The sequence below is a fragment of the Loxodonta africana genome, chromosome 8 (assembly GCF_030014295.1).
Source record: "Loxodonta africana isolate mLoxAfr1 chromosome 8, mLoxAfr1.hap2, whole genome shotgun sequence".
NCBI classification, from domain to species: Eukaryota; Metazoa; Chordata; class Mammalia; order Proboscidea; family Elephantidae; genus Loxodonta; species Loxodonta africana.
Window position 1 is genome coordinate 34,488,175 of NC_087349.1, and position 288,358 is coordinate 34,776,532.

Consider the following 288,358-nt stretch of genomic DNA (forward strand, 5'->3'; position numbering starts at 1 on the left):
TAACTTTTATTTGAATCAGATTTCTAATTTAAATATTTAAAAATCTGGCATTAATTGCATTTGCCTAGCCAAATTCTTGCTCCATTCATAAATTCATTTAAGATTTACCTTTCTAAGTTCACAGCACTTCTTACTGACCTGAATTTTCCTGTTTTCAGTATACTGTTTGAAAAATTAACACATGATGTGTTTATAGTATAAAAACAGTATCTTTTTAAATTAAGACATCCACGATGAGGATGTTCTTGGCAGTTAATATATTCTCTGGAGCATGCCTGAAACTCCCTCACAGTGCTCTATCTCTGCCAAGTTCTTAAGCATTCCTCAAACTGATAAACAGTCTACCCACTACCAATCACCATGGGAAGAAGAACAGTTACATGCCAGTTGTAGGATGCACTCTGCATGGCACCACAAAACAGTGGGCAAGAGTACAGACTATGGAGGTCAACTGCCTGGGTTTGAATCCTGGCTCCATTACTCAACATCTGTGTGACTTTGGGCAGGTTACCTAACTTCCGTGGGCCTCATTTTTCTCATCTCTATAATGAGGATGGAAACCCTGGTGGCATAGTGATTAAGACGTACGGCTGCTAACCAAAAGATCGGAAGTTCGAATCCACAAGGTGCTACTTGGAAACTCCATGGGGCAGTTATACTGTGTCCTATAGGGTCACTATGAGTTGGAATAGACTCGACAGCAACAGGTTTTTTTTTTTTTTATTTATTTATAATGAGGATAATAATAATGTCTACATCATACAGTTATTGTGAGGATTAATAAATTAACTCAAGCACTTAGGGTACTGCCTGACACAAAGTAAGCACGATGTGTTAGCTTTTACCTTAGTTATGATAGCAAGAATCGAAGTATAGGATATTCTTCCTTTAGAAATCTGAGAGCATGCATGACAATATGATTATTAGAATACCATGTAGTAATTTGAAAATAATTTTAGAGAGTCTAAATGCAGTCTCTCTCACTGTACAATACAATAAAGTAAGGTGACCATACATTCTGGATTGCCCAGGACAATCGCAGTGTTTGCTAGTCCTGGCATACTTTCAATAGCGTGCATCTCTTTCACTCTCAAAAGTAAGCCGGTTTGTATGATAACTTTTGCAAATACTCTATAATTTAAAGGGCAGAACTGTATAACTTAGATAGACGTGATTAAGATTAGAACTTAAACCTATTTTTTTAATTAATGTTACCTGAGATGAAGTTGAAATAAAATGTTTATGTCAATCTAAAAAACACCTGTTAGCAATTAGTAATTCATGTATTAGTTCATTCAACAGATACTTCTGGAGTACCTATTTGGGGACAGAGTCCCTGGGTGGTACAAATAATTAACTTGCTTGGCTGCTAACTAAAAGATTAGAGGTTTGAGTCTACCCGGAGAAGTCTCAGAAGAAAGGCACAGATATCTACTTCCAAACAATCAGCCACTAAGACCCTGTAGATAACAGTTCTACTCTGACACACATGGAGTTGCCATGAGCCAGAATCAACTCACCGCAACTGGTTTGATGATATTTGGGGGATAAAGCTTTGAACAAGACAGACTAGCATCTTGACCCCTGGAGCTTGCCTTTTTGTGAAGAACACAGATAATTATCAAGTAAACGAGTATATAGAATCATGCCTGCCACATAGTAAAAAAAAAAATGTAATAAATACATTTTAAAATTATTTTTTAAATAAACAAGGTATGATTAGTTTTGATAAATGGTCTGAAGAAAATAAAGTGATAAAGGGTATATCTGGATATTATGTACTGACCCTGAGTGTTCACCCTGGATTGTCTGGAAGTGGACAAGACATCTGTGACCAAAGGCTCCCAGCCCTTCTTTGAGTGGAGGGTCTGACTCTGAACCTAGCTTGACATGAGACCACTGACTTTCTTTACAAAACTCACCACTGCCCCTAATGGGCCCAAAATTTCCATATGCTGTCACCTGGAGTTCACAAACAATTTCTATTCGTATAGCTACTGACTCCTCAAATCCAGATTCTCTGGTATCCAAGCAGTCTAGTGTCCTTAATTAGTAAGGTTGCTCTCATGCTTAATTTATCAAAAGGAAGAGAAATGAGGGAACAGGGTCTCTCCACTGGAATATAGACCCACACTACATTTTCAGCAGAGCTCCCTGGCCCGGCAGTCTCTCTCTGAAATGGTGAAAGTATCAGGGAGTCCCCTGAATTCCCTCTTCCTGATGATGCTGACATTGAAGATTTTGTATTTTCTTCTATAAGTAATGAGACATCACTGAAAAATCTAAAGCCAGGAAATGGCAGGATCTGATTTAAGAAGCTCATTCTGATGACTGTATTGATATTGAATTGGAGTCGACCAAGAAAGAAAGCAGGAGAGTCGGTTAAGGAGTTGCTGCCGTGGACTCAGGAAGGAAAGCTAGAGTTTAATATCAAGGAAGTCAAAATAAGAGACTATTTCAAGCAGAAGGGAGGAGACAACTGTGTTGAAATCTTCCATGAAGTCGAGTAAATGAGGACAGAGAAACATACATAGGACTGGAGAGTACAGAGGACGTTGATACATTGACCAGAATAGATATAAGGGGCAGTTGGAAATGAAAACAAAAATAGATTGTCCAGGATGGTAGGTAGGAGTTTTGATGTACAGACAATTCATCCAACGAGTTTTGCCTTCAAAGACGGCAGAACATTGGATGGTGTTAGGAGGGGACGTGTGATCATCAAAAGGTTGCTTGTAAATAGGGCATACTCTGAATGCAAGCTGAAATGAGTGAGTCAGTGGCAATGGTGTGACTGATGAAGGAGGAGAGAAGAGATAATTGAAGGACCAACATCTGTGGGAAGATACAAGAGAACATGTGAAGAGATTTCTCTTTAGGAGTCACAGAGTCACCTTTTAAAAAATTGTAACTAGAGTGGCGGCAGAGATGATATGTACCAATGCGGGCAAGTTTACATTATTGGAAGCATAACCTCCTGAGTTTCTCTTTTCTCAGTGACATTATGGGGGTTGGAGTAGGGCGAGGTATGAATAAGAATTTAAATATAAGTGGTAGGAATATTCAAACCTGATTTCGTGGATCAGGATCACACAGTGGCAAGCTGGTCACCTAAGATTCATCTTTTCACCAATGATGATGAGGGATGACTCTTCCAGAGAAAGGATAGTAGTCGAAGCCATGGTTTCTATTTATTTCTAAATGTTTCTAGTTATTACTTATTGAATTTTAGCTTTACTGGTTCAATTTCTGCAACAATAAATCTAATTTTTAAAAATGATCCTTTGGTCTTTAAGTTCTTAGCCATTTAACGTATAACTTATGCTTTGTCATAGGCAATGTGAGGAGAATCAGCTAGGGAGAAAGACTGGCTCTGAATGAGAGTTGGGCCTCAACTTTTGAATGTTTGCCTCATTTAAAGCCTGGTATATAAAAAGAAAAAATTATCTGTTGAAAACTCTATGGACTATAGTTCTATTCAAACACACATGGGGTTGCCATGACAGCAACGGGTGGTACATTGTTTTTTTAAAAAATTCCCATTTCTTTAAGTGTGATTTAGTGTGACAATTATTTGGTTTTAAGACTGTGTTATTAAAAATGTAGCTACTATGTAGTAAAATGATTATACCACTTTCGAAAACCAGTTGCCATCGAGCCAATTTCAGCTCATAACGACCCTATAGAACCAAGCAGAACTGCCCCATACAGTTTCCAAGCAGAGGCTAGTGGATCCAAACTGCCAAACTTTGGGTTAGCAGCCAAGTTCTAAACCACTGTGCTGCCAGGACTCCCCTTCTGAAGATGATACAATATTGACAAAACATGTTGAATTACCTAAAGTATCTAAAGGGAAAAAATGGGAGATCACATGATTAATGGAAATCTACAGATATTTTTTTCCCAATTGTCTCTCTATATTACGCCGAATCTGGTGTTATTAAACGTGACATTTCACCTATCATGTTTTAAGCTTCTTCGGGAAAAGAAAAAATATAGCAAATTTTTTCTTTAGGAGTAAAGGACCAATGTGACGTTGTTATGACAACCAAAGTTGTAAAACATTTAAGAAAAGGGTAGTTCTTCAAAAGTTGCTATAACTTGGTAATTATACAGGAACAATACTATTTGCTTGTAATGTACTCATTGTTACATGATTACAATTATCCCCAGAATGTTCCACAGGATTTCTAGAAGAATGTCTTCCTTGAAGCCTTAAAAAAATTAATAAGCCAAATGTTTATTACTTTATTAAGAAAATTATTCCCAGTATTTCACTGAATCTGATATATTTAAATTTACTTTCCACTAATTTATGCATATTTAGAAACTTTCTTATTGAAAAAAAGCATACATTACTTATAGCTAGACAGGGGTCTATAAAATATTTATCAGCCATACTTATACCTATTAATTGGGTTTTGAAAGGAGGGTGAAATCAATATTTTAGGTAACTGTTGCTCTTTCTCTAATGCCTACTTGAAATTAAAAATAAAAAATATAATTTTAGTGTATAAAAGTTAATGGTTATATAACATACATACACGTGTGTGTAAATAGTTGTCATTTAGTTGTTCTAAACATAATAGTCTAGTTTTATGACCTTATTTTATGTATTAAATAAATTAATACATGTGAAACTTTTATAAACTACAAAACGGAATAGCACTACATTACTTAGAAGCTTAACAAAAAGTACTTACAATGAGGTACCATCTCACCCCAACATTACTGGCATTAATTAAAAAGAAAAGGAAAATAAACATTGGAGAGGTTACGAGGAGATTGGAACTCTTAGGCACTGCTGGTGGGGATGTAAAATGGTACAACCACTATGGAAAATAATATGGTGCCTCCTTAAAAGGCTTGAAATAGAAATACCAAACAATCCAGCAATCCCACTCCTAGAAATATATCCTAAAGAAATAAGAGCCATCACATGAATAGACATATTGTAAAAATGATGTGGAAGTGGTGTCTGACCTCCTCCAACTTCCTGAGGGGGAAGAAGAATGAAGATCAACAGCCCAATGCTGATTCCTCTGAGGCAAGGGTCAGATATGTCTTCTCTCTCTGCCATCTTTGCCAACCATACCACCAACAGTACTCTCTACTGGGTTCGATAATTCACTGCAAGGGCCGCACAGAACTCATAGATCATACTTACAACTATGGGGTGTATTAGGGAAGTAACAGTTACAATTCAGGCTCAAGAAAACTCAGGATGCAGTTCTTCCATCAGGATAGCCTCTTCCCAGCTGTGCTCATAGGCACGACTTTCTCTGGCTCTCAGACTCTGCCCAAGGGCCCTCGGCTTTCTCTCTCTGTGGGCCAGGAGGCCCACTACACTGGCTCCTGCTGCCAAGTCTCTGCTACTGTGTCTCTCCCCTCTGCTCTGGAATTCACTCTTTTTTGAGACAAAAACTGACTAATCCCCTTGGGAGGCCACAATTACCCTATCACACAATCACCTGGTTGTGAGTTACAAGACCATGGCTAGAAAGGCCACACACAAAAGTAATTAATTGCCCTGCACATATGTAAACCCATGTTCACTGCGGCATTATTCACAATAGCAAAAAGATGGAAAGAACCTAAGTGTCCATCAACAGATGAATGGATAAACAAATTATGGTACATACACACCATTTCAGGAGGTAGCCTATGATCAGGAAGCAATGGTACTGAAGGAAGGAGTCCAAGCTGCACTGAAGGCATTGGCAAAAACAAGGCTCCGGGAACTGACAGAATACCAATTGAGATGTTTCAACAAATGGATGTGGTACAGAAGTGTTCATTCATCGAAGCCAAGATATTTGGAAGACAGATACCTAGCCAACCAATTGGAAGAGATCCACGTTTATGCCTATTCCCAGGAAAGGTGATTCAACCAAATGTGGAAATTATCAAACAATATCATTAATATCACATGAAGGTAAAATTTTGTTGAAGATCATTCAAAAGTGGCTGCAGCACTATGTCAACAGGGAACTGCCGGAAATTCAAGCCAGATTCAGAAGAGGACGTTGAACCACGGATGTCATTGCTGATGTCAGATGGATTCTGGCTGAAAGAAGAGAATACTAGAAAGATCTTTACCTGTGTTTTATAGCTTATGCAGTCATTGGACTGTGTGGATCATAACAAATTATGGATAACATTGTGAAGAATTGGAGTTCTGCAACACTTAATTCTGCTCATGAGGAACCTGTCCATAGATCATGAGGCGGTCATTCGAACAGAATGAGGGGATACTACGTGGTTTAAAGTCAGAAAAGGTGCACGTCGAGGCTGTATCCTTTCACCATACCTATTTAATTGGAGAAGCTGGATTATATGAAGAAGAACAGGGCATCAGGATTAGGGGAAGATTCATTAACAACCTGCCTTATGCAGATGACACAACTTTGCTTGCTGAAAGTGGAGAGGACTTGAAGCACTTACTGATGAAGATCAAAGGCCATAGCCTTCAGTATGGATTATACCTCAACATAAAGAGAACAAAAATCCTTTCAACTGGACCAATAAGCAATATCATGATAAATGGAGAAAAAATTGAAGTTGTCAAGGACTTCATTTACTTGGATCCACAATTGACACCCATGAAAGCAGCAGTCAAAAAATCAAAAGACTCATTGCATTGGGCAAATTGGTTGCAAAAGACCTCTTTAAAGTGTTGAAAAGCAAAGACGTCACTTTGAAGACTAAGGTGCGCCTGACCCAAGCCATGGTGTTTTCAATTGCCACATATGTATGTGACAGCTGGATGACGAATGAGGAAGACTGAAGAAGAATTGATGCCTTCAAATTATGACGTTGGTGAAGAGTATTGAATATACCATGGACTGCCAAAAGAATGATATCTTGGTCATCTAGCGCTGCTATAACGGAAATACCCCAAGTGAATGGCTTCAACAAACAGAAGTTTATTCTCTCACAGTCTAGTAGGCTAGAAGTCCAAATTCAGGGCGCCAGCTCCAGGGGAAGGCTTTCTCTATCGGCTCTGGAAGAAGATCCTTTTCAACAATCTTCCCGTGGACTAGGAGCTTCTCTCCACAGAAACCCTGGGTCCAAATGATGCACTCTGCTCCCAGCCCTGCTTTCTTGGTGGTATGTGGTACCACCCCTCTGCTTGCTTCCCTTTCCTTTCATCTCCTGTAAGATAAAAGGTGATACAGGTCACACCCCAGAGAAACTCCATTTATATTGGATCAGGGATGTGACCTGAGCAAGGGTGTTGTATCCCACCCTAATCCTCTTTAACATAATCTGTTCTTGCCTCATTAACTACAGGCAAAGATTAGGATTTACAACACATAGGAAAATTATATCAATCACAAAATGGAGGACAACCACACAATACTAGGAATCATGGCCCAGCCAAATTGATACCCGTATTTTGGGGGACATAATTAAATGAATGAAAAAAAAAAAAATCTATCTTGGAAGAAGTACAACCAGAATCCTCCTTAAAAACAAAGATGGTGAGACTGCATCTCACATACTTTGGACATATTACCAGGAGAGACCAGTCCCTGGAGAATGATATCATTTTTGATAAAATAGAGGATCAGTGAAAAAGAGGAAGACCCTCAACAAAATGAATTGACACAGTGGCTGCAACAATGGGCTCAAGCATAACAATGATTGTGAGGATAGTACAGAACCAGGCAGTGTTTTGCTCTGTTGTACATAAGGTTGCTAAGAGTCAGAACCAACTCAATGGCACCTAAATACAACAACAACAGAGCACACACAATGGAATACCACACAACAAAAGAGAACAATGATGAATTCATGAAACATCTCACAACATGGATGAATCTTGAAGGCATTAAAACCAAAAAAAATCCAAACCCAGTACCATCAAGTCGATTATGACTCATAGCGACCCTATAGGACAGAGTAGAACTGCCCCATAGAGTTTCCAAGGAACGTGTGGAAGATTCTAACTGCCAACCCTTTGGTTAGCAGCCATAGCACTTAACCACTACGCCACCAGGGTTTCCTTGAAGGCATTATGCTGACTGAAATAAGTCAATCACAAAAGGACAAATATTATATAAGATCACTATTATAAAAGCCCAAGAAAAAGTTTAAATCAAACCCCACCCCCACACTCCCCTCATCTCTCAGTTTGTCGTACTGTGGGGGCTTGTCTGTTGCTATGATGTTGTCACTGGTATTCAAATACCAGCAGGGTTGCTCATGGCGGACAGGTTTCAGCTGAGCTTCCAGACTAAGACCAGGAAGGAGGACCTGGCAGTCTACTTCTGAAAAGAATTAGCCAGTGAAAACCTTATGAATAGCAACAGAACATTGATATAGTGCCAGAAGATGAGCCCCTTAGGTTGAAATTCACTCAGAATATGACTGGGAAAGAGCTACCTCCTCAAATTGGAGTCGACCCTAATGACATGGATGGAGTCAAGCTTTTGGGACCTTCATTTACTGATCTGGAATGACTCAAAATGAGAAAACCCAGCTGTAAATATTAATGATCAGAATGTGGAATGTATGAAGTATGAATCCAGGAAAATTTGAAATTGTAAAAAATGAAATGAAATGCATAAAGATCGATATCCTAGGCATTAGTGAGCTCAACTGGACTGGTATTGGCCATCTTGAATCAGACAATCATATGGTCTACTAAGCCAAAAATGACAAATTAAAGAGGAATGGCATTGCATTCATCATCAAAAAGAATGTTTCAAAATCTGTCCTGAAGTATAATGCTGTCAGTGAAAGGATACTATCCACACACCTACAAGAAAGACCAGTTAATATGACTATTATTCAAATTTACACACTAACCACTCAAGCCAAAGAAGAAATTAAGATTTTCACCAACTTCTGCAGTCTGAAATTGATGAAACATACAATCAGGATGCACTGATAATTACTAAAGATTGGAATTTGAAAGTTGGAGACAAAGAAGAAGGATTGGTAGTTGGAAAATATGGCCCTGGTGATAGAAACTATGCCGGAGATCACATGATAGAATTTTTCAAGACCCATGGTTTCTTCATTGCGAATACCCTTTTTCACCAACGTAAACGGCAACTATACACGTGGACTTCGCCAGATGGAATACATGGGAATCAAATCAACTACATCTGTGGAAAGAGATAATGGAAAAGCTCAATATCACTAGTCAAACAAGGCCAGGGATCAACTGCAGAACAGACCATCAATTGCTCACATGCAAGTTCAAGTTGAAACTGAAGAAAATTAGAACAAGTCGATGAGAGCCGAAGTACGATCTTAGGTATATCCCACCTGAATTTTGAGACTATTTCAAGAAGAGATTTGACACGTTGAACACTAATGACCGAAAACCAGATGAGTTGTGAAATGATGTCAAGAACATCATACATGAAGAAAGCAAGAGGTCATTAAAAAGACAGGAAAGAAAGAAAAGACCAAAATGGATATCAGAAGAGACTCTGAAACTTGCTCTTGAACACTGAGTAGCTCAAGTGAAAGGAAGAAATGATGAAGTAAAAGAGCTGAATAGAAGATTTCAAAGGGCAGCTCGAGAAGACAAAGAATTACAATGACATGTACAAAGACCTGGAGGTAGAAACCCAAAAGGGAAGAATACGCTCGACATTTCTCAAGCTGAAAGAACTGAAGAAAAAATTCAAGCCTTGAGTTGCAACACTGAAGGATTCTATAGGGAAAATATTAAACAACGCAGGAAGCATTAAAAGAAGATGGAAGAAATACACAGAGTCAATATACCAAAAAGAATTGGTCAGACTTCAACCATTTCAGCAGGCACTATATGATCAAGAACTGATGGTTCTGAAGGAAGAAGTCCAAGCTGCACTGAGGGCATTGGCAAAAACAAGGCTTCAGGAAATGACAGAATACCAGTTGAGATGTTTCAAAAAATGGATACAACACTGGAAGCGCTCTTTCATCTATGCCATGAAATTTGAAAGACAGCTACCTCATCAACCGACTGGAAGAGATCTATATTTATGCCTATTCTCAAGAAATGTGATTAAACCAAATGTGGAAATTACTGAACAAGATCCTTAATATCACACACAAGTAAACTTTTGCTGAAGATCTTTCAAAAGCGGCTCGGCAGTACATTGACGGGGAACTGCCAGAAAGTCAAGCCAGATTACGAAGAGGATGTGGAACCAGGCATATCATTGCTAATGTCAGATGGATACTGGCTGAAAGCAAAGAGTACAAGAAAGATGTTTACCTTTGTTTTATTGACTATGCAGCATCATTGGACTGTGTGGATCATGGATAACGTTGTGAAGAATGGGAACTCCAGAACACTTAATTGTGCTCATGAGGAAACTGTATACAGATCAAGAGGCAGTCATTCAAACAGAACAAGGGGATTCTGTGTGGTTTAAATTCAGGAAAGTTGTACATCGGGGTTGTATCATTTCACCATACTTATTCAATCTGTATGCTGAACAAATAATCTGAGAAACTGGGCTATATGAAGGCTCATTAATAACCTGTGTTATACAGATGACACAACCTTGCTTGCTGAAAGTGAGGAGGACTTGAAGCACTTACTGATGAAAATCAAAGACCATACCCTTCAATATGGATTACGCCTCAACACAAAGAAAACAAAAATCCTCTCAACTGGACCAATAAGCAACATCAAGATAAACAGAGAAAAGATTGAAGTTGTCAAGAATTTCATTTTACTTGGGTCCACAAACAACATCCATAGAAGCAGCAGTCAAGAAATCAAAAGATGCATTGCATTGGGCAAATCTGCTGCAAAAGACCTCTTTAAAGTGTTGGAAACCAAAGATGTCACCTTGAAGACTAAGGTGTGTCTGACCCAAGCCATGGTGTTTTCAATTGGCTCATACGCATGTGAAAGCTGGATGATGAATACAGAAGACCAAAGAACTGACACCTTTGAATTGTGGTTTTGGTGAAGAATACTGAATGTACCATGGGCTGCCAAAAGAAGGAACAAATCTGTCTTGGAAGAACTGCAACCAGAATGCTCCTTAGAAGCAAGGATAGTGAGACTTCATCTCACATACTTTGGACATGTTATCAGGAGGGATAAGTCCCTGGAGGAAGAAGACCCTCAACAAGATGGATTGACACAGTGGCTGCAACAATAGGCTCAAGCATAACAACCGTTGTGAAGATGGTGCAGAACCAGGCAGTGTTTTGTTCTGTTGTACATAGAGTCTCTGTGAATTGGAACTGACTTTACAGCACCTAACAATAACAACAACCACCAAACCCCTTGCCGTTGAGTCGATTTTGATTCATAGTGACCCGATAGGACAGAATAGAATTGCCCCATAGAATTTCTAAGTCTGTAATCTTTGTGGAAGCAGACTGCCACATCTTTCTCCCGAGGAGCAGCTGGTGGGTCCCAGCTGCTGACCTTTTGGTTAGTAGCCAAGTGCTTAACCACAATGCCACCAGGGCTCCTTAGATAAGGTTTACACATAGGAAGAAACTCTTTGATGGTTATGAGGGACAAGGAGTGGGAAGGAGAAATCACTAACTAGATTGTAGACAAGTTAACTTTGGAGAAGGAAAAGGCAACACACAATATAGAGGAAGTCAATACAACTTGACAAAAGCACAGGCATAGAAGCTTCCTAGACACTTTTGTATACCAGGAGGGAATGAGCTACTGGGGCTGAGAGATAGGAACCATGGTTTTGGGGGACATCAACTGACATAGCATAGTTCATAAAGAAAATGTTCTATATCCTAATTTGGTGAGTAGCATCTGGGGTCTTAAAAGCTTGTGAGTGCCCACCTAAGACACATCTATTGGTCCTATCTCATCTGGAGCAAATGAGAATGAAGAAAACTAAAGACACAGGAAAATATGAGTCCAAAGGACTAATGGACCACATGAACCACAGCCTCCAACAGTTGACCCCAGAAGAACTAGATGGTGCCTGGTTACCACTATTGACTGTTCTGACAAGGATCACAGTAGAGGGTCCAGGACAGAGTGGGAAAAAAAATGTAGAACAAAATTCAAATTCACAAAAAAAGACCAGACTTGCTGGTCTGACGGAGACTAGGAGAACTTCTGAGACTACGGCCCCCAGACACCCGCTACCTCAGAACTGAAGCCACTCCCAAAATCTACCTTTCAGCAAAGATTAAACAAAAAACCTGTTGCCATCAAGTCAATTTCAATTCACAGTGACACTGTAGGACAAAGTAGAACTGCCCACGGAGTTTCCAAGAAGTGGCTGGTGTATTTGAACTGCCAATGTTTGGTTAGCTGCAGAGCTCTTAACCACTGCACCAACAGGGTTCCTTGATTAGACAGGCCTATAAAACAACACATGTATAATATATGAGGAACATGCTTCTTGGTTAAATCAAGTATACACAAGACCAAATAAGCAACACCTGTCCAAAAGCAAAGACAAGGCAGAAAGGGAAAGGAAAACTGGACAACGAATGGACATAGGGAAATTAGGGTGGAAAAGGAAAGGGGGTGAGTGCTGACACATTGTGGAGATTGCAATCAATTCCACAAAACCGTGTATAAATTTTTGAATGAGAAACTAATTTGTGCTGTAAACTTTCAATAAAATTTTTAAAAATTTTAATTAAAAAAAAAATCATTGTTAGCACCACTATAGAGTCCCAGTGGGGGTACTAAATCCTCCTTCTGGAATGCAGCTTATTCCTGATTTTGGTAGCAAAATACAACTGAAATACCCCAACAACTGATATACAACTGAAATACCCCAACAGCTGTCAGCTGTTTGCATGGATCTTTTCTAAGCACAAATTTCAGGTCTACACCTCTATAGATTCTGATTTAATAAGCTCTGAGTGATTTTCTGATAACTATAATTGTAAAGGTTCTCGGGTAACTTTGGGGAGCACCACTTTCTGAGGTCCTTTGGAGCCCCAGTGGTGCAGTAGTTAAGAGCTCTGCTGCTAACCAAAAGGTTGGCAGTTCAAATCCACCAGCCACTCCTAGGAAGCCCTATCAGGCAGTTCTACTCTGTCCTGTAGTGTTGCTATGAGTTAGAATTGATTCAACAGCAGTGGGTTTTTGGGGTTTCATATGAAAGGAAGCACCTTTTCAAATATTGTGGACATTGCTGAGAATCTGCAACGGGAACATGTAAGAAAACCAAAACCAAACCCTTTGCTGTCGAGTCAATTCTAACTCATAGCAACCCTATAAGTCAGAGTAGAACTGCCCCCATAGAGTTTCCAAGGAGCGCCTGGTGGATTCGAACTGCCAACCTTTTAGTTAGCAGACATAGCTCTTAACTACTATGCCACCAGGGTTTCCGAACATGTAAGAGGCATTCTAAATATTGTCTTAAACCTTCATTTCTGAACTCTAACAATACCTCAAAAAGTAACCTGAAAAAGATTCTCCTGGACAATTCTTTTCCACCCAACAGCTTGTCAGTAACTTCTGGCTGGAAGAATGCTCCAGGATGAGAGGGGCCAACTAGTGGTCCTCAGGACAGATTGGGTGTGCAGACGTGCTGTTTGGTGTGCACTGTATGTTGTGGTTTGTTTTTAATGGAGCTAACCATTTTTAAATTTTAAGAGTTCAATTTTAATGATTCAGTTACTAGCTTTTCTGGTAGCATCAGAAGACCTGGCAGCTCCGGGTTTGTTCTTCCAGTGGGCAAAAATCCGCTGGGGCTGGACTGTGCGGCCTCTTTCAGTGGAGGTTGCTCCAGCACCCACCTCTCAAAAAAAAAAAAAAAAAATCAAATAGCACGTAGGAATTTTCATCCATTCCTCTTCACCAGGGCCAGCTTCACAGGCATGCGACCTGTGCAGTTCACTAACAAATTGTGCAGCTGCCTCCCGTTAATATCCCTGACCTGATGGCTCCTCTAGGTGGGGATTAGCACTCATGCTCCAGCCATCGTCTTTTTCAGCTAGCCAACCCCTCTACCTCCTTTCAAGATGCAGCTTAGTCACTGGGTGGCCCAAACAGTTAAGCACTTAACTACTAACTGAAAGATTGATGGTTTGAACCCACCCAGAGGTGCCTTAAAAGAAAGACCTGGCAATCTGCTTCTGAACAGTCACAGCCTTGAAGACTCTATGGAGTGCAGTACTACTCTGAGACATATGGGATCACTAGCTCAGCGGCAACTGGTTTGGTTTCTGTTTTTTAATCTTCCCCTAGGAAGCCTCATCATTCACCTCTTTGCTGGGTTCCCATAGTGCCCTATTTATTTCTGAATCACAACGTTCACGTTATTATACTGAAAATATTTGTGTATTTCTCCCATTAGAGGCAAAGGTGAGATGGTAATGCACATGTGAACTATGTGTAAAACTCCAAAACCAAACTCGTTGCCATCGAGTGATTCCGATTCATAGCATCCCTACATGTGCAGGCAGTGGAAGTTTTGAGAATGGTAGTAATGGAGGCACCATGAAGGCTGTCATTCCTGCATTTGGCTGTGAATGCACAAAGATGTATTGAGTCACCACCACGGGAACTCCCTGTGCCGTGCCAGCTCTGTGATATTTTGAGGAACATCACATGATGAGAAAAGCAAAGGCCCTGCCTTCATGGAGCTTGCACGTTAGTGCCTGGAACACACCAGGTATTCAATAATCATTGAATTAAACTCTGGAAATCGGAAGGAAAGTTCCATTTCTGAGGGATTTTAATACTTGTTTGTTTTGTTTCCCTCCTTCGATAAGGATAAAGTGATCAATTTGCTTCAGGCTCAGCAAGGAAAGGAAACTACATTACCTAATAATTCCTTAACTAAATATTAAAAGTCAAAGGAAAATGTTTGTCAGCAGACAGAACATGAAACTCTCATAACCAAGGAGTCTGTACCTTGATGGTGAGGACAGGGACAGAAGGGAGATGAATGAATACATTGTTGTAATTAGTGGGGGCAAAAATAGGCTAAAGAAGATTTATGTGGAGAAATAAAGTACTGTAATACATCTCATCTGCATGAATCTTCTTAACATTCCTCAACAACAACAGCAGCAACAAAAGGTACTCATGAGAGAAAAGCGTAACAGTTAAAGCCAGGATAAAAAGCGAGTCAAATGATAATGAAGCCTTCTACGTCTGCAAAAAGTATACGTTGAGTCTGCTTAGTTAAGATCACTGTGAAAAGACAGTAGCTTTATTCACTCCAAACGAAAATTGTGTAACGTGTAGCTTAGTATGTTTGTCTCAGAAATGGGAGAGAAAAGGGGAAATGAGACTAAAAAATGAGGGGTTGCAGAAGTTCGTTTAAAATAGTAACTGACTAAATGGAGTCACTTTTCATTCTTAAAGCTATCCATGCGTGGAAACCCTGATGGCGCAGTGGTTAAAAGCTACAGCTGCTAACCAAAATGTTGGCAGTTCGAATCCACCAGGCACTCCTTGGATACTCTATGGGGAAGTTCTCCTCTGTTCTACAGGGTTGCTATGAGTTGGAATCAACTTGATGGAAGTGGGTTGGTTTGGTTTTGGTTTTATCCATGCAAGGGGCAGCCACTGAAACATCTTCAGAGACAAATGATTACTGTTGTTTAAACCGCCAAGTGTGTGGTGATTCGTTATAGCAGCATCAGGAAACTGATACAGTAGCACTTACCTAATGGAGCAAAGGTATGTAATGCTGGGCGGAGATGTTGTGGAGGTAAATAACAAATATTCACTATAACAGGGCCTGTGTGTTTGTTTTATTTCCTGTTGACACTAGCTTGATAGTTTCTATTATTGGTTCTTCAAAGAAAAAGTTCTTGGACTTGGTAAAAGTGCACTGTTCTCTAAAACATGAATCTCTCCTTTTGCCCTTGTAGTCCTTTCTACCTGCTTTCTTTAGTTTCAATTTGTTGGTCTCTTTCTAACTTCTTGAATTGAATGCCTTAAGTTCCTTATTTTCTAATGTATTTATTTTTTAAACTATGGTGAAATCAATTCGGCAATAGCATGATAATAGATTAAGAATAGCTTTACAGAATTGATTTTGAATATTTTATCTACTGCAACTCTGTTTCTCCTTGCTGAACAATTACCAACTGTCATGTGCTGCAACAATACCAATGGAGATGGATGTCATCAAATTCAAGTTGAAAGATGTCGGTTTCCTATGAAAGATGAATAAGGAAGTGACACCCTAAGGGAGTCATATTTGAACCACTCCAAAAGTGATATTATTTACAATCCTGAGTTGAGAGTCCATTTGGCACAACAGAAGGTAGGCTGCAAAGTGAGACTAATGGATGTAATAAACATACATAAAGTTTTTTCCCTGAAATAAGGACAGACCACAAGGAGCCTAATGCAAATTATTTATGTAGACATACATTAAGCTACTTACTGCTCAATTTATAAACTAGAGTTCCGTACCACTATGTCTGCCCCTGTTTGTAATGATACTTATTTAACTTCTGTGTGTTAAAAGCTCCCCAGCTACTCCTTAGAAAATAATAAATTGCTTAATATTAAGAGCAGCCACCTATGGCTAGGATGAGACACAATGGAGTAAAGCAGTTCATAATTCTTTTATTCTGCATTTAATTTAACCAACAACAATAACGCTCTTTGTGTCCAAGACCACATACTTCTTAATGGAAATAACAGCTCTAAAGACATTAGAGGCACTATGCTTTCTGCATAACCCTGACACATTTCTCACTGGATATTTTTGAGCAGTTTCTTTAAATTCTGCTGGAAAACATCACCAGATCCCGTTATATATCTGTACCCCTCAAAAAACCTGTATAACTGCATTTCAATCTTCTGAATGAAATGAACGTAATCTTCTAGCCACTGTTATTAGACTATAGCCAAGTAAGCCACTGGAGGCACAGCTGGCATTGCCAGTGAGTAAATGAGTCAAGTCCAAGACAGAAAACCTTTTCACTTTCCAACACAGGTCTTACTAGAGAACAATCAAGGTTAATTTACAAAACAGCATGATAGTTGACCCTGCTGATGCTTCAAAACATTAATCTTGTGTCTAAGTGGCAGACTGTGGAAAGACCTAGCTTCATTAAAAAAAAAAAAAAAAAAAGCTTCATACACCTTATTAAAACATCTACATAAAAAAACACAAGGTGGGACTCATAATAATATTCAATTACAACTTACAGCCAAATTCCTTGAGTTCAAATCCTGCTTCTGCTCTAAATAACTCTTTGACCTTGAATGGTCCCTTAACCCCTCCAGGGCTCAGTTCCCTCATTTGTAAAATTAGAATAATAACAAAGCCTACTTCATAAGTTTATTAAGAAGTCTAAATCAGTTAATATATCTAAAGCCCCTGTAACAGTGTCTGCCCTAGAGCGAGTGCCATTTTTTTTTATTTTTAGTGAGGCTGCCACACAGGGGCATTCCTGGGTGGCACAAATGGTTAAGCCCTCAACCATTAGCTGAAAAGTTGGTGGTTCGAACCCACGCAGAAGTGCTTGGAAGACAGTCCTGGAGATCTGCTGCTGAAAGGTCATGCCTTGAAAACCCTACAAAGCAGTTCTACTCTGCACACATTGGGATCGACCTGACAACTAAAAACGACAGCCCGCACAGGTGCTCTAGCTTTATCTAATGTTTTAGGCCCCTATAGACTTATAAAACAGCTGAATACTTAAAGCAATAAATCCTGTTAACTTGAAAGACATTGACATGGTGGGAACTGAAAGGGCATTCACGTGCTAGGATTTCTCCAAATTGGGCTGCATATCAGCTCTCAAAGGAAGGCTGCAGAGATGAGAGAAGCAGGGATTTGATGCCTTATCCCTCAGGTGTTCATATGTTTTCTGTCTTCTCTAGCCAGAGAAGATGAGCTTGACTAAAAAAACGAAACAAAAAACCAATGAAAATCCAGTACCTCCTGAGGACTGATCAGATGGGGGTATTAGGAAGCTAGAGTAGGTAGGTGCACGTGACTTCTTTGTCCAAGTCAGAAGGCTGCACAAGGTCTGTGGGACCCTTGGAAGGGTTAAAATGAATCACTCCTTTCCTAATTTCTAAGACTCCATATCCAAGGACTCTGCTGTCTTCTCCCCTCACTACCAATTCCTGACCTTGCTATATGGCTTCAGATGGGCAGAATCTATTGGCCTCACCTTGCTAGCATCTTGCATATGTTTGACAATACTGAGGTTGTGTAACTCTGACTAGGGCACCCAACACATTCATGGACATAAAATTCTTAAGGGAAAACCCTGAGGGCATGGAAGATGTTTTTCTTCCAAAACATATAGAGAGAAAGAATCCAGGTTTCTGGGACCCACTCTAGATATTATTTTCTCTGCCAAAAGCCAACTAGCTATACAGAATCTTCTTACAGTGATGGTTCAGGCAGAACACTTAGTCTTCAGATTATAGAGAGGAAGAACAGAAGCCAAGGGGTTAATGATATAGCACAGTGCCAGCCAGATGACAAATTTTCCATAAATTCTGGCTATTGTTGTTGCCATCGTTATTATTGTGACTGAAGAGGTAGACATTTACAAGGACAGATGAAATTAACTGCAGAGAATTTTTGAAGAGCATTGGAAAACAAATCTCAAGGATAGCATCAAAAACAGTTGATTCTCAAAGTGAAATATAGTAGCTAAATTTGGATTAAAGAGTAGAAATTTTTACCACAGGCATTTCCTCCAGCTTTCAGACTTATCTGCACCTTCAGCCTCAATAATCTGCTTGGTCCTTGACTCATGGTTTTCTTCCAGATGACAGCCACTCCTGGTTTCAGACCGACCTGGCTTGGAACGAACCCTTAGGAGTTGTAATTTTCCCTTTGACGACCAGTTACCTCTTTTGGTGAGTTAGGAAAGTGTTCTCAGCCCTGAATGCACATAAGAACCACCTGGGGAGCTTTAGAAACTCCCGATGCCCAGACCACACTTGCGATCGATTACAAGTCCCTGGAGGTTTTCAAAGTGCACTAAGGTTGAGAGCCATTTGTGTGTGTACACAGGCAAGGGCAGGCCAAAGAGTTTGAATTTCATTGAGAAGGCAATGAAGAAGCAAAGCTATGTTATGGAGACTGACTGGAAGCTATGTAGGATGATTGTGGGTAGAGGATGAATGGCAGCAAAGAGACCAGTTCCTTGTGCAGTTCTGTAAACAAGAGTTTAAAAAGGCAGTAGCAATATAATGAAGGGAATAGGGAATACATGTAAGAAACATTGTGGAAAGAGCGCTACAAGATTTGGCAATTGATTGAAGGAGAATGCTACATGGAGAAAAACTTCAAGGAGCCATAACAGTAGTGCCTAGCCTGATTCCAGGAGTACTTTGTTACCCACATGCAGTAAATTAACACTTTGAGTGACAGTGTACCAATTTGCAAATTACTTCTTTCAGGGCATTAAAGACTGAAGAGCATAATCACCATGGCATTTTTTTAACTTCCATTAGCATTAATAAATATTTCATAAGCAACCAAAAATTACAGTGCCTATACTTTGAAGAATAGATACTGCTCCAAAACATGGAATCCAAACCTCAGGCTATCACCAGTGCCCAAAATTCTCTAAATATTTATAAATAAAATAACAATTCATTTGAGTAGAAGATTAATTGAGATGAGTTGCAATCATGCTTAATGTTAAGTAGTTTTCTTTATGTAATTACGAATTGGAGGGCTTGGGGAATTGAGCAGCATGAATTCGATCAGCATTTTAACTACAAAACAGTGGAGGAGCTTCATAAACTCTGTAGGTCTCAGTTGCCTTATCTAGAAAGTGAAGAAAATCATATGTAATCCACCTGACATTAACAATCTGAACCAGATTCTTTTCCACTTACTGTATGTCCTCAAGCTAACAAAATAAAGAAGGTGATTAGTATGGAAAGCATGGGAGACAGGGTCCAATAGACCCAGTCTATTCCATACAATGTGAGAATTAGACTAGGTAACCTCTAATTGTCCTGTTTGATCTAAAGTCCAAATTCAGCACGCACAGAATATGATACTTTTAGGAAGATGACTGTAGCAAGATATCAAGGACAACTAGAATACTGAATTTCTAGAAATAATAGAGGTAGTGGCCTGGACTAAGACGGGACTTGGAGGGTCATAGGATTATCCTTGGGCCTTTCTTCATCTACTGATTGTATGAAACACCTGAGGCAGGTGGTGATCGTACAAGGCCTTCTACATATTTAAAAACATGGTTTTATAAGAGCAATTTTCCTTTTTCATTTTCGAACTTAGGAGAGCAGGCCTTTGTTTTATAGGAAAATTTAAGTGAATTTACAAGAAAAGTCTTCTGTGCCTACAAATGCCAGGGAAGCAATAAAAAAGGAACTTTGTGTGTGTGTGTGTGTGTGTGTGTGTGGCATTTTTGCAGATTTCTTTTCACCATGCCTGTGTAGGCATGTAAGTAAAATAAATTAATGGTTTAGAAGGATTAAGTGGATGAAGTGCAGCAGTAAAGACTACCAGGTATAGGAATAATTCAACCTTTTATTTTAAGTCTCCTGAAAGGTCTAAGACCAGAGGGAATTGTCACACCATCAGCAAGCCCATAGCAACTGCCTTCACACCCCTGGAAGGGGTGCTGCCAAATTTCCAAGGACTTACAAAGTGAACCAGACAAAATAAGGCAAGCCATCAAGCATGAGTAGGACAGGTGTGAGTGGCTGGTGAGCACTTCTTTGACACATGTCATTTAGATAAGCAAGTCAGAAAAAAATGAGGATTATATAAAATGCAAATACAAGATGATAAAAAATCTTAGCATCAAGAACTGCTGCATCAATAAGATTACTTTGAGAAAACACAAAAAGTTAAAAAAATAAAATTCTTTAGAGCATGATGTTGAGTTCTGGTAAAAATGACAAAGTTATTTAACAGAAAGAGTAGAAAGAACTGAAGTTATTCCATTTGGAGGAAAGAAATAATTTATTTATGGAGTGTCTGTTATGTACCAAACTTTGTGCTCAGGCACTTCAGATGCCTTTGTTAGGAGTACATTCTGGAATGAAAACAAGGAGAGCAAGCATAGTAGAGTAGATAGTATGTCAACCAAAAAAAAACAAAAACAAACCCATTTTGTGTTGAGACGATTATGACTCATAGTGATACTGATGTGCTTCAGAGAACAGCTCCACAGGGTTTTCAATGACTGTGATCTTACAAAAGTAGATAGCTAGTCCTTTCTTCCCCTATGCCTCTGGGTGAATTCGAACCACCAATAGTTGGTATTTTAGTAGGAATAGTTTGGTTTTTTGTAGTATGCAGAAGCAATGGATTAAATATGCATAAAGGAACATAAAACAAACAAACAAAAAACCCAAACCCGCTCCCACTGAGTTGATTTTGACTTGTACCAACCCTACAGAACAGAGTAGAACTGCCCCATAGGGTTTCCAAGGAGTGGCTAGTGAATTTGAACTGCCAACCTTTTCTTTAGCAACTGAGCTCTTAACCACTGAGCCACCAGGGCTCCTAAAGCAGCATAGATGGATCTTAAAGTTTTATATGAGTGGGAAATACATAGATAATGTAATAGTACTTCCTAAAATTAACAACTCTATACAAAAAAAGTAATAAGACATATTCAACAAGAATTTATGTAAAATATATGTATTAAGATGCTTGACAGAGGAAGGATGAGAGTAGAATATATGGATTAAAGAAAGTAAGAATGAATAGATAAATAAAACTAAAAAGGACACCGCTTTTAAAACAAATTAAAATAATTTGCCATGGCCTGGGGGAAGAGATAAGGGGTGGGGGGGCGGGGTGTGGAGAATAAAAGAATGTGTTTATTTTTAAGCTTGGTATTCCTTAGAATGTAAATCCCTGAAGGAAGAGTTGTTGGGTTTAATTTGCCTGGTATAATCCCTCTTTGATTCATTCAACAAAATCTGTCTATATCTATACCTATCTCCTACTAGATGCCAGGAAATTTGCTAAGTTTTTTAATGAATGTAGAATGCTTCTGATGATTATAAGCCAAACCCAAACCAAATCCACTTCAGTCAAGTCTATTTCAACTCATAGTGACTCTATAGGATAGAGTAGAATTGCCCCGTGGGGTTTCCAAGGCCATAATTTTACAGAAGCAGGCTGCCACATCTTTCTCCCTCAGAGCAGCTAGTGGGTTCTAACCACTAACCTTTTGGTTAGGAGCCAAGTGCTTTAACCATTGCATCACCAGGGCTCTGATGACTATGAAGTATATGGTCTCCCAAAGCCTGGTTTTTAAAAAATTTTTTACCATCAAAGATTATCCTGGTTATTACTAAATTTATTGCTAGTATATAGAACAATCAGATTTATGCTAGCACATGCAGATTGTTTTAATTACATAACCCAGCCCATCATTCCAGAAAATGCTATTAAAGGAAGGATAAACTGCAGCCCTGAGCAGCAGAAAGTGATAGTAGAAAAATCCTAAATGCAAGAAATTGGATCCATATTAAGTTACTATTCAATACGTTTGTCAACATTTTACTTCCCTTTATGTTCATTTGTGTGTATGTTTCTCACCAATATGGCATAGGGAACGTGCTTAAAAAGTCCTATCTAGTTTCAGAAAAAAAATCCCACATTCTTTTTCTTTGTTGTTGTTGATGGACTGAATCTGGTTCTCATAGGGAGTGGAATTTGCAAACATGACCCTCGGGCAAGATGGAAAGAAAAGTCAACATGTTTCCCAAGGTATTAAAACTACCATGAGGAAGTTCCAGTATTTCCTTAAACACACACAATGCAAAATGAATCAAGATATGATGTCACGCTTTAGTGAAGTATTTATTTTCATTACAATCTGCACAGTTCTTCAAGGTTAAAATGACACTAGTCTTACCAGAAAATATGGGATTTGAGTTGCATAAATCATTCTCTACTGTTTTGAAAACAAACCATGAATTTTCATGAATTTGAGACACATCTCTAGGAACCCGATGGTATCAAAATTCAAAGATAAGTGACAGTGCTTCTTTATCAAAAGCTTCATTGGGAGAAAGTTAACTTTTGTGGTTACGTTGGAAAAAAAAAATAATGCAAAGACCAGTACTGCCTATCCTTTTTTCTTTTAGAAGTTGCAGAGGCCTTTTTTTCAGCCCTGTGATTCCCTGCCATCCCCCTACTCTGCCATTCTACTAAATTTCCTCTCACATCTATCCAGCCCCCTCCCACATACACAGGACAGAAGTGGAGCAAGTGGAGAAGAAAATGATGAGAGTAATACCAAGGGAAGACAGCAGTGTGTTTAACATCACAAGATCAGAGGGAGCCCAGAAGCAGAACCTAGAAAAATCCTTTCACAGCATGCAATATAGAACAAAAATCCCCAGAAAACTCAAATACTGCCATTATCATGTTTCAAAACAAGAAAGCTAAGAAAGGTGACAAAAGGACCCAAGAAAGGCTAGCACATACTTTCAGCCACCTGTGTGTCGGGTGGAAAGTTTTCATCAGAACCCTTTAATTCTTTCCTTTGATGTATAAGCCCAATCAAGACAATAATATGTCCTTGAACCAAAATGAATCCTCTCTGATGGATGATCATTCTGGGTGATAAACAAAGCTTTTGAAGACATAAACTAGCTCTGTAGGTGGCCTTCATTCACTCCAAGAAAGCTTTTGATTAAAATAAAAATGTATGTAGGAGCAAAGTTGAATGAAGGCGTACAAAAAGTTTTATTCCATTTGGGAGAAATAAACATGAAAATGAGACCTCTTCAATACCTCTACGAGGGTAGACAAATTGATCAAACCAGACAGTAAGAAAAAGGGAGAAAGAACATCGTCCCTTCAGCTATCTTAAGATTTCTACTTTGAGGAGAATAACCACTGAGGGTTGAGTTAAAATAAAAACCTAAAAAATTCCTTTCTACTGTGTTGCCCAACTTGCTTCACAACAAATATGAACATCTGTTCAATGGGCTTAGCTAAGAAACTTGAAAACTAAAGTCAAAGGCGGCTTGTGATTTCTGACCTAATGGTAATCTATTTTGAGACTGCCTTCCTAGATAAAGAGATTAATCCTGGTGCAAACAAAGTGAAAGCCATCCAAAAGCAGGTAAGAAATGGAAGAACAATGAGAAACAAAGGCAAGAAGTTGAGGCTGGATTTTGGCATTAAAAGAGGTAGTTCTATAGATAGGAATCTTTCCTGGCTCAGAGTTACAGAATGCTACAATAAAAATGGAATCTCTTGCTGTTCAGTAAAAATGGAAATATGAAAAGACTAGTGATTGTGCAACTCACAGGAAAAGCAGTTTAATTATTATAACCTTAATCACCTACCTATCAAATGTTCTGTTGAGTGTTAAGTATAACAAACCAAACTTTCTAAAGACAACGCTCATAAGGTAATTTTATAGGCACAGTCACTAGAAGTATAATCATTTTTTTTTTTCAGGCTTCTAAATAGGAAAGAAAAGATTCAGAATTAAGGGTACTGTTAGTAAACTCAAGGAGTCTTGGTGGTGCAGTGGCTAGGCATTCGGCTGCTAAACGAAAGGTTCAGAAAGGCTCGAATCCACCAGCTGCTCTGTGGGAGAAAGTTGTGGCAGCCTGCTTCCCTAGAGATTACAGCCTTGGAAACCCTATGGGGCAGTTCTGCTCACCCTATAGGGTCACCATGAGCCAGAATTGACTCAGTGGCAATGGGGATGTGTTAGTAAATACACCATTTAATTTTCCAAAAGGTACCAGAATACTTAAAGATGGCAGACAATGGTGCTATATGCATTCACTTCAGTTTCTCCCAAAGTATATATTTTTATGCACTCACAAACTGCGGCAGAGAGTGGTTGAATTTGGTTAAATTTGGTTAGTTACTGTTTTTTCTAGGAGAAGTAAAAGAAACGAATACTATACATGAACTGACATTTTTAAAACTACTATTCAGGAGCAGTGCTGACCAACTTGATGGTTTGTAGAGTGTCAAAGAAGAAAATCTTGTCCTACATTAGGAGTGAAAGAAAAGGGGTTTTATTTAGGAATAATACAGCTCAAGCTGGGCAGCGCTCCCCAAGTAAAAATACAAAGCAGCCCACTGTTCCAGTGGAGAGAGGGGTCTATATACATAGAGAACAAAGGAAGGGTAGGGGGTTAATGGTCGATTATAGATAAGATCAACTTCAGCTTGAAGTCCTTTGAAATGTAAATGTCGGCCACTTGGCTAGGGGGGAATGCTTGCTACCTAGTTGTGTGGCTCCAGCCAGTTTGGTTATACATGATTGCAGTCATGAACACATTTTTCCTGGGAACAGATTGTTTACATCTTGACACATTCTTCCCATGAATGAATTGTTTTACATCCTGGCCTTTTGCTTCCTGGAAATGCACATTGGCCCTGTCATTCTTAAGCCTGAAAGGGGTGCCTCCAGTTTGAAACTTTCCTGTTTACAAGAGTGAAGATGTTGCAATTTGGTTTTATTGCAGAGAAGACATAAAATAGGGAGTTTCATTTTTTTAATTTTAAGTCACCTTTCAAGATTTTAATTGTCAAAAATTATGGAAATTTTGAAATGCTAACATGTAAACAAGATAGAATTTTAAGTTAATTTAAAATCTTCTCTTTCCATTTATCATCTTGCACTGAAATAAAAATGAACATAATAAACAGCACAACAAACTGAACTCAAATTCTTCTACAATTTAAATTATTAGACCAATCCTTCAAATCATGGGCAATCAAATATTAACAATTCTTGATTTGTCTTAATAACAGAGGACTGGTAAGGAAAGAATAGCTTAAATTCATTACCTAAACTTATTTAAACCAATGCTTTTCATTTTTCTCTTATCAAAAAGTTCTTATTTTAAAATCAGAACTGTTAATAATCAAAGATACCTATAAACATACTAACAACTGGGACTCTGTGCTTTTTAACAGTGAAGTAAGATATAATATACTTACATTGTTGGTAAAGTACTAAATGCTTGAAGGAAACATCAAAATCATCCATAATTACTAATGTCCATAAGGAAACCGTGTATCAATGCATTTAAACAAAAATGTTCCATTCAAATAATTTTAAAAGTTCGGGATGAATAATTTCTGGTTTTTCACAGTGAAGAATATCAGTATAAATGAGCCATCAATTTAAAATAATTTTCAATATACCTCACCTTTAAATATTTTTGTCATCTTCCCCTGACATACAGAATAGACATTTGAGTAATATAGATCAGAAAAAATAATATAAAATCACTAAGTGTCCTACTCTCACCAACTAGAGACAACCACTGTTAAGTATTAGTATATTTTCTTTAGAGAGAGAGACAAAGAGAGTATTTTACAAAACTGAGGATAGACTCTAAGAATAGCAAGTATCATTATATGAAAGATATTAATATCTTGTCTCTAATATTTGTTTTAACAATTTTCCAATTAGCCATTTTGCCAAATAATTTTTTTGTGTGTTTTTTGAGGCTTATTTTTTTTATATTCACATTTTTATTTTTTTATATTCACATCAGTTGCTCTTTTTTAAAATGGTGTTTTCCATCGCTTAGACAATCTGAAAAGTAACCAAATATTTATACAGAAGGAAGCGACCGGCTCATAACTGTGCCTTGGAGCAGTGACTCAGTTATTTGGGCTAGAACCCCCTTATATGCTTGAGAATTCCCAAGAACTTTTGTTCATGCGGAGCCCTGGTAGTGCACTGGTTAAGAGCTCAGCTACTAACCAAAAAGCTTGCTAGTTTGAATCCACTAGCCACTCCTTGAAACCCCGTGGGGCAGTTCTACTCTATCCTATAAGGTCACTATGAGCTGGAATTGACTCCACGACAACTGGTTTGGTTTTTGATTTTTTGGTTCATGGAGTTATATCTTGATATTTTTCATGCTAGAAATTAAAAGAAAATTTTAAAGTCTATATTTATTAATTCATTTTAAAATAACAAATGATAAACATATCATAACACAGTTTATTTTATGAAAAATAAAATAATTTCCCCCCCAAAAATTACCTTAAATAAAAGTTCCATTGTTTTACATTTTTGCAGCTCTCTTTCATGTCTGGCTTAAAAGAAAAGGGCTAGATTCTAATGGCTACTTTTGCATTCAGTCTGTTGGAATATAGTGTTTTGGTTGAAGTAGAGGAATAAAAATGCAGCCACACACAGATATGTAGATGGAAAAGAAAAGAGTATTACAGTAGCCTTTTCCAATTATTTTGAATGTTTTTCTTTGATGTGCCATGAAAAATATACAAGTAGTACTCTCTTAAAGATTAGTTGCAGTGTGGAATCTGAAGCCATATCAATAGACCTTGAATATTATTGCATTAAAATCTATTCACCTATCTTGGACTTTGATATGGTCTTTTACCCATACAGGATTAAAAAAAATAATAATTTGCTGTTCTTTTGGAGAACTTGATTCCCTGGTTTGAACAGATTTTCCAAATGTTGATATGCTCCATTACAAACTGTCTTATAAACCACCGATTTCATCGGGGGGGAAAAAAAAAGCATGTTTTAAGTACAGAACACAAGTTTCCAAATATTCTAATTTTCACTTGAAAGCTCAAATTTTATCATTGGCAATAAATACTGACAGTTGTTTTCCTTGAATTGACAGACTTCTTGCATTTCAAGAAAATGTCTGCCAAGTAGTCTGAATAACTGTAGTTTGTCTATTGGTAATTCTGTCAAATGAAAATGGTACACCATGAAGAAAGTGGTTTATTCCACTCACAACTCAAGCAATCACATGAGTGTTTTTCCTCAAGACAATCGTTGTCTTGCAGCACGCCCCAAAAGTGTTCTTCCAATTTTGTCAAACAAACACTGTTCCTGAGAGTTGAGATTTAACGAAATTAATAATTTTTACAGTTTCATCAAAGAAAGTCATCAATGAAAATGGCACCTTCTTTTAATGCTGGCATGTGGTGAAGAAGACCACAGTTTGGTGCTGCTGCCTTGCTTTGTGTTAAGGAGCCAATAGTTTCACTCATCATTGCTTTTGCACCATCAGTGCAAATATCAACAAAGTGGAAAAAGCAAATAATGTTTTAGTATTATTACAAAAATTGTTTGACCTTGCGAACCCACAGAAAAGTTCTCCGTCTGTAGACTATACCTGGACAATGGCTGCTTTAGAGAATTTCTCTGACAGCATTCTTGGGGAATTCATGTTATTTCTCCAGTCCATGTTATTTCTCCAGTAATAACTCATTGTAACATTTCAACAAATGGATGTAGCGCTGGAAGTGCCCGCTCATCTATGCCAAGAAATATGGAAGACAGCTTCCTGGCCAGCTGACTGGAAGAGATCCATATTTATCCCTATTCCCAAGAAAGGTGATCCAACCAAATGTGGAAATTATAGAACAATATCATTAATATTACATGCTAGCAAAATTTTACTGAATATCATTCAAAAAAGTGGCTGCAGCAGTATATCGACAGGGAACTGCCAGAAATTCAGGCTGGATTCAGAAGAGGACATGAAACCAGGGATATCACTGCTGATGTCAGATGGATCCTGGCTGAAAGCAGAGAATACCAGAAGGATGTTTGCATGTGTTTTATTGACTACGCAAAGGCATTTGACTGTGTGGATCATAACAAATTATGGATAACATTGCAAAAAATGGGAATTCCAGAACACTTAATCGTGCCATCAGGAACTTGTACATAGATCCAGAGGCAGTTGTTAGGACAGAACAAGGGATACTGAGTGGTTTAAAGTCCAGAAAGGTATGAGTCAGGGTTGTATTCTTTCACCATACCTATTCAATCTGTATGCTAAGCAAATAATCCGAGAAGCTGGACTATATAAAGAAGAACGGGGCATCAGGATTGGAGGAAGATTTATTAACAACCCGTGTTATGCGGATGACACAACTTGCTTGCTGCAAGTGAGGAAGACTTGAAGCACTTACTGATGAAGATCAAAGATCACAGCCTTCAGTATGGATTACACCTCAACATAAAGAAAACAAAGATCCTCACAACTGGACCAATAAGCAACATCATGATAAAGAGAGGAAAGATTGAAGTTGCCAAGGATTTCATGTTACTTGGATCCACAATCAACAGCCATGGAACCAGCAGTCAAGAAAAGACACGTTGCATTGGGCAAATCTGCTGCAAAGGACCTCTTTAAAGTGTTGAAGAGCAAAGATGTCACCTTGAAGACTAAAGTGTGCCTGACCCAAGCCATGGTATTTTCAACTGCATCATATGTATGTGAAAGCTGGACAATGAATAAGAAAGACCAAAGAAGAACTGATGCCTTTGAATTGTGGTGTTGGCGAAGAATATTGAATGTACCATGGACTGCCAAAGGAAGGAACAAATCTGTCTTGGAAGAAGTACAACCAGAATGCTCCTTAGAAGCGAGGATGGCAAGACCACGTCTTACATACTTTGAACATGTTGTCAGGAGGGCTCAGTCCCTGGAGAAGGACATCATGCTTGGTAAAGTACAGGATCAGCAGAAAAAAGGAAGACCCTCAATGAGGTGGATTGACACAGTGGCTGCAACAATGGGCTCAAGCATAACAATGACTGTAAGGATGGGGCAGGACCAGGCAGTTTTGTTCTGTTGTGTGTAGGGTGGCTATGAGTCGGAACCGACTCGATGGCACCTAACAACAACATTACTCATTGTTAATATAATGTTGTTGTTGCCATCGTGTTGATCCGACTCATGTTGACCCCATGTGTGCAGAGTACAGCTGCTCCATAGGGCTGTCAAGGCTGTGACCTTTTGGAAGCAGATCACCAGGCCTGTCTTCCAAGGTCCCTCTGGGTGGGTTTGAATCCCAGTCTTTCAGCTAGCAGTCAAGCACTCAAGTATTAACAGACTCCTTGTTAATGTAATAGTTTGTCTTTTTTAACTTACATTAATCCAAGTGATTTTTTTTTTTTTTTTAATATATTCGGCAAACATCTTTCCTTCACCCCCACCCAATCACCACCACTAAATTTGAGGTCTTGAGCGTCCGGTACATGAGTCATGATGTCTGTTTCTGTGGGGTGTCAACTAGACAGTATCCTCTGCACAACAATACTCTTTCCTTATTTATAGCGTCAACCTCCCAATTCTTCTCCCTGCATCTAATCTATTCTGAAGATGGGAATCAGAATGATCCTTTTAACACTTAAGACACACTTCCAAATGATAGAATATATAAAGGAGAGAAGTAGTAGCTTTCTAGTGGAGAAACCTGGCAAGCACTACCTTAGTGCTTAATGTCAACAGTGATGTCTTGTGGACATCACATAACCCCTCATATAAGGTGACATGATGGGCATGTCACCTCTGTGAAATCCATCCCCAAAACCTATAACTCCAATCTAATCATGAGGGAAACTCAGTTTGGGGGATATTATACAGGACAATCAGGCTAGCACTTCTCAAGGCTATGAAGGTCATGCAAAGCAAGGAAAGACTGAGAAACTGCCACAAACCCAAGAAGACCGGGCAACGTGATAACTCAATGCAATGTAGTACCTTGGATTGGATCATGGAATAGAAATGCAACATTAATGGAGAATTTGGTGAAATTTAAATAAAGTCTGGAGTGCAGTCAATAGTAATGTACACATGTTGGTTTTTTAGTTTTGCAAGTAAACCATGGTAACATAAAATGTTAGTAATGGGGGAATCTGGGTGAGAGGTATATGGGAATTCTTTGTGCTATCTTTGCAATTTTTTTTTTTAATAAATCTAAAATTGTACCAAAATGAAAAGTTCATTAGGGAAAAAAAACTTAAGGCAGATCATGTTACTCTTCAACTCAAAAGCCTCTATCTGCTTCCCATCTCACTCAAAGTCAAAGTCAAAGGGTTTTAAAAGTTCTACATAATCTGGCTCCCCAGGAACATTCTAATGTCTTTTCCTAGTCGTCTTTGCCTGGTTTGCCTTGCTCCAGCCTTGCTAGACTTCATTCTGTTATTCTAACAAGCATGTGTCTGTCTCAGGGACTTTGCACTTGGTTTTCCCTGTGCCTGAAACATGCTTCCCCTAGATAGCAGGGAGATCTTATTCCCTCACGTCCTTCAGGTCTCTGCTCATGTTTCATCTTATTAAACAGGTCTTCTCTAACCACCCTACACAAAATAATAACCATCTACCCCTCTCTGCCACTCTTTATTTCATTTACCCTGCTTTGTTTTTCACCATCAAACGTAACATCACCAGCTGATATATATTTACTAGTGCATTCGTTTATTGTCTCTTCCCCCTGGAATGTAATCTTCTAAAAAGTAGGGACTTTGTTTTGTTCAATATTGCTCCTCAGCATTTTGAGCAGTACACAGCAAGCTCTCAATAAATATCTTTTGAATGAGTCAACAATGACGTGTTCATGGGTCCACTTCGAGACAAAGTGTAAGTAATAAATATTTATGTTTTGCCATAAAACTGCCAACTGTCAGTTCTTGGGAAGACTTGTAACTTATTCTGACATTATGTCTTTGATTAATTTTTTGTTTGTGTTAAAAAGTATTTTCACAATATTTAACTAGCAGCCTTTTTTTAAAAAAAAAAAAATATTTATTTTCTTAGCAAAACCAAACAATTGAAAAAAATCCTATTTGTTCTCAAAAGTTTCTGAAAATTTTACTGGCCTAACAAATTGAAAAGTTTGATTTTAAATTTTTACATGCTACAAAGTTCTAGAAATATTAAGGAATACAGACTACCTTTAAAAATTAAAAAAAAAATAGACTACTTGATAATCACCATCATTATTTTAAGTATTATTAGTATGAAATAGCCACATGAGTTTTATATCTTATAATGTCTTATAATTCTGGTAGGTTCTCTCAAGAATGTCCAGTAGGCAATCTTTCAATAGATCTTATTTACTGAAAGCATGATTTTTATATATGTGTAGTACACAAAATCAGGCTAGGAAGAAATTCTAGGTGTTTTTTATGTGATAAAAATGTAGTTAAATGATGTATTTTTGATGACTATCTCTTTCTTCCCTTTTTAAATATGTAGGTCTGACATTTTCAAATGTATGTATTTCTTATTTTAATTCACATTACTAGATAAGTGACAATCTAAGTAAAAAGTACACAATATTAGCAAAGAAAGTCCTTCAAGGTCTGATTGCATTGTCCTTCACTAATTGTGCCTAACAATTTATTCAAACTTTGAAACCTTTTTGAAAAATTATACTTTACACCATTTATAAATAACAATAGAAAATTAAAGGCTGTGAGTTGTCGTATTTCTTTAAAGAAAAATGATTTTCCTTATATTAATATTCCAGAATTCTAAATGATGAAAAGCTTTTATTGGATTCTGAGCTGCACTCAAATGTAATTTCTTGTTTTTAATGTATTATTTGGATGGTTATGACTGACCTGAAAAAAAAAATGCTTAATTTTTAATATTGAAAGAACTAACACACTTCAAAATTGAGCAAACTGATGCCCCATGCCCCTGCTTACAATGGCGCCACTTCTCAGAAATTTGGTTTGGATTCTGGGTAATTGTGACTTTATGGCTCTGACAGACCATCAAATTACTAGGGTATGAAAGAAAGTTCTGAGATTGGAAATACAATCAATAGTTTCTTTAAAAGCTATACGTTTGCTGTGAGAATCAAAGTTAAGGACTCCATTGATGTAAATCCACCTCAAAACTAATTCTAAACTTTCAGTATCAGCTTATAACCTTGTGAAAGATTTACTTCATATGCATTTCCACAGTACTATTTAAATTAGCTTTTATTATGTTTTCTTCACTTTTAGTCAAGATAACATTTAGGTTCATCCTCTGAGATCCTCCTCTGCTCCATACACATAGCAATGTGGAGAATAAAATATGAAAAAAATAAAATAAAACAAAACATATATATTTGAGCTCAAAGTAACTGAATGGGTCTGTGGAATAGAGAACAGACATGCTAAATGGTGACTGGAGCTGAGGCTGTGGCTGGCTGGGCTTCAGATACAGAAGCAGGTAAAGATGGCAGGAAGTTCACCTACTGTGTTGTAATGAAGGTTCTACACAATGTGGGGAACCTGAGCCATCCTCAGCCCTTAAAATAAAGGTCTGGGATATTGTTTCCTTCTTGCCACTGTCCTTTGAAAAAGGAGAATGAAAATACCTGCTTCTGATTATTAGGAGCTATGATTAATATATGATTAATATGAGACACAACTTGAGAAGCAGGAAGGGGTTGATCCAGATTTGAAGCCAAGCCCAAGACAAAGCCAAATATTGGCTCAGTGATTCAATTTGAGATATCCCCAATCAGGAACCATTAGTCATCGACTTAAGAACTGATTCTGAAAAGAGGGTCTTAGGAGGCCAGATTAAAAAAAACTTCTAGACAATAGAGAAGGAGACTTGGGGTTGAGAGAGAAAAAAATGAAAATGAAAATGAACATTCATAATGAAGATGCAGAATAAGTATTCAAAACACAAGAAAAACTACCATTAAGAAAGATAACCAACAAAATAAAAATTCAGAATATGAATTCACATCAAATAAAATGAAAATAATTGAACAAGTTGAAATAACTTTAAAAAAAGTTTGGATCATTCGATAACTAACCCTGGGAAAATGGTTAACTATAAAAGAAGAATTTGTTCTATTAATGACCATTAATAGAGGAATGATTAAATCAATAATATACATATTATGAAATTTTATGCAGTTGTTTGTTGGGAGGCAATCCTCCATGGCTCTTACATTTCTGCAAGTCTTTCAAGAATGTTTGTATAATGAACAGCCATGAAAGATATAGATAGTAGCTCCCTTTGGAGCACAGGGAAGATTTATTAGCTCTCCAATGTAATAAACACAATGCCCCCTTCCAATGCAAAGATAAAGCAGGTTTGCTTACTGCCAATTATAAAAGATTTGGGTTCCGTAAGCTTGGGTAACGCAACCTACTGCATATGCAGTCATTGCCTGGCCCTCTTAGTGTCTCCCTCTGGGAAATGGGGCTCAGGGAACTCTTGCAAATGCTAATACTCTGGTTACTACTATTACTCTGAGTAATAAAGTCCTTTGTCTCTAACCCAGGAGCCCTGTGTCTTTTGCCAACATCCGTGAAACTGTAGCAGGCTAACTTATAACTTGCAAATGCAATAAAATCTCAGACACTTCACAGTTGTTGACAGTGTTAAAAGATTGAGGTAAGTATCTATGTTGTTAAGGAAAAAAATTTTCACAATTATGCATGTATATATGAACACATATTCATATATACATATTCATATATCATATTCATATATACACTATATATTCATATATATACACATTATATATCTACTTTTGAACCCCAAAGATATACAACTAAGTATGCAAATATTTAAAGAAAGTCCTGGAAGCATATATATCAAATAACCAAATGTGATTACTTATCCATTGGAACGTAAGTATGACTGGGTATTTGGATTGGAGGTGGATGGGGCAATGAATAAGGTATGAGGAGAAAAGAGTGTAAGCAGCTGGTTTATGATCTGTTCAGTCTCTTTGGGGGTGGGGGGGACCCCAGTTAAAAGAAAACAAGGAAAACTGACTTAATCTAGTCTCCTTGTCAATTGGACCTTCATGTACACAGACTAATATATGCTAGGAGGAAGAGGCTTTACCTACAGAATTCCCTTCGCAGGATATCCCTGACTAATGGATTACTTATAGTGAAAAAATTCACAATCTGTGGATTTATGATTCCTTGGCGACTGTCATACAAATTAGAGAACTCTCTTGGTTATAAAATGGAGATGTTCCATAACTTAAATACTCCCGACTGTGTAAAGTAACCCTGCAAAACCTCATTTGGAGGCCTCATATATAATTCTGGGCCAGAAATATTTCCAACACAGGAAGGAAGGACCAGGGGAGCCATGTGGATGTGAAAGAGGTCCCTTCCCGCTTCATCTGTGCCTCCAGATTTTGTGTTTCCTTGAAGTGACTGGTAAAGCTTGATACTTGATCAGGTATCTTATTTGCACGTTCTGCTTTGACAATTCAGTATTTTATTATTAACCTACTACTCTCCTGACCTTCTCCACCCAATTATTATAATTCAGTTGTTCTTGACAAAGTCATCAAATATTATTAAACTCTTTTCAATGTCCTCTTTTATCACATACTTGTCTAATTAATTTGATTCTTTTTTGGTTTCTATTACAGTTTCTTCCTAGTATTTTTTCTGACAACTCTCCTCATTTAATGAGCACCCACTTTATCCCAGTTACTTAGCACACGTTTCCTATTTAATACTCACAACACCTCTTTGATCTAAGTGTTATCATCTTTATTTGGTGCATTTTACAGAGGACAAGTTGGGGCTCAGAGAGGGCAATGATCAGCTCAAACTTACACAGCTGATAAGTGGTAAAACCTCCATTAAATCCCAGCCTGCCTGATGCCAAAGGCTGAGCGTGTAACACTTCTTTCCCTACCTTCACCTTTCTGTCCTTTAAATGTTATTTTTTTTTTTTAATTTCTTTTCTTACCCTTTTATTCTTGCTCCAAATTGGTATTTCTTAAGCTTTTCTGGATCAAGAACCACTTTGAGAAGTTTGATGAATGCTATGGACTTACTTCCCAGAAAAAGTGCATATAGAAATAGATACAAACATATTTCCTAGTCTTTCTATGGGTTTACTCTGAAATCTGACCACACTGAAAGGTGCTTAATCTATTGATCTCATCAAGTCTGGTAGCTTCAGCTAACACCTCTTTGTGGTTGTCTCTTATAACGAACACATCTGGTGCCCTGACTCACATCCTGTAAGTGCCATTTCTGTTTTTAGCTGTGAATGGGGTGGACCATTCCATGTGGGCTTCTACCTATTTCATGCTCCACAAATCTGGCCTCAAGTGCCTCTTTGCTGGCTTTTTACCTCAGGGTGTCTAGCTCAGTCCACTTTGGGAACTAGGCTGGCCAGAGCAGACGCAGCTTGAAAGTGTAGATGTTAACACCCTAGAGGACAACATCAACCAATGGGGATAGATGCTTATGAATTAATGCTCCTACCTCCTATCTTTCAGGTACATATTTCTGGGATGCATTCTATGCTCTTCTCAGAGCTATGGGCAGAACTGAGCCTCACTGCCCATATTGACCACCTCAATAACACTCTTAAATTGACTTTTCTTCCTTACCTTGACTAGTCTCCCTCTCCCTGAGCCCTTAACCCTGATCTCTGGATCACCTCCCAGATAAACTAAATATAAACTTTATGTCAGTCCCTGCTCTCAAGGAAACCCTACCCAACTAAAATAACTCTCAGATTTACTTTTCTAGCCCTGATCTCTTTTCTAAGCTCATGTCCCACATGTCAAACTGCCTAAATATTTTAACTTCCATGTCTTATGAAGTCCTGATACTTAGCACATTCCACTCATCCCATGTTCCTTATCTTGGCTGGTGATATCACCATAAGGCAGTTCTTCAAGATAAAAATCTCTGTGTCATCTTTGGTTCTTTCCTCTTTCTCATTCTCATAGTCTATGAATAAGTTCTATCTGTTTGATCATCAATATATCTCTTGAGCATCTCCCCTTTGCTTAAATTCCACTGCCATAGCCTTGGTATCCTTGGGTATTGGACAGTCATTTATATTTCTATAGAAATTTCTCCCTTTTTTCTCCCCCATTTCAAAATATGTTCACTCTATTTGTCTCAATGATCTCTCTACACAAAAATCTGAAATCATTAGTTCCTGATTTAAATTATCATAGTAGAATAAGAATTTAAATACTTGGTACAAAAAAAAAAAAAACCCTCCACAATTTGGCCATGTCTCATATTCCAGTGTCATCTTTCACTCTGTCCCTACCATATAAATTGTTGTTCAGTCCCATTGAATATACTACGGTCTTAGAACACGCCATGCTCCTCACAGCTCCATGTATTTCTAGATGTTTTTCCTTCTGCCTCAGCTGTCCTCCCTCCTCTTCCTTGTTTGTTTGGGAATGTTGAAATAATCCTTTAATAACTGGCTCAGTTGATATTTTCCATCATATTTCTTTTTTTTCCCAAGCCTTAGTCTTCTGTAATCCCATACAACTTTCACGTCTAAATCTTTTCATAATATAGTTTAATGATTTGTTCACTTCTTTATTTCCCTCAGTCTACTATGTGTGCCATAAACGCTAGGGTCTACTCTAATTTATCTTGACTTCCCAGTACCTAGAAGTAAGTGGTTACTTAATAAATATGTGCTAAATTTAATTGAATGGTACTGAGAATGTCCAGAGGGAAGCAGATGTTGAAGAAAAGCACAGGGAAAAGAGAAGGATGCACCAAGACAAGATCTATAAACAGGCAAGTAGGAGAAGAAGAGAAGGATGGATGAAAACGGAGCTCAAATATAAAAGGAAATCCAGAAGACATAGGAAAAAGGAAATCCACAAGACAGAATGGGAAAGAAGAAAGATACGGATAATACAGATAGATGTTCAAGTTCAGGAATGTTATTGTAGCTAAAAAATATCCACGAGTCATTCATGCTGAATTTCCTAAGTACTGTTGTTGTTAGGTGCTATTGAGTCAGTTTTCCACTTATAGGGACCTGATGTGACAGAGTAGAACTGTCCCATAGGGTTTCTAGGCTGCAGTCTTCACAGGAGCAATCACCAAGGTCTTTTTCCCATGGAGGCACTGGGTGGGTTTGAGCCACCAACCTTTCCGTTAGCAGCTGAGCACTTAACCATCACACGACGAGCGCACCTCAGTACTACTGCTATTTCAATAAACTGTTGCAGTCTCAGGATTAGCTTAGTTTAGCATTCCAAATTATTCTCTAAAAATTATTGCACACCTAAAGACAGCACCTGTACAATAATCCAAAGTGTGCTCAATGATGTTTAAATGCTATTCTATTTTGAAAATGTCTTATAAACTACAAGTTCCCTTTTGAGAATCTTGGGGTTTCAGCCTTATAGCTTAGCAATGACGTCAAGCATCAGTTTGTGAGTCTCTCATATTTTGCCTGATCTAAAAGCCAGAGAGGAGCTCCATGAGCAGTGGTATTAGGCTGCCAAAATGTCTCCGAAGCTTTCACAAATAAAAATCTTGACATGCTCCATCATACAAGTAACTTCAGAAGAAATAGATTTGATTTATATTGTAAATTCCCCTCACCAGACTATAGTAGGCAACTCGAAAAGATTGGAAACCTTTTTTGAGTTTAATATAGATGATATGTTGGAGATATCCCAGACCTGTTATGAGCTTCCCACTTTCTGAATTCATATGAAAGAAGATTTCCCAAAGTTCTAATAAAAAGAATACTTTCCCCATGGGTGCAGTGTTCCTCCTCTGCTGTCCTGCAGTGACATGATAGTCTGTTGTGCCACGTTTGATGTTCTATGAATCCTACTTTTGATACACTGCCAATGATCTCTATTAATATTTTCTTAGTACAGTATAATTTTATTTATCTGTTCTCTCCCTATCCTTATCTTGTGTTTGTCTAGGCTTTTTGTTTTTTCTTTTCTGTCATTTTTTTTCTCCTTTTAGGAGGGGACAACTAGAATACTCATGCCTATATTACAGTCAGACTTTTCTAGAGAAGGGTCACCAAACTTTTTCATATCAGCTATTCTGGTAGTTTTACACACACACACACACACACACACACACACACACACAAAATGGCCCTCTAACAGTGACCCTTATGATTCTTATGAAATATGTGAACATAGTTGTCTTAATTATCTAGTGCTGCTATAACAGAAATACCACGAGCAGATGGCTTTAACAAAGAGAAATTTGTTCTTTCAAGTTTAGAAGGCTAGAAGTCTGAATTCAGGGCATCATCTCCAGGGAAAGGCTTTCTCTCTCTGTCAGCGGTGGAGGAAGGTTCTTGTCATCAACCTTCCCCTGGTATAGGAGCTTCTCAGTGCAGAGACCCCAGGTCCAAAGGATGCACTGTTCTTCTGGTTCTTGTTTCTTGTCTCTGCTCAATTCTCTCTTTTATATCTCAGAAAAGATTAATTTAAAATACAGCTTAATCCTATAGATTGTGTCCTGCCTCATTAGCATAACTGCCTCTAAGCCTGCGTCATTAACATCGGAGAGTTTAAGATTTAAAACACTTAGGATAATCACATCAGCACACAAAATAGTGGACAATCACACAATACTGGAATCATGGCCTAGCCAGGTTGACACATTCTGGGGGGACTCAATTGAATCCATAACTGTAAGTGATCATATTAAACAAGGATAGATAGATGATATAGAGAGAGGAGAGAGAGACAGAGAGACTGATGAGAGAAAATTTCTTTTTCTTTTTGTATCAGTATACCACAAAGAAGTTCCTTGTGTTCTGGGATATTTTTATACTTAGCTTACCTGAATATTATAGAAATCTATATTTCTTTTTATATTTCTAGCTGAGTTGGAAGGAACCAGAAGGTGCAAAATGCAAACTGGAAACTGATATGAAACACAATTTGTAGGCTAAGTGACTACTATTGATATGGTGCAAATATAAACTTAGAAAGCAATCATATGATTTTTATTATTCTCCCTTGATGAAGTTCAATATCATTTTTAATATTTCTGTCAGAATTTTTTTTATATACATACCAATTTCTCCCATTACTTTGTAAGAGTTCCTTGACCATAAACTATCCCTGAGAATTGATTCCACACTCCCTCAAATATGGCTTTTCTTAAGCCAAGTCCTTTAAAAATACAGCATTTCATATATTTCTCAGACTACGTGTCAAATCAGTATCGTGCAAACATAATACTTTTACTACTTTCTTCAAGCACAGTGTTGAGAGGGAAAAATTTAATATATCTTTTTTTTTTCTTTTTTTACATCTACATTAATGCACTGGCCCAATATTGAAACTGCTTTTATCTGCCACATTTCTCAAATGAAAACGGCAGCTAAATTTTATGGTCGTTAAATTTTTTTTTTTTTTAAACTGTGAGCCTGACACAAAATCTCACCAGTGCGGATGTGGCCCTTTGGTATTATTAGGGCAGGAGTCTTTGTTCCGCATCTTAAACATTAAAAGTTGCCATTGATATAAGAAGCCTATCATGTGGTCATGTCTCTACCCTAAAATCTTTCCAAAGTGCGCAGCAAATTCTTGACAGAATTCACAGGTCTTTTGAAAATTAGAGTAAAATTTCACCTTGCATTTCCGAGACAGGCTCCCAAAGACACTGGAAAAGAACATGTAGGTAGTTTCTCGAGCAAGTTTGGAGCACTGTGCCTGCTGCTTGCTATTCGTGCTGTCTACCTTATAATAAGCTATTACTTCACAGACAAGGAAAATATAAATTCCACCCTTAGAATAAACAAATGTTACAATTAGGCATTTTGAGAAAAATATGGCCTACATTGGGACATTGCTGGTTCAGTGGTAGAATCCTGGTCTTCCATACCTGAGACCTGTGTTGGATTCATGGCCAATGCGCCTCATTTACAGCCACCATGTGTCTGTCAGTGGTGGTTTGCATGTTGCTATGACACTGAACAGGTTTCAGCAGAGCTTCTAGACGAAGACAAACTAAGAAGAAATGTCCGGAAACCTGCTTCCCAAAACCAGCCAATGAAAACCCTATGGATCACTGCAGTCCTATCTGCAACCTATCATGGGGATGGCGCAGGTCCAGGCAGCATTTCACTCTCTTGTGTGTGAAATTGCTGTGAGCTGAGGCTGACTCAATGGCAGCTAACAACAGCAACGAAAAGCCTATATTAGCTAGAGTTCAGTTAAATATTTTAGAGGAGGTTACCATTAACATGGAAACCCTGTAGCATAGTGGTTAAGAACTATGGCTGCTAACCAAGAGGCCGGCAGTTTGAATCCACCAGACACTCCTTGGAAACTCTATGGGGCAGTTCTACTCTGTCCTATAGGGTCGCTATGAGTCGGGATCGACTTGACGGCAACGGGTTTTTGTAACGGGTACCATTAACGTGGAAAAGGCTGCAGATAAACAACTTCCCAGCATGTTTTTAAATGACTTTAGAAGGGAGTATGTTTTAAATATCCTTATGCTTTTACATAAATTGAATGTGCTAGAATCTTTGTTGTGATGCTGATAAACTCCTTGTATCACCCACAGTCAACAATATCTTTTCTGTAGCCGTTCTGATTAAATGAGTGACATTCACTATTGGCAAATCCCCTGCAGAGTAACTGGAGCTCTCAAGTTCCTAGCCACACAGTAATGACATGATTCTGAAGAGATTTGAAACTGTACGTTGACAAATTTATTTCTGTTTTCAACATATATTCAAAGCAATACCTTGGCATTCTAATGTGCTTCTTGACAGGGCTAAGGTAAATTCATCATGCTAAACCGAAATGTTTCTGGCAGATGTCTACTCTGTAACAATCAAATTGTGTGTACTGTAATATATGACAACCCTAGTGCTACATCTAGTTGTAAAACTTACAAGTATAATGCTTGATTAATGCAAACTCAGGATGCAATTATGCAATGTATTATCCAGCCATATTTTTTTTCCATTGAAAAACTTTTTGAAGACAATCTGCCAGTTTAAAAATAATGGGAATTTTTAAATAAACATAGAAAGAACATAACTTTTTAATCACAAAGATATTTAGGCATTTTGATCTTTTTGAAATTGTATACTTCTTGAAATTTAGGAAAGCAAAAATGTGAAATGTTTTTCTTATTAAAAATCAACTTTGCTCCCCATGCACTTAGTCGTTTGTCCACTAGGGCTATTCTTCTTTAAAGAAGAAATGATTAAAATGCCAACACTAAACATTGAAATATTTTAAAAATAGGTTTTGAGATAGAGGAAACCCTGGTGTTGTGGTTAAGAGCTACCGCTGCTAACCTAAAGGTCAGCAGTCCAAATCCATCAGACACTCCTTGGAAACTTCATGGAGCAGTTCTACTCTGTCCTGTAGGGTCACTATGAGTCAGGATTGACTTAACGGCAATGGTTTTTTTTTTTTTTTAATGCCTAATTATCCATACCATCTATATGCTATTGTTAGGTGCTGTTGAGTTGGTTCTGACTCATAGCATGGAAACACTGCCCAATCCTGTGCCATCCTCACAATGTTGCTATATTTGAGCCCATTGTTGAAGCTGCTGTGTCAATCCATCTCATTGAGGGTTTTCCTTTTTCTTTAAGCTGACTTTAGCAACTATGATATCCTTCTCTAGGTACTGGTCCCTCCTGATAATATGTTCGAACTACATAAGATAACGTCTCACCATCCTTGGTTCTAAGATGCACTCTGCCTGCACTTTCTCCAAGACTTCAGTACAGTTCATCGTATTCTAGGTTTCAGAACCTAAATTTTTTTTTTTTTTAAAGAAAATGTAATCCAAATAAATAGCAACTTTTTTGACTTCATGATATATGGGAAGTCTCAGCACATAACTTCTTTTATGCTACATGCTCACTCAAAACAAAAACACTCTTAGAATCAGAATACACAACTTTTTAAGAATCTGGCAAATTTCAGTTTCCTTATCATGGTTGGGGCCCTCAGTGTTTTGTCCCCCAAACTTTCAACACTTTAATAAATATCCACGTGAAGATGAGTATATAAAAATTCCTAATTCATACTTTCTGATCCAGTTGGCAAACGCAAATTGAGGTTTTCCTGAAGAACAGCCATGTGATTTTATTAAAGAGGGAGCCCCTGCCACTGGGGACAAAAACGACTCAAGTGCCTTCTCTTTGACCTGGTGCCTCCCCTTCTTCCTTAGAATTCTTAGTAAACACCTGTATTTTACAGACCTCCTTAAAATTTCATTGGTATTTGCAATGGAAAGTTAAATTTTTAGTTTTTAATTTGTAATTCTTAATCTTTTTGTAATTTATTATAAAGAATAGAATAGCAGGTTGGATGATTTTTATAAGAACTCAGGAAGCAATGAGTGATGCAGAGTACTTAACACAAAGTAGCAACCTCTTGGGGCCAGTAAACACCCTCCCAGACTAACACAAAAATTAGAATATGCCTGTTATGGACTGAATTGTGTCCCCCCAAAATGTGTGTCAACTCGGTTAGGTCATGATTCCCTGTATGGTGTGCTTGTCCATCATTTTGTGATCTGATGTGATTATCCTATATAATTGTAAATCCTAACCTCTATGATGTTAATGAGGCAGATTCAGAGGCAGTTATGTCAATGAGGCAGAACACAATCTACAGGATTGGGTTGTATCTTGAGTCAGTTTCTTTTGAGATATAAAAGGGAGAAGTGAGCAGAGATGAAGGAATCTCATTACCACCAAGCAAGAAGAGCCAGGAGTGGAGTGCATCCTTTAGACCTGGGCTCCCTGAGCTGAAAAGCTCTGAGACCAGGAGAAGATTGATGACAAAGACATTCCCCCAGAGCCAACAGAGAGAGAACGACTTCCCCTGGAGCTGGCACCCTGAATTTGGACTTTTAGCCTCCAAAACTGTGATAGAATAAATTTCTGTTTGTTAAAGCCATGCACTTGTGGTATTTCTTTCATAGCAGCACTAGATAACTAAGACAATGCCCAACTGAAAGTTTGAATCAGGTTCTACCAAAAAGACAAAGGCTGGCAGGAATACAACTTCAAAAGTTTTGCTAACTAATTTTAGAGCTGCTGGAGGCTGTAAACGAAATTTGCATTATACCTCTACCTAAGATTGTTTGACTGGAACTGAACATACTTATTAAGCCAATTAAAGAACGCTTCATTTAACCAACCAGTAACCAGTAACTGTCTAGTGATCTATTAACTTAGTTCGATAGATGGTCAAATGGTCAAACACGTGTGTGTATATTGTTGGGTGCTGCCAAGTCAGCTCTGACTCATAGCAACCCCATGTGACAGTAAAATCACCCCATAGAATTTTCCAGGCTGTAATCTTTACAGAAAGCAAATTGTCCCATCTTTTTCTGCTGCATGGGTTTGAACTGCCAACATTTTTTGGTTAAGCAGCCAAGTAAGACTTAACCGTTGTGCACCAGGGCTCCTTTGTGTGTTTATACCAAAAACCAAACCGAACCTATTGCCACTGAGTTGATTCTGACTCATAGCGACCCTATATGGCAGTGTGAAGTTGCCCCACAGAGTTTCCAAGGCTATCATCTTTACAGAAGCAGACGCTCACTTCTTTTTCCTGCAAAGTGGCTAGTGGATTCGAACCACTAACCTTTTAGTTAGCAGCCGAGTGCTTAAACCACTGTGCCACCAGGGCTCATTTGTGTGTATATGCCCAAACCAAAAAACCGAACCCCTTGCCATGGAGTCAATTCTGACTCATAGCGACCCTATAGGACAGAGTAGAACTTTCCCACGGGGTTTCCAAGGAGTGCCTGGTGGATCCAAACTGCCGACCTTTTGGTTAGCAGCTGAGCTCTTAAGCCACTGCGCCACCAGGGCTTCTTCTGTATATATACCCAGTGGAAATAAAGTTTCCTTTCTTTCAGTTATTATTCTCAGTAATTTTAACCCAGTGTACTCTTAGTATTACATATCAGATTTGCACGTTATTTAATTTACTATATACGTATATAATAAATTACATATGTACCAAAACAAAACCAAACCCAGTGCTGTCGAGTCGATTCCAACTCATAGCGACCCTAGAGGACAGAGTAGAACTGCCCCATAGAGTTTCCAAGGAGCGCCTGACGGATTTGAACTGCTGACACTTTGGTTAGCAGCTGTAGCACTTAACCACTACGCCACCAGGGTTTCCAAAAAATAGACCTCTTTAAAGTGTTGAAAAGCAAAGATGTCACATTGAACTAAGGTGCACACAAGCGATGGTGTTTTCAGTTGCCTCACATACGTGCGAAAGCTGGGCAATGAATGAGGAAGACCGAAGAAGAAAATGCCTTTGAATTATGGTGTTGGGGAAGAATGTTGAACATGCCACGGACTGCCAAAAGAAGGAACAAATCTGCCTTGGAAGAAATACAGCCAGAATGCTCCTTAGAAGCAAGGATGGTGAGACTTTGTCTCACGTATTTTGGACATGTTGTCAGGAGGGATCAGTCCCTGGAGAAGGACTCACGTTCGGTAAAATAGAGGGTCAGCAAAAAAAGAGGAAGACCCTGAACAAGATGGATTGACACAGTGGCTGCAACAATGGGCTCAAGCATGACAACAATTGTGAGGATGGCACAAGACCGGGGCAGTGTTCTGTTGTACATAGGGTCGCTATGAGTCGGAAGTGACTTGGCAGCACCTAAAAACAACATATGTATGGAGCCCTGGTGGTGCGGTGGTTAAGAGCTTAGCTGCCATCCAAAAGGCTGGCGGTTCAAATCTACCAGCTTGTCCTTAGAAACCCTATGGGGCAGTTCTACTCTGTCCTATAGGGTTGCTATGAGTCAGAATTGACTTGACAGCAACGGGTTTGGGTGTTTTGATACACATATATATGCATAGGAAGCCCTGGTGACGGAGTGGTTAAGTGCTATGTCCGCTAACCAAAAGGTCGGCAATTCAAATCCACCAGGTGCTCCTTGGAAACTCTATGGGGGCAGTTCTATTCCGTCCTATAAGGTCACTACGAGTTGGAATCGACTCGATGGCAACGGGTTTTATATAAGCATAAGGCCTCTAGTTTGCACAAACAGTTTACACTCAACTGCTAAGCTAAAGATTGGTGGTTCAAACCCACCCAGTGGTACCATGAAAGAAAACTCCTGGCAATCTGCTTCTGTTAAGATTATAGTCAAGAAAACCCTATGGAAGAGTTCTACTCTGTAACACACAGGTTGCCATGAGTCGGAGATGACTTGCTGGCAAGTTGACTCCGACTCTTAACGACCCTATAGGACAAACCAGAACTGCCCCATAAGGTTTCCAAGGAGCAGCTGGTGGATTTGAACTACCACCAGGGCTCTCAACAATATATATGCATATATATTTATTCATTCACTTTCTCATTTATCCATTCAACAATTATGTAATTGTACAACTATTATATGCGAGGATCTCTGGATGTCCTTTGTTCCTGTCTCTTTGCTCTTGTTTCCCTCTAGCTTCCTCTTCACACCTCCTTGTTTACATATAATTTTAAGGCACTAGAGGACTGGGGGAACCCCAGAGGGGTTTTGCTAACCAAAAGGTCGGCTGTGCTAATTCACCAGCTGCTCCTTGGAAACCCGATGGAGCAGTTCTACTCTGTCTCATAGGGTTGCTATGAGTTGGAATTGACCCGATGGCAATGGGTATGGGTCGAGGCCTGGAAGACTTTAGCATTTATCTCACTCATTCACCTACCCGGGCACCATGTACACTACCATTCCCTACATGTGAACCGTAATAGAAATTATGATGAAGGTTCCTAATATTGTTGTAACTGCTTACATTCATGATATTTGTTGTCTGAAACATGAACATATTTAATAATCCTATTTGACTTTTATTTACACTCATAAAATTAGTTTTGTACACAAACACTGGCCACATTTAACAGGTCCATTCACCTGAGATATTCTTTCAATCAGTTCCAGAAAGGTATTTAATTCAGTTTCCCATACACCATCTGTCCTTACAGCCAATGACTTAGTTCAGGTCCTTACTGTCTTTGTGTAAATGAATGCAAAATCTTTTAACTGCCTACTGAAGTCCATTCTTTATTTTTTTAATTGTACTTTAGATGAAGGTTCACAGAGCAAACTAGCTTCTTATTAAACAATTAATATACATGTTGTTTTGTGACATTGGTTGCCAACCCCACGACATGTCGACACTCTCCCCTTCTCGAACTTGGGTTTCCCATTACCAGCTTTCCTGTGTCCTCTTGCCCCTGGGCTGGTGTGCCCATTTAGTCTCGTTTTGTCCTATGTGCCTCTCTAATCTTTGGCTGAATGGTATACTTTAGGAGTGACTTCTCTACTGAGCTATATCAAGTCCATTCTTAATCCCTCTTGTCCATCAACCGTATTGCTCCCCAAATATAAATTTGATCAAAATAAAAATTTGATCTTATCACTTTCTTGATTAAAATCTTTCAAAGGCTTTGCATTGCCTTCAGAGCAATTTGCTTCACAGGACAAAGTTCGAGAGCCTTAAAAAACAAAAACCCATTGTCATCGAGCCTATTCTGACTCATAGCGACCCTACAGGACAGAGTAGAACTGCCCCATAGAATTTCCAAGGAGCACCTGGTAGTTTTGAACCTCTGACCTTTTGGTTAGCAGCTGTAGCTCTTAAACACTACATGGCCAGGGTTTCCTCAAGAGCCTTAGGAAAGGCATTTAAGATGCAGCCCTAACTTGGCTCTTTCTCTTCCCACCACTCCCTGCTCTCCAGCCTTCGCAAGGCTACTGCAACCCCAGAATACAGCATGTACCCACTTTGTTTCTTTAGCATATAATGCTATCCTTTCTCCTCGGCACCCAGTGAGTATTTAGTCCTTCTTCAATCCCAGTTTGAATGTTTCCTCTTCTGTGAACTCTTCCTGACCCTGCTAAGGAGTCTTAGTCAATCTAATCTCTCTGCTCTACTAGCAGTTATACCTGTTTGTATTGTAACTTTTCAATTATATCCAATGAATGTACATTTTCTCTCTCTTACCTGAACTCATTGAAGAAAACTTTACTATTCCTACTTCTAGTACAGGGTCTGGCACAAACAAGTGACTAATAAATGTGCCCTAACTGAGTAAATATTCAAGGCATCAATTAAAATGCTCCAAGTTTGCTAATTTAGGGTTGAACTGGATGGCTAAGGTTTAATTCTGGAGACACTTTAGGTTGGAACTGGCTCTGGGGGCATACAGAGTTCATATTAAGTTTTTTTTTTTATTACCATTGGTTACATTCATATTGAGTCCCCAAATAGGATATTTCTGAGGGGATTAACTCCCAGGCAGGAGCCCCGGTGGCCCAGTGGTTAAGAACTCTGCGGCTAACCCAAAAGTCAGCAGTTTGAATTCACCAGCTGCTCCTGGGAAACCCTATGGGGCAGTTCTGCTCTGTCCTATAGGGTCACTCACTATGAGTTGGAATTGACTCCACAGCAACGGGTTTAATTTACAGGCTAGGATTTCTGCTGTAGCTCAGCTTATGTTTATAGTGATGCTGAGTCACTTCAGGTCCTATTAGCCGGGGAAAACCTTGTCACCCCTAAGGACTCTCAGGTTTTAGGTTACTCAACAGTAAACTTTGGATCAGTCATGGTAATGATACTTTCCTTATTTCCTTCCTCCCCTCTCAGATTGGAGCCCTGGTGGTGTGGTGGTTAAGAGCTTGGCTGCTAATGAAAAGGTCAGCAGTTCGAATCCACCAGCCACTCCTTGGAAACCATATGGGGCATTTCTACTCTGTCCTATAGGGTCACTATGAGTTGGAACAGCAACGGGTTTTGGTTTTCCTCTCAGGTTGTTATAGTGTCAAATGTTAGTATTGGGGATGTATGATCATTGTACTAATGGTCAAGTCAATTTCTGAAGTGTCTAGTGTAGCTCTTACAATAATAGAATGGACCAACTGTCCATGTCAGAGAGACACAAACATCCAAGGGACCCCCAGGATTTATATTATTTTGATAAATCTTAGATTGGATTTGGATAACCTGTGCATTTGCCCGTGTGTGCATGTGCACACACACACTTGCCCTCGCTATCTCATTAGTCAGAGTACTGTCAGGAAACAGATGGCTCACTTAAAGGGCTTAATTGAAGAGAGCTTAATAAAAATAACAGTTTACAGAGAAACAATCAGTTGTAAGGGAACCAACAAGGGAAGTTGTTGTAGTGCCTGGGCTTGCACCACTGGGGAGCCATTACTATCCCATGTCTGAAAGAGGAAAGGGGAGGGATCTGTGAGAAGGGGCCACTGCACAGAAGCCCCTTATGTGGAGGAATAGAGTGACTGTCAAAATCACTGCCTGGCAGGAAGGCGCCAGGGCATCATCGGGTGGAAATTAACACCCTCACCTCTCTCTCCTCCCACGTTCTGGTTTCCTACCAGTGCTTACTATTGGCCAAAGCTGACCAGAAACCAGGCAGTCAGGGAGCCGTGCACAAAGCACACAGAGTCAGAGAACAGATCTGGAGGGGCAACTGGAGAGTGACCTGCACACCAGCTTATGAAGAACATCTAACTTGTGACTCTTTGCCTATCTGGAAAAAAGGACATCACTGATGAGTAGACACAGGACTAGACAGATATTGTGGGTTGATTGACTTTTAGGTCAACACACGTAATCATAGAGGAATATGAACAGATGTGATTTTCAGTCTCTCTTAGAGCCCAAGCTGGGGTACCGACTTGAGAAGAATGGGAGACAGGAGACAAGATAAGCCTTCAGATCCCCGTGCACCCAACCCAGCTTTGACCAGAGCAGTTGTGGTTGAATCTATTTATTATATTAACTTATATGTAGGATTTGTTAAGAAAAAATACCGATCTAATGATAAGATCCAAGAATAGAAATCGGGTTTCTTAGGCTTACCAGTAACTAACTGCGTAACCTGAGGAAGTGGACCAAACAATCTGTCCTGATTTTTCATTGCAAAATGGAAGTAAAAATGTATATCCTGAGTGAATCATAGGGTTGTGAAGATCAAATGAGAAAATGGATATGGTTTCATTTGAAAAAGTGAAACTCTACAAATGCCAGGCCCTAGATATGATCTTATAAAGCTGGTCCCTGGGAGTATGCTTGCCAATCATCAAATCCCCTTTTTTCGGCTATCTTTCCTCAACACATGGAGCACTTCACTCAACTCCGACTTAAACATCACATACAAAGGAAAGATAAGCAGTAAGAAAATCCAAATAAGTTGGCAATACCAATGCATGTTAAAAAGAAAGAACTAGAAGCACGTTGAACTCCGTTTTCTTGGAGCATAACTCCCCTTTCCATAGGTCCTATTAACTTCAAAGGGAGCTCCATGCATGTAAATGATTATATTTATTGGATGCGCCAATTCCTTCTTATCCTCCAGGCACAATTAGAAATATCATAGAAAAAAATGTATGTCAGAGACGTGGATCCATATGTGATATTCTGTGGGAAAACTCCCATAGTCACAGATGTTAAAAATTCGGCCCGATGGTCCAGTTACGAATTTTTTCCTCTTCTGTCATCCTTGGACTTCTGTTTTTCTCTGATTTAAGAATACCCTTTTTAAATTCAAGGAAAACTATTCTCTGTAACTCCAGATAAACTAGTGACAAAATCCTGGCTAGTTGTACAAGTTGGTGTAGTAATAAAAATTTAGACTGCGTAGCCCATCTGTTTCAAAGAACTGTTAGCGCTTCCCTGAGATGATCTCATTAATACTTATAGCAACCCTGTTCCTACTTCAAGTTCACTCTGGGAGCTGCTGGTAGAGTCAGTGTTTAGGAACTAAAGTTCTAAATGGCCACTTTAATATTGTACCTACTGAACCACACTGTAACTTCAGTGTCCATAGCAAATTCAGGCCATTATCAATATTCTTGTTAGGTACCTATAAACTCAAGTTTCTCCAGTTGAAGTTGCCACAGTCAATGAAAACAGATTATAGGTATATAGAGAGATGCACTTTTCACACTGATTTGTTTTTTCACATTAGATTTGCTAGTCTCATGACTCACGCGTCAGGGTAGAAATGTCTTTAGAACTGACTCTCCAACAAACCAGTTAATATTTCCACTCCTTCTTCTCAGAGAATATAAGGACCTTGCACAAGTGTTACAGGCATGGCTCCTCAAAATACTGTATATATTATACAGACACTAGAAGCCCTGGTGCCATAGCAGCTAAGCACTCGGCTGCTAACCTAAAGGTTGGTGGTTTGAACCCAGCATCCACTCAGTGGGAAGAAGACGTGGCAATCTGCTTCTATAAAGATTTATAGCCTTGGAAACGCTATGGGGCAGTTCTACTCTGTCCTATAGGGTCACTGAGTTGGAATCCATTTGATGGCAAGGGGTTTGTTTGGTTTTGGTCTTATACATTCCAATAAGGCAGATTAACTTTTTAGCTGTACATTTTTTAAAGGAAAGAACAGGAGGAAAAAAAAAAAAAGAAGAAACCTCTCAAATAATTAAAATTATTGTGAAAGAGAAAATGTACATGGTAAAAAACTTTACTGAAAAGGTACCCCTACTTGATGGGTGGTTTGAAAGATACAAAGATTCTTTTTAATATTTTGATAAGCAATGCAACTTTACAAAAGATTCATTTGAGCTAACCTTTAAGACATACAAAGAAAACTATATCAAAGTAATTTGGATGCTTTTTGAATTATTTGCAAGAACTAAGAAAGCAAGGATTGTCTAATTTTAGTAAATGTTTACAGAGCAAAACAATCCAAACTATAACAACAATCAAATTTTTAGTGAAAATGTGTGTAAGTAGGTTTATTTTGAAAGGAAAAGTCCTACTCCCAGTGTCATAACCAATTAAATTCTCCAGGTAATGACCCCATTTGCATAGTGAGCGGAACCCACAAGTGGGAATTTTAATGGGCACACCACCTGAGTACAGTAATTGAGAGTGACACAACTTGAACTAGTTTTGTGCTTACCCCACTGAAAATTCTACTCAGATTATTTTTAATGTCAAGCTACAAGTCAAATTTCAAGATGATGGATTTGTTCTTTTTTAAGCACCGAGTTTGAATAAAAGAAATGCTTTCATTCTGCTATGCATTGCCTATCTTTCTTTAACCAATCTGTAGTTCTGATTCTCACCATTGCTTCATTTTCTTCAGTGATTGGAATTTAATTTTATTAATTAATTTGTGAATAATTAGATGAAAAAATAACACTCTCCACAGCTAAATTGCTTTTGAATTCCGATTTGATATACTTTTACCAGAATATATATTATAGTTGAGCCGGCATAATAGTTTACTAAAACGTGATTCTGTAAATATACCCAATTATTCTTTCTGATGATCTAACAAAATCTAATATCCTATGTGTTTCTGACTGTTTCCCTCCTCCTTCACCTCAACACCAATAAAATGAAGTACCTGCAGAGCTGATCACAGGTGCCTTGTCATCTGAAGGTGTTACCTTTAAAAGATATTCTCCTTATCTCTCAGACACTATTCACGTCCTTGAAAGTATTGTGCATTCTGATTTAGGGATCATATGACATCCACATTAAATTATATAATAAAGGTGATTTCAAGACTCTAGGAGTCAGGCACCCATGATGAACTGTGCTTTCTAGGTTTTGAGATGCCATTTTAGAACTTTTGTTTCACCCTAAGATTGCTTTCGATACTGTTTGGAGGTGTTTGACACCACTGTGCCACATCTGTAATTGGCATAGCATCCAGCAGACAGGCTCTGTACATCTTTACACAGCAACCTACCAAGTTAAGAAATGTATTGGTTCAATATAAAACAGCAGGCTGTTTTTAGACATAGTTACTAGTGCACAAGCTTTAATATGGCTTGGCTTCATCCTATAATGAGATCTTTTGGTTCCCTGCTCAACAGGCTTTTATTCCTTTGCAAAAGGCTATGAACTCTGTCAAGTGGATCAGCTGCTTTTGTACACCCTCTTTCTTGGCTTTGGAACATAATTCCTTTGCTTCTACCCCTTTATGCATCAGACAGAACTTAAGAACCTTTCGATTTTTCAAGCTAAACTTAGAATTTGTTTGAATTTGCTTTTCACCATTTTCCTAATAATTATATTCTCAACTAAACCTCACACAAAGACCTGCCTGGAAGTGAACACCTAATTGCAGAGCTATATTTTGTCTTTTCAACACATTTATCTACAACCGGTATTGGTAATGTTTCAAAGAGTGGCTAGCTAAAATGATTTCTTCGCTCTCACCTCACAACTAAATTATGATTTTCTTTTAGCCAGCACTAAGGTGAGGGATTGAGGGTATGAATAACAGACAAACAATGGAACTAGAACAACTATTCACAGCTCACTCAGTCAGGTGGCAGAAAACTTTTGTTGATATGAGCTGCTTAGGAGCTACAGTTGTGGCCCCAGTGGAGAATATGCATTTGGCCCGGCTTGAAGAGTGGATGATGCAGATTTCTGCTTGCCTAGACATCTCGCAGAGCCCTGGTGGTGCAGTGGTTCAGAGCTCGGCTGCTAACCAAAAGGTCTGCAGTTAGAATCCACCAGCTGCTCCTTGGAAATCCTATGGGGCAGTTCTGCTCTGTCCTATAGGGTTGCTATGAGTTGGAATCAACTCGATGGCAACGGGTTTTGAAAGACCCTGCTTTCCATATGGGGCTTGGCTATAGCTTTGTACTAACGGCCACTATCCTTTTTGCCTCCAGATTGCCTATTGATTCATAGAAATTTGATTACATATACAATATTTTGATTCACAAACCTTAAAAGTAGAGGTAGGAGTCATTGGTCATTGGGAATTTTGCAATGTGAAATATACCTGGTGGATTTAGATACCAATGATAGTTTATGCAAAAACTACCCTTCACATTAGGGCTGCATTGCAATGTGATCCACTCTCCACAACCCCTTCCATTTTATCCAAAACCTCTAAAACCAAAAAAAGCAAACCTGTTGCCATTGAGTTGATTCCGACTCACAGTGACCCTATAGGACAGAGCAGAACTGCCCCATAGGGTTTCCAAGGAGCGACTGGTGGATTCAAACTGCTGACCTTTTGGTTAGCATCCATAGCTCTTAACCACTGTACCACAAGGGCTCCAAAGCCTCTAAAAGTAATGTTAAATCACTGTTGGAACTAACAGCTTTCTCGTGGAGGTTGACAAACTTTTTCCCTGGCTTTAAATTTCTGAGGGTTATGTGAATGCCTTGAGGTGCCTAGTAACAATCTAAGCACAGGGAAGACACTCGGTATTAAATGTATTGGTTACAGGGAACCATGGAAATGAAGGGTTAAAAGGACTCACCTGGAATATACAATCCTCGACTAAAAGATATAAATAACAAGTGTGGAATAAATCCTATCAATATATTAACCACTGTTTAAAGGAAAAACAGTATGCTCTGCCACATCTGTGTGGAAGGAAGAAAAAAATGGGTATTATAATATTTTATGAAATTTCATCTTGCCTGTCAGATTAGATGTAACAATCCAACAGGCTTACAAATCACAAGTAATTGGAAGGCACATAAAGGTCTTGAATAATTTGAAAAATAATCTTATTAATAAATAAACATTCATTAGGCAGTTGGGTAAAATCAAGTATTTAAACTAGAATTCAAGAAGGCAAGCCACTGAGTCTCTTGACTCAAGTCTTATTCATGTTAGGCAGTGACGTTTGACATTTATAACATTAGAATCTAGGGCACTGATAGAGAGGGTATGGATAAAGAATGGGAAGTTATTACATAAGGTTGCCTTGGTTACTCCTTGAACTACTCGGATAACACTGACTACTGCAGGTTAGGAGAATGAAAACAGTCGATATGCTGTAAGAATAGAAAAATAAAATTGTTATTTTACAAAACAGAAAGACTTCTAAAATAAAATCATACTACATTGTTCCAGTTAAACACTAACTGTAAAACATTTCTTACTACTTAAAAATTGTGACCAAAAATCCTGGATGGAAATACTGCTAGTCTTTTACTGTTGTGTGAAATTCATTAAATCTAACACACAATCTCATAGATATTTGAACATTTCTAACACCTTGTTTAATCTCAGTATATATAAAAAACTACCTGAGAGATGATTTCAAAGTAAATGATGAAAACAATTTACTAAAAAAATGCACAAAAATTGTATTTTCACCCACTGTGAATTTTTTCAAGAGCGCACTATGTTCTGAGATCATACATCAACTATGGTTTGTAGCCTGAATTGATCTGTATTGTTCATAGTTCATTTCTGAGCATGAATCACGTGATTTCCATAAGACTAGGAGATCTTCAAAAGGGGATGTAACACGATTAAAAAATCTGTAGTTTTATATTACAGCTGAATTCATTCAAATACAAATGAGTTTCTATTTCAATTAGATATGAAAGTATGCGAAGGCACAATAAAGAAGTCTTTTTTATTATTTAGAAATAGTGTATTCAGAATAATACAGGCCCAGTTTAAAAAATGTTTAAGACTGAGTTTCCACATTTAAAAAGAGGCCAAATCTAAAACTGTAAACTACAGCACTTAGTCAAGACAGCCATATAATTCAACAAAACATTGTACAAACAGAAATTCTAAAATACATTGAAACTATTTTCACATTTGCCTACTTTTATTTTTTGCATTAAAAAAAAATCACACAAGGTGCTTTATGGAATGATTGCCTAGATTAGACAAAAGAAGGAAAGTACTGCGAATATAAATATGAAAACAAAATTCTGCTATTCGCTACTGTTCTCTATTATGGAGAAACATTACTTCAAAAGTGTTAATATTTTCATCACAGATAGTAGCAGACTCTATTTAAATATTAAACAAACCACTTGCTTGAAAAATTCTGCAGGTTAGAAAGTAAAATATTCTAGCAATTCCAGGTCATTAGAAAGCTTTATATGCCTGAAAACAGATGGTAACTTACATCCTAATGCATAAGCATAAGTTAGATTTGGGTATAAGTAAATATTCAGATTCTGGCTACTACGAAATAGTACAAAGCGTTCCTTATATCTCATGTAACAAATGAAAGACACTTTAGAAGAGGAAGAAAAAGACAGTTGTTTAATAGAATTCTATTTAAACTCAACAATTTAAAGTTTTTTCTTTTCCTTGTGTAAATAGCACTAAAAAGGGGATTCAACAGTTTCGCCAACCTTTTTTTTCCTTTTTTAAGCCCCTTAAATAATGATGTAAGCAGAAACTCGGTTTCATCTCATAGCAAAAACCACAGGTGGCATTCCCATGCTTTAGGTATAAAACCTCTTGTAAAAGCCTAGGTTTGCTAAACGCTTCCTAAAAGTATGCTTTTCTTTTTAGCTATCAATTTTGATATTCATCAGGAGAACTGAAGATAAATAAATATTAATCTGAAAGTGCATTTTCAAAATTTCTACAAGGAAATATTTTCCGTGACACCAAGCTGCAATTTTGGAGAGATCAAACTCAGCAGGAGAGCGCACAGAATGAAAATTTACTCTCCCATTTGAACCACAGAAAGCCTCTGTAGCTCAAGAACGACATAATTAGTCATGTAATTGACTTATTTCTTTCCACTTAAAATTTTTTACAACTTGCCATACTGGTTTAATTTAACATAACATTGCAATGTTGAAATTTGGTTATAGCAATAGATATCTAGATTTCTACTGCACTGGAAGGAATGGTTTGAATGTAAATTTAACTGCGTTTAAAAGTATAACATTGGTCAAGAAACAAATCAAAGTGGACAGACAACCAAAAAAAGGGGGAGAAGAGAGGAGAACTGAAAACTCTCCAAAAAAAATAAAAAAGCCTCTGAATAAATCAAAACCAGAATACTGAAATTTTAAAATAAAAAAACAACCTAATTTAAATGCAATTATTGAAAGTACTGCACATTCTTTATAAAATGTAGATACTTTAATAAGGTGTCATGTTTTCAACAAAAACTTTACCATAAACTTAAGATATCTGTAAGAAAATGCATATTTCTAGTTAACCTAAATTTTATAGTTAAAAAAAAAAGACTGCATTCTTTCAACTAAAAAAAAAAAAGTATATTTAGGCATGTTTCTTTTAACCAGTTAATAACAGGCACAGACAGTTCAGGCTGCCTGCCTAAAACTTTGTCCTAAACCTAAATAACTCATTTAAGTAGCAGATGAACTGCCCATCCCACTGTTGTTGCTGTGGAGAAGTTTATGACTCCTAGTGACCCTATAGCTATCCTAATAAAAAAAACAAAAACCAAACAAAACACGTTGTCATCGAGTCGATTCTGACTCATAGCGACCCTATAGGACAGAGTAGAACTGCCCCATAGGGTTTCCAAGGCTGTAAATCTTTATGGAAGCAGACTGTCCCATCATTCTCCCGTGGTGCAGCTTGTGGGTTCAAATGGCCGACCTTTCAGTTAGCAGCCAAGCGTTTTTAACTAAACACGGTGCCACCAGTGATCCTACTAACCAAACCGGAAAGCCAAACCCAGTGCCGTTGAGCTGATTCCGACTCATAGCGACCTTATAGGACAGAGTAGAACTGCCCCATAGAGTTTCCAAGGAGCGCCTGGTGGATTTGAACTGCCAAACCTTTGGTTAGCAGCCGTAGCATTTAACCACTATGCTAACACCCAGAAAACCTCCTCAAATGCCATATCCTTCCTGAAGCTTTCCTGAATGTTCCAGGAGGAATTAACTGCTCTTTATGTTTGTTCCTGTAGCATTTTGAGTTTCTCTTATAATCCTCAATCCATTATGCCTTGTGTCCTCATTCTTTATGGGTTTCTTCCCTCTGCTAGAGAGTCCCTGGGTGGTACAAACGGTTAAAATGCTTGGCTGCTAACCAAAATGTGGGCAGTTGGAACCCACTCGGCAGTGCCACAGAATAAAGACCTGGTGATCTGCTTCCGTAAAGTTTAAAAACAAAAAAAAGACTGGGGCTGCTAGTTGGTAATATGGAAGTCCTAGGTCAAAGTGAGGAGAAACTAGAGACCAGGGGGCTGTGGAAGAGGCCATTACAGCCAATAAAATCCTATGGAGCTCATTTCTACTCTGTAACACGTGGTTGCCATGAGTCAGAATCGATTTAACAGCAATGGGTTAGGTTATTATTTTTTTTTGGAAACACCATATTTCTGCCTATGGGAGCTGAATGTTTTCCATCTCTGCGTCTCCACAATGGATTATACACAGCAGGCACTCTGTTGAACAAGTGGGGAAAATGGGTAAATCGCATGGAGATCAACACTGGGTTTGTTTCCAAAGTTTACTCTAAAGCAAAGAATGCTTATTTTTAACTATTAATATATAAACATCAAAAATAAAATATCCTGGCTTAAATATCCAGTGAGAAATAATGTATTTGGAGCAAAGGACTCCCCAAAATAGTTAGAAGAAATAGAAATATTGATTTAAAAAAAAAAAAGGAGGAGACATTTAACTTTGTTTTTGGGTAGGGGTCAAAATGTCCCTCAGTCGTTATAACCCACTTAGAAGTTAAAAAGTAGTTAACACTTCACATATGAAACTGGGCAGATTTGGTTAGAGATTATTTAAAATAATGAGTAAACAGTGCAAATACTGGGTTGCTTCATGAGATTCTTACCACATACTTTTTTTTTCTTTAAAGAAAAATTTTAAAATAGTCTCCAGTTTTAACACAAAACAAACGATAAATATTTATGAAGGAAAACAAATTCCACAGCATTCCATACAGATTTCCAAACAGTCTGATGATTCACAACAGGCATCCATGATGCCACAATCCATGTCACAAGGGCAGTTACAGTCATCCCCCATCTCGTCTCCGCAGCAACAGCAGCAGGCCTCCGAAGAGCAGATGCCACATGAAGCCTGGCCCAGCACAATGTTGCAGAGGGTCAGGAATTCACAGAACAAGCATGCCAGGATACAGTGGACACAGCAATCTTTGTTTCCAGTTGTGAGGAGATCACATTGTGAGAAACAGAAGGAACAAAAAAATATAAATATATATATTAGTCATCAATAAACCGAATAATAAAAATTGACTGAAACATTTAAATAATCTACAACCCATATAATATGCAGCCCTAGAGATATTTTGCAAGCTGGAGGCTCAAAAAAAAATACTTAAATTCTAGGTGAGTGATCTCTAGAAGTTGATCATCCATTCAAAAAAAAAAAAAAAAATTGTAGCTATATGTACGTGTGTGTATGGGTGTGTTATTATTCTTACATACTATAAAATGGCCCTGGGTCCTAGGTATCTTTTCCCTATGCCTATTATCTGTCATTCAGACGCCCTACGGCTTTCTATAACGTAAATGACTAAAATGATTGCACTGGACTAAAATATTTATTAAAGTCCTTCTAAAATAGAAATTTCTTTCAACTTCTCCACCTACCTGCTCAAAAATTGGAAAGAAAAAAAATTTAAGTATGCTATGTAGTTGTTAGGTGCCCCTGATTCAACTCTGACTCACAGAGATCTTACGTATGACAGAACAAAACATTGCCTAGTCCTGGGCCACTCCTCATTGTTGCAGCCACTCTGTCAGTCCAGCTCGTTGAGGGTCTCTCTCTTTTCCTCGTACGCTCTTCTTTACCAAGCATGAAGTCCTTCTCCAGCAATTAATCCCTCCTGATGATGTGTCCAGAGTAAGTGAGACAAAGTCTTGCCATCCTCACTTCTAAAGGACGTCTGGCTGTTCATTCTTCTGGCAGTCCATGGTATATTCAATATTTTTTGCCAAAAACACAATTGGAATGTGTCAATTCTTCTTTGGTCTTTTTTGCTGTCCAGCTTTTGCATGCGTATGAGGCAACTGAAAATACCATGGCTTGGGTCAGGCACACCTTAGTCATCAAAGTGACATCTTTGATTTTAAGAATCTAAAGAAGCTTTTGCTGCAGATTTGTGCAATGCAATACATCGTTTGATTTCGTGACTGTTGTTTCCACTGACGTTGATTGTTGATGCAAGTAAAATGAAATCTTGACAACTTCAATTTCTTCACTATGTATCATGATGTTAGTTGTAGGCCCAGTTGTGAAGATTTTCATTTTCTACACATTCAGGTATAATTCATTCTGAAGGCTTTAACCTTCGTCAGTAAGTGCTTCAAGTCATCTTCATTTTTGGCAAGCAAGGTTGTGTCATCTGCATACTACAAGTTGTTAATGAGTCTTTCTCCAATCCTGATGCTGTGCTCTTCATATGGTCTAGCTTCTTGTATTATTTGTTCAGCATATAGAGTGAGTAAGTAAGGTGAAAGGATACAACCCTGCTGAACACCTTTTCCAATTTTAAACCGCACAGTAATCCCTTGTTCTCTTTGATCTATGTACAGGTTCAATATGAGCACAATTAAGTATTCTGGAATTTCCATTCTTCACAATGTTATACACAGTTTGTTATAATCCACACAACTAACTGCCTTTGTGTGGTCAATAAAACACAGGTAAGCATCTTGTGGTATTCACATTGAACTACTAATTCAATAATTAAACTGGGATCCATTACACTAGGGTTAATACAATTTACTTTCTGATAAAAGTGATTGATTTTCATGGTTTCAAATGTTTATTTCATAAGAACTAAATAAAAATTGTGAGACTCTCTGGGTGGGTACTGACATCATTTTTGGAACAGTTTTGCTTATTTCTAACAAATGGTATCTGTACATTAGCCTATGTGAATAATGACAGAGTAATACTGCTTTTCCACTTCCTTCCGTACCAAAGAGCTTTACTTCGTGAGACACCTCTAATGATATCTCTCTAAACCACATTTTGTTTACTAAACTTTATTAACTATATTAAAAGATGGAAAATCAAATAGCCTACAATATAGTAAATTCAATATACCATAATATTCTAAAGCTCTTTACCATCATTGAGATCTTAGAAAGAGCTAGGTTTATTACTAATAACAACAAGAAGGAAATAGTGTTTAACTGGCAGCTAGCCAGTTGTATTCAATGTGTCTTCAAAGAAATACCTGTATTAGCTAATTTCAACACCACTTCATCGAGACATTACCTTTCTATTCCACTGTGGAACACTTAGATTTCAAGACTGAGAGAAGGATCCTACAAAAACTCACTCGACGTTGAAGAACCTTTAACTGACTATTCTTATAACCCCAGGAATTGTTACTAAGCACTTAGATTCTTTATGTATTATTCATAAAATCCATCATCATAAAAATATATGTAATGAATCTATCTAGTTTAAAGGGGAAAGAATGGATTATCTTAGCGGGGGAGATGTTTCCATTACTGTTTCATTTTTTTATTTAAGAAATTTATTTTGTACCAAATTCTGTTTTAAGCTCCCCCCAAAACTAATTCATTTAATCCTAATAATAATCATATGAAGTATTACTAGTATTACTCCCATTTAACCAATGAGGACATTAACTTACAGAAAAGTTAGGACATTTGCCCAAGGTAATAGAGGCAGTAGGTAGCAGAGCCAGGACCAGAAAGCAGGCAATTCACCTCAGCAGTCCGTGCTCTAACCCAACAGGGTATGGTATTGCTACAGGAGTGGGTCACTTCTAAAAGTTGATCTTCCTGGGAGGAGGATCAGTAGTAAATCTAAAACATTCTGCTGATTGTTCACCTATCTGTTTTTAGCCCTCATTCATGTTGTTTCTCCTTTCTAAAGATTATTGCGAATTTCAGTTTTAATGAACTGTTGATAACGTTAACCTTCAACAAATAAGAGCAAAGTCATCACTGAGTTAGAGAACTGATAAATTGTCAATCACACTGTTGAAACAGACATAAGAGGGTCGGCAGCTTAGAGAGAGAGGACATCTCACTCAGAAGAAACAAATCCATAACTCTAAAACGTAAAAAGTAAGGTCCATTGTTAGAGCAACCAGAGCAACGACCGTTGCGATTACATAGGAACTTGAGTGGTAAAACATGGTAATGACAGAAGCCTCCAAAGATTAAGCTCTTTTGATAAACACAAATTAGCAAAAAAAAAAAAAAAAAAGTCACCCTTTTAAAACGTAAGTCCTACATAATTTAATACGAATTAAGTTTGGACTACTCTGAAAAAACAAGCTTATTAAAGGGCACCAAAAAAAGCTACAATCCGAAAAATCATTTTAGCGATCCCAGCTATACTAAACAAGATACATCTACAGAAACACATTCGCTGTGCTTTATAAGAGAAATACACAGAAATAACAACAACGAACAAATTTAAAAAAGGATCCTTAAATTCTTTCAAATCAATTAAAAAATCTGATTTTTTTTTCTTTGCCAAATAAAACCTCTTTCCAGCTGTGTTATATAAAGAGGGGTTTCATTGGGACTTGGGGTAATGGGAAGGTTAAAATAAACTACAAAGAAATAGCTGTTAGAGTTTCCAGGCCTCTCCATCCTCCCCAGGAGAATCAAGAATCATAAAAGGCATTGAGATGGTGGTTTTATTTAAAGCGAAAAGAAGATAAGAATTATCACACCCAAGGAGACTTAAATAGAGAAACAAACTTTAAAAAAAGATGAGTCGTCTGCATCCATGTGGTTCACTGTCAGAAAGAATTCTTTTTCCCCCTGTTCCCAAGGTTTTCAGTTTTTATGGTTTTATTAGGTCATGTTTACAGTTTTTGCCAAAAGTGTTTAACCTCTGCAAAGCCAACTAGGTTCTGGGAAGAGTGCCTGCCTTAAAGTGGGCCAAGCAAAAATTGCACAATTCAGTGTACTAGGAAGAGAACTCAGCACAAGACTGACAGCTACTGTAAATTTAGACAAACAAAGGAACATTCCAGCAACAAAGGGGCTCAAAAGAAAGCGTAAAAGGAAATCTTTAACACAACATTTGCTCCCAAAACTGTTAGGATTCCTGCAGACATAACCCAAAACAAAATCCTTTGGTCCTATGAAAGGTCCTTAATGTTAAGCCTATGCAGTTGGGAGAGCTGGAGAGCCACTAACTTCCCAACACCAGTAAGGTAACAGCAAAATTCTACTTAATAGCATCTTAGCTGACTGGTGAAAATACGTGAAGGATCCAAAGAACTTTGTTTTTACTGAAATGAGACCGAAGATTAGTTTTTGTAAAAACAAATTAGTTTAATGAAATTATCCCAAACTGATTTACCAATTAGTATGTGGCCAAAAAAATCTTCAATGAGGGAAATATGAAGAAGGCCCTTTTGTTAAGGGCCGTCAAAAAGCTTCGTGTACAATAAACTCTTCTCGACTCTAAATAAGTCTCTTAACTGTCTTAGTTTCCTTCTTTTAAGATGTGGCATGCCAGGTGCTCTGAATTTCTTGGAACAAACACCAAACAGCTGTAAGTGGAGTACAAGGAAGAAGAGAGCGGTGAATTCTGAGAATAACGCACAACCCACTTTTGAGTGAATGCAGATTTGTATGCATCTTATCTTGAGTAATAATCTCTAATACAGTTTCCTATGACTGAAATATTTGAAAGTTCTGTCTTCATTTGGTCCCCATGATATAAACTATACACTGAGAAACAAAGGTCCATTAGCACTTAATGGGCCAACAATATGCCAGACAGAATTGTAGATTAGAACATGGGCAGTCAAAGTTGTGTGTCATTAGTAATTTAGGAGATTGCATCCAGATCAAAGCTGTCTCTACAGCATGACAATCAAAGCACAGGTGTTCCAGATTCCCTGGCTGCTAAAGTCTATACCCGCCCAGTGGTGGTATGATGTGACTTACTGCACACCGTGAGCCTGACTGGGTTGAGGCGTTTCTCTTCCCAGATATTGCTTTACTGCGACTATTATTTCTCAACACTAAATCAAATAGCAGGCTAGAAGTGGGTTTTGGTTCTCCTGAATCACAGCCGAGATGGCAACGTTATTTAATGAAAATCCAGCTGTGAGGGACAAGACACAGACATCTCCAGGGAGTTCTGCTCTTCAAGTGTGTCCATCGGGGGGGTAGTGGGAAATATTTACTAACACAGCACAGGAGCTCCGCTTTAAGTGGCTCAGTGTCTACACACCAGAGGACGCAAAGCATTTCTGGCCTACAGCCCTAGACTGACCCGCTGCCTGAATAAATTGGCCTGACGGGCGCCTCCTACACAGAACTCTCTGGAGCAGTGGCGTCCCAAGAGGTCATGCGTCTTAGCCAGAACACAGTCAATATTTTCCTAGTGGGGAAGAAAGCGAGATAGGTCAGGAGGTAAAAAGAAAGTTAGAGAAGAGCTACATTTTCCACTGCAGCACAAGAAGACCACGATTAGGGAAACCGAACAACTTCACTATTATCCTTCCTCTCAAAGTCAAAGGAATCTTGGAAAAAAACAGCAGTTCCCCACCCCCCCGGACTCCTCCATAACTTTCCTAATTTCCAAACTCTGGAATCCATCCTCCTCCTATGGGAGGTGAATTCATATTTTAAATACAGCCAAGTCTTGATGTGATGACACAGGTATTTTTGCTTCTCTTATTTCTTTATGCTGCTGCCTTCTCTGTGGTTGGTTCATTAAATATTCCAAACTCTCAGAGAGACAGTAATTGTTGATCAAGACTTATCTGTAGCACTGGTTAAAGTAGTCCTTTCTAAAGAACTGTATTTCATCAAGGCCAGGAAAATAACATATATATCAAGAGGCCTTTTGTTTTCCAGGGACTTTACACAGAAATCTGAAGAGGAGTAAAAACCAGTTCAAAGCAGTGTTTGTTTGGAACATTTTACACGTGAAGTTAGGATTTGGGCAGAGAGAAGGGAAAGAAAGGCTATAAAGAAATAAGTAAAAGAAGTGGAGTAACTAACATTTACATCAGTACATTTCCGGGAGCAGTGGTAGTTCCGTGGTAGAATTCTTGCCTTCCCTGCAGGAGACCTGGGTTCAATTCCTGACCAGTGCGTCTCATGCGCAAGCACCAGTTGTCTGTCAGTGGAGGCTTGCACGCTGGTATCTGCTGAATAGGTTTCAGTGGCGCTCCCAGACTAAGACGAACTAGGAAGAAAGGCCGGTGGTCTACTTCCAAAAATCAGCCAATGACAACTCTATGAATCATAACGACCTGATCTGCAACCAATCACTGGGATGGCTCATGACCAGTAACATTTCCTTCTGTTGTGAGTGGGGTTGCCTTGAGTTGGGGAACAAAGTGATGGCAGCTAACAACAACAACTGAATCTCTACAACCTTTTAAGGTCAGAAGTTTTAAAAGCTGGATAATAACAATACTGTCCCCATGGGGTTATGGTGAGGATTGTAAGAGATAATGTACAGAAAGTGCTCAATAAAAGATTTAACATGTAAGTGTTCACTAAATATGATTACAGTTATTCTAGGAAGGCCATACCCCTTTACCTACCTATGCTCCATTTCATCACCCCGATTACTACACCAAAACAGGGCCATTCTGTTTTAACCCCAGGAGGTTTTTAAAAGGCTCTGCTCATAGCTCAAACACCTGAAAAAAAAGAACTAAGAGGGCAACTCTGAGAACAGACTCTGCAGCAGATTAGAGCAGAAATCTGCCTGGGAAGAGTTAGTAATTGTGTTTGGCTACATTACAAGATTTCAAAATAATAATCTATTTTTTTCCGTATTTCCATGATTATCCATTTATTTTCTCATGGAAGAAGCTAAAAGGCAAAAACAGAGTAAGACCATACTTTAACTGAAACTATTAAATGCAGACTTTATTAAGTTGGTCAGTTAAAATATCTCTAATGCAAAGAATTTAATTAATAATAAGGTAAAGTATAATATATGAATAATATCATCTATTTTAAGTTTTAAAAGCATGTTCCTAGACAGATTCAACATTCAATAGTCTGCTAAAGTTGGTAACCATATCGTTTATGGCTGGGACAAAATATATGAAAGCAAATCCTCCAGTTTTAAGGAAAATATGTTGGCATAAAAACAAAACATAAATCCCAAATTTCTCAATTTTATTTTCCTGTGTTTATTTCACAAATTCACATTTTGGCTTCACCCCTTGTTATTTGTCTTTGGAGTAAACACTGTGTAAGGTTTATTATGAAAAGAAACCAGTTGCCTTTTTTTGAAACCATACTGTACCCACTGGGGTGACTCCTTAAAAGGGTACAAGGATTATAACGAAAGCCATGTCTGATGCTTTCAGCCACTGGTCTTAGCCTATCACAAACAGGCTCTAGGGGCTGGTCAGGTCATCTAAGATGCGAGGTCTTCACGGTGGCATCAGAATAAATAAACACACTGAGAAGAGACTGACCTGGTCAGCACTCAAGCTGAAATATTCACAGGTCTTAGAACGTGCACAGCAATTCTCTAGACACTTGACCGCTACACAGCAAGAGTCCAAAGGGCACCTTTGCAATGCAAGCAGCTGAGAGGGCCTTGGGGGCTTGTTTCTGCAGCTCCTGGGAGGCAGGGGCAGCACCCCTGGCAGGAGGTACAGGCCTCACATAAGCAGGAGGAGCCTTGCCTGAAAAAGGCCCATAAAGCTCTCCCCAGCCCCAACAGGAGACAGACCCCAGCCAAAGAGACCCAGCAGTCTAACAGCCTCACCAGGTGAGATGAAGAGGAGCAAGCAGAGGCAAACTTTAAACAGAAACCAGGCACCAAAGCCTGTTTCAAAGCGGCACACAGGGGGTAAATCCTGTTATTTATGGAATTAATTTGCAAATCACTGATGGCATTTTGTTACTCTTTCCACATCCCTCCCGCTCCACTTCTCCACCCATGTTGTCTTTTAATACCATTTTTTTTTTAGACACTATCACAAACCTCAGATGAAAAGGACAGCATGACACTGAAATTATAAGGTATAAATATCTCCACCTTAATTTAGTGCACAATTTCAGAGCCAAGAAAATCTATGAACGTGTTGTTTGCAAGAACTGTAAAATAAACAAAAGTGGCTAAACCTGGTTTTCTCACATAATAACAATTTTGTAGCTGTCTATATTACTTTAAATGGTGGAAAAGAAGATAAAAATAAAAACCCTCTTACTGAGCTACCTCTCACCCCTCTGTACTCCATCCACCACCACCATTACATACACCCTAACTGAGTTGTTTCCAGGGTCCCATCTCATTGGCTACTATTACCATTAAAAAAAAAAAAAAGGGTAGTCAAATGCCAGAACTACCAGAAGAAATGCCCTAAGTGTCTGTGGTTCTTGTTGCTGTTTGTATGTTTGGTTTAAGTTAGGCTTAATAACATATCTGGGGGCACAAAACCAAAACTGGTTCAATGCACGATCACACCCCATCTTTATGAGTGGCACCAACAGCCAGGTATTACCCTCTTCATGAGGATTATGATACTGGAGAATTAAGACCTGCTTTCTGGCCCTGGCTGTCACAGCTGACTGAGTGACCTTGCGCAAGTTATTTTACCCTGTGTCCATATACATTCAAAACAAACAAACAAAAAACCCAAAAAACAAACCCATTGCCAACTTACAGCAACCCTATACGACAGAGTAGAACTGCCCCGTAGAATTTCCAAGGAGTACCTGGTGGATTTGAACTGCCAGCCCTTTGGTTAGCAGCTGTAGCACTTAACCACTATGCAACCAGGGTTTATGTACATACATATGTACGAGGAAAGGGAAATGATCTCAAAGTTCTTTTTAGGTACTATGGTTCTATGATGATATATATAATCGACTATTACCTATAACCAGTAGATTTCTAAGTCTAGCTCAGAGGCTTCTCTTGGCCTGGAGTAGAACCATTGCTTGGCTTATTACAATATTCAAAGTATAAGAAAATGAATGCTGACTAGAAGAAGTTGGCTAAGCCCAAGGGCAGATAGGCCATGCTGTGCAAGGACTGTGAAGGCGCAGGCTCTATTATGGGTTGAATTCTGTACCTCAAATGATAATGCTGAAGTCCTAACCCCCATACCTGTGAATAAGAGCTTGTCTGTAAATAAGAGTATTGGAATATGTAATGAGGTATCAGTTAAGAGATCATATTGGATTTGGATGGTCCGGTATTCTTATGAAAAGAGAAGAGACACAGAGAAATACACAGAAGAAGGACAGCCATGTGGAGATGGAGGCAGAGACTGAAGTGATGCATCTACAAGCCAAGAAATGCCAAGGATTTCCAGGTACCACCAGACTTCAGTAGAGACAAGGGAGGATCTTCCCTAAGAGGCTTCAGACAGCATGGCTCTGCCAATACCTTGATTTCAGACTTCTAGCCTCCAGAACTATAAGACAATACATTTCTGTTATTTTAAGCCAGACCTAGTTGTGGTACTTTGTTATGATAGCCCTAGAAAACAAACATGGGCCCTGAGTGCCTTGTTGCAGAGGCTGAATGTGGCCCATAAAGTAGGCTTCATATGAACAAAGGGAAATGGTCAAAGCATAAACTGCACTTGGGTCCAGAGAAGAGCTGGAGTCACATGGCATTAGCCACAGAAGTGGTAATTTTATAGAAGGTGGAAAAAAGTTGAATGAGTAAATATAGCCCTCATTCCTGATCAGCACAGAAACCCAGATAGAGACCTTGGTGGTTAAGAATTCTTTCAACAAACATTCATTGAGCACTCATTACATACCAGATACCTTACTTACAGAGACAAATCTCAAGAAACACAATGTCTAGTTAAACACAGTTACAGTTCACTGTGGTAACTATTGCAATGGAGATGAACCCATAGTATAGGGAGCAAATGATGAGCAGAAAAGCTAACATGGTAAGTGACTCAGAGGCATTATCTCTTCATCGGGGATAATCCTTTAAGGTGGGCATTGGGCCATTTTCTAGATGAGAAACCAGAGATTCAAAAAGTTTAAATAACAGGCCTGAGGTGCATAACTACTAAGAGGAAATTTCAAGATTCAAATCTTGGTGTGTGTGACTCCAAAGCCTATCTCCTCATTACCAAGATATATTGCCTCCATGTTTTATTATTATTTTATTTAACAACCTGTTATGCAGAGCTTTCTATGTTCCAGGTATTGCTCTAAGCAGTTTGCAGATATTTATTCATTTAATTATCATAACAATTTTATAAGGCAGATACTGTTATTGGCTCCCTTTTACAGATGAGGTAACTGAGGTACAAATGGAAGGAATATGCAATATTCAGTGCAGACTTTAAGATGGAACTCTGAGGGGTTGGGAAGAGGGTGTGTGAGGTGAAGCAAGGTGTCAGGATGATTTCTGAGTTATGTTTTAAAGATGAAGCATAAGTCACATGAAGAGAAAGCGTAGATGGTTCCAGGCAACGGGAAGGCTAATACAAAAATACAGAGGCAAGGATATGGTAGCTTTAAAGACGGAAGTGGTTCAATACTGTTGGGGTGGGAGAACGAGGCAGAAAGCCTTCAATTTTCCATTTAAGAAATAAGGAGACAGGGGCACCATGCAGTGATAATAATATAGTGTCAGTGGGATCAGGCAGGATGACTTTCAGGAATATAAAGGAGGTAGAAGGAGCACAAGCTGATAAGACACTGGATGAACAGTTATGAAAAGGGAAGAGTCAAGTGTGGCTCCCTTATTTCAGGAGTCACTTGCCAAGGGAAGAAATAATAGGAAGATAAAGAGTTTGGTTTTAAAACATATTGAATGTGAGACATGTTAAGTCTGAGGATACTCAGAAAGCGATGTCCAAGAGGCAACTGGAGATACTGGTCTAGAGCTTGGGAGTTACTTAGATCTGGGCTACAGAGTCAGGCAGTAGTTGAAGCTCTAATAATGAGTAAAACTACTAAATTGCCTGAAGAGAATGTACAGAGTGAAAAGAGAAGGATCACAAAGGAACACTAATATTTTAGGACTGAGGAAGAGGAGTAGGCACAGGAGACTAATGGGAGTAGAAACTCCAGGAGAAGGGGATGTCGGGGAAGCTAGAGGAAATAGTATTTCAAGGAGAGGCTGTCAGATGCTCAGTTTAGTCAGAGAAATTTCAGTGATGTCATTAGAATGGAAATGATTGGCAGTGGGCTGAGTGATTGCAAAGTGAGGAAGTAAAGACCACAAATGCAGGTATCCTCTCAAGAAATTTATCTGTGAGGGTGTCATGGATTGAATTATGTCCCCCTGAAAATGTGTGTATTAACTTGGTTAGGCCATGGTTCCCAGTATTCTGTGGTTGTCCTCCATTTTGTGGTTGTAATTTTATGTTAAAGAGGATTAGGGTGGGATTGTACCAGGTCACATCCCTGATCCAATGTAAAGCGAGTTTCCCTGGGGTGTGGCCTGTACCATCTTTTATCTCTCAAGAGATAAAAGGGAAACAAGCAGAGAGTTAGGCACTTCACACCACCGAGAAAGAAGCACTAGGAGTAGGGCCCGTCCTTTGGACCCAGGGTTCCTGTACAGAGAAGCTCCTAGTCCTGGGGAAGATTGATGAGAAGGACTTTCCTCCAAAGCTGACAGAGAGAGAAAGCCTTTCCCTGCAGCTGACGCCCTGAATTTGGACTTCTAGCCTTCCAGACTGTGAGAAAATAAATTTCTCTTTGTTAAAGCCATCCACTTGTGGTATTTCCGCTATAGCGGCACCAGATGACTAAGACAGAAGGGAAGAGAAAACCTGAGAGAAAACTCCAAAGGGATACAGAGTCAAAGAGGACATATACACACAGACACACACATACGCAACACATACATTTTTAGAAAGACTTGCATATGTTTATTCATCTTAGGAAAGGGCTAAAACGCAGATGGAAAGGGATATTCCATGGAGTAAATGGATTGCAGGATCCATGTAACAGGGTGCAAGCCGAAAAGGAAGAGAGAGAGCTCTTCCTTTGAAAAGGGCAGTAAAAATGGGTTGAAGTTTAGGTAAATTTGTGGGTGGGGCTAGGGGTGGATAGACCCTCAGGAGATGCTGGATGGCCTCTGTTCCTGTGGACTGTGAGGGAAAGTTGTGGTGTGCTTCCTTTAAAGAGTAATAACCATATGAAATAGCCCTGTGGAAAATGGGAGAGGGCAGGTCTGTTCATCTGCATTGTCCACTGCTGTATCCCAGTAACAAGAGTGCCTACCACACAGGAAGTGCTCAATAATCATTTGTTGAATGAATCAGGGACATAGGGAAGATTTGCTAAGGGATTTTGACAATCCATTTGAGGCCAGAGAGTACACACGTGTAGTGGCATCAATTTTTATGGTCTTCCAGTTTTCCTGAGTAGTGTTCAGGTCCTTGGAATAGACAAAAGTTAAAAAGATGAGCTAGGTTTTTGGTTCTGAAAGGAAAGTGTACCAGGATGACAGGGTAACAAGCAAGTTAGGGGTTTCAAGAGACCCAAATCTGGATAAGGAAGAAAATGTATTCCGGAATGGGGCAATATATAATATATGTACTGTTGTTCTTAGTTGCTGTCAAGTCAGCTCTGACTCATAGTGACCTTATATATAAAAGAATGAAACATTTTCCTGTCTTGCACCATCTTCATGATAGATGGTGTGTTTGTGTCCATTGCTTCAGTCACTGAGTCAATCCATCTCACCAAGGGCCTCCTTCCCCTTTGCTAATTCTTCACTTTACCAATCATGATGTCCTTTTCTAGCAACTGGTCTTTCCTGATGACATATCCAAAGTAAGCAAGTCAAAGTCTCACCATCCTCACTTTTAAGGAGAATTCTGGCTGTATTTCTACTAAGAATATCTGTGTGTGTATGTATACTTTTTTTTTGTGGCATGGTCCATCAGGGTTCAGGAGCCAATAGAGATTCATACTTATTTCTGACTTGACTACAAAACAGAAGGAGACTCCCCTACAGAACCTAGCACACAGGGCTGGACACACAGGAGACCCTTAATAAATATCTGTACACTCGATGCAATTCATTTGTATGGTCTGAGGTAAAGATTACTTTTGGTTTTACTCTAAATTTTCCTGTCACTCCACAGAACACATTCTCTAGGAGATATCTACTACAGATGTTGAAATGTTCTCTCTAAAATAACTACTGTTCTGTCATTCCAAAATGAATTTCTGCATCCCTCACTGAGCATAATTATTAGGAGAAAAATAAACTTCAACTTTCAGTGTCAACTTTAAATTATGTTACTTTATAGGGATATTATTCCCCAAGAGGTCCAGTTCCTCCAGTTTGATTTCCCAAGAGCAGTCAGAGTAGAAATTTAAGCAAGTTTAATATGCCTTTGGAAAACTAGTATATTAATCCATTTTGCTCTTTTCTTTCAATAATATTTACATTCTGTACAAGTCCCTGGATTTCTCAATTTTCTAAGAGACAACTACTATTTATTTGTATGAATATTTTTTCTCCTTCAAAATGAAAAACATGGTTAACTTCCCTGAGCAAATTGTTCAGTTCTATTCTTCTAATTGCCTTCTACATTTACTTGAGAGAATGTCCACCACTTTCCATCTTCCCTCTGGTCAAGTATACAAGAAGTAAGGAAGCCGGTACAAATTACCAGTGTCCTGTGCTTGGAAAGGTGGCCTGAGACCACGCTATGATGAATATCAATTAAGATTCTATTGAAAAATTTGCTTGAGAGCCCTGAAAAATATCCTTCACTATGTTGTTAACTTCAAGGCATTTCCTGTTTTCTCCAGTACTTATTTTTAGAGATTCAGATTAAGATACCCCAAATTCTGGCATGTAGAAAACATGAAGTAAATTTTCTTCATTCTCCTGGATCCTGATATTGCTGATTGTATATTGGTAAAAGTATGTCTTTAAAATATCAATATCAAAACAAGAGTTACTTAGGAATATGATTAAAAAAAAAAACTCATTGCTATCGAGTTGATTCCGACTCATACCAACCCTACAGGACAGAGCAGGACTGCCCCATAAAGTTTCCAAGGAGCGCCTGGTGGATTCAAACTGATGACCTTTTGGTTAGCTGCCATAGCTTTTAACTACTATGCCACCAGGGTTTCCAGGAATATGATAGGCTAATAACTTTTAAGGTAGAAATTTCAATACCTACTTTATTCTTATCAGATCAATATGTGTTGTTGGGTTGACTGATTCCAACTCATAGGGAGCCATGTGATAGAACAGAACTGCCCCATAGGTTCTTCTTGGCTGTTCTCTTTTTCCTTCAAAGATTACTTAGGCTACAAAGGGAGCTAGAGGGACTCAGCTTTTATGTGTCATGAACACAAAACAATATTTTTAAATAAATAAAATACATAGGATTTCAAAGCACATGAATTACACTGAAATAGTTATAATATTAAAAATTGAGGTACAATACATATATGTTTCTTAATTAACACATTAATAATAAGATCTAGTGGTAATCTGGTAACTATTGTAATTTTAAAGCAGCGATTAACGTAACAACTTTTCAAGATCTTTGCAATAATCATAATATGGAAATATCAAAGTCACAGGGACTACTAATGCCACGGAAGTCTGCTGCCTACGTTGATAATTGAGCTTAAGCCTAAATTTCATGTAGAGTTTAGAGGTTAGTAAAATTAAAGCTGTATCTTTTTTTTCCTCATCCAAGTCGGGAACCCTCAAAGCTAAAGCTGGAGGACCAGAGGTGAATCTTTCAAATAGTTTCCTACTGAATTCAACTTAAATCTTAAGTTGAATTTAAGAATATCTCACTTTGTAAGAGTTGTTCATAAATTTAACAAGTGTATAGCATGGACTCCCCTCTATCCTATTTCATATTGTTTTAGCTGAGAGTTATAAATATTAATTATAAAAGGTTCTCAAAACTATAATATTTTAATGCTACATGCAGGTATTAAAGTTATTGAAAATACTTCTGAGAGAAACTACTATTTCTATATTACTTCAATTTCATTTGGGAGTCAGGCAGGGTCACCGGGAATGTATTTAACAATAACAACAATAAATAGCTAAATATATATTCTGAAAAAAATCAATTCAAATATGAGACTCTTATTCAATCTAGGGGAAAAAATCATTGTTGAAAAAGTCTTGGGTCCTATATGGAAATGTTGGAGCTCTTTTTTTTAAAGCTGTGTAGCCACACTCACAGACTTAACAGACTAAGACTAAAACTACCTGAAAAGAGGATAAAACGTTATTGAAAATGTCATGAATCATCACCATCTTTCCTTCCTCTAAATTACAATCTAACTAAAAGATTAGAAGTCATTCTAATTGAAAGAGGATAAAGAGGGGGGTGGGGAAGAAAGTAAGAAAAAGAACCAAAGAAGAGGAGGAAAGAATGAGAAATGAGGGAGAGAGGTGGGAAGAGAAAAAGAGAGAGGGAGACTGACAGACAGAAGGATGTACTATGAAATAACAACCAAAAGGAGACACCAAAACTCTGGACTTGCAGGACAGATCTTTAAAGATGGAAGCGCCTTTGACTAATGAAAAACAGACATAGCCCTAGGCTAGGCGACATCCTTTGGTTCCTGTTCCTACAGAATCTTCTCTTCTTTTTTAAAAAGTCCATGTTCAAGGTTAATTTCCCCAAAATTAAATTTTGGCGACTTATGCCTCAAAAGAATGTAGTAATGAAACACTAAAACCAGTTACTGTCTAGTCGATTCCGACTCATAGCAACCCCATGAGTGTCAGAGTAGAACTGTGCTCTACAGGATTTTATGGCTGATTTCTCAGAAATAGATCACCGGGCCTTTCTTTCGAGGTGCCTCTGATGGACCTGGACTGCCAACCTTTGCAGCTGAGTGCATTAACCGTTTGCCCTACCCAGGGACTCCAACAGTTGCCGTCTAGCTGGTTTAGACCCATGGCAACCCCATGTAGGGAAAAAACAAAACAAAAAAACAATCAGGATATTTAAGATGAAGGCACGAAAGACAACAATAAAAAATAGAGAACACAGCATCATAAAGTTTTAGTTAAAAATAAACATGAATATAATCCAGCCTGCCTAGGCTTAACATTATACTTTCCCCTTCCTCCAGATTGCCAATAAGCAGACCACACAGCATCCAGATATGAATTAAAGGTATGTAACCAAAAAACGCAAAGCCATTGCTGTCGAGTTAATTCTGACTCACAGTGATCCTATAGGACAGAGTAGAAGGGCCCCATAGAGTTTCGAAGGAGGGCGTCTAGTAGATTTGAGCTGCTGACCTTTTAGTTAGCAGCTGTAGCACTTAACCACTACACCACCAGGGTATGTATCACATCAGTATATTTCTTTAGTTCAACAGCTGATTTAAATACGTTTACTCCACTACCCTCTAAAATGGAACTTAATTCCTAAGGGTGAAATACTTTAGCTAAGGTGGTAAAATTTAGGCTAAAGTGAAATACAAAACATAATGTTTTTATTTGTTGTAAGTATCTAAGATCAACTTTTACTGTATGTGGTTCACTCAAATATTTTAAGATAAAAATTATATTCAATGAAAAACATTCTCATACTATTTTTCTCTCTGTATACTCTTTATAAACTGCAAGAGACTCATGAGTCATGAGCCAGTTTTTGTCAGAAGATTCAAAACATCCTGCCTATTCTGTATCTTTTCCCAAAAACTTCCTCCTTTGAATTGTAGTATTATGCAGTGTCTGTGCTATTATTGTAACTATGAAATAATTTTTTGAAATCCTTTCAAAATGAATGGAAACTTTTAGCACATTTAACATCATTCCAAATGATAAAATATTTTCTTAGATGGAAGGTTTCCAAAGCTATAAATTTACTGTGTCAAATCCTTTAGGTCACTTAAACAATTTCTGCTGAAATAAATAGAAAGTGCCTTTGATGCCTAAGGTACCATACTGAAGCAGACACTGTAAAAGATAATGTTCTCAAAAAATGGTGGCTGCGATAGATATGGATACCCTGAGCTGCACCAACAGCAGTGCAGGCGAGGAGCACTTTGAAGTGAAAAAGTGGAATGCGGTAGCCCTCTGTGCCTGGATGTTGTGGTTGATAACTGTGCCATCTGCAGAGACCACATTATGGATCACTGCATAGAAGGTCAAGCTAACCAGGCATCTGCTACTTCAGAAGAGTGTACCATTGCCTGGGGACTCAGTAACCATGCTTTTCATTCCCACTGCATCTCTTGCTGGCTCAAAACACGGCAGGTGTGTCCACTGGACAACAGAGAGTGAGAATTTCAAAAGTATGGACAGTAGAAAAAGTGAATTCTTCTACCAAGCTTAACTGTTTTGTTATTCATTTAATGACTTGCCCTTCTGTTACTTAATTATAAATAAGATAGAACCATGTCTTTTCTGCTTTGTATTTTTAGTTTGCTGTTCATGCAGCCATATTGTATTCTATGCCAAATAAAGTCTGGTTGAAGTCTAAAAAAGAGATAATGTTCTCAAAGCATGACCCCTTTCTTGTAATGATCCAAAATCCAGGAGGGAGGTTAAGATGTATATAAATAAGCACATCAAGACAGTTTACAATGGATCCCCTCCCCTCTTGCCCACTTCAGAAACACTCCTTCAACAGAGTAGCCTAGACTTTCAATCTTCAATTTCTCTCTTCCTATTTTTTTTTATTCTCTCTAGAACCCACTTCAATCAGACTTTTACCCACGGCACCAAAATTAGAAGATTACCAATGACTTCCACATGACAATTTCAGCAATCACTTTTCACTGATCTTACTTGACTCTCAGTTGTACTTGACACATGATTACTCCTATCTTGAAACACTTCTTTCACTTGGTGAAACACTTTCTTAACAAGCTGCTCCTCTTTACTGGCTCCTTCTCCATCAGCTGCTACTCATCCTCACTGTTCTCATGGTTCCTTTTCATTTTCTGACCTCTACATATTGGGGTGGTCCAAAGCTCAGTTTTTGGAGTACTCCACTCTATCTCCCTCCTGGGTAGTAGATCTTAACCCTGGAAGCCTATCAGGATCACATGGGGAACGTCTAAAGAATGCTGATGCCTTGACCCCACTCAATTCCAAATGATTGAGAATTTCGGGGGGTAAGGCCCAAAATAGTATTTACTTCTTATTTCTTTTGCCCAGAGGTTTTACTCCAAATATCCAGATGCCAGATTGAAGGCCTCTGCCCTAGATGATTGCATTCACTGTACCTTCTGTGTCTCAGACTGCAGATGTTTCCTCTGAACTCCAGGATCCCATATCTAACCACCAGTCTCACAGCACCATTTGGATATATGGGCATCTCAAACCCAACAGGTTCAAAGCCAAACTCTTAATCTTCATCCATAAACCCATTCTTCCCACAATCTCCCCATTTCAGTTACTGGCAACTGCATACTTTCAACTGCTTAGGCCAAAAAAACTTGGGACTGTCCTTAACCCCTATCTTTCTCTCGCACTGCAATCCCACCCATCCATTAGTAAATCCTGCTGCTCTACCTTCAAAATACACCCATCTGCAACAACATTTCACTTTCTCCACCTTGACCCAAACCCATCACCTCCCATCTGAATTACTGCAATAGCCACACAGCAGGACTCCCTTCTTTGGCCCTTGCATACCTGTAGTCTACTCTCAGCACAAAAGGCAGGATGATAATTAAACAGGCCAAGTCAGATTGTGTCAGCCACCTGTTCAAAACCTGTCACTGGCTTCCCAGATCACTTGGTGCAAAATCAAAAGCCTTGCAATGCTTCATTAGGCCCTGCATTACTTGCATTACATTCACTGTCCAGTTCATAGAGATGCTGGGTTTCAGAATGAGATGTCTGAAGGAATTCAATACCTTTGGCTACCTCTAGGAATAACACAAGTGCTAACAGGATTCCCTTCCTACTTATCTTAAAAACTTACCTGCCAAGTTCAGGAATAGAGTTCTTGGGGGAAGAGAAACTATAATTTTTGTCAGATTCTCAAAGAAGTCCATGACACCAAAATGATCAGAATTACTGTGTATGGTACCATCACAATTATCAACCCCCCAGTTTATTATAGGTGAGGTCTTAATTTTCAAGCTTTTTGCTGTGATAGTCATTCAGTGAAGAATAGACCACATTCAAATATAAGTTTGCTTTAAATACACCTTAAAATTAACCTACTTTTTGCCATTTTTCTGGATTATGCAGCAGTTTCCTTTCTCATCTTTCCTACACTCTTTTTCTAATTCTTTAACTGTTTACTTATCTGTGTTTTTCCTTTTTTTATATGAAATACTATGTTTAAAAGGTCCGTAGTTTGAATCTCCAAGCCCCTCTGTGAGAGAAAGATGTGGCAAACTGCTTCAGTAGAGACTACATCCTAGAAAACCCTATGGGGCAGTTCTACTCTGCAACGTAGGGTCGCTATGAATCAGAGTTGACTCTGAAGCGATGAGTTATCAATCTAAAGTATAAGAAGCTATCAACTTGTGGTTCAAAACACAAGTCAGAAATTTGAAACTCAGAACCGTACGTGCCTGCACTGCCAATGCCTTCCGTTCAAAGTGAATGCAATTAGTGCACATGGAATGAGGAGGGAGTGAGAACTTGAGAGAGGCTTTTTAATCACCAAAGAGCACATTTCCTCATACCCAGTTATCCCATAGAGGCTACTCAACAAGCTTGTAAGATTAATCTGTTGACACACACATACAGAGTGGAGTGATCTAGGATAACGATTCAGTAAATGTGTCTCTGGTGGCTCAATTCTCTAGCTTTGATAATGGATGTGCATTCACATGGCTCAGTGTATTGAACTCTAAATTTAAGCTTTAAAGAAACTATATGCTGGCTGGTCAAGAAGGTATCATTATCCTCCTATAGCTTCAAACTTTCCCTCCCTCCTGAATCTTTTCCATCCAAATATAAACATACTCCAGTCTTTCCCATCTCGAAACAAACAAACAAAACCAGATCCCCACATCTACCCTGAACTCTGGCCTTTCCAAGAATGTTACCATCAGTTGTGTTTCATCATATTCCACAACCCACATCTGACTCTTCCAGTCCCTGGGACATCACCTTCTTCAGTTTGTTTCTCCTCTCATTTCTCTTACTGATTTCCTCAGCCAGATAATCTTCCTCTTCCTTCCCTTTGCACTCTGACCTCTTCCCCAGGCTACCGTATCAGTGTCATGGCCTTACTCCATCAATCTGTCTATCTGACATCACCTCTGGAGGGAAGTCTGAACTTTTCCATGGGATTGTCTCCCAAGCACTCAAGCTGAACTCACACACTACTCCATTAAACTGGCCAGCATCCCGTGATCCCTGAGTCACTCAGTTCTCAGCCATCTGACTTGCCTCTTAAATCTCAACTTATGAAAACTTATCCAGATTCACAGTTAAATATTCCTTGTAAGAGAACAAATATAAATGAGTATATCTGGCTTTAACTCCTTCTCCCAAGCTCCAGTTTTATAACTCCAAATGCATTTTGGAACTCTACTTGGATTGTGTTCTCATCATTTGAAACTCGTGATCAGCCCTGTACTACATTCAGCTATTCCTCCTCATCTCCTAATTGTTCATTTTCCCAACTAACTGAATGAGAATATTAATGACAGTCTTGCCTAGGTTGTATATCTAACTGCGGTCCCAGGTATACCCAGCTTTAGCCCTGTGCCATGGTCCCTTACTCAATCCTGAACCCCTGAAGAAATCCAGATATTCCACAGCCCGCACTTTACACAACTCTTGGATTGAAAACAAACTTCTATCCTAGAGAGGGCTGGTTACTGTATCTGCTTATCGCCATCTGACCTAATACAAACACTACTTAAATGTTTCATCACTCTATAAAAAAATTAACAACGTGGTAGGGTTATAACATTTATTCAATTCTTCCCATTTAGCTTATTATTTTGAAACGTTTCTAAATAGTCTCACCTCACAACTCCACACCCTAAAGCTTCCTGGCCAATCTATCCATATCTCTATTGTTTCATTTCCTCCCCACCCAACTCCTGAGTGAATGCTAAACTAATTTAAATTGGAAGAGCAGGGCAAGAGATAGCTTGTCTACAAAACCAAAGCAGAGAGGGGGTCCATACAGAGCTGACAGCTTCTATCTACTCAGACAACTTGCAAAAACTTCAGCTATTATCAGAACAGACCTCTGAGATTTGAGGCACATTTTGAGGCATCTCTACCTTTTAAAGGTTAAATTATGTACATATTACAGACCCTTGTAAAATCTCTTCATTGCTTCTCTATCAAATGGATGGGTATGAAAATAATTACTATAGATCACAAATAACAGAGTTAATCTATTCTCTCACCCTCTAAAGAAGTATTTAAATGTCTACTTTTAGTCCTAGAGTAGAGAAGTATCTTCCCTTTACGAGTACTTCTGATAGGCAAATGTCTCCAGTTTTTAACAGCAGCTGATTAAATATTTCAAGTGAACAAAAAGCAATGATTTATATGTGCAAAATGAGTTATTCTTGAACATAGTCATCTCTCATGTTTGCCCTTCTCATTCACTCACACACACATACACACACACGCACACACACATCTCCCTTGTTGTTGCATTTAGTGTGCTGGCTGAGCAGTGAAATTTATTAAAATCCTCTTTTCCAATGGACTGGCAACTATTGCTTTGGAAAGCAGAATTCTAAACCTTTCTCCCACACCATTATTCGGACACGGAACAAGGCTCTGTGCCTGAGAAAACAGAACAGAACAAAACAAAACAAAATATCATCCAAGCAAATTAAGTATTTTGAGGAATGCAGTGAGATATTCTGCCAAACTCACAGGCTCTGATTTGTTTCTGGAAGCTCTGATTATAACACTATAGTTACATCATAAAGTCCTATTATCATTCTTCCACTAAAATACCAGTACTTCTATAATTATAGGCAAAACTAGTTAAGATTTTATGGGAAAAAAATGAATATAAGATTTTATACTACTGAAACTGAGAGTTTCAATTACATCTCTCTAGTTTTTTTTTTTTTTTTTTTTCTGGTTTTAGGATTTTGGAATGTGTATGTCCCGGGGTGGCACAAGAGTTTGCAATCAACTGCTAAACTAAAGGTTGGCAGTTCAAACCCACCCAGAGGCTCTGCAGAAGAAAAGCCCTGGTGAACTATTTCTATAAAAATTACAGCCAAGAAAACCCTATGGAGGAGTTCTATTCTGTAACACATGGGGTTGCCATGAGTCAGAATCGACTTGATGGCAATGGGCATGGTTTTTTGGTTTTAGCTGTCTGAAAACCATATGGAAAAATGAGAAAACTTGAGGTTGGGAGGCAAGAGCTCTGGGTTCCAGTCCTGCTGGGTCTCTTTCAATTTTTCTTAGGCCCCCCCAAAAACAAAAAACCAAACCTGTTGCCATTAAGTCAATTCCAACTCATAGCAACCCTATAGGACAGAGTAGAACTGCCCCATAGTGTTTCCAAGGAGTGGCTGGTAGATTTGAACTGCTGGCCTTTTGGTTAGCAGCCAGACTCTTAACCACTGTGCCACCAGGGCTCCTCTTTTAGCCCAAACATGAGTATTTCCTGAGTTTTAACCATTTGAAATCCTTTTTATCTCTCCATAGTCTCTCCCTTGAGGCTTTTAACCATTCTTGAGGTTTCTACCACAATGTTTATGGAATATTAAAGAACAAGTACCCATGTCCCCCAGTTTATACTCTGTACTCACTTCAACATTTAATGAACTCATATTATAAGCCAGCATTGGGCTGGCTACTGGAAATTAAAAGACAAGTAGACAAGTAAGACAGTCTTTGTCTTTAACAAGATTACATTAGAATGCCAGAAGACAGATGGTAAAACAGATAAACTTCAACATAACTTTGTATGTGGGGGATGCTGTGGGGACCCATAGGAGGAGGAGTAGTTAGCCCAAATTGGAGCATCAGGAAATGAAACTTGATATGAGTGCTGGGAAAATGTGTAGAGGTCAAGAAAGTAAAGAAAGCTATGAGAACACTGGAAGCTGTGGGGAGAAAACATGCAAAGGTATTTAGATGTATTGCATAACCATGTGTGTAGGGACCTCTAAGAATGTAGTAAAACCACAACTTCCAGTGAAAGGAGTTGGGTTAGGCTTTGTAGGTAATGAAGAGGGAGGTGAAGGGGAGGTAACGAGGTCAAGTAAAAATACTTTCACCATTTTACCAGGGTTCTCAAGAAAAAGAGAGGGCAGGGCGTATCTGAATCACCAGTAGGCTTTTCAAACCATCCTTCTCATCCCCTTGAAGGCTGTGCCCCACTTAGACTGTTTCCCAGAGAAGCATAGCTGTGTTCTTCATATTGGTGAGAGTATGTCCTACTCTCCTGATACGCTGTTGTAAGAGACTGCTATGCTATGAATGCAAGAAAAAACCGACCATGATAGGGAGGAAGGAGGGATCTAAATGGGAGACGGAGAAAGTTCCCAGAGGTAAAAGAATAGTTGAAAGAAGGGGAAGTGGAGAGGACCAGTAAAATAAGTACTTGGCTTAAGTCCATCGACAGGTTCAAATGCCTCTCAGTGAGAGTGTTAGTATCCCAAGCTCAACAAGTCTGAAACAAGTTCATCACTTTATTTTTGGTAATAGTTTGTTACTCAGGAGCTGTGGTGGTTCAACAGTTAAGTGCTTGGCTGCTAACTGAAAGGTTGGAGGTTCAAACCCACCCAGTGGCTTCGAGGGAGAAGAGACTTAGCAATCTGCTTCCATAAAGCTTATGGCCAAGAAAATCCTAGGGGGCAGTTCTACTCTGTCTGCTATGAGTCAGAATTGACTCAAAGGCACCAAACAACAACAAAATGCAAGTGTGTAAAGACAATCAGAGCCAGGTGCTTAATATTGCCAGTATTCACGGCAGGTGAGAGGGCACCTGGTTTTATATAACTTTAACTATGATATTTTTCCATTACGGGGAGAAGAGAATATATAATTTTCAAAGTAGTATATACTGTATATAAGATGATGCCCATCAGAGAAACAATATAATCTGGGCCATACCCCAGAAGTGCAGGGCATCCAAGGTGGTCTCTGGATTGGTCCTTTCCTATTCTTCCATTCTCATCTTTCATAATTCAGCTTCTCAGCAAACTGTTAATGGCTCTCTGAACAAAACACATCAATTCACTTGACCCCTTCAGCCTAAAATGCCTCCCTTTACTCTCAACCCCCTAACCTAACTAACTGTTCCTTATCTTTGGGATATCCATCAGGCATTGCCTTCTCCAGGAAGCTAGCATTCCTCACTCTTCAGTGCTCCTTAGTAATGATGATGATAACAGCAGCTAAGATGTAGAGAACACTTCATCTGTGCCAGGCTATGTTATAAGCAGTATGCAGTATCAACTCAACTCATCTTCACAATAATCCTACCAAGTAGGTGCTAATAATATCCCCATTTCACAGATGAAACACTGAGGCACAAAGAGATTAAGTAACTTTCCCAAGGACACAACACTGTTCAGCCAACATTTGTAAAAATGATAAAGCCAGTATTTGAACCCAAGCAGTCTGGCACCAGGGTCTGTGCCCTAATCACTAGTCTATACTGTTTTTATGTGATTAAATATGAGACTGATTCTTGCTACTGCAAGGTATACAACACTCTTGACTGTCTTGTTAGGCATTTATGATCAAGCAGATGCTAGGATTGGAAGTGCATTTCTCTATAAATACTAAATCCATAATATCAAATACTTCTGAAAAGTATAAAATATCTTTCAAAAATATCTTGGTTGAAACTTAATTTTTTCAAAAATATGTAACTATAACTGGCACACCTAAAATACATTAGGATTTATCATTCCTATGATAAGAAAAACGTACTAGAGTTTCATGAAAACCCTTGGCAATTTGAATATTATATGATACTAAATTACACTATAATTATTTCAAAGGTCAAGAATCTTAAACATTTAGTCTTAAAATTCTCTACCTGGGTGATGCAATCAGAAAACTAAAGTATGTATGAAAATATTTAATTATACAAAACAAGTAGAAATCTACTAATTTAATAACCTTTAAATAAAATGTACAACATTTTCCCACATGGGCATTTTCTTCCCTCTATTGCATAAAATGAACTTTTGGAAAGAGCACTTTTTAATGAATCTGAACACACTTTTCTTTTCCCACGCTAGTTTCAAGGAAGAAGAGGATAAAGTGGTTTGGAATACAACACGATCATTTATTAACTCACTGGAAATTCTACAAAGCTATTGTGCTGGGAGCCACTGGACATTTAAAAAAAAAAAAAAAACAAAAAGACGGTGACTCAGACCCTCTAGTCTTTTAAGGAATTTATAGTCTAGCGTGGTAGGATCACTGACACAGAGCACAGGTGTAAAAACTCTTCTTGAAATTTTAGTAGGAAGGGCTTCAAGAAGGGAAATGTATATCGATAGGAAGGTTTCCTGTCTACCTACAGTTGTAACACCATCAGCATCCACTGTGACATCAGACTGGCCAGTAAATTACTGTTTTTCTCAGAGAACTTTAATAAGGCAAAATAGCACAGTGGTTAAGAACATGGATTCTGGAGCCAGACTGTCTGGGCTTGAATCTCAATTCTGACATGTACCAACTGACTTCAGTTGGTTCACTTAACTCTTTGTTCCTCAGTTTCCTCACCTAAAATTAGGTAATTACATAGAGTTAAGAGTTAGGTTTAAGAGAATTACAGTGTTGTTGGGAGGACTGAACGAGTTCACGTGAGTGAGGAGGTAGAACAGTGCCTGGTGCACTGAAGACACTCTCCACGTGCATCAATGTAGCTTCAAAAGAGACTGTGATGATGGTATGACGATTTGCACTCAGGTTTAGATAACCCACAGTGAAACACATGCTAAAACATCTGTCATCCTGCAAACTCAGTCATGTGGCTTGTTCAATCCTTACTTCTACTTAAGCAATGGCCCACGTCTTAGTAGTGTTTCCCAAGCTTGGGCAGCAGAAAGGCCCTTAGCACTCTTAATGGAACAGTATGAAATATTTAAATATTTAATCCCATCATCTGAACCAGAAAAATATCTGTCTAACTTGTCAATATTACTGATGTGCAATATAAAAATCACAAACACAAGCACTGTGTACCCAGAAAAACTATACATCATCCAGCCAGGCAGAGTGAGTTGTTTTTGAGGTTTTTCAGTTAATATTATTTTGTTGTTTGCTCAGTTTGCTGCCAGAAGTCCAGGAATAAATGATGTAGACTTAAGAAAAATATGAAAGAAAAAGAAAAAACTGAGAAGTTAGCCATCAAATCCTCCTATTATTATTGCTTAAAAAAAAAAAAAAAAGTAACTCCTATCTGTTTTTATTTGTGTAACAAATCATTCTTGTCCAAGACCTACTATTCTCATATATCAAACACGTGCTGTCCAGTGGATTCTGACTCATGGCAACCCTGTGTGTGTCAGAGTACAAATGTACTCCATGGGATTTTCAATGGCTGATTTTTTAGAAGTAGATCGACAGGGCTTCCGAGGTGCCTCTGGGTGGATTTGAAACGCCAGCCTTTCAGTTAGTAGCCGAGCACTTAACCACTGGCGTCACCCAGATGCTATCCTTGTTCACCAAAACCATTTCTAATGTTGACCTGTTCTGCTCAGCAAATTTTAGACTTCTCCTCAACCAGGGATCACATGTTCTGTACAGCGAGAGACCTTTCCTGATAGTGAAGCAGTTTTGCTGTAAAAAGGGAATTGCAGAATCTCGGAGCCAAACCAAACTTTGAAGTTCATCTAATATAAACCCTTCATTTTGCAGAAAGATCAGGCCCAGAGAAACTCAAATCCCCCAGTTAGCTGTCTACCAGCTTAGTGTTTTTTGCTCATTACAGACCGCTGCCAGAAAGTAAACTTCAAAACTAAAAGTCAGAAGAAACAACAAAATTTTATGGCACGACCTTAAATAGCAGCAAAAAAACATGACGCAGTATAATTTTGATAAAATTCTGAGGAAATATGAAATAGGACAACAGAATTTTAAGCAATCACAGTAAAAGAAACCTCCATTGGCGAAATTCTATAGCCTAGTAGCAGCACTGTGGATAGGACGCACTTCCCATGTCCCCAGCTGAATTGGGGCAGTTTTTGTGATAGGAGTAGGGCTATGTGGGACTTCCCTCATCAGATCTATGGTCTGTCACAAGTGCAAGTGTATGTGTGTGACTAGAGGGACACGGGGAGGGAGAGAGAATGGGGGGAGAGAAAGAGGAAGAGCGGAGAACTGTATCTCACTGGTGTACTCTTAATTTTTGTCCTCTTTCATGTTATTTATAAAGCTGCACTCAGACATAGCATTAAAGTAAGAAAATAATGGAAATTTTTATAAAGATTCCATAAACTACTTCAAGTTGGATTCATATGCAAATGCTACCATTCTCTAACATTAAAACGAGTAAACATGCAATGGAAAACAAGAGGTTAGGGGTGTAATAAGTAAATTCAAATGTATAAAACAAGTAGATTTCACTTGCATTATTTCACCCAGTCACCTAGAAGCCAAGAGCCTCTAAAGAAAATTGCATTGCCTTCCCAACTCCTTGGAGAGACCGTTTAGTTAAGAGCCTACCTACGCTCCTGAGATGACCATACAGCTTACATGTCAAACTCATTTTAAAGTGTCAATCATGTCCTTTTCAATCTAATTAGTTTGGAAAGTAGTGTCACTGACCTAGAACTATGCAGACTATTTATTAACATATCATTTGATCCAACCTAACGCTTTTACCTCAGTTGAGTTTGAGACACCTGTAGCCGAAATGTAATATCCTTTCCTCTATTCATTACCGGTAACTCTCCACACAATTTCCTATTTACAGCTCAATTTATCTCTATGAATAAGCACGGCCAGCTTCACAGAGGCATCTCACAGAATTTCCCTTATTTAAGACTTCAGGGCAATTAAAACAAGAAGGTAAAGGGATTAAGGAAAAAATTATCTATCTATCTACAGGTATATAGCAGATTTGAGTTTTTAAATACTCAGAATTGTTAAAGGGCAGGGAGAGATAGAGGAGAGGAATATGAATACACTAGTGAAAATCTGGGACCTTAAATATGAGAGGAGGCTTTTAATACAGACAACGAACCATATAAAAGGAAGCTGCAGACTAACTGTCATCACATGGGTATGTTTTATAATAAAGAAGAACTTCGTCAGGTTCATAGCATTTAATCTGGCATCAGCCAGGCCAAGAATAGGATTAGGTTGAAATGGATGAAGTAATAACTAGCTCCCGTGAGCTGAGATCACAGCCAAGTGTGTCTAAGGGAGGCGCTAATGGACAGACCACGGAGAGCTTGGAATCTAGAATCCAGCCGTGGACAGGGCTGACGGGGGAGTGGGGGTGGCAGCATAGTGGCTGCAAGATGCTGGTCGGTCAAGCAACAGAGATCACCTGGCCTACTCTCTGGCAAGAGCATGAAAATTTCCAAGTCTTTTTCCAGTTTTAGCTTTGTGTATTTAAGAACCAATTTGCAAGACAAAAATACAAGCCAGTAGTCTTCACTTTGAACCATAGAATAGCATACCGCATCAGGGAAGGAAAAATACTCTCACACAATCATATACGCCAACAAAATGTTGGATTCATATTTTTAAATATGGCATTAAAAAAAGAAGTTACTAGCAGTTATATTTAAAGTAATGACAATTCACTCTAGAAGATGATATCTAAAAGCCGGATGTCAGCAGCCAGGGCTCTTTTCTATCCTATGCTTTCCTTTGGGGAAGGTAAGTTGCATTTTATCAAAATTCCTGTTCGTCTAAATATAAGCAAGATTCTTCAATGATGTTTACTTCATCAAATAATTACTAGTAAATATGATTTTACATCAGCTTCAAGAAAATATGCACATATAGCAAACTTACCTTCAGGCGAAGAGCCTGTCTTTTGGGAAAAGACGGCATTTACTTTACTCTTCTTACTGATATCACTGTTCACAGACAAGCTGGACTGAATTTTTCTATGCATTTTTTCAGAAACGGGTGCGGAAAGCTTGTGATTGTCTGCAGATACATGTTTGACCCCATGGTGAATTCCATTCCCATTGCTCAGACTTGTGTGGCCGTTTTTTATCTTGCTTATTTCCTCCTCACTCGACTCCTGTGCTGAAGTTTGAAGCAGGGGCAAGCGCTGAGGTTGGGCTAAATTGAAAAACAGGAAAAATGTATTCAGTTAAATACATTCAGTAACAGTTTTTTTTTTTTTTTTGGATTTTAACCATGATAGTAAAAATGAAGAAGAGAAAAAGAAAATACAGTAAAACCTGTGAAAACCGGAACTTGTGTGTCATGAATTGAATTATATCCCCCCAAAAATGTATGTATCAACTTGGTTAGGCCATGATTCCCAGTGTTGTGTGGTTGTCCTCCATTTTGTGATTGTAATTTTATGTTAAAGAGGATTAGGGTGGGATTGTAACACCCTTACCAGGTCACATTCCTGACCCAATGTAAAGGGAGTTTTTCCTGTGCCACCTTTTACCTCTCAAGAGATAAAAAGGAAAGGGAAGCTAGCAGAGGGACAGGAGACTTCATACCACCAAGAAAGCAGTGCCGTGAACAGAGCGCATCCGTGTGCAGAGAAGAAGCTCCTAGTCTGGGAGGGGTCAGAGGGGGGGCTAAGATTGATAAGAAGGCCAACAGAAACAGAAAGCCTGGAGCTGACGCCCTGAATTTGGATTTTTAGCCTACTTTTTTTTACTGTAAAGAAATAAACTTCTCTTTGTTAAAGCCATCTATTTGTGGTATTTCTGTTATGCAGCACTAGATGACTAAGACTGTATAAGGTAGAAACCTGTCAGAGAAGGAAAACGAAAACATTTTCCACTAAAATGAATGCTAGAAAAGTGGTCAGACTACACTCTGTCAAAGGCAGACAACTTGAGAGACCCAGAAAAAGAAGGCAGTCCTGTCAAGTTCCAGGTCTCAAAATGTCACTGTATTACTAGGTGGGTTTTTTCTAACAAATATGGACACTGCTGTTGTTAGGTGCTGTGGAACTGATTTCAATTCATAACAACCCTATAGGAAAGAGCAGAACTGTCCCATAGGGTTTTGTAGGCTGTAATCTTTATGGGAGCAGATCGCCAGTTCTTTCTCCCCAGAAGTCTCTGGGTAGGTTCAAAACGCCGACTTTTTAGTTAGCAGCCAAGCACTTAACTGCTTTGCTGCTAGGGCTCCTTAGTATGGACATCAAACCTAGTATGGACATAGAGAAAGCATAATTAATAATTACAAAAGGAAAAAATTGAAGCTGGATTGTCAAAGGTAACTTTGAGCGAGGGATATAACAACAGCAGAGGAATGCTTTTTTTAAAAGAAAATTTAAATTGGAAACCTGAAAAAGTAATTCAACACTCATCCAGCAAGCATTGGTGGTTTTCTTTGTGCCAGGCCCTCTTCTGGGTGCTATAAACACAACAATATTACCTAAATACCCCTGGCAATGAAAAATTACTCAATTTTTGAAATCTTTCGAGATAAAAAGAAAGGAGCAATGAATTCAGGTATTTGAAGCTCAACAGCATATAGAAGAACACACTTTCAAAAATAATTCCATTTTAAATCCTGGAAAAGAAAATCTTTTCTATGTTTATTCTTTAATATGATTTAAAAATAATCCAATCGTGAAAAGTTGGGACTAGAAGGGAACTTCTTTATGTGGGCATTCTAGTGGCGCAGTGGTTAAGAGCTGCAGCTAGTAACCAAAAGTTCAGCAGTTCAAATCTACCAGGCACTCCTTGGAAACCCTTTAGGGCAGTTCTACTCTGCCGTACAGGGTCACTATGAGTCAGGATTGACTCAAAAGCAATGGGTTGATTTTGGTTTCCTTAGTTGGATTAAAAAAAAAAAAAGTATCTACCAAAATTAAACATTAATATTTCAGAAGTACCCCGATTTTGGTCAGGACCAAGAAATGAATGCCCACCTTCACCCTTCTTATGCAATGCTACACTATAGGTCCTGGGGAAAACAGTAAACAAGAAAAAGAACAGGTCAGAGTCCTGGAAAGGAAGAGAAAAATTTTTTGAGATGTGCCCATGATTTCAATGGTCTGGAGAAAAATCTAAGAGATTATAATTCTGAAAAACTGTATTAATTCAGCAAGATCAATATACCAGGAAGGTGATCTTCTTAACATGGGCAGTGGAGAAGGCGTTTGCTGGTCTTGGCAGTGGGGTGAAGCTTCCGGTGTCCGCTCCCAAGCAGTGGTGTGGTAGAGGGGCTATCATTAGAGAAGTCCCACTAATGGGGACAATCCTTGGCTGTTGAGATCTAGGGGATCCTATGTGTTGCTAATAAATTTATTTTCTATTTAAATTAGCCAGGAAGGATTCTGGTTTTTTGCAGCTAAGAACCCTGCCCTGCCCCCCTCCCCAAAATTAATCTGTTTACATTGGTTAAGTGATGAGATTATTACTAAAAATCACCCTCTACCTTGCATGTATAGATAAGTAAAGCTATTAATCATACCATCTCAGCAAAAGCAAGAAAAATTTATGATACAAATTTTACTCTATAATTTCTTAGAATTTTTAAATCTAAAACTGCTGTTTCAGTTAGTCTTCCTTTCTGTTTATGGTTTTAAAATTTAAATTGAATCTGAATACCAAGAACTCTTCTAACTAAAAAAATATTGCATGCAAAGCTGTCATAGTCATTGATGTATGTCTAAAAGGACTGAATACCTGTGGTCTGGGAACTGGCTAAAACTTGGTTCAGATTTTTGACACAGACAGTTTGCATGTGAGTAAATCTTTAGCACACCGCTGTTTAGTTTTTGTTCACATAAACTATGTATCTTGGGGGAAAAACATTTTAATATATCAAAACATTCTATTCATGAATGTGCATATCATAAGAAAAAGAACAGATGCTTTTTTTTTTACTTAATAAGCAAAAACATGCTTTCATATTAAAAAAATTCATATTAGGTCTATTAAAATTAATACCTGATTTATAAAACTAATATATGAAATCCTCTCACAATTTTTCAGTTCCACAGTGATAAACAAAGGGGGAACAAGTGCCTAAAAAGTAAGTATTTGGGAATACTATAAAGTAACACTAGTAAAATTTATCAAAATATTTTTATCTTTTCTCCTAATTTCTTACTTAAAAAAAAGGAAAAAAGAAGAAAAGGATACTTGTCTGTTTAGCAGCTGTGTATGCCCTTCTCATAACTAAAATATGCAATCAAGGCATCTGTAAAAGGAGATCTATTTCTTAAGAATGTGCAACTGTTTGATTTAGAGATTAATTTGCTGTTCCTGTAACCTCTTGTATCAACTAGAATGACATCATAATGACTGCTATTGAGCATAAACCTAGTGATGCATATGTATTTAAAGGGATGCCAAAGAAGCCAGTTAAGCCTAATTTGGTGTTCCTTCCAGGGTGCTTTCCAGTAATCTCACCAAATAAATGAAATGTTCTAGGGCCACTTCTTCTCTGAATAATTCACGCAATCTGAGAGCCTGGTGAAGTCGAAATGTCATTGACCAATGCTCGGAAGATGACTTAGCAACTCAAAAATGTCCTGTTGTATAAATTCTGAATTACTCTATAACAGTTAAGTATGCTCAATAACTAAAAATAAGGGTGGAAAAAGACAACTGTGTCTTGCCACCAAATTCTAAAATTGACAGATTTGACCTTTCTCTGCTATCAAAATTGACTATTTGCAAATTACTGTATATGGTGGGAGTGATATTCTACCACATCCTTAACAATTTATCTACATTTCAATCTTCAAAATGATATCTATTTCTGGTGGCAGTTAAATGATAGTACATTCATTCTTGTTTCCCTGTTATCTAATTATTTTTACCAACATTTGTATTATGGTCAGGTAACCAAGTATTATCTTTTCACGTCAGTTTTGAACACTGAAACACAACTTCTTAGTTGAATGATTTTGCTAGATGATTTTGCTAGATGATTTTGCTAGATGTACACAGTACATAAGTCTAATAAAAACTGGATAAACCCTAAATATACTTGTTATCTGAACTGATACTTACATTAACTTTAGGGCTAATTTTTCAAAAGGAAGAGTTGAATCTTACAGTAAAATTACCATTGCAACCACGCAAGAAACATACGATTTTATTCTTGAGTAAGAACAAAAACGTCCAACCAATTAAGCCACAACTACATAGCTTAAAACAGAATTTTTTTCCTTATTGTGTAAAAGTTGTGTATGGCTTTAAAAAAAAAAAAAAAGCACGCTAATAAGGGAGCGACACAATGCTTCTTAAAACACAAGTGACGCCTAGGGACTCTCGCTCTCCCTTTAATGATCCACTGCTCTCATTCAGCTGTCTTTCTTTTTTCAAATCTTTACATATGTGACAGCTCTCCAAAGTAGACCATAGACCATCTGGCATTTTCAGAGGTGTAACTTGTGCAAATTCAGCTCTATTGGGAGCACACTGCTATCTTCCGCCTGCGTTATAAAGGGACAATAGAATGTAGAACTTATGAGTTGTTTTGAATTATTCATTTTTTTGCCTGTATATTCAAGAAATTTTACAAACTCTGCATTTTGTACTACATAATCACATGCGTTAAAGGTACAAAGAAACTTTTTGACACCTCTTTTCTACAGAAAGCTGCCATTTTGTTTGATATGTGAACATTCAGCGTCTGTTATATCATTCTAAACAGGATGGGCGCTGTTACAAAAGACCCCATTTTAAACTTCCTCTATGTGAGCAAAAAAAAAAAAAGTATTCTTGATATTCAGTAACGAATGCAATACACATCAAAATTTCAAATACCAGTTATATGAACATTCAGCATCCTCCAACCTGGATCACATTGGTCACCGCTTACCATATGTGTAAAGATTTTTTTTTTTAAACCACTGCTCACACAATGCAGCATGATTGTAATTTTAATATCCATGATGAGTAGTTACAAAGGTCTTAAGAAATGCTGTGCTCTCTAGGTTCAAATGTTTTCAATCAGAAAGAAAACCCATAGAATTAGGTCTAGTGATTTTCAATAAGAATAATAAATAAGGGAGTAATGAGTCACTAGCATGAACTTCTTTTGATAAGAAAAAATTTTTTAAACTAGGTGATATTGTAGCCAGTAATTTTTTTTTTAATAACTATACTCAAAACTGCAGCTGCTGCAGTAGCAATATAAAGCAATATTTTTCTGTGGCATATAATCTATTAGTATGTGCAAATTATCTTCAGTCACTGGTCTCTTTTGCACAAGTAAGATTTAATAAAATTACAAAAGAATTCTCATGCCTTTTACTCAGTTTAAATGCTTGTTGTATACATACTCAGAATCAAATTTAAATGCTTATGATTTTAAATTGCCACTAACAAAATGATCAAAATAGAATATGAAGGGGGTAAAGACTTGGTGTGAATGTGAACTGCTCCTTCCGTAGTTACAATGGGCTCAAACACTGCAGCGACTGTGAGGATGGGCAGGATCGGGCAGTTTTTTGTTCTGTTGTACATAACCAACTCGACGGCACCAAACAAAAACATAGTTATTCCTTCCATAGTTACTGAGTTTTTACCGGGTACCCAGATGGGACACAAATGTGTGTATAGATATATATTTGTATGTATATACATCTACATGGAAACCCTGGTGGCGTAGCGGTTAAGTGCAACGGCTGCTAACTAAAGGGTCAGCAGTTCGAATCTGCCAGGCGCTCCTTGGAAACTCTATGTGGCAGCTCTACTCTGTCCTATAGGGTTGCTATGAGTCGGAATCGACTCAACGGCACTGGGTTGGGTTTGGTTTGATACATCTATACATACACACATGTGAAACAGTTTTTATATGTATATAACATATATATATTATGCACATGTATATAATAAAGGCTTTAAAAAGGAGGTGAAAGTTTACTTCAATGTGTTCTAACATGATAAAGCTATATTAGATTTTTTATTGCTATACAATTTGAATTTAGGCTAAAATAAACTACAACAAACCTAACAATTGTCCAGCTCTTTTATCACTTGATTCAAGCCTTTCTCCGTGTGCAGACCCTGGATTGACCTTGCTTCCCAACACTTCTAAAAGTCTGGAAGCTCCTGCCAGTCTCCGCATCTGTTTCCTTAGTTTCCTTCCGAGGACCTTCTGAAGTTTTCTATTTACCTCTTGGGCTTCTAAGCTCCCTCATTACACATCTGATTTCCCACCTTCATTTTATTTAATGTACATATTTAACATGTTGAAATGTACTTTGGAATTCTGATATTTTTTGGAATGTTGATAATTTGAGAATCCCAAGCAAATTCTATGATTACATGCCTGGGAACCAAGGTGGAGAGCCCTGTCTTATGATTGTATTATACCTTATAGCATTTTTAACAGTAATTTAGTTTTAATTCTTGCAAAATAAATCATGAGCATGACAGAGGCGGGAGGTATTTTTACCCAAAAGGGTAAATATCTTTAGAAGTTGTTTTTCATTTCATAAGGACAATATGGAAAGTATTTAAACACATTTAAGTAAATTACTGAGGTGGAAACTTCTAGCCTTTCCCCAAATCCATTTTCCCCATTGCCCTGGGCACATGCCTACAGCCCATTCTTCAGCCTTTCCTTACAGGGGAAGACAAGCGTTCCCTCTCTATACTTTCTTTTCTCATCTTGTGGACTGGGACATGGCAGCAACCCAGCTTTAACCACAGATGAAGAAAACGTCTTAAGGGATGTTGGAGAAACCAGACAGAAGGAACCCGCATGGCAGCAGGGGGCAGAGCCTATCACTGATCTGGAATGCTCTCTGATACTGTTACATGAGGAATAAACTTTTATCCTATTTAAGCTACTAGATTAATGCTGGGTCTCTTGGTTTTAAACCATTAATAGCGTCTATCAATGCCTACTAACAACATCTACATATATAATATACATAAACTGCTCAATGAGTCTAAAGGTACCAGATTCCATCAGAAAGAAACAGGAATATGTGAGCTGCAGTAGAAAGGCCACTGCCAAATTCACAGCCTCTGACGTGTGTAAGAAAGTAAATAAACTTTACAACATACGATCTGATTGTTACTGACATATAATAAAGGCACCGTGTAGTTTTGGAGGAAAAGTCTATCAGTCTTACTCTGCTATTTGAAGAGAATTACATAATTCATCAAATGTCCATCTTTACCATTGCTGGGGGATATCAAGTAGAGTGACTAACCATCCCATTTTGCTCAGGACTGAGGATGTTTCCGGAACGCTGAACTTTTAGTTTTAAACCCCGGAGACTCCCAAGCAAACCGGGACCAGTTGGTCACCTTTATATCAGGAGCAATGTGTGCTCAACTGCTATAGCTGTCCTCAACCAAGATACTGACACCAAAAAATAGCGTGAAGCACACACACTCTTGGAGTAAGTCAAACTAGGATTTGATTTAGAAAGTCTTTATTTTCTGGTTCTGTGATCCTGAGAAAGTTCCTTCACCTCCCTGGGTGTAGCGACTTTCGTTTGCAAAATAAGGGCCAATGAAGACCCTCATGGGATTACTGGGAGGCTTAACTCTCAGCCCATACCCTTTGTTTTCCTTCCTTCACTCTCTCCTACATAATTTCCCCCATTCTTTTTTTTTTTAAATCTTGCTTTGTTTGTTTGGATTTCCCTGTCTGGGTTGACTTCTGGTTGCTCTGCCCAGTGTTCTAGTCTTGGGTTGATATCTGATATTATTGATTTTCTAACCAAAGAACTCCCTTTAGTATTTCTTGTAGTTTTCATTTGGTTTTTATGAATTCCCTCAACTTGTGTTTATCTGGAAATGTCTTAATTTCACCTTCATATTTAAGAGACATAGTTTTGATGGATATATGATTCTTGGCAGGCAATTTTTTTCCTTCAGTTTTTTAAATATGTCATCCCATTGCCTACTTGCCTGCATGGTTTCTGCCGTGTAGTCTGAGCTTATTCTTATTGGATCTCCTTTGTAGGTGACTTTTTGTTTATCCCTCGCTGCTCTTATAATTGTCTCTTTATCTTTGGTTTTGGCAAGTTTGATTATAGTATGTCTTGGTGACTTTCTTTGAAGATCTACCTTATGTGGAGTTTAATGAGCATCTAGGATAGATATCTTCTCATCTTTCACAATACCAGGGAAGTTTTCTGCCAACAAATCTTCAATAATTTTCTCTGTATTTTCTGTTATCCCTCCCTGTTCTGGTACTACAATCACTCGTAGGTTATTTCTCTTGATTGAGTCCCACATGATTCTTAAGTTTTCTTCATTCCTTTAAAATTCTTTTAACTGATTTTTCTTCATATATATTAGTGCCAAGTGATTTATCTTTGAGTTCAGAAATTCTAGCTTCTATTTGCTCAATTCTGCTCCTCTGACTTTCTATTGAGTTACCTAATTCTGTAATTTTATTGTTAATCTTCTGAATTTCTGATTGCTGCCTGTCTATGGATTTTTCCAGCTTATTAAACTTTTCATTATGTTCCTAAATAATCTTTCTATTCTCTTCAGTTGCTTTATCTGTGTGTTCCTTGGCTTGTTCTGTGTATTGCCTCATTTCCTTCCTGATGTCTTGAAGGGTTCTGTATATTAAACTTTTGTATTCTGCCTTTGGTAACTCCAGAAATGCACTTTCATCTAGAAGATCCCTGGATTCTTTGTTTTGAGAGCCTGTTGAGGTGATCATGGTCTGCTTCTTTATGTGACTTGATATTGACTGTTGTCTCCGAGCCATCTAAGTTATCGTATTAGTTTATGCTTGCTTACTGTGTTGTAGCTGCTTGCTTTGTTTTGTTTTGGTATACCCATATGGGTTACTTGAGTGAGCTATCTTGATTATTTTCGCCTTTGGAGCTGTGGTGTCCTGTCCCCAGCTGGCTAGAGCTGTTATCAGATATATCAGTCTAGGAGTCCATTCAGTTTTCTTGTATGAATTCAGCTCAGGTTTCCAGACAGCTGATATCAAGTCTGTGGTATAGATTCTGTCCTACAGTCTTAGAGGTGCAGGGGTGATTGGCGTATATACCCGTTTCTGATTGCAGCAGGGGGTCACGCTCTGAACAAGGTAGGGGGCTGTGAACCAACCCCCAACTGTCTCTGAAGAAAATGCGTCTCTGTTCCCTAGAGTGTGCTGGTGGGTGGGTTCTGCAGAGGGACCGTGGGCACCCAAAGTTTTTGGTTGTAAGGGCTGGGAGGTACCAGTCATCTTTGGAGCTGTCATGGGTGGCTGGGTGACCTGAGTGGAGCTACCAGTCCTTAGGTCCCTGTTGTGGGTAGGTGAGGACCTTGTTTAACAGGCAAAACAATGTCAAACATCAACACCCACCTCTCCACCTCATAGCTGAAATGGTTGAAGTTTGCCAACAAGGGCCTACTCTCCCGAAATAGGCCCACACAAGTCCATGCAGAAGGGAAAGGTGCTCAAGGTCCACGGACGGTTTATGCCTGGACAGGAGCCACTTCTGTCCTGAGCTCCCCTGGTTAATGGAGCTAGCAAATTATCTTTTCCCCCAGTTGCAAATTTTTTCCTTCCCCAAGGCCGGGAGGATGGCTCTAGGCGCTCACCATGGTCTAACTCAGGCCCAGGGATTCAGCTGCTGAAGCCAGCTTGGGGGTGGGGGGGTGGGGCGCAGTAAAATATACGCAAGTACTTAGCTTTTGCCAAGAGCGCCATTCTCCTCAGGTTCCGGAGGTGTTAGTGGGCTGTGTGGCTGGCTGCTTCTCCCTGAGGAAACGACGGCTGAACGCTAGTACCAGCCTGTCGCTGCCACTCCGAGAATGGTGCCTGAGGGCTCCCCGCGATTCAGGTTTGGTAACTCCTCTCCACTTCTGAATGGCCTCTTCCTCCCCCGCCCCTCAGTTCGTTGTCTAAGCTTGCCTTTGATGCACAGGGCTCCCAGGTTGTCACAAATACACTTGTTTCACTTGTTTTTTCGGGTCCTGAGTTGTAAAGAGGGCTCGACGGAAGTGTCTGTCTATTCTGCCATCTTGGCTCCGCCTCTCCCCCATTCCTTTTTGATTTACTATTTAGCTTTTATTTTTTTTCTGTGTTATTAAGATTTTTTTTTCTTATAAACCAATTCAACTTTTTTTTTAAAGTAGATAGGTTTCATATAAATACATGAACATTATCTTTCGTTTTCAGCAAAATTATGACTTGATAGAAAAATTAATTTAAAAAATAAGGATTTTTAAGAGAATCAATCGGCATTTTCTTTTAAATTTGTACGTAGTACTGAAAAGTCCCTAGACAGTAAACCAATGAACAGCAAAGGTCTCCTATTATGTTCTCTCCAGGTATAGCATTTCTTTAATGTTTATTTTTACCCTCAAATGAATGGCAAATTTGGCCTTACTTTATGCCAGCTGTTTTATAATATAGTTTTAAGTCAACCTATCTGGATAACATGAGCCCATTACTTACTCATTTGAGAATAGGAAAATCGCCGTTGAGGTTAGCAGGTTTTGCTGTAAATTGTCTCTTGCAAGCGTTACTGATACATGAAAAGATGACGCTATCTTCTCATATAATTCCGTAGCATAGGTGGTATTTATATTTGCTCCTTTTGCTCCCTGTCTCTGTATTTCCTTCGCTTGAGTCAACTGCTATTGTAACCTCTGCCTATAATTATTTGTAATGGCATAAAAAATACAGGAGCCCTGGTGGCGCAGTGGTTAAGCACTCAGCTGCTAAATGAAAGGTCAGTGGTTTGAACCCAACAGCCGCTCTATGGAAGAAAGATGTGGCAATCTGCTTCCATAAAGACTACAGCCTTGGAAACCCTGTGGGGCAGTTCTACTCTGTCCTATAAGTTCCCTATGAGTCGGAATGGACTCAATGGCAATGGGTTTGGTTTTTTTGGTCACAATAAACACATATAAATAAATAATTCTATAATTTGTATTTAAATATCTTACAGAAAATAAACGACTTAAACTGCATGTTCTATAGGGCAAAAAAAATGATAATTCAATAAAAAGATAATATGAAGGCATGATCTTTTTAAAATCTATTTTACATACTAAAATTTTTATAATATAGGGTTTCCTTATAAGGAATAATGTCTTCATTTTTTTTTAAAGAATCACCCCTGAAACTTCTGAGAGATAATAATGGGCATATTTTGAACAGATACGTTTGTTATTATTATTATTTTTTAATATTAAAGTCATTCCTTTTGGTTTTAAAAGAACCAGTTAATGGGAAAGCAGAAATTGGCAAAGTCCTACTGTTACTATACATGGTCCAACATATAAGCTTTCCACAGAATGCCCAAAACAATAGCATGGCAAAAATTATGGGGTGACTACTACTCATATTTCAATCTCCAGACCATCAATTAAACATATCTTCAACCTTACTGGTGTCCCACCATAAGGTTTATAGGAAAAGAAAAAATACGTATTAGTAGTATTTATTTTTATAAGTAATTATTTCAACAGCAGTTGACAGTCTATCACAGCATAATAGGACATATTCAAATATTTTGTTTTTCAGTAAAATTTCAGAAATATTTCACTTAACCAAGTTCAACACCTTAAAACACTGAGCAACTTACATATACTTTAGGAAAAATTAGGGTAGATAAATAGCAAAGGAAAGCCTACGAAGAAATCTAAGGATTTGAAATACCAGAAGTCACCTAGAGGCTCTACAGTTTGATTACAGCATTCATGGATGGTAAGAAGGTTAAGAGGAAGACCCCCGATGAAGAAGCATGCCCTTCTCGTAGATTTCAACTTAATAAACATGTGACACACTTGCACAGACACAGAGCTGCTTTCTGATATAGGTCCTAGATGAAGTCCTGCCTTTGGGTCCCTTCAGCTCTCCTCTATGTGATATAGGCTTTCTGGTAAGGTGAGCATACAAGTTCAAAACTTGAAACTGAGGCATATCATCTAATACAAGACCGTGTATCAGGAGTAGGCTGTTGAACCGTGAAACTAGCTGAGTAAAGGCCAGAATGGGACAATGAGGATCACTCCATCCTACACAGGAAATCAGCAGTCAGCGTTAATCAACAGCAAAGTAGTGAAAATAAACTGCCATCAATTCTTCGGACTCACATCATGCATACACTATGGCTGGTGCTTTAGGGTATTTTGGGAAAACTGTTCATATATTAATATATTGGAATTCTTGTGGTCTTCACTAGATGCTATATTAAAAGTATAAACATTTTAACTGGCCAAGGCGAAAGCCAACTAGAAAAAGCTGGTAGCTTTATTAAGGGAGGAGCCCCGGTGGTGCAGTGGCTAAATGGTGGGCTGCTAGCCAAAAGGTTGGCAGTTTGAATTTACCAGCCGCTCCTGGGAAACCTTGTGAGGCAGATCTACTCTGTCCTATAGGGTTGCTATGAGTCGGAACTGACTTGACGGCAACGGGTTTGGTTTTTTTTTTTTGGCTTTATTAAGGAAGTTCTTTTCAGCTGCAGGAAACACAACCACAGTCAGCAATGAGCAAATAAATTTGTTCTTGTGTAAACCCATAAAGGTCTGGATAGACAAATTTCAAAATTTTGTCTGGGTGCAAGAATTGGGAGTACAGGAAGGGCTGGATTTCAGCCCCCTCTTGCCTTTGTAAAGTTCACATTACACAACTAAAAGCAGCAGTCCTCGTAGCCAGTGATCTGGGACTACAGAAGTTCAGATAATCACACATTAGCCGTGTGATTTCAGCAGCCAAATTATTTGTTAGTCTAAATTTAGCCTGCTGATGGGAAAATGTGAAGTGTTAGAAAACAGGATGGAAGATACTAGGAAGGAGCAAGAAGATCTGTGGAAGACCGAAACCCCAGGTTCTCTCAAGTGCCTCCCCCACTCACTGCCCATCAGTAATTCATATAGTTCATTCACAAGGGACATAGTCTGGGAAGGAGCAGCAACCCAGGGCAAGCCTCACCACTCACAGAAGCAGAGCTAGTGACAGGGAGGCCTTAAATCGAGATAAAAGAAGATGGCTAAACAAACGTGGCAAATAACCAGAGTCAAAGATCATTATTTAATACAACTTTTGGTGCAGGTTACCAGAAAATGAAGTCCCCTACCACTGGGGTACTGATAAGCAACCAACGAAGATGTTAAACAAATTGTATTGCTAGCAAAATACCCAGCCTAGTAAATAAAGGCCTGTGACTATTCCACACTACAACATTCACCGAATCTAAATCCTTGTTACCAACAAGAACTGCTAAGGCCCCTACAAGAGACTCCTCCCCAAAGCCTTTCTCAGGTATGGCCATGAAGAACACCCAACAAGGGAAATCTTAGCAGATAAACCAGGGGTAAGCACATCCACTGGCCACAGAACTCAGGCCAAGGTCAGGGAAGGGACAACAAGATGCTTATGAGAGTCCCTGGCCATAGCATTTTTTGTACCGTTCCTAACCAGGGCAATATGGCATATTCCCTGGATCAGTACTGTACCTCAGAGTCTACACTGTGGCTGTTCTGTACTTCCTTCACCATTATATATAATCAAATATGTTTAAGGCATAAGTTACGGGGTCAAGAGTGGCTACATCCTAATTTCACCTAGATTAGATTTCTCAACCAGATCAGACGAGGAATAAACATCACCCAGAGGCCTGTGGAATAATGAACACAGGACACTAGCTCTAGATGCATCACCTGGATGTGACTTTGATTTGTCTTTCCTTGGGAACACAGAGCCCCAGTGGTACAATGGTTAAAAAGTTTGGCAGCTCAAATCTACCACCCGCTCCATGGAAGAAAACTCGTGGCAATCTGCTCCCATAAAGATTACAGCCTAGAGAACCCCATGGGGCAGTTCTACTCTGTCCTACAGGGTCACTGTGAATCTGAATTGACTTGACAGTGAGCAACAACAACCAGGCAGAGGCAAAGTGCATATATATACGTTTCTGTGAAGAACAAATCGATCTCATTTGATAAGAACATTTTAAACTTATATGTATGAGATCAAAAAATACCTATGTGTATACACCTAAATTGGGTGCTGATCAACCAAGGATTGCACCATAGTGGACGCCATCCTCTTCCTTCTGGTAGCAGCAAAGATATAAATGAAAATGGGACCTTGATTTGCTGACATGAACCTTTCACAAAAATAAAGTATTTTTAGTTGCATACTTTTTGTACAGTGAACTTGACAACACTGGATATTTTCTGACTTGCCTTGTTTACAATAACGAGTTCCTTAAGGACAAGATCCCCACCTTTTTAAGAGTTCCGTCAACCTTATCAGGCACATGCATGCTGACAAAGAGTCTTGTACAGTGTTCAGCACCCAGTGGACACCCAGTGAAAATTAACGGATGATGATGAATTATATTAGCTTTTAAGCTGTCACTTGATCCCAGTACATAACAACCTTCCTGAACAAATCAAGCAACAGTTTGGTATTCAATACCATTAGAAACTTCATCCTTCACCTTCATGAGTCTAGGGAATTGCTGTAAAAGCATAATATGAGGATGGGGGAGGTGTAGCAAAGATTCAAGAAATTCTCTCAATTATAACAAGGGAATTAAAGATTCAGTTACAGATATCATGCTATGTGTCGGGAAACGTATCAAACGTATCAAAAATACTAGCTAAAAGTTGATGCCAAATTATATATTTAAAAGGTTTTTTCCCCCTTACCCTGTAATAAAAGTAAACCCGTACTCTATGTACAAGTAAAACCGCAAGGTATCTCCTTGAGTTTTGAGCAATAGAAATGCAAATGAAGTTCCATTTAGGAGGTGTGGAATTAAGAAGAGGAATCTATGGGTTGCTACCTAGATATTTAAAAAAGTAAATTTATTTCTGGTATCTTATCCAAAGAAACTCACAAGAAAAGCAAAATTCCATTATTATGAATTCCCCAGAGCCTTAATAGAACTCATATTCTTCAAAGTTCATTCGTGAGAACTTGTTATTAGTATGACTCTTTACTCTTTAATCAATTCCCTTAAGATATGGCATGAGACAAGGACCTTTGCGTTTTAGTTCCAATAACAGCTCTCATTAGAGATGATGCTCTCTTAGACATCATTTGGACTCTGAACAAAATTCTAAGAACTGACTCAAACACTTGGATTGTCCTAATTATCCTGTCCAATCTTTATATGAAATCCTGGTGAGTTTCTTCCATGAAGAATTAATAAACATGCTCCTTATCCCACATTATAGAGCAATAATATTCAGAAAAAATTGTGCAATATAATTTTCCAAACCTAGAGAGGTAGGTTCACACATAAGGATTTTGAATTCTTCTTTACCTCTGAACAATAGGTTATAATCTAAAAATAACGGAAAGTTCTCAATATGAAAATGAATAAGTAAAAATCACACTATTTTCTCATTATTCTTATCCTGAGACTAAAATCTTTTCCCTTTACAGGGCTGCTTTAAACTACTGGAGTCTTGGTTTGGGAAATGTGAATCAGAGTATGGGGAAAAATTTAACCTCTATGGGATTAAAATGTTACCCAAAATATAAGCACCAGCAAATGTGTAAACACAGGGGGAAAAAAAAACTCATTAACCACATTTAAAGATTAACTTGATTGATACCATGTTACACAAACATTTCTTCCTCTAATTTTGCCATGAAAACCTACTGAATCCATTCAGGTTATCTTTGGCTGCAAAATAACTTAAGTAATTCATTATAAAATATTCGTTGAACACATACTGTGGTGCCAGGCACTGTTCTAGACATGAGGGCAAATGAACAAAATTTACAAAGCCCCTGATCTCACAGAACTTACACAGCTCATTTCAGGTTAACAAGAGATGTAGAGATAGGAAGGTTCTAGTACTAATTTTGCAGCTTAATATTGTTAATATTGTTAAAGATACAGGTTCTATCTTTTCACTGCTATCCTCAGCATGTCAGCTTTCTCATATTTTTCCCTCAGAGTCATAAGACTGACTGACACAGCTGCGGACACCACATTCAGAGATGACACCAACCCGTGAAAAAAAGAGGACATTCTTTCTTATTCTTTTTAAGACTATAAAACCCTTTCCCAGAATCCCTCCAGCAGGCCTCCCCTTGAGTCTTATTGGCCAGTAATGATCCAGAAACCAATCACTTGGAAGGAGAATAAGGTTACCATGATTGGCTGAGATTAATTAGAATTTGGCCCTGATGTTTTGATAACTGAACAAAATCAGTGCTCTCTTAAGAAAGATGGGGAGTGTTCAGTAGGCAACAGTTTCGACTGCACCCATGCTCTTTTTTTTTTTAAATTAACACAGAAAAGTATTGAGAATAATATATTATGCCTAGATATCTACCAGAAAAAAAAAATTAAAATTTTAGATATTTGCCTCAAGTAGACGAGTGTAATAATTTAAAAAATAAACAACAGATCCTACCCATTTTCTTAAATGGTTGAACACTAGTACCTTCTACCCTCAACTTCACTAACAAGTTAAATTTTGCCCCCTTAACAATCTCCTAGGCCAGTTTATCTTCCAAATTTTCATAACTATTGCTACTGACCCTGCTTCCCAGATATAACTTCTGCATATACTTACATGGCTCTACCCCTACCTTCCAAATCCATTGCCATCAAGTCGATTTCAACTCGTGCAATCTTAAAGGACAGAGCAGAACTACCCCAAAGGGTTTCCAAAGCTGTAATATTTATGGAAGCCAACTGCCACATCTTTTTGCCACAGAGTGGCTCGTGGATTTGAACCACCAACCTTTAGGTTAGCAACGGAGTGCTTAACCACTGGCCACCAGGGCTCCTTCTTGAATCAAAGCTTACCTGGGTAGATTCAAGGATCAGTACCCAAAGAAGTATTTCCAGGTGATCCTGATAGTCAACCAGATGTTAAACCACTGCTCCAAAGCAAGCTGTTACACGATAAACATTCTCTTTTACTGATTTATTACAGTGTTTAGCAACATCAACAATGTGCTATTTTTTTACATGTTGTTTCATTGGGAACTGGAGTCATATAAATCTGAATTTTAAAATTCCACGTTGATAACTTCATCTAGGGCCCATCAGCCTCACATGCAGCTTGGTACTGCAAAAATATTATCTTGGAGGTTTAGTCCTGGAGATAGGCAAATCAGCCATACTCAAACGACATCACCCAGTTTTTTTTTTTTTTTTTCCAGTAAGAAATCAGAGCGAGGGCAGTGAGAGCTAGTTCTCCCAATCACATAGGCAAAAGTCACTACACTCTTAAAATTTCAACACAACCAAGCCCAAATCATTCCTTACCTTTGGGAATCTCCTTCAGAAACAGAGAACACTGTCATGGATTGAATTGTGTCCCCCCAAAATATCTGTGTCAACTTGGCTAGGCCATGATTCCCAGTATTGTGTAATTGTCCACCGTTTTATTAACTGATGTGATTTTCCTCTGTGTTGTAAATCCTAAGCCTATGATGTTAATGAGGTGGGAGAGGTGGCAGTTGTGTTCATGAGGCAGGACTCAATCTACAAGATTGGATTGTGCCTTCAGCCAATCTCTTTTGAGATATACAATCTTTTGAGAGAAGTGAGCAGAGATAGGGGGACCTCATACCACCAAGAAAGCAGTGCTGGGAGCAGAGCACGTCCTTTGGACCTGGGGTTCCTGCCTGGAGAAGCTCCTACTCCCTGGGAAGGCTGATGAAAAGGATCTTCCTCCAGAGCCGACAGAGACAGAAAGCCTTCCCCTGGAGCTGACACTATGAATTTGGACTTCTAGCCTACTAGACTGTGAGAAAATAAATTTCTCTTAGTTAAAGCCATTCACTTGTAGTATTTCTGGTATAGCAGCACTAGGTGACTAAGATAAATACTAACTTTTATCTTTGACATTTTGAAGAGCTAATTTTGTTGTAACAAATGAATAATATTTCCTACTAAAACTGAATTTATTTTCCAAATTTCCTCAAAAGATTGCTTTCCTCTACTAAAATTTTGAAATTTATGTAATCCTTATTTTCAATTACTTCAGAATATCTAGCTAAAATGTGAAACACTACAGAAACTTCAAATAAATCTAAAGACTTTAGTTAAAAAATTTTCTTTAGAAACATCCTTTCAGAGTGTGTATGTAGAACAATTATAAGCTGAAGCATCATTTTATGGAGATGTTTTATTCATTTTTGCATGTTTAGACAGCTTACAAACTATTCTTCTAAAAATAATATTAAGAAAAAATGTCAGAAAACAAGGATAAAATGAAACAAAGTAGAGAAGAAAATAACTGAGGAAAAAAAAAAAGATGACTCATCCTCATGCAATAAACTTTTATTGAGCACCTAAGAGCAGACAGCAGACTGTGTGTTAGGTGCTAGAGGTCAGAGAGAGATGGAATACATCTGGAAAATAGTCTCAGATTACAAACTCACCCTTCTCTGTTCATCCCCCGCCGCCTGTCACATACTGAGTTATTAGGACCTTTAGTTGTGTGCCTTCCACAGAAATACCTCTCAAACTCATCCTCTACTCTCTATCTTCCTTGTCAGCATCACTGTAAGTCCTTGTCATCTCTTATCTGATTATCTTGGCCTCCTAACCAGAGTTCCCTGCCTCCAGATTTTCCTCTTCTAACCCATCTTCCACATTTCTACTGGAAATACTCTAAAAAAAAGAAAACAAAACCTGTTTATATTAATACTCAAGATAATATTTCACGAGGTCCTTATTATCTGCAGAATAAAAACTCAGTATGATTTACCAAGCCCCTGATAATATTGCCCAACCTCATATCCCATCAATTTCTCTTATTTTTCCATGTTCTAGCTATACTGAATTTCTCATAATTCTCAAACATGTCCTTTTCCTGGAATTCTCTCCACTATCTAGCTTTTTATTTTTTTCCTAAAAACCTAGGTCAAATGTTACCCCCACACGCCTGTTAAATGGTTCCCCTGGGAAGTTTGTAGCTCCCTCCTCTCTGTCCCCAAAGCAAAATTATTTGTTTAAAGTCTGTCCTCTGTTAAGCCGTTAAGCTCCTCCAGAGCAAAGAACACATCATTCATTCACATAATCATTCCACAAGCGTTGACCCATACTGTGCTATTCTTCTGAATATCTGCTCCCTCACGTAGAACAGAGCTCACATAGAAAAATGACACAAAGGAAGGAAGAAAAACAATTTTCACTCTATACCTTCCAATTTCAGTTGTTTAAATAATAAGTACATATTGCTTACCTAGAAAATTAAACAATGAAAACATAAACACAATCAATTTCTCTTGCGCCTCCCTGAGATAATCTGATTTCTTCTATTTAACCCAGATAATATTTAGGACCTATAGCAACTATCTTCTCCCTCTAAACCTTCACAGTCATCCCAGACAGTCTGTAATTTACAAAGTCAATTATTATTTGTAATTCAAATAAATTGGAAAAATGAAAATGGCAAATTTACTCATCACCATATATCTCATATTAATTTCATCAATATTTAGAAGAATCTTGCTCCATTTTCTAACCTATATACTCACTGCCATTGAGTTGATTCTGACTCATGGTGACCTATAGGGCAGAGTAGAACTGTCCCATAGAGTTTTCAAGGAGCACCAACAGGGCTCCCCTGTTTTCCAAAAGCAGGCAAAAACTTATAAATAACAACTGGAGCTAATAAAAAAAAAGATGAAGCTATAAAAAGACCTTAGCTCTTAAAGATGAAGAGTGGGTACAAGACCCATTACATATAAAATTATGTTTCCCTTACATATCACACATTCCATTTATTGAACATCTACTACGTAGCAGACACAGTGCTAAGGCTAGTTAAGTAGATGCAAACAAAAGAGACATGGCCACTGCCCTCATAGACTTAAACCGTAGTTGGAATAATAAATAAATAGTAAGAGAACATACTATTTTAAATTACGATAAATGCTATAAAGCAATAATACTGTTATCAAAGAGGATAGTAAGGGAAACTATGATGTGCTAGGAATGGCATTTCAACAGAGATCTGAAGGGGAAAGAGTCTGGTAAAGAGGAGGGGAAAGCAGGTTTCAGGCTGAGATAACAACAAGCACAAAGCTCTGAAGAAGAACAGGGTTTGGCACATTTGCTGAACTGATGGAAGACCACTGTGGCTAGGGAATACACACAGTCCTTTGGACCATATTTATTGCCTAATTCAAATTATAAACACTAACAAAAATGTTAAAAAATCACAGAATGTACTTCCAAAAGTCTTCCTGGCAGTTATCTTCCAGACATTGCACTTCTTCACCATGTAAGCCATTATCATAATAAATTATTCACTTACGAGACCACTCTCAGTAAAAGCGACCAGAAGTTTGCTTAAATACTTACTGAGAATCCAGATACTCCCAGGAAGAGGGTTCTTAGGAACTTACATAAAGGGGCCATCAACAGTATATAAATGTAAAATACAACCACAATTTGGAATATTAGGAAACATTTATAGTAATCGTATCCTTTAATTACTTTTCAAGGAAGAAACACATACATCTATTTCTCTGAAATGTACAAACCTATTTATACTGAAATTGAATGAAAATCATTCTTGAACTAGAGAGAATAATGTGATTTGATATTCTTTAATAGTGAAATGAATCATTGTGAGGAAACAGTACTACTGTTCTTACGAAGCAACATGAATTTTAGATATGAAACTATTTTGATTTGAATTTATCTTCAAAGTTTATTCCAATTTCCTAAATCAGATTTTTGTTTTGTTCTGTTTTTTACTCAATTAAAGCACATAATTTTCTAGCAGTAGTTCTCAACCTCTTGCCAACTCCTCAGGGTTTACATAAATAACACAAAACCTTTAGTAATATCTTGGGTAATTTGAAAAAACATACTCCTCCAGGGATTCTCACGTGCCCTGCCTTGTGCATTCTACCAGAGAATCATAATTCTAATATTCTAACTACCATTTAGTAGAATGCTGGCCAAAGGTGATTTTCAGCTGAAGGTAAACTCTTAAACCCAAAACCCACTTCCATCAAGTCAATTCCAACTCAGTGACCCTATAGGACAGAGTAGAACTGCCCCATAGGGTTTCCAAGGAGTGGCTGGTGAATTTGAACTGCCGACCTCTTGGTTTGCGGTCGAGTTCTTAACCACTGTGCCACCAGGGCACCAAGGTAAGCTCTTAGGGAAGAACAAAATGGGCAACTGGACAGTGAAATAAATAAGCTTATCATTTGGGGCCTTAAAAAATTCTATTAATTTCTTATAATTATTTTCTAATAATAAAGATTTTCAAATCTCTCATTGTGGTTTGCAAATTACAAGTGATTATGACATACTGTCATTGATAATCAGTGACCATTTTCTGGTCCCTAATTCTGCCACTAACTACTAGATATCCCTGAACAAGCTGCTTACTGCTTTGGGCTCAATTTGTCAACTGAGAAACAGAGAGGTTGAACTCCCTGGTCTTTAAGGCACTTTTCCTATGTCTAATATTATAATATTATAGGTTGATTTACATGCATGTAAAAAAACAACAGATATATGACATAATATCTAGAAAACAATCTGGAAAGAATCACTGTTAGGACCTTGTAACCTAGAATCTAAGCCATCTCCATAATATCTATTATAATTATTTACTAACTTTTTTTTATTTTTTCAGTTGAGGGGAGTTGTAAAGTGTGACACTCCTGTCAAAAATGGGCTGGCTGATAAGTAAGCAAGCTGTTAGCTATTACTTCATTTTCACTTTTCCTCCAGATGCTTTATTTATTGTTTATTTTCTTTTTAGAATATGGGAGTCAAGCTAATCAGCTTGCCACATATGTAACCAACCACCAGTGGCTGTCGAGTTGACTCCGATTTATGGCGAATCCATGTATGTCAGAGTAGAACTGCACTTCATAGGGTTTTCAATGACTGATTTTTTAGAAGTAGGTCGCCAGGTCTTTCTCCTGAGGTACCTCTGGGTGAACTTCAACCCCCAACCTTTCCGTTAGCTGCACAGCATGTTGACCCTTTGCACTACTCACCATTTTGTCATCTGATGTGATTTTCCTATGTGTTGTAAATCCTACATTTACGATGTTAATGAGGCAGGATTAGAGGCAGTTATGTTAATAAGCCAGAGCACAATCTACAGGGTGAGGTTGTATTTTGAGTCAATCTCCTTTGAGATATAAAAGAGAGAACTGAGCAGAGACAAGAAACAAGAGCCAGGAGAACAGCGCATTCTGGGGTCCCTGCACTGAGAAGCTCCTAGACCAGCAAAGACTGAGAACAAGGACCTTCCCCCAGAATCAACAGAGACAGAGAAAGCCTTCCCCAGGAGCTAGCATCCTGAATTCGCACTTCCAGCCTCCTAGACTGGGAGGGAATAAATTTCTCTTTGTTAAAGGGAATACCACTTGTGGTATTTCTGTTATAGCAGTACTAGATGACTAAGACACCATCCACAAGTATTTTCCCATTTGTACTAACAAGCAAAGAAGTAAAAATAATACTGTACTTGCAATTAACAGGGAAAAGAATAAAGCCATCCCCAAATGATTTAACATTATCTTTTGTCTCCACTGCCAAGAAACGCTATTGTAGGGCTATAAACAACCCTTTTCAATTTACTGTAATTTTTTTAGTGTTTCACACACTAAAATTTGTCATTATTACTGACCAGGCTGAGACCACACCTATTCACCCACATGGAGCTCTCAATTCTGACTCTGCGAGCTTAGCTACCCAGTTTTGTTTTTTAGGTCGAAGAAGTAGTGGGTGGGCTTTTGTTTATTTATTTTTAGTAAAAAAATTTAAATGCAGAAAACAAACACTCCCACACTCCTGCACTTTTTGCACATTAAGTGTGCACTCTGTGAACTGTACCATTGAAATATTTTTACTTTAACAACTGTCAATATGAACAGAAAAGCAAACCAAATTAGAGAGTTCACTTCCAGTAAGCACCATTATTATATTATAACCAACCCATCATTTTCTTTAAGCTTAATGAGGATAAGGAACAGATCGTGAACTCAGTGTTTATCAAAAGAAGCAAACCTGAGAAAAGATGATAACTTAAGAGCGATGGACCCTTGGCTAAGTAATGGGCTCCATTTTTCAAGAAGCAAAGTTTTGAATATAATTTAAGAGAACGATGATAAACTGCCCCAGTTTCAGAGTACAGACTTGAAAGAGTTGTGCCAAAGACGAGGAGGTAGGGAATTTTGTTTGTGTGTCTCAAAAAATCAGGAGTAGTTGGTAAACCGTGCTTGGTCTTATACCTGGTGTCCTGTGCATATTGTAGCCTCATTAGTTGCCCCGATAAAATGGAAACCTTTCAGAGAACTTCCTCAAGGTGCTAATGATTAGATGTTCTGCTATGCAAGAACAGTATATAGCTTAGAATGTTTCTTCCTGATAGCAACGCAGTTCCTTCCACAGAGGCAGTTTCTTCACTTTTACTTAATAAAAGCAACTTATTCCAAACTCTGTTCCTCCTTGCCTCTCTGAGAATATATTTATTTCACAATTCTAAGTCTTCCTACTCTATGAGTAGTTCTGGAAGAGGACCATTACTCAGTGTTTCGTAAAAGAGTAACCCTTAATAACTAAATGACCAAGACTATGTCCAGCTCTTTTAAATGTTTAAGTATTGTGATATGGATTATTCTTATATAAGCAAATGATTACTATTGGTTTATTGGCTACAAACAATGGTGCCAGAAGTCATACAGAACTAATGTTTTCCCAGCAGGCTTATAAGTATTTGTTATTATCCTTTTTTGAGTAACTCCTACGAAATGAGCAAACATGAACTTTTATACAGTAAGAATGGTTTAAAACTGCCCCTAATAAATCTTCTTAGTCTTATGCTGTATTTCCACACCATTGAAAGAAATAGCTGATACTGCACAGTTGTGAAATACACTGTTCTCTAAAGTATATGCTTCATCAGCAATTTATTTTAACATTCACATCTCCCTCTCAAAGGGAACTGAAACTAATTATGTATTGTCCCAAATGCCTAGATACCACTGATACCATATGAATTCATATATTATTCAAAAAGCTGATCTTTTTCTTTTTTAACTTATTAATATGACTCTTAGGTAAACTGTATCTCTATTATAAGAGACTTTGCTTTACACTCCAAGATTCAACTCTAGCTGTAACAGTGAGGCAGATATTCTTCCCAATATACCTACAGACACTTGGTGGGAAGGCTGCTTATTCCAAATGCTCTTAACTGAAAAAGCGAGCTTATTCTAATTCAGGACAGGATGTCAAAAGAAGAGGAGGGAAGCAGGCATTTGTAGATTTTCAGGAAAATAGGCAAAAGGGCTTTCATCCTTAAAAGCTGTTACATATAAGATAAGCCTTGATTTTGGTTTAATATATCAAGAATTCCTTCATTGTCCAGCTTAAATACATAAGGAAGACCAAAGAAGAACTGACACCTTTGAATTGTGGTGTTGGCGAAGAAGATTGAATATACCATGGATGCCAAAAGAATGAACAAATCTGTCTTAGAAGAAGTACAGCCAGAATGCTCCTTAGAGGCACGGATGCAAAACTGCATCTTACATACTTTGGGCATGTTCTCAGGAGGAATCAGTCCCTGGAGAAGGACATCATGCTTGGCAGAGTACAAGGTCATCAGAAAAGAGGAAGACCCTCAATGAGGTGGACTGACACGGTGGCTGCAACAATGAGCTTAAGCATAACAATTTTAAGGATGGCTCAGGATGGGGCAGTGTTTCATTCTGTTGTGCACACGGTCGCTATGAGTCAGAACCGACTTGACAGCACCTAACAACAACAACATATCAAGAATACTAAGGTAATCAAATAATTCCTTATGGCTACATCAAGTTTTAGATTTTAAAGTACTTTCACCGCACCATCCAACCACCTTGTGCCATTAAACCAGGCTACAAGTGCAAATTACACAGTTCTTCTCGGTAGTATAAAACCAAAAGTGCTGGGTAGTGAAACTAAAAGCTAGACATGCATTCTGAATAATGTTAATATATTTCTGAGAAAACAACTTCTTCAGAGGGCCAAGGGCTAAACAGGAAACCAACACCTGAGCTTACCTGAATAGGAAGCCGTACCTCTCAGTTCCTATGGGTTATCAATCGTGACCACAAATAACCTCTTTCTAAAAAAAACATCCTTTCAATGTTCAAGTAAATAATTAATTTTTACCGTATTTTACAAGTGCATTTATTCTAGGGTAATATATTCAATAAAAAACACATTGGGTCTCAATCCAAGATGTACATCAGGACCACCAGTTTTTAAAAATTATAGATGCTTATTTGATTCTGATTTAATTGGTCTGGGGTGCACATGGTCATCAGTATTTTTTTAAACTAGTTTATTTTTGTTGCTGTCTAAGCTTTGGCGTTGCTGTTGTCAGTTTGATCCCATAGAGATAGTTCTTTAAAACAGCACAATGCTCAAGGCAGACATTCTTTACTAATTAAGCTAAACTACTGTTTGGTTTAAAGAAGACTTCAGCGGATATTTTTGGTTTAAAGTTTAAAGATTATGTCAGGGCAATAGTTTTGGGGATTCATCCAGCTTTCATGGCTCTATAAAGCCTGGATTCCATGAAAATTTAAAATTGTATTCTGCATTTTCCCCCTTTCATCAGGATACTTCTATGGAATCTTTGATCAAAATGTTCAGTAATGGTAGCTAGGTACTATCCAGTTCTTCTGGTCTCATGGCAAAGGAGGCAGCTGTTCATGGAGACAATTACCCACACATTCCATTACTTCCTTCTATTCTTTACTATCCCTCTGCTGCTCCAGACAAATAGAGACCAATTGTTGTACCTTGGATGGCCACTTGCAAGCTTTTAAGACCCCAGGCACTACGCAAACAACTAGGAGTTAGAACAGAAACACTAAACAGGACATCTGTATTTTTTTAAAGCTAATGTGAAGAGCAGGAAACCATTGCTTTGCACAAAGGGTTATAACTATAGAATCTGCCCCTCTATCTTTAGCTTCAGTTATCAAGATTTCTTTTTGCTGCAAACAGAAAATGCATGTTCTCATACCACAAAAAGAAAGGCAGGTGCCAAGACTCTCTGCCTCTCCCTTGGAATGATACCAAGTTATCATGGAGACAATGAATAAATAGCCATGAAGATTAAAGAAGGATCTTTTCTAGGATGTCAAATACATATTAAGTCTAGAAATTGTGTCGCACTTATCGCAACAAAGATGACATTCTGAAGCAGTATGGTATGTTGAAATTTCACAAATGTCGTTCTAACTCAACACAAAAGGGGACATGACACCATCATCAGTAATAAGCTTCATCAGTTAACAGTGGCAGAACACAGCATTAATGTTCAACAGGAAAGTAGATTAGAAATTTGGGTATGGAATAAGGTTATAATTTGAAAAAGCCCCACCTTCCCTGTGATTCTGATGCAATCTTTAGGGAGGTCATAAACACCAAGTCCCAACCCTTCCCTCTATGCCACTCCCCATTTAAGAATCTCTGCTAGTGTTAACAGCTGTATGTTGGAAATCAGGATATTAACTGTGCGACCCTAGGCAGGCTACTTAACTTTTCAGAGCCCAGTCTTCTATACAGATAATATGTATCCCACCTGTCTGATAAAGCTGCTGATAGGCCAAATTAGACGATCAATATAAAAAACTTAATTAACTGTAAAAAACTAAAAGAAATAGCACTGTTAGTAAAATTACTAATAAAAAACATCCTTTGATATGCATGAATTATGTAGACTGAGCAAATTAGCTCCTTAAGAGAAGCAAAGATAGTCAATCCACATTTTAAGACAAATTACTACAGCTTAACAAATTCAAAGCTATAAATCTAAATGTAGTCAAAAGATACAGACTTTCATTTATTCAACAATTAATATGTAAGTACTGGGAACAAACTCTGCATGACACTAGGCTAAACGCTGTAAGGTCTACAAAGTTGAATGACACACCAATCCTGCCATGAAGGAACCTTGAGTTCAGTAATGGAGAAGTAATGTACATAAATTCCCATACAATAATTCAGAAATTAATGAGTCCTTTTGGAGAGCTGAAGATAATCGCTCTGTGAGTCCAGACAAGAGAGAAATCATAAAAGGCCTTGCATGTCGGACTGGAGATGTAGGGAAAGAGGTGACACTAAGTGAAGGCTAAGAGAAGGAAATACTAGACACGTACACAGAAGAGCCAGGAATGTATTTTGACTATGGCACAGTTTTAGCATAAGCATGGCAGATATGGCACAAGGCTTTGGATTTAAGGGGATAATAATAGATCATTTGCAGGTTCCAGCTGGCCATGAAAATAAGGCAGGTAAAGTCAAGAAGGAGATAAGATACGTGGGGAAAAATGACAAAGTTAGCAGATTACACATTATTATTACTAAGGTAAAAAGCAAGAAGAAATAAGAAAACAGATTTCTGAACTGAAAATCTTAGAAGAGAGCAGATATTAGCGATAAGAAGGTCCAAGGTGTGGCCATATTTGTAAGGCACCTAACATGAAATAAAAGGTCTTGAGAGTTAAGGAAGTAAAAAATCAATGTGATTTTAAAGAAATTAAAAAGAAACTCTACATCAAGAAAAGACTGGGAAGCCTTGACTTACGGGACAGATAAGAAACTAGTTAGTGAACACACAGTTTACAGTAGAAGGTAGAGCAGGAAGCTGCATAAATCATCACAGCTATATCACACTCGATACCGCTGCACGCAATGACAGGCTAATGGAAGGTCCCGATATTTGACTTTTAGTGTCACCTGGGGAATTAACATACTCCACCAACATCCCTTCATATCAACTTCCAGGTACCAGATTGGCAACTAGCTTCAGACTGGATATTGAAATACTCAGAAGATTTTGTAGCATGAAATTGTCCAGCCTGACTGGAGTTGGTCCTAGGAAATTGGGATTTTATGGCAAAAGTCATTATTATTCAAATCTTCTTTTAAAAAGAATTTTTATGTTCTCTCTCTCTCTATATATATTTAATTCATTGGAGTATATTCTTTGCAATTTAATAATGAAGCAACTCTTATAAAAAAAATTAAAGGCAAGTTGTGTATATTTAAATAAAAACACTGAATGACTTCTGTTCAGTTTCTTTAAAAACGTAAAGGCAGATCAGAAATCAACCACCATATATTGGCAGAAGTGAAAAATATTTAAAAGCCTAAATATGTAAGGACATGGTTTTAATATCTCCAGTAGTATTTCTATATAGTATTATTTGTATATACAGCTATGCAAATAGATGTCTAAAAACCTACTGGATGTGGGAGAAGTGCCATAATAAGAACCCACCTTCCAGGTAGTAGGAAAATGATACTACGAATAATCACATCCTTCACTGGGTGTGCTGCTGCTGCTTCTGTTGCCACATCATCCCTCACCTTAGCAATGCTGGTGGGAAACAGTGAAGACAACCCACAAAGACAGGCCTTCACACAGATGATACATTAATACTTTTTTTTAATATAGACAAGGAATGACGGGCCACACGCAAAGATGAGATGTATGGTCTTATTACGACTGCACTGGCATGAATCAATTATTCATGACAATTTAAGATTGTGGGAATTTTTTTTTTCTCTTCAATTTCCCAATCCAAGTTCTCAAGCACCATAGAAAAATAAATTTAATTACATAATGCTCCAAAGCAGAACAAATTTCTCCTCCCACTCTCTTCTCTGGTTCACTTGATGTGATTTTCACCCTCTAATACCAGCATCTGAGTATTTTAAAAGAGATCCCCCCTCACTTTTGTGTATCTTACTATAGAACCCACAGGCCTGGAAAGACTCCAACTTCTGGTAGAGAACTGAGGAGCCTGCATTTATCACCAAGTCCTGAAGAACTCACTGAAAGGGACATGGGACATGTTATAGTATTGTCTCTCTCTCACCTGTGCTAAGGAGAAGGAAATGGAGCTATTGAAAGGGCTGGAGGGGGATTTCCACCAACCCCCTCATTCTGACACACCCTTCATTCTCCATATTGAGTCATGGATGTGGGTCTTAGCCCTTATGTGAGCTGTGGCTGGATGACAGCTGGGAATCACTGTCCTACAGAATCTGCAACACAACATTTTTTCCACAAAACTATACAAGCTACTTATGTTTGTGGCTAACATATCAAGCTCAAGTCCAGAAAAATGCCCTGGTTCTGAATTTAAGTGACTTACCGGAAAACAAACAAAAATTTTAAATGAGTGTAAAGGTCCCTGGGAAGCCCTGATGGCCTACTGGTTAAGAGCTACGGCTGCTAACCAAAAGGTCAGCAGTTCGAATCCACCAGGTGCTCCTTGGAAACTCAATGCGGCAGTTCTACTCTGTCCTATAGGGTTGCTATGAGTTGGAATCAACTTGACAGCAGTGGGTTTGGTTTGGTTTTTTTAAAGGTCCCTGGGTGGTACAAGTGGTTAAACATTTGACTAATAGCCAAAAGGTTGGAGGTTCAAATCCACCGAGAGGTGCTTTTGAGGACAGGCCTGATCTGCTTCCGAAAGTTTACAGCCTTGAAGACCCTATAAAGCGGTTCTGCTCTGCACACACGGGGTTGCCATGAGTCAGAATCAACTCCACAGCAACTAACAACAACAGCGTCAAAAAAAGAATGTAAATATCTCATTAATAATAAACGGGTATAAAGTATTCCTTTATGCTTTCTGAAACTGAGTCCCCTGTCCCCAGCGCCTCCACCCCTGTCTGGCTTCATGGGCATGCAACCTGTGTAGCTGCATGGGGCCCCGTGCTCAGAGGGTCCCACACTCAGAAGAACCCATGCTTGGTCTAATGCTCTCCTGTCACCATCCTGAAATTCATAGAATAAGAGATGCTGCATCTTCATACTGCACTGGGCCCCGCAAATTATGTAGCAGGGCCTCTCTCCTGCAGAGCCTGAAGGAGGCTGTAACTGCAGCATCACCTCCAATGTGGCGTTGGGAAATTGGCCCTCATCCTGATATATTTGGCTAGACAGGAGAATTTTCTCTCTAATTTTTATAAAATAAGTCACCTCCTAGGGAAAATTTGAACCAAAGAAATTATACAGAATATTAAGTGAACATCTCTTCACCCTTATTTCCCCCACTCAATTTTATATAACTCCATAAAGGTAACTATTGTGAAGAGAAGGATATGTATCTTGCATAAAGAAAAAAAAAAAACACAAGCAATACACACACATATACCAAAACCCAAAGCTGTTGTCTAGTCAATTCCGACTCATAACGACCCTATAGGACAGAAGCAAACTGCCTCATAGGGTTTCCAAAGAGCGGCTGGTGGATTTCAAGTGCCAACATTTTAGTTAGCAGCCGAGCTCTTAACCAATCTGCCACCAGGGCTCCCGTACACATACAAATCCTTGGATTAAGATTATATATATATATATATATATATATATATATATATATATTACACACACATACTGACATACCTTTTTTAAGAAAAGCCTAATTTTGTATGTCTACTTAACCAGATGGAGAAGACCCTTTAGAGTTTTTCAATAATAAATGGCTATAAGCAATCTGTATTATTTTTTCATTCAATTTAAGAGCATTCAGTTTAGAAAATATCAAACTACTACTTCATTCATCTATAACAAGCGACTAAGTTAAAGCAGCAAAGTTCCAGAGACAACCAACCAGGTGACTTCTCCTAAACCATTAAAGTCAAAGGGTAGTTCAAGAGATTCAGGCTCAACAGATACAGCTACAGCTTGGCCTTTTATTGGCTATGTGGATTGGAGCAAATGTCTGGGTCTCTGTTTTCCCATCTGTTAAATATGGCAATTTTTAGGAAATTTCCAAAGCTTCTTTTAATCTGTCACTCTGGGTTTTGACGAATGCATTTCAGCCACCCACCCTTATGATCACACCCAGGTCTTATCCTCACCTGGAATTGTTCCAGTTCAAAAATCTTAAATTCCTATTTCCCAATTCTCATAACCCATCCTATCTTTTCAGTTCTCTTATTTAATTACTATATCTATACCTGTTTGTTTGTTTCTTAAATAATAGAAATTTTCAGAGGTAAGACCCCTGATTCTTCTTATTCATAAGACCTTTCTTGTCTTCCTTCCTATCCAGCTGATATCCATATCCCACCACTTCAAATCCTCTTTGGCCAATGTCCTTAAACCCTTTGAGCTATTACCCTTTCGTTACAGCTATTATTCGTATAAATTAAAAATCTCAAACTTATTCCCAGTATCTGCAAGTTCTTCATCCCATATGCAGTAAGTCACTGATTCTACCTGATAATGCCGAATTTTACCCGAAAACTGTGATACTGGAAAACACCCATGGCTAAAGAAATCCCCCCACTATTTGTGCTTACTGTAAATAACCACCCTTCTCATATGACTTACATAATACTTACAGGTGCCACCTTGTTTACCTATGACAAGGCCAGACACAGACCCTCCAAATCCCCATTCCCTGCCTCAGGAATGAGTAAATAAATCGCTTGTCCCCACTAATCAATTAAAAACAAAATGCTTATTAATCAAAGTTTGGGTAAGCTTCTCTTATTCCCCTCAAGCCCCTGAAATTTGTCCCCCATGGAGTCTGTGCCAGCATACTATCCCTTTTTAAGGGCCCCACCAGGAGAACAGGCTGGCCTCTCAGCCTCTCAGAATAAAACCTCCCGATTTACAATCTAATGACATCTTCCCTTCCTCCCACTTCCCCACCCCTGGGATTTTTCCAGCTTCGTTTACTCTCAGCCTTGATAAAGGAAAACATGCTTTTTCCCTCACTCGAGAGACTTTCCGATCTTACGGTCAGAGTGCGCCCCCTATTACAATAGCTCCTCCCCTATTTCAATACAAGTAGGCCCCTGGTTAGGAACGCCCAACTTACTTATGATCTGTAGTTACGAACTAACCCCAGTAAAGCCTAATATATTAAAAATTTGAGGTATATACAATGGTTTGTAATAACAAACAGCACTACTTTGAGAGGTACATCAAAACATTATTATTACTGTATTATTATGTTAAAGATATTTCAGTATATCTGGAAATGTTTCTTTCATGTTTTTATGCATAGAAATGTACACTATATACTACATACTAAGATAAAATTTGACTAACTGATGTTAGATACAAACTGCACCTGTTACAACTACGTACAAATTTGACTTAAAGACAGATTTGGGAAAGGGAACTTACTTGTAATCCAGGGGTTGCCTGTATTCCCTTTCCCCGTTTTCTTCTCTCTACCAAAGTCTGCATTTGTTTTTTATTTGACACAACTCATAAAAGCTGAATCCATCAACTTCTTGTAATCCCACCTGCCACTACTCCAACCCAGGACACTTTCTTTACAAACCTAAGTCACTACCTCCTTCGAAAATAACCCGTTAACAGACTCTTTCCCTGTCATTTTTCACTATTTCTCATTTAACATTTTAAATCCCGGCTGACACAAAACTTCTCCAATTCGTCTCAAGGTGGCCAGATTCTCTTACCTGTAGGACTGTGGACATGCTGCACCTTCGGCCTGGAATACTCTAACCCCATCCTCTTCCATTCCTTGCTTCAAATGGTTAACTCATTTAGGAACTATGATGGTTAAGGTTGTGTATCAGCTTGGCTGGGCCATAAGCCTCAGTGGTTTCACAGTTCTGATATAGTTTGGCAGTCGTATGATGATGTGATCACCTCCATGACAAGATTTGACACAATGTGACCACCTCCATGATGGGATATGCTGTGAGTAGCCAGTCAGTTGAAAGGGAGTTTTCTTGGGGGTGTGGCCTGCATCCAATATACTTTCTGTCAAAGCTCATGGGCTTTTCTCATTCTGGACCCTGCAGCTGGTTTCTGTTCATGTGACCTCTGGTTCCTGGCTCCTGTTCAACCAATCTCTGGTTCTTGGGACTTGAGCTAGCAGCTTATCTGTTGTCTTGCCTGCCCATCTTGTGATCCGTTGATCTCTGCAACCTTTGAACAAAAGCCCTGCTTTCTGACCTACTAATCCTGGGTTTGCTAGCCCCTGTGGCTATGTGAATCAGAAGCCTCCAGCCTGACCCACAGACTTGGGACGTTACAGCCTCCACAACCACATAAGCCATTTCCTTGATATGAATCTTTCTACATACATATTTATATACTTTACTGGTTTTGCGTCTCTAGAGAACCCAGCCTAAGACAGGTATCATCTTAGATATCACTTCCTCCAGAAGGCTCTCCATGACTCTTCCTCAAAGTGAGGACCTGGGTTCTCCTACATTAACTTTCCATGCCCTGCACTTCCCCATCATAGCACTCACTACACACACTATCACTTCCAGTTTAACTGCCTGTCTCTTCTACTAGATTGTAAACTGTGAAGACAGACACCATCTGTATTGTTCATCACCTTGTCCCCAACAAAACACAGTGTAAGCAAACTGTAAACACTCAATCTTTACATAATTCAATTTTTACTCAGTTTTCAAGGTTATGAGTTGATTCCTGATCCTGAAAGTTCCACGTCACAACATGTTCTACAAAAAATAATTAATGTGTAAGTTCACAGAGTGTTCAGGTCCAGGAAGTTTGAGGTTTTAGAACTAAAATTATCTAGACCACATCATTTATGATTTTAATCATTAAGTGTTATTTATTTCTTCAGTGGTTAGCATTTTCAGGGTGATCTTTATGCTAGTTCCCAGGCTTCAGTTCTTCCCCGAGACTCAAAGGAACTCCCAAATGGTAAAGCAATAAATCTGGTGTCCTTTACCAAAGCTTGTCCACCACTTGCATTTCAATACATCTCCTCTCACACAAAAATGATCGAAACATTTAAGGAATATCAGGAAGAAATGGAAAGCCTCTGACCAAAAAGAAACAGGATACAGATTAGAAAGTGAATGACTCATATAGTGCATGATAAGGGTGAGGGGCAGAGAAATAGAATAATGATGTTAATAGTAATAATAACAACAATATTAACAACTAATATTCATTCTGCTTCACAGCACTTTTAAAATATTCTCATTTAATCTTAACACACACACAAAAATATGGTCACTTTCCCAGGCATCATGGAAAGGATTTAAGAAAGGACAGAAAAGAATGTATTGTGTTTTTGAGAGTGATAAAAAGGTATACAATGATGAAAAAAAATAATGAATCAGGCCTTTAATGAGATGCCATTCCTACCCACCTCCACAGATAATGTTATCCACAGTACTACCACAAAAAAGTTCACTGAGAATTCTTCAGAACAACCTTAGTGGTGAACAGTAGTCATATTTAGGGCTTGATAGCTTTAACCTCATGGCAGGGGTTGGTGGGGGAGCAGGCACCTTGGAATCAATTCCAATTCATGGCAGCCCCATGTGTGTAAGAGTAGAACAGTGCTCCATACGGTTTTCAACGGCTGGTTTTTTGGAAGTAGACTGCCAGCTTTTCTTCTAAGGTGCCTCTAGATGGACTCAAATCACCAACCTTTCAGTTAGCTCCCAAGTGCATTCATTGTTTATACCACTCAGGGGATCCAATCTCATTAGCGGTATCTATAAATACTTGCAATTTGACACGAATGAACCATGTATGGCTTGGGAGTAAGAAGGGAGTTAGAAGAAGGAAAGGAGAAATGTAGTGATTTAGAATCTTCATCATTGGACCTTAAAGTCTGAAATATTAGATGTAAGGTAGGTAAAGCATAACTTCCCTCCTCTCATTCATTTAAAACACTTAGTCATTAAGCATTTATTAAGCATAAACAATGTAGCATCCATAAAGACCTGACCTATGTACCTAGAATTGTCTGGATATATCAAACCAACAGAACCATGGAGGATAGGAAAAATAAAGCCTTAAAACTGATATTTGTGTCCAAGGATAATAATAATAATGAAGACAGATAAATTCATTATGTTTACTCACTTAGCTCTGTGTTAACTAAGCATACAATATGCACTTTCTTACATAATCCTCAAAATTACACAATGGGGCATATAGTATTAGTACTTCCCTCTTAAAACTGAGAAAATATGAGCTCAGAGAGGTTAGGTAACTTACCCAACACCAGTCATAAAAAAAGCAGCTGGGGTGTAAAACCTGCCAGTTGGCTTCCACTGGCCTCTAGCACCTTGGACTCAGATGCTGAAAACCAAAGATGGACAAATGTTCTCCCTAGTTTCTTGGGCAGAACCCAGATGAGCACTGAATAACATACCCTGAGGAAGAAGGGTATCAGGGAACTTGAGCTACATGCTAGACTTACCTAATTGACTAATAAATATAAGTAGCCTATCAAAACAGCTTATGATTATCCACTGAATCCTACAAACCGCAATCAAATCATCAGTCTGATTTTGGAGTAATTGATAGTTAAAGATACCTCTCTAGAGCAATGAGCAAAGCATTTGAACCGCAGCCACATAGCCATCTGATCAGCATATTGAAGAAGAGAGAATTTTTTTGAGAGCCACCTGTAGGAGGAATAGATACTGAGCAAAACAAAAATCACAATGACTTGCTCCCAATATGTGTTTGAAAAAATGAATGACATGACAAAAATGAATGAATGACATTAGGGAAAGAATCCAAGATTACCTAAGAAATGTGAGATAAAAGCTACATCTATCTGTCTTATTTGATGGTACTTTTACACAACTGGACCAATAACCAACATCATGGTAAACAGAGAAAAGATTGAAGTTGTCAAGGATTTCATTTTACTTAAATCCACAATTAATGCCCACTGAAGAAAGTAGTCAAGAAATCAAACAATGTATTGCACTGGGCAAATCTGCTGCAAAAGACCTCTTCCAAGTGTTAAAAAACAAAGATGTCACTTTGAAGACTAAGGTGATCCTGATCCAAGCCATGGCATTTTCATTTGCTTCCAATGAATGCAAAAGCTGGACAATGAATAAGGAAAACCAAAGAAGAACTGATGCATTTGAATTATGGTGTTGACAAAGAATATTGAATATACCATGGACTCCCAGAAGAAGGAACGTATCTGTCTTGGAAGAAGTATAGCCAGAATGCTCCTCAGAAGCGAGGATGGCAACACTTCATCTCATGTACTTTCAACATGTTATCAGGAGGACCCAGTCCCTGGAAATGGACATCACAGTTGGTAAAGTAGAGAGTCAGTGAAAAAGAGGAAGACCCTCCATGAGATGGACTGACATAGTGGCTACAACAATGGGCTCAAACACAGCAAGGATTGTGAGGATGGTATAGGACTGGGCAGTATTTCGTTCTGTTGTACAAAGGGTTGCTATGAGTCAGAGCTGGCTTGAAGGCACCTAACAGCAACTTATATGGGGGCTGTTTAAACCAGTTGCCATTGAGTCAATTCTGACTCACGGTGACCCTATGTGTGTCAGAGTAGAACTGTGCTCCATAGAGTTTTCAATGGCTGCTTTTTTGGAAGTAAATTGACAGGTCTTCCACCCGAGGTGGACTTGAACCTTCAACCTTTTCGTTAACACCCAACTGTGTCAAGTCTCTGCACCACCCAGGAACTTGTTTATGGCTCCTTTAATACAAAGCGAATTCTAAAGTAAACCAAATAAGCGTTACTACAACGTGCACTCAAACAAAAGACCTACTGAAGAAATTTAAATCCAGATCTCTCAATGCACTTTCCCTACCATCAAAGAAAGAAATGTTCTAAATATATAATAGTACTCCTGAGTATCTGGCTTTCTTTCAGTATTTTACATAAAAGTGGCATTCCCTAAACTGATGAAATGGTATTCATTAAGGGGTGATTAGCAGTTAAGTTGGCAAAGGCCAGGAAAAAGAAATAACAGAGTTCCTAATAACAGAACCTGTTGATGTTGAGAGGAAACTCAGAGGATGCCAAGAGGAAGGTTTCAAGCAGTAAAATGAGTGAAAAAGCTTGATGCATTGGCTCCATAAAGGAAGCATGTGTGAGTTAGAGAAAGGGACTTTGCGTTCTGCTGGCAATTAAGTGCTTACTATTATGAGAGCTAAAAACTCTTCAAAATGAATAAATGGGTTAAATAGAATGGGGATTACCATTTAAGTAGAGCATTCTAACTTTGCTTCAGATCATGGGAATTCTATAAAATCACAAAGGAGAGAATTAGCTGAACAAAATAATTTAATGGGAAATTTATTTTAGAACAGAAGTGAAGGAAAATTTCTGGAGTTAAGTAATGACACTTAGAATGAGGAGACATGAATGTGAAAGCAATATCCAAGGATAAAGTTAAGTAATAAGAATTTTCAGAAAGACCTAGAAAAATATGTGGTAGAGACCTGAGGCATTTTATAAAAGGAACAAAGAGAAATGTAAGTGCTCTATAGGAAATAATTAGAATAGCAGAATTTGACCTAAATTAAAGGAAAATATTACATATGCCTATGAGTACAAGCAAAGACACACACACACACACACCATCCTTACTACCTAAGAAATCCCCCCAAAGACTGAGATCAAACTGTTACTTCTGTTCCTTTTATAGTCTAATTAAAACATGAAATGTTGCCTATTGCCTGTTATCAGTTTATGCATATTATGGGTTAAATAGAAAAATTAATATTAATTGAGGGTGTCACTTCACTGCAGCATTTATTTTACTAAGTCATAGGAATCGTGATTATTAAAATAAGGCATAGCTCCAAATTATATACTATACCATATATGCTAATCTGGGGGAAAAGCCAAAGGCTTAACCAGCGTTCTCATAAAAAAAAGATGTTCTTATAAACTTCAAAATTTAAGCCCCACTTCAGAAATTAGATTATATACCAAAACATTTTCTCAGAATAGAAAAGCCTTTTAAACTATAAAAAGGATAAAAAATTTTAATATGAAAAAAGAAACTTTCCAATTATAAAATTTCCTCTATTATGTTTTTAATTCTTTACTGATTTGATTTAGGTTTTTCTTTAAACAAACTTGAATGTTTAGAATTATCTTTTTAAGTTAAATTTCATAAGAAAGAGAAGCACAACACACATTCCTTGACCAGATTGTGTGTGGCCTATTTATTCAAAATGTAGGATTCCATATGGATTTCTTCTCTTTTATTTATAACTTCCAGAAAGGATCCTCTCTAATAAGTTAGCAACTCAAGGGCAACCAACTTAAAATCCAAGCCCAGGGAGCACTGAGCAGCCAGGGTAGCAGGACCCAGGTCTGCCACCTGAAGTATTTTCTGGAAGGACACGGAAGGCAGACAAAGCACACGCTTCTGAGGGGAGCACGAACTACTGTGAGCTACCAGTGGGTGGTCCACTGAGGTCAGGGTTAAATTTCACAGAATAATTCGGAAAATGCACAGCTTGGATCTCTTTTATGAGGCCCAAGAATACACCCTTTAATTAGAATACAATTTCCAATGCAGCCACTCCCTTGACTTTCCAGAGCTCAGTTATTCACAGAAAAAGAAAGTAAAAGCAGCCTCATCACAGTGACAGCTAACAGTCTCCTATAAATTATGCCTTAAATGTCCGACAAAGACGGCAGCAGACATCTGGGGAAACGGGGACATTAGCTGCCAGCTCTCACTAAGCACTCTCAATAATGGATAGAGAGTAAGAAGGCTTATTCCACAGAGGCATTCTCCTTCATCATTTCTTGCTTATGCAGCTAAGCTGTCCCATGGAAGCTTGGAAAAAGAGTGGGCTGTGCATTTGAAAATGTTCCCACACCCCGGACAGTCCCACTTTTTCTGACGATCTTTCAGTCCAGCCAACCTTGCACTACAGTGGGAACACCAAAATCAGTTCTGTGAGAGCCAGCTGTCTGCATCTTCCAGGGTACTCAGAGAGCCACACAGGACTCCTGAAACCAGAGCCAGCTCAGTTTGACTCACTACAGATGTTCCCCTTCTCCCCCCGGGCAGCTTTCAGCCAGAGCCTTCTCTCCAGAGCCTATTGTTATTACAAAGATTTACTGGGCCCCAACAATGTGCTAGATGCTCAAGCAAGACAAAACCACGCATCTCACCAACTGCGATGTGGAGTGAAACAGACATTAAATTATACAGCAATGGCCAACAACACTCTGGGGGAGGCCCAAGAAGGAAGGTCAGGCAGCTGTGTAGAGTTTAGTATCAGGGAGCTGCTACAGCAGAAGCTATCACAATAACAAACTTTCAAATGTAATCTGCACGTGACTCAGGTTTAGCAAACCAAATCGATTGCTGTCAACTCGATTCTGACTCTTAGCAACCTCACAGGACAGAGTAGAACTGCCCCACAGAGTTTCCAAAGAGCGCCTGGTGGATTCAAACTGCTGCCGACCTTTTTGGTTAGTAGCTGTAGCTCTTAACCAGTATGCCACCAGGGTTTCCGACTTAGGTTTAAAGACAACACAAAATGTTCTATTTCTGAAAACCCAGATATCACATTTTTCTTGAAGACCCAACAAAGTAGGTATTGTCTAGGAAAGTGTGACCAGGAAAATAACCAAAATATAGCTTTTGAAATTTCTAACCAAAATCCAGAATCACCCACAAATATCTGGGAATTCTTACCAGCTCCTGTTTCAGGCAGGAGTGCCATTGCTTTCTTGGCCATCATCTTTCTTGTCACCATTCATCTGTCAGGTCTCCCAGCAGCTCCCCCAGAGGGTGCCATAAATCTCTTTCTCTCTGCATTCTTTCAGTGTATAGGAAACTAGACAGTTGTTCCTAAATACGCCAGTGTTTCATGGCACAGGTGGCATAATTCTCTTAATAAAGAAACTATGTAATTTGTAACATACTTTGACGTTGGCCATTTAACCAGTATAGACAATAAAAAGCACAATCGATTTTAAATCCACTGCCTTTAGAGGTATGACTTCTATAACTGAAATGAGTTTCACCAAATCATACCAAGGTTTTAACACGTTAGCATGACTCTCCATGTGCTAATACACCAGCGTCTGCATTTTGTTTTTTGTTCTATGAATCCTTATTCACATTTTCCCAGTGTGGGCTCTGGGAAGGGAGATTAGGGAAATAAATCAATTAAGTGAAACACACAGAGAAGAGAGAGGCTTACAATTTTGTGAATATGAGAAAAATTGAAAAAAACAATCATCCCCCCACCCGAACTAACTCTGATTATTAAGGAATCACAGACAAAATATGTCAGTACCTCACAAGACCACACATTTCACAATAGTGTGTTAGTATTTAACTAGAAAACAACCCATATATATTTTTGGCATAAACGTTTATTTGAAATAATCCTCATTTCTTTGGAAAAAGCTATATAAATGTTTAATTTTTTTTCCAATGCTCCTCACCAATTTCTGAGTCTCATTTCCTTCCTTCCTATTCCTTCCACAAGACAAAGGTGTAGAAAACCAAAATGGTTCTAAAATTAAATTAAAACACACTCATTGTTAGCGCTTTCGTCTGAAAGCTGGAATTTTTTTCTCAATGGTGTTTTCACTGTTATTGTTTGTCTTCTGTTAAGTTGGTTTGTCCCTTTTTTTTTTTTTTTTTTTCCTGATTGATTTAATTTGGTTTTCAGCTAGGAACAGGGACTGAGCATTCTAGGGAGGAAAGAAATATTCCAAGTTTCAAAGTAACTGGAAGGTGTACCTATGTATTGTGAGTTAACACATACATCAAAAAAAGATCTAAATTACCAAGCTATTTGTTTTGTTTTAAAAAACAAAAAACAAACAAAAACACCTGTTTTCACAAAGCAATTCTGCTCCTCTTTCCACTCTGGAGCCTGAGAATGAGAAATGGTAAGCTGCCATCAGGTATGGGAGAGAAGACTGCTAAATGAGCCTGGCCATGTTATAACCAAGGTCTATCTTAAGTATTGTAGGACAGTAAGGTAACTGCCTTTCACAGAATCCCAGGATCTTGACTGCAAGGAATCTAAACTTCCTGCTCAAATTCTAACTTCCTACCATTCATAATTTCAATTGCAAAGAGCAGCTGACTATAATAAGAGTCAGATGTCCTATGTTCTAGTCCAATAATACAAAGTAAAGTCCACAGACCAGTGCCAGTCTGCTAATTGTTCCTGTGAGAAGATAAGGGGCGTAATTCGGAATATAACTCAAGGGCATCACTGTTGAGTTCAGCAGATTTTTTTCTTTTTCTTTTTTTTTTTAAAGCATGACTTTCTCAAGGATGGAAGCAATGACATAATTTACTTTTGCGCATTAGTTCCTAGTCTAATCAAGAATTAGTATTGGTTAACAATGATGGAAATACTGGTTGCACAGCCGATTATTGTAGTTACTGTTAATAAGTTGTACACCTATAAAAAGTTCAACTGGCAAAAGTTGTGTGATAGATATATTTACAACAATGACAAAAAAAGAAAAAAAAAAAAAGTAGCTGCTGAGGCTGCTTATGTACAACCAAAAATCTCATGGGATTTGGTTTCTCAGCTTGGAAGTTTAGGGTCATGGTTTCATGGGACATCCCAGTTAATTGGCCTAATATGTTTAGTGCTTCTATGCTACCTCCTAGTTTGTTGCATAGTGCCTAGGGTCTTAAAACCTTGCAAGCGGTCATCCAAGGCACAACAATTGGTCTCTATTTCCCTGGAGAAACAGAGGAAGGAGAGTTAGGAATAGAAGGAGGATATGGGATATGTGGTTAATTGCCTCCATGAGTAACAGCCTCTTTTGCCATGAGACCAGAAGACCTGGATGGCGCCCAGCTACTGTTACTGGACTTTTTGATGAATGATTCTACAGAAGAATCCTGATCAAAAGGAGGAAAATGCAGAACAGAATTTCAAATTCTCATGGACTTCAGAATTCCTGGAACCATGAAGGTGGGATGAACCCCTGAAACTACTGCCCTGAGATAATTTGTAAACCTTAAACCAAAAATATCCCCTGAAGTCTTTTTAAAACCAAACAATAGTTTAGCTTAGCTAGTAAAATATGTTTGCTTTGAGTGAGCATTATGCTTTTTTAAGAACTATCTATACAGGATCAAATGGACAATAGCAACATAAAAGATGAGATAGGAACCACAGGGGGCAGTGACTATGTTTTTGGGAGAGAAACAACTTGGAAAAGGTGAGAATGGTTACATAACTCAAAGAATGTAATCAATGTCACTAACTGGTACATGTAGAAAATGTCAAACTGGTGTATGTTTTGCTATGTATATTCTCAACAACGACAAGACAGTAAGTAAAATTAAAAAGAAAAAGAACTAGTATCAAGCAACTAGGGACTAGCTCTTTTGAGAGTAGTGGCTCCAGTCCCAATTCTCCCAGTAATTATGTTGTCTTTTGCAGGTGACTTTATTTCTCTCAGATTCCATTTCCTCATCTGTAAAATGGAACATTTGGAGAATATGGTTTGTAAGTTCTCTTTCAACTATACAATTCAATGATTATACTTAAAATCAAATGTTAAGCATATAGCCTAATCTTTCTAAACCTTATATAACTTGCCACTAAAAGGTGACAAACGGAACCGTGGGGATGGGGAGAATGTTTGTGAAAGCATGGAAGAAGCAAGGATAAAAGAGGGCCACGTCTGAAATTTCAGATAGGTTTAAGTAGCTAACCCTTACCCCTACCCACCTCCATTGTTCAAAACTTCTCTAGCACCACTTCCTGCAGGCCACCAGCAATAGGTTAAAACAGATATAGTTTCCTATTTTTTTTTTTAATGCACAAGTGTAATGGAGTAGGAGTAGGAGCCCTAGTGGTGCAGTGGTTAAAGCATTTGGCTGCTAACCACAAGGTCAGTGGTTCAAACCGATCAGCTGCTCCATGGGAGAAAGATGTGGCAGTCTGCTTCCGTAAAGATTTACAGGTTTGGAAGCCCTATGGGGCAGTTCTACTCTTTCGTATAGGGTCTCCATGAGTCAGAACTGACTCGACTGTAATGGGTCTCGGAAACTCTGGTGGCATAGTGGTTAAATGCTACAGCTGCTAACCCAAGGGTCGGCAGTTTAAATCTGCCAGGCGCTCCTTGGAAACTCTATGGGGGCAGTTCTACTCTGTCCTATAGGGTCGCTATGAGTCGGAATCGACTCCACAGCACTGGGTTTGGTTTTGATTTTTTGATAATGGGTCTGGTTTTGGTTGGGTCGTAGAGTAGTTGACTATCTCCACTAGCTAAAACTAACCTATTTTCCCAACTGGAGATTCCTAAACCCTGGTAGCATAGTGGTTAAAGGCTATGGCTTTTAACCAAAAGGTAGGCAGTTTGAATCCACCAACCGCTCCTTGGAAACCCTATATGGCAGTTCTACTCTGTCCTATAGGGTCACTCTGAGTCGGAATCGACTTGATGGCAACAAGTTTTTTTTTTAATTACATGAAGTAGTATTGTCTACATACTTACTTTAAACACACTTAACACATAAATCAAAAAATGCCTTGTCAACTATAGGTAGCATCTTGCTCAAAACTCTCCCGAGTCTAAAAATTCTCAATAGTCAACATGTCAAAATTACAACAAAACCACATTTACAGTATAGGTGTCCAATTACATAAAAACTCATTAAAATGAGTGGAAATACCTGGCAGAGAGGATTCTGATACTCCTCTCTCCATAAGCTATGAACTACCTAACAGTCAAAAGGATTTAAAAACAATACAGTTGGGATCTTAGAAGAAGAAAAAAAAAAAAAAAACAATGAGTATAACTTACTGAAAATGGTGAACGAACATTAAATCAAATTGATCTTATATTTGCAAAATTTGAAAAGATTTTATGGAGAATATAACATATGAAATAACACAAAGAGAAATTCTCTAAGTTCATGTTCATTTAGATCATGCATTCTCAACAGGGTAAGGGGCAGGGAAACCAAAACCAAACCTGCTGCCGTCAAGTCAATTCCAGCTCATAGCAACCCTACAGGACAGAGCTGAACTACTCCACAGAGTTTCCAAGGAGTGGCTGCTTGATTTGAACTGCCAACCTTTTGGTTAGCAGCCAAGCTCTTAATCACTGAGCCACCAGGGGCTCAAGGGGGAAAAAGGGGGAGAAAATAAGTTATTGGGTGGATAAAAAAAGACTTAGAAATTTATAAGTCAGTTCATCCTTTCTAAAGAAAAGATAAAAGCTGACACACAGCATTATTTATATCCTAGTTTTAGCTTTATATTTTAAAACGATAAAAAAATTTCAGATAAATAAACTTGATTTATAGAATTGCAGCAGAATTACATGTAATGATTAACTGACAGCATACTATTATTTTCATATCCCTAAATCATTCCAATTTTTTCTAAAAATACTTACTTCTGATGAGTTCATTATCTGAGTGATCTTCCCAAATGGACTGGTCTTGCATCTCTCCATGTGTGATGCAACTACTGGTAGCTTGGCTTATCTCTTTCTCAGTATCTTCCTTTTCACATTTTTCTGAATTAAAAAAAAATACATATGTTTATTTGCTGTCATTAAATGTATGTATTTTCTCAATTTGTTTACGGATTTTTCTACACGCTTCTAAGTCTGCCATCACTTAAGGAAATGGGAAAAGGTACTGCTACGGACTATTGCAAACCTTAATGACTTAATAACAGAGATTTATTGAGCACCTATTATGTGCCAGGTATTGAAGAAACAGAGATAATGACACTAAAAAATAATCTGTGAAAATTACTGTATGTGTCATGATAGAAAGATGTGCAAAAGTTTCATCAAGGATGAAAGTGATGGATTTCATAAATATAAGGGATGGTGGAGGCAAGGAAAGCACAAAAGGAGCAGAACTCCAATGAATGGCAGAGATGAAAATTAGACTGCAGCTGAATGAGAACTCACTGGCTAGTGCGGAAGTACAGAAAACAAGTACATGGTTCTCTCTGTAGAAACTTGGGAAAGAGGGAGGGTTATGAGTTCTCAGGGGAAATCCCAGAACGTAAGAAAATATAAGGTCCTATAGGGAACATAAGTCAAACAAAATGCAAACTGTAACACAGGTTATGAGAGGTCCAGAGTACTAAAGAGGTTCAAATGAAAAAAAAAAAAAAAACAAACAGATAACAGGAAAAACAACAAACTGATCAGGATTCAGAGATCAAGAAAACCACTATAGAAAAAAGTGTATGTTCAATGGTCTTTGAAAGATTAGTAGGATTTCAAAAAGTAGAGGTGGAAGGAAGGTCACTCTGGGTAGAAGAACAGCATGGACAAACCCCAGTGAAGAAACCTGGCCAGAGGTTCAACTCTTGGGACTACGAACTACTTCGCAGGGGACATTAGGAGATAAGACTGTAAAAGTTTGATCTGGGACAAAGTGTGGATATGTAAATGCCAAGGTGGGAAATCGGACCTAACTCAAAAGCAAGATAAAAAAAGCCAAGATAGCCACTGAAGCTTTATGAACCATGAAGTCAGAGTCATGCATTAGGTAAATCAAGAAACAGAGTGCACACCAAGGTTCTTAACCCCAGCAGCATGTTAAGTCACCTGGAGAGTTTTTTTTAAAAAATAAATAAGATTCCTGGGATTCACCACCAGAAGTTTGATTTTAATTGGCAGGGGATGGGAGAGAAGGAGGGAAGGGTTGACTCAGGTGATTCTACTGTACTTACATCGTTAAAAATCACTAGAGTATAGATCGATCTAAGAGAGAGAACAGAATAAGGAAAACTAAAAGGGAGACTTGCTATAGTCCAGATCAAAGCTGATGAAAGCTTAACCAACTAGATAACAAGATGAAAAGGGGGGAGGGTGAGTGGTAATGTGGTAAAGGTGAGAAACTAACTAGAGGTTTACACAGATAATCAGAGAGGAAGCAATTGAAGATGACTGAGTTTAGTCCGGATTTGACTGGGAACACCTGGAGATCAGGATCATCACCATTCGTTTAAAATACCCAAATTTGTACACAGTAGATGTTCAAGCGCTGTGCTGTATGTGATGGGAACATAGTGAATTACGACATCCAGCCAAGGCCTTCATGAAGTTTACAGTCTAGCGGATGAGTTTAGTCTAGTGGATGAGGTCAGACATTTGAATCTGCAAGTCTAAAAAAAAGTCATAGCTAAAAACCGTCATCTACTTGCCTAAAGTTGATGGCTGAAGGGGTCCAAATGAACGAGTTCACCAAAAAAGTGAATATATTAAAAGAAGAGCACCAAGAAGAGTCCATACAAGTAGAAAGGAATCAGAAGAGCAATTGAAGCTCGATGATGTCAGGCCATGGAAGCAAGGAAAGGGAAGAGAGTCAAACAGAAGTAGTCAATCAACTGTGTTAACATTTCCAGTGGAAGGAAAAAATCTCTGCACATGCAAAAACTTCTCATGTACCATGGGGATTTCACAACAATTGAAAAACTTTGCCATAAAACAGATTTCAACACATGAAAATAGATGGACACCCACTTAGGAGTAGGTATAGCAGCTATATTTGGTCTCTGAAAACAAATAGGGTCTTCAATTCTATTTTTAGAAAGCCAAATTAGATTAGCAATAAAATATAAACCAGAAGCATGCTAAATAAATATATTCTAGTTTTTGGAACATTTACTCAGCATCATCATAGAGAAAATACAATCTTCACAGAATGTGTTAGTTTCCATTAAAATCTCTCTTTTTTAAAACAACTCCAGAAATTTTTCTGGGAGTCCATGCCTGGCCTTTCTGAGGTTATCAATAGAAGAAATTTTTATACAAAGTCTCTGGTACACATAAGCTAGTTCATCAGCAGAGTCCCGCGTACTGTGTTATGTAGCTCACTGCCGCCAGGTGTCATGCTAATAGACTTGATTCAGTTAGTCACTTTAATTGAAGCTGAATGAAATTAATTATATAATTTTGAGCTGTTCAGGTTTAATTCCATTAAATTAATTCATGAAACAAGGGCATTATGAAGCATTGCTGACTAAAAGAAAATAGGTAAGAATAAAGGCTCTAGACACATTTGACTCACATTTGAATTGTGTCTAATACTTGAGTGCTAAACAAAGACCCTCTCAACTCTCCAATGAATAAATGAAAATGTCACGTGGTTCAGGTACACATGCATTTATAATCACGTGACTCACTACTGGGTGGGAAAATAATGAATTTCCTGCTCTAAATTTTGTTGAAGAGGTAGTATATTATGTTTTGTTTTGTTGTCAAAGCTTCCTTATCTGTAAAATTCTACAATTCAGATGATCCCTCATGTCCTGGTAACTAGTAAAGGATTGGACTACTAACCAAAAGGTTGGTGGTTCAAAGTCACCAGTCACTCCTTGGGAGACAAGACCCAGCGATCTGCTCCCATAAAGGTTCAAAACCAAAAAAACAAACCCAGTGTTGCCGAGTCGATTCCAACTCATAGTGACCCTATAGGACAAAGTAGAACTGCCCCACAGAGTTTCCAAGGAGCACCTGGTGGATTCTAACTGCCGGCCCTTTGGTTAGCAGCCGCAACACTTAACCACTATACCACCAGGGTTCCCATAAAGGTTACAGCCTAGGAAGCCCTATGGGGCAATTTTACTCTGTCGTATATGGTTGCTTATGAGTCGGAATCGACTCCATGGCACACAACAACAATGTCCTTTCTAGGTTTAAAAAACAAACAGACTATCATTCTCTGTCTCACTATATTCAAGAGACAATAAATGATATGTAATTACTATTAAACCACAATTCTCATGTATCCGAACTTGCCTCCTTTAATAACTAAATACCTTGCCTCAAAAGCTAGCCTCAGGCTTTTGGTATGACCCATGGTTCTCAGCCCAAAGCGAGGCTCAGAAAAAGTTTCAATAAAAAAGTTAACTTAGAGGCAAGGTCAAGATGGCAGAGTAGTCAGACGCTTCCTGCGGCCCCTCTTACAACAAAGACCAAAAAAAGCAAGTGAATCAATTATGTATGACAATCTAGGAGCCCTGAACATCAAAGGCAAAGTTGAGGAATCAGACTGAGTGGCAGGGGGTGGAAGAGATGGTTCAGAAGCAGTGATGACTTGCCAGACCTGACCCCGCAAGCCGGATCTCTGGCGCAAGCGTGGTGAGATAAGCAGTGGTGTTTGGGACACGTTTTCTACATCAGGAGAGACTGAGCAGCAGAGAATCCACTCACACCTCCAGAATCAGTGAAAAGCGGCACTCGATAGGCAAAAGATAAGTACTTACATCTAGTTTACCACATGGAGCAAAAAACATCCCTTTGGGAAAAAACTCTCTCCCATTTACCTGACCCCTCCCCACTCTGCACCTGGTCCTGAGCCAGCTTCGGTGATAGCCGCTTTCCCTGGACCAGAAGTAGGGCCTGTCACATGTCCTGAGCCATTCTCCTAGCCTTGGAGAAGGAACAAAACAACAAGCAGGGAAAAAATAATCTGCTGGCTTCCCTGAGACGGGAACTCAGGGCAGAAACAGCTCCTTTGCCTAGGCAGAGGCATATGGGGTACACAGACTTTGAATTCCTTTCACCCCTGCATAGACCTGTGTGAGCCCATTTCAATGGCGCAGGCCCTCATTATCACAGTACAAGATAGTATACACCTGAAGTCTAACTTCAACTGTTTCAGCTATATGGTGGAGAGGCAGGTTTGTGATGTTTGACACCGCTCTGCCTATTAAGCAGGGTCCTTACCTACCCACATCAGGGTGGTGGCTCCACCCACGACACCTAGCGAACCACGGCAGGATAAGTAGTTCCTCCCAGTCCTCACAGCCAACAGCACTGAGTGCTCATAGTCCAGCTACAAACCCCACCCATCTATGTACTCTAAGGAACAGGGACACGCTTTCCCCAAGGACTCTCAGGGGCAGTTGTAAGCCCCCTGCCTTGCTTAACATGTGACCCCCTATTACAGCCAGATACCTGTGCCCGCACCAATCGCCCCTGCTCGTCTAAGACTGTAGGTGAGAACCTGCACCATACACTTGGTGACTGACTACCTGGACACCTGAGCTGAATCCATACAAGAAAAGTAAATGGACTCCTGGGCTAATATACCTAGTAAGAGCTCTAACGACCTGGTGACAGGACATTAGAGCTTCACAGTGTCCAATAATCAAACTAGCTCACTCAAGTAGCCTATTTGGGCACACAAAAACAAGAAGTGAGGGCACAGTAAGCAAACATAAAATGAATAAATACTATAACTTACTGATAGCTCGGAGACAACAGTCAATATCAAATCACATAAACAGGCAGACCCTGATGGCGTCAGCATGTTCCCAAAACAAAGAGGCAAGAAATCTTCCAGATGAAGAGAATTTCCTGGAATTACCAGAGGTAGAATACAAAAGATTAATGTACAGAACTCTTCAAGAGATCAGAAAGGAGATCAGGCAAAACACAGAGCAAGCCAAGGAAAGACAAAGCATTAGAGGAACTTAAGAACATTAGAGAAGAGCATAATGACAAATTTAATAGGCTTCAAGAATCCATAGACAGCAAATAGAAATTCAGAAGATTAACAATAAGATTTCAAAATTACACAAGTCAATAGAAAGTCCTAAGGAAACACAAGTCAGAATTAGTGAGACTGAAGACAAGCAATCAACACCAACATATTTGAGGAAAAATCAGGTAAAAGAATTAAAAAAATGAAGAAACCCTAAGAATTATGTGGTGGGAATCTATCAAGAGGGATAATGTACAAATGATTGGAGTACCAGAACAGGGCAGAATAACAGAAAATACAGAGAGAGTTGTTGAAGATTTGTTGGCAGAAAACTTCCCTAATATCGTGAAAGATGAGAAGATATCAATCCTAGATGCTCATTGTACCCTATACAAGGTAGATCCCAAAAGAAAGTCACCAAGACATATTATAATCAAACTTGCCAAAACCAAAGATAAAGAGAGAATTTTAAGATCATCTAGGGATAAATAAAGTCACCCACAAAGGAGAGTCAATAAGACTAAACTCAGACTACTCAGCAGAAACCATGCAGGCAAGAAGGCAATGGGATGACATATATAAAGCCCTGAAGGAAAAAAATTGCCAGCCAAGAATTGTATATCCAGAAAAACTGTCTCTCAAATATGAAGGTGAAATTAGGACATTTCCAGATAAACAGAAGTTTAGGGAATTTGTAAAAACCAAACCAAAATTACAAAAAATATGAAAGAGTCCTCTGGTTAGAAAATCAGCAACATCAGATAACAACCCAAGACCAGAACACAAGACAGAGCAATCAGATATTAACCCAGATAGGAGAATCACAAAAATAAATCAAAGCTAAAATGCTCAAAACAGGGAAACAGAGATGTCATTATGTAATAAGATGACAATATTAAAACAAAAAAGAGGGACTAAAAAATGTAGTCATACATCTTTCATATGGAGAGGAAGTCGAGGCAATATAAAGAAATAAAAGATTGAGAGGGATGCTGGTAAGGAGTGAGCTTCTTGGATCAGGTGGACACTTGAGACTATGCTGGCATCTCCTGCCTGGAGCAGAAATGAGAGGGTGGAGGGGGTTAGAAGCTGGTGAAATGGACATGAAAAGAGAGAGTGGAGGGAGAGAGCGGGCTGTCTCATTAGGGGGAGAGTAATTGGGAGTATGTAGCAAGGTGTATATGGGTTTTTGTGTGAGAGACTGACTTGATTTGTAAACTTTTACTTAAAGTAAAATAAAAATTATAAAAAAAAAAGAAATAAAATATTGATTTAAACTTAGAAAAATAAGGGTAAATATCAAGGTAACCATGAAAGAAACTAACAATCCTACACATCAAAATAAAAAGCAAGAAAAACATAAAGACTCAGCAAACACAAAAGCAACAACAATGAAAAAGAAAATATATAAAGAAAAACGGCTCAGCACAGAAAATTAAGTGGAAAAAAGAAACTGAAAAACACAAAAAAAGACATCTAAATGACACCACTAAACTCATACCTATCAATAACTACACTGAATGTAAATGCATTAAATGCACCAATAAAGAGACAGAGAGTGGCAGAATGGACTAAAAAAAAAAAACACAATCCATATATATGCTGCCTACAAGAGACACACCTTAGACTTAAAGACACAAACAAACTAAAACTCGAAGGATGGAAAAAACATATCAAGCAAAAAATAACCAAAGAAGACCAGGAGTGGCAATATTAGTTTCTGACAAAGCAGACTTTAAGGTAAAATCCACCACAAAGGATAAGCAAGGACACTATACAATGATTAAAGGGTCAATCTTCCTGCAGGATATAACCATAATAAAAATTTATGCAGTCAACAACAGAGGCTCCAAAATACATAAAACTTTAGCAGTGTTGAAAAGAGAGATAGACAGCTCTACAGTAATAGTAGAAGACTCCAACACACCACTTTTGGTGAAGGGCAGAACATTCAGAAAGAAGCTCAATAAAGACACAGAAGATCTAAATGCCATGATCAACCAACTTGACCTCATAGACATATACAGAACACTTCACCCAACAGCAACCAAGCATATGCTCTTTTCTAGTGCACATGGAACATTCTCCAGAATAGACCATGTATTAGGCCATAAACCAAGCCTTACTGGAATCCAAAACATCAAAATATTACAAAGCATCTTTTCTGACCATAAAGCCATAAAAGTAGAAATCAGTAACAGAAAAAGCAAGGAAAAAAAAATCAAACATGTGGAAACTGAACAACACCTTGCTCAAAAACTACTGGGTTATAAAAGAAATTGTGGATGGAATAAAGAAATTCATAGAATCAAAGGAGAATGAAAACACTTCCTACCAGAACCTTTGGACACACCAAAAGCAGTGCTCAGAGGTTAACTTATAGCAGTAAATGCACACATCCAAAAAGAAGAAAGGGCCAAAATCAAAGAATTATCCCTACAACTCAAACAAATAGAAAGTGAGCAGCAGAAGAAGCCTTCAGGCACCAGAAAAAAAAGCAAATAATAAAACATTAGAGTAGAATTAAATGAAATAGAGAACAGAAAAACAATTAAAAGAGTTAACATGACCAAAAGCTGTTGTTCTTTGAAAAGATCAACAAAATTGATAAACCATTGGCTAAACCGACAAAAGAAAAACAGGAAAGGAAGCAAATAACCCAACTAAGACATGAGATGGGCGATATCACAAAAGACTCAGCTGAAATTAGAAGAATCATTAACAGAATACTGTAAAAAATTATACTCCAGCAAATTTGAAAACCTAGAGGAAATGGACAATTTCTAGAAACACACTACCTACCTAAGCTAACACAAACAACTAAATAAACCTATAACAAAAGAAGAGATTGAAAAAGGTAATTAAAAAACTCCCAACAACAACAAAAAACTCCTGGCTCTGACGGCTTCACTGGAGAATTCTACAAAACTTTCAGAGAAGAGTTAACAGCACTACTACTAAAGGTATTTCAGAGAATAGAAAAGGATGGAATACTCCCAAACTTGTTCTATGAAGCCAGCATAACCATGATACCAAGACATTAAAAAAAAAAAATTAAAGACCAACTTCCCTTATGAACTTAGATGCAAAAATCCTCAAAATTCTAGCCGATAGAATTCAACAACATATCAAAAAAATAATCCACCATGACCAAGTGGAATTCATACCAGGTATCCAGGGATGGTTTAACATTAGAAAAACAATCAATGTAATCCATCACATAAATAAAACAAAAGACAAGAACCACATGATTTTATCAATTAATACAGAAAAGGCATCTAACAAAGTCCAGTACCCATTCATTATAAAAACTCTCAGCAAAGTAGGAATGGAAGGGAAATTCCTCAACATAATAAACAGCATTTGTACAAAGCCAACAGCCAACATCATCCTAAATGGAGAGAGCCTGAAAGCATTCCTCTTGAGAACGGGAACCAGAAAAGGATGTCAATGTGGATGCCCTTTGTCATCATTCTTATTCAACACTGTGCTAGAGGTCCTAGCCAGAGCAATTAGGCTAGAAAAAGAAATAAAGGGCATCCAAATTGGTAACAAAGAAGTAAAAAATCTCTATTTGCAGATATGATCTTATACACAGAAGACCCTAAAGAATCCACAAGAAAACTACTGGAACTAATAGAAGAGTATCAGAATACAAAAATAAGCATACAAAAATCAGCTGGATTCCTCTACACCAACAAAGAGAATGTTCAAGAGGAAATCATCAAATCAATACCATCCATTTAAAATAGTCTCCAATAAGATAAAACATTTACAAATAAATCTAACCAGAGACACAAAAGACCTATATAAAGGAAACTACAAGACACTACTGCAAGAAACCAAAAGAGACCGACATAAATGGAAAAACATACCTTGCTCCTGGATAGAAGACTCAACATTGTGAAAATGTCTATTCTGCCCAAAGCAATCTATAGATACAATGCAATTCCAATGGCATTTTTTAATGAGAGGGAGAAACAAATCACCAACTTCATATGGAAAGGGATGAGGCGCCAGATAAGCATTACTGAAAAAGAACAAAGTTGGGGGCCTCACACTACCTGATTTAGGGCCTATTATACCACCACGGTAGTCAAAACAGTCTGGTACTGGTACAACAACAGATGCATAGATCAATGGAACAGAATTAAGAATTCAGACATAAATCCATCCACATATGAGCAGCTGATATTTGACAAAGGCCCAAAGTCAGTTAAACGGGGAAAAGACAGCCTCTTTAACAAATGGTGCTGGCATAACTGGATATCCATTTGCAAAAAAATGAAACAAGACCCATACCTCACACCATGCACAAAAGCTAACTCAAAATGGATCAAAGGCCTAAGTATAAAATCTAAAATGATAAAGATAAAGGAAGAAAAAATAGGGAGAATGCTAGGAGGCCTAATACATGGCATAAGCAGTATACAAAACATTACTAACAATGCACAAACACCAGAAGAGAAACTAGATAACTGGGAGCTCCTAAAAATAAAACACTTATGCTCATCCAAAGACTTTGCCAAAAGAGTGAAAAAGACAAACCTATAGACAGAAAAAAAAAAAAATTTGGCTAGAGCAAATCTCATCAGCATCTAATCTCTAAAATAAGATACATAAGAAATTGCTCAGGATCATCAGCCATTAGAGAAACGCAAATCAAAACTACCATGAGACACCATCTCACCCCAACAATGCTACCGTTAATCCAAAAAACACAAAATAATAAATGTTAGAGAGGCTATGGAGAGACTGGAATACTTATACACTGCTGGTGGGAATGTAAAATGGTACAACCACTTTGGAAATCGATTTAGTGCTTTCTTGAAAATCTAGAAATAGAACTACCATGATTCATCAATCCCACTCCTTGGAATATATCCTGGAGAAGTGACAGCCGTCACGTTAATAGATATATGCACACCCATGTTCACTGCAGCACTGTTTACAGTAGCAAAATGATGGAAACAACCAAGGTGCCCATCAACGGATGAATGGATAAACAAATGATGGTACATACACACAATGGAACACTATGCAAAAACAAAGAACAATGATGAAACATCTCATAACACCAATGAATCTGGAAGGTATTATGCTGGGTGAAATTTGTCAGTCGCAAAAGGACAAATATTGTTTGAGACCACTATTATAAGAACTCAAGAAAAGGTTTAAACACAGAAGAAAACATTCTTTGATGGTTACAAGGGTGGGAAAGGAGGGAGAGGGGTATTCACTAACAAGATAAAAAAAAAAATTTTTTTTTTTTTTTTTAAGATAGTGGACAAGAATTATTTTAGGGGAAGGGAAGATCAATACACAATACAGGGGAAGTCAGTACAACTGGACTAAACCAAAAGCTAAGAAATTTCCTGAATACAACCAAACACTTCGAGGGACAGAGTAGCAACGCCAGGGGTCTGGGGATCATGGTTTCAGGGGACATCTAGGTTAATTGGCATAACAAAGTGTATTAAGAAAAAGTTCTGCATCCCGCTTTGGTAAGTGGTGTCTGGCGTCTTAAAAGCTAGCAAGTGGCCATCTAAGATGTATCAATTGCCCTCAACCCACCTAGAGAAAAGGAGAATGAGGAACACCAAAGGTAAAAGGAAAATATGAAGTCAAGAGACAGAAAGGGCCTCATAAACCAGAGACTCCATTAGCCTGAGACTGGAAGAACTAGATGGTGCCCGGCTACCACCAATGACTGCCCTGACAAGGAACACAACAGCGAATCCCTGATGGAGCAGGAGAAAAGAGATGCAGAACTCAACTTCCAGGAAAAAGACCAGACTTAATGGTCCTACTGAGACTGAAGGGACCCTAGAGGATATGGCCCCCATATCCTGTTAGCCCAAATCTAAAACCATTCCTGAAGCCAAGTCCTCAGACAAAGATTAGACTGGGCTCTAAGACATAAAATGATACTGGTAAGGAATGTCCTTCTTAGCTCAAGTAGATACATGAGGCCATGTGGGCAGCTCCTGTCTGGAGATGAGATGAGAAGGCAGAGGGGGACATGAGCAGGTTGGATGGACAGGTGAAACACAGGGTGGAGAGGAGGAGTGTGCTGTCACATTATAGGGAGAGCAACTAGGGTCGCATAACCACGTGTGTATAAGCTTTTGTATGAGAAACTGACTTGAATTGTAAACTTTCACTTAAAACACAATAAAGAAAAAAAAACAAAAGCAACCCAGAGAAAGGGCATCCTCCTGCCAGTTCACTAAGGAGTGCCAATGAGCTGACCAAATATTAAGGAACCGACACACCCCTCCCTGTATATTACCTCTCTCCTCTGCTTGGCACTGCTGTCCTGTTCTGGAGCCAGCAAGATGCAGACTGCTGCTGGCTCAGAGGGACTGGAAATAAGTGTCCCTGCACCGAAATGCTGCTGGGAGTCAATGCTACAGGTGACAGGATGGTCTCTCCGCCTCCCCTAGCTTTAACTGAAACTCCTGACACTGCAAGATGCCAGCTCCTATGAAGACTCATCTCCAAAGAGCCTCAGACTCCGCGTTCCTCCCCAGCAGGTCCAAGCTTTTCTCCCAGACCTCCCAGGCTTGTTCACCTGAAGATGCTTTTCTTGGGAAAAAAAAAAAAGACGACGACTCTGAGGAATCCTTAATTTCTTCCTTTCAGGGACCACATTTTGGAGAAGGTAGAACTTGTTCAGAAGTTTGAGAATTGCAACCTGGTACTCAGAAAGCAGCAGACGGAATGAGCCACCGTCTGCTTTGCTTTAGACACGTTAACACCATCACTTTACTAAAAAAGGACCGAGGCAGACCGGGGGTAAAAAAGAAGAGAAAAATTCCTCCCAGTCTGCTGGCCAATTTTCCACAGTTTGGGGGAAATCTCTAATTTTACTTCCCTTTAAGAAAAATCCCATTTTAAAATTTGCACACATGTGAAACTGAGAAGATGGCCACAAAGTGTAAATTTTTGTTCTGATGTGTCTGTGATTCTTAAAGTTTTGGCTCCTGCTTCTGTGCAAGCTAATCTCTTTTAAGACTGAGACATGGATTTAATGGGGAAAACTTCAGAAGGGAGAAGCACTTTTAGAGCAGATATGGTTAAAATAGCCTGTTGTGGTATAATTCGCAAGGGATAATACAGAAGACAGAAACCAGGAGGTAGGAGAAGGTGACAGAAGTAAACATTCCCAGGTTTTGAATTTATTGCAAACTGGAAATCAAGGAAAGGATGATAAAGGGGGGTGGACCAAGACACCCCTTCTAAATAAATGGTTCACAAGGGTCAAAAAAAAAAAAAAGTTAACTTTTACCAATTCTCCACTGCTATAAACTCAATTTTTGGAACCACTTGACTGTTCCATGGCTTTCTAATGTACACATTTTATTTTATTAACATCTGTTTACTATGTACTTAGTTTAATGGAATACCCATATGGTAGTCTCATAAACAGTAAGCAGTTACATATAATGCTGAAGGAATGCACTGAAGAGTGAACAGAATTTATTTGATAGACATTTATAAGATGGGCATTATGAAGTCCACCCACAGAACCAATCTTACTACAATGCTCAATTAATTGGTTGGGTCAGCCACCATTCATTAAGATGACAAAACACCAGTTTCTAATTTCGGATATCTGTTGTCATGTAGGCTTGCTGTCACTTCTGAATTACAGAAGTAGAGGCCACAGTATTGGTTTAATCAATTCCATTCTGGATTTATGGAAGTTTGTGTGGCCCAAAACAATTTGTACTGGACTAACTGAAAGGTTGGTGGTTCAAACCCACCCAGTAGCACCATGGAAGAAAACCCTGGCAATCTGCTTCTATAAAGGTTACAGCCAAGAAAACCCTATGGGGAAGTTGTACTCCATAACACATGGCGTTGCCGCGAGTTGGAATCAACTCAACAACAACAGATTTGGGGTTTTTTGGAAGTTGCAATTCAACTACTATGCAAGCTTGAAAGACTTATCCCATGGGTAATCAAGTTACTCACAATCAAGTCATATGAATGATGCATGAAATCAGTCTGTATTTTTCTACAGAATTTCTACAGGCACATCCAACAGGCACTCCTCACCAACTTAGAAATTTCTTCTTAAAAGGGGGCCTTTGTCATCTCAATGATAACTGTTCCTCTAATCCAAAAGTTCTCCAATTTTACTCTGGATCAGAATCACCTGTAGAGCTCTTTAAACACAAAGACGTTCAAAGGTCCCAATTCAGGCCATCTGGCGGGGGCGGGGGGGAGGGAAGGGGCATGTCATCCTGAGGTATGTCCAGGGCTAAAAGCCACTGTTCTAGGTAAGCAACTATTTAGAGGAAATATAGGAAATATAGAAAAGCATATTAAATGCTGAGAAACAGCCTTTGCTACTCATTACTCTGTAACAGTATTCCAAGTAAGAAGAAAATAAAATTTTATCTAATTATCTATTTAATATAAAGGTATTTAGTTCTATATCCATGTCAGGACAACTATAAGAATACAAAAACTCTATTAAATATAACGCTAATTAGTTCTACTAATTGTTGTTGTGTGCCGTCAAGTCGACTGCAACTCATAGAGACCCTATAGGACAGGGTAGAACTGCCCCATAGGGTTTCCCAGGCTGTAATTTTTACAGGAGCAGATCCCCAGGTCTTTACTCCTGGGGAGCTGCTTTTAAACAGCCAGCCTTTTGGTTAGAAGCCAAGTGCTTTAACCACTGCATCACCAGGGTTCCTTAGTTCTACTAATAGATGGGATAAAACAAATACGTTTTAGATATTAAATAATAAACTGAAGATACCTGAAAAATAGTACTATACCAAAACATAGTCATATACTGCTGTCATCTACTGACAGAAGGCTAGCTCACAAGCATTCTAGTGTGTCTACGCTGGACACAGAAGAACAGAAAAATCTTTGGAAGAGGAAAAAAAGGTTCAGCCCTTGACAACAAATCCTCTGCTTGGAGAGGCCAAAAAATACACACGAAACAATCAAACAACTATAAAACAGAAGGTAATGAAAACAGTCCTGGGTCATGGTTCTGGCTGAAAGGCTGACCAGCTGTGTGACCTTGGCTGGGCCTCATTCCCTTCATCGGGAAATGAGGGGGTTGAGCTGGATGACTGCAGAGGCCTCAAATTCTGACTCTGACTCTGCACAAGGGCTAAACAATAGAGCCAAAGCCTCATGTCCACAATGAGGGGTGTTGAGAAAGGAAGAGAGGAAATCATAGACAAGCCTTTGTAAAGCCCAGAATTTGAGTTAATTCTCAAAGTGATGAGCATGAACTCAGCAAAAGGAAGAGTCAAAGGAAATAAACATGGGTTCTACACGATCCATTTAAACACAATATGGCCTACTCAAAAATGACCATCTATCTCAGAGGATCAATACTCTTTATTTTTGCTATTTTTCTAAAGGGGGGCATGAATAGGGAGAAGCAATCTCTGTCCAACCACACCTGTTCCTGCTGACTGAGAATGGGAAAGATTCAGGTAAAGAACATTTCCATCTAACTTAAAATTCCATCTTTAATATTTTACCTAGTTGGTATGCTCTAGAACTTTAAGACTGTCACTTCTCCCACACAGTTGGGGAATAAAATAATCGAATGGTGATTAACAAGAAAGAAAAATCTAAAAGCTTTAAAAATAGACAAACTGGATAATAATAATAAAACCAAACCCACTGCCGTTGAGTTGATCCCGACTCACTGCGAGCCTATAGGACAGGGTAGAACTGCCTCATAGGGTTTCCAAGGCTGTGATCTTTACGGAAGCAGGCTGCCACATCTTTCCGCCACAGAGCAGCTGGTGGGTTCAAACTGCCAATCTTTCGGTTAGCAGCCCAGTGCTTTAACCATTGCACTACCAGGGCTCCCAACTGGATAATAATATTATATATTATTATTAAATATTATATACGTCATATAGCAGCTGCTTAGCTGGTATGTGGATGTTAAATAAGTAAAAAAATGAAAACACATCTCACTGTTGAAAGAATAAATTAATGAATTTTTGCAATTACAGTATCAGCAGTTTTCAAAGCCTTTTTAATAATAATAGTTGTTTAATCTCCAGAACTGTGAATGATGGAATAAGGAAGAAAACATAAGCTCAATTTAACTGATGATAAAACAGTGAGTCTCAGAGATAGATATTCAGTTGGAAATAGTGATAAAATCCGAAGTTGGAAAGGATCTCACAACTTAGTTAATTCCATGTCACACCCACTGTAGAAATCCCCACTACAATGCTCAAGTTTTCTCCAAAATTTCAAGGAGTAGTACCTCAAAAGAATATATTCTACTCTTGGTCAATTTGGTTCATTACTAAGTTATCCTTTGTTTTGAAAGTAAATTTTCCATCAGGTAGTCTCTAACAACTAGTGCTAGTTCTGCCCTTTAAGGATCATTTTTTGCTCATCTTTTTGTAGTTAAGTACGTTATCTCAGTAACTGAAGCTTTTAACAAATAATAGTAACAGAAGAACCTCAGAATGTTGCTTCACAATGAATTGAATCGAGCTTACCAAAGCTCCTATAGATACAGGGAAGTTTGATTAACCTTTTAAACTTAGAAAGTTCTGTATACACCACTGTTTTCCAAGAAACAGGGACGATATTGCTTGCCTTCTTTATCCATCTAAAGATCCAGGTATTTGAGTCCTTCCTGATGAATAAAAAGACTCTCATGAGGGTCTTCCCAACAGAAATGATATCCCTAAATTGACTTTGCACTAGAGAAGTGAGCAGTGGTTAAGAGCTCAGGATCAGGGCGACTGGGTCCACCACTTACTATGCAGATCCTGAGCAAGCTAATTAATCTCTGTTGGATTCTTTCTCAAATAGGAAAAATAAACAGTACCTACCTCATAAGGTAGATGTGCAAATCAATGAAACCATGCCTAGAAAGCACAGTATCTGGTATATAATAAGAGCTCATCAATACCAGCTATTATTATTACATTAAGGGTTATTACAACAAGAACCTTTTAAAAGCCCACTATTAAGCTTATTATAGGGAGACTGTCGAGGGCAGAATCCATTCAGTAATCCCTATGTGGAAAACCATGAAAGAAATCTGTTTCTGTACCAGTGCAGAAAGTATTATTATTTCCCCTAAAAAGCTGGGTGTTATTATTCTTTTCCTTATAGACAATGAAAATCGTTTTACAGAAAATGTTTTCTTTTTGATTCAAATTTACAGATAAAATTGAATAACTGGTTTTGACCCTAGAGTCTATGTCTGTACATTTCAATTTTCCCCAGATTTGGATCTCTTAGGCTACCTGTATTTTCCATTATTCTTCTTTAATTTTTTTTTTCTTAATATACTCTTATGAGCCAACTCAAATATTCTACTAAACTGGGCAGAGGTGTGTTTAAATGTACAAACCAATCTTCAAATACATTTTCTATTTTTTTATCCGTACTTTATTTGCTTACTTCTTGGAAGACTAGTATAAATGATGGTACTTGGCAGAAAATCTTTATAAAATCTCAGCAAAATCAACATAAAATATATTTGTACTCTTATAGGAAGGAGTATAAGTAGCTCTCTTTGTACTTAAATTTTGGGACTTTTCCATATTTGGCCCTCGACATTTCAATTAAATATTCAATGACAATCTATGATCGATCATTAATAATAGGCTTAATATGTCTATTCTTACTGCTGTGCAGTATATATTCATATCTACTTTATCTATAAAGGAAAACGCTTTAAACAATTTCATTTTTAATCTTCCATTCAAATACCAGCAGCATCATAGACGATCTACATGCATTCAGGTTTACAAACTGATGAAATCTCAAGTAATCTGAGACTAAACTCTCTGGAAAAAGTAAAAAATCTGGGGCTGTATTTTCCCAGAGGCTCAGAATACTGTGGACAGTCTACAAATGCTTTCCAAATGTAACCTTTAAAAACCTAAAGACAAGGCAGATTTTCAGGAAGATGTGAAGCTCTGAAATTTTACTTCTTCACTGATCCAAAAAAAAAAAAAAAATCTCTCAAGCCTAATGACCTTTAAGGAGCATTGCAAAACCTACCTGCTTTGCCTAACATTCTAAAATGGATTAAAATCTCACTGTCAGAAAAACATGCTAAGATTGCCAAAGCAGTCTTGACAGATGAATGAGCATAAACATAAAATTTTGTAATTTCGTCAATACAAGGAAGGTATTATATAATTGCAGGTATGGTATGTTTGCTGAATGGATTGGATGAGTAAATAAATGTCATTTAATAAATAAATGTTATATAAATAAATATTTAAATGTTATTTAATTCACTGATATTATCAGTATTTTGAAAAATAATAAAACTTTTGAGCAAAATCTCAAATGTATTCCTTCAATGGGCTTCTTGTGCATTTAGAAGCTTATGGTGTGTTTGGATTGAAAAGAGATGTTAAAAAATGACATGGACCACCCCTGAGGCACAGAAAACTCCTTCTTCCACAAACATAAGTGCAATCAGGTTCACCCCATCAAGTGTAAGCATGATGAAGGCAAGCATCCATAGGCTCACAGAATTCGGAGTTACACGAGCTCTTAGAGGTCTCTTAGTCCAAACTGTTAACATAAATTCACATGAAAACATTCAACATCCCCAAGAAAAGGCCAAGAAACATAGGCATGAACACTTTCGGGAAAAGAGAAACAGCTTCAAAAAGCTAGCTAGTCTGGGACTGCTTTAATTACCCAAAGACCTTCCTCACATTTGACTAAAACCTACTTCCCTGTAATTTTCACTGATTTCATCATATTTTGCTCTTTGCAACGGAATAGCAAAGTCTTATCCTCCCTCTGTGTGACAATCCTGTGTTAGAAAATCTTTTTTTTTTTGTCTTTCTCTTCTCTGTGCTAAACACCTTCAATTCATTCAATGGTTTTTCACACTCTTTGCATTTTATTCACTCCTATGGGTACAAGGATCTTCTTAGTCCTGTCTAGAAAGCTATTGTGAAAGAATATGTCGTATCAACTGCTGAAATCCAAACACACCATATCTAAGCAGTTCCCTTACTAGTTTGCTAACCCTATTATAAAAAAAGGAATTGAGGACTCTACCATTTTCTTGTGTTTAAAAATAACAATATCCATTCATCTTTAGTCTTTCAGCATGACCACTGCTCTCCATAAGTGCCACCGTTCTAAAGACTTTCTGTTAACCCTCAATTACACAGAATATCATTTACCCGGAATACTTTCTTTCTCAAGCTCTCTGGTTACTGTACGAACCTGTGGTGTGTTGGGCACTATTCAAACAATGAAGGCAAATGGAAATCAAAGTGAACCAAAGGGGGCTGTTTTATCAGTAAGGGCATTTCAGAGTTATGACTTGAGTCTGACCCTGAAGTAAATAAAAGAGAAAGGATGGGGAAGAACACTTCAAATGGCCGTGAACCCAGGAATAAGAAAACGATAAGAGAAATAGAAACGTAATAAAATTGGTTTCTTGGACTTCAGAATAACAGATACAGATTATAAATCAGGAGGGGTGTCCTCTCTACTAATTCTCCTATCGACTATCCACAGCCTCTCATCTTTTGGGCCCTCTCCTCTGTGACATTGCCTTTTTTGGATTCTCCTTTAGGCCGACCAACCTGTTCTCTCTGGCTCTACCACCTTTACAATCTCATTGCCTTCCAGGGTTTGAGTCTCCTCTATGAGGATAACGTGCAGTTCTATCACCCTGGCCCTGATCTCTGCCCTGACAGCTCAACTTTACATGGATCTTAGCAACTCAAACTCAATACTTCCCCAAATTCATCACCACTTACTTCTCTTTTGGCCTTGCCTGCTTTTCCAACTGCGGTCTTTATCTTGGTCAACGGCAGGCAGTAGGGGAATCAACTTCAACTCCCACTTGATCTCCCCCTACTTCGCCTGTCCAACATAACCAGTCAATTACCAAATCCTACTAGTTACAACTAACTACCTACTTTCCCCCAAATCTATACTTTCTTTTCCATGCTCACAATTAGTGCCTCCAGTCTCCCTTCCATCTAGAAATACTTTCCTAAAACAAAGATTGAGCATGCTATTCTCAAGTTCAAGTAAGAACAAAATTAAATTCATTTAAAAATTGATGAAAAAAGATATAGTTATTTTCATGTATTTAATGTCATAATCTAAACCTTTTCCATGCTCAATAATTTCAACTTGTATTCCAGTGAGAAGCAAACAGAAATTTTTACTAAATTTTGCTTGGGTAAGAGAAGAAATAACATAATGGGCCTAAGTTCACAGAGATCCAAAACATCAGGGGCTGGTCCACTCTGAAAAAGACTAGGAAGACTATGTCTTGGAGTAGAGAAAGTAAAGACAGGAAGCTGGTTCCTTTGTACCCTGCCACCTGGCTTCAGAGTACCTGCCATCTGCTCGACCACAAGTTGCTTTATTTTTAGTGCTCAATTCTGCATAATTCAAATGAAAAAACCCAGCAAACTGTGTATTCTTCAGCTGGGGCCACTAGCAGCCCAACCTAAACAAAACTGACTCCTTCTTGCCATCCTGAGATTCTATCTCAAATTCAATACTTATATACCCCAGGAATGCACCAATCAGTTGGCAACAGCCCATAAACTGATTTGTCACACAATTTCTGCCATAATCTTGAATTGGTATTTAGATGAGGAATCATAATTTAACTGGCTACCCATTTTTATTCCATCTTCTCCTATTGCGTTTACAAGTTTCTTCAGGGCAAAACCATGCATTATATATTTTATATCTTCATAAGACCTTGTACACAGTCAACACACACAAAATATTTGTTGACTGAGGTTCTCCCCTTCAAATGTCTCAATAATAAAATATATGCATAGGACAAAAATTAATTTCAGACTTTATTCCTGACACTACTAAAAAAGCAGATATAACGGCACATGTATATGAATCATGACTTCAGATCACGTGGGTGTGAATCTGAAAACAGAAGTAGGCTGCAAGGAGAAACCACAAACGAAATTAAATTCATCTCAAAATAACTCTTTTCATAGTTCCTATTTAGTGAACTCCAAGTGATTAGAAGAAGAATCTATAAAATACAACTTGATTTCAAAAACTTATGGTTAAAAGCTATCCTCCTCCAGGACACGTATGCTAATGTAAAAAGAAGATATTAATAGTTAAAGTAACGTCAGTAAAACGTCATAGGCAAGACAGAGAGTGAGGGAAGGGGACAGGGAAAAGAGAGAGAGGTGGAATGGAGGCCATCCAAAATACTGATACGTGTACATACAGTGATTACGGTAACAGGAAGGGCCACAGCATCTTGGATCTACTTCCATGCAAAAACAAAGTTAGACTAACCAAAATCTAGAAATTTGCCAGTCTAGAAGCAGTCTTCCCTTAATAAAAACTGAATAAAGACTATTAGAAGTAGAAACATAGAAATCACTTGATTACCCCCTGCCTTTTGGAAGTCACCTGATTTATTCCCTGTATTTATACAGTAGAATACATCTCAGAAAGACAACTCCATTGAATTTTTCCCTCTTTTGTTTGTTGTTGTTCTCAACAGTTTTCCATATGTGAATGGCATAACTTGCAGATTGTATCCATTTATTTTTCCTTATTTCCCCCAAATCTTTTATTATAAAAATATACTGGTAAAATAATTGCATATTGTTACTAGAATTCTTTCCATGAAATCACCTCAGCAAGATCCAGGAAATAAGGTTCAAAGAAACAGGAAAAACTTTTACACACTCAAAAATTCCAGAGGTTCTCCGGTGGCACTGTGAAGGTCACATAATCATATATATTAAGTCCTCCTACATGAACTGACCAAACATGGCAAACAGGCAAAATCTTTGCCAGAAGTCTCAGTCAGCCAAATGCACTTCTGGTCTCTCTGGCTCCCCTAGTCAAGCCTGGAATGCAAGACCAATCAGTAAGAACACATTCTCCCATACATGGGCGATCTTCTTCCCTTGTCCCCCATTTGCGCCCTGCCAACCTCCAACCCTACGCTAATTTCAAAATCCATCCTATCTGCTTCTGTTCCCAAGCTCCTGCATGCTCTCTGCTGAGAAAGGCAATCAACCATGCTTACTAGGTCTGTGAAAAATTCATGCCATTCATTCTTAGTTAAGCCCTCAGCGCTACTCAGTAGCCCTTTTATTTGCCCTGGATTGACTCGCCTTTTTAATTCTGTATTCTTCCACATCTTTTCCATACATCTCAAATTCCTTGATGCAGCCTAACTACTGCCCACCCCGTCCCCCAGCTTTCAGCAAACATTACCGTCTACTTTACACAGATCTAGCCTTCAATATCCTTTTCATATCAAATTTTCTCTAAATTATCACCCACCCTTTTCCCTCACCCCCATCTTAAAGGGAAACATGCTCAATTTTCCTTTCTAAGATTTCATCACATTCCTTCCCAGAATTTTATTCTTTCAATTCCAAATACCCACCATACCACCACTCCATCCCAACCCTTTCATCTGTAATTTCTATCCTGTGGCTTTCTTCCCATTAGCATGTATTGTTGCTGTTGGTGGTGGTAGTGTTAGGTGTCATTGAGTTGATTTTCAGCTCATGGCGACCCTTATGTGACAGAGTAGAACCGCCCCACTGGGTTTTCTAGGATATAATCTTTAGAGGAGCAGATCACCAGGTCTTTCTCCTACAGAGCTTTTAGGTGGGTTTCAACCACCAACCTTTTGGTTAGCAGCTGAGCGCTTAACTGTTGCATCACTAGGGCTCCTTTCAAAATTAGTCCTTTGTACATCTTTTCCTCCCTTAACTCACCATGCCTCATCAAACATTCAACACTTCTGTAACCAAGCCTTAGGGTCTCTTTTTGTATCCTTTACCTCTTCCTCCCTTAAGTGTAGCAGTTCTCCCAGATTTGATCTTCAGCCCTCTTCTCCAATCTCATGTCCACACATCAGCTCCCTGAAGGTGGGTTCTTAGCCTGTGAGCTGGACCCTCACTACTCTCCTGGGCTGCAATTTCTTTTTCAGCTGCCTACTGGGCATCACTGCTAGAGAGAAATTCCCTAAAATCAACATGATCAATAATAAGATTCTACAGTACCTCCTTTGTTTCCATTCAGGCTACAAAGCAAACTATGGATTGCCTTAAATTTCTCCCTTTCCACCACCTCCTACATTAAATAATTAGCATAACGATGTCAATTCAACAAAATTTTGTGCCTAGCACTTTGCTTAGTCTTACGTGATTCAAAGAAGAATAAAGAAAAATCAAGGCGCTCTCACAGCTAGGTAGGGCACTATCGTTCTTTTGCCATTGGTGTTCTTAAATCCATTTCCTCCATTCCACTCCCACTGGTGTGGCCATATGCCCTTTAATCTTTTGCCAGCCTGCTGCAGTAGCTTCCTGGATAATCACTGCCTCCAATCTTCCCTCTCCCTCCAAAATTATCCTTTGAATTGTCAGCAGATTTATTTTTCGAAAAATACCAATTTGGTTCTGTTCTTCCTCTTCTCAAGAACCTTCAAAGGCTAACCACTGCCTACAAAAAAAAAAAAAAAAAAAATACACAAACTCCTCAGCAGGAGAATCAGGGCCCTTCGCCAACAGACCTTAGCCTACCTTTTCACCTTTACCTCCTTCTCTGCTCCCTCATGCAGCCTGTTCAATGGTCTTATTGAAATACCCAATTTCCCCCAATAATCCCCTCCAAACCTTCATTCTTGTTCTTCCCTCTGGGAATGCCTTCCACCATCCATCTCCACAGCCCTGAATCCTAAGGCCATACTTCCTGGTCCAATTTAAACCAAAACTTTTCTTGAGGTTTTCCCAAATCCCCCGGCTAGAGATGCTTTCTCTTGCCCATGTTCTGCCATCACTCTTTATGCCTCTATTACAGCACCTTTCGGTCTTCCTTGTGTTATAAGTATGTGTGACTGTATGTGTTTCCTCACCATCCTGTGAGCCCCAAGGTTCACTCATCTATCTGTCTCCCTTAGTACCTGACATATGGCGGGGTTCAACAAATATGTGTAGAACTGAACATTTATAGAGCATCTGAGTAATGCACGTATAGGCAATGTGGAGAGCAACAGAAAGGCTATGGTAGAGATGACAATCAGTAATAAAACAAAACCTCTATACAAGTGTCCTGAGTTGTAAATACAAACATTTTCCCTTCTCACCCTCCACCCTTACCCCAAAACTATTCCTTGTCATTGCCATTTGGAGCCCTGACTCATACCTGTCCTGGACAACAGTAAGTCCTCTGTTTATACAATCATTTCTTTCACAAATATATATTAAAAGCTTACTTCTTGATCAGCAGTGCTGCCTGCCTAACTCAACATTTTCCCTATTCCTGACTTCCTTAGTATGCCTCTACCATCACTCAGCTCACACCATGTCAGCCCTCAGAATACGTCTGTACTGCAGTACATGGGAGCCCTAGTGGCATAGTGGTTATGAGGTATGGCTGCTAATCACCTTCCTTCACAGTCCTCAGCTCAAATCAGTTCAATGTCTTCAATCACCTTCTTAAATTTATAGACATATCTTTTTTATCCACTGCCTTCCTTCCTCCCTCATCAACTTTTCCCCCATTTCATCTTTCTCTTACCCATTTGATTCTTTCTGTAAGTAAAAGGAAGATGAATATGGCCAATTGATAAGCCTTACATTTCTGTACCTAAACTTATAAAATGAACATTAATTACTCTAGACGTAAAAATGAATTAGAAGCATCAGTTCTGAGGTACTTGAAAATGCCCTCAAATCTCCTTCCAAATCTGGATAAGTCTCCCTATGTTTTTCTAATTAAGCCCACACTTCCTTAAGCACCTATATTCAAAGAGTGGCTTAAACCACTTGATTTGATTTTTTTCTTGGTGGTTACCAGTATTTATATATTCTGTATGAGTTATTGCTATAAATATACAAATTTTATAGAATTTAATTGTAATAATCTTTTGAGATTTATTTTGAAGCTAAATATAACTTATCGTTCTGCTTCTCTGAGAAAGTATAATCCAGATTCCAATCATCAAGCTTACAAGTGAACTTCTGGAACACAACTCATGTGCAAGTTGGGGACCTCTTTCCTTGTTATACCATAATGCTGGAGTCTTCAAAAAGAGGGGTAGGGTGGCAGGACAAGAATATCTGAGGCTGCAGAAAAAAGTATGAAAACTTCTATTAATTTTTATTTCATTCTTCTTAATTTTTATTTTGGTATTTCCTTTGTAATTGTCATAATATATTTTACTACAGTATATAGGAGGCCTAGCAGTAGAGCGGTTAAGAGCTATGGCTGCTAACCAAAGGGTCAGGAGTTCGAATCCACCAGGTACTCCTTGGAAGCCCTATGGGGGCAGTTCTACTCTGTCGTATAGGGTAGCTATAAGATGCAATCAACTTGATGGCAACGGGTTTGGATTTTTTCGTGAGTGGCGCACTTACTGATGAAGATCAAAGACCACAGCCTTCAGTATGGATTATACCTCAACATAAAGAAAACAAAAATCCTCAAAACTGGACCAATAAGCAATATCACAGTAAATGGAGAAAAGACTGAAGTTGTCAAGGATTTCATTTTACTTGGATCCACAATCAACAGCCATGGAAGCAGCAGTCAGGAATTCAAAAGACGCATTGCATCAGGCAAATCTGCTGCAAAGGGCCTCTTTAAAAGTGTCAAGAAGCAAAGATGTCACCTTGAAGACTAAAGTGCACCTGACCCAAGCCATGGTATGTTCAATCACATTATATACACGTGAAAGCTGGACAATGAATAAGGAAGACAGAAGAAGAACTGACGCCTTTGAATTGTGGTGTTGGCGAAGAATACTGAATATACCATGGACTGCCAAAAGAACAAACAAATCTGTCTTGGAAGAGTACAACGAGAAAGCTCCTTAGAAGCAAGGATGGCAAGACTACATCCCGCATACTTTGGATATGTTATCAGGAGGGATCAGTCCCTGGAGAAGGATCATGCTTGGTAAAGTAGTGGGTCAGCAAAAAAGAGGAAGGCCCTCAAAGAGATGGACTGACACAGTTACTGCAACAATGGGCTTATGCGTAACAACGACTGTGAGGATGGCGCAGGACCAGGCAGTGTTTTGTTCTGTTGTACACAGGGTTGCTATGAGTTGAAACTGACTCCACAGCACGTCTGGCACCTAACAACAACAAAGTGGTGCAGTAGTTAAGAGGCTGGCTGCTAATCAAAAAGTTGGCAGTTCGAATCCAAAAGCCACCCCTTGGAAAACCTATGGGGCAGTTCTACTCTGTCAATAGGGTTGCTATAAGTCAGAATCGCCTTGACGGCAAAGGGTTTGGTTTATTTTTGGTTTCTGAAGACTAATGCTCATTCCTATATATATTAATTGGGGTATATGATAAAAATTCTGGAGAGCACTAGTTGCAAGTACAAAGTAATATAATTTGAATTTTGAGTTTGAAATATTGCGAACCAAACCCATTGTGTCAAGTCAATTCCGAATCATAGCGACCCTATAGGACAGAGTAGAAATGCCCCAGAGGGTTAAGAAGATGATTTTTGAAGCCTTCCCCCTTCATTTAAGACTGGTTTAAAAAAAAAAAAAAAAAAACTATCAATATAACACATGTCTTCTACAGACAAAAAGCTTCTAAAAGAGTGTTTTCAACAAAACTCAAGGAGCATCTTGAGCTTGTTAAAAATGGAGGCCCCTGGATCTTACATCAAGAGATGCTGATTCCACAGGTCTGAGGTGGGGCAAAAATCATCAGTTTCCTCAAGAGACTAGGATAGCAGAGCTTTTCCATCTCAACATTATTGCTATGTTGGGCCAGATAACTCTTGGTTCGAAAGGGCTGTCTTGCCCCATGCATTATAGCATGGTTGGCAGCATCCCTGGCTTCTACATACTAGATACCAGTGACACCCACCACGCTCCCAGCTGTGGCCACAGAACAGGTCTCCAGACATTACCAAATGTCTCATAGAGAACACCATTGCCCTTGGTTGAGAACCAGGAATAGAAGCTGTCCAGAGATGGCACACCTTAAGAAACGCCATTCTTAATCAAAAGGATGAAACAATATGATAGAAGTAAAACAACATAGATATGTACACACGCATACATTACCCACTGAAATAAACAAGCTTCCAAAAGGAAATCTGATTAACCACTATAACTCCTGACAACTCAGCTAAGCTTTTAAGTCAAAGCTCTTATGTAATTTCAACTTCAAGATTCTCTCCCTGGCTTCTAGTTTAGATTATTTTTAATTAACTTCACTGGCATTTTGCATCCTGCTATGAAAAATCAGCCTAATAGTCTCAGAGGACTCTCCCAAGAGGGAAGAGTGCATTAAATCACACATTATCACATTAAAGTAGATTCCAGCACTCAGAGTCCAACAGTCTAAGCCTTGGCAAACGCAATGGCGGGAGCGAGGCAGTGCAGGGACTGAAACAGGCTCAAGTGATTCACAATATCCAAAGCCTATTATCTTTGATGCATCCATCCGCACCAAAAAAAAAAAAAAGTTGTATCGATTCTCTACTTCAACCACATTCATCACAACAACTTACAATACATTTTACTATCTGTGCTTCCACCCTGATTTCCTGCCAGTGACATATGTGAGACCTTGGACAAGTCTGTTCAATTCTTTGGACCTTCCTTCCCTTATCCAAAAAGTGAGGAGGTTGGGCTAAATTATTTCTAAAGATCCCTCCAAATACAAGTTGCAAAACTCATGAATGATACATTTAACTAAAACCCTATTTCAAATAAACAGTTTACAGTTAACTATTACACCAAAAAGCAGACACCTACCTTTTTTTTTCTTGCCTGATAACCCAAAATTTTAAGATGTTCACTCCAAAAAGGAAAAGACGACAATTAGAGATACCACATATACAAGATGCACTCTCTCTTAAAACAAAAATAAGTGTGGCCCAAATTGTCCTTCGCCTATGAAAAACACTTACATAGGTACTTGACTTGGGAAGGCAAAGCAATCTTTCAGAAGTTCGTCATAAACAGGGGAATCATTTTAATCACACATTTACGTTCTAATTTCTGTAGCAGAGATCACAAATCAGCGGCTCAGAGGCCACATCCGGCATGTAGGTGTGCTTTTGTTTGGCCTGGAGAATAGTTGTCTTTAATTAGTTGCCAACTTTAAAAAATGGGGAGATGATACATAAAAAATCTAGTTTCTCTTGAAATACTGAGAGATATTAACCCACATGGCAACAATTAGCTGGAGCTGAGGAGTGTTGCCTTCTGACCCTGCAGCTCTCCTGCCCCTGCAATCCCCACTGCTCCCTGTTTTATACCACCCTACACAGCTCCCTCTTACAGCCTGGTCTCTTGTATCATGTGAGCTTATGACCCTGCTCTGTAATTGTCAAAATATATAAAAACAAACTTTAAAGTTTCAGAAGTAATGGGAAAGCTTGTAGAATTACAGAAAATGAGTAGAGGTTTTTTAGGGAGGCAGAACTATTCTCTAAATAGGGAAAATCTTCCTAACTCTGAATGCTGAGAAGTAGAAGGGGCTACACTGTAGTTTTCTAAGGATGTAGTACAGAATCTTAGATTTGCTGGGGAATTGGGACTAGAAAATCTCTAAAATTAGTTTCAACTTGAAGGTTCTGTGCTTTTGGTTCGCCCAATGGATAGTTCATCACAATACATATTTAACTTTGTTTGCAGGGAAAGGCTTAATTTTACCCTTCCTCTTCATAAAAAGATATTTCGTTAACTTCCATAAAACACCGTTTTTCTCGCTGATTTTCTTATATAGAATTTTAACATTAAGTTTCAATTAACCAAACATCCACATCCTACCAAAGATTAAGCTATTCTTCAGAAAGAATGTCAAAGATTCTAATGACAGAAGGAAGATGATAAAAGAAATAGAGGAAAGGCTTAAGGGTAGAGTGAACTGTTAGCAAAGCTTCTTTTGCAAGGTCATTTTTTTAAACCACTGTTGAATAAAATCAACCTAACCATGGGAACCAGCATCTTGAAGCTTCTTCCCTTCCCACCTGATTCTCTCCAAAATGTTTTCTCTAAATACACCTTACGAAACCTGCCTGTTTGAGATAAAATATTTTAACAGGAGTCTGAGGATTTTCTGTTTAAAAACTCAATTTTATGTTACTTTTACAATAGGTGCTTATTTAAAGAATGTTTTGAGTCAAAGTTAAACTAATAAAAAAGTAATGTTTAACAATGTTGCTGAAGCTAAACCAATTTTCAGATAAAATATAACCCCAGAGTTTCCACACTGATAATGCCTGTGTTTTTCAATGCAAACATTCTACTTTGGACCATTCCAGATGCCCTGCTTCTCAAGGTCAGATCACGTGATGCCATTCAGCACTGCACTGCACAGGTGCATCAAGTGCCTCTGCCAATTCCTCCCACTGATTTTAAAAAAGCATAGGATTAAAATAAAGACGGACAGTGTAGACATCAACTATTTCCAAATCAAATACTTTTTCCAGCATGTGACACTGATTTCTGACATAAGCATTGTTTCACAATGGTGATTAACAACTCAAGTGTGAGCCTAAACAGCACATCAATGAGTCCATATGACTACTGAGGGCATGCCGAACGACAGGAAAATGATTGTGTTGACAATACAATATGTACAACATGGGCTGCTTCTGGGAAAACATATGTTTATTATTCTACTTCTCAGGTTCTCTGTAGCTAATCATTTTTATTTTCTCTGTTTAGAAAGCATGAGTCACTCCTAAGATGTGAAAAATGAAGATAAACGTAATTCAATTTAACAGCCCCTGAATGCCAGAACATTTTAATTTACCCATGGATGTTTTCTGCTTTTACCTAGTGTGAGTTCAACATCAAATTCACGTCTTTTCCACCTTTTTTTGCCTTAAAAAAAAAAAATCACAAGAAGCTCACTATGTATTATTGTTAAAGGGGGAAAAAAGCTATCAGATATGCTTAAAATCAAGAGTATAAAGTGGATTTTTGAGCCCTGAAAAATTATTTCTTTTGTATCAGTGTCACAACTCTTTAAATCAGAACTGTGGGGGGTGGGGGCGGGGGGAGGGCGGGATGCATCAGAAGAGTAAAGGCCCTTGCTTTTCATCACCAATGCAAACCTGAAGGATGTTACCTCCAAGAGGAGAATGTCTTGTCTAATTTGTTTACAAGCTTGCTATGGAAGTTTCCCAGAAACAAAAGTATTTTCTTTTATAGACTGCATGTGTTTACACTCCTGGAAGAACACAAAGGAGCTAATTCATTCTTGTAAAGTGTTTCTTTTTAAAGCATGTTTATTTCAAAACAAAACAGTTATTGAAAGCCTATGCTTGCGCCATTCCAAAGAAATTGGTCACAGAAATCTGGATTACCAGCCGGGTTGCAGACTAGCCCACAAGATATAGAAAGATTAAACGGAGACTGCATGCTTGTTCAGCGAGCACATGCCCTCTTGGATCTGCTGAGGACGCAAGAGTCCAAGAGATCTAGGGGAGAAGAGTTTTAGAACCCACACATTTGAGTCCTGGGCCCAGAAATGCATAGGCTAAAGAAAGAAGCCATCCTGTCCTCCTGTTTCTCTGCAGCCGAAGGAAGGGGGAGTGGAGGGACCAGCGGATGCCGCCCTCTTATCCGGTTGTTGATCTAGGGCAGGAATCCTGGAGAACTTGCTGGAGTAACGCGAACTGTGCAAAAGTTCTGAACTACCAGGTGAGACTCCTCCTCACTGCTCCCTCTCCCCAATCAGAAGTGTGTCGACCGATTGAAAAAATGCAACAATGACAAAGAAGCTTGCTACTTGCAAGCTCACACTCACCCTGGGCCAGGGCGCCGGGCCGGCCGCCGCCCGCCTCGGCCGCGCGCTGCGGCCCCGCGGGCCCGGGAGCGAGGGCTTCGACCGCGCCGGACATGGGCCGCCGCCGCCTAGCTGGCCGCCCCGCGGGGCGGACGCACGAAGGGCCGGGAGGTGCTGGATGCAGGGAACGGACTGCTTCTGGCGGAAAAAAAAGAAGTGTTTTTATTGACGAGCACACCACCCATGCAGGACATTCCCTCCCCCTCCGCGTCCCTCCCCCAAACCCCACCCCGGGGAAGTTTTGATTTGAACCCGGGGAGGAAAACTGTTACACGGCTAGTTGACAGCGGCGCAGTCCCAGGGCTCAGAGGGGCGAAGTGGGGGGGCGGGGGGGCTGGAAACAGAGGTTGGAGAAGCGCGGGGGTGGGGACCCCAGCCGCTCCTCCCCCAGCAGAGCGACCACCACCTACCTCGGCATCCCCCCACCTCGCTCCGAGCCCCTTCCTCCTCCTCCTCTTCCGCCCAGAAAGTTAGCGAGGCTCTGGCAGCCGCGCCACCTCGTCCCGGTGGCCTGGCGGGGCCGCCCTGTGCGCGCCCTCCCGCCTCGCCTCCCTCCGGCGCAGCTCAGACGCCGCAGTGGCAGCAAAGGCGACAGCGGCTGCTCCTGTGGCTCCGCGCACTCCGCCCCTCGCCACAGCCGGCTCACTCCGGCCACTGCCCTCCAAAGAGGACTTCCCCCTCGGCCTCTCTTTCCCCCTTCCACCACTCCTACACTTCTGCAACACTTCGCCCTCTGTTGCTCCTTTTCATCACATCCGGATCGCAGAGGCCTCGAACTCCCGGCGGGCGGCTCCCTAGGCTGGGGGCGGCGCGACCCGGGCTCTGCCGCTTGCTCCTCGCTTCCGCGCTGTCTGGGTCAGGAGGCCAAAGCCAGAGAGGGCTGGCGCGGGTTCCCCGCCTGGTCGCTCCACTTCGGGGCCCAGGAGCCGGGAAAAGGCAGAAAGCAGCTGGTCCTTCGCCACCCAGGCTCCCCCCTAACCGGAGAGTCACCCCGTCCCCTCTCTCCCAACCCCTCTGTCCCAATCCCCCCCCCGCCCCGCCCCCGGCCTACTGACGCTCTGGGAATGTCCTGAAGAAAGTAGAAACCTTTAGGGTGGACAAGGGAAAACTACAAAGTACTCACCTATTGCACTCGCCAAGTGAAATAAAATGTGTATTTGAAACGACCTCCAGCTGGGCATCTAATCTCTTAATCTCTGGCTCCGAAATTATTTTTATTCTATTTTTTTTAGTTATATGTTTCTTTTGGAACAACAGGTTCCTTGACCAGGTAAAACCAGTCTCGTGGATTCGCTGGAGGCATCCAGGCACGCAAAGGTGACACCCCTGATGGCGACCTGGCCAGAACCAGAGCCCAGCCTGTTACAGGCGAAATGCATGACTTTACTGATAGCTTCTTTCGGGAGATAAACCTGGAATCAGAAGAGAAAAGCTGATCAACTCTCCGTTTGTAAATGAGTCGCTCTGATTGAAGTTGAATCTGATGAACCAAGAATAAGTGTAATTGGCAAACATAAAGTACTTTAGTAATACATTATTGTAACTTTTGCTCTTCCTTTCATTGTGAGTGAAATGCAGAATTTGCTTGTAGAAAGCTAGCATTAATTCATTCTTTGAATTTCTACAAGAGCAGGATCACAGTAAATATCAAAACTGAAGAAAATGTATGTTGGATACACCTTGTCTCCAGACATATCACTAAGGAAATCCCAGGCATTTCGTTTCTTCAAAAAGCCAATTAGAGTTGAGTCTAATTGACTGAGAGATCCATTTCATACCTTTAAAGAGTCAGTGCACCCAAACTTGCTTTCAATTAACCTCAAAAACACTGCTTTCGAAGTTTCTGACCACAGCCATGCAGAGCATATTCCCCAAAAGACAAATGACATTTTGCCCTATGAACTTTAACAAATGCCTTTTTTTTAAAATAACAGTTTCAGAAATGGTGTGTATAAAAGTGCCTTGACTCTCTTGAAAACTTGCCTAGGGAGTTGGACTATTTGGAACTTGCTTGATGGGAACAGATCAATTCTGAGATTGATTGTTTTACCATTAGAGAACAAACGTTTAGGAAGCATCACTGTCTAAAAAATCAAAACCAAACCCGTTGCCTGTTGAATCAATTCCAACTCATAGTGACCCTGTAGAACAGAGTAGAACTGCCCCATAGGGTTTCTAAGGATCCTCTGGTGGATTCGAACTGCCAACGTTTTGGTTAGCAGCCAAGCCCTTAACCACTGTGCCACACACGGTCCAAAAAAAGCCCACTGCTGTTGAGTCGATTCCGACTCATAGTGGGTAGGTGGAATGAGATTTAAATGCCTTACCCTTTAATGGGAAAGAAATAAGGTTCAAATAAAAACATTAGGAACAAATGAGAGGCTGAGCCTTGTAATCACCAAGATAGCCAAACTCTGTGTCCTGCTCAGTCACTTATTGGCCATGTGACTTTGGGCAAGTTAGTCTGTCTGTGCCCTGGTTTTCTCATAAAGTGAAAAGGATTATAGAAACTCTCCATAGGGCTCCTAAAAGAATAAGGAAATTCTTTTATAGCACTTGGAAGAATGGCAGATACGGGGAAAGGGCTCAAAATTTAATTACTATCATTATACAACAGAAGCATTTGCTTCATAAAGTTGGCCATGACATAATATATGACTATACCACAGGGCTTCATCAAAATATGTAGGCCTTGTAGCACAATGGTTAAGACCTGGGCTGCTAACCAAAAGGTCGGCAGTTCAAATCCACCCACCAGTCGCTCCTTGGAAACCCTACAGGGCAGTTCTGCTCTGTCCTATAGGGTCACTATGAGCCAGAAACAACTTGATGGCACATAACAACAACATCAAAATACAGCCAATGGTTTGGTTAGGTTTTTGGTATGCCACACACTTTACACAAATTATCTTACTGAGTTCTTACAGCAGCCCTATAAGCAATTGCCAGGATTACACTACTAGTAAGCAGTCAAAGCAGGATTTGAGCTCAGGTCCATCTGACTGTAAAACACTGGGAAGACCTAGAAGTGGTCTTAATGTCATAGGCAGGGCTTAGTGTGTCTTAGTTACCTAGTGATGCAGCAACAAAAATACCACAAGTGGGAAGTTTAAAAGACCAGGAAATTTATTGTCTCTCAGTTTTGGAGGCTGGAAGTTCAAATTCTTTTAGCTTCTGGCACCCTGGGTGTCCTTAAGCTATACATTTTCCCCTTCCCTTGCTGTATTTGCTCAGTCTGTATAACTGATCACTTAGGCTTGGTTTCTGGTAAGCGCTCCAAAACTTTCATCCTTTCCTTCAACAAATATTTATAGGTGTGGAGGGCACTGTCTTGGGTGCTGGGGTTCAGCAGTGAAGATGACAGGGGCAACGCCCTCAAGAAGCTCATAGTTGGGAAGGAAATATGGACACACAACTACTTACAATGATAACTGCTGAGTGGGTTGGCAAGGGAAGTTCTGAGCGCTACAATAATACCTCGAAGGGCAAATGATTGTCATGGCAGAAGCAGCAGTGTGACTAATAGCCCAGAGGTTTGAGAAGAGCTTAGCATCTTCGAAGAGCTGAAAGAAGTTTAATATGAGAAAATGACCAAATGCAAGGGGGACAGTGATGGGAGATGAAGCCAAGGAGATGAGCAGGGGCCTTACTGTGACAAGCCTGAAGTCTTGAGGCCAGAAATCTCAACTTCAAACAGGGGAATACATTATCCAAATTACTACTTATGAAAGCCACTCTGGTATAACGTGTAAAATGATTTGGTGGGGAATGAGATTGGAGCTAGGGAGTCTAATTAAGAGGCAGGCGATGATACTAGCAGTAGGAATTCAACAAAACAGACAGATATACAGGATGTAAAGTTCAAGGGTGACTTCTAGGTTTCTGCATCCAGATGGCTGGTGGTAGTACTACCTACAGAGATGGAAACATTCAGGAGAAGCAGCTTTGGGTGAAAGTTGCTGAGTCAGTCATGTGGAAGAAGTAGTGTCTGAGGTACCTGTAAGACAGCTAAGTGGAATATGTATGTCTGGAATGCAGGAACATAGATGGTAATTTATTAGCTAGGAGGTTATAAGAGTGTGTGAGGTTAGTGTGTAGAGTAAGAGCAGAAGACCTAAGACACAGCTGTGCCCTGAAACTTAATCCCAATAAGTCCTTACTGACCCCTCTCCCTTTTTCCCCACCCTTCCGAGTATCATCACACCGTTATTTGCCTGGCTTTAAAAATCACCACTATTTAGGTGCTACCACTGTCAGTACCTCACACACTATCCCAGATGCCCCTAGATAGCATGGTGGTGTTTATGACGCCACATTTGGCCGAGTATCATATTGCAGCAGTCTGGGTGGATGGAAGCCTTCCATGGGGACCGGCCCTCCAGTGAAGTTGAATGTTCCAGCCCTGGATCTGTTCCCTTCCCATGCCCCTGCCTTTGAAATCCCAGTGGGCCTTACAACCATTGTTGCCGAGTGATGTACATGAGGATGATAATGATGATATAATAATACATGAACACATTTTGTAAGAAGTCTGACATGAGCTAAGCAAATAAAATAAAGAACTAGCTAAAAGGCTTTATGAAGTTAAGGATCTTTATGGACTACCTAATCTTCATCATTCATTCATTAAATGCCCATCAGACATTCATTGGGCACCTACTATATGCTAAGCCACATGTTAGGCTCTGGAGATATATGTGATCTGATGTCTTGAAAAGAAGTTAAATTATTTTCACTTGGGCAGAGGTTAATATCTTTAGACAAATGTCTAAACCAAAGGTCTACAGGTGGGGTGTGTAATTGGGTATGCATCTCAGGGGGTCACAAGAGAATCCTGTGGAATGTGGAAAGAAGCTGCAAAAATGACTTTATATCTTTGTTTTTATGTTGTTCTTTTTAATTTCTGTTTTTGAGTATGTTTTATAGTGTATATAACATATTTGTACAAAAGCATCTATGTATAATTTATAAATAAGCAGAAACATATTAGGGTTACATGCTCAAAAACTGTTTTATAAAGTTTGCTTTGTTAAAAAAAAAAAAAAAAAAAGGTCTAAAGGCTTTAGACCACATAAGGTACATAGCATAGGTACATTCAGTCATTCCTAGATTGTATCAAGGGTAGTTTTCTAGAAAAGGTACTGTCATGGATTGAATTGTGTTCCCCCAAAATATCTGTCAACATGGCTGGGCCATGATTTTCAGTATTGTGTGATTGTCCACTGTTTTATGTAGTGGTCCACCATTTTATGTGATTTTTCTATATGCTGTAAATCCTATCACTATGATGTAATAAAATGGATTAGCGGCAATTATGATGAAGTTTACAAGATTAGGTAGTGTCTTAAGCCAATCTCTTTGAGATATAAGACAGAAGCGAGCGCAGACACAGAGGGACCTCATACCACCAAGAAAGCAGTGCCGGGAGCAAAGCATGCCCTTTGAACCTGAGGTTCCTGCACTGAGATGCTCCCCAGACCAAGGAAAGACCGAAGACAAGGACCTTCCTCCAGAGAGAGAAAGCCTTCTCTGGAGCCGGCGCCCTGAGTTTGGACTTCTAGCCTACTGGACTATGAGAGAGTAAAATTCTCTTTGTTAAAGCTATCCACTTGTGATACTTCTGTTACAGCAGCACTAGATGACTAAGACAGGTACATACCTCATTTGTGTAGAAGCCTGACTTTAGTAATCCTCAAACCCAAAGACCGAAAAAAAAAAAATTTTTTTTTTTTTTTTTAGACCAGGAAATAACCACAAATTTCTAAATACCTAAAATAGCTTTTATAACATTCACAAAGCTCTATCACAAAGCCATGGACTTTCTTGAATCCTACTCACTCTTTTGTGAACCTACAACTCTAAACAAACTTTATTTTCTACTGTTTTATCTCAGAGTGTCACAGAAGAAGAAAATTGAGGAGGTAGAGGCTTTGAGCAGAAGAGATTAGCTAAGGGAGCTATTAGGTCAGAAAAAATGACAGCAGTAGAAATGATAGCTGACAGACAAGGAAGATACAGGAAAATAAACACATCAGAACAGCACCTTTGTGAATGCGGCTCAGCAAAACAGAATGTTCCTAATGAGGCCTGAGTCATTAAGGAAAGACTCAGTTGCATTGGCGCTGTACTCTGTTTTTTAGGGAGGCAGGTCAGTCTATTTTACATTTTAGGATAAATTCCATGAAAAAATGTTCAAATACAAAAATGTTGCTGCTTGAAAGAGTAAGTTTCACAGAATCACAATTTTATAGCTGCAAGAAAAATTAGCAATCGTGATAGCCCTCCAATGTTTTCTAACTGTATGTCTCTACCACTTATCATTCTCTTCCATGAGAAGAGCTCAAGTGGGCAAGTTCCTCTAATCCCATTCTTACTTCAAATAGATTACTTCCTCCTTTGTCTCCATAATGTATCTGTCCTCCTCCTCAATTTCAGACTGAGAAAACTGGTTCTTCCACTCCATAAAAATTTGAAAGCCACCAATCTTGACCAGCTCCTTCACTTGGCATTCATTAGCTTCAACGAACATATATTGAGTGTTTACTATATGTCAAATCATATGCTGGGCACTAGGATTTCAAAAATAGATGTAATTCTGTTTTCAGTTTGGGGAGCTCAAAGTGTCTAAGGAGGAAGGGGGGCGTAAACTGGGAGGGAACCATTCACATAGCTACTTACATTATTACAGGAGCACAAAGGAAGTAGCACCCAACTCTGCTCAGACGTAGGTGGGGAGAGTTGGGGGAATGTTTCAGAGAGAAGATGATAACCAAGCTGAGTACTGACTAAAAGTTTGCCTGTCAAAGAGGTTAGGGAATTCCAGACAGAAGAGAGAATACCTGCAAAGGCAAAGAAGTGTAAAAACCCCAGAGAAGCTAAATGACTTGGCAAAGGTCACTTAGTGAGTTAATTACTGAGCCCGCACTAGGAGCCTCCGTTTCTTGACACCCAGGCTTCTTGCTCCAGTTATCTGGATAATGCATGCATATGAATCCCTAATTTCTAAGCCCTGGTGCTGCAAGGGCAGACCTGGTGTTATATTTAGAAGTTCCAATGATTTTTTTGCTGTGGCTGTATGGCCAGAGAGTTGGGCACAAAATCTCCTGTTGATGAATTAGTTGGACTTTCCTTCCCCTCCAAGCTCTGTTAGTGTCTCTTTCAGTTGACTGATTCCTCTGGCCTGGGGCACTGGCCTTCGGGGTCTTTCCTTGCTGTCACTGTACTTTTCTGCTTGTGTTTTGAAGGAAGGGAGGGATACGTTAAGATATACAATGGCATATGTCAGACAGGAACAGCATGAGTGAAGACAAACCAAAATGCACATAACATACGCAATAGACAATAAGCAGACTTTTTCTTGCTGCATAGAAAGGGAACCTAGGTACACCAGAAGAACAAGCGGACGGAAAAGTAGTAAATACAAGAGGTTCTTGAGAATGATGATTAATCTGCTGAAACTGCAATTTGAAATACTCAGCATGATGAATATGAGAAAGGCATGTGTAAAACAATGTAGAAGATGAGGTTTCTTTTGTCACTGTGATTCCCTGTCGTAGTCATCTAGTGCTGCTATAATAGAAATACCACAAGTGTATGGCTTTAACAAAGAGAAGTTTATTCTCTCACAGTCCAGTGGGCTAGAAGTCCAGGGGAAGGCTTTCTCTCACTGTCAGCTCTGGAGGAATGTCTTTGTCATCAGACCTCCCTTGGTCTGGGAGCATCTCAGCGCAGGAACCTTAGGTCCAAAAGACACGCTCTTCTCCCAGCACTGCTTTCTTGGTGGTATGAGGTCCCCCACTCTCTGCTTGTTTCCCTTTCATCTCTTGTAAGGTAAAAGGTGGTGCAGGCCCACGAACAGACATATGCATACCCATATTCACTGCAGCACTGTTTACAATAGCAAAAAGATGGATACTACCAAGGTGCCTATCAACAGATGAGTGGATAAATAACTTATGGTATATTCACATAATAGAATACTACACAACGATTAAGAACAACATTGAATCTGTAAAACATAACAGGGAGGAATCTGGAAGGCATTATGCTGAGTGAAATTAGTCAGTTGCAAAAGGACAAATATTGTACGAGACCACTATTACAAGAACTCTAGAAAAAGTTTAAACACAGAATAAAAAATTCTTTGAAGGTTATGAGGGTGGGGAGGAAGGGACACGGATATTCACTGATTAGACAGCAGAGTAGAACTATTTTAGGTAAAGGGAGAGACAACACACAATACAGGAGAGGTCAGCCCAACTGGACTAAACCAAAAGTAAAGAAGTTTCCTGAATACAACCGAACTCTTTGAAGGCCAGAGTAGCAGGGACAGGGGTTTGGGGACCATGGTTTCAGGGGACATCTAGGTCAACTGGCATAACAAAATGTATTAAGAAAACATTTTCCATTCCACTTTGATGAGAGGCATCTAGGATCTTAAACACTAGCAAGTGGCCATGTAAGATGCATCAATTTGTCTCAACCCACCTGGAACAAAGGAGAATGAAGAACACCAAAGACATATGGTAAAGATGAGTCCAAGAGACAGAAAGGGCCACATAAACCAGAGACTGCATCAGTCTGAGACTGGAAGAACTACCACCGATCACTGCCCTGACAGGGAACACAACAGAGAATCCCTGATGGAGCAGAAGAACGGTGGGATGCCGATCTCAAATTCTCATAAAAAGACAAGGCTTAATGGTCTGACTAAGACTAGAGGGACTCTGGAGGTCATAGTCCCCGGACCCTTTGTTAGCCCAAGACTGGAACCATTCCTGAAGTCAACTCTTCAGACAGAGGTTGGACTGGACTATAAGATAGATAATGATACTGGTGAGGAGTGAGCTTCTTGGCTCAAGTAGACACATGAGTCGATGTGGGCAACTCCTGTCTGGAGGCAAGATGAGAAGGCAGAAGAGGACGGAAGCTGGTTGAATGGACATGGGTAATACAGAGAGGAAAGGAGGAATGTGCTGTCTTATTAGGGGGAGAGCAGCTAAGAGTACATAGCAAGGTGTGTATAACTCTTTGTATGAGAGACTGACTTTATTTGTAAACTTTCACCTAAAGCACAATAAATAAATTAATTCATTAAAAAAAAAAAAAAAAAGGTGTGCAGGCCACACCCCAGGGAAACTCCCTTTACATGGGATCAGGGATGTGACCTGGGTAAGGGTAGTATTAAAATCCCACCCTAATCCTCTTTAATATAAAATTACAATCACAAAATGGAGGACAACCATACAATACCGGGAATCATGGCCCAATCAAATTGATACACACATTTTTGGGGGACATAATCCATAAAGGCCGTATAAAAGCAGTTCATTGCACTATATGCCTATATTTCTCCAAATTTTGTATTAAGAAATAGACACAAAGTTAAAAAAATGTTGGGTTGTATCTATCCTATAGTGTTTACCCCATCTTGGGAACTTTACTAACTTGAGTCTTCTAGATTCTCAGACAAAAATTGTTCTCAACTTTGACATTTAAACCAACACCTTGTAAGGGTCTGTCTGTCTGCATTGCACATCCAGACAGGCAGTGCCTCGAACTTCCAGGCAGCCATAAGACTGCTAGGAGTGTGGCATTTACCTACTGGCATAAAAAATTCCATGGGTGCTATGTTCATCTGTGAACAAGCCAGACACATGAGTCACTTACACAGTATTGGCAAAGTGAAACCCATTATTAGTCTTATTATAGAAAGCAAAGAGTAAACGGTGACAACAGATTCTTAAACAGGAGCTGTTTACCCTTCCCCCAATTATTCATGTCCATTCAGACATCACTGGACAGGCACGCTGTAGCTCTGTTCAGATGCCGTGTTCATATCACCTCTGCCTCCGGCTACCACTACACTGCCTAGGATATTGCACAGCTGCCAAGGCTTCTGCACTGCTGCCGGCCCTCGCAGGGCCTCACTGCCAGCTAGAAGACCCCCCCTCACCATCTCCTGAGCCTCTGCTGCTGGACCCTTGCAGGATTTTGCCACTGGCTTCTGCCACGCTGCTTAGACCCGCATGATTCTCTCTTTTGCCACCACATCACCCAGTCTGCACTGCCCAAGGCCCACATGGCTCCCACGATGCTGCCCAGAAGGGGAGGTGTATTGCACAGGCACACTCAAGTCTCTGTCCTGCACGGACAAACAGTTCTTTAGCAGCAGGCAAACCTGCACAGAGGCGCCCAGGTCTCTCCTTGGGCTACCTGCCCCATCGTCTCTCCCTCTTCAGTGTTACAGCTCTCTCTTCTGGTTCTAGGAGGTTCTCAGTGAAGGGACCTGGGTCCAAAGGACATGCTCAGCTCCAGACTCCTGTTGATGTCAGTGAAGTCCCCCGAACCTCTGTGGGATTGACCCTTATGTAAGTTTAGAACCTATTGATCAAACCCATTGCTATCGAGTCGATTCCTACTCATAACGACCCTACATGACAGAGTAGACAGGGTTTCTAAGGAGCGGCTGGTAGATTCCAACTGCCGACCTTTTGGTTAGCAGCTGAGCTCTTAACCACTGCACCACCAGGGTTCCATAAGCCTAGAAGGATGGTAAAATTGACCAATCCCCTAGCTAGACCACAAGGGGCTCAATACCAGTGGGTGTGTTTTCAAGTCCCTATTTGCATAATGAATCAACCAATCCCTTGCAAGATTGTGGCCTACCCAAACATTTTGTGGGAGTTACGAGACCATGGCTATAAAGGCTGTATAAAAGCAGTTCATTGCACTATTTGCCGATATTTCTCCAAATTCTGTATTAAGAAATAGATACAAAGTTAAAAAAAATGTTGGGTTGTATCTATCCTATAATGTGTACCCCACCCTGGGAACTTTACTAACTTGGGAAGAAAACAAAATTTGCTTGACTATCTTCCCACATTCCATTATTCTCTCCTGCTTTGAACAATCCCTGTCGCCAGCTACCTGTAGCCACATACTTCTCTCTTGCTAGCCCAGATTCTCTTTTTAGACTCCATGCAAATCTGTACAAATACAATCCACCCTGAATCCCTGAAGAGACTCCACTCTTTTATCAAAGGCCTTTTCCAGGCTGATGTATGCTCATTGCAAAACCTGTATAGATATGGCTCATCTCTTAGCATTAATAATAATGATTACCACACACAAAGCCCATTTAGAAATTACACATTCTCTACCATTTATCCCTCAATATGATCCTTCAGATAAATCTGTGTGATAGGTATTGAACGTGTTATAATCCCTACTCTATAAATGAAAAAACTGGCTTTGAGAGTAGTAAAGTGAAGAACACATAAATATGAAGTTGAAAAACTAGGAATCTAACTGAAACCTCTACCACCCATTTGTCAGTTTGTTGTACTGTGGTGGCTTGCATGTTGCTATAATGCTGGAAGCTTTGTTACCAGCATTTCAAATGCCAACAGGCTCACCTTTGGTGGACAGGTTTTAGCAGAGCTTCCAGATTAAAATAAACTAGGAAGAAAGGCCTGGCGATCTACTTGTAAAAATTAACTGATAGAAACACTATGGATATAACAGAATATTGTCTGAGATAATGCTAGAAGATGAGTCCTCTAGGTTGGAAGGCACTCAAAATATACAATTGCTGCAACAATGGACTGGCACACACCAACCATCATGAAGATGGCACAGGACCAGGCAACAGTTTGCTCTGTTGTGCATGGAATCACCATGAGTCAGAACCAATTTGATAGCAACCAAAAACAACACCATCTGAAACCTGCCTCTAATTATTTATCAGGCATTTACTGAGTACATACTCTACATTCATCTACCAGTTACATCCTGGCAATACAGAACCCATTTGTTCACTACAAGGTGTCAGGCCCTCTGCTGGACAATGGAATAAAATGGAAATCAAAGCAGATGTGTTCTGATCCACATACAATTTAGAGTCTTGGGGGAGACAAACATTAGTCCAATCATTGCACACGTAAACGTGTAAGTACAAACAGTGGTGACTGCTGAAAAATGAGGGAGTGCTACGGGAGCTTGCAAGAGGGATACAGAATAAGAGACAAATCCCTACTCTAAAGGATCTTGCCATACAGCAGGGAAAGGGTCAAGCAGAGAAAAAATATAATGTAATGTCTATCATTAGGTAAGAATAGGGTCCAATGAGAGCAAAAAAGAGATGGCACCAAGCCCAATTTGAAGAGAGAAGAACCTGACAAGTGAAATAGTTTGGAGAAGACACCCTGAATGAGAAGGATTTAACCATAGGAAGAAGGAGAGGAAGGACAAAGAAAGCAGCAAGTGCAAAGATATGGAGAAGGCAGAAGGAGGTACATTCAGAGAAATCCAAACCGCATACCTGTTCTATTGTATTTCTCAAAACGTATATGCCTATATCAAAATAGGACCTCATGTATTCATTCCAGGAGCTTTTAATTCATCTCAGAATTTTATAAGAGAGTTTTCTATACTAAAATTTTATACTCTAACAATGAGACTGTTCATTCAATTTCTGCCAAATGGTCAGTAAGAAAACCCATTTGAAGTATGCCCAAGGTGCTATTGGCTATATAACCCAATCAAAACCAAACCCACTGCCGTCAGGTTGGTTCCAACTCATAGAAACCCTATAAAACAGAGTAGAACAGCCCCATAGAGTTACCAAGGAGTGCCTGGTGGATTTGAACTGCCGACCTCTTGTTTAGCAGCTGTAGCACTTAACCACTATGCCACCAGGGTTTCCATTGGCTGTATGGTGGGGGCAAAAATCCACCTGAGTGCAGCCCAAAGAACAAACATGCTCAGAAGGCTCACATGTATTTACACTATATGTTGCACCAGGAGCATTAGAATAATATCCCACTTCATAGGTCCCTTAGTGTTGCTGAGTGTGACATTGGCTATAGTCCCTTCGTGTCATCTGTCTCTTTCTATCCTACACTTTTTACCTTTAGGCGCCCAAGGGCAGAGAATCTCTCCTGGGTCTTTCTGTGATCAAGAAGCTGGTATCTGGAAAGCCAGTAATGAGGAAAAGATAATTTATTAAGCAAAAGAGTAAGAATGGTTCTTATAAATGTATGATTATTAAGTTATATGAAAATAGTTGATAATATCCAAACCATAGAATACATAAACATTAATGGCAAAGATGATAAGAAAGACAAAGTTGAAAGAGTGTTACAGAATGAAATTATGCCATTTAAAATTGCTGGAATCTCTTTTGAGTGTTCCATTTGGTCTGCACTAATGCCCAGAGTGCTCTTCTCTTAGAGACTAGATGACAGACATTGGGAAATTATCTCTGATCACTCAGCATTACAAACACTAAAACTCTTCACTCAAGGGTATAGATACCTTTAAAACCAGAAAGAAGCAATTTTTCAGGACCACCAAAATTTTATTTTTCTGATAAACTAATCCTTGTAGGAGTTTTTCTTAGCATCATTAAAAAAAAAACAAAACCTGATATAAAAATTGAGTATAATTTCCAAAGTAGGCATGTTGTTGTTGTTGGGTGCCATCAAATCAGTTCTGACTCATAGCAACCCTGTGTGCAACAGATCAAAACACTGCCTGGCCCTGCACCATCCTCACAATCATTGTTATGCTTGAGCCCATTGTTGCAGCCACTGTGTCAATCCATCTCATTGAAGGTCTTCCTCTTTTTTGCTGATCCTCTACTTTACCAAGCATGATATCCGCCAGGGATTGATCCTTCCTGATAACATGTCCAAAGTATGTGAGACGAAGTCTTGCCATTCTTGCTTCTAAGGAACATTCTGGCTGTACTTCTTTCAAGACAAATTTGTTTGTTCTTCTGGTACCCAAAAAACCCAGTGCTTCTGGTGGTGCATGGTATATTCAATATTCTTCACCAACACCACAATCCAAAGGCAGCAATTCTTCAGTCTTCCTTATTCATTGTCCAGCTTTTGTGTGCACATGAGGTGACTGAAAATACCATGGCTCGGGTCAGGTGCACCTTAGTCCTCAAAGTGACATCTTTGCATTTTAACACTTTAAAAAGGTCTTTTGCAGCAGATTTGTCCAATGCATGTGTAGTCTGATTTCTTGACTGCTGCTTCCATAGGCATTGATTGTGGATCCAAGTCAAATGAAATCCTTGACAAGGTCAATCTTTTCTCTATTTATTATGATGTTGCTTATTGGTACAGTTGTGAGGATTTTTGTTTTCCTCATGTTAATGTGTAATCCATACTGAAGGCTGTAGTCTTTGATCTTCTTCAGTAAGTGCTTCAAGTCTTCTTCACTTTCAGCAAGCAGGGCTGGGTCATCTGCATAATGCGGGTTCTTAAAGAGTCTTCCTCCAATCCCGATGCCATGTTCTTCATATAGTCAGCTTCTCAGATTATTTGCTCAGCATACAGATTGAATAAGTACCGTGAAAGGATACAACCCTGACACACATTTCTCCTGATTTTAAACCACGCTGCATCCCATTGTTCTGTTTGAACAACTGCTTCTTGGTCTATGTACAGGTTCTGCATGAGCACAATTCAGTGCTCTGGAATTCCCATTCTTCATAATGTTATTTTTGTGGATCATAATTTGTTATGATCCACACAGTCAAATGCCTTTGCATAGTCAATAAAACACTGTTAAACATCTTTCTGGTATACTCTACTTTCAGCCAAGATCCATCTGTCATCAGTAATGATAACCTTCAAAGTAGGCATAACTAACTTAAACAAGGCTATGGAGAATTCTGGAGCTCTGGCGGTGCAGTAGTTAAGAACTCAGCTGCTAACTAACAGGCTAGCAGTTCAAATCTACCAGCTGTTCCTTGGAAACATATGGGGCCGTTCTACTCTGTCCTGTAGGGTCACTACGAGTTGGAATGGACTCAATGGCAACAGGTTTGTTTTTTTTTTTAAATGGAGTTCTCTTATAGAACTCAAATTATTGATTCCGATTTTCAGTTCAGCATAAGGAACCTAAATCACTCCCTCTCTGGCTTTGCTGAAGTCATGTGTCCTAGTCACCTAGCGCTGCCATAACAGAAATAGCACAAGTAGATGACTTAAAAAAATAGAAATTTATTTTCTTACTATCTAGTAGGTTACAAGTCCAAATTCAGGGGAAGGCTTTCTCTCTCTGCCAGCTCTGGAAGGAGGTCCTTGTCTGCAATCTTCCCACGGCCGAGGAGCTTCTCAGGTGCAGGGACCCCAGGTCCAAAGGACGCGCTCTGCTGCTGGTGCTGCTTTCTTGGTGATATGAGGTCCCCAACTCTCTGCTTGCTTCCCTTTCCTTTTATATCTTGAGAGGTAAAAGGTGGTGCAGGCCACACCCCAGGGAAAATTTGTTTACATTGGATCAGGAATGTGGCCTGAACAAGGGTGCTACATCCCACCCTAATCCTCTTTAACCACAGGCAGAGATTATGACTTATAATACATTAAAAAATCACAAAATGGAGGACAACCACACATGGCCTAACCAAGTTGACACATATTTTTGGGGAACACAATTCAATCCATGACATCACGCTTTCTAGTAGTCAGGGGTTCTTAAATCAAGGGACCACATTCTTCCCTCAGTCCCTATCTCCTATCAGGGTAGACAGAGGACTTTTGATTGACTAGAGTATCCTAAACTTTGATTCAAGAGAAAGCTGAAATGCTGTAGGAAAGCAATGATCAGTTTGTAAGGTTTCCCTAGTGGCCTTTGGCCCAAGGCAACAGATATAAAAAAATTGCACATTTCAAATGATACGAAATGAAGGAAATTCAATTTTTAGGTCTCTGATCAGTCTAATACCATTCTTTTGGTTTGTTAAAAGTCTTCCCAAAGCAAAAACCTTTACTTATACAAATGCTGCTTCCAGGATTATGGATGCTGTAGAATTTTGATTATTATTAATATATTAATAAAAATGTTTGCTTGTCTATGTGCAAGTGGCTTATCATATTCAGTAGAAACTCAATGGTAATTTTAGAATACTGAATAACAGAGATATAGTTTCTTATAATATTAGAAATATTTCCAAACTATTTTGTTTTCCTGGATATTTTATGTGCATAATTATCATTTGAAGAGTAATATACTTAATAAATAAAAAAAAAATCAGTAGTTTTTAAAAATCAACTTTAAAGTTAAATGACTGTTTCGGTGTTTTGAGATGATTTCTTTCATTGAAATATCAAGCCAATAAGTAATCAATTGTTCATACAATCAAGTTATATTTGCTATTATATTCAAACTATTATACATCACAGATAAATTTATACTTCTGAAAATGATCTAGTCAATTAAGGAAACTGAATTAAAATAACTTATTTAGATCATATTCCTCTAGTAGTTAACTTATAAATTGTAATGCAGACTTAATAATTCATAATTTTGAGGGATTACTTTTTGCTGTTATCAGGCAATGTTTATGTTATGAACATACAACTACACACTTTGAAGGTATATATAAAAGAGAATGTATTAAGGTATATTTAACAGAAGAAACGAACAAGACTTGTGGGTCAGAGACAAAAGACAGCTTATTTACAGCATTAGCAGTAGCCAGAAAATCAGCTTTTGTGCTACTTAGTCCAGTCCTAATTTGCTCAGGGTGATGCAAAGAAGGCTGAGCCTTCACAAACTTAGAGACAGAAAAATTTTATAATGAACAGTAAGCATGACTGCTCTTTTTGCTCTAGGGAGACATTATCTCTATCTTCCAATGTTTTTGTTAGATAATCCTTCAAGAGATAGCCTAGAACAGAGGCAGTCAGTGCCTCTACTTGTAAAAACATGCAGAAAAATAAGAGATGCCTAGAGAATTGTCTTTCAGCAGTCTTAAGTGTTTTGATGCAATTATAAAGAAAAGTATTTTAATATTTCAATTTTCAGTTGCTTGTTACTACTATATATAATTGATTTACGGTATATTGGGAAACCCTGGTGGCGTAGTGGTTAAGTGCTACCACTGCTAACCAAAAGGTCGGCAGTTCAAATCCACCAGGCGCTCCCTGGAAACTTTGTGAGGCAGTTCTATTCTGTCCTACAGGGTCACTATGAGTCGGAATCAACTCGATGGCAACAGGTTTGGTTTTTTGGTTTTTTGGTACAGTATATTTAAAAAGTAATAAAATGATCAAAATTACCTGATCTACTTTAAAATTAAGAAACATACTCCTTGAAAACCACTAGATAAAACAGGAAATTAAGAGGTAGATTATAAACACACTAAAAAAAAAAAAAAAAGGAGTCGTCTCCGGGTGGTACAAACAGTTAAGCACTTGGCTACTAACCAAAAGGTTGGTAGTATGAGTTTACCCAGAACTGTCTGCGAAGAAAGACTTAGTAATCTACTTTCAAAAAATCAGCCATTGAAAATCCTATGGAGTACAAATCTACTCTGACATATATGGGGTTGCCTGGTACTTTGAATGTCAAGTAATTTTGGATTGTGTCCTGGATATTGTGAATGTTATGTTGTGGAGACACTAAAAACCAAACCCAAACTCAGTGCCATCGAGTCGATTCTGACTCACAGCAACCCTGTAGGACAGAGTAGAACTGCCCCATAGAGTTTCCAAGGAGCACCTGGTGGATTTGAACTTCCAACCCTTTGGTTAGAAGCCTAGCACTTAACCACTATGCTACCAGAGTTTCCTGTGGAGACACTAGATTCCATTAAATTCCTTTGAAGAGTGTTGATATTTTTGCTTTGGCAAGTAAGTAACTTGATTCGATTTTTATACTAACACTGCCTCACATGTGGCATCCCAAATCTCAGGTTTATTTATTTATTTTTTGTCTGTTTTGTCCTTATCCTTGTGTGAATTTACACTTAGTACGTGGAGTTCATATTCGCTGGCTCTTTCATTTTCAGTGCTACTCCCTCACTTTCCTAAGGCCATGATCACTTTGTGCTGCCTTCTGACTCCTTGAGCCAGAAACATCATAGGTTTTCTACTGGAGCTTTAACTTCCTGCCCTTAGTTCAAAGCCTATAAGAAACTTCCTTTATTCAAATTTTGATTTTCTCCAAAATCTATCAGCCTCTGTCCATAACCTTTATCCATAGACTTTGGGTAGCTGTTTTTTTAAAATATTTTCTCCAAAATTTACAGTTATAATATGGGAGGGTCAGTCACTTAGGAGTTTATGTCTGCATTAGAGATGCAGAACTCTTCAAGTCTATGCTTTGATCAATAGGTCACAGGTCCAAATATCTTCCAAGCATCTCATTTTATTAAAATGTGAGCTATATTATCCGATCTAAATCATTCTCTATGTTTATAGACTGGCTAATGTTCTGTAACAAAATACTACTCATCACATTTACTATGCAGTATCAATGGACTCATAAAAGCTTGCTAAGTGTGTGGTATATATTTGATATATATTCAGGCTTACACCATAACACATCTCTTTTTGTTGCTTCAGTATTTTCAGTGAATGAGTATTGGCAAAACCATGTATTCTGCCTTTTGGACCCTTAATATACATTGAACCCCTAACATGTATCTATTACTCTTCATACATATTCAGTGCATATCTTATAACAGTTCCTTTGGAACCATTGTCCATGTATGCTGTGAAATGCATATTAACAGTAGAATACATTTGCATATTATGAGTTCATCATATTGAATGCACAGTAAAATCTTTATAAAAATATAGTTATAATACTCAAAAGCTATTTACTTAAACACCTTACTTATTATTCTCCCATTCATTAAATATTATTCCTAAATTATGTATCTAAAATTCACAGAAAACCCTAGTCTCCAGAGGACTACATTGTCAAATCAAAAATATTTTTTTTACAAGACTCTTTCTGCTCATATCTTCAACAGCATACTGTCCATACAAGTAAAATAATTAACAACTTCAGTTGTAATGAACACATACTGACTATGAATAGGTTGATGAGCTCGTATTTTCAAAGGCCCTATAATAGATGTGAAATTTTGGATAGAAGGTCCACAAATTCACAAGATAGAAATTAAGTTACATTTACAGCCAACAAAGCACATGGTATCATAGCTAGCTGGTTGTTGATAAACTTAAAAAATCACCCAATCTCGTAAAGTGAACCCAACATAACCTTTAGTTTCCTGAGGAATCTTTGAAGGTCAGCTAGTCACAGAGGAAATAAATGCAACAAGAAAGAGCTGTGAGTTTTTGTGTGGTTTTAAATACTTTGGGTAGTGTTATAGGGCGATAGGCTAAAGTCTGATTGCCTTTAAGTAGCTGAGAAATGGAGAACGAATAAAATCAAATTTCACAATAGTACAAAAAGAGACAGATTCTACTTTTGGGAAACATTAATAGCATGAGTTTGAAACGTAAGACATCTAGTCAGAAGGCTCTAGGTCTACACAGTGTTCTAAAGTAACTTCATAATCTCGGTAATACCGTTTCAGCCAGTAGCCACTGTGTTCAGTAATGCATGCTCATGTGGTTGATGCAAAAGGCCCAGTAGCAAACGTTTAACTATGTAAGTAAATGGAATAATGTATCCACTGCAGAATAAAACTGTCATGCACTCTCTAAAATGCCACATGTCTGTCGGTTTGTCATACTGTAGTGGCTTGTGTGTTGCTGTGATGCTGGAAGCTATGCCATCGGTATTTCAAATACCAGCAGGGTCACCCATAGTGGGCGGGTTTCAGCTGAGCTTCCAGACTAAGAAAGACTACGAAGAAGGACCTGGAAGTCCAATTCTGAAAGAGTTATCGAGCAAAAACCTTATGAATCGCGGCAGAACATTGTCTGATATAGTTCCAGAAGATGAGCCCCTCAGGTTGGAAGGCATTCGAAACACAATGGAAACAGCTGCCTCCTCAAAGTAGAGTCAACCTTAATGAGGTGGATGGAGTTAAGCTTTTGGGACCTTCATTTGCTGATGTGGCATGACTCAAAATAAGAAGCAACAGCTGGATGTTTACCCATTAATAATTGGAATGAGGAATGTACGAAGTATGAATCTAGGAAAATCAGAAATTGTCAAAAATGAAATGGAATGCATAAAGATTGATATCCTAGGTATTAATGAGTGGAAATGGACTGGTATCAGTCATTTTGAATTGGACAATCATATAGTATAATATGTGAGAACGACAAATTAAAGAGGAATGGCATTGCATTCATCGTCAAAAAGAACATTCCAAGATCTATCCTGAAGTATAAGGCCATCAGTGATAGGATAATACCCATACACCTACATGGAAGACCAGTTAATACAACCATTATTAAAATTTGCACACTAACCACTAATGCCAAAGATAAGGAAACTGAAGATTTTTACCAACTTCTCAAGTCTGAAATTGTACAAACATGCAATCAAGATACATTGATAATTACTGGTGATTGGAATGCGAAAGTTGGAAACAAAGAAGAAGGAACGGTAATTGGAAAATATGGCCTTGGTGATAGAAATGACGCTAGAAATCGTATCACAGAATTTTGCAAGACCAATGACTTATTTTGGGGTCCTGGTGGTGCAATGGGTAAGCATTTGGCTGCTAACCAAAAGGCTGGCAGTTCGAATCCACCAGCAGCTCCTTGGGAGGCAGCTCTACTCTGTCCTATAGGGTTGCTATGAGTCAGAATCAACTTGACAGCGATGAGTTTTTGTTTTTGTTTTTTAATAACTTCTTTATTGCAAATACTTTTTGCACCAACATTAATGGTGAGTATACACGTGGACCTTGCCAGAGGGAATACGCACAAATCAAATTAACTACATCTGTGGAAAGAGACAATGGAAAAGCTCAATATCATGAGTCAGGAAAAGGCCAGGGGCCGACTGTAGAACAGAACGTCAATTGCTCATTTGCAAAGCTGAAGTTGAAGAAAAGTAGAGCAAGTTTATGAGACCGAAAGTACAACCTTGAGTGTATCCTACCTGAATTTAGAGACTATCTCAAGAATAGATTTGACTCATTAAACACTAATGACTGAAGACCAGACGAGTCGTGGAATGGTATCAAGGACATCAAACATGATGAAAGAAAGAGTTCATTAAAAAGACAGGAAAAAAAGAAAGACCAATATCAATGTCAGAAGACACTATGAAACTTGTTGTTGAACACAGAGTAGCTAAAGTGAAAGGAAGAAATGATGAAGCAAAAGAGCTGAGCAGAAGATTTCAAAGGTGGCTCGAGAAGACAAAGTAAAGTGTTATAATGAAATGTGCAAAAATCTAGAGTTATAAAACCAAAAGGGAAGAACACACTCAGCATTTCTCAAGCTGAAAGAACTGAAGAGAAAATTCAAGCCTCGAGCTGCAATGTTGAAGGATTCTACCGGGAAATTAATTAAACACAGGAAACATCAAAAGCAGATGGAAGGAATACACAGAGTCACTGTACCAAAAAGACCAGTTGACGTTCAACCATTTCAGGAGGTAGCATATGATCAAGAGCTGATGATACTGAAGGAAGAAGTCCAAGCTGCAGTGAAGGCATTGGCAAAAAAAAAAAAAAGCTCCAGGAATTGATGGAATAACAATTCAGATGTTTCAAAAAACACATGCAGTGCTGGAGGCACCCACTCATATGTACCAAGAAATTTGGAGACAGTTACCCAGCCAAAGAAAGGTGATCCAACAGAATGCTGAAATTATCAAACAATATCATTAATATCCCACACAACTAATACTTTGCTGAAGGTCATTCAAAAGCAGACACAGCCATACATTGACAGGGGACTGCCATAAATTCAAGGTGGGTTCAGAAGAGAATGTAGATCGAGAAATATCTTGCTGATGTCAGATGGATCATGGCTGAAAACAGAGAATACCAGAAAGATGTATACCTGTGTTTTATTGACTATGTAAAGGCATTGGCCTCTGTGGATCATAACAAATTATGGACAACACTACAAAGAATGGGAATTCCAGAACACATAATTCTGCTCCTCTGGAACCTGTATATAGGCCAAGAGGCAGTTGTTCAAACAGAACAAGGAGATACAGTGTGGTTTAAAATCAGGAAAGGTGTGTGTCAGTGCTGTATCCTTTCACCATACTTATTCAATCTGTATCCTGAGCAAATAATCCGAGAAGCTAGGCTATTTGAGGAAGAACATGGTATCAGGGTTGGAGAAAGGATCATTAATAACTTGGAATATGCAGATGACACAACTTTGCTTGCTGAAATGTGAAGAGGACATGAAGCACTTTTTTTTTTTTTTTGATGAATATCAAAGACTATGGCTTTCAGCATGGATTTTTTGATGAAGATCAAAGACTATGGCTTTCAGCATGGATTACAGCTCAACATAAAACAAAAATCCTCACAACTGGACCAATAAACAACATCATGATAAACAGAGAATAGATTGAAGTTGTGAAAGATTTCACAGCAGTCAAGAAATCAAACGACATATTACATTGGGAAATATGCTCCAAAAGACCTCTTTTAAGTGTTATAAGGCAAAGATATCACTTTGAGGACTAAAGTGCACCTGACCCAAGCCATGGTGTTTTCAGTCACCTCACATGTATAAGAAAGCTGGCCAATGAGTAAGGAAGATGGAGGAAGAATTGATACCTTCGAATTATGGTGTTGGTGAAGAATATTTAATATATTGTGGACTGCCAGAAGAACAAACAAATCTGTTTTGGAAGAAGTACAGTTCCTTAGAAGCAAGGATGGCAACACTTGGTCTCACATACTTTGGACATGTTATCAGGAGGGACCTGTCCCTGGAGGACATCATGCTTGGTAAAGTAGAGGATCAGCAAAAAAGAGGAAGACCTTCAATGAGATGGATTGACACAGTGGCTGCGACAATGGGTTCAAGCATAACAATGATTGTGAGGATGGTGCTGGACCAGTCAGTGTTTTGTTCTGTTGTACACAGGGTTGCTATGAGTCAGAACTGACCTGAGGGCACCTAACAACAACAACAAAATATATTTTGTTTACATTTATAGGAAAGTAGCTTTTTCTATAACATGATTGTTTTGGATTAAACTGTGTCCCCCCAAAATATGTGTTGTAAATCCTAACCCCTATACTGACGGCAATGGGTTATACTTTTGGTTAAGCAGCTCTGGTGGCACAGTGGTTAAAGCTCTCAGCTGCTAACCAAAAGCTGGCGGTTCAAACCCACCAGCTACTCTGAGGGAGAAAGATGTAGCAGTCTGCTTCTGTAAAGATTACAGCCGTGGAAACTCTATGGGGCAGTTCTACTCTGTCCTGTAGAGTTGCTGTGAATTGGAATTGACTCTATAGCAATGGATTTGTTTGTTTGTTTAAATACTGTTGGTTATAATCCCATTTGGGAATGGATTTTTTTTGTATGTTAATGTGATAGTATTAACGTAGGGTGTGCTTTAAATCAATCTCTTTTGAGATAGGAAAGAGCAGATTAAGCAAGCTGAGATGGAGGAAGATAGATCCAGAGGCATGCAAGATAACCAAGGAACCAAGAAACAGAAGCTGAAAAGAGACAAGGATCTTCCCCCAGAGCCGAGAGAGAGAGAGAGAGAGAGAGAGAGAGAGAGAGGCTCTCCTAGTGCCAGCATCCTGAAATTGGACTTCTAGCCTCCTAAACTGTGAGAAAATGAATTTATGTTTGTTAAAACCACCTATTAGTGGCATTTCAGTTATAGCAGTAGTAGATAACTAAAACAATGATGTTTAGGTTAATATCAGACTAATCAAAATTAAGTTGAATATCTGTGGGAGCAATTGAAAACAGGAACAGATAAGAGAAAGAAATTAGAAACGTTTTTATAATGCATTTACATTTTAGAGAAAACAGTGTCTATTATGGATGCGTGGTGACATATTCTCCTTTTATTCTAAGTACAGTTCATCTGTTTTCTGTGAGCTAGCAGATTCCACTGGACTAGAGTTAGAACTCTTCTTCAAGTGATACCCTCCCGCAAATCACACGCAAAATGAATAAATATCAGTGTATAGGTTGATTTTAAATTTTTTGTTGTTTTGTGGAAATTTCTTCAGTTCTTGGCCTAGTCCTTGTACTTGCGTTAGCTACAGGCCTATCTAATACCTGGGGGGAATTTTTTGCATCTTTCAAGATGCTTGGCCCACAGTAGATACTCTTAATAGTTTTTTTTTTTTTAATTTTTATTGTGCTTTAAGTGAAAGTTTACAAATCATCAGTCTCTCATACAAAAATTTACATACACCTTGCTATATATTTTTTTTTTGCTATATACTCCTAATTGCTCTCCCTCTAATGAGACAGCACACTCTATTTTCATGTCTATTCTGTCACCTTCTGAAGCCCTCTGCCCTCTGCCCTCTCATCTCCTCTCCAGACAGGAGCTACCCACATAGCCTCATGTGTCTATTTGATCCAAGAAGCTCATTCTTCACCAGTATCATTGTCTATCCCATAGTCCAGTCCAATCCCTGTCTGAAGAGTTGGTTTTGGGAACAGTTCCTGTCCTGAGCGAACAGAAGGTCTGGGGACCATGACCTCCGGGGTTCTTCTAGTCTCAGTCAGACCATTAAGTCTGGTCTTTTTATGAGAATTTGAGGTCTGCATCCCACTGCTCTCCTGCTCTTTCAGGGGTTCTCTGTTGTGTTCCCTGTCAGGGCAGTCATCAGTTGTAGCCAGGCACCATCTAGTTCTTTTGGTCTCAGGCTAATGTAGTCTCTGGTTTATGTGGCCCTTTCTGTCTCTTGGGCTCATAATTACCTTGTGTCTTTGGTGTTCTTCATTCTCCTTTGCTCCAGATGGGTTGAGACCAATTGATGCAACTTAGATGGCCACTTGCTAGTGTTTAAGACCCCAGATGCCATTCTCCAAAGTGGGATGCAGAATGTTTTCTTAATAGATCTTATTATGCCAATTGACTTAGATGCCCCTGAAACCATTGTCCCCAAGCCCCCGCCCCTGCTATGCTGTCCTTCCTTCGAAGCATTCAGTTTATTCAGGAAACGTCTTTGCTTTCAGCTTAGTCCAGTTGTGCTGACCTCTCCTGTATTGTGTGTTGTCTTTCCCTTCACCTAAAATAGTTCTTATTTACTATCTAATTAGTGAAAACCCCTCTCCCTCCCTCCTTCCCCACTCTCGAAACCATCAAAAAATATTTTCTTCTCTGTTTCTTAATGGTTTTGAATGAATGAAATAAATGAGCAGTTCAAAATGTCCTTTTTGGCAATCTAACCTAGTGTCATGTAGACAAAGCCTTGTATATCCAATTGTGTTGGAACTGTTATGACAATAAAGACATATGTGGCATGTAAAACGGAATAGCAAAAATATTACTCGGTATTTTTTCAGAAACATCCAAAAAAAAAAAAAAAATCCACTGCCATCGAGTCAATTCTGACTCATAGCGACCCTATAGGACAGAGTAGAACTGCCCCATAGAGTTTCCAAGGAGCACCTGGCAGATTTGAACTGCTGACCTGTTGGTTAGCAGCCGTAGCACTTAACCACTACACTACCAGGGTTTCCTTTAGAAACATAGTATAAGCAAAACAAAGATCCCTGACTAGATGAGAATCATGAATTTGGGGTTCTGTCCAAAATTCCATCTTGACTTTGTAAGTGTGTCATCAGGACTTGTGCCATTGTGACCTATCTGTAAAACTGCCTGGCTAGACTCAGTTAGTGCTTAAGCTCTTCCCAACAGTAAAATTCATGTAGTAGTACAATCTCGGATGTCATAGAAAATGTTTTAATTGATGCCAAATGTAGATCCCAAATTGTGCTTTCAGATCGCTGAGATTTTCCTACAATTTTGAGGTATGCAGGCAGTATGGGTCCATAAAATAAGTATTCTCAGCTGTTCCTGCCTTAGCTAGGTACTGTGGATCGTCATATGCTCTATTGCTTCTTCTGTATTTCATCATTTCAATTGTCATCCTGGTATTTAAAGATATCATTTAATTTCATCTTTCTCTTAAATAAGAAAGATGAAATAAAGGATGAAAATAGAAATGACATATGGAGGCAAATGTTTCAATTCCTACAAAAATAGTTAGGTATCCACTCTTTAAAGGGTATGATAAAATTCTTGAAAACTAGATATAGACAAATGGTCTTCGAAAGGAGAAACTCACAAGTCAAATAAAAATTGAGACAGCTTTGACATTGTGTGACATGGAGGTTAGTTCCTTCAGAATAGGCACCATGTTTTCTTGCACTTCTTTCAACCATTTTCTTGAACTTCCTAAAACTTATTGCATCAGTGTTAGCCCATGGCAGGTGCTCAATTAGTACATGCTCATTTGGTTTATTCAAAATCAATGAAAAGGGAAAAAAAATTAAGAGACAAACAAACACATTCTTGACAGGTGATATATTAAATGTTCATCATATGATTTACAAAGCATTAATTCATTAAATCTGACTCAATGTATTAAATATTTTAAAATATCTGCTGTGTTCTAGGGATTAAGCTAAGTACTATGAGGAATTCCGAAATAAACAAGGTATGGTTTTTGCCTTAAATTTTTTAACAGTGTGGGATGCAGACCCCAAATTCTCATAAGACCAGACATAATGGTCTGACTGAGACTAGAAGGACCCCGGTGGTCATGGCCCCCAGACCTTCTGTTGGCCCAGGACAGGAAATTTGAGACTATGTTGGCATCTCCTGCCTGGAGGGGAGATGAGAGGGCGGAGGGGGTTAGAAGCCAGCGAAATGGACACAAAAAGAGAGAGTGGAAGGAGGGAGCCAGCTGTCTCATTAGGGGGAGAGTAACTGGGAGTGTGTAGCAAGGTGTATATGGGTTTTTGTGTGAGAGACTGACTTGATTTGTAAACTCTCACTTAAAGCACAATAAAAATTATAAAAAAATTTTTTTTTTAACAGTAAACCCAAGGTATTATGTGTTAGGGGTTCCAAGAGAGAGAAACTATGCAATGTAAAATGGTGTTTAGATACACAAAAAATATTGAGGTGTCTCACAAAAACACACAAATAAACACAATTTGGTGGTCGCGGAGCTTTAAGAAGGAGTTACATTTTACTCATACAATAACTCAATTCTGCCTTATTGTTGTCGCCCTTTGGGTCAATCATTAACACTATAGAAAGTGATTTATCACTTCACTATCAGCTTCATTCTTGATAAAAATGACAGCATATTGCTCAAGGAGGAATCTGCTATGTCTAGAACTGGCAAAAAAGCAAAGAAAAGGTAGTCTCATTGCTCTAACCTTATCAGTGCCATAGATACACTACCACACTTAAAAAAATAAAATTTCATAATAGCTTATTTCTCAGACTTAAGACTTCTCGGGTGTGTGTGTATGTTGCTTAAATGATTACATGCAATTCTAACAATTATTACTCATTTCCACTTCTTTTTGGCCACATGTATACATACATACTTTATCTCCCCATATGCAAGCTCTTTTCCTCTTTATACTCCTCCTTCTTCTTCATCTTTTTCTTAAAAAAAGAATTGAGAAGGTCCCATGCTACTTGGCCAGCTGCCAGATGTGAACACTGCTTCTGAAGACTGAAAAATGTAATGGTAGAAATTGAATTGTTCACCTGACACAAAATGTGGTTAAAAACTGTAATAAAGGAATAATCAAAGAATATAATTAAGGAGAATCAATTTCTTCTCCGTGGAAGGTGGCCTAGGTCAAGCACAGGCCAGGTTAGAAAGGTGTTCTGAACTCAGAACTTATACCTCAGGGAGCTAAACATCTGACCCGTACCCGTAGCCGTCAAGTAGATTCCCACTCACAGCAACCCTATAGGACAGAGTAGATTCCAAGGAGCGGCTGGTAGATTTGAACTGCTGACCTTTGGGTTAGTAGCCCAGCTCTTAACCACTACACTACCTAGCCCTGGTGATGTAGTGGTTAAGAGCTAGTCTGCTAACCAAACTGCTTCTTGGAAACCCTATGGTAGCAGTTCTATAGGGTTGCTGTGAGTTGGAATTGACTCAATAGCAATGGGAAACAACTGAAAATAAGTGAAATCACATACTTCATGAAACTCAACAACTCTCTTTCCCCTATTTTTACTGAGCAGCCGGGGAGGAGTAGTGAAGGAAAGAATTCAGAAGATAGCAACTCATGATCCTCCAATATTATTTGCCCTCAGGAAGTATGCTTTTAAACCTGGTCAACAAAGATGGCGATGTCACAAAAATTGGCAAAGTGGCAATTCTTATTACTAGGGGAAATCCACATCTCAGAGTAAGAAGCAAAATCAAAAGGGACGTAACTGTACAAAATGTCTCAGTTGCTGGTGCCACATTAAAAATAAACAATAATTAAAAACAGCACGCAGATTTGACCAACCTAAGTGGATGTGATTCACCACATTTCCCAATCATCTTGACTTTAAACTATGACTCACAAAGTTCCCAAATGTTTTCCTTCAAGTGCTTTATGAATCAACATGCCATCCTTTTCATTTTCGCCCACTACCACCATATTCCAAGCACTTGTTACCTTATACTTGGATTTTTGCAGTAGCTTCTCAACCTTCTCCCTGGCTTTGTTTTTCTATTTTTCAATCCATAATAGGCATCAAAGATAAGTCTTACTAAAGCCTTAAATTATTATTGGCCTCTTTTCTAAGGTGTAACTCCTTCATTCAAAGTAAGTTCAAAATCCTCAACCTGTTATTCAAATCTCTGACCTTAGTGTCCTTATCACCTTTATCTTGTTTTTCTCTAGCTCAGGGGACTCCTCATTGTTCCTCTGGTACCTCATACTCACTCGTGGGAGTGCCCAGGTGTATACCATACCTCTGCATTACAGGTTTCTTTTCCATCTTCACCATTCCAAATTCTGACTACCCTGCTATTTTCACCAGTCACTCTTAGTTCATATAGACCTTTTCATTTTCTGAATCATGTATTTCTGGACAAGGTCTGTGAACACTGTGCTTTAGAGACCATCAAAAGCTATAGTGTGGAAATGCGTTCCTGAACATTTGAGACCAGAAATAAGTATCAGATAATGGACAGAATTTGGATAAACAGGGAATGGGTGAAATTACTCCTCTTTCACTTATATAGAGAGGCAGCGTAGTAAGGTGATAAAGCCTGAGTAGTCCTAATTCAGACTCTCTTCGTTCAAATTCTGTCTCTGTCACTCTGTGTAACCATGAGCCAGTTACTTGATATTACTCTGCTCAATTTTCTCCTCATAGGGTGGTTGCAAGGATTACATAAAAGAAGAAATGTATGAATTAGAACACACAGAACACACGTCAGCATTTAGTAAATACAAGCTAGGCTTGAGATTATTAGTAATAGAGCAAAATCATATTGTCAGCATAGTTGATATTAGACACTTTAGCAGTGCTGATCAAAAGAGAATTAAAGACATAAAAGTGAAGGAATGGATCACTAAAGAGTAAAGGTCCTGGGAGATGAAAACAGAGAGGGTCAAGGCAAGGGAGATAAATAGCCAGTGACCACAGAAGAGTCTAATACGCAGGTTCTTTCTATTAGAATCTTTTTTGACAACTTGAGCACAACAGAGAGCCAAGTATATGATAGTGGCAATAAGGACACTGATAACAATGGCTTACTATTTGATAAGAACTGGGCAAATAAATTTTCCTCCATAAATTCATATAACTATCACAAAGATCCTAATAATTATGTATTATTCCGCCATTTTGAAGATAGGAAAACTAGGACGCTGAGAAATTATTTGTGCAGTCACACAGCTAAATATTTATAAACCAAAACCAAACCCATTGCTATCAAGGCAGTCCTGACTGATGGTGACCCCACATGTTTCAGAGCAGAGCACACTCCATAGGGTTTTCAATGGCTGTAATTTTATGAAACTAGATTGCCAGGCCTTTCTTCCACAAAGATTTTTAGAACTTTATTTAATTGGATAACTCCCGTATTTCAATATATAGCAGAAATCTCTCTCTTGAATCCTAGGTTCTAATTTTCAACTTCTGGATAAAAGTTTTTTAAACATAAAATTGAAAGTATCTAACAATGAACTTACTCTTTTCTCCCCCAAGTAAATCTTCTGTCTACTCTATCTCTTCAAAAAATAATCTTTCCTTCCTCTGTATTCCCATAACCCTTGCTTCCTCTCCTTTGGCACTTGCCACATTATGATTCTGGCTAACATATAAAGGATAACAGAGAGCAATGAAAAATTAACCACTTTAAGTATAATTAATGCAGTCATCCCACACCCATGATGCTCTATTGTTCAATAGACATGAGGATGACTGGTGTCTGTAGCAGAACACAGCTAGGTTGGCTCCTCAGAGTTATAACTTTGCTGTGACTATTATATATATACATACATACATATATACATATTTTGTCTGTGTCTAGGATATGCTACCACCACTCGTCTGTCAGTTTGTCAAACTGTAGTGGCTTCCATGTTTTTATGATGCTGGAAGCTATGTCACTGATATTTCAAATACCAGAAGGACACCCATGTTGGACAGCTTCAAAGGAACTTACAAACTAAGACAAACTAGGTAGAAAAGCCTGGCAATCTACTTTCAAAAATTAGTCAATGAAAACTATAGATACAACAGAATATTGTCCAATATAGTGCTGGAAGATAAATACCCTAGATTGGAAGGCACTCAAAATACACAGTGGCTGCAACAATGGACTCAAACATACCAACAATGGTGAAGATGGCACAGGGCTGGGCAATGTTTCATTCTGTTATACATAAGGTTGCCATGAGTCAGAGTGGACTTGACAGCAACTAAGAACAAGAATATGTTATATCAAAAGCTAAGAAGTTTCCTGAATACAACAAAACACTTCGAGGGATGGAGTAGCAGGGGCAAGGGTCTGGGGATCATAGTTTCAGGGGATTTCTAGGTCAATTGGCATAACAAAGTTTATTAAGAAAATGTTCTGCATCTCACTTTGGTAAGGGTGTCTGGGGTCTTAAAAGCTAGGAAGCAGCCATCTAAGATGCAACAACTGGTCCCAACCTACCTGGAGCAAAGGAGAATGAAGAACACCAAATACATAAGGAAAATATTAGCCCAAGAGGCAAAAAGGGCCACATAAACCAGAGACTCCATCAACCTGAGACCAGAAGAACTAGATGGTGCCTGGTCACCACCAATGACCACCCTGACAGGGAACACAACAGAGAGTCCCTGATGGAGCAGGGGAAAAGTGGGGTGCAGAACTCAAATTCTAGTAAAAAGACCAGACTTAATGGTCTGACTGAGATTGGAGGGATCCCAGAAGACATGTCCCCAGGACTCTCTGTTAGCCTAGAATTGAAACCATTCCTGAAGCCAATTCTTCAGTCAAAAATTAGAATGGACAATAAGATATAAAATGATACTCGTGAAGACAGATCTTAGCTCAAGTAGATACATGAGACTAAATGAGCAACTTCTGTCTGGAGGTGAGATAAGAATGCAGAAGGGGACAGGTGCTGGTTGAATGGACATGGGAAATCTGGGGTGAAAAGGAGGAGTGTGCTGTCACATTATAGGGAGAGCAACTAGAGTCACATAACAAAGTGTGTATAAATTTTTGTATGAGAAACTACCTTGCACTGTTAACTTTCACTTAAAACACAATAAAAAAAAAGAATGTGTTATACACGGTGTATGAGGAAAAGAGCTGAAGATATGACCTACATAGGCAGTGGAAAGGATTCAAGTCATTGGATTGAGTAGAGTGCTGCACATGAGGAAACTGAACAGTATCGTAATGGAGGATGTATCTCAAAGATTTATCTTTCAAAGGATGTGTTTTCCCAGGAATTTCTGGCATATCTGGCACCAATATGCAATTGATGTTTCTGATACATGAAAACCAGTGTTTTCCATTAAGTACAGTTCTCAGCTAACTTAAAATACTGAATACCTATTCAGTATTTTAAGTCTCGGAAATGCTGGGAAAGAGTAAAAATATAGTTCATAACAATTTTATATTAAGATTTAAGAAGTCAGTCAAAAAATTAACGAGATCATAGGTGTTTCATGTTTGTGTTTCTTCTATAGCATTCAAGCTAGAGTACAGGGAAATTTATAATTCACACCAGTACTCTGGAGTGACTAGTAGAAAGTGGTAGTACTTATTAAGTCTATTGATATAAACTTAAAATGATTCTGCATAGACACACTAGTTGAAGCTGTGTGTTAAGAGGAGAAATATGAGGAAAAGAAAGTCAATTTGTATGAGACTGGAATGTTAGAGCACGTCTAGAGAAGAGGCAGAGCACACGAAGAGGATAGGAAGTCATTTCAGGAGTTGAGAAAGGGAATTAGAGATGTCAGAGCAGAAGCAGGAACAATAAGACATTTTCCTCTTTTTCCCTCCCCTGAATTCTTTGAGGATTAACATCCCTCAGCTCCATATGGTTCTTGTGGAGCTTCTACTACGGCCACAGGAATAGACATGGCCTGATCTGAGTAATCATGGTGGACCAAAGCAGATCCCAATAAAAGGCCTTTCTGGGGATTTACAGAGAGTTACTGGAAAGAGAAATTCTCTTTCTCCATGATTCACAAACTGTAAGAATGTGACTCAAGCTATTAGTAGCTATATTCTCTGCCAAAGAGAGAGTATCTGTTTGTGTTAGGAGAAAAACAGCCTGATGCATAGAAAGAGAGATGGAGAGATGGCAAGATTTCTGTCTACCATTTCAATGCTACCTAATAACAGATGTATCCCGGGTCCTCTCAATTATCTGTGCCAATGCATTCTCTTTTTGCTTACGTGAGTTTGAATTAGGTTTTTCTTACTTGTACCCAAAAGTCTTGACTAATGTAGGAAACAGTCGCCAAAGGTATCATGTGTGAGAAGGAAGTCAATAAGATTGAAGTCAATAAGATTGAAGAATGATGAAGTGAAAAAGATTGAAGACAGAAAAAAGATCATTGTCTTTGACTTTTACTCTTTATCCGTAATATCTGAAAGTGTACTTGCATTATGCTACAGAGGGTGAAACAATCGTGAAGTGCTCTACTGCTACCCAAGAGGTCGGCCATCTACTCCTGTAAAGATTTACAGCCTAGGAAACCCTATGGGGCAGTTCTGCTCTTTCCTGCAAGGCCATTATGAGTCACAGTAGACTCAGCAGCACACAACAACAGAGGGTAAAAGCTGGCTTTCAAGGTATTTATTCAACACCATCTAGGACTAGAGAAACACACACATATACACACCTACATGCACACATACACACAGACATACGCACACACAAGATCTCTAGATAGTTTTTGTTTACAAATAACAAGCCAAATTCCCAGTATTGTAATTCATCTAATTTAAAGTTCTAAAAAGAAAGTGTTTATGAGCTACGTAAGAAATTTAACTTCTGTTCAGTCTAATTATTCAGTGACTAGGAAAATGTTTCTGACTTATAAACTAAAGTTATATACTCTTCTTTCAAAAGTAAGGTAGTTAAAATAAATCTTACATGTGGAAAACATACATTTATAAAACCTAAAATCATCACTAGAAATGACTCTATCTAATAGACCAACTAACAGTTAAATGCACAGAGTTAAATGGCTCATGCCACTTTTTGTTAAAATTTGAAAAGTACCTAAAATATAAAAGATAATTCATATAGCATGTCTACTTCAACAATATGGAGAATAGAAACTGTCTATATTGAGGGAAATAAAAATACATTCAAAAAGGCTTGGAGAAACTATTTTTCTCAGTTGGGATTGTCATGTTGAAGGCAGATCCACTGAGTTCCCTTGCTCCAGGTGATGGAATTAATCACTGCCTTGCTCTCTGGGGCAAAGCAGGAATCTCTTTCTTACTCGTAGGACACTTTTGCTTAAAAAAAAAAAAAAAAAAAACTTATTATGACTCAAAAGTAGGCTAATGTGAAAATTTAATAATTTCTTCACATAAAATACCTCCTAGCCTGAATCTAAATCTACATTAGTGGGCATCCTTTGCTTGCATTTTGTAAATGAGAATTAATTGTGCCCTTCTCTTTCTTTTCTAGGACCAGGGACTTCTTGAGCCGGCCCCTTGGAATATTACAAAGTTTGTTATGTTCTTATTCTCTGGGCATCAGGAAGCCAGTCTGGGCACTTTTCGCATAGACAATTCCATTTCAGAGCCAGGGAGCATGATTCTCATTCTTCGTTACAAGTGTAACATGCTTTAAGAAATTACAAATGTTGATTGAGTTTTCTGATATGAACACATATTCTAGCACTGTGCTTGTTGAAGGGGAAGGTACAGGGAACTAAGAACATATATTTAAAAAATTGCACTGCCTGAATTCTAAATGCCTAATTTTCTATGAAAATGACTTCTAATTAGCTTGGTCATGGCTCATCCAAATGAAGTGAGAGGTAAAAATGTGAGGCAAAACACACCAAAAATTGTCTCTTATGTAGCAATTATTCTTGGCAATCTTTCTAGCTTTCTGTAAGTATACTAATGACTACCTAAGAACTATTTTTTTAACCCCTTGCCCAGAAACATTCAGTTTGCAAATAGCATAAGACACAGAGTGCTAGAAGTGTGCCAGAAGAAAACAGAGGTTGGTTGGCCCTGCCATGTAACTAGGAAAACAGAATCTACAATTCACTTTGAAACTTAAAAAAGGACAATAAATTAAAAAGTGTCACTTACTATTTTGTTAAAGGCATATAAAAAAAAATCTTTTTTTTTTATAATACAGATAAAAGGCATATAAAAAGATAAATTATATATCAACTAGTCTTGATGGCTTTGAATTATGGTGTTGGTGAAGAATATTGAATATACCATGGACTGCCAGAAGAAGGAGCATAGCTGTCTTGGAAGAAGTATAGCCAGGATGCTCATTAGACGTGAGGATGGTGAGACTTCGTCTCACATACTTTGGACATATCAGGAGGGGCCAGTCCCTGGAGAAGAACATCGTGTTTGGTAAAACAGAGGGTCAGCAAAACAGAAGAAGACCCTCTACGAGATGGATTGGCACAGTGGCTACAACAATGGGCTCAAGCATAGCAGACTGTGAAGATGGCTCAGGGCAGGGTGGTGTTTCCTTGTTGTACATGGGATTGCTATGAGTCAAAACTGACTCGACAGTACCTAACAATACACGTCTCTCTCATATGCTAAATACTCTCAAATTGGGGTCATCTCAGCACCTTGCCAATAAAACAAAATATGTGAAAACAATGAAAAAGAAATGTTAATAAAATAAAACATTGTTGATACATGCCTATTTACAATATGTGTCACTAGGTTAAATCAAACGAATGTATAATGATAGATAATTTAGGAGTATCAGAATGGGATAAAACTATTTTGTACTAGCTTTGAAAGATCTCCAAGACAAACTGCTGAGTGGCAAAAAAAAAGACATAGAGTAACATATATGTGGAAATGTACATGCATTAAAAAGTACCTGATAAAGCACATAAAACAGTTAACAGTGCTTCTGCGGTTACCTCAGGGGAAGTGAGTAGACAGAGAGAGTTGGAGGTAAGAGAGAAACGTTCATGTTTTACTCTGTACACTTTTGTATTGTATTAAATCTTCTACACCGAAAATGTATTCTGTTATGATATGGGTGCGTATAATAATTTTTTAACCAGTATCAAACTACAGTCACATAATCATTCCATTATATATTTATCTATAGATATATACTTGCATAGAATCTCATTTTTATAAAGATTCTAACATTTTAAAGAGTTTAATTTGCTAAGGAATATGCAGATGAGAAAACGGTTTTAAAAATCTCATTGTAAGCTGTCTTCTATGTATTTTGCTTTTCCCTGTGCGCCAGGTATAGTGTTCTATACAGAGTGGACACTCAAAGATTTTTGACTGACTATCAAAAAAAAAACTAAATTAAGGTACATGTCATGGCGCAATTTAATGTTTAAAAAAAAAAGTTGATTGTGATATACCTGTGTATATATATACTTTTTTTTTCGAGGAGGCTTTTTAAAAGGAATAAAAATAGTAGCTGAGTTATAATTTTTTTCAAAATTAATTGCTAAAGGGTTAGGAGAAGCTCCTTTCTTCCTCTATTTATTTAATAAATAATTATTGAGCATCTACTCTGGGCCGAGTGTGGTTCAAGGTCCTAGAGGTTCAGTGATGAACAAGACTAAGTCTTTGCCCTCATGGAATGTGCACACTGTGATTGAACACAAAAATAATACTGAAGATCCTAGAGACCCAGCAAATGGCAACACAATAGCATGATGGGTTACAACCTTGTGGTAGGCCTTGATCTGGCCCATTTTGGGCCCAATGTTTTTTTTTTTTTATGAAGTAAGGTAGAGGTCGGAAGCATGCAATATGGCACAGTGAGAACTCCAGGTGGACCTTAATGCCAATGGCATTAGTATATGAAAAGCAGAAATCCCTGGCTCTAGGTTCCTCTGACTTGATGGATCCCTCCCTCTGCAAAGACTGCATTGACCACTGAAATCCAGGCCTCTGTGAGAGCAAGATACATTCACCCCATGGTTCCCTGATCTCACAGGATATCTGCCCTGCTGGCTTGCTTGGTGAGTGGTATAAATCAAGGAGAAATGAACCTTAACCTGAGTCCCTGTTATTCTTTTCAAACTTTGAACTTGGATCAGCATTTGTGTTCTGTTCCAGGCTCACAACTCGCCAAGAGAGACAACTTTTAATTTAGCTCTTAATGTCAGCTGAAATTATTTTCACGAGCCTTTAAATAAAGGTATTTATTAGGCAAGGTCAGAGTCAAAAGAGGCCCAAGACATAACAATTTTTCATCCCCCAGTATATTAAAAATCAGGGATAAAAAAGATCATTACAAAAAACTTGAGATATTTAAATTATTTATAGATGACCAATTAACCCTTCTAGCACACACATACAGACACAGACACCTCATTTGAAATAAAAATGTTCAAAGTCTAAGTTTCATGCCATTCATGAAAGCAAGGTCCAGAGTAAACGGCTGGTACACATGAACCCTACCCCATCTAACAGGTCGGTGAATATTCGTTAACACTGTTCTTGGTGGTGATTTTGCAGAATATGCAGAAGTGTTCTATAGGTTGTCATTTCTTATTGCCAATTTCAGAAAAAGTGAAGGGCACCTTAAGTTGTGGTTCCATTAAGAAAATTCTACAGAAGTCAGAATAATCTAGAGAAATGAATAGATACTGTATTCTTCAGACTGGCAGGTCCAAAACACAAAATCTTGTACTGAAAACACCCTGGAAACTTCCTAAAAATATAGATCATCAGGCACTGCTCACAGGATACTAATTCAGCAGATAAAAGATGGAATCTAGGTCATTGTGTTTTTAAAAAAAGCTCTTCAGGTAATTCCGATAAAAGGAAAAGTTTGGTTACAGTTGCCTTTGACTAAAGGTCTTCAATATGCATTATTTCAACTGGTCTTTCAGTCTACTATTGTTAATAATTTGGTATATCCTTCCGGTCTATCTTCCCAAGCATAGATCTTTTGTTATGTAGTCAGAATTGCACTGTGATTCCATTTTCTTTCTTAAAGGTGAAATGTACCAATATTCAATATTCTAAAAATTTCAAGTTATTTGATTCCTCAAAATGGTAATTATGTAAATAACTTACATTATATTTATAAACTAAAAAACAGAAGCATGGTACCAATTTGCAATAAAAAAAAATGCTAAATAAGGCAAGATAGGCTGGGACTGTTGAGATTAGTGAAAAGTAGGCTGATTTGAAGATTCAGTGATGCTGTTAGCTAGCATCCCTAAAATGCTCAACAAATTACATGGAAAGGACAGAATTATGATGGCTCTTCTGTATTGAAGGTAAAAGAAGTTTTAGACTGACCATAAAGACTTTCAGAACATGATTCATAAACCTGAGAACGTGGTTAATCACCTTTTACACAAACTGGGATGGTTAATGAATTCTATTTTTTTATGTTTAGAATGAAGTCCCTGCGTAGTGCAAACATCCATAAGGTTGGACGTTTGAGTCCACCTAGAAGCACCTCAGAAGAAAGGCTTGATAATCTAAGTCTGAAAAATCAGCCATTGAAAATCCTGTGTAGCACAGTTCTACTGTGACACACAGGGGGTTGCCATGAACTGGAGTCACCTTGACATCTAGTTACTGGTCATGTTGAGAATAAAATTTAAATACTCAAGAACTCATGGAAGAAGTAATAGTCTTTTTCTTTCTTTCTCTATATTACAAAAAAACTATCTCTTCCAGGTTTTTACATGGAAGTAATTATTTTCCCATGTTTTTTACAATCTTTATAAACATGCTTTATTAAATTGAATTTAATTCCTAAACAATGGGAAGAAAAAAATTGTTTGTTCCATTGAACCCATCAATTACCAGCAAACAGGATGACTTGTGTTCTAAAAATGGATGTGCTTAATATGAAGAGAAAAGACCAATTACCATAGGGAATTGTAGGCAGTAGTAGCTGCCTTGTTTACAGAATTTTCTAGGGCAGGGAAACACTGGGTTGGGGCATATAGTTAGGCTCTTGTAGGAGTTATATAGCAAACACGAAACTCATTTAAGGTCACTTATAAATTCCTTAAGTGTAACTATTCAATGAAGATCCAACTTAATATGTATTAACTCTTCTCCAATAATGACGCTAATAGAATGTTTTTTAAAAAAAATACTGAGAACATTCCATAGGATCTAGTCATTTTTAATAAGATTGATACTAGACCCCAAATTTCAGTTGAATGGTTTTCTTTATAGTCCTGTCCTCTCATGTCCAGGAGCTTCCAATTCCCCCTGTGTGCAAGACAGCATCAGAGAAACACGCCTGATAGTCTGAAATATGCATTTTTCACCCAGATGTTTTAATCGCATGCAGACACCATCATTGAGTATCACTGGTAATTGAAGAAAGGCATTACTTTTCAGTGTGAAGGTCAAATTTCGGCTTTTATCTCCTTTCGTTTTTGTCTCATTTCATTTTATCCTGTATTATGACAGGAAAATGAAACAAAAGGAAGTTTACACACATTTTATTTTAAGTTCCAGTTTATGTGAGCATCAAACATGAGTGTTTTATTTAATTCTTCAGGTTGATACCTTTCTGGTTTCCTGAAATATAATACCCATTAATCTCTGTTTGCAGACACCTTGAAATATTTATTGAATAATACAATACAGATTCTGAAACATAATCTTCTTTTATGAATACTGGCACAATTTCACCCAGCTCTGTGGAAGATTTAAGAAAAATGCAGGGCAAGATCAGACATTGTTTACATCTCACCTCCAGCAAGATATAACTTTACTCTTGGCTGACCTTTAAGCAAAAGCAATGGTTATGTAACCAAGTAAGCTAAAAACTAAACAGGAAAAGACAAGCAAGGGGTCACAGAGCTGGGAATGAACTACAAACTTACACTATTTGTTAAACTTAGATTTTTATCATGTTGCTCAGAGAAACACGAAAGTTTCCTAAATGGAAAAATGTGACCAATACTGCTGTCTGAATGTATACACAAATATTTCAGTATTTTTAAAAAGTTATTTAGTTCACTATAAAATGCATTGCAGTATTTTGTAATGTTAAGCAGCATTAGTCATCAACAAAATAAAATTTTGAACAAACTGCACTGTATCTTCACATAAATATTGGCTTATAATTAATGTTCATGGTATGCTGTTCACAAAATTTGCATTCTGAGGTTGTTCTTCATTTAAACAAATTTTCTTCGGAAACTTTTAAGTATAGCTTAATCAAGAGGCAGAAGAATAACTACTTATAGTCGTTTTTTTTACCTTTATTATTGGCTACATTGTAAGTTCAATGAGGACGGGGGAGGGGGTAGGGGAGAGAAGCAATTTTCCAAGGAGGGAAAAAATCAAACTAAAAGAAATAGTCCAACCTAGGAATATAGTAAGGCTTGAAAGATATTGTTTTCAGTAACATATAAAGACATATAAATGACTGGCAAATAATAACTTACTTTTTGTGTCCCCATAATCAGGGTGTCTTTAAATTTTTAACAGAATTGAATAGTCATCTACTAAAGTTTACTTTTCCAATGGAATAGGATCTTTAACATATACGTATAAGTTATTGTGTGCTGTTGACTTGATTTCAACTCACAGTGACCCTATAGTAGACTTTTTAATCACTTAAACAATGGGGCTATAACATAAATAACTGTTAAAGGAATATGGAAAAAAAAAAAAAAGAGACAAAATTGCATCAAAACATATGAATTGAATGACATGCTAGGTGCTGAGTGTATGCAGATAAACAGGACACAGGTTGCTTACAGGATAGTGTGTGAAGATATAGACATGTAAATAAACAACTAAAACACAACAGAACATGTGTCATGACATGCGAAATGATATCCAAGTACCTACTAGAGGCATCTAAGAAAGACTTCTTGCCTAAGGAGATAAAATTAACCAAAGGGAATATAACCCATTGGAAAAATAAAGGTAGCTTGATTTCACTAGAACAATGGCTATCTTTTTTTAATGACTATTGGAAGGTAAAAGGTGAGGCTGAAGTAGGAAGCAAATCTGAAAGAGCTCTGTAGGCATGTTAGGGAGTTAGAAACCTACTCTAAAAGAACAAAAATAAATCAAGAAACATACCAAAGAGTTTTAAACAGGAGACTGACATGATTGCATTAGCATTTTGGGATGATCTCTGGCTGCATTTGGAGAATGGGTGGAAGGAGAGCAAGAGCAAAGCTGGAGAGGAGTTGCAGCTGGGAACTATGGCAGTAATTCAGGTGAGAGGTTGTAATAGCTGGGGGAGGAGCAAAGAACATGGATTTAGAAGCTGTTTCAGAGGTATTGGGTTGAATATGCTAAATGAGAGAAAAGCAAGATAGTCATGGTAGTCACTGAAATAGGAACATGGAAAGAGGAGTACGTATGGGGAGTGAAGCTGAATTCACTTTTACACCTGGTGCCCTTGAAGAGCCTGATGTGGATGTCAAATGAGCAACTGGATACACAGGTAAACCTGGATAGAAGTTATAGAGTTATGACATGGAGATGAGATGAAAACTTGTCATATTTCCAAATAAACATGCAACTCAGAGAACACTACCCTTTGAATACTTACATATAATGTTTTTACTAAAACAATAATATTTGAATCAGGAAGGTAGAAGATGATCTAACCGGAACATCCTCTTGGGAGAGGCATTGGAAGAATATCAATGAAATTTAACAAAAAACAAATAAGTAAAAGAAGGAATACATGAAGGTTACTACAGTGTAATGTAGTGGAGCTAAGTCCAGAATTTATTCTTTCCCAAAGATACAAGACCTGGCAGGTGTTTTTCTGTTGCTCTTGTGTTTGGTTTTTCTGTTTGTTTTTATTTATCAAGTCAGTTGGTCTTCGTAAGACCACTCAGCTTTTACAGTATCCTAGATGATTTGTATTAGAAACCAGCTGTAACTCTCTCTTTCCTGTGGAGGAAAGATCCATAAATTACAACTCAGGTTATTTGTCAGTTATGTAGTTAAAAAATTCTTTGGCAGATAGGATTAAAGTGTGAGAATTGATCCTGAACTCCAGCTGAGGGGCCTGTGAAATTATAAAGATAATATGTTCAGTACAACGTCTCCTGCTGCCTAATTTAAAGCTGCTGGGTAGGAGGTCAGTGGAAAGGAAAGGCAGTTGGATGGCATGATTTGAAATATTTTAAATAAATGTTTTGTAAGAGACTAAAGTCTTATGTAGAGGAATGAAATTTTTTCTAAGCAGAACCGTCATCCAATCATTTGATTTACGAATGAAAGATCTCACTTAGAGTCTTGAGTCTTCTGGTCAATCCAGTTTTCAGCAGAGCACTCTTTTCAATGGTATAATTTTTAATGCCTTATCTAATCTTTTGTTCAAATGACTAATAAGAAAGGCTTTATTTTTCTTTTTGCAATTTTCTCTATAATATGTTCTGTGATCTAATAATTCTCACATACATAAACTTGCTTACAACCTTTTACAAGGATACATAATGATTTTATGGGCATATTTGCTGCTCAGAAACTACCCTCAATTTCTTATAGATCCCAAAGATGTCGTATTATATATCGGCCAGGTGAACCAAAACAAAATAAAAAGCCATACAGGCAGGTGGCTTAATGCCTGGTTTTTCTTTAGAGGTGCCAGGTGTTCAGAAATGGTTAACATGCTCGGCTGCTAACCGAAAGGCTGGAAGTTTGAACTCACCCAGAGGCTGCTCAGAAGAAAGGCCTGGCAATCTTCTTCTGAAAAATCAGCCTTTGAAAACCCTATGGAGCACAATTCTACTCTGACACACACGGGGTCACCATGAGTCAGAGTCAACTCCAGGGCAACTGGTCCTAACTACGTACAAAAGCTGAAGTTCTTTGGTTGATTCGTTCCAGAAGAGTTTCAGGTATTTACAAAGATGCATGCAGTACAGCAAAAGAAAAATAATTCCAAACTTGCATGAAGAGAAAAAAGGCAAATTAAGGAGGTAAGGAAGAAGGAGCCAGGAATGAGGGCAAGACGTAAGACGCATGAGGTAGTACCCATTTGCTAAAGAAGAACCCAAAATGTGATCTAAGCTCTTAACACAAAAAGAAAATCCTATTTAATTACAAAATTGACAGTATCCACGAGGGGAAAATGAAGCATTAGTGCAGAAGTCCTTCAATTCTTGATTTGAGATCTGAGAGGAAGAGAGAGGATCTTTTATAAAGGAATGAACAATAAGTTCACATCATTACAGGACACGTAGCAAGGAGTTTTCCCTGCTGTGTCTAATGATGTGTCTCATATAGGCGGGTGGCCTAATGCCTGTGTTGTAAGAGGAATCTCAGCAGTGGGAGAGAATTAGGTGTGAAATTATCAGTATGACTCCTGGCCAGTAAAGGTTGAGAGCTCCAAGTGTATCACTGTAGTTTGTGAGTGAAAAACAGAAGATAATAAAACAAACAATTCAGTGTGTAGTTTTTATGTTGTGATTTGTTTTATACAAACTTATTTTAACAACCAGGAATAACCAAAGTTCTAAAGCCCTAAAATCCAACTATGGCAGAGTGGAGAGGGCACTGGACTTAGAGTCAAGAACCTGAGTTTGAGTGCCAGCTCTGCTAACCTCCACCAGTGTGCTGGGGTTAGGTACGCAGGATCCTACCAAGGTCCCGCTCCACATCTGTACAAACGAGTTAATAATACCAACTTTAGAAGGTATTTGTGAGGATTAAACATAATATTGCACGGAAACAACTTTTCATTATATTATCTGAAATACCCTTTGTATTATCTGAAAGGTTTTTCAATTATATTTTGTAGGTATGTTTCATATATATTGAACATTGTTTTTAACTACCCCAGATGGTAATTTGTCTTTATGTGAATTCACACATAGTTATGTGAAGAGACCCCAATGGACATTTAGTGTAATTATCATTAGCAGTAACAAGAGTCAAAATTATTTGAGTTCCTGGAACGTAAAAATCAATGCTTTAGATGCTTGATATCTTTCATCTTATTTAACCTTAAAAACAACACTTACGAAAAACAACATTATAATTCTCTCTGTTTTACAAGTTGAGAAGTTAAAGAGGTGAACTTACTGAGCTGGGACTGGAAATGTGAAGTCTGTCAAAAGAGAAGAGACCAAAGCTAAGAAAAATCCCATTAGGTGGGTAAAGAAAATAAATATTTAAATACAGAAAATGTCTGTTACAAAATAAGATTAGATACTTATAAGTTAATAGTATTTATTGTCATCAAGTATAGAAGTCTTTTCCAAGAACATACTTGGCTAATTAAAAAAGATTATGTTGGGTATCCGGTAAAGATTTTCAGTGACACTGTTCAGCATCCCAATCTTTAATGTCCGAGGCACTGGGAGCTCAGGGTACACCACCTCTGTATCTGGTGACAACAGGGTCAGCCACAGCAGGAGGCTTGTATCAGGTCCCCAAAGGCTCCTGAGCCTTAGAGCAATGATGCAGTCATCCTGCTCAGCTCCTAAATGGTCATTTTTGTTGTTGCTATCACATATATTTTGGAAAGAATTTTTTTTCTTTCAAATTAGAGAGCTAGTTTTTATAAATTACCCCAGAAGACTGTTCATATTTATGTGAATTTACAATTTTTTTTTTATTAGAATGGACACCAATTGCTTTGTTCATTTTTGCTCAAACTGCTTTCCAAGCAAGGAGACAAGGAAAAATAATGATCTTCCTTTGCTTCTGTCTACCAAAAAACCCTGTTGCCATAGAGTCAATTCCAAGTCATAGCTGGACCCTACAGGACAGAGCAGAGCTGCCCCATACGGTTTCCAAGGAGCAGCTAGTGTATTCGAACTGCCACCTTTTTGGTTAACAGCCAAGCTCTTATCCACTACACCACCAGGGCTTCTGCCCACGGACTGTGAAAATCCGGAGATAACATACACAATAGAATGTTGAAGAATAAAATGACTTAAATAATATGAAACATTAAACAAAGGTAAGACATTATTATTCATGCCCATATTATTATGGGCAAAGTCTGCCCATAAGATTATGATAGGTAAAATTAATACAATGTAACTACAGAGAAAGAATAATATATGTCATAGCATAAACATTGATTTAATAAATATTACAAATAGCATTTGAATATAGTGTAGTAAATACATATTGGAAACGCTGGTGGCGTTGTGGTTAAGTGCTACAGCTGTTAACCAAGAGATCGGCAGCTCAAACCCACCAGGCACTCCTTGGAAACTCTATGGGGCAGTTCTATTCTGTCCTATAGGGTCGCTATGAGTCGGAATCAACTCGATGGCAGTGGGTTTGGTTTTTGTTTTTTAAACACCTATCTATAAACACAGTAAACATATTTATCATGCTTGGTAAAGTAGACAGCCATTGAAAAAAGAGGAAGACCCTCTAGGAGATGAATTGACACAGTGGCTGCAACAATGGGCTCAAACATAGCAACAACTGCGAGGATGGCGCAGGACCGGGCACTGTCCCATTCTGTCATACATGGGGTTGCTATGAGTCGGAATTGACTCGACGGCACTTAACAACAACAGGAAAAAAAATACATCAATAATAATCTAGTATTTTTTATTGATCCATTATTTTTAAATGCCTGAGGAATATCATTTTGTCTTTATGTTACAGTTGCTATAAAAGCCAATTGCACAGGAGATTGGTTCTGTTCTGATTTTCACATCATCACCCAACCATCCTTTTGGTTTATTGCTAGGAGCTAAGTATCAAAAGGAAAAGAATGTACAGACCCTAGAGACTTAATATCCAGTAACAGGACCAGTATGAATGCTTAAAAGAGAAATAAAAATAAATAACAATACAGGTTTGCGTGTCTTACATTCCAAATTGCGGATTATCTGTCTTCCTGATTCTGGGTCATACCAGTCAGCTCTGCACTGACTTCTGAAGGATTCCAAGAAAACTAGCATTATTTAAATATGGAGATAATTAGTAGGATACAATTTCAGCAGAAGGAACAATAGTGATTCATTTTTTAAACAGCCCGATTTCAAATTGTTTGTGTTTCTTTTACTTCTCAAACAGTGAGAAATAACCTGTTGCCCTCAAGTTGCTTCTGACTCACAGCAAGCCTACAGGTCAGAGTAGAGATACCCCATAGGGTTTCCCAGGCTGCAATCTTTATAGAAGCAAACGGCCACATCTTTCTCCTGCGGAGCAGCTGGTGGGTTTGAACCACCAGCCTTTCGATCAGCAGTGAAGTGATTAACCGCTGGGCCACCAGGGCTTCTAAGTGATAAATAGAATGTTTAAAAAATTTCCCCAGCTATTTAAAAGTTGTATTAGTTGGATTTCCGCCACTGGAGATTTTGACAATTAGATTAAGGGGGGTTTTATACTTTGATGTGAATTCAGTGGGTATATTTTTACCACCCAAAAGAAAGCACAGTTATTCTGACTATCTGAATCATTACCATCTTTTTATTGACATGGAGATTTGACCAAAATAAAGTCCCTATTTCATTGTCAAAAGTCGGAGAGGAGACGGGAGAACGACTTTCGTTGCCATCTATATGTAGATTTAAAAGTCTCTGAGAGAGATGATTAGAAAATACAAAAATATTTTACAGTGGTCAAAATATAATAGTATTGATTTTGCAGGTACAAGATCTTAACACTGGTATTAATTAGGTTTCCTATTAGCATTTTAGTATAGTGAATTTAGATAATCTGTTTTAAACATTTCAGGAGTCTGCCAAAATAGGAGTTTAGGGAAGCAGTGTAATGGTTAAATGCCCAAGCTCTGGGATCAAAATGTTGAGATTTGAATCCCCTAACCTACTAGAAGAAGTACAACCAGAAGGCTCCTTGGAAGCAAGGATGGTGAGACTGCGTCTTACATACTTTGGACATGTTGTCAGGAGGGATCAGTCCCTGGAGAAGGACATCATGCTTGGCAGAGTACAGGGTCAGATGAAAAGAGAAAGACCCTCAACGAGGTAGATTGACACAGCGGCTGCAACAATGAGCTCAAGCATAACAACGATTGTAAGGATGGCTCAGGACCAGGCAGTGTTTCGTTCTGTGGTGCATGGGGTCGCTATGAATCGGAACCAACTCGATGGCACCTAACAACAACAACAACAACCTGCTAGGTGTACAACTCTATGTAAATGTATTGGATTCCAGCTTTTACATTTTGAGGGTTCTTTAGAGATTTTGACATATGCTTAACTGCTTCTCACATTAAAACATCACTTTCTAGACTCGAGCCATACTGGTGGGATTTTGTGGGAAAGGGGTGCACGTCATCCAAACATGAGACGTTGTGATTCTAAGACTATAACCTCAACATCAAAGAGGCACGGTAGACACAATACTGATGTTGGAATTTCCATTTTGGGAAGAGAATGCCTGTTCAAGACTGGATCTTTTGGGAAGAGAAGCAGATTCATCTTACACAAAGTATAATTATAAAAATTCAAATTATGAAGTTGTAAAATGAAAATTAATTTCAACCTTAACTTCTATAGACATCTAATTTGGATGGACAGAAGAAGTCTATGTCAGAGCTGCTCACATTGATTTTGGAACGCTGTCCCATTCTTCTACAGAAATGGAAGCCCCGTGACATGGCTGCCATCTTGTGGCTTATAATCAAGCAGGCTTTGGAACAACTCACGGTGGCCACTTCTTACCAGAAATCAGAGAATTTCAGGCCCCCTGTGCCTGAGACAAGGGCAGAGACTTAGAGGCAGAAGTGGCTCATGGAATCCAAATGCTGCAAACGTGTTAGCTACAGAAGGCTGAGAGATAGGGGTCTATTGGGAGGATTCCCCAACCTGAGGCAATCATGACTTGATTTCTTTGAAGATTTCCTAACTGTCCTAGGTTATGGACTGTGATGTATAGCTAAATCAAAAAGAAGGGGCAAGAGTTCCACCTCTGTGTTTAAATTGTAAGCTTTTCACCACCAGGCAGTAGAAACTTGCAAGACATATCTTATTCTACTCCAAGGTTCAGGACCAAATTATAGCCAAGATTTAGTAAGCAACCTTGGACTTTATTGTATCCCAAAAGGATCTTGCCAATTCTCTCTGTGGCTGCCTTCGCCACACACCACAAACAAGTTTGAATGATGGCTCTCAGGACTGAGATGCTGGGAAGAAAATGGCAGGCTAAAAGGGTGTTCCAGTATCTAATAGCTCAAGGTAAGCTGATTCTCCAATGGTCAAATGGAATTCTCTAGAGTCAGTCCCAATTTGGATTGAAGGCCAAGTGCCCCAATTAAGTTTTATTAAGGAGAAGTGAATTATAATGAAATTCCCCATAAGGAACTGGCTACTTGCCATAGCACTTAGTAGACATCAACTATCAATGAAATAAATTCAGTAACTACATGAGCTGGGTGTTGAAAACATATATTTTTAAATTATTGTTATTTGAGGAGTAAGGAGAGCTAAGCGACAAGTATCAGAGAAGCTATGAAAGGATGAAAATTATGTAGGAAATGAGGCGATTTTGGAAACACTGCAGTGAGTTATGAAATTAGGGTACATTTAATGTTCTGGAAAAGATACAAATGAAAATTAGAATTCTCTATCAATGCTTTGGCTTGGGTCAAATGTAACCACATACAATTCTGGAGTCTGAATCTGGGATATGGAAGACTCACAGAGTCCTACCTACTTGGCGCAAGTACTGGATTAGGTAGATAAACCAAACAAAAAAGAACCAAACCAGTTGCCATTGAATCAAACTCATAGCGACCCTATAAACAGAGTAGAACTGCTCCATAGGGTTTCCAAGGAGCAGCTGGTGGATTCGAACTAATGACCTTTTGGTTAGCAGCTGAGCTCTTAAGGACTGTGCCACCAGAGTGCCTGAGTTAGGTAGGTAGTTGACATAAATTACTCCATTTACTTTTCAGAACAACTTTATAAAGAAGAGAGAGGTAACTTCTGTATCTCTCCACTAGTAAATGGCATAATCAAAATTTGAAATTAGGGTAGACTGACTGAAGCATATGTTATTTCTACTACACCAAGAAATCATGAGTAACTCTCTTTGCTGATGTATGTTTCTTTATTTTGACTAACTAGAAACTGACTTTCAGAAGCAACTGACAGTAATTAACAATCATCAGAAGTAGCAGCTTAGTAAAAATTATTACCATGTGTATCTGGTAAATATTCTCCATCATTCAGGCAAACAACACTAACGACCACATCAAATAGGTCAATTCGTTCAGATTCTTTGGCTGCATCTTGCAGCTCATACACCTGGACTGGTCACCAGATGAAGTATTTTCAAAAATTAAACATTTCATAGGGTACATATGAACTTTTTTCTGACCAACTCACTTCTGTTACTATTAATATGTATCATTAACATTTTTTTTCAGGCCGAAATGCTTTTTACATGTTATATAACGAAGCAATGAAATATTTTTTACCAAGTTTTTTTTTTTTTTTTCAAGTGCTGGAGCAGATATAAGGGTCCTTTTAAGGAAAAATAAAGTTCTTCCCAAAGGTACTTCCTTGGCCCGCCCACTTCAGTGTGAATGGGCAAGTCCTTTGTATGGAAGAAAATACATTTTGAGTTTTTAAACTGCTAAAACAGGGTAAAATTCTGCATCAGCTCTGGTGGCACAATGGTTAAGCAGTTGGTTGCTAACTGAAAGACTGGCAGTTCAAACCCACCCAGTGACTCTGCAGGAAAAAGACCTCGAGACCCACTTCCATAAAGATTACAGCCTAGGAAACTCTATGAGGCAGTTCTACTCTGTCACATGAGGTCACTAGGAGTCAGATTCAACTAGACAGCACCCAACAACATATTCCTCTAGATTCTCTAAGATTTATCTTTGCCCTAAGCTGAATCACCAGAAATTAATATGCCTGGGCCCGTGTTCTCTCTGTTCCCAGAAGCAGTGTTGAGCAGTGCACAGAGTATGCATGTTGTCTTGTTGTTAGGTGCCTTCGAGTCAGTCCCAACACATAGGGACCCCATGTATAACAGAACTGAACATTGCCCAGTCCTGTACAATCCTCACAATCACTGCAATGCTTGAGCCCATTTTTTTAGCCACTGTGTCAATCCATCTTGTTGAGGGTATTCCTCTCTTTCACTGACCTTCTACTTTACCAAGCATGATGACTGTCTCCAGTGACTTTTTCCTCCTGATAACATGTCCAAAGCATATGAGACGAAGTCTTGCCATCCTTGCTTCTAAGGAGCATTCTGGCTATGCTTCTTCCAAGTCGGATTTGTTCATTTTTCTGAAAGTCCATGGTATATTCAATATTATTCATCAACATGAAAATTCAAATGCACCAATTCCTTTTCAATCTTCTTTATTCATTGTCCAGCTTTCTCATGCATGAAAGGCCATTAAAAATACGATGACTTGAGTCAGGCACACCTTAGCCCTTAAAGTGACATCTTCACTTTTTAAAGCTTTAAAGAGGTCTTTTGCAGCAGATTTGCACAATGCAATATGACACTTGATTTCTTGACTGCAGCTTCCATGGGCACTGATTGTGGATCCAAGTAAAATGAAATCCTTCAAAATTTTCTCCATTTATCATGATGTTTTTTATTGGTCCAGTTGTGAGATTCTTATTTTCTTTATGCTAAGATACAAATCATACTGAAGGTTGTAGTCTTTGATCTTCATCAGTAAGTACTTCAAGTGCTCTTCACTTTCAACAAGCAAGGTTGTCTTATCTGCATATTGCAGGTTGTTAATGAGTCTTCCTCAAATCCTGATGCCCTGTTCTTCTTGTATAGTCCAGCTTCTTGTATTATTTGCTCAGCATACAGATTGAATAGGTATGGTGAAAGGATACAAACCTGACACACACCTTTCCTGACTTTAAACCAATTAGTATCCCCTTGTTCTGTCTGAACAACTGCCTCTTGATCTATATACAAGGTCCTTATGAGCACAGTAAAGTGTTCTGGAATTCCCATTCTTCACAATGTTATCCATACTTTGGATAGTCAGTGAAACACTGGTAAACATCTTTCTGGTATTCTCTACTTTCAGCCAAGATTCATCTGACCTCAGCAATGATATCGCTCATTCCAAATCCTCTTCTGAATCTGGCTTCAATTTCTGGCAGTTCTCTGTCAACGTACTGCTGTAAACGCTTTTGAATGATCTTCAGCAAAAAATTTTACTTGCATGGGCTATTAATGATATTGTTCAATAATTTCTGCATTCTGTTGGACCACCTTTCTTTGGAATGGGTACAAATATGGATCTCTTCCAGCTGGTTGGCCAGGTAGCTGCCTTCCAAATTTCTTGGCATAGATGAGTGAGGGCCTCCAGCACTGCACCCATTTGTTGAAACTTCTCCGTTGGTATTCCATCAATTCCTGGAGCACTGTTTTTCACCAATGCCTTCAGTGCAGCTTGGACGTCTTCCTCAGTACCATTGGTTCTTGATCATATGACACTTCCTGAAATGGTTGAACATCTACCAATTGTTTTTGGTACAGTGACTCTGTGTACTCCTTCTATCTTCTTCCTGTGATGCTTCCTGCATTATTCAATATCTTCTCTGTACAATCCTTCAATATTGCAACTTGAGGCTAGGATTTTTTCTTCAGTTCTTTTAGCTTGAGAAATGCCAAATATATTCTTCCCTTTTGTTTTTCTAACTCCAGATCTTTGCACATGTCATTATAAAACTTTTTCTTCTCAAACAGCCCTTTGAAATATTTTTTTTCAGCTCTTTTACTTCATCATCTCTTCCATTAGCTTTAGCTGCTCTACATTCAAGAGCAAGTTTCAGAGTCTCTTCTAACATCCATTTTGGCCTTTTCTTTCTTTCTTGTCTTTTTAATGACTTTTTGCTTTCTTCATGTAGGATGTCCTTGATGTCATTTTACAACTCGTCTGTTCTTCAGTCATTAGTGTTCAATGCGTCAAATCTATTCTTGAGACGGTCTCTAAATTCAGGTGGGATATATTCAAGGTCGTACCTTGATTCTCGTGTACTTTCTCTAATTTTCTTAAGCTTCAACTTGAATTTGCAATGAGCAATTGATGGTCTGTTCCAAGTCGGCCCCTGGCCTTGTTCTGATTGATGGCCTTGAGCTTCTCCATCATTTCTTTCCACAGATTCCTATGTATCCCATCAGATGAGGTCCACATGTATAGTTGCCATTTGTGGTGCTGAAAATGGTATTTGCAGTGAAGAAGTTGCTGGTCTTGCAAAATTCTTTCATGCAATCATTGGCATCATTTATATCACCAAGGCCATATTTTCCAACTAATGATCTTTCTTTGTTTCCAACTTGCACATTCCAATCACCAGTAATTACCAATGCATCTTGATTGCATGCTTGATCAATTTCAAACTGCAGAAGTTGGTAAAAATCTTCAATTTCTTTATCTTTGGCTTTAGTAGTTGGTTTGTAAATTCAAGCAATAGTTGTATTAACTGGTCTTCCTTGTAGGTGTACGGATATTATCCTCTCTCTGACAGCATCGTATTTCAGGATAGATCTTGAAATGTTCTTTTTGCCGTAGAACACGACACCATTCCTCTTCAATTTGTCATTTCTGGCATAGTAGACCATATAATTTTTCGATTCAAAATGGCCAATATTAGTCCATGTCAGCTCATAAGCCTACGATATTGATCTTTACGTGTTCCATTTCATTTCTGATGGCTTTCAATTTTCCTAGATTCATACTTCATGCATTCCATATTCCGGTTATTAATGGATGTTTGCAACTGTTTCGTCTAATTTTCAGTTATGCCACATCAGCAAATGATGATCTCAAAAGCTTGATTCCATCCATGACATTAAGGTTGACTCTAATTTGAGGAGGAATCTCTTCCCCGTCGTATTCCGAGTGCCTTCCAACCTAAGGGGTTCGTCTTCCTGTACTGTACCAGACAATGTTCCACTGCTATTCACAAGGTTTTCACTGGCCAATTTTTTCAGAAGTGGGCTGCCAAGTCCTTCTTCCTAGTTTGGAAACCCTGCTGAAACCTGGCCGCCATGGTTGACCCTACTGGTATTTGAAATACTGGTGGCATAGCTTCCAGCATCACAGAAACATGCAAGCCACCACAGTATGACAAACTGATAGATGAGCGATAGAGGGTATGCATAGACCTTGGTTTGTCATCCAGATTCTCTCACTACTAAATGTGTGACTTGAGGAAATTATTACTAACTGTCCTTGAGCCCAAGTTCCTCACTAGTAAGAGAATTTTTAGAATTTAATTCAGTGCAGCAAACATATTTAGAACATTTATTAGGTGCCAGGTTTTGAGCTGTATTTAGGTATAAAAGATTAATTCATTTATTCAATCAATATTTATTTTGAGCATACAGTATATATTATTCACTGTCCTAAGGGCTGGGGATAAATCTTTGAACAAGAGTGGCAAATGCTCTTTCCTCAAACTTGTAGTAAAATATTCAGAAAACAAACAAACAAAAACAAAACCCAGGAATTAAGTCAATATAAAATCAGCTAAGTTATAGGAACAATGAAGAAACTAAAGCAGACTAAGGTGACTTTGTGGGAGTATGGTTGCTTTAGAAACCTTTTCTGTCAAGAAAGGTCCTGCCCAGGAGATGAACACTTGACAGAGATAAGAATGATAAGAAGATATGATCAAGCCATTTCTGTACTTAAGGAGCTTATAGCTTAGCAGAAAGGAGAAGCACAAAAGTATCATTTCAGTAAGTTTTAGGATAACCAGTTAACCAGTTGTCTTTGAGTCGATTCCAATTTATGCCGCCACCTGTTTGTCAGAGTAGACCTGTGCTCCATAGGGTTTCCAATGGCTGATTTTTCAAAAGTAATTTGCCAGGCCTTTCTCCTGAGGTATCTCTGGGTGGACTTGAACCTCCAGCCTTTAGTTAGCAGTGAAGCATATTAACTATGTGCACCACCCAGGGACTCCTCAGGGTTTTAAACAAGATTATGTTGGTTAATTTTCTAAGCTTTTTGATGCCTGTTATTTTTTCTAGCAGGCAATAAAATAAAAATAAAAGTAAAGTGTGCTTATTTACCAATATGCAATTTCTAATTCATTAATTTGTAAAATTGGAGGAGCCAGATTACCGTCAAAATACAGATGTAACACCCCGAATAGCTGAAACCACAAGAAGTCTCAATCTTCTTTCTATTTATATGTGCGCAAAATAAATAAATAAAACTCTTAAGCACCTGAAAGATTATTTTCTGCCTGAGGAATTTTGTATTTATAATCTGACATTGATAAAATCTCCAAGAGAAGTATGTTTATTATACCTAGTGACTGGAATAGAAACCCTAGTCCTTTGGCTAAGATGCAGCTACCAAGATGATGGATGTCTGCAGCACGGAGAAGTGTCCGTTAAACTAGTCATAGCTGACGCCATGTTCCAACACTTAATGACTGACACGTACTCACAGGTTAGTAAAAGGATTATGTGCTCAAGAGTGAATCCATGCCCACAAACCAACTTAGCACCGATGTAAAGAGAGCCTGTTATTTTAAAAAAGTTATTCAAATTTAGATTTAGGCTTCAAAGTTAGTATAGTTTATATTAATAAAAATAAGGAAAATTTCAGCACTGAGACCCTGTAAAGAAACTGAGTCAATTTTGTTGTTGTTGTTGTTCTTTTTATGCTGGCAGCAGTAAAGCCAGACCAGATTTCATTAAAACTTACAGAATAATGTGGTACAGATCATCTAATGGAACCCGATTTCTTAATTCAAGATAATTTTTTTTAATGTGCTTTAAATAAGGGTTTACAGTGCAAATCAGTTTCTCATTAAACAATTAATACACATATTGTTTTGTGACATTGGTTGCCAACCCCACAGCATGTCAACACTCTCCCCTTCTCGACCTAGGGTTCCCCATTATCAGTTTTCCTGTTCCCTCCTGCCTTATCGTCCTTGACCTGGGATGATGTGCCCATTTAGTTTCATTTTGTTCTATGGGCCTATCTAATCTTTGGATGAAGAGTGACCCTCAGGAGTGACTTTAGTACTAAGTTAAAACCATGTCCGGGGTCAATACTCTTGGGGTTTCTCTAGTCACTGTCAGACCAGTAAGTCTGGTCTTTTTTTGTGAGTTAGAATTTTGTTCTACATTTTTCTCTAGCTCTATCCGGGACCCTCTATTGTGATCCTTGTCAGAGCAGTCACTGGTGATAGCTGGGCACCATCTAGTTGTGCTGGACTGGTCTGGTGGAGGCTGTGGTAGCTGTGATCCATTGGTTCTTTGGACTAATTTTTCCCTTGTGTCTTTGGTTTTCTTCATTCTCCTTTGCTCCAGATGGGATAGGACCAGTGCAGTATCTTAGATGGCTGCTCACAAGGTCTTAATACCCCAGATGCTATTCACCAAAGTAGGATATAGAACATTTTCTTTATAAACTATGTTATGCCAATTGAGCCAGATGTCCCCCAAGACCATGGTCCTCAGCCCTCAGCCCAGTAGTTCGGTCCTTCAGGGAGTTTGGGTGTGTTTATGAACCTTCCATGACCTAGCTTTGGTCAAGTTGTGCTGGCTTCCCCAGTATTGTGTAGTGTCTTGCCCTTCATCAAAGTTACCACTAAATATTGTCTGTTTAGTGTTTTTCCCTCCCCACTCTTCCCCTCCCTCATAACAATCAAAAGTTGTTTCTCTTTATCTGTAAACCTTTTCATGAGTTTTTATAATAGTGGTCTCATACAATATTTGTCCTTTTGTGATTGATTTATTTCACTCAGCATAATGCCCTCCAGATTCATCCATGTTGTGAGATATTTTACAGATTCATCATTGTCCTTTATAGTTGCAAAATGTTCCATTGTGTATATGTACCATAGTTTATTGATTCATCTGTTGATGGGCACTTAGGCTGTTCCCACCTTTTTGCTATTGTGAATAATGCTGCAATGAACATGGGTGTGCATATGTCTATTTGTGTGAAGGCTCTTATTTCTCTAGGCTATACCCAATAAATTATTTTGGTCCTTTTTTTAGATATAGTAAACAGGGATGCCAGAAAGATTTGACATGTTTATCAAGCAATGTGAAATATAAGGATGGTCATATTTCCTAAAGAAAAAATAGCAATTAAATCTTTAAAATGTTCACTTGTGATGGTATAAACCGAATTGCAACTCTGACTGTAAGTCGTCTTTCAACCATTAGCAGAAACAATTGAAAATAGCGAATGAGACCCTGCCCACTCCTCCTGGGCACAGAAAGGTTAAGTTTCCCATGGGAAGAGCCAGGGAGTGGCAGCCATTAGCAAATAGAGCCTCCTGAATTGTTCTAGACAGGGATAGATCCTAGCTCAGGAGCCAAGAGCCCTACCAGATGGTGATGAGTTCTGACAGCATGTCCATGCACAGGGATGTCAGGGAAGAAGGTACCTGCTACATGCATGGACCACTCTTCAAGGCTGCCATCCTGCCTGGGTTCTGATAACATACCTCAGAGAACAAATGCTTTATTCCAAACAAATATCAAAGAATTAATAACAAGTCTTATTATTCAGCTGACTCATACATTCAAACGTTGCAGTATTTTTCCCTTACTACTGCATTTTTAAACCATATATGCTCAAAGCATGAGAAAATGAAGAAATAAGGATAGGCTAACATCCTATGAGAATGTATAGCCTCTTATTTCTTTAACTCACACTTTAGCAATCAACACAAATCAAAAAACATGCATTGTACCTCCAAGAACACGATGTAGCAGGCAACAGGTGCAAAGGAGATCAAGATGTCGTTTCTGCTTCTGGAAGAATTCGCAGCCAGTAAAAAAGGGGAAAATATAAATGCAGAATAATAATACCATGCGCTCTGTGCTACATCAGAGATCTATGTGTAGAACCAGGATCCTCAAGTGAGCCCTGTGACTATTCTGCAACATTAGCACGAGTTAACTACCTTAGACCAATTTACCAAACCAAATCTGTTGCTGTAAAGTCATTTCCGACTCAGGCACCCTATAGGACAGAGGGTTTCCAAGGTTATAATCAGAGAAGCTGGACTATATGAAGAAGAACAGGACATCAAGATTGGAGGAAGACTCATTAATAACCTGCAATATGCAGATGACACAACCTTGCTTGCTGAAAATAGGAGGACTTGAAGTCCTTACTGATGAAGATCAAAGACCACAGCCTTCAGTATGGATTACAACTCAACGTAAAGAAAACAAAATGCTCACAACTAGACCAATACACAACATCATAATAAATGGAGAAATTATTGAAGTTGTTAAGGATTTCATTTTACTTGGATCCACAATCAATGCTTATGGAAGCAGCAGTCGAAAAATCAAACGACGCATTGCATTGGCCAAATCTGCTGCAAAAGACCTCTTTTAAGTGTTAAAAAGCACAAAATATCTGAATATTTTGTGACTATATATATATATAGAGAGAGAGAGAGACAGAGAGCGAGAGACAGATTTTTCTCAAGGAAATGGCTCACTGGGTTGCAGAGGCTGGCAAATTCCAAGTCTGTGGGTCCAGCTTCAGGCTGGAGGCTTCTTTGAACTCACACAGCTGCAGGGGCTGATGAACCCAAGATTGGCAGGTCAAGATCAGCACGTAAGCCGCTAGCTCAAATTCCAAGAACCAGAGGTCAGATGATGACAATTTGGATACAGGATCCAGAGCAAGGGCCTTGCAGGAACATCCACTTATGTACTGGAGGCAGGCCACACCCTGAAGGAAACTCATTTTTGACTGATTGGCTGCTCATAGTAGATCTCATTATGAAGTTGATTACATCATTACATAACTGCCAAATTACATCATAACTTCCAAACCACCAAGAATCAGGGCCCAGCAAAGTTGACATACAACCTTAACCATCACACTTGTCTTCTAACTCAATCCACACACACACACACAAAAAAACCACAGGGCTCTAAAAAAGGCTTCCATTTCTGTGTCTATACCCAAAATTATCACATTTATCCGTGAAATTGGGTAGATGCTGGACACCAATTAAATCTAGAATTTCCCGGAATATTTCAATATTTGCCTCAGAGAAACTTTCTACCTCATATTAAAATCTTATTTAGCTTTCTACAATGACGGCCATTTCACTGATCTACATTAGGGTCTTTTGAGTAGTTCTGGATCTATTTTAGAGGCCTAAGAAACAATGTCTCTCAGCACTTTTAATCTTCTTTACCCAAATCTCACTGGCAAATACAAATGCATCTTTTATTCATGGTTTTGAATAAAAGCCTCTGCCTGGATATGCCTGGTGTTTAAAATATTTTAAATAATGTTCACTATGGTAACAGTATATTTGAAGTTTCTGTCATTTGGACATTAAAATGTTCAATTAGGGGGTGAAATATAGTACCATGCACTTGAGCATTTAGTATTAATGAAAGGGGGGAAAATCAGCATATGATCATATATCAGACATTCCTTGTTTTTATTTGAGTATTCCTTAGAAGATAGAATCTAGTTATTTAACATATTTATGATTAAGTGTATTTTTGCCATTATAGTTTTAAAGTCAAACATTTACTTTTAGTATACATTTGTGGGGTTGGGGTATACATTTTTTGATAAAAGGATTTATGACTCTAAGCCCATTTTGAGATCAGACGTGTTGTAATAGGTTCAGTATGTATAATGGGACCTAATCACAGGCACTTACCTTCACTCTATTTCAAGGTGCAGCACTCCAGATAATTACATGGTGACACATTCATACATCATGTGTTGGAAGAGATTTTCAAATACTTCTAATTTTGTTGATATTAGCATCCCCAAATATCTATATTCCCTTTTCCCTTTTGCAGTATAAAATCCATCATAGGTACAAAAGTTAGTGACAGACTCAAATTAAGTTCCTTTAATTTGAACTCATAATAAAAAGAAATCGCTTAATTGTAAACAATTTTCTAACTTTTAAACTCTGCTTATGTCTGTTAGAAAGCCAGTTGCTTTTGCTCTTAATATAAGCAAGGAAATGACAAGTGAAAAACTGGCAATTCTCTGTGTCTTAATTTCCTTGTTTATAAAATGAAGGCAAATGGGCTTGATGACTTCCAGGGGACTTTCCTTCTCTACAAAGGTAGAAAGTTCATTTTTCTACTCCAAGATGAACCATACACTATCTCACCCTGCCCTTTGCTGTGGCTATTAATAACACTTACCATCGTTTAGTATACTCAAAATATATATTAAATTTCTAAAGTAACTCAGGGCATATAATAGCACTCAAAGTTATGAGTCTCAGTAGCGTGATTTAGGGAAGTACAGTTTTTGTTCTTGTTTTGGCTAATTACCTCAATTCCTTATTTCATTCCAGGCAGACATATCAATATTGTGTATGGAACAGTTTTTAACAAAAGTATCAGGCTCCATCTACATTTGTCATGTGATGGGATTTTTTTTTTTTTTCCTTCTTTTGGTTACTCACTTGATGCTCTATAAATGTTTGCTTGGTGGAGGAAGGGAGTGAAAAAAGAATAAAGGTTCTGATTATCTCCAAAGAAGTATAAAGCACTTTCACAGATAATATATTCCCAGTTACAATAATAATAATAAGGTACAATGATGACACCAGAAGTGTTTGCCTCTGTGTGGTGTGTGTGTGTGTGTGTGCGCGTTTGAGAGACAGGGAAAAAGAAATCAAAACAAACACTAAGAAAGGGGCAGAATGAGAAGGAAAAAATGTGCAAACAAATCATTCTCTCAAAACTTTCCTAACTATGTTGCAATAGGATAAATATATCAATGATGAATTTCCGTCCTCAACCTCATAAACTGAAACACAACATAGACTTAGAAAAATAATCAGGATAATTTTCATACTTCTCCTGAGAATTTAGAGCGTTTGTTCTCAAACCTGGCTCCACATTAGAATGATCCGGAGAGCTTTTAAAAAATTCTTGGGCCTTACCTCAGATCAATTAAAATCAAATACCGGGTGGGACCCAGCATTCCTACTGTTTTAAAAGCTCTCTTAGGGGTTCTAATGTGCAGCCGGGGTTAAATGCATTGATTTAGAGTAAACCCTATTATAGAGTGTAGTAAGTAATGTGTATGAAAATTTGAAGTGAGAGATCTCATTTTTTTTAAAGTTTGAAGTCACTTACAAAACTCATGATAGATTCTGTCCATTCTTCAATTATGACCCAAACCAGAAATCAAAAGCACCTGAGACCACGCTGTGCTTGTGGGCTTGCGAGTCAGTGATCATACACATCCTTTCAAAGAGCGCTCGGCTTGATGTGTGCACTGACCTTGTTCCCACAGTGGCCATCTCTCCAGGTAAGCGCTGAGAACCAAACCACTCCGCGCCGCGCACGCTCTTCTTTAAGCTCTTTTTTTTTTTCTGTTCTGTTTGAAACGGTTAAATTGAGGTAAAAATGTAATATTCATGTGATACATTGAAGCTCCCTAGACTGGAAATTTTTATTTCTTTGCCAAAGGAAGCAAGAACAGTTTGCAGGCAAAAATATTAAAAATTGCCTACATTTTTAAATCCTTTTATTTGGTTTCTTACCAGGCCAAAGTGAAATGTGACCTGCAGCTTTGAGGGCTCTCCCAGAAATAATAATCTCCAGGTGTATTCAAAAACCAGCTATGGTGGCACAGTGGTTAAAGCACTCGACTGTAACCACAGTGTAACCAAAAGTTGGCGGCTGGAACCCATCAGTGCCACCACCCCTCCCCCACCTCACCCCATCCCGTCCCATCCCGTCCCAGGGAGAAAAGCTGTGGCAATCTACTTCCATAAAGATTTACAGCCTTGGAAACCGTAAGGGGCAGTTCTACTTTGTCCTATAGGGTAGCTATGAGCTGGAATACTAGAAGGCAATGGGTTTGGTTTCGGTTAAAAAAAAAAAAAAAGGTTGCCGCTGAGTCGATTCCAACTCAAAGCAACTCTATAGGACAGAGTAGAACTGCCCTCTAGGGTTTCCAAGGAGCGCCTGGTGGATTCAAACGGCCGACCGTGTGGTTAGCAGCCATAACTCCTAAACACTATGCCACCAGGGTTTCCTTGGTTTTGGTTAGGTGTATTCAAAAGCATTAATTGCCTCTGAAGGGAGCAAAAGGAGGTTTCTCCAGAGTCCTGTTATTTGAAAGAGAACTGCTGAGCTCAGTTTTGCTGCTTCAGTGAGTTCCTATGGCCAAGCAAGGTATTCCTGTTGTGCTTAAACTCTGAAGCTTGACGGGAGTAACCTGGGCAGAGAACTTGGTTGTAGTAGCATGAATTCACCAAAGGCCTTGTAAAGAAGGCTGTTTGAATTACATGTATATGTTAAATAGTTTCAGACGAACTCTTTCCACTTTGGGGTTTTGCCCAATAAAACCTAAAGTGCATTGCTGACTACTGAGCTGAGTCTTCTAACTTGCTTTTTTTCAAAAATAAGAAATTCCCTGTAATGATGGCTGTGCCGCACTCTCACACTCTGACAGTCTATTTCTTCAACCCCTGTGTCATTAAAAGATGCAACTTACTTATTTATGATGATTAATAATAATGAAATATGTATGAAGAAATAAATTATACAAATGCTGCATGGTGCAGAATAGGGAAAGACAGAAATTGCCAGGCCCTGATTACCTGCACCCCACCACAAACCACAGACAGCAGAACACCCCTCTCCAGCTGATTATCCTGCAGGATTATAACTTAGGAAGCCAAATACAAGAAAGTTGAAAGGCATTTTGAAAGATTCAAATCTTTTTTAATCGTGGATTTGTACAATTCTACTCCTCCCTCCCCACCATTCCAAGCTTTTTACTATTGCCTTCCTATCACTTTATTTAAGGAAACCTATCTGCCACCATCTATCTGACAGTGTCATACTGTAGTGGCTTGTGTGTTCTTAAGATGCTGGAAGCTATTCCATAGGTATCTCAAATACCAACACGGTTACCCATGGCAGACAGGTTGCAGCAAAACTTCCAGACAAAGACAGACTAGGATAAAGGCCTGGTAATCTACTGTCCTTCCAAAAAGTAGCCACTAAAAACCCTATTGATCAATACAGAATACCGTCTGATACAGTGCTAGATGAGCCTCCTTTGTTGGAAAGCACTCAAAAAATACATAGCGCCCACAACAACGGACTCAATATACCAATGACTGTGACGATGGCGCAAGGCCGGGCAATGTTTTGTTCTGTTATGTGTAAGGTTGCCTTGAGTCTGAGTCAACTGGACAATTAACAAAGATAACAACAACAGAACACTTGAGTCAGTGCTATCTGATGCAATTTTATCTGGGCTGACACGGAAATACCAGATACCCTCCTGTGCTCTTCCTGCACGTCCTTAACTTCACATTTGGAAGGTGTGTGCTGAGCAGGTTGCATGAAGGAGCATATCTCCCAGTAAACAGTGTGGGCGGGTGTGAAATGGGGCCAGGATGGTCATGAGACCATCGGCTCCCAGAGATGGATCATCACCAAAACGTGCTTATTAATTCTTAATCGCTCATTGTGTCCTTTTGCTTCCTCTGGTATGTTTGTTATTAGGAAAAGAAATGAAGACATAAACAAACCTGTCCCCTAAATTAAGACATAAACAAGCCTGATAAGCAAATGGATACAATTTCTTAAAAATACAAATCATTGCTTTTACAAAATTTAAATGAGTTAACATCTCTGCTAAAGGTGAAATTCCATAGACTTGTCACTGAAATTCGTAAAAATCTATGTGCCTTCTCTTACCTACTTTTCTGGGTTGTTCAGACAAAAACAATGGACCTTTCACCCACAGGAGAATGTACTCATCTTATTTTCACAAGACCTGGGTGAAATTGGCTGGGGAAATTCCTCATTTGGGAAAACTAATAGAAACGACATATGACCATTTCTAACCACATTACTGGGTGGTCATGCCTTACACGCTCATTACTATTTTTAGGTATTTCCAAAGCCTTTTGTCAAATTAATTTCATAGGCATTACACATACATACAACAGATGTTCTTACAAATTATGTGACAGGGAGAGAAACATGATACTTTTAGGAGATAAATATTAAACTAAATCAAAACAAAATATGGAGCTGACAAATGCTGCAGTCATTTGCTGTTGTAATGGAAGGCCCGGATTGTTTTGCGTTCACTTGTGTCATATACAGTTCATAAAAAAAATTAGTAAATTCACTGTTGTTGTTTAGGTGCCATTGAGTTGGTTCCAACTTATAGCGACCCATGTACAACAGAACAAAACACTGCCTGGTCCTGCGCCATCCTCACTATAGATAATTCACTGTAGTTGAAGTAAATTTACGACTGCATATTTAATTGTGATTTTATTGATTATAGTCTATCCCTCCATTAAAATATAAACTCTTTGAAAGAGTGAGGAGTCTGGCTTTATTTACTGTGGTTTATTCAGTACCTGGAGCATAGGAATTGCTCAATTAACTGAATAAAACAAAAACTTAAACCATAAAGGGGACAAAATATCAGATTCTTCTGTTGGCTTACTTGAAAACTGTTCTATCACCAGGTATGTCTAACCAGGGCTTCAGATCAGTTTGGAACATTTCAGTCATGGCCGACAGAAACAAGGGTGGCATATGTAAGTAGGAAAAACAGCACTGCCCAGCTCAAAGATGGCGACATCTACTTTTATTGTATGCTTTTTCTCTTGGATTTGTTAATATGCATCGTATTTTTTTTTTTAATTGCATGCCAAACACCATCTATAAAGATTTTCAGAAGGTTCTGAAAAAGTCTCTTCCTCAGCCAGGAAGTTAGAGTAGATGTTGATCTCCTTAATCCATTTAGGAGCTGAACTAAGTCGAGGCTTCTGAAGTTTGGTAAGGTTCCCTCTAATCCTTGTTTGCTTCAAATCCTAAGGCATAACTCTCCGGGAATTCCAACTGAGAGCCCAACAGTCTACAAGGGCCCCTAGGTACTGACCGCTAATCTGTGTCTCTTCCACATTGCAGCCTGCCATATACTCCACTCAGCTTTGCAGATTTGTTTATCTACTTTGCCTCCTGCTCCACACAATTTCAGAGTGTGACACATGGCTTCAGAAAAGATGGCATATGTGTCAGGCTCAGTGCTCTGTTGTTTCTTCTCACTAAAACCCTGGCTTCTCAAGTTTCTCCACCACTGCAATACCACAAAAAGCTTCCCTGATGCTTTGTCCCCTAGAAGAGGCCCTCTGCTCAGAGAAGCCCAGGTTCTCAGACTTTTGCTGTATGCCCAGAATCAGCAAATTCCTCCAGGGAAAAACTGGCTGAATAGCATTAACTCACTTGTCCTCCTTCTCTGGAATCTTGGCACTTCTAGTCTTGGTCGCCTTAGCAGCTCTCCAATGCCTTTAAACAGATGTGCTCTGTATTATATTAGGCTTGTTCTTGGCTGAAATATTGGTCTTCTGGAAACTACTACTACATACCCAGAAGTGGAAGTCTCCTGAGAATTAATTTTTATTAGTTTTTTTCTGCCATGTAACAAATTGCCTTAAAACTTAGTGACTTAAAACAATAAAAATGTTTAGTACCTCACAGTTTCTGTGGGTCAAGAATTCTGTGGGTCAGGAATTCTGTGGGTCAGGAATTCTGTGGGTCAAGAGCAGCATAGTTGGCTGGGTCCAGCTCAGGGTCTCTCATGAAGTTGCAGTCAAGGTATTGGTGGGGGCTAGAGGGTGGGCTTCCAAGACTGCTAACTCCTATGACTGGCAAGCAGGTGCTGGCTATTTTCAAGAGTCCTTTGTCCATTTTGACATAGAGCTGCCTGAGTGTTCTCATGATATGGCAGCTGGTTTCTCCCAGAACAATTATTCTAAGAAAGAGCAAAACAGACTGGCAATGTCTTTTATGACTGAGCCTTTGAAGTCAAACTCTTTCGTTTCTGCAATAACTTATATCTCAACACAAGTCTCCCTATTAAATGTGGAAGGGGCTACAAAGAGAGTGAACGCCAGGAGACTAGAATTATTATCAGTAGGGGTTATATTGGAGGTTGGCTACCAAAACATTAAAAAGAAAACTCTGCATATTGATGTAGATATTTAAGATTTTGTTTTGCTGCAGTAATGAATTATCCCAAAATAACGGCAAAGTATTGCTTGTGTGAGTTGGTGGCAATTCTGCTATCTCCCACAACTTCTTCACTCCAGGATCCAGGTTGACAGAGCAATCTCTGTTTAGTATATGTTTTTCTGTGAAAGAGGGAACCAAGAGCAAGAGTCAAAGCACAGAATGGCTCTTAAATCTTTGCTTGGATTTGGCAAATGTCGCTTCTGTTCACATTTCATTGGCCAAAACAAGCCATATGGCCAAATCAGATAACAATGGGGTAAGGAAGTATATTCCTCTGATAGAAAGGCACTACAAGTCTTATGGTGATAGTGGTGCTATATAGTATTTCAGAGAAAGACACAATTAATACTTGGGAAGAATAATAAAGCCTGCCACAATACTTAGTACACATATAATAATCATGTAATAACCAATTCCTTTTAGAAAGAGCAGTCCAGCTGAGATGCCTATGTTGTTGTTGTTGCTAGGTGCTATTGAATCAGTTCTAACTCATGGCAACCCCATGTACAACACAACAAAACACTGCCCAGTCCTGCACCACCCTCACAATGGTGCTTTGTTTGAGCTCATTTTTGCAGCCACCATGTCAATCCTTTTCATTGTGAGTCTACTTCTTTTTGCTGGCCCTCTACTTTACCAAGCATGATGTCCTTCTCCAGGTACTGGTCCCTCCTGATAACATGTCCAAAGTACATGAGATGAAATCTCACCATTCTCGCTTCCAAGGAGCACTCTGGCTGTACTACTTCCAAGACAGATGTTCATTCTTCTGGAAGTTCATGATATATTAATATTCTTTGCCAACACCATAATTCAAAGTTATCAATTCTTCTTCCGTCTTCATTATTCATTGTCCAGCTTTCGAATGCATATGAGGTGATTGCAAACACCATGACTTGGGTCAGGCATATCTTAGTCCTCAAGGTGACATCTTTGCTTTTTAACACTTGAAAGAGGTCTTTTGGAGCAGATTTGCCCAATGTGATGTGTCACTTGATTTCTCGACTGCTGCTTCTGTGGGCGTTGTGATGGTTAAGATTGTGTGTCAACTTGGCTGGGCCATGAGTCTCAGTGTTTATATGTGATCACCCATAATGGGATCTGCTGTGAGTAGTCAATCAGTTGAAAGGAAGTTTCCTTGGATGTGTGTCCCGTGTCTGGAAACGCTGGTGGCATAGTGGTTAAGTGGTACGGCTGCTAACCAAAAGGTCGGCAGTTCGAATCCACTGGCGCTCCTTGGAAACTCTATGGGGAAGTTCTACTCTGTCCTATAGGGTTGGTATGAGTCAGAATTGACTCGATGGCAGTGGGTTTGGTTTTTGGGTTTATTTGCTCTTGCTTGTACTGGATCCTGCAGCTGCCTACTGTTTGTCCGAACTTCGGTTCTTGGGACTTGAGCTAGCAGCTTACCTGCTAATCTTGGGATTCCTCGATCTTCAGAGCCTGTGAACAAAGCCCTGCTCTCTGACCTGCTCATCTTGGATTCACTAGCCCCTGCAGCTACGTGAATCAGGAGAAGCCTCTATCTTGATCCATGAACTTGGGATGTTCCAGCCTCTACAATCGCATGAGCTGTTTCCTTGATATAAATCTCTCTCTCTCTATAGATATTTCTTTCTATATATTTATACATATATATATTTCTGTATATATATATATATATTTATATATATATTTATATTTTACTGGTTTTGATTCTCCAGAGAACCCAGCCTAAGACAAGTGCTGATTGTGGATCTAAGTAAAATGAAATCCTTGACAACATCAATCTTTTCTCCGTTTATCATGATGTTGCTTATTGGTACAGTTGTGAGGATTTTTGTTTTCTTTATGTTGAGGTGTAAGCCATACTGAAAGTTGTAGTCTTTGATCTTCATCAGTAAGTGCTTTAAGTCCTCTTCACTTTCAGCAAGTTTGTGTCTTCTGCATATCGCTGGTTGTTAATGTGTCTTCCTCCAATCCCGATGACACGTTCTTCTTCACATAGTGCAGTTTCTCAGATAATATACTCAGCACAGATTGAATAGCTATGGTGAAAGGATACAATACTGATGCACACCTTTCCTGATTTTAAATCACACAGTATCCCTTTGTTCTGTTCAAATGACTACCTTTTGGTCTATGTACAGGTTCTGCATGAACACAATTAAGTGTTCTGGAATTCTCATTCTGTCTATGCCCCACTTATAACATTGGCCTTAATCCTGAAGAGAAACAAATGGTCAAACCATTTCTATTTTAAGGTTTCCAAATTTTCTCATTTTTAGTCTTGTTTCAGTGGAATACTTTGGACAGCTTATTGATTGCCATATCAACAATTTTTACCTTTTATTCTACTTTTCAAGCCATATTTAACCTACTCTATCTGATCCAGTTATAATTAAGAAATCAAATGACATTCTAAAAAACAGTAGGTAGAAGAAACACACTCAGAGCAAAATCTAGAAAGTTTTGAAAATTTTCTGGAGGCATTTTAAGCACTAATTGTGGGAAAAGATTGAAGTAAAATCTTGTAATTTTTTGCTTACTATTTTTCTAATAATTCAACATTACTAGCAAATGAAAATGACTTTATAATGCTTAATGACCGTTAAGCCTGATAAATGTAATGTGTCCATTTTCTGAGAGACTATGATAACAAAATGATTATGGCTAATATTCTGGCCAGAAATTTTATTTTTAGTGTCCAACCTAGATTGCTCATACCTAGCACATATTCACACACAGTACACTGTGTTATGGTGGTGTAAACAGTCAATACACTTGGCTGTTGTCATGGATTGAACTGTGTCCCCCCAAAATATGTGTCAACTCATTAGGCCATGATTCCCAGTATTGTGTGGCTGTCCTCCATTTTGTGATTGTCATTTTATGTTAAAGAGGATTAGGGTAGGATTGTAACACCACCCTTACCCAGGTCACATCCCTGATCCAATGTAAAGGGAGTTTCCCTGGGGTGTGGCCTGTACCAGCTTTTATCTCTCAAGAGATAAAAAGAAAAGGGAAGCAAGCAGATTGTTGTGGACCTCATAACACCAAGATAGCAGTGCCAGGAGCAGAACACATCCTTTAGACCAGGGTCCCTGAGTGGAGAAGCTCCTAGTCTGGGGAAAGATTGATGAGAACGCCGACGGAGAGAGAAAGCCTTCCACTGGAGCTGACACCCTGAATTTGGACTTTTAACCTACTTTACTGTGAGAAGATAAGCTTCTCTTTGTTAAAGCCAGACACTTGTGGTATTTCTGTTATAGCAGCACTAGATAATTAAGACAGTTGTTAACTGAAAGGATGGAGATTTAAGTTCATCCAGAGGTGCCTCGAAAGAAAGGCCTGGTGATCTACTTCTAAAAAATCAGCCATCAAAAATTCTATGGAGCACAGTTCTGCTCTGACACACATGGGGTTGCTATGAGTTGGGACTGACTCTAAGGCAACCGGTTTAAGCTTTGTTAAAAAGATGGACATTGGTTGGCAACTAATGGTCACATGTAGTAGGAGAGCTGCTATTTAAAAAAAAAAAAAACTCTTTTGAAAGTAAAGAATCATTTGGAATACAAGTTGTCACCTTCTGGTGTGTATCTGTTACAAGTCTGAATTTTCATATATCAGATTTTCTTACAAAAAGTGACACCTTCATTTAGTCTTAAATACATAACAAATGCTTAACTTCCTATAATAGCTCCTATTATTAAATCAAAATAATTTGCTACTGTGCAAATGTTTAGTGTTAGTTAAAAGTAATGAAGGGCTTTTCTACAAGAAAAGAATTATAATTAATCTTTCCTTTAACAAAAGTTAAATTAATAGCCATAATTAATACACATCACATTTTGTCTGCTTTATTATACAAATCGACACCCATATCCTCTTGTTGTTTTTGAGGAGATGAACTAAGGAATTCCTCCGGAGGATTAGTCGGCCCAATGTGCTTTTACATGATTTAAAAAAAAAAAAACTGAAAAACTTCACAGTAGAGCATTTTTAAGATATGTATCAGCAGTATTCTCAAAATATTCTGAAAGTCACTACAGGGCATTTCCTTCGAGTACCTGTGCATAAATCACTTTGCATGGTCTCCAAATATCAGAGGAAAATATGTCAGCAAATAGCTTCCCAAATACAAGATATTTGTGTAGTTAAATATTTCATTTCTGCATGAGTGGCCACGAACACCTATGGATTCACCAGGCATCTGCAGTCTACGTGGCTCAGTAATAGATATGTAAAATTGAATATTATCTCATTCAGATAAGAGATGAGGGTAATATGAGAATTATCAACAAGTTTAAGACATTTTATGTTCATTTTTTTCTAATATAAATTTTTTTTTTTTTTTTGATGTGACTTTGTGAACTGAAAGAATGCAGGACTATGTTTCATTATAACCATCAATAAATTTTGATATGATAATGTACTTAATATCTCATTTTGTGAATACACTTTCTTGGGATATGATTCATATTCAAAACTTGCCTCTTCTTTTGCCCTGGTTGTTATTTTTTCAGTTATTACTATTTAACCAACACTTCTGTTGTGCTCACTATGTCCTAAGTAATTCACATATGCAAACTCATTTCATGGAGCCCTGGTGGCGGAGTGGTTAAAAGCTCAGCTGCTAACCAAAAGGCTGGCAGTTCAAATCCACCAGCCACTCCTTGGAAACCCTATGGGGCAGTTCTACTCTGTCCTATAGGGTCGCTATGAGTCGGAATCAAACTTGACAGGAGTGGGTTTGGTAAAACTCATTTTATTGCATGTCAGGGCAATTTTGTAATGTAGGGGCTCTCATTCTCATTTATAGATGGTGGAACTGGGGCACAGCCTTGTCCAAGCACAAAACTAGTAAGTGGTGTGCTGGGACTAAATCCTAGCAGTCAGGTTCCAGAGCTGTGGCCTAACCTCCTACACTGTGCTGCCCTCCAAGGATGGCTTCAATTCAGTTCAGTTGCTTGCCTTAGAATTCATCACATCATTTCATATATGTTGGTGATCTTTGCCAAAAACTGCACCACGATATCCACTCCAACCCTCGAGACACATGAAGGAGCAGACTATCTGTGAAATTATCAAAAGCTGAATCTTCAATTTTAAGAGCAGTTGTTCCTACTGCTGGGCAGCCAGCAAGCCTGCCTGGCAGGAATAGAGCTTCCTGCAGAAAGAGACGACAAAGTATTGAGCCTGCCTAGTACACAGGCATCATAAGATAATGCTGCACAAACTACAAGCAAAGGTCTATTTCTTTTTCTGCACAAGGAATTCTAGCTTCCTCCAGAAGGGGCCGCGGCTAAAAAGTTATACTTTGCTCCTACCCAAAACTCCTTTTATGTTGATTATCCTATAAATAGGAGCAGGTAGTAGTCTTGTTTTCATTTTATTGAAGAAAAAATTGAAACTAGGTGAGATCTTGTTACAGAAAGGTTACTCAGTGAATTGGTAAGGGGGTTTTCAGCAACCTACAAAGCATTCAAAACGAGAAGTAAAGTTGCCCTTAGTCCCTGTTGTACCCTGAAAGCATGTAAAGTCGGACTCTTTCCTATTTACATTTGTGACTATTTGTATCTACTTAGCAGACATCCATTTGATTTCATCAGGATTATGCTTAGGAGTTAAAAGTGGAAATTAAAAAAATAAAAAACTCATTGCATCCAGTTGATTCTGACACATAGCCACCCTACAGGACAGCGAACTGCCCCGTAGTGTTTCCTAGGCTGTAAATCTTTATGGAGGAGCCCTGGTGGTGCATTTGTTAAAGAGCTCAGCTACTAACCAAAGGGTCAGCAGTTTGAATCTACCAGCTGCTCCTTGGAAACCCTATGGGGAAGTTCTGCTCTGTCCTATAATGTCACTATGAGTTGGAATCAACTTGACCACATGGATTTGGATTTTTTTTTTTTTTTTTTTAATCTTTACGGAAGCAGACTGCCACATCTTTTTTCCACAGAGCAGTTGGTAGGTTCAAACCTTTCGATCTGCAGCTGAGTGCTTAACCAACCACTATGCCACAAGGGCTCCTCCAAAAGTGATGGTTACATGGGGTGATTTCTGAGTACTAGGAACATTCACTCACCCCCTGTAAAGCTTCCCCTATTTTCTTGACATTAATCATTTGAATTTCTATCACTGAAAATTCATGCTTATGACTAGGGGGTGGGGAGCAGTGGGTGAAGGGAGATGTAATGTGGTAATTCTTTAAAGCTCAATAATTTATACTTGTGTAAATTCTCTTGAAAGCTGATTTTGAAGAGCAAGAACTGAGCGAGTAGGAGGTAATTAGGAACCCAAAGGGGAGTCTTCTCAGAAGTGGGGCAGAGGTAAACTGAGATAGAGCCCAGAAGACATCATTTAAGGACCCAAAGAGACACTGCCTCACTTTCGTTTTATAAAAAAGTTATTATTTATTAATTTAGAGTGTTCGCAGTAGTTTTAACTACTTAAACCAATTGGTATAGTAGTATTAGATTATTAAATGTAAAAATGCGAGGTCAGTCATTCAAAACTAGAGATAAGCTTAAATAGCTCAAATCGAGGTCTTAGCCAGGTGCTTCTCAAATAGGTGCTACTGAATAAGAAAGGGGGCCTCAAAATGCTTTCATTTTTAAAATACGAAATACTACTAAGAGCAAGCCTGGAGCCTTTGCTTCAGGGTGAGAGTCTAGATGTGGGATGAAATGGTCTGCAAGGATTTTTTTTTTTTTGAAATGATAAAATAGATGTGGTATATACCCAATAGAAGGAGTCTTGGATTTGGAATTCATTCTGAAAGAGTTGTTGTTTTATGCCATTGAGTTGATTCTGACTCATAGCAACCCTATAAGACAAGCAGAATTGCCCCATAAGATTTCCAAGGCTGTAATCTTTACAGAAGCAGATTCCCACATCTTTCTCCTGCAAAGTGGCTGGTAGGTTTGCACCACTGACCTTTTGGTTACCAGCCAAGTGCTTTGCCACAGTGCCACCAGAGAGAATGATTTTTCTGGTGTTTCAGGCTCCTGGAAATGCTGGCAGTCTAGGAGAATATAGCAAATAGGATCATCTCAAGGCTACCATGTAGCAGTCCTTGTAGAGAGTCTGAGTTTCATTTTGCTATTATAAGAAATTTTAAAGGTAGAATATTTGTCCGTGTTTCACATATTAACCACATTGGCCATCAAGAACCGTGAAGAGTCTGAAATTTTACCCTACTTGCAAGTTAACAAGTTAAACTGCCACAGGTTCATAGTTGCTAGTAAAAGACAGGAGGCTCTTGGGTCAGAGACAAAGAAGAATTATTACTCACAGCAATATCAGTAGCCAGAGCATCAGCATTTGTGCCAGTTCCCTAAGTCCTCAGTTCCTGTACAGCAATGCAAGGAGGGCTAGGTGATGCCTACACATACACAGGGTTGTGCTACAGGAGATGACCCTCAATCTTGGGAAACCCAAATTATTATAATGGACAGTAAACGTGTCTGAACTTTACCATGGAGAGAGACACTATCTGTATCTCCCAAGCCTGTTCATCACAAAAATATTCTTGAAAAGATAGTTCAGAACAAAATCAGTCAATGTCTGTGCTTGCAAGACATGTGGAAACAGAGATCCAAGGAGAATTCTCTCCTAACAATGGCTTCTTGTCTTTTCTATTTAGACTTCCAATATTTAAGTAATATTTATTTATATTTCCCATTATGTCAAAGATATGAGGCAGCAGATGAGAAAAATCTCTCTGAAATACATTTCAAACACTAAAACCACAGAGGTACTGGACATTGTGGTTTTAACCCCTTTGTCCAGTCTATCCCACCTTCATTGTGGTTTAAGATGCTTTTTGGGTAAAAGTGACCTAATTCCCAGATCTTGAGATGGTTTAGGACTCCTCTAAACCAATTAGGGTAATCCAATTCCCTTACAATGCGATTGGTTTTGATAACCTACATTTAAGTCAAGTAATGCATGGCATTTTCTAAGAAATAGAGATATAATTGGGGAAAGGAGGATCAGCATGACCCAATAAATATTATGGTTTAAGAAAGTTTAAGATGCAACTGAAAGCATCCTAACAATACAGAATCCAAGAAACCAGGGGTCAAAAAAATGATTTTTGATATCTTGCTTATTTTTTTTTTTACTTGTCTTTTTTTATTTCTGAAATTATTACGGCAGATAACAACAGGAGTATACATTTGAGATAAAAGGCTGCGGAAATGAATGAGCTACCTCTCATTAGAAAAAAAAAAGGCTTGCACATCGAAGTATTTAGTAAGTTAATAGTTCTCTTCTTGAGGTAACTTTGGCAGATAACGCAGCAACAGAAAATAACTCTCCATTCCTTTAAATTTCATTCCAAATTCATGGTCCCCTAAAAAAAAAAATTTTTTTTTTTTTACATTGGGTGCATACTACACATTTCTGTCTTTTTTTGTGTGTACTTTAATGTATAAAGGATTCGGCAAAAAGGACAAATACATTCTGGCCAATTTACCCTTCTTATTGTTGTGACTATGAGCTGGTTTGTGGGAGAAAAGACTTGGTGATCTGCTCTCATAAAGATTACAGCTTAGAAAACCCTATGGAGCAGTTCTACTCTGTCCTTTAGGATCACCATGAATTGGAACTGACTCACTGGCAGACAACAACAACATTGTTGTGGTTAGCTACCTTTGAGCCAATTCTGATTCATGGAGTCCTCACGTGTACAAAATAAAGTGTTCCATAGAGTTCTCAAAGCTATGATCTTTTGTAAGCAGATCACCATGCCTATCTTCCAAGATGCTTTGGGTGGGTTCAAACTGCAAACCTTTCAGCTAGTAGTCAAGCACTCTTTGTGGGATACCTAGATAATCCCTCGCATCCAAGGTAATGGGTCTTCTGAGCTGGAATTTAATATATGAATATTACTGGTTTTTATATTCTAAAGCCATATCCTCATAGCATCTCTGTTTTTCTACATGTTAGAATTTCCAAGTTAAATTCTTGCTATTGAAAAGATCTCTAGACAGCCCAGAAGCAGTTTCCATGCTACAGGAAGGATTAGGCAAATCACAGGTACCAGGACACTGTGTTCTGTCTAGGTTCAAGGGCACATCTGTCCAGAGAATTGAATATGAGAAAGGAGATGTAGTCTTAGATCACAGGTGCAAAGATCTACTAAAACCAGCATAAGCAAACGTATTTCAGGGTGAATTCTGCCAAATTCCTCTACAGGCCCTGGGATTATTGAATTACAAACATTAATTATTTACTTATAGATGCTTAAGGATCAGTTGGGATAGTCACATAAAAAATTGTTTTAACTCTGGAATAACAATATTTCCAAGAATTTAAAAGGCGAGTGAGAGGAACTGAGGACTAGCACCAGGATTTCTTTGTTTAGACTTCAGCGTCTAAAGAACTTTGTTAATAAAGATGATAGGCCCAGAAGTTTTACAAACTGACCACTTGCTGGTAGAAGAAGCCCATTTGGGCTCAAATAGTCAGGTTCTAATCTCTGAGACCAACAAAAAAACACATGAACATTATTTTAAAGCATCCCAGATCCACTACTGTAGGATAATGAGTTTTTTTTTTTCATTTCAAATAATGATAGGGTACATAGAACAGTTCCTGGCATATAGCAAGTGGTAAGTATTAGTAGCTAGCATTATTATTTTTACTACAACAGTAGTGTATTAGAAAAGATGTGAAGTATTTGAATTAATCATGGTTTTTTAACAAGATTTTAAATAAAAGTGTAACTCAAATTACTCTATTTTTAGCTCCATATTCATCTTGAACTTTATTATTTTATATATTATTAGTTGGTTCTTAAATGTATGTGAAATTCTGTAAGGTATTTTAAAATAGCAGTTGGCTTTACAACTATGATGTTTAATATATCCTTTAAATGGTAGTTAGTGCATGGGTTGTGTGGCAAGATGAGATTTTCTTTCTTATCGCCATTTTCTTTCTTTGATTTTCCCACCTATGATAAATCATTGAAGAGACAGTCATATGGGCTCACCCAGAGATAGTGCTGAGAGGTGGATTATATTAGTAAGAAAACTCTCTAATCATCTTATAGTTATTTCTCTTTAAGAATTAAAAAGACTTAAATCTTCTCCTGCAATGAACAGTTAGAGTCTACTACAGCATTTCCAATATGGAGCCATGAATAATGTTCAAGACTTTGCTATATGCTGTACACCAGGACTACTGGGGAAGGCTAAGGATCAGAGAAGACCAACTGCAATGTTGGGGGAAACATACATGAAAAAAAGAATGAGCTTCAAGCTGCTTATTTAAGGTTCACAGTTTAAGAACCAGAAAGTGCCTTGATAGGACAAATAATGAAATGTTTTCTAATGGTCACTGGACTGTGCATTCATGGCAACGTTATTTTCTTTTCATTGAGCTGTACCTGCACATCCTCCTAGATATCTTGCCAATAAACCAAACCAAACCCATTACCATCGAGTCGATTCCGACTCATAGTGACCCTATAGGACAGAGTGGAACTGCCCCGTAGAGTTTCCAAGGAGCACCTGGTAGATTTGAACTGCCAGCCATTTGGTTAGCAGCCATAGCACTTAACCACTATACCACCAGGGTTTCCATCTTGCCCATAACTAGACTTAAAAACCACGAAACGTCATTGTTTCAAGGGCTGAATTAATTTTCCATCAGTAATTACTATGATCCTAGAAATGAGAAAACAGTCAATTTCTCACTGTAAGAGTTGTATTTTTCCTAATGACAGAGCAATATTCCATAAGTATTGCCTGCCAAGTGTAGTTCATTAAACAATTATTTTCAAAATAACCATACTTACCTCTTCTTGTAGATGATGCTCACTGAAATGTCAAGCTCTCCCAAAACTGAATGGTTTACTTCTGCTTTTCATAGAGTGAAGCTACTAGGAAATGGTCTTTGGAAGCTATTCTGCATACTATATCTACTCTATAAAAACAAAACTGAGGGAGACAATTTACCAGAATCAAACACTGCTTCCACTCTCCTGGTTGGCTGCAGCATTCACAATGTAATGGTTATATTGTAAAGATTCCACTAGATTGCAATTCATTTTCCCCTGTTACCCAAGAGCCTAAAAGCAAATCCCAACAATACATTAAGAGGCATAAAACAATTTTTGAAAAAAGAATTAGATTAGAGATGAAGCAATACAGGAAAAGTTGAAGATTGGGAATTATGCTTATAAAGTTGGCTGTGAAGAAATGTCATTTTGTGAGATCTCGAAGGAGCCGATTCTGGCTATTGGATACACTGTGCCTAGAATTTGTCAGGTTGCTGCATAGTTCTTGGATTCAAAGAAATAAGTGTTCACTTATCTTGTAAAACAGGTCCCAAGATAGATCAATTTTTTTGCCAATGTTTATCCTTCTTTCTACGTAACACCACCAAGTGGTTTTTTTTTTTCAAATAAAAGCTAATGCTGAGTTGATTTCTCTGTGTGTGTGTGTTCAACTGACTTCTTGGTTCATGAATATGTCTCCACTTTTTCCTGGGGAAAACCCTGGTGACGGAGTAGTTAAGAACTACAGCTGCTAACCAAAAGGTCAGCAGTTCAAATCCACTAGGCTCTCCTTGGAAACACTATGGGGCAGTTCTACTCTGTCCTTTAGGGTCGCTATGAGTTGGAACTGACTGGACAGCAGTGGGTTTTTGGTTTTTCTTGGGCTTTTCACAAACTTATTGATGGATACTAAAACAAGCCATAATGAAAATTTTCATTGCCTAGAAAAGGGGTACCTAGATAATTCAGATAATTGAAATATACTCATAATCCATAACCCACACACTCTACCTTTTCCTTTGATCCTGTTCCTAAAATTTGCTAAAAAGTAATAAAGTCAGTTTCATCTCCTCACTGTTTTAAACCTGTCTGCTTTGTAAACACTCTAACAATCAATAAAATTATCTAAAAGGCAAAAAGCAGAAGAGAAGAAGAAAATCTGGAAATGTCTAGAAAAATGAACCTTTTAAAAATCAAAGGTTTTCTCTGAAGTGTTTCCTCCTAGCAGAACCCAAAAACCAAACCCATTGCTGTCAAGTTGATTCTGACTCATAGCAACCCTGCAGGACAGAGTAGGACTGCTCCATAGGATTTCCAAGGAGTGGCTGGTAGATTCAAACTGCTGACCTTTTGGTTAGCACCTGAGCTGTTAACCACTGCACCACAGGGCACATTTTCTGTTTGCATATGTGTTTGTTTTCTTTATAATATTCACAAAGATCTCTAAGAAGGGACCATTCAGGTAGTTCCACTATAAACAACCTGTCATTTGCACTTTGTACTTTAACACTTGTGTTAAACACTATGGACTTTAACACTTTGCCTTTACTAACATGTCACCAAAAGGAATACCAATATCAAAAGCAAAGTCCTCCCTTTAAAGTTTTCCATTTTTCTTTTAAGTTCCCTTCTTTTCCCTCCTCCTTTGACATGTATCATCATAGCTTACTCTTTAAAGAAAAGGGGTAGGGCAATCAATTAATCATCTCAAAGGGATACAGTGCCATTTACCGGGAAACTGAAACATTTCCAAATACTTTCAACTCTAATAATGGAATAAGGCAATTACAGTTTTAGGTTTCTATAACTCTCATTGCTCTACTGGTTTTCCAAATATTTTCATTATGTGATAGAAAATGGCTTTCTGCTCAGTACACCAGATAAATCTGACCATGAAGTTACTTACGGGGTAACTGAAAGTTGTTGGTCTGTGCTTTTATTGCTCTATTTAAAGAACGATGGCTAAGCCTAACATTACCTTATAACCTCATGAATAAATTATAGCATCGGTCTTATATATATGTGTGTATATATATATATATACAAAAAAAATTTTTTTATATATACACACACATATATATATATATATTTAAATCGAAATTCTTGACCATGTGAGAAATGAAACCATGTTAGAGTTCAGCAGTTTGGTCTCACAATTACCTCACTTTAAAAAAAGAAAATGCTTTTGTGCAATGATTCCTGTTCCTCTCCCTCTCCTCTGTAAAACCTGAGACACGGCCTTACAATTTTGAAAGATCTGAGCTAAGGATCCCCAGTTATGTACCCTTTCAAAGTCAGGGGGCAACTTTACCCACCCTTATTCTGCTGTCACTCAGAGGGTGATCAGTAGTTGGAGGTAAGCGGTGGTTACAAGATACCTTCTGCTCAAAATGTCCCCTCATAGTCTGCTAACTGTAAATATGGTTAAGTTGAGCTCTTTGGTGCCCTATGAGTTAAAAAAAAAAAAAAAAGTACTAATTTCAGAGGAAGTTTGGAAATGGAAGAAAATTTCAGAAAATGATTGAGTAGAATGATATGCTTCTAGTTGGCCCGAGCCAACTAGAAGGAGTTCTAGAATGAAGGAAGGAGTAAAGAAGGAGGGGAAGGGACAGAATGGGTTCAAAATTTTGCTCAGCCACTTATTTTCTGTGACATGTTACTCTCTCTGTGTACGATGAACATAATCCTATATTGCAGAGCTGTCCGAATAGTTAAACTAGGTCACATGTGCAAAGCACTTACCACACAGTGGTCATGCACTAAGTGGCTATTTTTCTGGGGTCCACTAGCAAAATGAGGCTGGATTCTTGTTGGGTCACTCACTTTTTAATGAAGCGCAGTGTAGTCTTCAAATTGGGATGCACAAACCCCCAGGGGTACCTAAAGCCTCTCTAAGGAGTAGGAGGCATGGATCATTTTAAGAGTACAATTTCCATATGCATTCTTTTCTAAACTTGACTTGACAGACTTCTATGTGTGGTAAAGGCCGCACTGCAACAAGGTCCTCTTTTCCACCACCTGTTTCCAAGCACCTTCTCCCAACTGACTCCCTGTCCCCCTCAAAAAATACACCTTTCACCTATCACAAATTTGTTACGTTACATTGTTCCATGCTTAAAACCCCCTGGGTTCCAAACAAAGGGACAAGCTGAAAAATTGTTGTGCCTGGTTTCCGCTAATCAAGGTACCATAACAACCCCACCCATCCTGTTCAAAAGGGTACATTTCCAATACAAGTGTGGTCATTAGAGTTAGTGATAATTTATTAAAATCTCTAATATAATTTTGTTGATTTTATCAATCGACAACTACTAATAATTATAATCACTCAGTCAGAGGGGTGTTTAACCCGCAGAGTTTCATAGTTACAGGAAATTATTTAGCATTCAATTTTAATTTATATTCATATTTTTGATGCTACAAGTATGAGCTGATGATCAATAAAAGACTTTCAAGCATGAAAACTAATATATTATGATAACATTCTGGGGAGGAAATGTAATAAAAATACAATTCCAAGCAAAAAGATAGGATTGTTCATGAATTTTTAAAATCAGTGGCTCTGGGTACAATATCAGTATGGCTTTTAGAGTCCCTTAGAAACATTTAAGAGAGTAATCTAAGAGTTACATGTTGAAATGATAATATTTACAATATATGGAAAATTACATCCTTTCCAACCACTTAAAATTATCATTAAAAATGTATAAAAGTGTACAAAGCTAAAAAAAATAATAATAATTTTCCAGGATATACAACCAATACAAGTCTGTCTGCAGACCACTGATCTAAAGGTTAAAAACATGGTCTTTCAAATCAGATAGAACTGGCTTTCCAGCTAGTCTCTGCCACTTGGTTTTAAGAAACCATGTTCAACTTAATTTTCTCTGACCCTTAGTTTTCTTATCTGTAAAAAGGAGAGAACATATGATAGAATTCAGTGAAACAATATATTTAAAGCACTCAGTATATTAGGCAGCTTCCATTGTTATCATCACTGTCATTTCTGCATATGAGGGCAATATGGACATGAAGAAGGCCTCAATGGGAAGACAGAGTAGGAGGATTCAAAAGTCAACTGTGGCCCACTTTGCAGTCGGCCAAGATCTCAATCAGGTAAAACCAGCCTCTACACTTAGCTGCAGATTCCAGACATGAGCAAGATACAATTCTGAAACACTGCATTTCTAGTATTTTGTGTTTCAAGGCAACAATTGTTTAATTATAATAACAAAGAAGGTTGTAGCCCTCAGAGTATCTCTCCTGTATAATGACAGAGCCAAATTTCTCCCATGCTGAAAAATGCCAGGTATCGGAAGCATCTTGAAGTTTTGGGAGCCAAAGCACTGCTATTGTTGACAATCTTGAGGCTACACTGATGGGAAGATGCTTCTTCTGAAAAGATGATGGTACTTCTGGGACCACAACTACAAACTCTCCCTCATACCTGTAAACAGTCATATACCTGTACCAAAACCACCCTGAGGATTTTAAATGGGCCATGTTGCCTAAGATGGTATTCTCTACCCTGAAACCTCTCTGGCCAGCAGGAGAACTGAGGGAAAGGGGAGGGGGAGAGGCTAGTAGGGACACAGGATTCTTCTCCAGGGAGCAGGGCTTAGGAGTTTAAGACAGGGGGGTTGCATAGTTATTGAGCAATACAGTTGCATGAGCAGGGTTGGTTTAGTTATCTGTATGGAGCCTGAGGTAGAGGTTTGAGCCTGTGGTGAAATTCTTCCACATGCATCCTGCTTTACCATCTGTTGTTGTTATTAGCTGCTATAGAGTTGACCCCAACTCTTGTGGCTCCACACACAATAGAAGGAAGCATACCTGGGTGGTGCTTAGCTGGGGATTGGACCATTGTGATCCATAGGGTTTTCATTGGCTGAATTTTGTAAGTAGATCGCCTGGCCTTTCTTCCTAGATCCATGTTAGTCTGGAATCTCTGCTGAAACCCATTCAGCATCATAGCAACATTCAAGACTCTATGAACAGATGGATGGTGGCTGCATATGATGTACATTGGTTTGGAATCAAACCCAGGTGTCCAGCATGATAGGTGAGAATTCTACCACTGAACCACCAGTGCCCCCATCCCTTCACCATCTACTACCTCTTAACTTGGGGCAGGAAGTTTAATCTATATATAGTTCAGTTTCCTCACCTGCAAAATGAGGATTCAGAAGAAAGGCCTGAAGATCTACTTCTAAAATACTAGCCATTGACAACCTTACAGAGCACAGTTCTATTTTGACACTCTTAGTGTTGCCATGAGTTGGAATTTTTTTTTTTTTAACGCGGGAGTGATGATAAAATCTACTTCAAAAGATTTTTTTTTTTTTCTTGGTGTACGTGTGAGAATAAAATGAGGCAAAGTGGTTTTCCATAAACTTGCCTGACATGACAATCACCTGTTTTTAGCTGTCTTAGAGTCAGCTCAGACTCCTAGCAGGACAATCATTTAGGATGCTTTATGACTGGAATGAGAAAGTTGGAAGCAAAGAAGGACTGATAGTTGGAAAATAGGGCCTGGGTCATAGAAATGATGCCAGAGATCACATGACAGAATTTGGCAAGACCAACGACTTCTTCATTGCAAATACCTTTACTCAACAACATAAGCAATGACTATACATGTGGACCTGGCTGGTTGCAATACACAGGAATCAAATTGACTATATCTGTGAAAAGAAACAATGGAAAAGCTCAATATCATCAGTTGGGACAGGGCCAGGGACTCACTGTGACACAGACCATCAATTGCTCATATGCAAGGTCAAGTTGAAGCTGAAGAAAATTAAAACAAGTCCACAAGAGCCAAAGTACAACCTTCAGTATATCCTACCTGAATTTAGAGACAATTGCAAGAACAGATTTGAAGCACTGAACGTTAATGACCAAAGACCAGACGAGTTGTGGGGCAACATAAAGGACATCATGCATGAAGAAAGCAAAAGGTCATGAAAAATAGGAAAGACAGAAAAGACCAAAACTGAGGTCAGAAGAGACTCTGAAAGTTGCTTTTGAATGTTGAGTAGATAAAGCAAAAGGAAGAAATGATTAAGTAAAAGAGCTGAAAAGAGGATTTCAAAGGGTGGTTTGAGAAAACAAAACAAAATATTATAATGAAATGTACAAAGACCCAGAGTTAGAAAACCAAAATGGAAGAACACTTTTGGCATTTCTCAAGCTGAAAGAATTGGAAAAAAAAAATTCAAGCCTCGAGTTGCCATATTGAAGAGTTTTAGGGGGGAAAATACTAAATTGCCAGAAAGCATCAAAGGAAAATGAAAAAAATACACACAGTCACGGTACCAAAAAAGATTGGTAGATGTCCACCCATTTCAGGAGAAAGCACATGATCAAGAACCAATGGTATTGAAGGAAGAAGTCCAAGCTGCACTGAAAGCACTGGCGAAAAACAAGCTCCAGGAACTGATGGAATACCAACTGAGGTGTTTCAACAAACAGATGCGGCATTGTAGGTGCTCACTTGTGTATGCCAAGAAATTTCGAAGACAGCTACCTGGCCAACTGACTGAAAGAGATCCACGTTTGTGCCCATTCCAAAGAAAGGTGACCCAAAAGAAAGTGGAAATTATCAAGCAATATCACCTGCAAGTAAAGTTTTGCTGAAGATAATTAAAAAAATGGTTGCAGCAGTACACTGACAGGGAACTGCTAGAAATTCAGGCTTGGTTCAGAAGAGGACATGGAATGAGGAATATCATTGCTGATGTCAGATGAATCTTGGCTGAAAGCAGAGAATACCAGAAAGATGTTTACCTGTGTTTTTTTGACTACGCAAAGGCATTGGACTGTGTGGATCATAACAAATTATGGATAACATTGAGAAAAATGGGAATTTCAGAACATTTAATTGTGCTAATAAGGAACCTGTACATAGACCAAGAGGCAGTTGTTTGAACAGAACAGGGTATTCTGGAAAGGTGTGCCTCAGGGTTGTATTCTTTCACCACACTTATTCATTCTACATGCTGAGCAAATAATTCGAAAAGCTGGACTATACGAAGAAGAACACAGGATCACGATTGGAGGAAGACTCATTAACAGCCTGCGATATGCAGATGATACAACCTTGCTTGCTGAAAGTGAAGATGACTTGAAGCACTTACTGAGGAAGATCAAAGTCCACAGCCTTTGGTATGGATTTCACCTCGACATAAAGAAAGCAAAAATCCTCACAACTGGACCGATAAGCAACATCCTGATAAACAAAGAAAAGACTGAAGTTGTCAAGGATTTCATTTTACTTGGATCCACAATCAACATCCATGGAAGCAGTAGTCCAGAAATCATTGGGCAAATCTGCTGCAAAGACCTCTTTAAAGTGTTAAAAAGCAAAGGTACCACTCTGAGGACTAAAATGAGCCTGTTCCAAGCCATGCTATTTTTAATCGCCTCACATGCATGGGAAAGCTGGACAATAAACAAGAATAATGAAGACTGAAAAAGAATTGATTCTTTGAATTATGGTGTTGGCAAAGAATATTGAGTACACCATGGACTGCCAGAAGAACAGATCTTTTTTGAAAGAAGTACAGCCACAGTGCTCCTTAAAAGCAAGGATGGTGAGACTCCGTCTTATGTACTTTGGACACATTGTTAGGAGGAACCATTTCCTGGAGAAGGGCATCATGCTTAGCAAAGTAGAGGGCCGGTGAAAAAAGAGGAAGACCCTCAATGAGATGAGTTGACACAGTGGCTACAACAATGGACTCAACATAGCAACCATTGTGAGGATGGTGCAGGACCGGGCAATGTTTCTTTCTGTTGTACTTAGGGTCACTATGTGTTGGAACCTATTTGACAGCACCTAATACTAATAACATAAAGTTTCTAGATCCCCTATACCAAAAGTATCCTGGGGCCCAGAGAAGGGGCCTGGAATTTGTATTTTGAATGCCTTCCTTGAGTGATTCTGTGATCTGGCTAGACTGAGAAAAAGCACAGCTCCTGGCACATAAGTGTTCAAAAGTGTTAGCTTCTGTGAGTATTTTAGATTATTTTAGTGATTATAGCTGCCCATTGAAATTAGGCCTTCAGGAAGTCAAAATAATTAATCAAAAAGTTAAAAATTCCATCCAGATTATCTTTTTTTCATACTATGCCAAACAATTGGTATAATTAACCTGACCATATTTTTTCCCCATTCGATAAACTATAATTGAGTGGAAAAATTTAATAGCAATTTCAGTTTCCGAAAAAAATGACTGTGCTGTCAGCAATTAGAGCAGCCGTTTGAGGGCTGCCTCTATTTGGAATAAGCATAAACAAGGGGGTAAAAATTACAACAGATGAAAAAGCTCCACTAGCTTCCTAATTAGAATTCTCAAGAGACAATGATTACTTAAGTGTCCTCGAAAGAGAGTACTTCCTTGGTCTGACGGTGTGCCCATGATTTTACCAAATTGAAAGGGAGCCAAAGGTTTCAATTAGATCCAGTTAATCCACCCAGTAGATTGGCTTTTCAACTTTTTGACCATCGTCCCCAGTAAAGAATATGTTTTACATTCTATGTTAGATACATACATACATATATATATAGAGAGAGAGAGACCAAGAGGCAGTTGTTTGAACATATATATATGAAATAATACCCTTATGTAACCAAATGTGTCATGTGACACATTTGGATATTTTCTATCTATTCTATTCTACTGTTTCTTTAAACACTGGTTGCAATCCATTAAATTGCTTTTACAACCACTAATTTGCCCCCAAACCACTAATGGGTTGCAACCTAGTTTGAAAAACTCTGACCTACCATCTACTGGGTTTTGCACCAGAAGCTAGCGTTTTCACTAGCTCACAAATTACAAACAATAAATCATCTGGTTTGAATCAGAAACAAACCAGAGATTGCTAATCCTAGTCTGCAAATCGATGAAGGGATGAGGTAAACCAATAATTCAGAATATAACAGCACTTGATGTTCTTATCTGGGTCTTTCTGACTGAGTCCAACATCCCTGAACTAGACACAACTCAGAACTGTACTTAGGAAGGAATGTAGCTGCTGTGAGATTTATTATCAATTGCGAATAAGACAGCCTGTCTGTGTACGTAGGTATCCATGGATGTGAATTCCAATGTCAGAGGCAGCTTATGAAAACGTGCTCTGAGCAACATGTTCTCTGAGAGGAAATGGCAAAGGTGTGGAAAGGTGTGCCTGTGTTATTGCACTGATAAAGAATTGGCTGCTTTGTTTTATTGCCTTCTTTCATTCCCCTCCCCCCCTCCCTTTCCCTTCATAAACTTTTTCTCTTAGGATTTGGCACTAGAAATTTCCAACATTATATGATAAATGGCAATGTGATAGTAGGGGGTTTTATTGTTGGCAATGTTATAATACTGAGAGTGAGGACTGGGTAGCTAATGGTTAAGTGTATGGAATTGGAATCAGACTTAGCAGGGCTTAAATTCCACCTCTCCACTTACTGGTTGTGAAAACATGTGCAATTTTTTTAAAAGCTCTCTCATCCTCAGTTTTCTCATTGGCAAAATAGGAATAATGCCTGAGTCAAATGGTTTTAAGAATTCCTGGAGATAATGTATTATCACAGCAAATAATCACAGTAAGTCATGAAAAAACAAAACAAAACAAAAAAACAGCTGCCATTGGGTTGCCTCTGACTCATGCAACCCCATGTGTGTCAGAGTAAAACTGTGCTCCATAAGGTTTTCAATGCCTAATTTCTTTGAAGTAGATCTCCAGGCCTTTCGTCTGAGGCACAAGTGCGTAGACTAGAAACCCCAACCTTTTAGTTAGCAGCCAAGTGTGTTAACCATTTACACCACCAAGGGACTCTCAGTAAGTAATACTCCCTAATAAGTTATATACAACATCAAAATTAAAAACCAGGCCAAACCTGTTGCTGTGAATCGATTCTGACTGACAGTAATTCTATAGGACAGAGTAGAACTGCCCCATAGGGTTTTCAAGGAGCAGCTGGTAGATCTGAACTGCCCGCCTTTTGGTTAGCAGCCAAGCTCTTAACTACTATGCCAGCAAGGCTCCACATCAAAATTACGGGACAAAAATTTGTGTCGATTCAGTTTTTCCATGTGTTTGAGGACAAAAATTTATTCGGGGCAAACAATTAGCTACCATCCACTTCCTGACAGAGTGACTGTCATTGGCCAAGGTAATTGTCCCACCTCCCATTGGTTCACTGGGATTTTATGGCCAGAATTTTTCCACTGTTAAATGTGTTAGTTTAACCTGTGTAGCTGCAATTGACAAAAGCTCCATTGTGTGCTTGTACTCTGAGGTAGAAGAACACCCAAGGAAATGTCACTCATCAGTGGCACATGATGCAGTGAGAATATTTACTAAACCATTCTTACTCAGTCAAGGTTCTAATGGACTTAAATACTACTTTTCACAGAATGTACAGTAAATCTCAGTTTTTAATTAAAACATGCTCTGTACACAGTAGAAGTATTGAAAACATACTAGGCAATTATTCATTCATTCATTCATAGCATGAAAATATTCTGCAATGATTCACTCATTCATTCAGAGTAAGCCTAAACTTCTGACTAACAAATTTAAAATACAGTAGAATATAACACTGGTGCTGGGGGAAAAATTATTACTTAATGAAGAGGTAAGCTTTGTCGTATCAGGTTTTACCCTATGTAGTGTCTGTGCATTGAAACAGGTGTTTGCCATATGTGGTATCTGGGGTCCTACACTGAGTTAGATACAAGGCAGACACCTAACTTGGGAAAGAAGAAAAATAAAACGAAAATACCAGAGAAGACTCACCAGTATGGGCTAAGAATCAATTCTGAAAATAAAAACTCCTTTTTTTTCTTAAATTATTAACTATATGGAGAAATGGTAAACACTCTTTACCCACACTTTCATAACACTTAACATTTAGCCATATTTGCTTCAGACACATTTGTAAAATATCACAGATGCCCTTGAATCCTCCTATGGACCTTTCTTTAATCCCATGTCCCTTTCTCTCAGAATTTTTATTAAAAAAGAAAACAACAACTGAATTTTGTGTTTACAATTACATGAATGTTTTAATGCATTTTCTTCAAATTTATGTATTCAAGAAGTCTAAAGCATTGTATAATTTTAAACTTTATTAATGGTATCCTCCTATACACATCATTCTATAATTTGTTTTCATATTTACTTAACTTTTTCCCATATTTTATTCATGTCCATACATATAGCTCTAATTTACTTATTTAACTGCTATATATTAGTTCATATATGAATTACCACAATGCATTAATACTATTGAAGGCATTTAGGTTTTTTCCAAATTTCCAGTATGAAAAAAAAAAATGCTAAAATACAATCTAGTACTAGATATGGAAGTGCAGGATCAGAGGATGTGTGAATCTTTACATTTACTAGATACAGGCAGTCCCTGACTTACCACATATTCAAGTTACAATGAATCGCACTTACCATTGTGGATTTTTTTGGTATGATTATATCAGTAATGTATACTACACGCAATTCTGCATGCATAATATGTTGATGGTATCATTCTCATGCCAACCCCCAAAGACAAATAAAGATCAAATTTATACAGACACTGATAATAAAAGGCAATAATAATGAAAACTAAATAATAATAATAATGAGGTATTCCACTTTTGTCAGAACTGACTTACCACAGACAGAGTCATGGAAATGGAACCCCGTCATAAGTTGGGGACTACCTGTATTGCCAAATTCTTCTTCGAAATGGTTTAAGAGTTCTAATTTCTCCACATATTGCATAACATTTAGTACTAGCAGATTTTATATTATTGCCTACCTATTGAGTATTCTTATGGGTTGAATTGTGTCCCCCCAAAAGATATGTCAAAATGCAACCCTCCCCTGACCTGTGAATTTGACCTTGTTTAGAAATAGGGTCTTTGCAGATATAATCCAGTTAAGATGATGTCATACTGGATTATGGTGAGCCCTCATCAAATAGGACTGGTATCCTTATGAGAAGAGGGAAATTTGGACACAGAGATGAAAGTTATATGAAGATGGAGGCAGAGACTGAGTGATGGAACTACAAGCCAGGGAATGCCAAGGATTGCCAGCAAGCATCAGAAGCTAGAAAGAGGCAAAGAAGGATTCTTCCCTAGAACTTTCCATGGGAGCATGACCTTGCCAACCTCTCGATTCAGACTTTTAGCCTATAGAACTGTGGGCAAATAAATGTTTTTTTTTTTTTTTAAGCCCTTATTTTGTGGTAATTTGTTATGGCAGTCCTAGAAAATTTATGCATGTATGAAATTATATTTTATTGTTTTTCAAATTTGCATCTTCCTAGTGACATTAAAAAAATATTTTTTTAGTGACATTACATTTCTTTGAGAATTTCTAAATTTTGCTTATTTTTATTGTCTTTTGTTAGATATTTTAAATATTATGAGTACTCAAATTTTCAGATATATATATTCTCCCAGTTTTGTCTTCCAGTATCTTCTCCCACTTTTAATTTCATGATGTCTTTTGTTATTCAGAAACCTTTACTTTCAATGTATCAATTTTTATCAATATGTTCCTATATGCTTTGTGATTTTTTGTGCTTTTCCTACTCCATATTTATAAAAATATGCTTTTCCTACTCCAAATTTATAAAGATAGTCTGTATTTTCGTTTAGAGTTGCCCAGGAAATTTTGTTAACACAGTGAAATTTACTTCATATGTATGGCATGAGGTAGGGATCTCATTTTTTCTTAGTGTGGATAACCAGTTGTTTGAATGCCTTTTATTGAATAGTCCTTCCTACCAGTGATATATGATACCATCTCCTTCATGTATAAAGTTTCTATATATGTTTGGATCTTACTCTGGGTTCTCTATAGACACTGGTCTGTTTCAGCATCCCTGAACCAATACTATCCTCTATTAATTACTGTTAAGGAGCCCTCATAGTGCAATGGTTAAAGTGCTTAGTAGCTAACCTAAAGGTCAGTGGTTCAAACCTACCAGCAGCTCTGTGGGGGAAAAGATCTGGTGATCTGCTCCCATAAAGATTTAAAAACTTGTTGCCATTGAGTCAGTTCCAACTTATAGTGACCCCGTAGAACAGAGAGGAACTGCTCCATAGGGTTTCCAAGGCTGTAATTTTTACGGAAGCAGACTGTCACATCTTTCTCCTGGAGATTCAAAATGCCAGCCTTTCGCTTAGCAGCTCAGCATTTAACCACTGTGCCACCAGGGCTCCTCTTATAAAGATTACAGCCTAGGAAACCCTGTTAGGCAGTTCTTCTTTGTCCTATACGGTCGCTGTGAGTTGGAATTGATTCATAGGCACACAACAACAAAAATATTAATTGGTAATTCCTCCCTTCTTGTTTTTTCTTCAAAATTATTCCGTGTCTTTCTCCTTCCATGTGAAATTTAGGATCAGCTTTTCAAGTTGCGTTTAAAATGCTAATAGGATTTTATTGAAAAAAAGATTAATTTGGAAAGAAATACCTCATCTTGGCATTTTATAATTTTTTGATGTTTTCTCAACTACTCTACTTCATTACACTCTTAGTTATTATGGGGGAATTTTATTTAGTTTTCTGATATGTAAGGCTTTTTTTTTTTCTTTTGAATTATTTTTTACTGTGGTTTTCTACTTTAACTGTATTTTAATCAAACAATATAGTTTGTCTGCTACTAACTCTTTGAAATATGTTGTGATTTCCTTTGTTGGCTAGCACAGGATCAGTTTTTATACCTTTTGCGTTTATACTTTAAAAGATCACATTTTCTCTATTACGTTTAGTTCAGGATTCTACTATCTATCAGTTCAAACTTATATTTTTGTTGCCTGTATATTCTACAGCCTTATTTTTTTCTGTTTCCTATCATCTTTTCACAGATATTTGCTTTTAAAAAAAAAACTCCCACTATCCGTTTTCAACTTTTTTTGATAATGGTGATGGCTGCGCAACATGAACATAATGTCACTGAATTGTACATGTAAAAATGTTTAAATGAAACTTTTGTTATATACATATGGCACACTATTTTTAAGTCTCCTATTTTGACTGTGCGTTTGTCAATTTTATCTTTGTGATTTTTCATAGGATTTTTTTAAATCTCTTTTTCACTCTGCTGTTTTGTAGTGTTTAAACCTATTCCATTCATTACCTTTAAAACATTTTTTTCATACTGATATATATTTCATTTCCAAGAGTTATAGTTATTTTTTCATAATCAATTACACATGTTTTATTTCCCTTCACTTCTATTTCTTAAAAAAAATTTTGGTACTATTTACAGGATATTAACCCTTTGTCTTTTTTGCTTGGCCGCTGCCAAAATAATCAACTTAAAGCCTTTGTGAGATTGTTTTATAATGTTCTCTTCATGCGAAGTGAATTCATTCTTCAGTTGTTGCCTTGCTTGTTTGATTTTTCTGTCTTTCTTAGTGTAGCTTTTTTCACATGTTGTCGAATTTTATTTTGCAGGCTCATTTGAGTGGAAAATTTTTGGTTTGGTTGAGTTCGGTTTGGTTTAGTTTATTCTCTCTTTGTCTCCCTCCATCTTTCCTCATCCTTCCCAGTTTAGGAATTTTGTTGTTTCTTTCTCCCAGGCCCCCTTCACCCTGTCCCCAGCTCATAACTGAGTGTATAACGGCAGTTTTGGACTATTGGCCTACTGTGAAGAAATAACCGTAACAGATAACTGTAATAGATTCAGCCAGCAAAGTAAGAAGCAACTTAGTTCGCTTCCTAGAAATGAGGCTGTAGGAATATTCTACTCCGTGGCCCCTCTTTCCATGGCCCGAGGCCCAAAATATGCCATAGGCTGAAGCCCCAGGAAGAAGATGACAAGTTTTTCAGCCTCCTTTCACAAGCAGGGGAGCCCCACTCCAGCCCTTGTCAGCCTGACTCAAGTCACCAATCTCATATGGAATTTTATCCATATATCTCCAGGCCACCACTGTCTGCTTCTAGACCCATAGCCCAGCAGGCCTGTGGCTTCAGCCCTGCTCATTGCTTTATATTTCTGTTTCATTTCTAATCCATGAGAGGTTTATATTGTTTTTTAATCTAGCTATGTTTTTTTTATGTATTTTAGGCTTTATTATTTTATTTCATTTATTTTTGTTTTAAAGTAGAAGAGGTGGTTCAGAACATGGATTGCAACCAAAGGTAATAGGAGAAGCATCAGGATGGCACAACCCAAGAAATTCCTGAGTATCTAGGCTCAAAACAACCTGTTATACGCAATATAAGTTCATTCCTCCATGTTAACGTCTGTTCCTTTGTTTATCCACAAACCAGATCCCAGACCACTACCCAAAGGTAAACCTAGTGAGAACATATATTTCTCCATGCCTGATTACTATTTAATTTACCTGTGACTTTTTTCACTGTAACATGATTACATGAAGAAGGGAGTCATATAGCCAAGGCAAAAAGGCTCACTTAAACCTTCTGCTCCATGTTGTCAAACTTTACAGGCATTTTAGTCCACCTTGTTGTGTGATGAGGGAAATAATGTGATCATCCTCCTTAACTTGCCTGTTTCATCACAATGACTTGGAAACCTGCACGTGTTATTTGTGAGATCCCTGACTTAATGTTTTCTAATTCTAACTGATGCATCCATCTTCTGATCAATACAATCCTATAATTTTATGTAAATTCTTACCAAAAAAAAACTTGCAACAACTGTTTCTTATTATTTCTGTAAACATAAATTCTGTGGAAAACTTTGTGTACGTTCTTTCATACAAGAAGTTTCTGAAAAAGTGAGAGAAAATACAAATGTGAACAAATGTGACATTTTATCAAAAATGTAGTATTGGATACAGTTTTTTTTTTTTCCTCACAGTATATCAATATATTAACTTCATTTCCAATTATATCTTCTAATCAGGTCAATGATAAATCATTTATTTTTTTTTTTAAGGTTTGATTCCTTATTAAAATTAATAAACATCATTCCAGGTTGCTGATTTTTCTCTGATCAATTCAACGTCTTGATGTATGGTAACTTAAATCTACTAACTTCATGGCCATTGGAGTCTTCCTCATGAAATGGATATGAACATCACTGTGGGACTAAAGAAACCACATTACTTTTTATGGTGCAGAAGAATTGCTAAGCTTTTGCTTTTTTTTTTTTTTTTGATTAATTTCATGCCTGACTCAGTCAGAGATTAGGCCTTGACACAGGTTATAATTGAATATTGAAATCATGAAGTGCAAGAATGTTTAATTTTTAAAATATGAGTTTTAATTTACCTCATACAGAGAATAGCTCTGGTCACCTGCAGAGATGCATTACACACTACGTTGCCTAATGTAGGATGCCTGAATAAGGCTGAGCATACAGTCAAAGTAAACTAATGCAATTTACTGAACAGCAGTCAAATATTTATCCAGTTGATGAAGCAGACTTTATGTGAAACTCAGACAATAATTAAAGAGAAGCCTTGCTTAAAACATGCTTACTCCAGTTTTCATTAATATGTTATATCCATTCTGCATCTTCCATTTTCCTAAATGTTTTTGTATACCTGAAACACTCCACTGTAAGCATTCTGTGGCATTCTATTGAACATATTTCCTGATATCACAAACTATTTTAAAAGCTAGAAGAGTAGATTGATTTCAGAAGTGGACACAGTTCTTCTCCTTCCTGTATCTATACTTCTGGCAATGACTTTGAGCTTTTCCAATCAAAGGTGGAGTTGATTTCCCCATCTTTTGAATTGGGCTGGCCTTGTGACTTGCTTTAGTCAATAGAATGTGGCAGACATATTGTGCTAGTTCAGAGCCTCTTCTTAGAGAGATTGTGTGCTTCTACTCACTCTCTTGGAACCCTGCCATGGGCATGAGAACAAGCCCAGGCTGCATCCTGGGGTCTGAGAGACCCCATGCAGTCCATCTTTGACTAGTCAGCACCCGACAACACCGCTGTATTACCACAGTGAGTCCAGCTGAGATTATCCAAGCCCAACCCAGGTCGGCAAAAACACTCAGGCTACTCACAGATTCGTGAGGACTAATAAATGGTTGCAGTTTTAAGCCACTAAACTAATGGCTATTTGTTACACCACAACAGCTAACTAAAGCAAGATTTGGAGATCAGATCTAATCCAAACTCCCCTTCGCACCCCAATTTTTACAGATGAGAGAACTATGACCCAGAGAGGTTGTTGCCTTGCTTTCACGTTCACATATTTCCAGTGGCAGAGTCAGGTTTAGAGACTGCATTGCCTGGCTCCTCATCCAGACCTCTTTCCACTGTGCCATACCGCTTGTCTTTTTCTTTCTGGCAACAGCAATCAAAGCAAGCTTGCCAAGAGAAATGCAGTTCAGGAGTAATAAAATGGCATTTGCTAAAAACAACTGTAAGGGCCTTACATATGCTTTTTACAGTTAGAATATAGGTATTATTCATCTGACAGTATTTCTCAGATCCTTTTTGCTATGTTATATGAAGAGAATTACAAATGACAGAATGAAAAGTATTTTCAAGTGGAGTAATCCCATAATTTTCAGTCATTGTGGTATTACCATTAATCCGCACTTTTGGAATATTTCTCAAATGCTGAAGTTAGTAAGGATCTTATTAGAACTTTGTTTAGAGGAGTTAATATTCTCTCTTTGAACATAAAACTATCGTTTAGAAAGTAACTAACATATTGCACATCAAAGTCATCCTTATTTTGAAATATTTCATGTGATGAACATTCAAGAAATTTTCAAATAGAGTATGGTTAATGAGCCAACAAAGGCTGTTCGCCACGTCAAAGAAGAGCATGTTATGAAATCATGTTAAGTCAGATTTGCCCCAGAATTAAAAAACAAATTTTTTTTTTAGAGTAGGAAATATTTCTACCTTTATACATGTAACACTTATGCTCTATAGCAGTAGTTCTCAAACTTAAGCTTACCTCAACCACATGGACATCTTGTTGAACAGAATGCAGGGCTCCACCCCCAGAGCTTCTGATTCCGTCAACCTGGGTTGGGGACTGATAATTTGATTTATAATAAATTCCCTGGTGACGCTGAAGCTGTAAGTCAGAGGGAACATACTTTCAGAACTTTATTTTAGTGGAAAATAAAAGAAGCCTTAGAAGAAAGGGCTGGTGATCTAATTTCATAAAATCAGCCACTGAAAACCCTATGGAGCACAGTTCTACTCTGACACACATGGGGTCACCGTGAATCAGCGTAGACTCGATGGCAACTGTCTATTTTTTTGGTTGTTGTTTTTTAAGGAAGCATATGAAGTATAGCCACAATTTGCATTAGAAAGTAAATTACATAGTACAAAATCCTGTCAATCAAACAGAGAGACAGTCATACACTCAGAGTTCCAACAGCTTTGACTTTTGGTCAAGACATGTCCAGAGTCTGCCACAGAACAAGGAGAAACTTGTAAAAAAAAATTGTGTATTGCCACAAGACCCACAACATTTGGAATGTAGGCAAATCAGCTCAAATGATCATCCTCCAAAGGGAAATAATGTGCTAGAGTTTTTTAAAAGTAAAGAAATGCTTGCTTCCAACCCAACCCACAGCCAGGCATGTGTGTGTTTTAATGAGACTATTCACATAACACTTTCCATGACAGCTCCTGCTTTCCATCAGTCAACTCTTTGTGAAAATAGTCCACTTTTGGCTTACTGACTGTATGTTTGGGCTCAGTCCAAAAACGAACTTCTTGAAAGATTTACCAAAAAAATGATTTCAGTTGTTTTTAATTCCTGACTGCTTCAAATAAAGAAAACAAACTATGAAATGGTTAGTGGGATTTTAATTGCATTTTTTGCCTTTAAATATCAGATAACTTCCTAATGGATCTTTACATATTTAGGTCCTCTACAGAAATCCCATACCTTCCTCAATTTGCAAAGAGGGCTGAGATTAGAAAAAGATTGGCGGCTGAAAACGTCCTCTGAGAAAACACGCACAAAAGCCTATGTGTGTCCCAAACTCCTGAGTATGTACATTTCAGAGGCGCCAGCCAACTCCATCTTTCTTCTTCTGGTAAACATGCCTCTCTGGGTATTCAGAGAGGCCGCTTCGTGAGGTGCCGGTGCAGTGTTGTTTATAATTTGCATCAGCGTGGTTTTTCTCCCACTGCCTACTTAAAAGATCGTTTTTCCCCTCTTTTCTGTTCTTTTTTGAATCTCCGTCCCTCATAAGAAAAATAAAATGCAAACGGAGCTAACCTCAGGCATTGGGCAGAGAAGACTTTCTTATAGCTTCTATTTTTAACATTCTGTTAGTCTGCACCTTCCTCATCTTTTAAGCTGACTCTGTAGCAGGGTGAAAGTTCTTCAGTTTTGAACAACACACAGCGTTATCCTGGAGTGACAGGTCCTAACTAAGGAAAGGCATCTCAGCAAGAAAGTTTGTCTGATTCTAAGCAGCGCTTTCCTCTTCCAAAATTAGAAAGATTCTTTCATACCTGATTGTATTCACACATTTTGTATGTTTAATGACATCTTTTAATAACTTACAAACACTGTCTTTGTGTCGTTACTAGGCCTTTTAATCCTGGGCAGACTATTCCATCCTTCATATACATGGAATGTCTGGCTGTAAATGGTTTTAATTCTTTCCTGAATATTTCCCAGTGAACTCCAACCTACAGTCATTGCCCATGTTCATGTGGCTCCTATTTTTGCTCCCATTCTTTTCCTATTTATCTGGTAGGACCTTCTGGTGTTGCCAGCTAACACTTTATGTACATGGGTCTCATCTACCCAATTAAATATTAAGTGCCCTGAGGACAGAGACTTCTCAGGGATTCTGTGTCACTGTGCTCTGATGACACAGTGGTTAAAGCCCTCAGCTGCTAACTGAAAGGTTGGCAGTTTGAACCCACCAGCCACTCTTGGGGAGAAAGATGTGGCACTCTGTTTCCGTAAAGATTTACAGCCATAGAAACCCTATGGGGCAGTCCTACTCTGTCCTATAGGGTCGCTATGAGTTGGAATCGACTCGACAGCAACAGATTGGGTTTTAAGTGATTGCAATCAGATGAAAGATGATACTAAAAACTTAACATCCACAGACAATTTTTCCCAGAGGTCCCCATGGCCCCCTGACCCTCACTTCCTCCAGGTCTCTGCTGTAGTGACACCTTAGCAAAAATGCTTTTCTGGCCATCTTATCCAAAACGGCCCCTCTGTCCCCCCTGTTCAATTTATACTGGTTTCTTGTTCTTATCATTGTACCTGCCTCTGACTTTAAATATGTGTGTAATGTCTGTCCCCCTTGACTAGAACATTTCTTCCATTATCTCGTGTCTCTTTTGTGCACTGAGCTATCTCCAGACTCTAAAACAACCCCTAACACATAGGAGTTATCCTGTAAATATTTGCTGAATTCAACAGTCCAATCACAAATGATCATGGGGATGGCACAGGACCAGGCAGTATTTCATTTCATTGTTCATGGGGTCACCATGAGTCAAGGAACAACTCTACAGAAGCTGACAACAATAACAACCACAAATTTGATCCTGGCACAGCTCAGTGATTTGTGAAGGGCAAGTCTTGTTTTCCCCTTCATTGGCTAAAATTCAGGGAGTCCATGAACTTGAATAGGAAAAAACAATTATATTACATTTTCACTAACCCCTAAATGGAATTTAGCATTTTCTTCTTTTATGAATTTTAAGCAACAAACAATAGTACTATCAAAAGATATGACAGGTATTTATATCACATTATAATTGTTGCAGATATCTCAAAATATTATAGCCATCTCTACTTCAAAATTATGATAGTTATGAGACCTATCTCTTGACATTGGTATTTCATGTAATAACAAAGAAACACATTTATTACTACAAAGTGAAAAATTTTAATAATTGGATTCTTCAAAATCCTCTGTACTATTTCATGCATTTAAAAATTTCATTCCGAGGAAGGGTCCATGACTTTCACTGGACTGTCTAAGGGGACTCAAAATAAATTAAGATCCCCTGGGGTAGAAGCTCTGCAGATGAAGTGGTTTGTCCAAGTTTGTATATCTGGTAAGAGGCAAAGGTAGAACTAAAACCCAGATTAGGGCTCCTTGTTGCTCTGCATGGCCAACAGAGGTGGAAGGGAGGGACACACACTTACATGAGGATAGAAATGGCACCCCCTGGAGTTGTGCAGTATGATGGCCCTCACCAAGATATTTGATCTCATACCTAGCATTCTTTCTATACACCCTACTGCATAAATCTTGAATTACCTAATCACATGGAAAGAACAGTCAATACCTCCACATTCCACTCCACCAAACTTGTGTGTGGGTCAGTCAGCACTGCCCACTCTAGCCACATGGACTAAGTCAAGACCAAATGTGAGGATTAAAAAATTATGAAGCTTGGTGATAGCATCTCCCTCTGGTTGAAAGTTACAGCTCTTGGTTGAAATTTCTTAACTGTTTGGGTCAGTGGAGATTTCATGATCTCTGCTCTTGTTGATGTCCTGTCCAAATTCTCCTGAGTGTAATTGTTTTCTGTTGACCTCTGTTCCTGCAATTGTTTCACTTGGATATAACATTCTTCATTCAGGATTCTAGACTGTTTTGTGGCATTTATATGCATAGCTGAACAGTTGGCATGCATCACTGTAGATTTCTATTGCAATGTATAAACATTTTCAAAGATATGAACCCTTATGTATATTTCCTTTAATAGTTAAGTATATAATATAATTCCACCAGTACACCTAGAAAAGTAAATTAATATCTAGGAGAGTTACAAAATATGGAGTAAGTATATAAATGCACACATACACACATATACTTGTTTCTCAGTGGTAAATGACAGAGCTGGGACTTAAACCAGCATTATTCAATTCCAAAATGTAACACCTGATCCACACTCAAACACACAAAAGTTATGGTATAAGCACCATGCCACAGTCAGATAAGACTAGGTAGGTATACAGGTCAGATGGGGGTAGGGTGAATAGATTTGGAAATAAGCATAATTTTTAAAAATGTTATCTTAATTATGATTAATGCACATTGTTTCCCTTATAAGAATGCATTGATTTATGTTTTGAAGAATGTTTCATCATAAGAGGGCTTGACTTCGATAGAGAGATGACTAGTGCATCTGCTTACATACTGTGCTTACAACTGTAACTGCTTGCTTAAATATGAAGGGAGAAATTCCTTCAATGTATAGCTGGCAAGAAAGAAACAAGTTGAAGGAGCCAGTTGGACATCTGACCAGCCAAGGACTGGGACAGTTCCTGGCATATGGTATAATGGGTGCCTTGTAGGGATGAGTTTCTTTATGACCTGGCCTAAATGAAGTCACCTTACCTATTTGCAGCTTCCTTCTTGCACAACTTCAGTATGTGTTTGTGCATTCCTGATCTCAAAGTCAGCCTTTCCTTCACAGTATACCCTTTTCCTACCTTACAGAACAATATCACTAAAGGGCATGGAAAAGTTTGGCTAAGCTGCTACTTCACTTATTGCAGAGTAGTTATTTCTCCCTTGGTGTCTACTGACAGCCATTTATTTCAACATACTATTTCTTCAGCCAGAAATAATTATTGTAAGTCAAGACCTCGTTGTTCTTCCCTGTGAGAACCAGCCTACTGGTCTGTGGTTGCTCTTAACCAAGGAAAACCGTAACTAGGTTGGGAAATCATTCTCCCAGTGTTTTGATTTCATTCTTACTCAAGTAGGAAGATTGTCTCAACCATCCATCCATCCACCCACTAGGTAGCACATTCTTACTGAGTGTCCCCCATGTTCAAGGTATCATTAAAAAAACATGAGGACCCCTGTGAAAAGTATCTAGAAATGTTAAGTTTTTAGTATCGTCTTTCATCTGGTCACAATCAATTAAAACTCAACCCATTGTCATTGAGTTGATTCTGACTTATAATGACCCTATAGGATACAGTAGAACTGCTGCATAGGGTTTCCAAGGTCATAAATCTTTATGGGAGCAGACTGACACATTCATCACCCATGGAGTGGCTGGTGAGTTAGAACCACCAATCTTTCGGTTAGCAACACAATAAGCAACTGGGCCACTAGGGCTCCCAAAATCAATTCCAAAAAGAAAAGAAAATACGTTGTCGTTGAGTCACCTCATAGTGACCCTATACGACAGAGTAGAACTGCCCCACAGGGTTTCCAAGGTGCAGCTGGTGAATTCAAACTGCTAACGTTTTGGTTAGCAGCCAAGCTCTTTAACCACTTCACCACAAGGGCTCCTAAAAAAAAAAGTGGTAAATTGAAACATAATATTATTAGGTGGAAGAATCAGAATATGTAGATTTCCCTCTAAAATTAGGAATTTATCCCATGGTTAGTGTATAAACTACTTTAGAGCCCTACTTGAAAACTTTACTTCAGCTTTATCCCAAGTACATTTTATATCCCATATACAATATGTTTTCAGCACAACTTATTCCATACCAAGCGCTATACTTACCGTTAACTAACTTATCACTAAGAACAACCCTACAAGATAGAACTTAACCACCGCTTCACTGTTAAGAAAATGAAGCTTAAAGACACTAAATTAATTGTCCATGTTTACCAAGTAATGTAAGTAGCATGACCAGGATTTGAATGCAGCAAATATCATACATAATTCTATCTACGTATCTACCATGACACACCGGGAACGGCTCAGGTGCCATTTTTAAAAAGGTGCTTAAGAATTTTAAAAAAGTTCCTTTAGAATTTCACATTTAATGAGTAAAATTTTACATCATCTTTGGAGATAAAATTTTCAAAGAATAAAAACATGAACAATAAAGGGATCAGAGAAAGAAAACGAAATTCCTGATGAGCGAAAGCAGTCATTAGAGAATCCCACTGGAAAAAAATTGTTGTAGTCTCCCATAATCCCTTATTTTAATATCTGCTTCTGAATACAAGGAGTCCTGGTGACACAGTGGTTAAGAGCTCTGCTGTAATCGAAAGGTCGGCAGTTTGAATCCACCAGCTGCTCCTTGGAAACCCTATGTGGCAGTTCTACTCTGTCCTATAGGGTCGCTGTGAGTCAGATTCGATTTAATGGCAATGGGTTTTGTTTAGTCTGTAATTATAAAAAATTAAAATGAAAAACAATTCAGAAATCTAATCAAAGGTCCAGATAGGACAAATAAAGACCTTTTCTACAACTCAGGATAGCAATCGAGGACCCTTAGCTGTCAGGGAAGTTTTAGCTGTTATGTGTTGAACCACAGGTCAGAGGGCTCATAAAGTAGGTAACAGTAAAAGAATGGAAAGAGTAAAATAATATCTTTTAAATCAAAACTAGCAAATCTTGGAGAGAGTGAGACAAATAATAGAAAAAAAATTCAGATTCAACTTATTATATTCCGCCTTAAATTACTTTTCTTTCAGAGTTTCTTTCCATGCTCCTAGACAACTGCTCTTCTCAGAAGTGCACTGCAGTAGCTTCAGTGAGACAAAAGCCTAAAGAAAAGCAGTACAAGTGGGAATGACTGGGGAGAACAGAAAGGATGCATTTAACAATTAATAATGGGAGGGGAGTGGAGGGTGGCAAAGGGAAAAGTCCAGGCTGGCTTTTGGTTGCTGCCATGAATAGCTGGTTGGGTGGCGTTTTAGAAGCAAGATAATGAATCTAAGGAGAGGAGCAGAAGGAAGGGAAGTGAGTAGACATTTGAAAGTGTTGATTTTTAGGTAATTTGGGGAGATCCAGATGGCAATGCCTAGCAAGCAGTTGGATATGCACGTTTGGAATTCAGGAGAGAAGTCTGAGCTGGAAATAGAGCTTCAAGAATCATCAGCACGTGAACAAAGAGAGAAAATTACACCAAACACTTAAAGTGTGCCCAGAGAATGGGGGAGGTAGAGTAGGCTGCAAGGAAGTAGTTAGAGAGGCTGGAGGAGCCAGGAGGGTAAGCAAAGGTGAAAACAAGAAGGAAAGAGGAGTGGTTGATGGTGTCAAATAACAAAGAGGAGTCAATTAAGGATGGGGGCTGGGAGCTTGGAACCTTTGACAGAACAGTTGTGTTGACAAGGTGGCAGAAAGTTTGAAGGGCATGGAGTGGGAGATGAATACTCATTGCCATCAAGTTGATTCTGACTCATAGCGACCATATAGGACACAGTAGAGCTGCCCCATAGAGTTTCTAAGGAGTGCCTGGTGGATATGAACTGCCAAACTTTTGTTTAGCAGAGGTAGCTGTTAACCACTGCACCACCAGGGTTTCTGAGAGATGAATAAGAAGCTAAAATCGTTAATAAAATTAATGGTTAAATAAGGAGAGAAATATAGGTATATAGTAGTTAGTAGTTAGATGCCAAGGCAGAGTCAACAAGTCTAGAGGTTGAAGGTTGCAAATATCTGGAAAAGATCAATTGATGGGTAAGAACCTAGAAGAAGTAAGAGGGGATGTGGACAAGAGCATGGGTGAAGGGAATAGCACTGAAGAGAAAAAGGAGGTGCTTCCTCCCTGAGACTAAATAGTGGTTCTCAGTGGAAGCAGAGAAAATATTATAAACTTGCAGGAGTAACTGTTTTGTCAAAGTTATTGGGGGCCCAACTGGCATTAAGTGGGGCCGAGAAGACTAAAAAAAAGAAAAAACCCATTGCCGTTGAGTTGATCTCTACTCATAGTGACACTATATGACAGAGGAGAACTGCCCCATGGGGTTTCCAAGGAGCAGCTGGTGGATTTGAACTACCAACCTTTTGGTTGGCAGCCATAGCTCTTAACCAGTATGCCACCAGGAACTACAAAATTCCAAGGAGACTAGGAACTTTGTAATTCAAAAGACACAACAAAGAATTATCCTATTTCCTGACAGCTATCAATTCTCCCAGTGGACACTCACGTGGGTGAAAAAAATATGTTTATGATGAAAACCCTGTTGTACAAATAAGTACAAAGTGTCTTTGCATGGTTTTAATATGCACAAATTTTCCAGGAATACAACTACTGTGTAATTTAACAAAAAAGCGAGTTAGCTTTGTTCAGATCTTTACCAAGAACTAGTCATAATTTCAGAAATTCACACCATCAACAAGAAACACAGCTCATGGTTTTCAGTGAGCAATGCAGCACACCTCTGTCACTCTGCATTGGAAACTATCCCACTATTTCCACAAAGATCAGCAAGCATTTGACTTATGAGGTCACACTTGAGAATTCACTGAACTAACCGAAATACGTATTGTTTCATTATAAATTTCTTTCTGTTTGTGTGTTCTGTTTTGTTACATTAGAATTGGGCCATTATTTTCATTTTTTAAATTATGTCTGTAGGTGAGTTATATCATCTATTAATTTTGTATCAGGACAGTAATGAAAAACCTATTGCCGTAATGAAGATGTTACAAAATATGTGTTATAAAAAGGGGACGTTGGTTCTTAGAGGGCTGCACTTCACAGGGCTAGAGAAGACAAAGAGGGGGCAAGTCCAGATATATTAGTAACTTTGAAAAGTAAACCGTGGTATATAAATCCCTGAATATCAATGAAGTTTTTATTTAATATAGCCTTGGTGGAGAGCTGAATGTTTTTGAGATTAACCTGATAGTAGTCCTACAGCACCCTCCTTAAGATGTTGGTGAATTCCGCCGTTTTCTATTCTTTCCTATCTATGCTACAGATCTTGAAATTTTTAAGAGAACAGTTACCACCTCTTTTACACATGGGACTCTTGCAGCTAGACCATTTAGAGCAACTATGGCTATTTCCTTTGGTCTATTCTTTGACGCCTTTAATTGTGGTGTTGGAGAAGAATATTGAATCTACCGTAGATGGCCAAAAGGACAAACAAATCTGTCTTGGAGGAAGTACAACCGGAATGCTCCTTAGAAGAAAGGATGGAGAGGCTGTGTTTTACATACTTTGGACATGTTGTCAGGAAGTTTCAATCCCTGGAGAAGGACATCATGCTTGGTAAAATAGAGGGTCAGCGAAAAAGGGAGACCCTCAATGAGATGGGTTGACACAGTGGCTGCAACAAAGTGCTCAAGCATAACAACGATTGTGAGCATGGCGCAGGACTGGGCAGTGTTTCATTCTGTGGTACATAGGGTGGCTACAAGTTGGAACTGACTTGACAGCACCCAACAATAGCAGTGGATAATACAGTTTCACCACTTTGTGTACAGTAACTCAGCCTTCAGTGTGTCCTTTTCTCTTTCAAAGCCAATTTCTAATTCACTTTTATTCTTAGGAAACTTTCACTGAGTTGGGGTGGCCTCTGTCTCCAGGGTCTAGTTCGTAGTCCCTGCTCGCTTTAGTCATTGTCTAGATGTGTTGCCTAGACGCAAACTGATGCATCAACTACTTCCAACTCGTCCTCCCCAAAAAAGAACTTGTAAGAAAGTGAATTAGAGGTGGTCTATACCTCCTGTACTCTAGTTTGGCCTTAAACAAATACTCATCTTCTGTGACCCTCAGCTTTCTCTCTGCAAATGAGAATAATAACACCTTCTTCAACAACTGTTTAATGAGGTAAGCCTGAAAAAGCATGGCTCCTCTGTAACTCTACTGAAATCCTTTTGGATAAGGTCACTAACGGCATCTGTATCAGTTAAAGTTCAATCAGAGAAACAGAGCCAGTAGGAGATATATATGTATTAAGATAGTAAGAGATATATTACAATGAATTGACTTACATGAATATGGACAAGCCTGAAATCTGTGGGGCAGGCTGTTAGGAAGGGCAGGCTAGAACGCTCAGGCATGAACAGATACTGCAGTCCACAGGTAGAATTTCTTCTTCTTCAGGGAATCCTGGGCTCTGCAACTAAGGCCTTTCAACTGATTGAACCAGGCCCACCCAGATTATGCAGGATAATCTCTCTTACTTAAAGTCAATTAATTATGGACTTTAATCACTATGTACCTCAATCACTTCTTCCAAATACCTTCACAACAACACTGAGGTTAGTGTTCTATTGAATAACTAGAGGCTGTAGCTAGCTGACACACAAAACTGACCATCACAGCATCTCATTGCTATGTGTTTAAGCTCCCTTTTCAAAGGACTTGCTCAACTAGCCCCACCTGTTAACTTCCTTACTGCTGCTCCACACTTTCAACTTCAGAAGCTGTAATGTTGGTTTTGAACTTGAATTCATATACTTGTTTTTAAATAACAGAAAAGTGCTTATTTATTTAAAAAAAAAAAAAGAAAAGTAAAACAAAACTAACGAGCAAAATGAAAATGCTGGCATTTAGAGGAGGTAAGAAGCTGCATAGGAAGAGGTTTCTAGGGGCAAGAGAAAGACCTGGATTTTAATCCTACTTTTGGGGTTTACTCTCTAATCGATCTTAGACAAATAATCATCTTCTGTGATCCTCAGCTTTCTCTCTGTAAATAGGAAGCATACAACCTACTACTTAACCATCCTTCAGACCTACCCTCTTCTACCTACCTCGCATACTTCCTCCTCCATCTTATCTAACAATGCCTTTTCTGTCCTTTTAACTTACTTTACTCCTTGGTCTAACTGTGGTGGCGTAGTGGTTAAGAGCTACCGCTGCCAACTAAGAGGTCAACAGTTCGAATCTACCAGGAGCTCCTTGAAAACTCTACAAGGCAGTTCTACTCTGTCCAATAGGGTCACTATCAGTCAGAATCAGACAGCAATGGGTTTGGTTTCTTTTCTTTTTTTTTTTTGGTTTTTACTCCTTGGTCCATTAAGTATTGGATGTTTGTCTTGTACCCTCCCAACTTTTATTCACATGCTCTCTGAGTAGTCTCGGGCCTTCCCATGGTTCTGACGGCCAACTACCTCCCTCTCTAGGTGTTCAGGGTGGGATTCTGGGTTAGGAATACAGTTCACAATCACCTTCCACTCCCTCTGCCGCACCCTTCACCCACAGGAAACCAGTTCTCTCTCTTCTTCCTTGGAAATGTCTCTCTATAGTTCTCCACTTTTCCATTTCCATTGCCCCTGCCTTAATTCAGTCTCCATTATTTTTCTCCTGATTTAATAATATAATCCCTTAATTGGCTTCTTTAAAATTAATCTGTCCCACCTCACATTCCCTTCGCTCCTCACTCGTAATAGAGCTCCCAGAGTTACCCCTCTAACACAAAGACTTCATTACCCACCTCCACTTCTTAAAAACTTTAAATGGCACCTTGGAGCCTGATGGATAAATTCTGAACTCACTAGTGCATCTTACAAAACGCTTCATCATCTGGTCTCAAACTCTATGTCCAGCCTCCCCTCTTGTTGCAATCATACTGTTTGACCTTCCTAGAACATTCCTGTGCTTTCCCCTCTCTGTGCCTTGCCCACGTTGTTCCTACCCTCAGTTCCTACTTTCCTTTTTTCCATTATTTGAAGTCCTGCCCTGGGCAGAATTAATTATCCCTTCTCTTGTGCTCATGTAATGATTTGCAAACACCTCCAGTTTGACATCCATCTCATTGCTCTTTGCATTGCTGGTCCTTTCTTAGCAATCTGGTTCCTTCCGTACCAGATTCAAGCTCCTTGATGACAGGAATTATGTCAAATTTTTCATCTGTATAATCTGAGGAGCAAACCAGTGATCTGGTACATAGCTGAGGCTGCTTATTTGTTTGTGAAATGAATAAATGAAAGAATTACAAAAGTTTGTCTCTGCAATACTGGATTGTTAAATAAAGTCTGCTCATAAATCCTAAAACGAAACCCATTATTGTCTGACTCATGGCAACTCTGCCTGTTTCAGGGTAGAACTGTGCTCCATGCAGTTTTGAGTGGCTATAATCTTATGGAAGTGGATTGCCAGGACTTTCTTCTGTGGCACTGCCAGGTGGACTTCAACCACCAAGCTTTCAGTTAGTAGTTGAGTGCAAACTGTTTGCACCACCTAGGGATGTAAGTCTGCCTATGAGGGCTCCATATTCAGCATCTTTACCAGCCTTTGATTCGGGTGGTATCAAAGTCCAAATGCCCTAATAAATGAGCCCAGAAAAGGTTAAGAGACTTGCCCAAGGTAGCCTAGCTACTAAGTGAGAAAAAAAAAAATTTTTTTTTAATCGTATCTCCTTGTTTTTTTTCAATGCAGTGCTTTTGCCTCTGGTAAGCAGAAAGTGAGAATAACACTTTTTATAAAAGAGAAACACACTTTTTATAGAAGAGAAACTTTTCGATAAAATCCTTGTGAACTTCTTTTGTTAACGCTATACTGTAGCATGAAAGATTCAGTACGCACTGGGGAGATGCTGCAGGATTCAGGAAGTTTAGATGAGCAGAGAGAAAAACGAACAAGAAAAGATTTATGCTGTAAGCCCTCCACTTTGGTTTTGGTGTGAAGAGCAAAAGAAATACTTTCAACAGTCACCTTTAACAAGCCAACATCATGCAAATAATTCCATCTATATTGATCAATAAATGCTGAGGAGATTTTTGCCTAGAAGCATTAATAATATCCTTTTGGCCCTGAGGGGGCACAGTCTTCTTAGATATCTTTTATTTAGTTGAATTCAACGTAAATGCAGAGGACAGGCCTTGTGGTTGCACACATGGTCAGCCACAGGCAGCATTGCATAATTATGATAACTAGGAGGTGCAAATGGTAAATAGAGTAGGTGTATTCTTGAGGGCAGGCACAGCCACTTCATGTTTTCAAAATTCAGTAACCACTAGTTCGATACACCTGTTCAGCATGATACATGACTCTCGGCTAACCATACCTTCCTCTACGGAAGTCCTTACTCTACATAATTAAAGTCTATTTGCACTGAAGTGTTCTCTCTAAGCCACTCTCCCACCCCCCACCCCACCACCACTTTAGTTTGCTGTGATGTATGTGAAGCACCAAGGGTTCTGGGCTCTGGGTATTCTGTGTCTGTGTGTATGTGTTTACAATCTACCTATTAAACACTCCGCATGCCATAAGCCACACACATGCCATAAGCCATTTAAATTGATTATTTATTTAATCCTCACAACAACCTTGTAAGGCAGATGTTGTAATTATTTTCATTTTATAGGTGGTGAAATGGAAGGTTTGGAAATAAAGTATCATCCAAAGATCATCCAAACACAAGAGGTAGGATAGAGATTTTTCACCAACATAAATGGTGACTAATGTGTGGATCATAACAAATTATGGATAACACTAAGAAGATGGGAATTCCAGAACACTTGATTGTGCTCATGAGGAACCTGTACATAGGTCAAGAGGCAGTTGTTCAAACAGAACAAGGGGATTCTACCTGATTTAAAATCAAGAAAGGTGTATGTCAAGGTTGTAGCCTTTCACCACACTTATTCAATCTGTATGCTGAGTAAATAATCTCAGAAGCTGGATTATATAAAGAACAGTGGGCCACCAGGATGGGAGGAAGACTCATTAACAACCTGCGTTATGCAGATGACACAACCTTGCTTGCTGAAAGTGAAGAGGACTTGAAGCACTTACTAATGAAGATCAAAGACCCCAGCCTTCAGTATGGACTACACCTCAACATAAAGAAAACAAAAATCCTCACAACTGGACCCATAAGCAGCATCATCATAAACGGAGAAAAGCTTGAGGTTGTCACAGATTTCATTTTATTTGGATCCACAGTCAACAGCCACAAAAGCAGCAGTCAAGAAATCAAACAATGTACTCCATCAGGCTGCAAAATTGCTGCAAAAGCCTCTTTAAAGTGTTAAAAGGAAAAGATGTCACTTTGAGGACTAAGGTGCACCCGACCCAGGCCATGGTATTTTTAATCGCCTCATATGCATATGAAAGCTGGACAGTGAATAAGGAAGACCAAAGAAGAATTGATGCCTTTGAATTGTGGTGCTGGCGAAGAATATTGAATATACCATGGGCTGCCAAAAGAACGAACAAATCTGTCTTGGAAAAAGTACAACTAGAATGCTCCTTAGAAGCAAGGATGGCAAAACTGCGTCTTACATACTTTGGCATGTTGTCAGGAGAGATCAGTCTCTGGAGAAGGACATCATGCTTGGTAAAGTACAGGGTTGGCAGAAAAGAGGAAGACTCTCAACGAGGTGGATTGACACAGTGGCTGCAACAATGGGCTCAAGCATAGCAAAGATTGTGAGGATGGCGCAGGACCAGGCAGTGTTTCGTTCTGTTGTGCATAGAGTCGCCATGAGTCAGAACCGATTCAACGGCACCTAACAGCAACAGCATATGCATGTGAAAGCTGGACAATGAATAAGGAAGGCCGAAGAGGAATTGATGCCTTTGAATTATGGTGTTGTGAAGAATACTGAATATATACAGACTGCCAAGAAAGAACAAATCTGTCTTGGAAGAATTATAGCCAGAGTACTCCTTAGAAGTAAGGATGGAGAAGCTTCATCTCATGTACTTTGGACATGTTATCAGCAGGGGCTAGTTCCTGGAGAAGGGCATCATGTTTGGTAAGCTAGGGAGTCAGTGAAAAAGAGGAAGACCCTCAGTGAGATGGACTGACACAGTGGCTGCCAACAATGGGCTCAAACATAACAAGGATTGTGAGGATGACACAGGACTGGGCAGTGTTACGTTCTATTGTGCTTAAGGTTGCTATGAGTTGGAATGGACTCGATGGTACTCTAACAACAACAGGATAGAGATTTTATCCCAGCTTCCAAGTAAGGCAGAGACCTCGTCTGTATTTTTCACCACTCCACCATAGTACGTGTTCCTCAAATATTTGTTGGATGAATGGATATGCTACAGTCTTACAGTTAAATAGCACAGGTTTTATTCTACCCTGTCCCTGCCCACTCCTTCCCCATAGGATATTCAGAAAGGCTCTGCAATCCTGAGACCAGGAGCATCTTTCTTGGAGGAAAGCATTGAGTAAAGACTGTAGGGATGGGAAAGTGGCAATTTCTAAGGCCATGTGGAGCATGTTTTTAGGTGCCATTGAATTTATTTTGACTCACAGCAACCCATGTGACAGAGTAGAGCTACCCCTTACAGTTTTCTAGACTGTAATCTTTAGGGAAGCAGACTGCAACGTATTTCTCCTGTGGAGGTGCTGCTGGGTTTGAATAGCCAGGCTTTTAGGTAGCAGCTGAATACTTAACCATTGTGCCACCAGGACTCCTCACTCAGAGCACAGAAGGTGTTTAAGAAGGAGCAAGGTTTCTCTCTTACCTCCTTGAAGCCTTGGAGGCACAGGAATATATTTCAGTTGCTAGAGGCACCACTATGGGTACCAGCTGAGTGCAGGCCCAGCAAAGTAATAAAAGGGTGCCACAGCAGACACATTTCTCAACCAAAACAAAAAGCACACTCCTGATTAATTTCCACCTTTTTAAAACCTTTTAACTAATGTCTATGAAATTACCCCAATACTGTGAAGCCCCACATAAGGACTGAGGTGAAGCTATATTTTTTCTTGTTATATTAATTGGTACAATTTGGTGAGCTTGGAGGTCAAACTGATTTAAAATCCAGCTTCAAAGAAAAAAGCTGTGTGGCCTTGGGCAAAGCACTTAACCTCTCTGGGCTTCAGTCCCTTTAACTGTAAAATCAACTAATATTACTTGCCCCAGAGGGTTATGTTGAAGGTAATCGCTTGATACAATTGAGAGACTGGCAGCAATTTGCAAGTGCTTGGAATTAGGCCAATTTCTACCTCTGTGATTTTGAACAAGTTTCTTTACTTTTCTCATCCACAACAACTAGAATAATAACACTTAGCTGATAGGATTGTCACAAAGATTTAATTAGATGACATATTTAAAGAACATAGTAGAGTGCTTTTGTGGATTGCACTGTGTCCCCCCAATATATGCGTCAACTTGGCTAGGCCATGATTCCCAGTATTGTGTGGTTGTCCTCCATTTTGTGATCTGATGTAGTTTTTCTATGTGATGTAAATCCTATCCTCTATGATGTTAATGAGGCAGGACTCAATTTACAGGATTAGGTTGTATCTTGAGTCAATCTCTTTTGAGATATAAAAAGAGAATAGAGCAAAGAAGAGAGGGACTTCCTTCCACCAAGAAAGAAGAGTGGAGAGCATCCTTTGGACTCAGAATTCCTACACTGAGAAGCTTCTAGACCAGGAGAAGATTGATGGCAAGGACCTTTCCCCAGAACTGATAGAGAGAGAAAGTCTTCCTCTGAAGCTGATGCCCTGAATTTGCACTTCTAGCCTCCTAGACTGTTGGAGAATAAATTTCTGTTTGTTAAAGCCATTCACTTGTGCTATTTCTGTTATAGCAGTACTAGATAGCTAAGACAAGTGCCTAGTACAAAGTTTTTGCTCAACAAATGTTTGCCCCATCCCTTCTCTGATCCTTTCTAATAAACTCCAGAAATTTGAGTTGTCTTATCACTGCCCTTCACTCTGCATGTACCATTGTTGTATTTCTGTGGTCTATTCCACACCATAATTTTCCCATTTCCTAACAACCTGGAACTTGACTCATCATTTCTTGCTATTTTCTGAGTGCCCTGCCTCTCACTTGATCACACACCTTAGTGTCATGGTCTAAATTCTCTTCCCCACTCTATATCCTTTCATTGCCATTATACTCACCAAAGACATCCTATTTGGAATTAGGACCAGCCCATTACTACCTTCAAAGCCCTCTACCCCATTCAAACTGAAGACAGTATGTGTCCCCATCTTCTTAATCCATGTCTGTCATTTCTTCGAAGCAAACATTGGCCCAGGCTCTCTCTCCTTTTTTTTTTTTTTTTCCCAATTTGACTTTGACACTAGGATGTACCCCTGCCCCATCTTAGAGTTCATATATTAGTACTGGGAGGCTTAGGGAAAGAGGAATAGGAAACATGTTTTGATTTACTGTGGAAGTCCTACATGTCTTCAAAGTTGGATCAGGTTTTCTCCTGCCTACCCTCCCACAATGCAAAAAACAAACAAAAAAACAGAGTGTCGGGTGGGGCGGGGGGAGGTGGAATTCTTAAAAGTAATCTCTGGCCTAGATATGCAGAATACTCCTGCTTCTTTACTGTCCAATGCGAACATCATCTGGCCTCTCCATGTAGTAGCATTCTACATTGTTACAAAAGAGGCAGTGTAGGGAGAGATGTTATGTGGAAGGAATTCTCACTTTTTCAGTCTTGTCTAGAGAGATTCCACATAAAGTTGAAGAAGCAAAGCTGATGAAAAGGTTGCAGAAAAATTTAGGTTTTAAATGACAGGAATCTGAACTAGATACCTGTTTTTTTTTTTATGGAGGAGAACCTGGAAATTAGAGAAGCTGCATAGGAAGTGGCAAAATTTAATGCACTCATGGTTGTGAAGGAAGAGATTGAAAGCATGGGTTCTGAAATGGGCTCAGACTCAAGCCTGTGTGATTGGCACTGGAGTAATATTCCCCACAGGGACTGCAGAGTTGAAAAGAGGAGAGTATGTTCCAGTAAAAAATTAAAATCTTGATCTTTGCCACGTTAAACATTAAGGTGGTAATGAGACAGCAGGAAACTACTTTGGTGAGGCAGCAGGAAAACAAGACCAAACGGCTGGAGAAATGTGACATGCAGAGGTAAGACGGACTGGTTCATTAGATAATCATACCCTTCAATTACCCAGTATTGAGCTTTACAGTTTACAATACTTTGACGTACATTTTCCCTGAATCCTCAAAACAACACTTTGAGGCAGGTACTAGTATCTACTTTTTTACAGATAAGGCAACTGACATTCCAAGAGACACTTGCTTTGGCCCATGAGCCTATTGGTAGGTGCTGGAATTGATTCAAGCTAAGGTCCCTTCCTGCCAAGGTCAACATGCTTTCTGCAATTCTGTGCTGGCACAATTACAAGATCTCCCTTGCTTTTGTTCTCTTTGGAGATGAAATGATCCAAGTTTTGAGGAACCGTGTTGCCCTTAGTAACTATCAAGTATAACTTCTTCCCAGGTGAAGGTCAACTGGCAAATGACCAGAGTCTTGGCCTTCATGTCCATAATTTACTAAATGCCCTCTGGCTTACTGGGTGTAAGGAACACTGGGTTTCTCCGCAATATCTGTTACTCCCTTCTTTTTGCTGGTAGTGCCAGACTTGACTCAGGGAAAGGTGACCCTAATTAAATTCTGATTGTTCTAAGCTCATCAATATGATAAATGTCCTAGGAAGCAAGTGTGAAGACTGCAGAAAACAAGGGTTTCCTTGTTTCTAAGAAGGAGATTGGGAAAGACCTTCCTTTTTCTCCCTACAGAAGGTACCATGTACGAATGTGTTGCCAGAACTATTCCAGTCATCTTATGTCTATCAGCATAGCCATCACAATGAAGATGTCGGACCAAGGAAAGATGGAACACACTTGAGGACTTTGATGACGTTTTGAAACTTGTGCCCTGACAAACCTCCAAACCTTTCCTACCTCTTGATTTACCGTTGTTAGGTGAAATAACCCATTTCCTTATTGGTTAAGATCATTTGAGTTGGAATTTTCTGTTTTTTGTAGATAATCACTTTCTAACTGATACCATCAGCTTGAGACTTTACTTTTGCAAATTAATTCCCACAACTTTGACAAGTGATTACACAAAAGTGGATATAACTGGGTTGTTCCTTGTCTTATTAAGCAGTGTATAACGGTGAAGGCAGGTTTCCATCTTGTATCATTCCCCATGATCGGATATTATGTTCTGTAATTGGACATTTATGCCAAGCTAAGAATGGGATATATATATAGAGAGAGAGAGATTCCTAGTCTCCGATCCATTCTATTGGATCTATAGAAACTTAGCTTAAGCAGAATTTTATAACCTTTTCTGTGAACAGCTGTGACCATTTCCCCCCTCAGCCTGTAATGTAAAATTTTGTCCCAGGAGAACCTGATTTTTCTTTCTTTATATATTCTCACTATTTTACTTTTTCTGTTTTAGCAATACCATCTTAGCAAATGATAACAAATCTAGAACTATATGCACAGGTAAGAAGCTGTTATGGGGGAACCAATGGGCTATGGATTGCTGAAATCCTGCCTAAAATGAATGGTTGTACTTTTCTCAGGGAGAATAAGAAAAGAATGTCACCCCAAAAAATTACCTATATATTGTAAGTGTCCTTACAGAGCTCAAAGGTTCCAAACACCTCATTTTATTTAATAAACAGCATATTGTCTCTATTTAGACTTGCTAAGACGTTAAACTGCAAAAAAAAAAAAGGGGGGCAGGGAAGAAAATAGAAAATCTTACTTTATGCATTGTCCAAATGTCTTTTGGTGAAGCTTAAATAATATCTGATGGCTATTTATACTAATTCCATTGTCAAATCTAATAATGTGCCAATGTTATATTGTATAGATTCACTCGGATCAAATGTAAACAGTGCCTGTGAGTGATGCGAATACATTAGCACGCTGTAAATGAAATTCATTATATATGAACTGCCAGCTCTGCTCTAGGACCCTTGTGATAATAAGATGTTGCTCCCCTTGAAGCTTTCCCAGTAAGTAACCATTTCTAATAAACAAAATAAAATATAGATCCCTAGAATACTTAATAGTTCTTCCATTGATAAAAATATATCTTTCAAAAAGTAAAGAATGTATCTCAAAAGTAGAGTCCTTCATATTGCTTAATCTAGAAGCTATTTCTATCTTGTTCTTTGGAGTTTTTTTTTCCCCCATTACAACTGCCCACCACAACCCTTTTAAAGGACAGGTTCGGAGGCTGAAGTGCTAGATCATATTGTTACAATTACTCAACTGTTGGATTTCCCTTGGTCTGAAAAAAAAAAAAAGATTTTATTTCATATAAAATGTATAAATGATGCCAAATTCCTATTTGAAGTTGTTAGACTGTGATTACTAGTAGAACTATAACCTTACTTATGCAAATCACTAGGGTTCATGGTAAGTCTGACATTTACAGAATTAATGAACTAAATAATTAAGTGACCTAGTAAGCGAATTGGTAAACCAGAACTATTAATCTTTTAATGAATTCTTTACTATCACTTAAATAATAAATTTTTTGCATAATTTTAAAGGATTACAGTAAAGAAACATTAGAATAGAAAACCCATTATGTGAAGGAACGTTACTTTTATAAATCTGTCATTATGTCTCTTTTTATTGAATTCATTTCTATTCAGGTTTAGAAAAGTGGCAATTCCTATATTGGTGACTAACAGTCCCCGACTTCGAAGTTTTTTTTTTCCCCCTCACTGAGACAGAAGGGTTTAGGATCATTTACTGCTTCAGAAAACCACAGCCTAAAATGAGTAATTAGCATACAACTATAATTTCAGAAATCCCCTATTTGATGGTGTGCATCACATGTGTTTCAGAATTTCCAAGCTCTCGTAGGTTAACTGGCACATAAAATAAGGCCTCTGCACTGATTCTCTTCAAAAAGCATTCTCCAAAAATGACTCTTTACCTTTCTCTTCAAAAAGCATTCTCCAAAAATGACTCTTTACCTTTCTCTTCAAATATCCTTTAAAAAAAAAAAAAATCAGATCACAAGTACTAAAATAACTCTACTGGATTGAACACAAATTTTAGAACATTGAAATGTCTGGGGTTGTATCAGTCAATAATGAGAAGAAGGTAAAAAGATTAGGTTGGGTCTCTGGTATCCATGCTAATTGCTCAAAAGGTAGAACGAGGGATTACTGAATCATAAGTATTCAATACTTTCCACGAGGAGGAAAAAAAGGTAAATGTTTAAATCAAAAGAAGAAAGGACAGAAAAAGTGATGGCTACAATGGTTTTCTCAACCCATATGAAAGAAGAAACTGATTGTTATTTAAATTTTAAATGATTACAATAAAAATAAGTGTCCGTGTCACAACTATCATGTACTGTGCTAAACACAAAGGGTCATACAGAAGAAAAAGAAGCTTCGGTTCACAAATTTAAGATTATAATCTATGTGAGGAGACAACTAAACCATCCAACCAGCCAACTGTCATCAAGTCGATTCCAATTTATGGTGACCTATGTGTTTCAGAGTAGAACTGCCCTCCATAGGATTTTCATGGCTGTGGTCTTTCAGAGGAGACAACAAATACACACAAAAGTAATAACAAGCTCTACATATTCTATGGGGCAGTTCTACTCGTCCTATAGGGTCGCTATGAGTTGGAATCGACTCGACGGCGCTGGATAATCTGGGATAAGAGAAGTAATAATAGGTAGTCAGCAAATATTTGTTGAATGCATCACATAATAGGTAGCCAATAAATACTTGTTGAATGCATGAAGCACAAACTTGCATGACGCAGAGGTTACATCCTATAGCTTTTAGACAGGGGATCAATCTGAGTAGCTTTAGTCAGCAAATCTAGGCATCCGCGAACCTCTGTTTCTGGCTGTATGACAGGTGACATATCCTGAAAAAGCTTCCTGATAAATAACACCTAGAAATGCTGCATAAAATATAGTAGTATTTTAAATGCAGAGCTGAACTTGCAATAAATTCAATTCCCATGGGCCACAGATGAAGAATTGCAGACCAGTGTGGCAAACTGAAGCTGACCCAATAGCTGCCCTTGAGGCATTTGCCCGTTCTGATCCCCAGTAGCCTCACAGGGATAGGACAATGCCTTGGGTCTGCACACAGAGCAGAGAGTTGGAGCAGAGACCCCCCACACAAAACTGGGCCTTTCAAAAAGCTAGACAGTCAGTTCAACAGTAGGCTGAGAAAAAGAAATCTTTACGCTGGTAAATGAAATTGAAAAAGATTTGTCTTGTTCAAGGACTGTTGTTAGCTGCCCTCCAGTTAGTCACCAGTTCATGACAACTCCATATACAATGGAACGAAATGCTAACAGGTCCCACACCATCCCCATGATCAGTTGCAGATTGGACCCTTGTGATTCATAGAGTTTTCACTGGCTTCTTTTTTTTTTTTTTAAATAATTTTTATTGTGCTTTAAGTAAAAGTTTCCAAATCAAGTCAGTCTCTCACACAAAAACCCATATATACCTTGCTACACACTCCCAATTACTCTTCCCCTAATGAGACAGCCTGCTTTCTCCCTCCACTCTCTCTTTTCACGTCCTTTTCACCAGCTTCTAACCCCCTCCACCCTCTCATCTCCCCTCCAGGCAGGAGACGCCAACATAGTCTCAAGTGTCCACCTGATCCAAGAAGCTCACTCCTCACCAGCATCCCTCTCCAACCCATTGTCCAGTCCAGTCCATGTCTGAAGAGTTGGCTTCGGGAATGGTTCCCGTCCTGGGGCAACGGAAGGTCTGGGGGCCGTGAACACTGGGGTCCTTCCAGTCTCAGTCAGACCATTAAGTCTGGTTTTATGAGAATTTGGGGTCTGCATCCCACTGCTCTCCTGCTCCCTCAGGGGTTCTCTGTTGTGTTCCCTGTCAGGGCAGTCATCGGTTGTAGCCGGGCACCATCTAGTACTTCTGGTCTTGGGATGATGTAGTCGCTGGTTCATGTGGCCCTTTCTGTCTCTTGGGCTCATAATCACCTTGTGTCCTTGGTGTTCTTCATTCTCCTTTGATCCAGGTGGGTTGAGACCAATTGATGCATCTTAGATGGCTACTTGCTAGCGTTTAAGACCCCAGACGCCACTCTTCAAAGTGGGATGCAGAATGTTTTGTTAATAGATTTTATTATTCATTGGCTTCTTTTTGAAGTAGATTGCAGACCTTTCTTCCTAGTCCTTCATAGTCTGGAAGCTCTGCTGAAACCTGTTCAGCATCATAGCAACATGTAAGCCTCCACTGACAGAAGGGTACTGGTTGCACATGCTTGCTTTAAGCCTAAGAAACAGGTTGCTATTGAGTCGATTCTGATTCATGGCAACCCCATGTGTTTCAGAGTAGAACTGCACTCCATAGGGTTTTCATGGCTGTGCATTTTTGGAAACACATCACGAGGCCCTTCCTCTGAGTACACCTCTGGGTTTCAAGCAGCAACTTTTTTATTAGTAACCCAGTGCTTAACCTTTTACACCTCTCAAGGACTCTACTCTAGGCCTAGGCTTTACATGAAGTCTCCTCAGAGAAATTTTAACCTTAGGCCTGCCTTCATTTGGATTTGGTGACCAAATTTACACTTTCTGTGAAGGTTGGGAAATCCCAAGCCAAGAAATCACATAAATTGTTCCCAGGTTGACAGCACTGTAGGACACTCAACAGAAGCAATGTGAACCTTCTTGTGAAGAACCTACCTTTAATCCAGGTCCTGAAAGATTCCTACCAGGGAAATTGTGCTAGAATAGGCTATCTCTGGAAAATTACAAAACATACATGAAACACAATTCTTTGTATGAAGTGAAATTTGAACTATAGAAGATTTATTTAGCAGTAAAGAGGACAAAAGGGTCACCAGGAGCTAGAAAAACTTGGATGAATTCCCAAAGTGGGGTGATTTTATGGTCCTGAAATGGCGAGGACAGCAATCAGAGCAGAGAGTAAATGACAGAGATGCCTATTCTTTCGTTAGCTTGTGGAAGGCCTTGCATTTCAAAAGAAGTTATTCCACTGAATAAGTGAAAAAAGACTCAGAACAATGGGTATGTCTAAAAATGGCCTTAGTTCACCTGACGAGCTGAAAAGTTCATATTAAAGAAATGATTAGTGATTTGGCAACTGGATTGAAAAACTTCAAACTTTTTTTTTTTCATGTTTTCGTTCCTTTTTTTTTTTTTAAATTGGACTCTGGTTTTGGGGTGGGAGTATTAAATGCAGCAGGGTTCAGCAATTTTACATTTTATCAAAGTAAAAAGATTCTTAGAATATAATGATGTCATGTAATTTTTCTCATAGTACAAATCCTCAAATTAACTAAATGATTTTGTTTCACAGAAAGAATACCGTAATGTTTTAAACAAAAATTTCAAAATATGTCAAAAACCAAACCGCCAAAAAAACCAAACCCATTTGCCCCTGAGTTGATTCCGACTCATGGCAACCCTATCGGACAGAGTAGAACTGGCCCTTAGGGTTTCAAAGGAGCACGTGGTAGATTTGAACTGCCAACCTTTTGGTTAGCAGCCGAGCTCTTCACCACTACACCACCAGGGTTTCCTGTCAAGAACCAGTAAGTTTAAAACAGATGCAGTGATGAAAATACTTAACTGTCCATCTTTTCTCAAGTTTTTACAAACACATTCAGTCTTCACTGTTTGAGCAAATCAGATTTTGTTTCTTCATAGTCCTCCATCTGTCTTTCAACATGACACTTGTTCAGTTGTTGAGTTTATAATGTAATAAATAGTATTTTAGATCAGTTTTCTACTCCATAATTCCTCAGACCAGACCTCAGATTTTTGTCTTCTTCCCAAATCCATGCCTTTTTTCCCTAGATCATTTTTTTAATAGAAGTTATTGTTTGCTTGTTTAAAACACATATTCTCTTGCTTTCAGTGGCTCTCCTACTTTTTCCTTTTTCTTTCCTGCACTTTGAAGAGTTTCCACTCTTTCCTCTTTCTCATCAAGATCTTGTCAGCTTCTGTGCTTAAACTTAAATAAGAAGAGATTCTTGTGAGACAGCATAAGAATTTGGGTCACCAAATATTCTTTCAAAGAATTCTGCTTCCTTAAAATTTCTGTTTTCTATACAAACAGCTATAGCCTGAATTTTAATTAAATTCTGTACGTCTTCATGAAATTTGTCATGTTCCTTTTCAACTGAAGCCTAAATCATCAGGGCTGTTTCCAAGGGTGTAATTTGCTCATCACTTTCAAACTGTGCATCAAGTGTTTTTCCTGCTGCAATTCTTGTCAAAAACTGACATATGTATATAGTTCTCAATCAATAAGCAGTTAGACTGGACAGTCCATGAATAATAGCCTCAGCACTGCCTCAGGTCAGTGGAAGTCGTCAGCGTGGCCACAGTGGAAGGCTTCACAAAGCCTCCAGCCAGCACCACAGCCTTGGACACCAGACACGTGTCCTCCTCCTCCTTGGTCCCCACCTGCACCTGGTGCTTGCCCCGGGTTGTCTTTGGTTGTTTTGGCCATCTAGTCCAATGAGCAGGAGCAGGGAAGCGGGGTGTCCGAACCTTTCCCATGTGCATGCTACTGTGGGCTTGAAGCCCAACCCAAGCATTTTTTATAAAAATGATTTTCCTTTAGCCAACATTTAAAACAGCCCACTTGGCTTGAGCATTTCTTTTTAGCTCTTGGGTTTGCTACTTATTGAGTTCATGGTTGGTTGGACCAGAAGGCAAACAAATGGCAGGGCAACTGTTTGGAAAAGAAATTAAGAACCAGGTAAAGGCACTGTCATAAGAGAAAGTTCTCAAGCTTAAGTATTTTAAGATTTTTGCCCTAAACTACACAACCTCCTCAGGCAGGGACTCGGGGCCATTAAATGCATTTTTGCCCTTCAGACTGCTCTTATTGCTTCTGTGAAAGTGTAAGATGAAAAAACTGACAACACTTTCGTTTAGTGCTCTGAACATACCAAGTTGCTGCTGAGTAGATGCCGACTCATGGTGACCCATGTGTGTCTAAGTAGAACTGTGCTCCATAGGGTTTTCAATGCCTGATTTTTCGGAAGTAGGTTACCAGACCTTTCTTCTGGGGTGCCTCTGGGTTAGCAGCCAAGCATATTAACCTTTTGCACCACCCAGGGACACCACTTTGAACATACAAAGAATTCAGTAAATATTATTTTAATTAACCATTGCATAAACTATCTCTCAAGGTCTAAGGAACATTCTTGCCCATTAATTTATGGACTCAGAAGAGGAAGGTACCCAAGCACTATCAGGCAAGGCAGCTGATGGCTTGCCGGGGGCAATGCCCCCACTGGCTTTTGCCTTGCTGTGGATAGGATGAACTGGACATTCCATAAAGGGTTTGCATTGGTTTCCTAGGGTTACTGTAATAAAATATCACAAAGTAGGTGGCTTTAAACAACGGAAATTTATCGTCTTACAGTTCTGAAGGCTAGAAGTCCAAATCAGGGTATCAGCTGTGTCAATTCCTTCTGAGACAGAAACTGTTTCACACCTCCCTCCTAGCTTCTGGTAGCTCCAGGCATTCCTTGGCTTGCAACTGTCATAGCATCACAGGGCGTCCTTCCTCTGGCTCCATGTCTCTGTGTATCTCCTCCTCTTTTACAAGGGCACAAATCATAAAAGATTAAGACCTACCCTGTCGTTGTTATTGTTGTGTGCCATCGAGTTGATTCCAACTCATAGTGACCGTATATGACAGAGTAGAATTGCCCCATAGGGTTGCCTAGGCTGAAGACTTTACAGGAGCAGATTGCCAGGTCTTTTCTCCCACAGAATCGCCAGTAGGTTCAGACTGCCAACCTTTTGATTAGCAGCCAAGAGCACTAAACCATTGTGCCACCAGGGCTCCTTAAATACCCACCCTACTCCAGTATAACTTCATGTTGACCTAAGTAATAACATCTTTGAAGATCCTATTGCCAAATAGGATCATATTCACAGGTATAGGAGTATAACATTTTGGGGGGCCAACCTGTATTTTTTTAACCTGTAACACTTTTTTAAATTCAAAGGCTCTTTCTGAGAATATGATAAACTACATATTCCTCAGAATACAACTGGACGTGGCACCATACTAAAAAGTCAATGTATGCCTATTGTTAAACTCAGGGATGGTGGAATAAGAACCAATGGAAAATCCAGGTTTAGGTTAGGATAGATTTCAGAGCGGATTCCAGCTTTCTCCAGAATTTCTGGGTGGAGCAAACGGTTAAGGAGCTCAGCTGCTAACTGAAAAGTTGGAAGTTTGAGTCTACCCAGAGGCACCCAGAAGAAAGGCCTAATGATCTACTTCCAAAAACATCAGCCATCAAAAACCCTATGGAGCACAATTCTACCCTGATACCCGTGGGGTCACTATAAGTCGGAATTGACACAACGGCAACTGGTTTGGGCCTGGCTTTCTCCAGGGGAATTTCTTGTCTTCTGGTTTGATGTTCAGTGGAACTTACACTTTGAAAAACAGCCTGTGATATCATGTTTTTCCATAAAGTACTTTCCTTTCACATTATTTTACTCAATTTAGGAAACTTTTCAAATAGACTCTCAGTTTCATTTAATTTAGTCATTTACTCCAAGTACACTGAGGAATCAGTATTTTTAAGTTATAAATGCCATCTTAGTCATAGATGTTTCCATACTTAATAACACTCTGTCACCAACCTAACCCTTTAACTCGGGTTCAATCCAGTTGTTCTCAGTGATTATTGTGTCAATGGACATGAGGTCATGTGGCAGTATGTATTATTTCTACACAAGGATTCCGGCAAGAACTATCAGCAGGTGAGGGAAGACAACCGATAATTTATAAGTGAAAATAAACGTTTCTCATTTCACTGGAAGCGGTTTTGACCAAAGCTGCAAAGATAAGTATATTAACATCAGAAGATCTACAAACTTGAGAAAAAATACTTATAGAAAACCGTCAATCTCATATTTTCAATATGTGAAACTTAGAAATGATCCAAAAGTTGTGTGTATATTTGCACAAGTGTTTCTCATGCTTAACAGGTGCCATGGATTGAACTGTGTCCCCCAAAAATATGTGATGTAAATCCTAACCTGTATGCCTGTAGTTATAATCTCATTTGGGAACAGACTGTCTTTATTATGTTAATGAGGCAGCATTAGTATAGGGTATGTCTTGAGTCAATCTCTTACAAAATATACAAGGTGCAGATTAAGCTAGCAGAGATGGGAGAAGACAGATGCCAAGTCAGATGGAGATCTCCAAGGAACAAGGAAAAAGAAGCTGAAGAGGCAAGGACCTTCCCCCAGAGCAAACAGAGAGAGATAGTCTTTCCCTAGAGCTGGTACCCTGAATTCTGACTTATAGCATCCTGAACTGTAAAAATATAAATTTCTCTTTCTTAAAGCCATCTACTTATGGTATTTCTATTATAGCAGCGCTAGATAACTAAGACAGCAGGTATTTATAGTCTCAACTTGTTCAAAAGAGCCAGAAGAGGAAAAAAATTGTTGTATCACTTTCAATATTTAATTCATAAGCTCTCATTTTGGCTGGCTTTTTGAACAATGGAATTATCTATCCTAAAGGTCAAATCAGTGGTGTCATCTCATAGCGATGTCATAAATACAATGTTGCTTAAGATGTTTTAAGACTTGGATTGAAATTGTAGCTGTACCAACAAAAGGAAGATCAAAAAGGGGAACTTGAGAAAGAGTTCTATGAAAAGAATCCTTGGCATAAGACCATATCCATCTGTGGGCACTATATTTGACCATAGACTAGAGAACTGTCGTTATGATTAATTCCCATGTCTGCTGCTGAATCGATCATGCAGTGATCTGCATTGATTATTAAGGTGACTGAAATAACCAGATCAGACATGGCTTACCAGTGCAAATTGGCTAATTCATCAACACATAAAGACTTCACAAGAAATGTTAGTGATTGTCATATATCACTGGGAAAAGAATTACCCTATACTTATCAAATCTGCCAAGCCCATTTTTACAGACACATACTGTATGTTTAAAATAAACAATTTTACCATAGAACTGTAGACTTGATGTCTTTCAGAATAGTAAAAACCTGTATTTAATCTTCAGTCACTCAGGTATAAATCAAAAAAATCTGCCTTTCCACAGTTGAACTGCCTCTCAAAAAAATCACTGAGGCCATCTACTCTTTTAATACAACCTGCTGGTTAGTTACTCAAAGGTTGCAATTTTTGGTCATTCTAAAACCCCCAGCCCCAAACCCACTGCCGTCAAGTTGATTCCAACTCGTAGCAACCCCATAGGGTTTCCAAGGCTGTGAATCTCTATGGAAGCAGACTGCCACATCTTCTTCCCTCAGAGCCGGTGGTGGTTTCAAACCTCTGATCTTTCAGTTAGCATTTGATTGCTTTAACCACTGCACCACCACGGCTCCTTAGTCTAAAACCAGCCAAATTCTAATGGTAATGGATGTTCATGATCAATTTCCTGAGACTCTGAGCTTAATGTGAAACAAAATTAACTTGGAAAAATCCACTTGTATTTCTACCCATTTCCGATAAAAACGTTTGGCACTTAATATTACTACTCAACTAGATAAATTAGAAAGTTAATTTAGAAGTTAAAATATTGTCCCAACGTGATCATCAGAAATCTCAGTTCTGAATCCAAAGAAAAATTACGAAGAAAAAAAAAAAGGCACCATAACAATGAAGAATTGGTTCCCAGATTAATCCCATTCTGTGCTTCTGTGAGGTACGTATGTGTCGGTAAACGCATATGTCTCTTTTATTCTAATATACAATTTAAAAAGAAGGAAAAAAAAATGTGCTGGAGAACAAAGAAAATTTAACAAACTCAAAATTAAGAAGAAAGCCATAAGAACTTTCAAATTTGTGTTACTAGCAAATGCAAAGATTAGTTTTGAAGGCCCAGGTCCACTGGGAATTAGCGCACTCCAAATTCATGGATTCATGGGAACTCTTCTCCAAGATATTCCGTACCTAGTCTATGTGCCTCCCACTTTGTAAAGTATCTCTCAGTCTCCAGTTACATTGTATCAGAGAAGTGTCAAGGTTTACTGTAAGGAAATATTTTTAGATAGATGAAAACCTTTGACACAGTGATAAATTAAGAGAGCCCAATAAGCATTGTTTGGAGAAGAGCTCCTCATACTTGTTTCACCTGTTTTTGAAAAACAAATACAGCATGATTCCAAATTATTTCCAACAGTAGCCAAATGCCAACTATTTAGATTGGCTCGACTCAGCACATGCTGGGACTCCCCATGCTACTTGTGTCTTCAAAAAGAAGCTCTTCAGATTGGCGGTGAGGGAATATTGCCTTTGAACATTTAAGTAACATGCAAAGAGAGGGGAAAAAAAGCTATAAATGCTAATAATTAAAAAGTAAATGAATAATACCCAACGTAGAATACTTGAAAAGGCATGGTAGATTTTTACATTCCCAGAAAGTGGCAGCCAGATGTGTTAAGCTCCCTGCAATATTCTCAGCTTCTGCTAATATTTGCAGTGAGAAGTACACAATTGAGAGGAAATAGCAGGGTAATTTTAGTAAAAAAAGAAATCGCTACAACTGGCAGAGAAAAAAAAAAATGCTTGAATATTCCAGAAAGTTTGCTTCACGTCTCCATTTTAAGGTATAGTTCTAGAAAGAGACTTAAAGAGGAAAGGATTTAGCGAAAGTGGGCAGGAGGAGGAGAGGAAAGGATGAAACCAACATTCCTTTTCAAAAAAAGGCATAATACAATTTAGCAACAGTTTAGAAATTATTATGACTTAGTATCTGAGCAATGAATGGGGACAGCAGTATAATACATAATATTCTAAAGATGACAGCAAAGAAACAAAGTCTTACAATCATCTCTTAAGACCAATAACTTTTAAAATACTGTAATTTGTGCCTGCCAGTTTATGAGTAACAATGATAAGAGATAAATATCTTCTCTAAATATTTTTATACACTGAATATATATATATATAGTGTGTGTGTGTGTGTGTATATATATATTTATTTATTTATCCCATAGTTGAAAATATGATTTAGGAATGTAACTCAAACCTCAAACAAAGTCTATACATAATCTGACTTAAAATAATAAAACCAAATTAGAAACTGAAATGTTTAACCTTCTAAACTCCACCGAGCATAATGATGGAGTGACATAAGTTTGATTTATGAGCCTGCTACCTAGTTATGTCAGGGGTATTTGATGGGGAGATCTGGGGACAGTTTCTTCTCTAACTAGTCAGCTTCCAGTGTGTTTCTGAACAACGTCCACTCCTATCCGTGAAGAGCCCTCACCGTTATCTCACTTACAGCTTTAATTACCTTTAAAAAGTCAGCAAGACAACATATGATGTTCACATCTTATTAAACGATTCTCCAGATTTAAGGCTTTTAATTTCTTTAAAAGGAGTCTGACTTCCTTGCTATCGAGAATTCTTATTCAGATGAAGGCATGACCTTCATAAACATTTCCCTTTGCCCTTTTGGCTACCCAGTAAATATCCTAAGGATGAAAGTAAGGATAAATTAAGAAAATCAAATCTAGAATGACTAAAAAAACTTGCTGCCATAAATAATTAGAAAAAGCCTTATAGGGAGACCAACAAGTGAAGCTGTGAAGATTAGACCCCAAAAATACCTTCGATATCTGTAAAACTGTCTTAAACAGGAAACTGATTGCTCAGCATGTGTCCTGCTTGAAATTATGAGACATTCAGTGATTTCTCCTTTTAGTCTAGAAACATGTTTTCACCATTTACCAAGTGCCAGGTACTGTTCATATAAAATATATAAAACCTTCTAATCACACGCAATTTCATGAATGTAAAACCTGTTGCTGTTGAATGGATTCTGAATTACAGTGACCCCCGTGTGTCAGAGCAGCACTGTGCTCCACAGGGTTTTCAGTGGCTGATTTTTCAGAAGTGGGCCCCCAGGCCTTTCCTCCAAGGCACCTCTGGGTAGACTCTAACCTCTAACCTTTTGGTAAGCATACTAGGGGTTAACCTCTTTGCACCCAAGGAGTCCTGGAGAGTGATAAAAACCAATTGTCTTCGAGTTGATTCTGACTCACAGTGGCCCTATAGGACAGAGTAGAATTGCCCTATATAATTTCCTAGGCTGTACCCCTTACAGAAGCAGACTGCCACATCTTTCTCCCACAGAGCAGCTAGTGGGCTCAAATCGCCAACCTTTTGGTTAGCAGCCAAGTGTTAAAACCTCTGTCCCACCAAGGCTCCCTGGCTTGGAGTGATTAAAAAACAACAACAACAACAAAACCCATTGTCATCGAGTCAGTTCCAAGTCATAGTGACCCTATAAGACTGTAGGGACAGTGGATTTGAACTGGATTTAACCTTTTGGTTAGCAGCCAAATACTTAACCATTAGGGCCACCAGGGCTCCAGCACAGTGATAAAGACACGTAAATAGATAACAATACAATGGAGGAAGGTCCCTGATAAAAAAGAGGCACAAGGGTTTTAGTAAGCAGAAGAGGAGCGTCTAAGTCAGGTGGATGAGGGGGGAAGAAGGAATCAGAAAGACTTCCGGGGAATTATGAATGATGAGTGGAATTAACCAGGTAGGGGGAGAGCAGAGGAAAGATAATTTATGTATGTTTTAGGGGAAGGTGGAGAGAGGAGAAAAAGGTGTAAGTATATTGGTGTTGTTGGGATGTGGCACATAAGTGGCAATGTACCTCCCAAAAGCCACGGAAGGCCAATGATCTGCATTTTAACAAGGAAAATAAGACCTTTAGGTGTTTGTTTTGGAACACACCCTGAGTAGTTGTGGGGCTGGGATGTTAATTAAGGTGGTAGATAGCCACAGGCCTAATGCCTGAAAGATTTTTGGTTTTAGTTAGTTTTTTTTTTTTTTTTAATCATTGTTGAGGGTAGCTTCTTTTCTTAATAGCTTTCTTGATATATAACTAACATAAGCTTCACTCATTTAAAGTATACAATTCAATATTTTTTAGTATACTTACAGAGCTATACCACATCATCATCCAGGTAGCTTCTTAGCCTGGTATTCTATTATTCTGGATGTTCCAATGATCACATTCAATAAAAGATCTGGTCATTCCAAAGTATTAAATTATTTTTCTGTTAATCATTAAAAAAAAGAGGGGAGTTAGTCTTGTCAGTTTATGTTTTAGTATTCAGTGAGGGGCCAACACCCAAGGGATGTGACTAGATACTTGGCGTAACTGAACGCACCTGACCCTTATGAGAATATCCAAAAAGCCCAAAGGAAATTTCCGAACAGCCCAACTCCGCTGGTTGCATGCAGCCAGTACATAATTTCTACAAAGGAACTAGTATTTTTCTCTTGGGATTGTGAAGTGTTCTCTGTCCATTCATTTTAGAGTGGAATCCCATCATCAGGACCCCAGCTATGTTCCTTACAGTTCTGTGAAACATTGAAGGTCTTTAACAAATACTAGTATTGTTAATACTAATGGTAGGGGTGGCAATGATAAATAGTCATGACTGTCCATACTGCCTGAGGAAAGGAAACTATGCTGAATATCCAAGAAAGTAATTATAAGAGTGTAGTTTACTTTAAATGAATTTATTCATGTTGTCATGTATTTGCTTTACTTGTGTTTGCACACTGCAGCAGGCTATAGTCCCAAAGTCCAATACTACTAATAAAAAAAAGCACACCTCAGCCTTTGACTGATCTGCAGAAAAGGTGAGGGAAATGCCTGGGAGAATCACAGATGGGCAATTAGTACAGAGAAAACCAAAATTGTTTCTTGGCCAAAAAACATGTCTCTGAGACAGCCTTTGCACTGGTCCACTCCATTGCCACCTATGGAGACACTACCATCGGATTCTGAGATGCTCAGAACCCCAAGCTGTAAGATGTCCCACATTGTCACAGGTACCCTAAATCCTCTCTTTCAAGTATGCCCACTGTTTTAGGCTGGGTTCTCTAGAGAAACAAAACAGTGATGTATGGGTATGTATATATGCGCACACACACACACACACGTACAGAGAGAAAGAAAAATTTATATCAAAGGAACGGCTCATAAGGTTGTAAAAGCTGGAAAGTCCCAAGTCTGTGGGTGGGTCAGGCATCAGGATGGAGGGTTCTCCTGACTCATGTGGCTGCAGGGCCTGATAAACCCAAGATCAGCAGGTCAGACAGCAGGTTGCTGGGTCAAGTCCCAGGAAACAGAGGTCAGATGATGACGAGCCAGATGCAGGATCCAGAGTGAAAAAAAGCCAGCTTTGCCAGAAAGTCTATATATATTGGATGCAAGCCATACTCCCAAGGAAACTCCCTTTCAACCGATTGGCTGCTCATAGCAGATCTTATCATGGAAGTGATTACATTATATCAGATCTCATCATGGAGGTTATTATATCATTACATAACTGCCAAACCACTGAGAATCATGGGCCAGCCCAGCTGACACACAACCTTAACCATCACACCCACAGAGCACTCACTCCTCTCTTTCAAAAGAGACATTAGGTAAAGGAAATTAAGAGTGAGGAAAAAGGAAAAATAAATACTTTGTAAAATATGTTTTTGTGTTTTTCTAAAATTAATAGGAATTAGCAGGCACTGCTAGTTGCCTACCCATAATCCATTTCCCCCCTTATGCCTTCCTTACTCACAAAGTACCAGTAGGTGCAGTGGGGGAGGATGGCAGAAATGTGCTCAGTTAATGGACTCTATTTCTCAGATTCCCTTGCTTCTGACTATGGCTACATGATACAGTTATGGCCAATGACATGCAAGCAGACATCTGCTAGGGATTGCTGGGCAAGTTTTTGCTTTCCTGATACACGTGCTGCCCCTTTCTTCTTCATTCTTGCCTGTTTTGTCTGCCTGGAATGTAGACATGAGGTTGGAGACATAGCAGCCTTATTGTGAGCAAGAGGCAAAAAGCACAAGACTGAAAGCTGTGTGCTAACAATGCGGGAGCAAAAAGATAAAAAGCATTGTGTACCAATGACATATGACTTCTTGCTAAGGAAGAAAAATAAATCTCTGG

At 38.6% G+C, this 288,358-nt stretch overlaps 1 protein-coding gene and 2 pseudogenes across 2 annotated transcripts; 1 reads left to right on the forward strand and 2 right to left on the reverse strand.

Annotated features, from left to right (window-relative positions):
• Nucleotides 1-54,767: 54,767 nt before the first annotated feature.
• Nucleotides 54,768-161,505, reverse strand: MDFIC (MyoD family inhibitor domain containing). 2 transcript variants are annotated; one of them, XM_064289793.1, is made up of 6 exons: nt 161,398-161,505; nt 160,949-161,125; nt 131,120-131,242; nt 86,930-87,205; nt 64,108-64,294; nt 58,483-62,642 (listed from the first exon to the last, which is right to left on the reverse strand). In XM_064289793.1, exons 2-5 carry the CDS (start codon nt 161,040-161,042, stop codon nt 64,110-64,112), a joined length of 678 nt encoding a protein of 225 aa, XP_064145863.1. In that variant the 5' UTR covers nt 161,043-161,125; nt 161,398-161,505; the 3' UTR covers nt 58,483-62,642; nt 64,108-64,109. The 2 variants fall into 2 exon arrangements, with proteins under 2 accessions (XP_010585670.1, XP_064145863.1); XM_010587368.3 differs by lacking the exons at nt 58,483-62,642; nt 64,108-64,294 and adding an exon at nt 54,768-58,275.
• On the forward strand, nt 68,379-75,337 carry LOC104845617 (E3 ubiquitin-protein ligase RBX1-like; annotated as a pseudogene).
• Nucleotides 161,506-277,745: 116,240 nt separating the features above from the next.
• LOC135232300 (telomeric repeat-binding factor 1-like) lies at nt 277,746-278,849 on the reverse strand (annotated as a pseudogene).
• Between the last annotated feature and the right edge of the window lie 9,509 nt (nt 278,850-288,358).

Excerpts from the sequence above, each read along its gene's own strand:
- MDFIC (XM_010587368.3), bottom strand. The coding sequence starts at position 161,042 with ATGTCCGGCGCGGTCGAAGCCCTCGCTCCCGGGCCCGCGGGGCCGCAG. Across the intron at positions 87,206-131,119 it reads AGATAATGAACTCATCAGAA|CCCAACCTCAGCGCTTGCCC; the intron begins GTAAGTATTTTT and ends TTTTCAATTTAG. Across the intron at positions 58,276-86,929 it reads GACAGGCTCTTCGCCTGAAG|ATTGCTGTGTCCACTGTATC; the intron begins GTAAGTTTGCTA and ends CTGGAAACAAAG.